At 45.5% G+C, this 288,358-nt stretch overlaps 1 protein-coding gene across 2 annotated transcripts; it reads right to left on the bottom strand.

Moving 5' to 3' along the window:
• Nucleotides 1–64,845: 64,845 nt before the first annotated feature.
• Nucleotides 64,846–262,798, bottom strand: JAK3 (Janus kinase 3). 2 transcript variants are annotated; one of them, XM_077475550.1, is made up of 24 exons: nt 262,734–262,798; nt 241,370–241,565; nt 234,653–234,776; nt 213,776–213,893; nt 209,043–209,188; nt 186,330–186,615; nt 173,978–174,097; nt 167,982–168,139; nt 166,762–166,873; nt 162,190–162,373; nt 160,861–160,982; nt 150,839–150,970; nt 139,950–140,034; nt 132,144–132,277; nt 128,448–128,580; nt 116,189–116,340; nt 111,272–111,422; nt 111,054–111,187; nt 109,165–109,354; nt 106,173–106,297; nt 103,477–103,649; nt 103,230–103,347; nt 73,947–74,057; nt 64,846–65,178 (listed from the first exon to the last, which is right to left on the bottom strand). In XM_077475550.1, the coding sequence occupies exons 2-24, from the start codon at nt 241,563–241,565 to the stop codon at nt 65,059–65,061; spliced, it is 3,324 nt and encodes a 1,107-aa protein (XP_077331676.1). In that variant the 5' UTR covers nt 262,734–262,798; the 3' UTR covers nt 64,846–65,058. The 2 variants fall into 2 exon arrangements, with proteins under 2 accessions (XP_077331676.1, XP_077331675.1); XM_077475549.1 differs by having other exon boundaries at nt 262,521–262,782.
• Nucleotides 262,799–288,358: the final 25,560 nt, after the last annotated feature.

The following is a 288,358-nucleotide window of genomic DNA, read 5'->3' as shown; positions in this document are numbered from 1 at the left end:
ACACCTGCACCGTGATAGAGTGATCTGACACCAGCACCGTGATAGAGAGCACTGACATCAGCAGTGTGACATAAAGCAATGACACCTGCACCGTGATAGAGTGATCTGACACCAGCACCGTGATAGAGAGCACTGACATCAGCAGCGTGACATACAGCAATGACACCTGCACCGTGATAGAGTGATCTGACACCAGCACCGTGATAAAGAGCACTGACATCAGCAGCGTGACATACAGCAATGACACCTGCACCGTGATAGAGTGATCTGACACCAGCACCGTGATAGAGAGCACTGACATCAGCAGCGTGACATAGAGCAATGACACCTGCACCGTGTTAGTGATCTGACACCAGCACCGTGATAGAGAGCACTGACATCTGCAGCGTGACATACAGCAATGACACCTGCACCGTGATAGAGTGATCTGACACCAGCACCGTGATAGAGAGCACTGACATCAGCAGCGTGACATACAGCAATGACACCTGCACCGTGATAGAGTGATCTGACACCAGCACCATGATAGAGAGCACTGACATCAGCAGCGTGACATACAGCAATGACACCTGCACCGTGATAGAGTGATCTGACACCAGCACTGTGATAGAGAGCACTGACATCAGCAGCGTGACATACAGCAATGACACCTGCACCGTGATAGAGTGATCTGACACCAGCACCGTGATAGAGAGCACTGACATCAGCAGCGTGACATACAGCAATGACACCTGCACCGTGATAGAGTGATCTGACACCAGCACCATGATAGAGAGCACTGACATCAGCAGCGTGACATACAGCAATGACACCTGCACCGTGATAGAGTGATCTGACACCAGCACTGTGATAGAGAGCACTGACATCAGCAGCGTGACATACAGCAATGACACCTGCACCGTGATAGAGTGATCTGACACCAGCACCGTGATAGAGAGCACTGACATCAGCAGCGTGACATAAAGCAATGACACCTGCACCGTGATAGAGTGATCTGACACCAGCACCGTGATAGAGAGCACTGACATCAGCAGCGTGACATAAAGCAATGACACCTGCACCGTGATAGAGTGATCTGACACCAGCACCATGATAGAGAGCACTGACATCAGCAGCGTGACATACAGCAATGACACCTGCACCGTGATAGAGTGATCTGACACCAGCACTGTGATAGAGAGCACTGACATCAGCAGCGTGACATACAGCAATGACACCTGCACCGTGATAGAGTGATCTGACACCAGCACCGTGATAGAGAGCACTGACATCAGCAGCGTGACATACAGCAATGACACCTGCACCGTGATAGAGTGATCTGACACCAGCACCATGATAGAGAGCACTGACATCAGCAGCGTGACATACAGCAATGACACCTGCACCGTGATAGAGTGATCTGACACCAGCACTGTGATAGAGAGCACTGACATCAGCAGCGTGACATACAGCAATGACACCTGCACCGTGATAGAGTGATCTGACACCAGCACCGTGATAGAGAGCACTGACATCAGCAGCGTGACATAAAGCAATGACACCTGCACCGTGATAGAGTGATCTGACACCAGCACCGTGATAGAGAGCACTGACATCAGCAGCGTGACATACAGCAATGACACCTGCACCGTGATAGAGTGATCTGACACCAGCACCGTGATAGAGAGCACTGACATCAGCAGCGTGACATACAGCAATGACACCTGCACCGTGATAGAGTGATCTGACACCAGCACCGTGATAGAGAGCATTGACATCAGCAGCGTGACATACAGCAATGACACCTGCACCGTGATAGAGTGATCTGACACCAGCACCGTGATAGAGAGCACTGACATCAGCAGCGTGACATAAAGCAATGACACCTGCACCGTGATAGAGTGATCTGACACCAGCACCGTGATAGAGAGCACTGACATCAGCAGCGTGACATAGAGCAATGACACCTGCACCGTGTTAGTGATCTGACACCAGCACCGTGATAGAGAGCACTGACATCAGCAGCGTGACATACAGCAATGACACCTGCACCGTGATAGAGTGATCTGACACCAGCACCGTGATAGAGAGCACTGACATCAGCAGCGTGACATAGAGCAATGACACCTGCACCGTGTTAGTGATCTGACACCAGCACCGTGATAGAGAGCACTGACATCTGCAGCGTGACATACAGCAATGACACCTGCACCGTGATAGAGTGATCTGACACCAGCACCGTGATAGAGAGCACTGACATCAGCAGCGTGACATACAGCAATGACACCTGCACCGTAATAGAGTGATCTGACACCAGCACCATGATAGAGAGCACTGACATCAGCAGCGTGACATACAGCAATGACACCTGCACCGTGATAGAGTGATCTGACACCAGCACTGTGATAGAGAGCACTGACATCAGCAGCGTGACATACAGCAATGACACCTGCACCGTGATAGAGTGATCTGACACCAGCACCGTGATAGAGAGCACTGACATCAGCAGCGTGACATACAGCAATGACACCTGCACCGTGATAGAGTGATCTGACACCAGCACCATGATAGAGAGCACTGACATCAGCAGCGTGACATACAGCAATGACACCTGCACCGTGATAGAGTGATCTGACACCAGCACTGTGATAGAGAGCACTGACATCAGCAGCGTGACATACAGCAATGACACCTGCACCGTGATAGAGTGATCTGACACCAGCACCGTGATAGAGAGCACTGACATCAGCAGCGTGACATAAAGCAATGACACCTGCACCGTGATAGAGTGATCTGACACCAGCACCGTGATAGAGAGCACTGACATCAGCAGCGTGACATAAAGCAATGACACCTGCACCGTGATAGAGTGATCTGACACCAGCACCATGATAGAGAGCACTGACATCAGCAGCGTGACATACAGCAATGACACCTGCACCGTGATAGAGTGATCTGACACCAGCACTGTGATAGAGAGCACTGACATCAGCAGCGTGACATACAGCAATGACACCTGCACCGTGATAGAGTGATCTGACACCAGCACCGTGATAGAGAGCACTGACATCAGCAGCGTGACATACAGCAATGACACCTGCACCGTGATAGAGTGATCTGACACCAGCACCATGATAGAGAGCACTGACATCAGCAGCGTGACATACAGCAATGACACCTGCACCGTGATAGAGTGATCTGACACCAGCACTGTGATAGAGAGCACTGACATCAGCAGCGTGACATACAGCAATGACACCTGCACCGTGATAGAGTGATCTGACACCAGCACCGTGATAGAGAGCACTGACATCAGCAGCGTGACATAAAGCAATGACACCTGCACCGTGATAGAGTGATCTGACACCAGCACCGTGATAGAGAGCACTGACATCAGCAGCGTGACATACAGCAATGACACCTGCACCGTGATAGAGTGATCTGACACCAGCACCGTGATAGAGAGCACTGACATCAGCAGCGTGACATACAGCAATGACACCTGCACCGTGATAGAGTGATCTGACACCAGCACCGTGATAGAGAGCATTGACATCAGCAGCGTGACATACAGCAATGACACCTGCACCGTGATAGTGTGATCTGACACCAGCACCGTGATAGAGAGCACTGACATCAGCAGCGTGACATAAAGCAATGACACCTGCACCGTGATAGAGTGATCTGACACCAGCACCGTGATAGAGAGCACTGACATCAGCAGCGTGACATAGAGCAATGACACCTGCACCGTGTTAGTGATCTGACACCAGCACCGTGATAGAGAGCACTGACATCAGCAGCGTGACATACAGCAATGACACCTGCACCGTGATAGAGTGATCTGACACCAGCACCGTGATAGAGAGCACTGACATCAGCAGCGTGACATACAGCAATGACACCTGCACCGTGATAGAGTGATCTGACACCAGCACCATGATAGAGAGCACTGACATCAGCAGCGTGACATACAGCAATGACACCTGCACCGTGATAGAGTGATCTGACACCAGCACTGTGATAGAGAGCACTGACATCAGCAGCGTGACATACAGCAATGACACCTGCACCGTGATAGAGTGATCTGACACCAGCACCGTGATAGAGAGCACTGACATCAGCAGTGTGACATAAAGCAATGACACCTGCACCGTGATAGAGTGATCTGACACCAGCACCGTGATAGAGAGCACTGACATCAGCAGCGTGACATACAGCAATGACACCTGCACCGTGATAGAGTGATCTGACACCAGCACCGTGATAAAGAGCACTGACATCAGCAGCGTGACATACAGCAATGACACCTGCACCGTGATAGAGTGATCTGACACCAGCACCGTGATAGAGAGCACTGACATCAGCAGCGTGACATACAGCAATGACACCTGCACCGTGATAGAGTGATCTGACACCAGCACCGTGATAGAGTGCACTGACATCAGCAGCGTGACATACAGCAATGACACCTGCACCGTGATAGAGTGATCTGACACCAGCACCGTGATAGAGAGCACTGACATCAGCAGCGTGACATAAAGCAATGACACCTGCACCGTGATAGAGTGATCTGACACCAGCACCGTGATAGAGAGCACTGACATCTGCAGCGTGACATACAGCAATGACACCTGCACTGTGATAGAGTGATCTGACACCAGCACCGTGATAGAGAGCACTGACATCAGCAGCGTGACATACAGCAATGACACCTGCACCGTGATAGAGTGATCTGACACCAGCACCGTGATAGAGAGCACTGACATCAGCAGCGTGACATACAGCAATGACACCTGCACCGTGATAGAGTGATCTGACACCAGCACTGTGATAGAGAGCACTGACATCAGCAGCGTGACATACAGCAATGACACCTGCACCGTGATAGAGTGATCTGACACCAGCACCGTGATAGAGAGCACTGACATCAGCAGTGTGACATAAAGCAATGACACCTGCACCGTGATAGAGTGATCTGACACCAGCACCGTGATAGAGAGCACTGACATCAGCAGCGTGACATACAGCAATGACACCTGCACCGTGATAGAGTGATCTGACACCAGCACCGTGATAAAGAGCACTGACATCAGCAGCGTGACATACAGCAATGACACCTGCACCGTGATAGAGTGATCTGACACCAGCACCGTGATAGAGAGCACTGACATCAGCAGCGTGACATAGAGCAATGACACCTGCACCGTGTTAGTGATCTGACACCAGCACCGTGATAGAGAGCACTGACATCTGCAGCGTGACATACAGCAATGACACCTGCACCGTGATAGAGTGATCTGACACCAGCACCGTGATAGAGAGCACTGACATCAGCAGCGTGACATACAGCAATGACACCTGCACCGTGATAGAGTGATCTGACACCAGCACCATGATAGAGAGCACTGACATCAGCAGCGTGACATACAGCAATGACACCTGCACCGTGATAGAGTGATCTGACACCAGCACCGTGATAGAGAGCACTGACATCAGCAGCGTGACATACAGCAATGACACCTGCACCGTGATAGAGTGATCTGACACCAGCACCATGATAGAGAGCACTGACATCAGCAGCGTGACATACAGCAATGACACCTGCACCGTGATAGAGTGATCTGACACCAGCACTGTGATAGAGAGCACTGACATCAGCAGCGTGACATACAGCAATGACACCTGCACCGTGATAGAGTGATCTGACACCAGCACCGTGATAGAGAGCACTGACATCAGCAGTGTGACATAAAGCAATGACACCTGCACCGTGATAGAGTGATCTGACACCAGCACCGTGATAGAGAGCACTGACATCAGCAGCGTGACATACAGCAATGACACCTGCACCGTGATAGAGTGATCTGACACCAGCACCGTGATAAAGAGCACTGACATCAGCAGCGTGACATACAGCAATGACACCTGCACCGTGATAGAGTGATCTGACACCAGCACCGTGATAGAGAGCACTGACATCAGCAGCGTGACATACAGCAATGACACCTGCACCGTGATAGAGTGATCTGACACCAGCACCGTGATAGAGAGCACTGACATCAGCAGCGTGACATACAGCAATGACACCTGCACCGTGATAGAGTGATCTGACACCAGCACCGTGATAGAGAGCACTGACATCAGCAGCGTGACATAAAGCAATGACACCTGCACCGTGATAGAGTGATCTGACACCAGCACCGTGATAGAGAGCACTGACATCTGCAGCGTGACATACAGCAATGACACCTGCACTGTGATAGAGTGATCTGACACCAGCACCGTGATAGAGAGCACTGACATCAGCAGCGTGACATACAGCAATGACACCTGCACCGTGATAGAGTGATCTGACACCAGCACTGTGATAGAGAGCACTGACATCAGCAGCGTGACATACAGCAATGACACCTGCACCGTGATAGAGTGATCTGACACCAGCACTGTGATAGAGAGCACTGACATCAGCAGCGTGACATACAGCAATGACACCTGCACCGTGATAGAGTGATCTGACACCAGCACCGTGATAGAGAGCACTGACATCAGCAGTGTGACATAAAGCAATGACACCTGCACCGTGATAGAGTGATCTGACACCAGCACCGTGATAGAGAGCACTGACATCAGCAGCGTGACATACAGCAATGACACCTGCACCGTGATAGAGTGATCTGACACCAGCACCGTGATAAAGAGCACTGACATCAGCAGCGTGACATACAGCAATGACACCTGCACCGTGATAGAGTGATCTGACACCAGCACCGTGATAGAGAGCACTGACATCAGCAGCGTGACATACAGCAATGACACCTGCACCGTGATAGAGTGATCTGACACCAGCACCGTGATAGAGAGCACTGACATCAGCAGCGTGACATACAGCAATGACACCTGCACCGTGATAGAGTGATCTGACACCAGCACCGTGATAGAGAGCACTGACATCAGCAGTGTGACATAAAGCAATGACACCTGCACCGTGATAGAGTGATCTGACACCAGCACCGTGATAGAGAGCACTGACATCAGCAGCGTGACATACAGCAATGACACCTGCACCGTGATAGAGTGATCTGACACCAGCACCGTGATAAAGAGCACTGACATCAGCAGCGTGACATACAGCAATGACACCTGCACCGTGATAGAGTGATCTGACACCAGCACCGTGATAGAGAGCACTGACATCAGCAGCGTGACATACAGCAATGACACCTGCACCGTGATAGAGTGATCTGACACCAGCACCGTGATAGAGAGCACTGACATCAGCAGCGTGACATACAGCAATGACACCTGCACCGTGATAGAGTGATCTGACACCAGCACCGTGATAGAGAGCACTGACATCAGCAGTGTGACATAAAGCAATGACACCTGCACCGTGATAGAGTGATCTGACACCAGCACCGTGATAGAGAGCACTGACATCTGCAGCGTGACATACAGCAATGACACCTGCACTGTGATAGAGTGATCTGACACCAGCACCGTGATAGAGAGCACTGACATCAGCAGCGTGACATACAGCAATGACACCTGCACCATGATAGAGTGATCTGACACCAGCACCGTGATATGCAGCACTGACACCTGCACCGTAAGCAGCCCCAGGAGTAAGTCAGCATAGCACGGGGATGGTGGGAGCCCCTCATAATGAGCATAGCACAGGGATGGTGGGAGCCCCTCATAATATGCACAGCAGAGGTACAGCCCCAGGAGGAAGTCAGCACAGCACAGGGATGTTGGGAGCCCCTCATAATAAGCAGCCCCAGGAGGAAGTCAGCACAGCACAGGGATGGTGGGAGCCCCTCATAATGAGCACAACACAGGGATGGTGGGAGCCCCTCATAATAAACAGCCCCAGGAGGAAGTCAGCACAGCACAAGGATGGTGGGAGCCCCTCATAATGAGCATAGCACAGGGATGGTGGGAACCCCTCATAATATGCACAGCAGAGGTACAGCCCCAGGAGGAAGTCAGCACAGCACAGGGCTGGTGGGAGCCCCTCATAATAAGCAGCCCCAGGAGGAAGTCATCACAGCACAGGGATGGTGAACTTTACAAACCTACAGGTCATATTTGCAGCCACAAAATAATTACTAGCTGTGCACACATAGTCCCACCACATGGCCAATGACATAACACATGTATGAGGTGAATCTGGGATCGACAACTACAAGCATTCTTTTTTTATATGTGAAATTCTGAAAATTCAGGACTCTTGAGACAATGGAGGCGAGAGAAGGTCAGGGTAGGCAAAGAAGAGGGTACAGGAGATGATCACCAGCACCGTTATATAGAGCACTTACACCTGCACTGTGATAGAGTGATCTGACACCAGCATTGTGATAGAGAGCACTGACATCAGCAGCGTGACAAAAAGCACTGACACCAGCACCGTGATATACAGCACTGATACCTGCACCGTAAGCAGCCCCAGGAGGAAGTCAGCACAGCACAGGGATGGTGGGAGCCCCTCATAATAAGCAGCCCCAGGAGGAAGTCAGGACAGCACAGGGATGGTGGGAGCCCCTCATAATGAGCATAGCACAGGGATGGTGGGAGCCCCTCATAATAAGCAGCCCCAGGAGGAAATCATGACAGCACAGGGATGGTAAACTTTACAAACGTACAGGCCATATTTGCAGCCACAAAATAATTACTAGCTGTGCACACATAGTCCCACCACATGTCCAATGACATAACACATGTATGAGGTTAATCTGGGATCGACAACTACAAGCATTCTTTTTTTATATGTGAAACTCTGAAAATTCAGGACTCTTGAGACAATGGAGGTGAGGGAAGGTCAGGGTAGGCAAAGAAGAGTGTGCAGGAGATGATCACCAGCAGCGTGATATACAGCACTGACACCTGCACCGTAAGCAGCCCCAGGAGGAAGTCAGCATAGCACAGGGATGGTGGGAGACCCTCATAATATGCACAGCAGAGGGTGCAGAAGAGTAAGGCTGAGTGAGCCACTCAACCAATTCTGGTGCTTCCGTTGACGTAATCGCACGCACCTTCTGCAATTTCCCACTTTGGCTCAAGCCTGTTGCTCCTGCCCTACCCCTACCACCCCTGCGGAAGGGCCTGCCTCTTCCTCTGCCTGTCATTTTTTACATGACCCTGTGACAAAACTCTTTACACAAGTGCAGTATGTATGTGGAAGAAGGTATATAACACCCCGCTGCAATCTATTGTTTTTGGGGGCCACTGGTCTATCACACCAGTTACAATACTTTTTTTTGGATTGCATTTGTCACTCTTTGTAGTATCGCAGCAGAACCGCTCAGCAGTCACAATGCTGGACAGTGGAAACGCATATACTATGCTTTCTATATGTGCATGTATTTTATATGTGTATTACACAACTATATACTGCACACCAAAGAGTACACCTATACCAGTCCTTAAGGACCTTTGTGGAACTAGTAGGTTGTGATTAGCAGACTGTACCTCACTCAACCCTATATACTGTAGTACACTATACCTTACCAGTCCTTAGAAGGACCTTTGTGGAACTAGTAGGTTGTGATTAGCAGACTGTACCTCACTCAACCCTATATACTGTAGTACACTATACCTTACCAGTCCTTATAAGGACCTTTATGGAACTAGTAGGTTGTGATTAGCAGACTGTACCTCAGTCCCTATACTGATAAAGGACTGCTGCAGAATAGGGCAGCAATCAGCAGTAGTGCACCTCAAACCTATATATTGTGGACCTATACCAGTCCTTAAGGATTAGCAGACTGTACCTCACTCAACCCTATATACTCTAGTACGCTATACCTTACCAGTCCTTAGAAGGACCTTTGTGGAACTAGTAGGTTGTGATTAGCAGACTGTACCTCACTCAACCCTATATACTGTAGTACACTATACCTTACCAGTCCTTATAAGGACCTTTGTGGAACTAGTAGGTTGTGATTTGCAGACTGTACCTCACTCAACCCTATATACTGTAGTATGCAATACCTTACCAGTCCTTATAAGGACCTTTGTGGAACTAGTAGGTTGTGATTAGCAGACTGTACCTCACTCAACCCTATATACTGTTGAACACTATACCTTACCAGTCCTTATAAGGACCTTTGTGGAACTAGTAGGTTGTGATTAGCAGACTGTACCTCAATCCCTATACTGATAAAGGACTGCTGCAGAATAGGGCAGCAGTCAGCAGTAGTGCACCTCAACCCTATATATTGTGGACCTATACCAGTCCTTAAGGATTAGCAGACTGTACCTCACTCAACCCTACATACTCTAGTACGCTATACCTTACCAGTCCTTAGAAGGACCTTTGTGGAACTAGTAGGTTGTGATTAGCAGACTGTACTTCAGTCCCTATACTGATAAAGGACTGCTGCAGAATAGGGCAGCAGTCAGCAGTAGTGCACCTCAACCCTATATATTGTGGACCTATACCAGTCCTTAAGGATTAGCAGACTGTACCTCACTCAACCCTATATACTCTAGTACGCTATACCTTACCAGTCCTTAGAAGGACCTTTGTGGAACTAGTAGGTTGTGATTAGCAGACTGTACTTCAGTCCCTATACTGATAAAGGACTGCTGCAGAATAGGGCAGCAGTCAGCAGTAGTGCACCTCAACCCTATATATTGTGGACCTATACCAGTCCTTAAGGATTAGCAGACTGTACCTCACTCAACCCTATATACTCTAGTACGCTATACCTTACCAGTCCTTAGAAGGACCTTTGTGGAATTAGTAGGTTGTGATTAGCAGTGTGTACCTCACTCAACCCTATATGCTCTAGTACGCTATACCTTACCAGTCCTTATAAGGACCTTTGTGGAACTAGTAGGTTGTGATTAGCAGACTGTACTTCAGTCCCTATACTGATAAAGGACTGCTGCAGAATAGGACAGCAGTCAGCAGTAGTGCACCTCAACCCTATATATTGTGGACCTATACTAGTCCTTAAGGATTAACAGACTGTACCTCACTCAACCCTATATACTCTAGTACGCTATACCTTACCAGTCCTTAGAAGGACCTTTGTGGAACTAGTAGGTTGTGATTAGCAGACTGTACCTCACTCAACCCTATATACTGTAGTACACTATACCTTACCAGTCCTTATAAGGACCTTTGTGGAACTAGTAGGTTGTGATTAGCAGACTGTACCTCACTCAACCCTATATACTGTAGTACACTATACCTTACCAGTCCTTATAAGGACCTTTGTGGAACTAGTAGGTTGTGATTAGCAGACTGTACCTCAGTCCCTATACTGATAAAGGACTGCTGCAGAATAGGGCAGCAGTCAGCAGTAGTGCACCTCAACCCTATATATTGTGGACCTATACCAGTCCTTAAGGATTAGCAGACTGTACCTCATGCAACCCTATATACTCTAGTACGCTATACCTTACCAGTCCTTAGAAGGACCTTTGTGGAACTAGTAGGTTGTGATTATCAGACTGTACCTCACTCAACCCTATATACTGTAGTACACTATACCTTACCAGTCCTTATAAGGACCTTTGTGGAACTAGTAGGTTGTAAATAGCAGACTGTACCTCAGTCCCTATACTGATAAAGGACTGCTGCAGAATAGGGCAGCAGTCAGCAGTAGTGCACCTCAACCCTATATATTGTGGACCTATACAAGTCCTTAAGAAATAGCAGACTGTACCTCACTCAACCCTATATACTCTAGTACGCTATACCTTACCAGTCCTTAGAAGGACCTTTGTGGAACTAGTAGGTTGTGAGCAGACTGTACCTCAGTCACTATACTCATAAAGGACTACTACAGCAGAAGGGCAGCAGTCAAGTATAATATTCTTTCTATATTTGGAAGAAAGAATATTATACGTGTACAAGCCTATTACCATACCAGTCCTGAAAAGGACCTTTGTGGACCTAATAGTAACAGCTACTGATTAAACTGACTGTCCCTCACTGCCACACACAGCTTCCTGTCTGTCCCTATTTAAACTGACAAAACACAGGCTGCTGCAACAATAACTTGAATAGCACTCAAAACTATATCCTGTACTACTACACCATACCAGTCCTGAAAAGGACTTTTGTGGACCTAATAGTAAATGCTAATGATTAAACTGACTGTCCCTCTCTGCAACACACAGCGTCCTATCTGTCCCTCTCTCAGCACTGACAAAAGACAATCTGCTGCAACAATGACTTGAATAGCAGTGCCTCAAACCTATATCCTGAACTACACCAATACCATACCAGTCCTTAAAAGAACTTTTGTGGACCTAATAGCTTGGGTCACTGCAGTCTCTCCCTGCTCCACACAGCAACCTCTCCCTATAGTGACAGTAGAAAGAATGTAAAATGGCCGCTGGATCGGGTCTATTTATAAGTTAGGGGGAATGTCCAAGTGTCCATGTGCTGTAATGTCTCAATTGGCTGTCCTGTACCCCATGATGGATGTGTCATCATAGGTCAAAGTTATTTTACACAGTGAACACCTAAGTCCGCCGGGCGAACAGCGGCAATAGTCCGCTGAACGGGTGGCCCGTGAACAGCCGAAATTTTCCGCGAACCGACCGCCGGGCGAACAGTTCGGCCATCCCTAGCTAGTGATTTGCAGACTGTCCCTCAGTCCCTACACTGATAAAAGACAGCTGCAGAATCGGTCAGCAGTCAAGTATAATAGGCTTTCTATATTTGAAATAAAGTATATTATACGTGTACAACCCTATATACTGTACACCTATACCAGTCCTTAAAAGGACCTTTGTGGACATTATAGTAATAGCTAGTGATTAAACTGACTGTCCCTGGTCCACACAGCGTCCTGTCCCTACACTGACAAAAGACGGCTTCAGAATCGGTCAGTAGTGCATTCAGCAATCAGCAGCACAGCAGTCAGTAGCAGTGCACCAGAACCATATATATGCACCAGAACCATACATATACCAGTCCTTAAAAGGACTTTTGTGGACCTAATAGCTAGTTATTTGTGTCACTACAGTCTGTCCCTGCTCCACACAGCAACCTCTCCCTACAATGACAAAAGACAGAATGTAAAATGGCTGCCAGATCAGGTCTATTTATAAGGTAGGGGGAATGTCCAATTGTCCATGTGTTTCAATTGGCTGTCCTGTACCCCATTATGGATTTGTCATCATGGGTCAAAGTTCTTTCACAATGTAAACGCATATGTCCTCCGTGCAAACAGCGCCAGAAGTCTGCCAGTTTGGCGAATCAGGAACAAGCAAAATTCGCCACGAACCGACCGCCGGGCGAAACCGCAAGGCCATCCCTATAAACAGGTACATAGCAGATATGTAAAAACTGCTCTGGTGGATAAAGGGTGCAGAGAGGTGAGAGGGAAAGTGGTTAAGGTGGGCTCTGACGGAAAAAAATATATGCAATGGAAGAATTTTTCAAAATTATAGTTTATCCTGTAAGTGTATCTGTTTATAATGGAGGCCATACACACATTGATTTTATTATGCGATCAATCTTACATAGTTACATAGTAGGTGAGGTTGAAAACTGACACAAGTCCATCAAATCCAACCTATGTGTGTGATTATATGTCAATATTACATTATATATCCCTGTATGTTGTGGTTGTTCAGGTGCTTATCTAATAATTTTTTGAAACTATCGATGCTCACTGCTGAGACCACCGCCTGCGGAAGGGAATTCCACATCCTTGATACTCTTATGCCACGTACACACGATCGGATTTTCCGATCAAATGTTGGATGTGAGCTTGTTGGCAGAAAGTCCAACCATGTGTATGCTCCATCGAACATTTTTTGTCGGACTTTCCACCAACAAATGTTGGCTAGCAGGTTCTCAAATTTTCCACCAACAAATTTTTGTATGGGGCATTACAGTAAAGAACCCTCTACGTAGTTTAAGGTTAAACCTCTTTTCTTCTAAGTGGCCACATGTCTTGTTAAACTCTCTTCCACTAAAATTTAGGATATTTGGAAATTGAAAACATATCCCCTCTCAAGCATCTCTTCTCCAGAGAGAATAAGTTCAGTGCCCTTCTTTGTACTCGCTCCATTTCCAGTAAATCTTTCCTAAGGAATGGTGCCCAGAACTGGACAGCATACTTTAGGTGCAGCTGGACCAGAGTCTTGTAGAGGGGGAGAATTATCATTTTATCTCTGGAATTGTTCCCTTTTTAATGCATGCCAATATTCTGTTTGCTTTGTTAGCAGCAGCTTGGCATTGCATGCCATTGCTGAGCCTATCATCTACTGGGACCCCCAGATCCTTTTCCATCCTAGATTCCTTCAGAGGTTTTCCCCCCAGTGCATAGATTGCATTCATATTTTTGACACCCAAATGCACTATTTTAAATTTTTAAACCTAATTTGCCATGTAGTAGCCCAGCCCATTCATTTGTTCAGATCTTTTTGCAAGGTTTCCTGCGGAGAAGTTATTGCCCTGCTTCACTTAGTATTATCCGCAAATACAGCGATTGAACTGTTTACCCCATCCTCCAGGTCGTTTATGAACAAATTTAGGTAGGATTAGTCCCAGCACAGAACCCTGGGGGACCCCACTTCCCACCCCGGACCATTCCAAGTACTCCCCATTTATCACCACTCTCTGAACTTGCCCTTGTAGCCAGTTTTCAATCCATGTACTCACCCTATGGTTCATGCCAACGGACCTTATTTTGTACAGTAAACGTTTATAGAGAACTGTGTCAAATGCTTTTGCAAAATCCAGATACACCACGTCTATGGGCCTTCCTTTATCTAGATTGCAATTCACCTCCTCATAGAAGTTTGCTAGATTGGTTTGGCAAGAATGATTCTTCATGTGGTATTGCCATACTCAGGAGGAGTAGCAGAATGTATTTTGGGGTATAATTTTTGCTATGTACATCATATGTATCATTTTTGCTATGTACATGCTATGTGTTGCAAAGATCTTATAAATGGACAACTTTGTTGAAAAATAAAAAAATTAACCTTTCAAAAACTCGTTATGCCCCAGATTATACTTTGCGGTGTTAGCTTTCCAAAATGGGGTTATTTTGTGGGCATTTCCGTTGTCCTGGTGCTCCAGGGCTTTCAATAGTGTGATAGGTTGTCAGGAAATTATATGTGTAATTTATGCTCCTAGAACGCCTGATGGTTCTTTATTTATCTTTTTAATACAGTATTCAAACATGTTTTTACAATTCTTGCGGATGAGAATATTTTATAATATCTTTCACAGACCATAAACTACTTCCGCCTCTCCTTTTAAGAAATACATTTACAACCCCCAAACCCCCCTCCTCCCCCCTTGGGCAAAAAAAAAAAAAAAAGGAGGAGAAGTGCCCCCCCATCTCCTCCTATATCCTTCGTCCTCCTCCTTGTCACCTTCTCCCACTAATCAGACATGGCAGTTCCCACTCTCTAAGAATGTCAGCCATTTTTGCCACTTTCCTTGGATTTCATTTTCTATCTCCTGGGTTTTATTGATCGAATCTTCGATCCGCCTAATCTGCTCCACCCTCTTCACCCACTCCAGGATTGTCGGCTCCTGCGGGTCTCCCCAATGATTTGGTATTAAGGCTTTGGCTGCATTCAAAAGGTAAGGGACAAGTGTAGCTTTGTACTGCCTTACTCCCATGTCTGTGTCGTGGAACAGACAAGCCCATGGACATGTCCTAATCCTCCTTCCGGTTATCAGAAAAATATTTTGAATTATCTTATCCCAGAACGGTCTTATTTTCGGGCAATCCCACCATATATGTTTAAACGATCCTTGTTCCTTACATTCCCTCCAACACATCGCTTCCTCTCCGATTCCTAGCTTCTGCATTCTAGTGGGTGTCATATACCATCTTGCTATTAATTTATATGCCATTTCATGGGTTCGTGCGTCTTTCGCTAGTGCATATGTCATTTTCAATATTTTCCTTCTGTGTTCATCATTTCTAAGTGTCCCTAATTCCCCTTCCCATTTCCTTACATATTCCGGTAACTCCCCCTCACCCTCACCTCGTAATATTTTATATAATTTGGAAACCCTTTTCACTATACAATGTGCATCTTTAAATAATTTTTCTAATGGCCTTAACTCCTTCATTCCTCGTAGAGGCTGTGGGAGCCCTTGTGTAAAATGTACTATTTGAGAATATCTCCATCTGTCTAATATTCTATGTCCCCATATTTGTGTCATTTCCCTAAACGTTACAATCCTATTCCCTTTAATCACCTCTCCTAATGTGATTTCTACTTTCTGTGCCCATCTACTATAATACAGCCGCTCTTCCAATCCTGGTAGAAAGTATTTTGTGTCAAGTAGTGACATAAGTGGAGAATTATATGTCCAGTTGTGTAACTTATTTATTTTATCCCATATTCTAAGTGTGTGTCTTGTGATTACACTAGTACCTGTTCCTAAGTTCCGCACCTGAGCCGGTATCCAAATCATTTTAGCTAAATCCGTCCCACTTAATCTTGTTTCAAGCTCCGCCCAGCTCTTCTCCTTTAGATTATGGATCCAATCTGCTATCCTAGATAGCATTGTGGCTTCATAATATTTGTTGAAGTCTGGGAGACCCACTCCTCCTTCTTCCTTTTCCCTTGCAAGGACCTTGTATGCAATACGTGCTTTTTTTGGGTGCCATATATATGTGAGGACTAAAGATTTTAATTTTCTAAGAAAACTTCCCGGGAGGGGGATGGGGATCATTTGGAATGTGTATAGTACTGTAGGTAATATAAACATTTTTATTACATTCACTCTTCCTATCCAGGATATTCCTTTGTGTTTCATGTTTTTCAATTGGGCTTTAATTTTATTGAGCAGGGGAATATAGTTAGCTTCAAATAAATTCGCTCTTTTTGCTGTTAATTTTATCCCCAGATAGCTCAGTTCCCCTCCACTCCATCTAAAAGGTAAACTAGCAGCCAAGTCTCTTTGCTCCACTTCCAATATGTTTAGATTTAATATTTCTGTTTTAGATAAGTTAACTTTGAAATTTGATAGTCGACCGTACTGTTCCATTTCCTTCACTGCCGCCGGGATCGATATTCTGGGGTACGTGATATATAATAGTAGATCGTCTGCGAATGCAGAGACCTTATATTCTCTTCCTCCCACCTCAATTCCCCGTAAATCCTGATTTCCTCGGATCGCTGCCAGTAACGGCTCCAAGGCAATCACGAAGAGAATCGGGGATAGAGGGCATCCCTGTCTCGTCCCGTTGAACAATTCAAGGGGGCGGGACAGGGAGCCATTCACCTTAATCTTTGCTGTCGGTTTATTGTAAATCGCTTTAACCCAAGCCCATGTGTTCTAAGGTCTCATTTATAAACTCCCGATCTGTTCTGTCAAAGGCTTTCTCAGCATCTACCGACAATAACAGAGTGGGAGTCTCTCTTCTAGATGTTTCTTGTATCAACATAATTGATTTCAAAGAGTTGTCTCTCCCTTCTCGTCCCTGAACGAATCCCACCTGATCGGTGTGAATCCTCTCAGGGAGGAGGGTTTTCAGTCGCTCGGCCAAAATTTTCGCATAGATTTTCACGTCCGTATTCAACAATGATATCGGCCTATAGCTTTCCACTGCTGCGGGGTCTTTACCTTCCTTTAAAATCAATGTGTGTCACGAAAGGCCCCCCCGTCCCCTACCTCATTGAAATATTCACATAGTTTAGGTGCCAAAAAATTTTGAAATTTCTTGTAATATAAAATAGAGTATCCTTCGGGGGCCCGGGCTTCCCCCTAAAGCTGTATCTTTGATTGCCTTTTCCACTTCCATACCTGAAATCGGGGCCTCTAATTCCTGCCTCTCGTCCCGTGTGATTTTTGGAAGGTCGAGCTTTTCTAGATATTCCCTGATTGCTTCTTTCCTCTTCCCCCCTTCCTCCCTTCTTACACCTATATTGTATAAGGCGCTGAAATATAAGTGGAAGTTCTCTGCAATCTCCGGTGTAGCGAATTTCATCTCACCCTTTTTGTCTCTGATCTTCGGTATATAGGTCCTATTTTTCTGTTCTTTTATTCTTCTTGCTAACCACTTACTTGACCTATTCCCCCATAGGTGTCTCTCTCTATTTATTTTATGGAAAGCCGTTCTCCTCTCTTGCTCTAATACTTCTTCTAGCTCTCTTTTTTTCTTCGATAATTCCTGGGTGTCTTGAAGCCCTCTAGGTCTAGTCATTTGTTCGAGATCCTCTATTTCTTTGTAAAGCTGGGCCTTCTCCTTTTCCCTAACTCTCTTCTTCCCTGCGCCAATTCCTATTAACATCCCTCTGATGACTGCCTTATGTGTCTCCCAGATAGTAGCCTTTGAATATTCTCCTGTGTCATTTACTTCATAAAAATCCTTTAATTCCTGCAGAATTTTTTTACTAACTTCCTGGTCTTGAATGAGAGAATCGTTCAATTTCCAGGCACTTCCTGTCCCCATATGGCCCTGTATTTCTAGTTGAATTTTCACCGGGGCATGGTCGGAAAGGGTGATTGATTTAATTTCTGATTTTTTTATATTAGCCATTAGTTGTTGTCCTACGAATATGTAATCCAATCTTGTGAAGGTTTTATGGACCGAGGAGAAGTGGGTGTAATCCCGTTCTTTCTGATGGTTAACTCTCCAAACATCTTGGAGCTGGGCGTTACTCAGTGCTTTGTTTATTTTTCTATACCGCTGTTCAGCCCCCCGTGTACCCCCTCCCGAGGAGTCCAACTTCGGGTCTAAACACCAGTTTAGGTCGCCTGCTAGAATTACCATACCCTTTCTAAATTCCTCCAGTTTATTTAATACTCTCAATAAAAATTTCTCTTGGTTTCTATTTGGTGCATATACATTAACAATGGTACATTGCATATTTCCCAGGTTACCCTTTAGAAATAAATATCTCCCCTCTGGGTGCGTCAGTCGTTCCTCTATTTCAAATCTTACTGATTTGTCAAAACCAATGGCTACCCCTCTGGAGTGCGCAGAGGGAGAGTCTCCATAGAACCACATTGGGAATTGGGATGATGACATTTTTATCCCTGAGTTACTAGTAATATATGTTTCTTGAAGGCAAATGATATTTCCCCCCATAAATTGGAGTTCTTTATTAATTTTGTATCTTTTTTCATTGGTGTTTAGTCCCCTCACGTTATATGTTACCACATTAATCAAGACCATTAAGAACTATTCTGTTGTTTAACGCATGTCGACCCAGAGGGGGCTTTCCCATTCGGGTGACCAAGGAGGGCGCGAAGGACGTACCAAAAAAAAAGACCCAAAGAAAAACAAGAAAAACAACCCCCCCAGCTGCCAGTCATGTACTCTCCTGTCGCCTTCGCGTTTCCCTCCTCCTAGGCTGGAAATTGTTTGTTGTCCCTACCCTCAGTGCCTCTGCCTTTGGCTCAGTAGGTAAAATAGAGTCCTTCTATAATGTGGGCGCGACTCCTTCCCAGGTCTCCACTTTAATCCTGCTACTTCTTGGGAGGGACACAGGTGTTTAAATACTCTCCCCAAACAGAATTATGGGGGGAAAAAAAAACCAAAGAGATAGAGAAAAAATCCTCTAAGTCCAGGCCTAGGAATGCGATGTTAGGGAGGCCCTCTAATCCACGAAGGGCCAGGAAGAATGTAGGTGCTCTGACTCCCCACTTTAATGGACCCAGGGGCCGTTTCCATGTAATTGCCACAGTCCTTCTTTCTCTCACCTTTCAAACATATGGAACATATGGAAACATATGGAGTACCCTTACTCTTGGGGTTAAGTCCAGTCGGAGTGTAATTTGAACCCTTCTAGGTGCGTAAACAGAGGCTAGTATACGCTGGTATACCCCCGGAACGGCCTATATATTATCAGGGCTAGCCACAGTCTTTGACTTTATTGCTTATTGCTTAATATATCCGGCCCGCATAGGCATGTGGGAAATAGCAGTATACTTAATACAATAATACCTTCCAGCAGCCTGTGGGGGATATGACACCTTCTCCCTTCTTGCTAGCTTTCTTAAATCAGTCAATTTGGCTATAGTCCATCAGCGTTCCCAATCGCCATCTCTGTGACAATCATCCATTTGTTATAGCCCTTTTTAGACAGTCTATTCACTTCATGCGCCTAGCCATTCATCCCTTCCCCGTCCGGTACCTTTCCTCTGCAGTGTTGTCCTCTGCAGCTTGGCTCCACTGGCTCCTGGCTCCGCTCCGCCGCCGCCGCCGCTCTTCTAATCACTCAGCGGAACTCCCATTCACGTCTGAGTCCCAGCGGGTTGCAAGCTGCCGTTCAAATATGGTGTTGGCGCCGTTCTCCGGGCGGCTGGCTCCTGTGTCGCTCACTCCTTCGCCCGTCCGCCGGGCTGTTCCGTACTCTCCACCCCCCTCCACCGACCGGTGGATCTGGGGATGTTGTTGCTGGCTCCCGCAGAGTGTGCTACTGCTGGGTCCTTCCGAGTGTCTCAGCCTCGGTCTCGATCTCAGCGTCGGCTACGCTCATCGCGTTCTCCGCCGCTCGTCATGGGGCTGCGATGTTGCGTGGGGATCCTGGCGGCTAGAGGGGAGGGAGTCGTCCTCAGCACACGCCTACCTCATGGTGCTCCACCCCATCCCCCTAGAACGCCTGATGGTGTTACTTGGATGTTGGGCCTCCGTATGTGGCAAGGCTGTGCAAAAGTCTCACACATGTGGTATTGCTATACTCAGGAGGGAGTAGCAGAATTTATTTTGGGGTGTCATTGTAAGTATGCATGTGCTGTGTGAGAGAAATAACTTGTTATTATGACAATTTTGTCTAAAAATATAAAAAATAAATCAATTTCTTAATTTTCCCAAGAATTGTGGGAAAAAATCACAACTTCATAAAAACTCACCATGCCTCTTACTAAATAACCTGGAATGTCTACTTTCCAAAAAGGGGTAATTTGGGTATTTGCACTTTCCTAGCTTGTTAGGGTCTCAAGAAATGTTAGGCCTTCAGTACATCAGGTGTGATCAATGTTTAATGATTTGCACCATAGCTTGTACACTAACTTTCACAGAGACTTAATAATACACACTAATTTGAGTTATATTTACTAAAGATATGTACAGTATCTCACAAAAGTGAGTACACCCCTCACGTTTTTGTAAATATTTTATTATATCTTTTCATGTGACAACACTGCAGAAATGACACTGCTACAATGTAAAGTAGTGAGTGTACAGCTTGTATAACAGTGTCAATTTGTTGCCCCCTAAAAATAACACAAAATGATTCATGTCTAAACCGCTGACAACAAAACTGAGTATACCTCTAAGATAAAATGTCCAAATTGGGCGCAAAGTGTCAATATTTTGTGTGGCCACCATTATTTTCTAGCACTGCCTTAACCTTCTTGGGCATAAAGTTTACCAGAGCTTCACATGTTGCCACTGGAGTCCTTTTCCACTCCTCCGTGACATCATCACATAGTTGGTGGATGTTAGAGACCTTGCGCTCCTCCACCTTCTGTTTGATGAAGTCCCACAGATGCTCAATAGGGTTTAGGTCTGGAGACATGCTTGGGCAGTCCATCACCTTTATCTTCAGCTTCTTTAGCAAGGCAGAGGTGTGTTTGGGGTCGTTATCATGTTGGAATACTGCCCTGCAGCCCAGTCTCAGAAGGGAGGGGATCATGCTCTGCCTCAGTATGTCATAGTACATGTTGGCATTCATGGTTCCCCCAATGAACTTTAGCTTCCCAGTGCTGGCAGCACTCATGCAGCCCCAGACCATGACACTCCCACCACCATGCTTGACTGTAGGCAAGACACACCTGTCTTTGCACTCCTCCCCTGGTTGCCACCACACACGCTTGACACCACCTGATCCAAATAAGTTTATCTTGGTCTCATCAGACTGCAGGACATGGTTCCAGTAATCCATATCCTTAGTCTGCTTGTCTTCACAAAACTGTTTGTGGGCTTTCTTGTGCATCATCTTTAGAAGAGGCTTCCTTCTGGGATGACAGCCATGCAGACCAATTTGATGCAGTGTGCAGCGTATGGTCTGAGGACTGACAGGCTAACCCCCCACCCCTTCAAGCTCTGCAGCAATGCTGGCAGCAGTCATACGTCTATTTCCCAAAGACAACCTCTGGATATGATGCTGAGCACGTGCACTCAACTTCTTTGGTCAACCATGGCGAGGCCTGTTCTGAGTGGAACCTGTCCTCTTAAAACCGCTGTATGGTCTTGGTCACCATGCTGCAGCTCAGTTTCAGGGTCTTGGCAATCTTTTTATAGCCTAGGCCATCTTTATGTAGAGCAACAATTCTTTTTTTTTTCAGATCCTCAGAGAGTTATTTGCCATGAGGTGCCGTGTTGAACTTCCAGTGACCAGTATGAGAGAGTGAGAGCAATAGCAACAAAATGTAGCACACCTGCTCCCCATTCACACCTGAAACCTTGTAACACTAAGGAGTCACAAGACACCGGGGGGGGGGGGGGGGGATAGCTAATTGGGCATTTTCACTTAGAGGTGTACTCACTTTTGATTCCAGCAGTTTAGACTGAGTTAGTCCTCATTGAGGAGCTCACTTCTTATATACAAAGCCAAACCGGAAGTAGATCCAAAATGTGTAGTGGAGACACGAAATGCGATCAACAAATGAAAATATAAGAAATGTATATAAAAAAAAAAACACAAATTATATATATAAATTATATATATATATATATATAAAAAAAATTTTAAGATATTATAAATAAAACCACAAATAAATATTTACTGCAAAAAAGGATGATCCATATTTGCTGTAAAAAAGATAATCTGTATCATTCATCTCCATATTGCACATCAAATTTGAAGACTGGGCATGTGTCTGTTTGGAGAAAAATTCCCCACGCACATGCACAAACTTTTTAATGCAAAAAATGTTTTAAATGAGATATGTAGGCAAGAGAAATTAATTAAGTTATACAAAAAAGATGAATGAAAATGAGTATAAAAATTAAATATGAAAAATAATAAATTTAGGAATAAAAATAGAAAATGAGGGGGGCGTGGCCAACTGCCGAGCTGAATGGAAGCCTGACTCCCCGCTGATCCAACCGACGAAACATGAGCCAACCGGATCCCCACACGTTCGGGAACCAGCACGGAACATGCCGAAAGCGCAAGGAGTACCGGCACCCGAAAAAACTGACGGACTTCTTTTCCTCCGGCAGCTCTCAAAATGGCGCCCACGATACCTCACTGCAAAACGAACGGGCCTATACTGATTTGCCTGACGCGGACACCTTGAATACGCGGCCACAGGAGGATGATGTGAACTCCGCAGCTTCGCAGGGACCTCAGTCAGCCTCCAATAACCCGGCTAAGTCACGAATGAGGCTAGATGCTACTATTCAAGCCCTGGAGGTAAGGCCTACACTGGACAGTCTCCTCACACAGACACCGGCATCCTCTCCTATTGCGGCCTTCCCCACCACAAATCAGCCTGTGATAGACACCATGTTAAAAGACATGCTGATCTCACTGCACAGCTCCCTACACTCTGACATCGCCTCGCTATTCACAGCGTTCAAGTCTGAAATGGTCACCATGAGTGGCAAAGTAAACGTTATTGAGCAGCAGATGGGCACAATAGCTGTCACAGTTAACGATTTAGTAGATGCTCATGACCACACCAGAGAAGAACATCAATGGGTTCGCGCCAAAATGGCGGACCTTGAAGACCGCTCGAGGCGCAATAATGTAAAAATAAGGGGGATACCCGAAACAATCTCGCCCTCAGACTTACAATCTTATGCTAGAAAGATGATCCCCTCAATCCTGCCTGATCTGCCCCCAGTTGAAACGATCATCGATCGTATTCACCGACTTCCGAAACCGCCCCACTTATCTGTGGAAGTTCCACGAGATACCCTCATGAGAATACATTTCTTCCACACCAAAGATATGCTTCTAGCAAAAACCAGAAGAATGGAACATCTTCCTCCACCATACCAAAAACTGCAATTCTATGCGGATATATCCCAGTACACGTGCCAGCAACAGCGCCAACTACACACCATTACCAAGCTAAATAATCACAAGATTCCATATTAATGGGGTTACCCCACCAAGCTCCTGATCAACAGAAATGGAAAGAAATACAGCATCCATACAGTTGAAGAAGGTATACAGCTTCTCCGTGAATGGGGCATTGTCCCTGAACTCATAATGCCGACCCAGCAGCCGCATACTAAAAACCAACTCCCTGGCTCCTCAGACCCTAGGGTCCACTCCAACTACTGAGTATGAGGTTAGTGGTATCACTTTTTAGAAATCCACTGCAACCTCCGTTCCAGTGCCTGCTCGTTGCAGATTGTACACGAACTCTACCCCCACAGCTTGCTAGGTAGTTTAACCACCTTACTACCGAGCTCTACCTTATCTTCCCCTCATCATCTCACCCCCTCCCATTGTTTTTATTTCATTTTTACTGTTGTTTCAGCCTGCGTATATTGACTGTCCATTTATTTCCCCCACCAATCCTTTCCTTGGAGAGAACAGCCCTCAGACCATTACTGCCTGCCGCACCTACTCCATCAACCGACCAGTGGATCCATCATCTCCGCAGCCTCTACACCGACACCTGATCAGCCGTCAACTGTGAGTACTGCTACACCCCCCACGACCCTCATTCACCTTCGCACAGAATGCCAAAATTTTTGTCTCTAAATGTCAAGGGACTCAACCATCCAGCCAAGAGGTCGTCTCTGTGGAAAACTGCACTGTCTTCCCACTGTGATGTCCTTTGCGTTCAAGAGACGCACTTTAAAATCACAGCCGAACCCGCATGCATCAATAGACACTTCCCCAATATCTTTCGAGCCTCAGGGCCTGAAAAAAGAAACAGAGTTTTAATAGCAATAAAAAATACCCTCTCCTTCTCGCTTCATGATAGCCTAGTGGATCCCAATGGAAGATATCTTGTGCTAGATTGCTCTTTAAATAACACCAGATATACCATTCTGGCCCTATATGCACCCAACAAAAAGCAAATTAACTTCCTCTCCAAGCTTTTGAAGAAGATACATAAATTTAAACATGGCCAACTCATAATATGTGGAGAATTCAACATAGTCCCGGACATCACCATCGATACCTCCTCCCACACTACTAGACCTGCCTCCCAAATGGGAACCTTCATAAGGAATAATGATCTCTATGTCGTTTGGAGATGTCACCACACTACGGAAAGAGACTATTCTTACTTCTCCCCATGCCATAATTCTTACACACGCATTGATTACTTCCTGGTAGACAAATGAACTTTACCCAAAATATCTGCCTCAGAGATTTCTACCATTACATGGTCCGACCATGCACCGACTATGATAACTGTAGAAGACGCTCCGACCACATCCAAAACCCGGATCTGGAGAGCTAATGCCTCACTCATCCACTCCCCGTCATATTCTGAACACCTCAAGCAATCATTGGAGGAGTACTTCTCCCTCAATGAAGAGTCTGTTAATGATAGTTTCACACTATGGAACGCTCATAAAGCGTTCATAAGAGGAGTATTTATACAATTGGGAGCTAAAGAGAGGAGGAGGAGATCACAGCGCCTAGACACACTTACTTCAGACATCAAAATCCTGGAAAACCAAAACCAATCCAATCTTGACCCCTCCACTAAACTTAAATTGGACCACCTTAGGCAAGAATTACGAGCCCACCTACTTGAATCTTACCAGAAAGCACATACATACTTTAGAGCTGTACATTATTCCACTGGTAACAAAGCTGGGCGAGCCATGGCTACCAGAATTAAAGGCCACTACTCCAAGACTAAAATTTCTTTCATATTTCACCCTGCCACGAATAAAAAAGTGATAGACCCTTCTGCTATAGCAGACGCATTCAGCCACTACTACGAGTCTCTCTACAACTTAAGAACCGACCCCAATACCATACAACCCTCTCCACAGGCCATAGATTCCTTTCTCCAGGAAATAAAACTCCCACAACTATCAAGTGATCCACTTCAATCACTGAATGCACCATTCACACCTCAGGAAATTATTAACACCATATCTGCCCTTCCATCCAACAAATCTCCGGGCCCAGATGGTCTCACAGGCGAATACTATAAAAAATTTAGCTCACTCCTCAGTCCCTACTTCTCAAGAGTATGCAACGACGCTGCCTCCTCCTCCTCTCTACCTCCACAAATGTTGTCTGCTCTAATTATTACGCTTCCGAAGCCGGGGAAGGACCCATCACATCCACAAACTTTTAGACCAATCTCTCTTCTAAATATAGACACCAAGATCTATGCCAAACTTATAGCTAACAGATTGATGGACTTAATGCCCCATTTAATACATAGAGACCAATCCGGCTTTACCAAGGGGAGACAAGCCTTTGATGCTACCCATAGAATAATTAATGTGGTACACCATGCTGAACTTACTAGAACGCCTTCTCTGCTTCTATCTTTTGATGCAGAGAAGGCGTTCGATAGAGTACATTGGGAATATATGAAAGCAACCCTACTTAAGCTTGGATTCCAGGATACGATACTCTCCGCAATTATGGCTCTATACTCATCACCATCCGCCCAAGCATATACCTCTGAAATGTTATCTAGACCCTTCCAGATCACTAATGGCACACGCCAAGGGTGCCCCCTGTCTCCACTTATTTTTAACCTAATAATGGAACCCTTAGCCGAACACACTAGAACACATTGCAACATAAAAAGATTCACCATTGGCCAGACAGTACATAAAATTAATTTATTTGCAGATGATGTAATATTGATGATCTCAGATCCCCTACCTTCCCTGGCTTCGGTACAATCATTATTGAAACGGTTCAGTGCTGCATCCTATTATAAAGTAAATGAACATAAATCCCTTATTTTAGACATGGGTTTGGATGCGACCACTGGTAACCTCCTTAGAAACTTGTTCCCTTACTCTTGGGCTGACACTGGTTTACCGTATCTGGGTTTCCATATTACTAGATTCACAAAGTTACTTTTCTCCCGTAACTATGCTGATATCAAACAAATACTACTCCAAGACATGAAAAAGATCTCGAAACATGAATTTTCTTGGGCGGGTCGTCTAGCTGTCTTCAAGATGATGGCTTTACCTAAACTGCTATATGTATTTCGTACACTTCCTATACCTATTCCGCTCTTTTATCTTAATTCACTACAATCTGCATTAACACACTTCCTCTGGCAGGGCAAGAAACCACGATGTAATCATACAAAGCTCATTAAACACAGATTGGTAGGTGGTATGGGACACATAGATGTTAAGGATTACTACTTTGCTACCATCATATCCCAAACAAAAGAATGGTTCAATACACGCACCAATACCCTATGGGGAGATATTGAGAATGCAATGACACCTGGAGCTAACCTATCCACCTGGTTGTTTAGCACTTCCACTAAGTCTCCACAACTATCCCTATACTCACCTACCATACAAGCCACTGTCAAAACTTGGAGAACACTACATTATACTAACTGGGCGAATCTTCCCATGTGACCCATACCCATCCCCCTTGAGACACTACAATTACTTACTCCCAACCTCCACATCCCTACTTGGATATCTGCCCTGGCAACTTGCACGTCGGAACTTCGCTCCCTAATTAAGTCCAATTCACATACACTCATGCAACAACAGTCGGCCACTCGCACAAAGGACTATCTTACGTATTATAGAATAAGACACTGTCTCGCTGCTCACCCATCTTTAGAAAGTTCTTTGCCACTAAACATATGGAAGTTCCTCTTCCACAACGACCACAACTCTAAAGGGATCTCCATAGTGTACTCCACCTTACAGGGGAAACACACGTTTTACAAGTCCAAGCCTCTTACAGACTGGGAAACAGATCTTACGACACAATTCTCAGATTATCAGTGGCAACAAGCAATTAAGTCCCCTTACAAATACACTGCTTGCTCCGCACTCTGGGAGCTCACCCAAAAACTTCTAATGAGGTGGTACTTGACACCCCATAGAATGGCCAAATTTAACAAACAAAGAACTCATACCTGCTGGAGAGAATGTAACATGCCTGGCACACTCATGCATATTTTCTGGTCATGCCCACGTATAAAACAAATCTGGTCCAAAGTGGAAACACTAATACATGAAGTACTGCACCTATACATTCCACTTACTCCTCATCTGGCAATCCTCAATATCACCATCAATGATATTCCACCTGACCTACGTTTAATCACCACACACATTCTTTTGGCCACAAAACTCTTGATAGCAAGGAAATGGAAGACAACTGAAGCCCCTTCACTGGACGACATTATCATGGTAGTCCAAACTCACTATACATATGAGAATGTCCTCTCTAGAGGGAAACACAACCATCATCGCATTAAAACTCTCTGGTATCCCTGGAAGGTATGGTTTGACCGTTACCGCAATGGTTGATTAATTCTTTGATTCTGGATAATACCACAGCTCTCCGTCCTCTCTTCCCCCCTCCCCTCCCGTCCTCCCCCCTTCCCCCCTCTTCTCTTCTCCCCCTTCTCTTCCCCTCTCTTTTTCCTACCTCCCTTTCTCCCCCCCCCCCCTCCCACTCTCCTCCCCCCCTTACCTTTCACCCTTCCCTATCATTATTTCTGTTTATAAGCTGATGTTATTGATCGTTATGTACTTAACTGAACAATATATTTGTACCTACTGCTTATTTGCATAGTTGTATGTTTGCTAAACTCAATAAAAACTATTTTGAAAACAAAATAAAAAATAGAAAATTAAAAAAATAATATGAAAAAGATATATATATATAAAAAATATATATAAAAATGTAAAGACAGGGGGAAAAAAAGGAAAAATTATATATATTATCCAATACGATACATCATGGGGCAGTAGTCTCAATTCCCCCATAGTGATCCCCAAACAGGACATGGCTGAACCTCTACCAAATCAATACAGGAAGAGGGAACAGAGGCAAGAAAAAAATATATTCTAAATCTCACCTTACCCCCATCTCACAGATAATACAGCCAAAATAAGGTCATCAACTAATCTTTTTAGGGATATGCTTGGTGTAGATCACCTCATCTAGATCGCCGACCGACCCAGAGCCCACCCCAAATGTAGAGAAAGAATATATACAATAAAAATATAATCAAATTGCTTATGTACTATCTAGGTTGAAATGCAACACAAAAAACCACAGGTAAGGAATTATTAATGAAGGCATTTACATCGGTGTCCACATTGAGGCCAAACGGGGCATATGTCTTTAGTTTGTGGATCCAGGCCATTTTGAGCTTAGATATCTCCCTGACCAGGGATCCACCCCTCCAATGGGGCCTATATTTATCAATGCCAACAAACAAGGTACCCAATGGATCTCTCTTGTGCATTTGATCATAATGTCTAGACACGGGATGTTTGTCAAACCCACGCCTGATATTCCCTATATGTTCATTCAACCTGACACGGAGTGCCCTCTTGGTCCGCCCTATATATTGGAGGCCACAGGGGCACTGTAAAAGATAAACCACAGCCTCCGAAGAGCAGGTGATAAACGGTTCTATTTCATATGTTCTGGTGGTGCTCGAGGACACGATGCTAGAAATCTTTGAACCCCTATAGGAGTTCAAAGTGCAAACTTGACAGTTCTTACACTTGTAATAACCCGTTCTGAAAAAAACATCTATTTGCCCTAGGCGGGTCCTGTACACTGGGGGCAATTTTATTCCCCAAAGACGAGGCCCCTTTAAAAATGATTTGTGGTTTTTCAGGTGAGACAGGGTTGAGAACCTGATCACTGGTCAACAAGTGTCAATGTTTTTGAATCAGGTTTCTCACACCACGGTGTTGCACTGAAAAAGTCGTGATGAACGGTATCCCACCCTGAGTGTTAGCTCTCAAATTCTGTCTATCTGCCAATAGTAATGACCTATCTCTTTCTCGGGCTGTCCTCACTGTCGCCTCAAGGGAGATAGGGTCATATCCCTTCTCCAAAAACCTCCTTGATAGGATCGCTGCCTGTTCATCAAACTTTACAACATTTGAACAGTTCCGTCTGAGGTGTAAAAAATTGCCCCGGAGAGACAGCCTTCAGCCAGGGTTGAAAATGGCAGCTATCTATAGGAATGTAGGAGTTCCTATCAGTGAACTTGAAATATGTGGATGTTATAAACTCCTCTCCCACCTTCCTTATAATGAGGTCAAGAAATTTGACCTCTTCTTGGCTGGCCTCAAAACTCAATTTGATCCCCCTGTCATTCTCATTCAGAGTAATCATGGATGAACGCAAGTCTGACTCTGTTCCGTCCCACAGGAGGAGGACGTCATCGATGTATCTTGCCCACAGGACTATCTCAGGTCTCCTAGGGGCATCGATGATGTCCTCCTCCCACTTTTCCATGACAGGTTGGCCAAACTGGGGGCATATTTTTCCCCCATGGCCACCCCCCTGTCCTGGCGGTAAAACTGCTGATCGAACCAAAAATAATTATGTCCGGCAGCATATTCCAAAAGTTCTAACAAAAACTCGGTCTGGGAGGGGACAAGACCCGACTCCCTCTCCAAAAACAGCCTGACCGCCTCCAGTCCCAAAGAGTGGGGGATGATGGTATATAATGAATTAACAAAGGAAAAAGAAAATAACTGCGCTAAGGTTAAGAATGTGAATATGTAAATGTGTAAATATATAAAGAAATTCCTGTGAGGATGTTCAGCTGCGGCTTCGCTATGTCACATGCATGCAAATAAGAAAACGAAAAATCATAAGCCGCGCTAAATAGATACCAAAGCAAATACAACCAACTATTTGTGCAATAATATAAAAATAAATGTTGAAATAGATATTAGTAAATACAACCAACTGCTAGTGCAAAATATGCAAGTAAATATTGAAATAGATATTATATAAGGTATAGCAACCTTATATGTGTATATACATATACGTGATACAAAACATATAAGTATTAAAATTTCTGATCCCAAAAACCCACAAATGCTGATGGGCACATATAATAAGAGTCAGTGACATACACCTATGATAAAAATAAATATATAAAGTATAAACACCCAGTGTATGAACAATGAGTCCGTATAAAAAACAAGAAGGGGTTAACGTGAGACCAAATAAAAGTCCTCTGAGTAAAAACCACACTATTCCTGGAAATCCAAATATGGGAGCAGTTGTGTTCAATCCACCACCAACACACGATAAGATTTACTGCTTACCAGATATGAATGACCCCCCACTACAGAGGGTCACACGGGGCTTTATAGGAATGGACGTCACTTCCAACCACAAGGTAAAAGGGGTTCCTCGATGTCTTCCTGGCTTCGCTCTTTTAGGAACTCTTGGGAAGAAAACTCACTCCCGGACACTCAACTCAGTAGTCCAAACAGACTCAGAGCCAGGGGCATCAAAACCATAGGGGAAAGATAAAACTCAAAATGGTGTAAAACCCTTTTTATTTTAAGATAAAAATATAAATATACACTTACAAGTGTGTAAAAGAAAAAAGCGCCTTAAGTCCGTGGCGCCGGCCGGACACACACGGACAGACTCGTTCTCCTGGAACCCGTCACAAAACCGAGGTGATAAGTAGCGCACCGCTCAGCCCTGCGCGTTTCGCAACAAAATTGCGTCATCCAGGGGCACGAGCGGCACGCTGTGTCACCTCCATTTATATGTCTCTAATCATCTGAGCCTCACTCTGGGCGCCTGGCTTTTCCCGCCAAAACCAAGCCTCGTCTTGGAATCAGCGTCTGATTCGTCAGGCAGTGATTCCAAAGGTCAATCCACAAGGTTGGGCCCACCCACACCCCGCCCTCATATGTAACCTGTCATGTCCGTTCTAATACTCTATAGCTGAATTAAATTAGGCACTACCAGTGTCTCACTATGTCATATGGGCCATGTATCCCAACTGTACAGATACATACCCTTATGCTGGCCAAAGGAACGACAGAAGGGGGGGGGGGGGAAGGAGTGTGTATGGAACGCCAAGACCGTGTCTCTAGCCCTACTTCCGGTTTGTAACCATCCCGGATATCCAAGCCTCACTATCGTTCTGACATGACTTCCGGTCCTGCGTCGCCCAATAGTCCAACTACTAATGTTTAATACATGAACTCCCCAAAATATCCCTCTTTTATTAATAGATACAGGACACCAGCCCTGTCCAGTGGTGCAGATCGAAAGAAGAAGAAAGAACGACCGGTACGTGTGCAGGGCGTCCCGTCGGGATCACCCATGCCTCACTTCCGGTCGTTGATTCTCGGACGTATGCCCCACTTCCGTTTTCGGTAACTTCCGGTCACCCGATCGGAAGCTGTACCTGCACCAACCAAGCCTCGTTCGCGTCACATGAGGTCACTTCCAGTATGTGACTATGATGGTCCCGCCCTAATGGCTCCACGCCGCCTACGGCGCGGCGTAACAAGAGACCCGATGCTTCCCTACATCCGTCCGCATACCCCCTGCGCATGTGCAGGGTCATTTGACAGAATCAAAGACACAACCCATAACTCGCAGTGGCAACAACCAGAACTGCGCCCCCAGTGAACTAATGACATAACTACATCCACCACATACACCAAACTCACATAGCTGGTCTGTGTTGGTATCTAGATCATAACACTGGATGGGCGATCTAAAGTGTTCAATAATTCACTATAAGGTCACTCAATAGTGCATGGTGTGTTTCCTTTATAAACTATCGCAACAACATGTGTCTCCTACATCTTAACTGCAAACTCAGGATATGTCAAATATTTGTCAGATTGTGGCTATAGGAACCCCATCATAGATGGCCCCAAAATTGTCTTAGAGCCGCCGGCCCAGAGCGCAGGTCCAATGAGAAGAGCTCACAGAAGATATGGCAAAACAATAAACCAAATCGTTTAGTAACTGACAATGGTAAACAGATGGCAAAAAGAAATTCGACATTATTACAAACAAAAGCATTAAAGAACATGGTAAAATTATTTTTATAGGTATCGCGAATATATCTAGCACGATTGTACTGTATGAGACACCTAACTTCCTGAAGAGCATCCATAGAATGGACAGGAGAATGAGGCAAGGACGTGAGCGCCCTCACGAATTATTTATGAAGGCGTTCACGTCCGTGTCAACATTCATACCAAAAGGCACATAAGTTTTAAGCCTGTGGATCCAGGCCATTTCTTGTCTAGAAATCTCCCTGACCAGTGAACCGCCCCTCCAGTGGGGGCTGTACTTATCGATACCGACATATAGTGTATTGGAGGGGTCTCTATGGTGTACTTGGTCAAAATGACGTGACACCGGATGCTTGTCAAAGCCTCTCCTAATATTACCAACATGCTCATTGAGTCTCGTCTTCAGTGCCCTTTTGGTCCTCCCCACATATTGGAGGCCGCAAGGGCACTGTATCAGATACACGACTCCCTCAGATGCGCAAGTGATAAATGACTCAATATCGAAGGGTCTTGATGTGCTCGTGGAAAAAAACTTAAAAATCCTCCTGTCCTTACAACTATTTAAAGTACAAATCTGGCAGTTCCCACACTTGTAATAACCTTTCATATCCTGAAAGAAAGATCTAGCCGCCCTTGGTGGGTCATGTACACTTGGTGCCACGCGACTCCCCAGGGACGATGCTCCCTTAAAGATAACTTGTGGTTTAGGTGGTAAGATAGTACCTAGAACTGGGTCACTTGTTAGCAGGTGCCAATGTTTTTGTATCAGTTGCTTGATGTTACGGTGTTGAACTGAAAAAGTGGTAACAAAAGGAATTCCATTGGCTGTCATTGGATCTGCAAGCCTGCCTTGCCCTAACAGTTCTGCCCTATCTTTTTCCCGAACCCATTTGAGAGTTTTCAACAGGTTCTCACCACTATATCCCTTTTCCAGAAATCTTTTAGAAAGAAGGGTTGCTTGTTCTTCAAAAACACTCGTTTCGGTGCAGTTGCGTCTCAAGCGCATAAATTGTCCCTTAGGTACAGCCCTCAACCAAGGTTCATGGTGACAGCTGTCTAGGGGGATGTAGGAATTTCGATCAGTTGTTTTAAAGTGGGTTGATGTTATAAAACGGTTATTCTCGATCTTAATTTTGAGATCCAGAAAAGAGATCTCTGTTTGGCTGGCTTCAAAACCAAACTTAATGCCCCTATCGTTAACATTAAGATTGGCCATGAAGGATTGTAGTTCAATCTCTGTCCCGTCCCACAGGAGGAGGACGTCATCAATATACCGTGCCCATAGGGCCACTTCCGGTCTCCTAGGGGCATCGATGACGTCCTCCTCCCATTTGGCCATAAACAGATTGGCCAGACTGGGGGCATATTTAGCCCCCATGGCCACCCCCCTATCCTGTCGATAGAATTGGTTATCGAACCAAAAGTAGTTGTGACTTGCTGCATATTCTAGAAGTTCCATAATGAACTCAATCTGTGTGGGTACAAGGCCTGATCCCCTCTCTAGATATAATCTAACCGCTTCCAGGCCTAATTGGTGTGGAATAATGGTGTAGAGTGACGTGACGTCAGCTGTTACCAGCCACAAACCCCTCTTGGGGGTCAGGCCGGCCAAAGTGTTGTGGTGTTAGATCGTGAAGATTATCTAAAGGAAATGCACCGCATCCTAGAGGATGATGAGACCTACACTATTTTAAATAGGAATCCTGTTCTACAGTATAAAAGAACCCTTGAAAACATTGTTGACCAAGGCTTCCGAAAAGGGATTCTTAATGAGAAAGAGAGGTTGTTTTTGGTACCACGGGCTCCCCGTACGCCCGTTATTTATTACCTCCCCAAGATACATAAAAGTGTTACTTGCCCCCCGGGACGTCCGATAGTGAGCGGTATTGATTCCGTTACTTCCCGGGTGGGCAAGTATATCGATCATTTTTTGCAGCCATTGGTTCACACCATGCCGTCCTATATTAAGGACACGAAACAAGTCATCAACACTTTGGCCGGCCTGACCCCCAAGAGGGGTTTGTGGCTGGTAACAGCTGACGTCACGTCACTCTACACCATTATTCCACACCAATTAGGCCTGGAAGCGGTTAGATTATATCTAGAGAGGGGATCAGGCCTTGTACCCACACAGATTGAGTTCATTATGGAACTTCTAGAATATGCAGCAAGTCACAACTACTTTTGGTTCGATAACCAATTCTATCGACAGGATAGGGGGGTGGCCATGGGGGCTAAATATGCTCCCAGTCTGGCCAATCTGTTTATGGCCAAATGGGAGGAGGACGTCATCGATGCCCCTAGGAGACCGGAAGTGGCCCTATGGGCACGGTATATTGATGACGTCCTCCTCCTGTGGGACGGGACAGAGATTGAACTACAATCCTTCATGGCCAATCTTAATGTTAACGATAGGGGCATTAAGTTTGGTTTTGAAGCCAGCCAAACAGAGATCTCTTTTCTGGATCTCAAAATTAAGATCGAGAATAACCGTTTTATAACATCAACCCACTTTAAAACAACTGATCGAAATTCCTACATCCCCCTAGACAGCTGTCACCATGAACCTTGGTGGAGGGCTGTACCTAAGGGACAATTTATGCGCTTGAGACGCAACTGCACCGAAACGAGTGTTTTTGAAGAACAAGCAACCCTTCTTTCTAAAAGATTTCTGGAAAAGGGATATAGTGGTGAGAACCTGTTGAAAACTCTCAAATGGGTTCGGGAAAAAGATAGGGCAGAACTGTTAGGGCAAGGCAGGCTTGCAGATCCAATGACAGCCAATGGAATTCCTTTTGTTACCACTTTTTCAGTTCAACACCGTAACATCAAGCAACTGATACAAAAACATTGGCACCTGCTAACAAGTGACCCAGTTCTAGGTACTATCTTACCACCTAAACCACAAGTTATCTTTAAGGGAGCATCGTCCCTGGGGAGTCGCGTGGCACCAAGTGTACATGACCCACCAAGGGCGGCTAGATCTTTCTTTCAGGATATGAAAGGTTATTACAAGTGTGGGAACTGCCAGATTTGTACTTTAAATAGTTGTAAGGACAGGAGGATTTTTAAGTTTTTTTCCACGAGCACATCAAGACCCTTTCGATATTGAGTCATTTATCACTTGCGCATCTGAGGGAGTCGTGTATCTGATACAGTGCCCTTGCGGCCTCCAATATGTGGGGAGGACCAAAAGGGCACTGAAGACGAGACTCAATGAGCATGTTGGTAATATTAGGAGAGGCTTTGACAAGCATCCGGTGTCACGTCATTTTGACCAAGTACACCATAGAGACCCCTCCAATACACTATATGTCGGTATCGATAAGTACAGCCCCCACTGGAGGGGCGGTTCACTGGTCAGGGAGATTTCTAGACAAGAAATGGCCTGGATCCACAGGCTTAAAACTTATGTGCCTTTTGGTATGAATGTTGACACGGACGTGAACGCCTTCATAAATAATTCGTGAGGGCGCTCACGTCCTTGCCTCATTCTCCTGTCCATTCTATGGATGCTCTTCAGGAAGTTAGGTGTCTCATACAGTACAATCGTGCTAGATATATTCGCGATACCTATAAAAATAATTTTACCATGTTCTTTAATGCTTTTGTTTGTAATAATGTCGAATTTCTTTTTGCCATCTGTTTACCATTGTCAGTTACTAAACGATTTGGTTTATTGTTTTGCCATATCTTTTGTGAGCTCTTCTCATTGGACCTGCGCTCTGGGCCGGCGGCTCTAAGACAATTTTGGGGCCATCTATGATGGGGTTCCTATAGCCACAATCTGACAAATATTTGACATATCCTGAGTTTGCAGTTAAGATGTAGGAGACACATGTTGTTGTGATAGTTTATAAAGGAAACACACCATGCACTATTGAGTGACCTTATAGTGAATTATTGAACACTTTAGATCGCCCATCCAGTGTTATGATCTAGATACCAACACAGACCAGCTATGTGAGTTTGGTGTATGTGGTGGATGTAGTTATGTCATTAGTTCACTGGGGGCGCAGTTCTGGTTGTTGCCACTGCGAGTTATGGGTTGTGTCTTTGATTCTGTCAAATGACCCTGCACATGCGCAGGGGGTATGCGGACGGATGTAGGGAAGCGTCGGGTCTCTTGTTACGCCGCGCCGTAGGCGGCGTGGAGCCATTAGGGCGGGACCATCATAGTCACATACTGGAAGTGACCTCATGTGACGCGAACGAGGCTTGGTTGGTGCAGGTACAGCTTCCGATCGGGTGACCGGAAGTTACCGAAAACGGAAGTGGGGCATGCGTCCGAGAATCAACGACCGGAAGTGAGGCATGGGTGATCCCGACGGGACGCCCTGCACACGTACCGGTCGTTCTTTCTTCTTCTTTCGATCTGCACCACTGGACAGGGCTGGTGTCCTGTATCTATTAATAAAAGAGGGATATTTTGGGGAGTTCATGTATTAAACATTAGTAGTTGGACTTATGGGCGACGCAGGACCGGAAGTCATGTCAGAACGATAGTGAGGCTTGGATATCCGGGATGGTTACAAACCGGAAGTGGGGCTAGAGACACGGTCTTGGCGTTCCATACACACTCCTTCCCCCCCCCCCCCCCTTCTGTCGTTCCTTTGGCCAGCATAAGGGTATGTATCTGTACAGTTGGGATACATGGCCCATATGACATAGTGAGACACTGGTAGTGCCTAATTTAATTCAGCTGAGTATTAGAACGGACATGACAGGTTACATATGAGGGCGGGGTGTGGGTGGGCCCAACCTTGTGGATTGACCTTTGGAATCACTGCCTGACGAATCAGACGCTGATTCCAAGACGAGGCTTGGTTTTGGCGGGAAAAGCCAGGCGCCCAGAGTGAGGCTCAGATGATTAGAGACATATAAATGGAGGTGACACAGCGTGCCGCTCGTGCCCCTGGATGACGCAATTTTGTTGCGAAACGCGTAGGGCTGAGCGGTGCGCTACTTATCACCTCGGTTTTGTGACGGGTTCCAGGAGAACGAGTCTGTCCGTGTGTGTCCGGCCGGCGCCACGGACTTAAGGCGCTTTTTTCTTTTACACACTTGTAAGTGTATTTTTATATTTTTATCTTAAAATAAAAAGGGTTTTACACCATTTTGAGTTTTATCTTTCCCCTATGGTTTTGATGCCCCTGGCTCTGAGTCTGTTTGGACTACTGAGTTGAGTGTCCGGGAGTAGTGATGGACGAACTTCCGACGGGACGTTTCGCGAACGCGAAACGCGAACGGGCACAAACGTTCGCGAAAACGACCGTTCGCCGCGGGCTCCATTGACTTCAATGGGAGGCGAATTTCGCAAACCTTTAGGTCGAATTTGCGGCCACGGGGTAATTATTAGGGGGTAGCACGCAGTCCCACCACCTGGACAATAGCATAATACATGTATGAGGTGAATTTGGGATCGATAACTACAAGCATTTTTTTTTTATTTGGGAAATTGTTCTGACAATTCAGGACTATGGAGCTAATGAAGGCAATGGAGGAGAGGGAAGGTCAGGGACCAGGGTAGGCAAACAAGAGGGTGCAGGAGATACAGAGCACTGACAGCAGCACCGTAATACAGAGCACTGACATCAGCACCGTGACATACAGCGCTGACAGCAGCTCCGTGACATACAGCGCTGACAGCAGCTCCGTGACATACAGCGCTGACAGCAGCTCCGTGACATACAGCGCTGACAGCAGCTCCGTGACATACAGCGCTGACAGCAGCTCCGTGACATACAGCGCTGACAGCAGCACCGTGACATACAGCGCTGACAGCAGCTCCGTGACATACAGCGCTGACAGCAGCTCCGTGACATACAGCGCTGACAGCAGCTCCGTGACATACAGCACTGACAGCAGCTCCGTGACATACAGCGCTGACAGCAGCTCCGTGACATACAGCGCTGACAGCAGCACCGTGACATACAGCGCTGACAGCAGCTCCGTGACATACAGCGCTGACAGCAGCTCCGTGACATACAGCGCTGACAGCAGCTCCGTGACATACAGCACTGACAGCAGCTCCGTGACATACAGCGCTGACAGCAGCTCCGTGACATACAGCGCTGACAGCAGCACCGTGACATACAGCGCTGACAGCAGCTCCGTGACATACAGCGCTGACAGCAGCTCCGTGACATACAGCGCTGACAGCAGCTCCGTGACATACAGCGCTGACAGCAGCTCCGTGACATACAGCGCTGACAGCAGCTCCGTGACATACAGCGCTGACAGCAGCTCCGTGACATACAGCGCTGACAGCAGCTCCGTGACATACAGCGCTGACAGCAGCTCCGTGACATACAGCGCTGACAGCAGCACCGTAAGCAGCCCCAGGAGGAAGTCAGCACAGCACAGGGATGGTGTGATCCCCTCATAATAAGAACCCCCAGGAGGAAGTCAGCACAGCACAGGGATGGTGGGAGCCCCTCATAATAAGAACCCCCAGGAGGAAGTCAGCACAGCACAGGGATGGTGGGAGCCCCTCATAATAAGAACACCCAGGAGGAAGTCAGCACAGCACAGGGATGGTGGGAACCCCTCATAATAAGCAGCCCCAGTAGAAATATGACACCGCTCAACCTCTTCAAAGAGGAGGGTAGGGGCATATAGTACGGTGTGCTTTTTTGGGTCAGGGAAGTGAGCCAAATGAATTAAGAAGGTCTGTGTGCTTGATTCCAAAAATTGTTTATAGACATATACATGGTCTACTGATCACATGTGTTGAATTCCTCCGAGATCCATGCCTCATTCATTTTTAGAAATGTGAGGTAGTTAACACTGTCGTGAGCTAGGCGAGTACGCTTATCGGTCACAATCCCCCCTGCTGCGCTGAACGTCCTTTCGGACAGGACACTGGATGAGGGGCAAGCCAACAGTTCGATTGCAAATTGGGCAAGCTCTGGCCAGAGGTCAAGCCTGCCCACCCAGTAGTCTAGGGGTTCATCACTCCTCAGAGCGTCCACATCGGCCGTTAACCCAATGTAGTCGGACACCTGACGGTCTAGGCGTTCCCTGATGCTGGATCCGGATGACACCTGTCGATGGGTCGGCTGAAAGAATGACCTCATATCCGAAGTCACCAACACATCTTCAAACCGGCCTCTTCTTGCAGGCGCTGTTGGATTGGTACCCGCAAATCCTTCTCTGGGAGTGGGAATTGCTCCTCTGCCAGCGCACGCAAAAGCAGAATGCAGCATTTCTCGAAGCAAGGCCTGGAAGTGCTGCATTCTGACAGCCCTCTGCGACGGCGGTAACATTTCCGCCATTTTGTGTTTGTACCGGGGATCTAAGTACGTTGCCACCCAGTACTGGTCCTTGACCCTCATGCTTTTTATACGGGGGTCCCTATTAAAACACTGGAGCATGAAGGCCCCCATTTGCACTCAAGCGGAAGGTATGTGGTGGTGGTGGTGTTGTTGGTGGTAGTGTCTTTGGGGGTGCACATAGCAGAGAGTGAAGAAGAGGGTGCAGATCGAGAGGATGAGGAGGGTGCAGAAGAATAAGGCTGAGTGAGCCACTCAACCAAGTCTGGTGCGTCCTTTAAAGTAATTGAACGCACCTTCTGCAACTTCCCACTTTGGCTCAAGGCTGTTGCTCCTGCCCTACCCCTACCACCCCTGCGGAAGGGCCTGCCTCTTCCTCTGCCTGTCATTTTTTAAATCACCCTGTGACAAAACTCTTAGTCCCTATACCGCTGAAGGACTGCTGCAGTATAGGGCAGCGGTCAGCAGTAGTGCACGTCAACCCTATGTATTGTGGACCGATAGCGGTCCTTACAGAACAGCAGACTGTACTGCACTCAGGCCTATGTACCGTAGCACCCTATACCAAGTTACCAGTCCTTATAAGAACTTTTGTGGACCAAGCAGGTTGTGTGTTAGTGATTAGCAGACTGTACGTCAGTCCCTATACCAATGAAGGACTGCTGCAGTATAGGGCAGCGGTCAGCAGTAGTGCACGTCAACCCTATGTATTGTGGACCGATAGCGGTCCTTACAGAACAGCAGACTGTACTGCACTCAGGCCTATGTACCGTAGCACCCTATACCAAGTTACCAGTCCTTATAAAAACTTTTGTGGACCAAGCAGGTTGTGTGTTAGTGATTAGCAGACTGTACGTCAGTCCCTATACCAATGAAGGACTGCTGCAGTATAGGGCAGCGGTCAGCAGTAGTGCACGTCAACCCTATGTATTGTGGACCGATAGCGGTCCTTACAGAACAGCAGACTGTACTGCACTCAGGCCTATGTACCGTAGCACCCTATACCAAGTTACCAGTCCTTATAAAAACTTTTGTGGACCAAGCAGGTTGTGTGTTAGTGATTAGCAGACTGTACGTCAGTCCCTATACCAATGAAGGACTGCTGCAGTATAGGGCAGCGGTCAGCAGTAGTGCACGGCAACCCTATGTATTGTGGACCGATAGCGGTCCTTACAGAACAGCAGACTGTAACGCACTCAGGCCTATGTACCGTAGCACCCTATACCAAGTTACCAGTCCTTATAAAAACTTTTGTGGACCAAGCAGGTTGTGTGTTAGTGATTAGCAGACTGTACGTCAGTCCCTATACCAATGAAGGACTGCTGCAGTATAGGGCAGCGGTCAGCAGTAGTGCACGTCAACCCTATGTATTGTGGACCGATAGCGGTCCTTACAGAACAGCAGACTGTACTGCACTCAGGCCTATGTACCGTAGCACCCTATACCAAGTTACCAGTCCTTATAAAAACTTTTGTGGACCAAGCAGGTTGTGTGTTAGTGATTAGCAGACTGTACGTCAGTCCCTATACCAATGAAGGACTGCTGCAGTATAGGGCAGCGGTCAGCAGTAGTGCACGGCAACCCTATGTATTGTGGACCGATAGCGGTCCTTACAGAACAGCAGACTGTAACGCACTCAGGCCTATGTACCGTAGCACCCTATACCAAGTTACCAGTCCTTATAAGAACTTTTGTGGACCAAGCAGGTTGTGTGTTAGTGATTAGCAGACTGTACGTCAGTCCCTATACCAATGAAGGACTGCTGCAGTATAGGGCAGCGGTCAGCAGTAGTGCACGTCAACCCTATGTATTGTGGACCGATAGCGGTCCTTACAGAACAGCAGACTGTACTGCACTCAGGCCTATGTACCGTAGCACCCTATACCAAGTTACCAGTCCTTATAAGAACTTTTGTGGACCAAGCAGGTTGTGTGTTAGTGATTAGCAGACTGTACGTCAGTCCCTATACCAATGAAGGACTGCTGCAGTATAGGGCAGCGGTCAGCAGTAGTGCACGGCAACCCTATGTATTGTGGACCGATAGCGGTCCTTACAGAACAGCAGACTGTAACGCACTCAGGCCTATGTACCGTAGCACCCTATACCAAGTTACCAGTCCTTATAAGAACTTTTGTGGACCAAGCAGGTTGTGTGTTAGTGTTTAGCAGACTGTGCGTCAGTCCCTATACCGCTGAAGGACTGCTGCAGTATAGGGCAGCGGTCAGCAGTAGTGCACGGCAACCCTATGTATTGTGGACCGATAGCGGTCCTTACAGAACAGCAGACTGTAACGCACTCAGGCCTATGTACCGTAGCACCCTATACCAAGTTACCAGTCCTTATAAGAACTTTTGTGGACCAAGCAGGTTGTGTGTTAGTGATTAGCAGACTGTACGTCAGTCCCTATACCAATGAAGGACTGCTGCAGTATAGGGCAGCGGTCAGCAGTAGTGCACGGCAACCCTATGTATTGTGGACCGATAGCGGTCCTTACAGAACAGCAGACTGTAACGCACTCAGGCCTATGTACCGTAGCACCCTATACCAAGTTACCAGTCCTTATAAGAACTTTTGTGGACCAAGCAGGTTGTGTATTAGTGTTTAGCAGACTGTGCGTCAGTCCCTATACCGCTGAAGGACTGCTGCAGTATAGGGCAGCGGTCAGCAGTAGTGCACGGCAACCCTATGTATTGTGGACCGATAGCAGTCCTTACAGAACAGCAGACTGTACTGCACTCAGGCCTATGTACCGTAGCACCCTATACCAAGTTACCAGTCCTTATAAGAACTTTTGTGGACCAAGCAGGTTGTGTGTTAGTGTTTAGCAGACTGTGCGTCAGTCCCTATACCGCTGAAGGACTGCTGCAGTATAGGGCAGCGGTCAGCAGTAGTGCACGTCAACCCTATGTATTGTGGACCGATAGCGGTCCTTACAGAACAGCAGACTGTAACGCACTCAGGCCTATGTACCGTAGCACCCTATACCAAGTTACCAGTCCTTATAAGAACTTTTGTGGACCAAGCAGGTTGTGTATTAGTGTTTAGCAGACTGTGCGTCAGTCCCTATACCGCTGAAGGACTGCTGCAGTATAGGGCAGCGGTCAGCAGTAGTGCACGGCAACCCTATCTATTGTGGACCGATAGCGGTCCTTACAGAACAGCAGACTGTAACGCACTCAGGCCTATGTACCGTAGCACCCTATACCAAGTTACCAGTCCTTATAAGAACTTTTGTGGACCAAGCAGGTTGTGTATTAGTGTTTAGCAGACTGTGCGTCAGTCCCTATACCGCTGAAGGACTGCTGCAGTATAGGGCAGCGGTCAGCAGTAGTGCACGGCAACCCTATGTATTGTGGACCGATAGCAGTCCTTACAGAACAGCAGACTGTACTGCACTCAGGCCTATGTACCGTAGCACCCTATACCAAGTTACCAGTCCTTATAAGAACTTTTGTGGACCAAGCAGGTTGTGTGTTAGTGTTTAGCAGACTGTGCGTCAGTCCCTATACCGCTGAAGGACTGCTGCAGTATAGGGCAGCGGTCAGCAGTAGTGCACGTCAACCCTATGTATTGTGGACCGATAGCGGTCCTTACAGAACAGCAGACTGTAACGCACTCAGGCCTATGTACCGTAGCACCCTATACCAAGTTACCAGTCCTTATAAGAACTTTTGTGGACCAAGCAGGTTGTGTATTAGTGTTTAGCAGACTGTGCGTCAGTCCCTATACCGCTGAAGGACTGCTGCAGTATAGGGCAGCGGTCAGCAGTAGTGCACGGCAACCCTATCTATTGTGGACCGATAGCGGTCCTTACAGAACAGCAGACTGTAACGCACTCAGGCCTATGTACCGTAGCACCCTATACCAAGTTACCAGTCCTTATAAGAACTTTTGTGGACCAAGCAGGTTGTGTGTTAGTGATTAGCAGACTGTACGTCAGTCCCTATACCAATGAAGGACTGCTGCAGTATAGGGCAGCGGTCAGCAGTAGTGCACGGCAACCCTATGTATTGTGGACCGATAGCGGTCCTTACAGAACAGCAGACTGTAACGCACTCAGGCCTATGTACCGTAGCACCCTATACCAAGTTACCAGTCCTTATAAGAACTTTTGTGGACCAAGCAGGTTGTGTATTAGTGTTTAGCAGACTGTGCGTCAGTCCCTATACCGCTGAAGGACTGCTGCAGTATAGGGCAGCGGTCAGCAGTAGTGCACGGCAACCCTATGTATTGTGGACCGATAGCAGTCCTTACAGAACAGCAGACTGTACTGCACTCAGGCCTATGTACCGTAGCACCCTATACCAAGTTACCAGTCCTTATAAGAACTTTTGTGGACCAAGCAGGTTGTGTGTTAGTGTTTAGCAGACTGTGCGTCAGTCCCTATACCGCTGAAGGACTGCTGCAGTATAGGGCAGCGGTCAGCAGTAGTGCACGTCAACCCTATGTATTGTGGACCGATAGCGGTCCTTACAGAACAGCAGACTGTAACGCACTCAGGCCTATGTACCGTAGCACCCTATACCAAGTTACCAGTCCTTATAAGAACTTTTGTGGACCAAGCAGGTTGTGTATTAGTGTTTAGCAGACTGTGCGTCAGTCCCTATACCGCTGAAGGACTGCTGCAGTATAGGGCAGCGGTCAGCAGTAGTGCACGGCAACCCTATCTATTGTGGACCGATAGCGGTCCTTACAGAACAGCAGACTGTACCGCACCCAAGCCTATGTACCGTAGCACCCTAGACAGACCAAGTTACCAGTCCTTATAAGAACTTTTGTGGAACAAGTGAGTTGTGAATGATTAGCAGACTGCAGCAGAAGGGCAGCAGTCAAGTATAATATTCTTTCTATATTTGGAAGAAAGAATATTATACGTGTACAAGCCTATTACCGTACCACTGATACCAGTCCTGAAAAGAACCTTTGTGGAACTAATAGTAACAGCAAGTCTTTAAAATTATCCTCACTGCCTGACACACTGCTTCCTGCCTGTCCCTATACAAATTGGCAAAAAAGAGTAGGCTGGAACGATTAGCTGGAACAGCTCTTTTGTGGACCTGATAGTAACAGCTAATGATGATGATGATGATGATGATGAAGAAAGACTAATCTGGCTGAGCTGTCCCTAAAATAGCAGCATACAGCGCTCTGTCCCTTTATCTAAACTGACAAAAGAAACTCAGGCTGCTGACCTAACACCTATACCAGTCCTGAAAAGAACTTTTGTGTACCAAATAGCTAGCGTTTTCTCTGTCCCTACTCCACACAGGATCCTTTCCCTACAGTGACAGAAGAAAGAATGTAAAATGGCCACCGGATCGGGTGTATTTATAGGTTAGGGGGAATGTCCAAGTGTCCATGAGCTGTCATGTCTCAATTGGTTGTCCTGTAACACATGATAAACGTGTCACGAAAGGTTAAAGTTCTTGTATACATTAAACACGTAAGTCCGCCGGGGCGAACGACGGAAAAAGGCGTTCGAACCCGCGGACGGCGAAAGTCGGAAATTCGCCGCGAAACGACCGCCGGGCGAACCGTTCGGCCATCACTATCCGGGAGTGAGTTTTCTTCCCAAGAGTTCCTAAAAGAGCGAAGCCAGGAAGACATCGAGGAACCCCTTTTACCTTGTGGTTGGAAGTGACGTCCATTCCTATAAAGCCCCGTGTGACCCTCTGTAGTGGGGGGTCATTCATATCTGGTAAGCAGTAAATCTTATCGTGTGTTGGTGGTGGATTGAACACAACTGCTCCCATATTTGGATTTCCAGGAATAGTGTGGTTTTTACTCAGAGGACTTTTATTTGGTCTCACGTTAACCCCTTCTTGTTTTTTATACGGACTCATTGTTCATACACTGGGTGTTTATACTTTATATATTTATTTTTATCATAGGTGTATGTCACTGACTCTTATTATATGTGCCCATCAGCATTTGTGGGTTTTTGGGATCAGAAATTTTAATACTTATATGTTTTGTATCACGTATATGTATATACACATATAAGGTTGCTATACCCTATATAATATCTATTTCAATATTTACTTGCATATTTTGCACTAGCAGTTGGTTGTATTTACTAATATCTATTTCAACATTTATTTTTATATTATTGCACAAATAGTTGGTTGTATTTGCTTTGGTATCTATTTAGCGCGGCTTATGATTTTTCATATAATGAATTAACGTCTGCCGTGACCAACCATAAGTCTTCCTTAGGGACAATGCTAGACAAGAGGTTAATTATATGTTTAGTATCCCTGACGTACGACGGGACCTTCTGGACCAAAGGCTGTAAGTAGTGGTCTATATATTTGCCCACCCGGGACGTCACCGAATCAATACCACTGACAATCGGGTGCCCCGGGGGGCAATTTTGGTTCTTGTGTAACTTCGGAAGATAGTAGATTACAGGTGTGCGGGGGGCACATGGTATCAAGAAAAGTTTTTCCTTCTCATTAAGAATGCCCCTCCGATAGCCTCCCTCCACAATCTTACCAAGTTCCTTTTTATATTTGTCCACTGGGTCCCGGTTGAGGACAGTGTATGTTTCCCTATCCTCCAAAATGCGATACATCTCTTTCATGTAATCACAACGATCTAACACAACAATCCCCCCCCCCCTTTGTCCGCTGGTCTAATAACCAGAGACTTATTATTACACAAGGTATCAAGACCAATCTCCAATTCCTTATGCATCTTAACCTTCCTGACCCTAATGTCCTCCAGGTCACGTAATACAACGTCCCTGAACACCTTAATATTGGGTGCCAGAGATCCAGGAGGATTAAAAAGGGACGCATTTGAAAGGTTGGAGTGCTGAAACTCCGATACTCTTGTGTTATTTTCTTTAATAGTATTGCTCATCATGTATCGTTTGATGTTCAATCTTCAAACAAATTTGTGTACGTCCATGTAGGTTTGGAACTTGCTCAAACATCTAGGTGGAGCAAATTTTAAACCCCTATCGAGCAACTTAGTTTCAGAAGTCGTGAGTTCCTGTTTGCTCAAATTAAAAATACCAGTCCCTATGGCCTCTTTCTTTTTTGTTGACTGAGCTCGCCTCCCCCCTCTAACCCCTCTCTTTGTTCGACGGACCTTTTCATACCTCTGTTGTCCCTGGGAAAAAAATTTTGTTGATTATTCCCATTGATATGTGGTCCTCCATGGTGAGCAGATTGTTGGTGTCCCTGACTGTACCCAGGGCTCCCCTGGATATAGGGATTAGGGTGCCATCTGGGGCCAGCTCCCCAATTATCTCCAGATCTCATAGGAGTCTCAGAGTCGGAGAGGGGAAAATACCGATTTTGGGTGGGAACATTGTAATTCTAATTCCTTTCATCCCTGTTGTAATAGGCAAAATTCTCATGGTCAAAACTCCGGGCCTGGTCCGGAGGGCCATGAGCTCCCAAATGGCCAGGTCTCCCTTGTCGCGGAGAATAAGGTACTCAATAAGGATTTGGTCCATTTGGCTTGGGACCTTTTTTGGGGACTGTTTGTTGAGGAGCTCCTACATGCTGGTTCCCAATTGGATTTGGGTCTTGTGGCTAGTCGCAGGTCTCCTAAAACCATAACTGGTACTGGAGTTCAGCTGAGTGTTCGTGGGGGGGGCTGTATAGAGCACCCTCCCACAGCTCCTAGTAGGTTTACCTGCTGTGATGTATCCATCTGTACCTCCACCTCCCCCTCCCCCCGTTTTTTAACTCAGAGGAAGAGCGAGAAGGCAGCCCGATTAGATATAGAGATTAAAGCCATTAAGGAATCTTTAACACCCTTTAGGGACAGTGAGGAATATAAAGAGTGTTAAAAAAATTTGTTAAAGGTGCTTGAAAAGGAAGAGAAGGATCAGAAACTTAAAAAGAAAAGAAATACAATAGGGACAAGGAGGACTATGAGCTCTGGAGATAATTGGGGAGCTGGCAACAGACGGCACCCTAATCCCTATATCCAGGGGAGCCCTGGGTACAGACAGGGACACCAACAATCTACTCACCATGGAGGACCACATATCAATGGGAATAATCAACAATATTTTTTTCCCAGGGACAACAGAGGTATGAAAAGGTCCGTCGAACAAAGAGAGGGGTTAGAGGGGGGAGGCGAGCTCAGTCAACAAAAAAGAAAGAGGCCATTGGGACAGGTATTTTTAATTCGAGCAAACAGGAACTCACGACTTCTGAAACTAAGTTCCTCGATAGCGGTTTAAAATTTGCTCCACCTAGGTGTTTGAGCAAGTTCCAAACCTACATGGACGTACACAAATTTGTTCGAAGATTGAACATCAAACGATACACGATGAGCAATCCTATTAAAGAAAATAACATGAGAGTATCGGAGTTTCAGCACTCCAACCTTTCGAATGCGTCCCTTTTTAATCCTCCTGGATCTCTGGCACCCAATTTTAAGGTTAGGGATGAGCCGAACACCCCCCGGTTCGGTTTGCACCAGAACTTGCGAACGACCCCCGCGTTCGGTACGAACGTTAGAAGCCCATTGAAGTCTATGGGACTCGAACGTTCGAATTGGAAAGTGCTAATTTTAACGGCTAATATGCAAGATAGTGTGCTAAAAAGGGTTTGGCGACCTGCCTCCTGCCTCAGGGGACATGGGTCACTGCAAAAAAAAGTTTTAAAAACTACCGTTTTGGCGGGAGCACTGATTTTAATGACGATTAAAGTGAAAAAAAAAGTGAAATATTCCTTTAAATATGGTGCCTGGGGGGTGTCTATAGTATGCCTGTGAAGTGCCACGTGTTTCCCGTGTTTAGAACAGTCCCTGCACAAAATGACATTAAACGGAAATAACACCATTTAAAACTGCTTGCGGTTTTAATGTTATATCTGGTTCCTGCAATATGGTTGAAAATCATTGAGAAACATGGCATGGGTAGCCCTCCCTGCCCATTACCAGCCTATTTGGGTCTTGTACACATATTAAGGGGAACCCCGTACCCATATTAAAAAAAAGAAATGCGTGTGGCCCCCAGGCCCTATATACTCAGAACAGCAGTATACAGGCGGTGCAAACAAGACAGGGACTGTGTAGGTTTGTTGTGTTAAGTTGAATCTGTTTGTCATTTTCAACCGGTACATTTTTAAAGTGTAGCTCCAGTCAAAAAAACTATCTTTAAGCTTTTTGGAAAACATAGGGAAGGGTTATCACCCCTGTATAATTTGTTTTGTCGTCCATCTTTTTTCATCTCACTTGCTGCTGTCTCCTTGCGTTTGCAAGTAGGAGATGTTTGTAAGTTGGATGTTTGAAAGTAGGGGCCTGCCCTATATTATAGCGTTATGTACTGGGTACAGAGCACGCAGACAGCACGCACTATCTCCTAACACTACTGACTGCAAGCTCTATTATTAACCACTTGTTAGCCCAATGTTTGCATAAAGTGAAAGATGAAGTTATGCTGAGTAAATAGATATCAAACATGTCACTCTTCAAAATTGCACATGCCCGTGGAATGGCGCCAAACGTCGCTACTTAAAAAATCCCCATAGGCGACGCTTTAAATATTTTTTTACTGGTTACATGTTTTGAGTTGCAGAGGAGGTCTCGGACTAGAATTATTGCTCTCGCTCTAACATTCCCTGCGATACCTCACATGTGTGGCACATGCGAGCACATGGGGACATGGGCGCTTTCATTTTTATTTTATTTTTTTATTGTTCATTTTACTTTATTTTAGTTTGACATTTTTTTTCCCAAAAATATATTTTTGATCACTTTTATTCCTATTACAAGAAATGTAAACATCCCTTGTAATAGGAATATGGGGTGACAGGTCCTCTTTACAGTGAAATCTGGGGGGTCAATATGACCCCACATCTCACCTCTAGGCTGGGAAGCCTGAAATAAAAAAATTAAAAAAAAGATTCTGGCTTTGATCGTACTGGCGAGTTGGTAGAAGCACCGGAGGGCGGTGAGGGGTGGGGGCGCGTCTATGGCTGGGTACTTCAGGGTATCACCGAGTATGGCTGGGTATCTCTGAGTATGGCTGGGTATGGCAATTTATGGCAGGGTATTACAGAGTATTGGCGGGGTATTGGCGGGGTACTACAGAGTAATAGCAGGGTACTGCAGAGTATTGGGGGTACTGCAGAGTAATGGCGGGTACTGCAGAGTAATGGGGGTTACTGCAGAGTAATGGGGGGTACTGCAGAGTAATGGCAGGGTACTGCAGAGTATTGGGGGGTACTGCAGAGTAATGGGGGTTACTGCAGAGTAATGGGGGGTACTGCAGAGTAATGGCGGGGTACTGCAGAGTAATGGCAGGGTACTGCACTGCAGAGTAATGGCGGGGTACTGCACTGCAGAGTAATGGCGGGGTACTGCAGAGTAATGGCGGGGTACTGCAGAGTAATGGCAGGGTACTGCAGAGTATGCACTGGTATTGCAGAGTATTGGCAGGGAATTGAGGGGTTAAATTCGGTGAGCAGCGATGTGGGCACTGCAGATGCAGCCCACATCGCTGCTGACACCGATCTCTTTCCCCTCCGCTGTACCGATCGGTACAGAAAGGGGAGGGAGGAACAGGCGCCATAACATGACGCCGGTTTGTTTCCAAGTGATCACTCCGTCATTTGACGGAGCAATCACGTGGTAAACGGCCGCTATGAGCGGCCGTTTACCGTGATGCGCCGGGTCCTATGGACCCAGCGGTCACGGATGCTCTCGAGTGCGCACACCTCGGGGCACGCGAGAGCAGAATTCTGGGAGGCCGTTAATTAACGGCCTCTCTGAGTTAAGCAACCGCCCTGAAGCCGTTAATCGGCAATGGGCAGTTGTTAAGTGGTTAAAGCTAGATCACTAGCTATATAGGTGAGGTGAATATAGTGGTGTATACTGCAGTCAGGGCACAGACAACAACCACTACACAGCAGCAAGATAGGAAATCAGCCAAAAACGATTGGTGTGTACTGTGTTGAAGGTACACAGAACACCCACTGCTTCAGATGCAAAGTAACACACTACAGGAGGCCGCCTTAAAGGCGGCCTTATATAGTGTGGGGCGTGCACTACACAGTCTGAGCTATGATTGGCCACAGGCAGGATGCCTGTGGCCAATCATGGCTCTCCTCGCTGCCGGCGCTGCGATTGGCCAAGCATGCGGGGTCACAGTGCATGCTTGGCCAATCATCGGACAGCAATGCACTGCGCCAACACAGTGCATTGTGGTCCGCGCGCGCGTCACTCGAATTTTGACGCGAACGGCCAAAACGTTCGGAATTCGCCGAACGCACGAACAGCCAATGTTCGAGTCGAACGTACGTTCGACTCGAACACGAAGCTCATCCCTAATTAAGGTGTTCAGGGACGTTGTATTACGTGACCTGGAGGACATTAGGGTCAGGAAGGTTAAGATGCATAAGGAATTGGAGATTGGTCTCGATACCTTGTGTAATAATAAGTCTCTGGTTATTAGACCAGCGGACAAAGGGGGGGGATTGTTGTGTTAGATCGTTGTGATTGCATGAAAGAGATGTATCGCATTTTGGAGGATAGGGAAACATACACTGTCCTCAACTGGGACCCAGTGGAAAAATATAAAAAGGAACTTGGTAAGATTGTGGAGGGAGGCTATCGGAGGGGCATTCTTAATGAGCACGCCTGTAATCTACTATCTTCCGAAGTTACACAAGAACCAAGTTTGCCCCCCGGGGCGCCCGATTGTCAGTGGTATTGATTCGGTGACGTCCCGGGTGGGCAAATATATAGACCACTACTTACAGCCTTTGGTCCAGAAGGTCCCGTCGTACGTCAGGGATACTAAACATATAATTAACCTCTTGACTGGCATTGTCCCTAAGGAAGACTTATGGTTGGTCACGGCAGACGTTAATTCATTATATACCATCATCCCCCACTCTTTGGGACTGGAGGCGGTCAGGCTGTTTTTGGAGAGGGAGTCGGGTCTTGTCCCCTCCCAGACCGAGTTTTTGTTAGAACTTTTGGAATATGCTGCCGGACATAATTATTTTTGGTTCGATCAGCAGTTTTACCGCCAGGACAGGGGGGTGGCCATGGGGGCAAAATATGCCCCCAGTTTGGCCAACCTGTTCATGGCAAAGTGGGAGGACGACGTCATCGATGCCCCTAGGAGACCTGAGATAGTCCTGTGGGCAAGATACATCGATGACGTCCTCCTCCTGTGGGACGGAACAGAGTCAGACTTGCGTTCATTCATGATTACTCTGAATGAGAATGACAGGGGGATCAAATTGAGTTTTGAGGCCAGCCAAAAGAGGTCAAATTTCTTGACCTCAATATAAGGAAGGTGGGAGAGGAGTTTATAACATCCACATATTTCAAGTCCAATGATAGGAACTCCTACATTCCTATAGATAGCTGCCATTTTCAACCATGGCTGAAGGCTGTCCCTCTGGGGCAATTTTTACGCCTCAGACGGAACTGTTCAAATGGTGTAAAGTTTGATGAACAGGCAGCGATCCTATCAAGGAGGTTTTTGGAGAAGGGATATGACCCTATCTCCCTTGAGGCGACAGTGAGGACAGCCCGAGAAAGAGATAGGTCATTACTATTGGCAGATAGACAGAATTTGAGAGCTAACACTCAGGGTGGGATACCGTTCATCACGACTTTTTCAGTGCAACACTGTGGTGTGAGAAACCTGATTCAAAAACATTGGCACTTGTTGACCAGTGATCAGGTTCTCAACACTGTCTTACCTAAAAAACCACAAATAATTTTTAAAGGGGCCTCGTCTTTGGGGAGTAAAATTGCCCCCAGTGTACAGGACCCGCCTAGGGCAAATAGATGTTTTTTTCAGAACCTAACGGGTTATTACAAGCGTAAGAACTGTCAAGTTTGCACTTTGAACTCCTATAGGGGTTCAAAGATTTCTAGCATCGTGTCCTCGAGCACCACCAGAACATATGAAATAGAACCATTTATCACCTGCTCTTCGGAGGCTGTGGTTTATCTTTTACAGTGCCCCTGTGGCCTCCAATATATAGGGCGGACCAAGAGGGCACTCCACGTCAGGTTGAATGAAAATATAGGGAATATCAGGCGTGGGTTTGACAAACATCCCGTGTCTAGACATTACGATCAAATGCACAAGAGAGTTCCATTGGGTACCTTGTTTGTTGGCATTGATAAATATAGGCCCCATTGGAGGGGTGGATCCCTGGTCAGGGAGATATCTAAGCTCGAAATGGCCTGGATCCACAAACTAAAGACATATGCCCCGTTTGGCCTCAATGTGGACACCGATGTAAATGCCTTCATTAACAATTCCTAACCTGTGTTTTTTTGTGTTGCATTTCAACCTAGATAGTACATAAGCAATTTGATTATATTTTTATTGTATATATTCTTTCTCTACATTTGGGGTGGGCCTTCGCTCTGGGTCGGTCGGCGATCTAGATGAGGTGATCTACACCAAGCATATCCCTAAAAAGATTAGTTGATGACCTTATTTTGGCTGTATTATCTGTGAGATGGGGGTAAGGTGAGATTTAGAATATATTTTTTTCTTGCCTCTGTTCCCTCTTCCTGTTATGATTAGGTAGAGGTTCAGCCATGTCCTGTTTGGGGATCACTATGGGAGAATTGAGACTACTGCCCCATGATGTATCGTATTGGATAATATATATAATTTTTCCTTTATTTTCCCCCTGTCTTTACATTTTTATATATATTTTTTATATATATATCTTTCTCATATTATTTTTTTCATTTTCTATTTTTATTCCTAAATTTATTATTTTTCATATTTAATTTTTATACTCATTTTCATTCATCTTTTTTGTATTACTTAATTCATTTCTCTTGCCTACATATCTCATTTAAAACATTGTTTGCATTAAAAAGTTTGTGCATGTGCGTGGGGAATTTTTCTCCAAACACACACATGCCCAGTCTTCAAATTTGATGTGCAATATGGAGATGAATTATACAGATTATCTTTTTACAGCAAATATGGATCACCCTTTTTTGCAGTAAATATTTATTTGTGGTTTTATTTATAATATAAAAAAAAAAAAATCTTTATATATATATTTATATATATATATTGTACAGGACTGGGCTGGGTCCTGGAAGGACGCTATATTTCCCCTCTGTTTGGGTTGTGGTCTCTTTAAGGGAATAAAAATTGATTAACCCACCTGTTAAGGAAGTGTCTTTAAAAAACAAGACAGGAAGTGGTAGATGGGTGTGGAGGAGTGGAGAAGACATGGAGGATGGTGGATGGTGTTTATTTTGGACTGCAGCAGCTGAAGTGGACAGCAGTGTCCTGTTTGGAAGGCTCCTGGCAGGGGAAGCTACCTGCCATCAAGATCAAGCTCTGTTTTGATAAGGACAGCTGTTCTGGACTTTGCAAGTCGGTGAGACTACAAACCTTTTTTCCTTTTGTTTTTGGCTGCTGTAAAGCTATTTAAGTTAATAAACCCTTTGTTGTATGAAAAGCCTGTGTCCTGCGATCTACCTGGTCCCCCGAACATTACAAGTGGTGGAGAATGCGGGCAGGACAAAGTAACAGGCGCTTTTCTTGCTATTTTTTTTTTTGCATTGGATTTGAACTGACATTTAAAGGGACAGTACAGTGAATTTATGTCCTGGGTTAAAGCTGCACAACTGTTGAAAGCTGAAACAATGGAGGAGCTAAGTAAACAGCTGTCCTTGGCTAATATGCAAGCGCAGACTCGCCATGAGGAAGCTAATCAGCGATTAGCAACCCAGCTGAAGGTACAAAAAATGCACCACAATAAGGCGCTGGCTCTGCAACAAGAAAATACTCGCCTGTTGGTGGCCCAGTTAGCAGCCCAGCAAGCGACCCAACAAGGGGTGATGCAGGCTCAGATAACTGCCTTAAAAGAAGCAGTGCAGCAGCTTTCTCAGGGCCGTGAACAAGTGGCCGTTGCCCCTGGCAACCAGGTGACCATAAGGGCAAGCCATTTCTTGCAGAAGTTGTCCCTGAGTGATGACGTAGAGGCGTTTTTGGCAACATTTGAGAGGACGGCAGAGAGAGAAGGGTGGCCCCAGGACCAGTGGGCCGGCTTAATTGCTCCTTTCCTCACCGGAGATCCTCAAAAAGCCTATTTTGACCTACCACCAGAACATGCTAAAGATTATCAAAAACTAAAGGCAGAAATACTGGCTCGGTTGGGAGTGACTACGGCTGTTCGGGCCCAACGAGTGCACCAATGGAAGTATCGTTCAAACCGGCCACCGCGATCTCAAATGCATGACCTGGTGCAACTTGTAAAAAAATGGCTGCAGCCTGAAGTGTTGTCTGGCCCCCAAATTGTGGAGCGGGTCGTGCTGGACCGACACTTAAGGTCACTGCCAGACGACCTTCAACGGTGGGTCAGCCATGGAGACCCCAAAACCGTGAACCACCTTGTCGAGATGGTGGAACGATATACAGTGGTGGAGGATCTGCTTGGCCCCGCCAAGCGTCAAGGGCCCAGTCTGCCAAGGCCTTTCCGACCAACTGCCGCCCTTCGAAAGGATGTCCCCAGGAGCCCTGGAACCAACACCCCGGAAGGCCAAGAGTCACACCCGTTACCCCCTCAGCGACCTGTTCCTGATCGGAGAGGAGGGGATGTACATACCTGGGCCCACTGCCCATTGCAGGAAGAACCCATGGAATGCGGGGTTCTTCGGAGGGGGTCTTTTTATGCCCATAAAGCGTGTACAACACATCTTGACCTTGGAGAGGGGAAGTTTGAGTGTGAAGTCCAAGTGAACCACCACCCTGCACAGGCTTTGCTGGACTCTGGAAGCATGGTAACCCTGGTTCACCCTAGAGTAATTGGGAAGATCGGTCCGGAAAGCAAAATTTTGTGGGTTGTGTGCATTCATGGTGACACTAGAGAGTACCCTCTCATCTCGGTGTCCATCTCCACAGCATGTGGCACTGGTACTCAAGAGGTGGGGGTGGTAAAGAACTTGGTACATGACGTTATCATAGGACGTGACTGTCCGTTATTTGCAAAACTTTGGAGACAAGGAGAACTATCTGAAAGGTCCAGAGACTGGGAAGAAACTATTACCTCTGTTCCTGTTGTTGAGGGTAATAACCCTGAGATGCCACATATTCGTAATATGGACCTAGTTGATAAAAACGCCAAGACTTTGGTTAATAATGATGAAAATAGTGCTGATACTGTTAAGGATGTCAATATGTGGGGTTCTCAGACCTACCTGAACACTGAGGGGGGGGAACCTTCCCCGCTTCAGGTAATGCTGGGGGAAGAGGATGAGGAAATGGCCTCTACCCCTGACTTGCCAGATTTGGGTGTTCCCCAGGGGGCATTTGGTACTGCCCAGATGCAGGACCCCACTTTGGCCAGGGCACGGGAACAGGTTGTAGTAATAAATGGGGAGCCCCAAGAGCCAGGTGCTAATGAGCGGTGGCCACATTTTTCAATATGTAATGAATTGCTTTATCGGGTTACTAAAGTGAGAGAAAATGTGGTAGAACAATTATTGGTACCCCAACAGTATAGACGCAAGGTCCTGGACCTGGCCCATGATGATGTTTTAGGGGGACACCTGAGAGTTGAAAAGACGGAGGCACGGATCGCCGACCGATTTTACTGGCCAGGCTTGAAAGCAGAGGTAAGGAGATAATGTACCTCTTGTCCCACCTGTTGACCGCTCCGGCGACCCATTTCAGGAGCCCGTTGGTCCCTCTGCCCATAATTGAGGTCCCATTCGAGAGGATAGCCATGGATATAGTGGGTCCCTTGGTAAAGTCAGCTCAAGGTCATTCTTACATACTGGTGATCCTCGACTATGCCACTCGATATCCTGAGGCGCTACCCCTGCGGAATACCTCCTCTAAGGCTATTGCACGGTTGTTATTCCAGTTGTTTACACGGACAGGTTTTCCCAAGGAAATTCTCACAGACCAGGGCACCCCGTTTATGTCGAAGGTTATGGCTGATGTGTGCAAACTGTTCCGGATAAAACAGCTGCGCACATCGGTCTACCATCTGCAAACAGATGGATTGGTAGAACGTTTTAATAAGACCCTTAAGTCTATGCTCAAGAGAGTGGTACAAAGGGATGGGAAAGACTGGGACTGCCTGTTACCAGCTCTCCTATTTGCTATCCGAGAAGTGCCCCAGGCCTCCACTGGGTTTTCGCCCTTTGAATTGGTATATGGGTGGAGACCTCGTGGATTACTGGACTTTGTTAAAGAAGAATGGGAAAGTGAACCAATTCAGCATAAAAGTGTTCTTGAATATGTCTCTCAAATGCAGGAGAGGATCCGAACTGTGATGCCGCTAGTTAAGGAACATTTACAAAAAACCCAGGAGGCTCAACGACGGGTCTATAATAGGGCAGCCAAAATTAGGAACTTCCAAGTAGGGGATCGAGTAGCAGTGTTGATTCCCACTGTGGAAAGTAAGTTCTTGGCCAGATGGCAAGGCCCTTTCGAGGTTGTAGAAAAAGTGGGAGAGGTAAATTATAGAGTCCACCAGCCAGGCAAGAGGAAACCCTTCCAGATATATCATGTAAACTTGTTAAAGCCCTGGACAGACAGGGAACCGGTGACCTCCCTGGCTAGTACAAAACTTGAGCCTCGGGTTGGGGTGGAGAGTGTCCAAGTAGCAAATACCCTGTCTAAAACCCAAAGTCAGCAGGCAAAGGAGTTCTTGCAGAGAAATAAAGAAAAATTTTCAGACTTGCCAGGGCTCACTAGTGTCATAGAGCATGATATTGTCACAGAACCAGGAGTCAAAGTTTTTGTCCGGCCCTACCGCATCCCAGAGGCTCAAAGGAAGGCCGTTTCAGAGGAAGTTAAAAAGATGTTAGACCTAGGGATTATTGAGGAATCGCAGAGTGAGTGGTCGAGCCCGATTGTGTTGGTACCGAAGCCCAACGGGACTCTGCGATTTTGCAATGATTTCCGGAAACTTAATGAAGTTTCCCGGTTTGATGCCTACCCCATGCCCCGGGTAGATGAGCTTATCGAGAGACTAGGTCGAGCCAGGTATATCACTACGTTAGACCTTACCAAGGGGTATTGGCAAATACCGTTGACTAAGGCCGCTAGAGAGAAAACTGCTTTTTCTACCCCAGAGGGGAGTTTTCAATACAAAAGGATGCCTTTTGGATTGCAAACTGCTCCAGCCACGTTCCAGAGAGCAATGGATAGGATTTTACGACCTCACCGGAAGTATGCCTCAGTGTACTTGGACGATATAGACATTTTTAGCAAAGACTGGGAATCACATTTGCCCAAAGTGCAGGCAGTGCTGGACTCTCTTTGGAAGGAGGGGTTTACAATAAACCCTGAAAAATGTGCTTTGGGAATGGAGGAGGTGAAATACCTGGGTTATATCGTGGGTAGAGGGGTAGTGAAACCTCAGGTCAACAAGATAGAGGCTATACAGAATTGGCCCCGCCCCCTCACAAAAAAGCAGGTACGTGCATTCCTGGGCATGGTGGGATACTACAGGAGGTTTGTACCCAACTTTGCCACGTTGGCGGCTCCGTTGACCGATCTGACTAAGGGTCGGAAATCGGTCATGGTGGAGTGGAATGCAGACGCTGAGAAGGCTTTTTTGGAGCTCAAGTCGGCGCTGTGCCAACACCCTGTCCTGGTAGCACCCAATTTTTCAAAAGAGTTTGTTGTCCAGACTGATACTTCCGATGTAGGATTGGGAGCGGTGTGGTCACAGGTTATTCATGGCGAGGAACACCCAATAGTCTTCCTCAGCAGGAAGTTAACACCAGCGGAGAAAAACTATGCCATAATTGAACGAGAGTGTCTGGCCATTAAGTGGGCTCTGGAATCCCTCAGATATTACCTTTTGGGGAGGAAGTTTAGGTTGATTTCTGACCATGCCCCTTTAACATGGCTGAGGCAGGGAAAAGGGACTAATGCCAGGGTTACCCGGTGGTTCCTGGCACTCCAGGAATTTAAATTTGTAGTGGAGCATAGTCCCGGGAGACTGCATCAAAATGCAGATGCCCTCTCCCGAGTCCATTGTTTGAGCTCCACTGTTGCCTCCACCTCCTTGGCGTTGGGGCACAGGGGAGGGATATGTACAGGACGCCGTGGCTGGGTCCTGGAAGGACGCTATATTTCCCCTCTGTTTGGGTTGTGGTCTCTTTAAGGGAATAAAAATTGATTAACCCACCTGTTAAGGAAGTGTCAGGAACAAGACAGGAAGTGGTAGATGGGTGTGGAGAAGACATGGTGGATGGTGGATGGTGTTTATTTTGGACTGCAGCAGCTGAAGTGGACAGCAGTGTCCTGTTTGGAAGGCTCCTGGCAGGGGAAGCTACCTGCCATCAAGATCAAGCTCTGTTTTGATAAGGACAGCTGTTCTGGACTTTGCAAGTCGGTGAGACTACAAACCTTTTTTCCATTTGTTTTTGGCTGCTGTAAAGCTATTTAAGTTAGTTATAGTTATAGTTATAGTTATAGTTATAGTTTGTTAGGTTGAATAAAGACACCAGTCCATCCAGTTCAACCTGAGAGAGTGTCTACAATTGTCCCTATCCCTGTACATTGCACACTCATGTCCCTGCCCTCAAGGAGCCCATCATCCAAGGTCCCTATTCATATACTAGGGCCAATTTTGGACAGAAGCCAATTAACCTACCTGCATGTCTTTGGATTGTGGGAGGAAACTGGAGTACCCAGAGGAAACCCACGCAGGCACAGGGAGAACATGCAAACTCCAGGCAGGTAGTGTCGTGGTTGAGATTTGAACCAGTGACCTTCTTACTGCTAGGTGAGAGTGCTAACCTCTACACCACTGTGCTGCCCACCCTTTGTTGTATGAAACCCTTTGTTGTATGAAAAGCCTGTGTCCTGCGATCTACCTGGTCCCCCAAACATTACAATATATATATATATATATATATATATATATATATATATATAATTTGTGTTCTTTTTTTATATAAATTTCTTATATCTTCATTTGTTGATCGCATTTCGTGTCTCCACTACACGTTTTGGATCTACTTCCGGTTTGGTTTTGTATATAAGTGAGCTCCTCAATGAGGACTAACTCAGTTCTCAGTCATTTTTTGTATTCTTTTGGTTTTGTTTTCTTAACCGAGTGAATTTCAGGTGATGGCGAACCATCGGGAGCGAGTTTTTGGTCTTCCTTTTATTTATTTTTCCCAATCCTTTTTTTGTGATGTCTGTTCATTGGGACCGAGGCTTGGTTTTCTAACTCCTCGCTGTTCCCTTGTAGGACATACATTGGTTAGGTAAATTGGGGAGATAATAATTCTCCATCATCGGCGCGGATCGAGAGTGAGGCTTGGCCCGCAACCACATAGTGTGTGTAGACGCACACGTAAGATGGCCGCGGATTGAGAGCGAGGCTTGGCCCGTGATCATGTGACGCTTTGTTGATGAATGGACATCCAAGATGGCCGCTGACCCAGAGCGAGGCTTGGGTATGGGAATGGGTATATATGGGGTGACGTCGTAAGCCGCCCGTGCCCCTGGACGACATAAGTTATTACGAAACGCGTAGGCCAGAGCGACGTACGCACGTCACCTCAGTCGTGTTCGCTTGACATACACCAGGAAGGACGGGTTGGTCTTTTGGCGTGTGTCCGGCCGACGCACGCTTCTTATCGAGCCTGTTATTACTTTTTCTATGTAAGTGCATTTATTTTTGATTTTAAATTAAAAGTCATTGGTTTTACACTATCTGGAGCCTATGTTTTCCCTATATGATACTACGCTGAGTGAGGAGTGTAATATGGAGTGACGATAGTGACCGCCATAACCCCATCTTGTGGAGGATCTGGGACCGATCAAAGGGTACAATAATCTGGATGTCCATCTAAGCTTATTTCGCCTGTTGTGACCCTCTTTAACGGGGGGTCGCCTCAAGTTGGTAAGGAGCCAATCTATATATTTGGTGATGGGAAAGTGCGCATTGTCTTTGGAGAGAAAGGAATAGTGTGTTTTAATCAAGTTATCTATATGAAGACTCCTCACTGGTGTTGGATTAACCATATGGACATTTCACACTAATAATAGGATATATAACCACATGGACGTTAGCTAGTGTTGATACTGTTTAAATTACTGTTTAAATTATTGCTTTATTATTATATATTTATAATTTTAGGTACATATTTTGTTTTTGGGCTATTTTATGTTTTTTGTTCTATTGGATTTTTTTCATTGGTCTTTTACTACACAGTGTCTTTTTCTTTCTTTTTTGTCACATTAATAATACGTCATTGTGTTTCACTTGAGAGAAGTAGTGGTGCACATAGATGCACATATATGTATATGTGCCATATTTAGAGGTGACTTCATAGGCACAACATTTATGGTTTGTATTTTGTTTTTGACTCCACACATACACACATCCTGTTTATTCTGGGATTTTGAGGTTAAGCGCAGTTTCACTTTTTTTTTTTCCTACGCTCACTTGTGTATTTTTGGTATACATTAGAATTGCAGCTTCCGACCACTTTTGATCCTGAATATCCCGTAGCGCAGTTTTTTCCCTTTTTTCTGTTTACTAACACCCACCAATACCCTGCAACACTCTGCAATGCTCTGCAACACCCGCCAATACCCTGCAACACTCTGCAATACCCTGCAACACTCTGCAATGCTCTGCAACACCCGCCAATACCCTGCAACACTCTGCAATACCCTGCAACACTCTGCAATGCTCTGCAATACCCTGCAACGCTCTGCAATACCCTGCAACACTCTGCAATGCTCTGCAACACCCATCAATACCCTGCAACACTCTGCAATGCTCTGCAACACCCGCCAATACCCTGCAACACTCTGCAATGCTCTGCAACACCCGCCAATACCCTGCAACACTTTGCAATACCCTGCAACACTCTGTAACACCCGCCAATACCCTGCAACACTCTGCAATGCTCTACAACACCCGCCAATACCCTGCAATGCTCTGCAACGCAATACTCTGCAACGCCATACTCTGAGATACCCAGCCATACTCAGAGATACCCAGCCATACTCGGAGATACCCAGCCATACCCAGCCATAGTCGGTAATACCCTGCAATACCCAGCAATAGACATCCCCCCCCTCCCACCGCCCTCCGGTGCTTCTACCGACTCGCCAATACGATCAAAGCCAGAATCTTTTTTTTTTTTTTTTTCAGGCTTCCCAGCTTATAGGTGAGATGTGGGATCTTATTGACCCCATATCTCACTGTAAAGGGGACCTGTCATGCCATATTCCTATTACAAGGGATGTTTACATTCCTTGTAATAGGAATAAAAGTGATCAAAAAATGTCAAACTAAAATAAATAAAGTAAAATTAACAATAAAAATTTTTTTTTTTAAAGCACCCCTGTCCCCATGTGCTCTCATGCAGGAGCGAATGCATACGTAAGTCCCACCCACATATGAAAACGGTGTTCAAACCACACATGTGAGGTATCGCTGTGAACGTTAGAGTGAGAGCAATAATTCTAGCCCTAGACCTCCTCTGTAACTCAAAACATATAACCAGTAAAAAAAATGCCTATGGGGATTTTTAAGTAGCGACGTTTGGCGCCATTCCACGAGCGTGTGCAATTTTGAAGAGTGACATGTTAGGTATCTATTTACTCAGCGTAACTTCATCTTTCACATTATGCAAAAATTGGGCTAACTTTACTGTGTTTTTTTTTAAGCACAAAACAGTTTAAAAAAAAAAAAAAAGCATTCAAAAAATTGCTGCGCAAATACTGTGTGAGATAAAAAGTTGCAACGACCACCATTGTATTCTCCAGGGAGTTTGCTAAAAGAACATATATAATGTTTTGGGATTCTATGTAATTTTCTAGCAAATAAATGATGGTTTTTACATGTAGAAGAAAAATGTCAGAATGGTCCTTGGTGCTCCAAAACGTCTGATGGTGTTCCTTGCATGTTGGGCCTCTGTATGTGGCCACACTGTGTAAAAGTCTCACACATGTGTAATCGACGTACTCGGGAGTAATAGCAGAATGTGTTTTGGGGTGTAATTTGTGGTATGCATATGCTGTGTGTGAGAAATAAACTGATAATATGTCAATTTTGTGAAAAAAAAGTAAAAAAAAATCTTGATTTTGCAAAGAATTGTGGGAATAAATAACAACTTCAAAAAACTCATCATGCCTCTTACTAAATACCTTGGAATGTCTTCTTTCCAAAAAGGGGTAATTTGGGGGGTATTTGTACTTTTCTGGCATGTAAGGGTCTCAAGAATTGAAATAGGCCGTCAGTACTTCAGGTGTGATCAATTTTCAGATATTGGCACCATAGCTTGTGGACTCTATAACTTTCACAAAGACCAAATAATATCCACCAATTTGTACTTATTTTTACCAAAGATATGTAGTAGTATAAATTTTGGCCAAAATTTATGAAGAAAAAATTACTAATCTGCTAAATTTTATAACAGAAACAAAGAAAAATTCATTTTTTTCCAGAATTTTCTGTATTTTTTCTTTTATAGCACAAAAAATAAAAAACCGAACGGTGATTAAATACCACCAAAAGAAAGCTCCATTTGTGTGAAAAAAAGGACAAAAATTTCATATAGGTCCAGTGTTGCATGACTGAGTAATTGTCATTCAAAATGTGAGAGCACCGAAAGCTGAAAATTGGTCTGGTTATTAAGGGTGTTTAAGTGCCCAGTGGTCAAGTGGTTAATAATGTTAAGTTTCCAAAGTCTAATTTTAATTCTGTCCTCTGTTAACCATGGAGGTGCTTTCTGTGATGTATCATGAGGATAAACACTGCAGTTTTGGTTACTGAAGCCCTAGTGTGCACTTCAATCAAAATTATTTGGCAAACAATGGAATAGCTATGACTTACCTTCCAAAGGATTTAAACTTGATTTAGATTGGATTCAATCAAACTGAGTTCTTATGGTTAGGAGTGGTTAGGGCAGAAAAATATTGTTTGTGTATGAGATTGCAGGGTGCAAAGGGATAAGCGATTTATAAATTACAACTGTATATTCCAACTTACAATCAAAATCAACTTCCCTGTGTATACCGTATAAATCAAATGTGTTGTCAACTATATTTTTAGATATATCATTGATCGGGAGCGATCAATCAGAAAATAAAGCCTTTATTTATCAGAGTGTGTATGACCATTTTACAATTTCCACTTGTGTTACAGTAATTACAGAGTATTTTGTAGGTACAAAAACTATTCAACAAGTTTGTGGTGTATAGTATGATTAGATTAGATGACAGTGATTAGATTCAGACTTTTTTAAGCATTACCCCTAAATCCATGCCCAATATTCAGCAATATGTAGCCATGCTCAGTTTTTTTGCTACAGCACACCACTCATTATACAGATGTCCATCTAATGATTAATTTCTGTTGGATGGAGACAAACACTAACAGATTGAAATTCAGCCGGTCCCCGGTGATGCATCTATGGCGTACTTTACTATTATCCTCACTGGCATATAAAATATCAGTAAGCAGAGATATGTAGGTCTCTGAAAGACCATAATCAAAGATGCAACTGTTTTTAGCTCCACCCCCCCCCCCCCCCCCCCAACTGACAGTAAAAAAAAATGAAAGGGGCATGTAAGAGTGAGTGTCAACATGAAAACCCCAATCCTACAGTCAGGACCATCATTTTTTAATAAAAATAAAATAATTCATAGATGCAGCAGAAAATTCCTTTAAATATGCTGAAAGCAGGCACAGTCACTTGCTTTTGTTTTTCTCTTTCTCATTGAAAGTACTTTACAGCACCCATAAGCATCCCATAAAGATGAACTTTATTTATGTGTCTGAAAATAGACATACAAAAAATGGTTCATAGATGATTTAGTGTAGCGTGTTTATGTGAGTGGCTTATTGGGATAAATGACTGTATGCGGACATCTGGAAAGTTTAAGCAGAATTCAGTCTATAAGATATTAAATTATAATAAATGTTATTAAAGTTGTGCAGATCTGAAAATCAGTTGTTTATTCAGCTGCAGGACCCACTCTGGATCATCTTCCTTAGTTGTTCACATTGGTGTTCCAGAACACTAAATGAAGGCCTCTCAGAAGGGACGAAGGACCAACATGACAGCATCATCTTATGTACCTGAAAGGACAAGTTTTATATGAGCAGAACCTTTATAGTAAGCACAGTATTATTGACATAAAATAGTGCAAGCTGCATTGTTATTCAGCATTTGATTTATTATGTGCAATAATCTGCATCAAAGACCAGCTTTACAAGATCTAAAGTAGTAGTTTTCTAAGGTTTTCTCTTTGTGAGCTTCATTGTGTTATAACTAGGACTACTTAGCATGGTCACTTCTAATGTTTAAAAAATGGCAAATGGCAAAAGCTAAGTGCCAGCATGACATGTGAAGGATCTAATCCACAGTCGGTTAAACCACCCGTTACAAATAGTGATGGACGAACTTCCGACGGGACGTTTCGCGAACGCGAAATGCGAACGGACCCAAACGTTCGCGAAACCGACCGTTCGCCGCGGGCCCCATTGACTTCAATGGGAGGCGAACTTTGCAAACCTTCATGTCGAATTTGCGGCCACGTGGTAATTATTAGGGGGTAAAACGTAGTCCCACCATCTGGACAATGACATAATACATGTATGAGGTGAATTTGGGATCGATAACTACAAGCATTTTTATTTTATTTGGGAAATTGTTCTAACAATTCAGGACTATGGAGTTAATGAAGGCAATGGAGGAGAGGGAAGGTCAGGGACCAGGGTAGGCAAAGAAGAGGGTGCAGGAGATGATCACCAGCAGCGTGACATACCGGAATGACACATGCACCGTGATAGAGGCATCTGACAGCAGCACCGTAATACAGAGCACTGACAGCAGCACCGTGACATACAGCGCTGACAGCAGCACCGTGACATACAGCGCTGACAGCAGCACCGTGACATACAGCGCTGACAGCAGCACCGTGACATACAGCGCTGACAGCAGCACCGTGACATACAGCGCTGACAGCAGCACCGTGACATACAGCGCTGACAGCAGCACCGTGACATACAGCGCTGACAGCAGCACCGTGACATACAGCGCTGACAGCAGCACCGTGACATACAGCGCTGACAGCAGCACCGTGACATACAGCGCTGACAGCAGCACCGTGACATACAGCGCTGACAGCAGCACCGTGACATACAGCACTGACAGCAGCACCGTAAGCAGCCCCAGGAGGAAGTCAGCACAGCACAGGGATGGTGTGATCCCCTCATAATAAGAACCCCCAGGAGGAAGTCAGCACAGCACAGGGATAGTGTGATCCCTTCATAATAAGAACCCCCAGGAGGAAGTCAGCACAGCACAGGGATATCATAAGCAGCCCCAGTAGAAATATGACACCGCTCAACCTCTTCAAAGAGGAGGGTAGGGGCATATAGTACGGTGTGCTTTTTTGGGTCAAGGAAGTGAGCCAAATGAATTAAGAAGGTCTGTGTGCTTGATTAAAAAAATAGTTTATAGACATATACATGGTCTACTGGTCACATGTGTTGAATTCCTCCGAGATCCATGCCTCATTCATTTTTAGAAATGTGAGGTAGTTAACACTGTGGTGAGCTAGGCGAGTACGCTTATCGGTCACAATCCCCCCTGCTGCGCTGAACGTCCTTTCGGACAGGACACTGGATGAGGGGCAAGCCAACAGTTCGATTGCAAATTGGGCAAGCTCTGGCCAGAGGTCAAGCCTGCCCACCCAGTAGTCTAGGGGTTCATCACTCCTCAGAGCGTCCACATCGGCCGTTAACCCAATGTAGTCGGACACCTGACGGTCTAGGCGTTCCCTGATGCTGGATCCGGATGACACCTGTCGATGGGTCGGCTGAAAGAATGACCTCATATCCGAAGTCACCAACACATCTTCAAACCGGCCTCTTCTTGCAGGCGCTGTTGGATTGGTACCCGCAAATCCTTCTCTGGGAGTGGGAATTGCTCCTCTGCCAGCGCACGCAAAAGCAGAATGCAGCATTTCTCGAAGCAAGGCCTGGAAGTGCTGCATTCTGACAGCCCTCTGCGACGGCGGTAACATTTCCGCCATTTTGTGTTTGTACCGGGGGTCTAAGTACGTTGCCACCCAGTACTGGTCCTTGACCCTCATGCTTTTTATACGGGGGTCCCTATTAAAACACTGGAGCATGAAGGCCCCCATTTGCACTAAAGTGGAAGCGGTGTGGTGGCCTGGCTCCTGCTCATCATCCAGGATAATGTCGTCCTCTTCATTCTCCTCTCCCCATCCTCGCACAACAGGGATCCCAGAAAGGTTTAAAGCATGCTCTTCTTGCTCCTGCTCATCCGCCCCGGCACCATCCTCCTCTGACTCCTCATCAGACTCCTGTTGTTGACTTGTCTCAGATAGAGTAGCCCCCCCTGGGAATTCATCCAGCATTGCGACTTCCTCATCTTCCCGCTCCTGCTCCTCCACAGCCTGATCAATGACACGACGCAATGCACGCTCCAGAAAGAAGGCATAAGGTACCATGTCACTGATGGCGCCATGGCTGCGACTGACCAGTTTGGTGATCTCCTCAAATGGCCGCAGAAGTCTGCATGTGTCGCGCATGAGCAGCCACTGGCGCGGTGAAAAAAAACCCAGCTCCCCAGAACCGTTTCTTTCGCAGAGTTCATACAGGTAGACGTTAACTGCACGTTTCTGCTGGAGCAGCCTATCAAGCATATAGAAGGTTGAGTTCCATCGCGTCGGGCAATCGCAAATAAGACGTCTGACCGGCAGATGGTGTCGCCGCTGAATGTCAGCAAGGCGAGCCATGGCCGTGTAAGATCTTCTGAAATGGGCCGAGATTTTCCTTGCCTGCCGCAAGATGTCCTGGACCCCAGGGTATTTGACAAGGAATCGCTGCACGACCAAGTTTAAGACGTGTGCCATGCACGGCACGTGCGTGATTTTGCCCTGTTTCAATGCGCTAAGCAGATTGGCACCGTTGTCACACACCACTTTACCAACTGTCAAATTGAGCGGTGTTAGCCACTCATCTGCCTGTGAACGCAAAGCTGAAAGGAGTGCCGGGCCAGTGTGGCTCTTTGCTTCCAGGCACAACAGACGCAGCACGGCATGGCAACGTCTCACCTGGCATGTGGAATAGGTTCTGGGGAGCTTGGGCGGTGCAGTGGAAGAGACGCTAGCAGCGGAAAAGGAGGAGGCAGCTGAGGAGGAGAGGGAGGAGGATGGAGTAGGAGGAGGAGAAGAAGAGTCAGGCCTGCATGCAATCCGTGGCGGTAAAACCAAATCTACACGGGTGCCACGGGTTACATGCTTGACGGCCGTCAGAAGGTTCACCCAGTGGGCAGTAAAACTGATATACCTTCCCTGCCCGTGTTTGCTAGACCACGTGTCTGTGGTCAGATGTATCTTGGCACCGACACTGTGTGCCAGAGATACATTCACTTGCCGCTGAACATGGCCATATAGCTCTGGGATGCCCTTCTCTGAGAAATACTTCCTTCCTGGGACCTTCCATTGTGGTGTTCCAATGGCCACAAATTTGCGAAAGGCCTCCGAGTCCACCAGTTTATATGGCAGTAGTTGGCGGGCTATGAGTTCTGACAAGCCAGCCGCCAACCGTTGGGCAAGAGGGTTATCCGGCATCATCATTTTTTTACGCTCAAACATTAGGCCCACGGAAGCCTGCCTTTTTGCAGAAAAATGTGAGCTTGGCGTGATGGAAGGTGGAGTGGAGGACAATTGTGAGGAGAGAGGAGAAGGAGAAGTAGAAGACGAGGCTGGACGGTGAGAGCCTGCAGTGTGGCTTTGTGTGTTCCGTTGCTCCCACTGGGCTCGGTGATGGCTGCTCATGTGCCTTCTTAAGGCGGTCGTCCCTAGGTGAGTATTGGGCTTACCGCGACTAACGCGTTGACTGCAAAGATTGCAGATGGCAACGCTATTGTCAGCAGCGGACACGTTAAAAAAAGCCCACACTGCGGAGCCATGTGCCGGTGTCCTGGGAGCGCCAGATGTGACCGTACATGGTCGATGACTCGCTCCTGATACATTTGCAGTCTGCTTTGTCCCTGCTGTGCAATGTAAGTCATTGCTGCTTCTCCTCCCTATCTGCTGGTCCATATCTCCCTCTGAACTCCCCTCCTCTTCCTCTCTTGTGGGCACCCACGTGACATCACTAGACACGTCATCATCAACGTCACCTTCCCCACCGCTATAAGTAGAGATCTCGGAGTAGGCAGCAACACCGGGGACCAACCTCCTCCTTGGGCTGATCTGGGTACTGGCGTCAGACTGCTGAGTAGCGCTTGTTGCTACCTCCTCTTCCTGATCCAATACCAAGAGTGGCTGCGCATCAGAAATGTCCTCTTGATATGGATCGGAATATAATTCCAGTGACTCAAGCGGAAGGTATGTGGTGGTGGTGGTGGTGGTCGTGTTGTTGGTGGTAGTGTCTTTGGGGGTGCACATAGCAGAGAGTGAAGAAGAGGGTGCAGATCGAGAGGATGAGGAGGGTGCAGAAGAGTAAGGCTGAGCGAGCCACTCAACCAAGTCTGGTGCATCCTTTAAAGTAATTGAACGCACCTTCTGCAACTTCCCACTTTGGCTCAAGCCTGTTGCTCCTGCCCTACCCCTACCACCCCTGCGGAAGGGCCTGCCTCTTCCTCTGCATGTCATTTTTTAAATGACCCTGTGACAAAACTCTTAGTCCCTATACCGCTGAAGGACTGCTGCAGTATAGGTGAGCGGTCAGCAGTGGTGCACGTCAACCCTATCTATTGTGGACCTATAGCGGTCCTTACAGAACAGCAGACTGTACCGCACTCAAGCCTATGTACCGTAGCACCCTATACCAAGTTACCAGTCCTTATAAGAACTTTTGTGGACCAAGCAGGTTGTGTATTAGTGTTTAGCAGACTGTACGTCAGTCCCTATACCGCTGAAGGACTGCTGCAGTATAGGTGAGCGGTCAGCAGTGGTGCACGTCAACCCTATCTATTGTGGACCGATAGCGGTCCTTACAGAACAGCAGACTGTATCGCACTCAAGCCTATGTACCGTAGCACCCTATACCAAGTTACCAGTCCTTATAAGAACTTTTGTGGACCAAGCAGGTTGTGTATTAGTGTTTAGCAGACTGTACGTCAGTCCCTATACCGCTGAAGGACTGCTGCAGTATAGGGCAGCGGTCAGCAGTGGTGCACGTCAACCCTATCTATTGTGGACCGATAGCGGTCCTTACAGAACAGCAGACTGTACCGCACTCAAGCCTATGTACCGTAGCACCCTATACCAAGTTACCAGTCCTTATAAGAACTTTTGTGGACCAAGCAGGTTGTGTATTAGTGTTTAGCAGACTGTACGTCAGTCCCTATACCGCTGAAGGACTGCTGCAGTATAGGGCAGCGGTCAGCAGTGGTGCACGTCAACCCTATCTATTGTGGACCGATAGCGGTCCTTACAGAACAGCAGACTGTACCGCACTCAAGCCTATGTACCGTAGCACCCTATACCAAGTTACCAGTCCTTATAAGAACTTTTGTGGAACAAGCAGGTTGTGTGTTAGTGATTAGCAGACTGTACGTCAGTCCCTATACCGCTGAAGGACTGCTGCAGTATAGGTGAGCGGTCAGCAGTGGTGCACGTCAACCCTATCTATTGTGGACCGATAGCGGTCCTTACAGAACAGCAGACTGTACCGCACTCAAGCCTATGTACCGTAGCACCCTATACCAAGTTACTAGTCCTTATAAGAACTTTTGTGGACCAAGCAGGTTGTGTATTAGTGTTTAGCAGACTGTACGTCAGTCCCTATACCGCTGAAGGACTGCTGCAGTATAGGGCAGCGGTCAGCAGTGGTGCACGTCAACCCTATCTATTGTGGACCGATAGCGGTCCTTACAGAACAGCAGACTGTACCGCACTCAAGCCTATGTACCGTAGCACCCTATACCAAGTTACCAGTCCTTATAAGAACTTTTGTGGACCAAGCAGGTTGTGTATTAGTGTTTAGCAGACTGTACGTCAGTCCCTATACCGCTGAAGGACTGCTGCAGTATAGGGCAGCGGTCAGCAGTGGTGCACGTCAACCCTATCTATTGTGGACCGATAGCGGTCCTTACAGAACAGCAGACTGTACCGCACTCAAGCCTATGTACCGTAGCACCCTATACCAAGTTACCAGTCCTTATAAGAACTTTTGTGGAACAAGCAGGTTGTGTGTTAGTGATTAGCAGACTGTACGTCAGTCCCTATACCGCTGAAGGACTGCTGCAGTATAGGGCAGCGGTCAGCAGTGGTGCACGTCAACCCTATCTATTGTGGACCGATAGCGGTCCTTACAGAACAGCAGACTGTACCGCACTCAAGCCTATGTACCGTAGCACCCTATACCAAGTTACCAGTCCTTATAAGAACTTTTGTGGAACAAGTGAGTTGTGAATGTTTAGCAGACTGCAGCAGAAGGGCAGCAGTCAAGTATAATATCCTTTCTATATTTGGAAGAAAGAATATTATACATGTACAAGCCTATTACTGTACCACTGATACCAGTCCTGAAAAGAACCTTTGTGGAACTAATAATAACAGCAAGTCTTTAAAATTACCCTCACTGCCTGACAACACTGCTTCCTTCCTGTCCCTATACAAATTGGCAAAAAAAGAGAACGATTAGTGGTTACTGGAACAGCTCTTTTGTGGACCTTGATAGTAACAGCTAATGATGATGATGATGATGATGATGATGAAAGACTAATCTGGCTGTCCCTGTAGCATACACCGTCCTTTCCCTTTCTCTAAACTAACAAAAGACACTCAGGCTGCTGCAAGAATCAGCAGCACAGCAAACCTATCAACACCTAACACCTATACCAGTCCTGAAAAGAACTTTTGTGTACCAAATAGCTAGTGGTTTATCTCTCCCTACTCCACACAGGAACCTGTCCCTATCTTAACAGAAGAAAGAATGTAAAATGGCCACCGGATCGGGTGTATTTATAGGTTAGGGGGAATGTACAAGTGTCCATGTGCTGTCATGTCTCAATTGGCTGTCCTGTATCACATGATAAACGTGTCACCAAAGGTTAAAGCTCTTGTATACATTAAACACGTAAGTCCGCCGCGGCGAACGACGGAAAAAGGCGTTCGAACGTGCGGACCGCGAATGTCGGAAATTCGCCGCGAAACGACCGCCGGGCGAACCGTTCGGCCATCACTAGTTACAAATACTATCCAAACCCTCCAAACCCCCTCACAAATGACATGACAAGATTTTTTGGAGTAAATGGCCTTGACGGCCTTTTATTAACAATTACTTTAAACTTAAACAAATAACATTTTAAATAAATCTTAACCCAACTTATATCCTCTTGGAGTATTCGAGGGTAACACACATCACTGGTCACTGCGACAAACTTCTTTTAACTTTAGGCCTCCAGTCGCAAGCCCCCCTGACACGGAGACGGTACTCAACTTTCGCAGTGACCTACCTTTTACCCCTTCTAGGTTAACCCCTCATTAACCGGAAGGTACCTGATAACCCCATCCACAGATGGGTACCACCATGTTAATCCCATACCACAAATGGGTACCAACCATGTTAACCCCATACCACAGATGGGTACCAACCATGTTAACCCCATACTACAAGATGGGTACCAACCATGTTAACCCCATACCACATATGGATACCAACCATGTTAACCCCATCCACAGATGGGTACCAACCATGTTAACCCCATACCACAGATGGGTACCAACCATGTTAACCCCATACCACAGATGGGTACCAACCATGTTAACCCCATACCACAGATGGGTACCAACCATGTTATATATGCATATAACATCCATATTCTCCTCCTCCAAAGACCCAACCACTGTCACAGGCTTTCGTTACCGCCCCTACTATAATGAACCATACTCAGGAGGGTGGGTGGGAATCTTCTCCACCGTCGCTCACTGCTGATGTCACTCCCCCTCCTTCCTCCTAGCTCCCTAACCCAAGTGCCTCCCCTGCTCCAGCCACTCCCCTTTTCTTAAAGGGGACACATTTTTCTTTCCCAATAGCATGACTGTGCTGTCCACACCTGTCATGCCGTCCCTGCGCTAATTCTTTTCTCTCCTTCTGCTCCGGGACTCTCTCTTTTATTACTAGAACTATCATCATTTTTAATGTTTGTAAAGTTACGCTAGGGCTTGACAAATCCCAGATCCAAATTGCATCCTGGCGCCTGGGATTTTGTCAGTGACAGGTGCCTCTGCTTTTACAGGGCGCGCTGAGGGGTTTTGAACTACAAGCTGTCAGCTGTGGTGGACGACAGTAGTTGTAGTTCATTCACAGAATGTGGATGAATGACACAGCTGCGCAGTTTTTAAATTGTGACAGAGGGTACGGAGAGAGGATCCCCTGCCTGGTGTCACAGGGAGAAGGTATCAGGGGGAGAGGAGGCAGAATCTAGAACATGTTACATGTTACCCTAAATACAGGTGGAACATGTAACATGTTCCAAAGGTGAAGTTAGCCTTTAAGGACAAACCAGGTAAACAGATTTAAAAAGAATTATAAGTGGGGGGAGGAGGGTGTGTTTTTTCTTTAATGCCTTCCGGCCCTCCAAAGCATTCCTTTAAACAGTTCTGAGAGCCCAGGGGGTGGGAAGGATAGGAGACCATGTGATCACTGTTGCATGCTCTCAGCACATAAACATCAACCACCCAGTGATGCCTAAGCATGGCATATGGGTGATAAAGCCCACCATTTTGCCTTCACACATGTTTTGGGCAGTCATAAAGGGGCTCATTGTGACATATCTGTTGATTCGGTATAGAAAAATAAAACAAACTATATAAAGGGCTGCAAAGTGCTTCTTGCATAGTATTGTAGAAGCTCACCTGTGCAGGACAGTTTGGTGGAGAAGGCAGTCTTTTCTCAGCTCGTAACATTTCTACAAGAGCACACACTGTTTGCTGGGAATTGTGAGGCCCCATCATACGGCGGTATTCCTGAGGAAAGCAAGCATATATAAATTACATTTTTAACAGAGTAAAATAGGATTTTTAAAACAGCTTACCTGTAAATTCCTTTTCTTTGATGTACATCAGGGGACACAGAGCCATAGTAATAACTATGTGGGTTATATCGGCGTATCAGGTGCTGGACACTGGCACACCCCTTAAGGCGTGAACTTCCCCCATATAACCCCTCCCATTACTGGGAGTCCTCAGTTTTGTAGCCAAGCAAACAAAGTGTATAAGAAGAAGGGAGGGACCTCTGTCTCCCCTGATGTACATCAAAGAAAAGGATTTTATAGGTAAGCTGTTTTAAAAATCCTTTTTTCTTTTCTTACATCAGGGGACACAGAGCCATAGGTCTTAACTATGTGGGATGTCCCATATGGCAACTGAAGGGGGGAGACAGAATCAAGGAAACAGGAGGCCAGAGGACTCATACTGCAGACTGCAGTGTATGCTGTGCCCAAAGGCAATATCCTCATGACCTTTAATATTGATTTGATAAAATCGGATAAACATCTGCACCAAAGACCAAGTTGCGGTCTTATTTGAGCCATAGAGGCATGATGATGCAACACCCAAGAGGCACTAATCACCCTGGATGAGTGTGCTCCTAATATGAGAAGGAAGAATTTTCTTCTTTAAGCTGAAGCTTGATCAATCACTTGACAAACCCATTTGGAAAATAGTGGATCTTGGCGCTGCCTGTCCATATCTTGGACCCTCTGTCAGTACAAACAAAATCTGTGTTTTGTGAACCTGAGCAGTCGCCTTTAAATAGATTCTGATCGCTCTTACTACATTAAGAGACTGTAGTGCTTTCTCTTTCCCAGATTAAGGCTTCTGGGGAGAAAAAAGGAAGAATAATATCTTGGTTTAAATGAAAACATGTTACCACTTTTGGTAAGAATTCAGGATGAGGACATCAAACCAACTCATCCTTATGCATGATAAAATATGGCTCTTACAAGACAGAGCCGTTAATACTCTTCTAGCAGAAGAAATGGCAAGCAAAGAAGATTATCTCTTTCTTGTCAAAGAACCAAGAGAATTTCTCAGAAGGTTCAAACGGCTGATTCAGCAAAGCCGAAAAGACCAATTTTAAATCCTAAGGATTTAAAGGTGCCTTGATAGGGGGATAAACCATGTTACTCCCTGAATAAGCTACGCACCAAGAGTGGGAAGCAAGAGGCCATAGGAAAAGACATCGACACGGCCTGGATCTGGCTCTTGATAAAAGTCAAGGCCAGCTTCATTTCAGATACAATATGCAGGAATCCTGCCTATTGACACTTCCTGGGCTGCCAACCCCTGGATCCATACCAAGAAACCTATGCCTTCCAGATTCTATAGTAAGTGATTCTGGAAGCCTGCTTCCTGGCATTAGTCAAAGTAGACACTACTGAAGGAGACCACCCACGATATTTTATAGAGTGGGATTCAACAGTCAAACCTGTTAAACTCCTTGTCCGTAAAGTAGGATGAAATACCGGACCTTGTGCAAGAAGGTCTGGCTATAATGGCAGAGTCCAAAAGGACTTCTACTGCCCTCTTTATGATCTCGATAAATTAAGATCTTCTGGGACTCGGCTGGGGCCACCAGAATCACCTCCTTCTGTTCCTGCTTAATCCTGCGGAGAAGGCGCGGAAGTAGCAGAGCTGGAGGAAATGCACAGATCAGTGAGAACTGATCCCCTGGGAAGATCAATGTGTCTGTTCCGCCTGCTAGCGGACCCCTTGTTTGACATAAAGTTGTTGACCTTATTAATGAATCTGGAAGCGAATAGGTCCATGTCCGGAGTACCCCATCTGACATATTGCTAGGAAGTGTCGGGGTGAAGAGATCATTCTCCCGGAAATAATTGTTGGCGTCTCAAGTAGTACGCATGAAATAGTGTTGTGTTCTACCAAAGCTAGAACATTATTCACCTCTTTTTGGGCTGCGCAACTTCTCATGCCTCCCCTTGTGATCGACGTAAGCCACCGCCGTGGCTCCGTCAGACTGAATCCTGTCAGGACAGTCCCATAATCTAATCGCCAAGATTCTATGGCCTGATGTACTGCCTGAAACTTCCAACAAAGCTGATAGGCAAGGTCCTCTAACCTGGACCATCTCCCCTGGACAGAATCTTCTTCCAGGGCTGCTCCCCAGCCTAGAAGGCTGGCATCTGTTGTTAACACCTTGCAGGATAAAGATTTTCCCTCCTGCTGGATAACAACCACCAATTTAGGCTCTGTGCTATGTTGGGAGCCAAGCATATTGGAAACAAACAAGGCCTGAATCCTCTCTATTCTAGACTGACAGGATGGTGTCTTGAAGCAGTCTTTGAATAAAGGAGGCCACCATTTCCCCTAAAAATCTGCTGCAGCCGAATGAAGGAATTTTCCTTTATCCTGATAAGTTGAATTAGTCCTACAATGGAACTGATTTACGTCTGGAGTAAGAATACCTTCTTCTGTATGGTATCTATAACCAGCCCCCAATAACCTCCTTGGTTTTAAGGAGAATCTTCCTAGGCTGAGAATCCAACCTACAGATTTCAGATATCTATAGCTAAGATCAGACTCTGTTTTTAGACCTTAGACTGAATGATCTACTAAAAGTAGATCCTTTTATTAGGCTAGGACCATTATGCCTTGAGCCCTTAACCTGGCTAAAGGAGGTGCCAGAATCTTTCAGAACACTCGTAGTGCTGTGGCTTAGCCGACTGGCAGTGCCACGATTGAAAAAATCATTTTATATTTCAAACTGCAGAAATTTCTGGTAAGCGGGAAACTTTGGCACATGGAGATATGCAACATCCCTCCTTGCAGGATGGACACAGCCGTTCGAATTATGAAAGGATCGGATGTTCAAGTGCCGATTCAGATCTCCAAGATCTAGAATGGGTCTTACCTCTCTGTTTGGCTCTGAAACCTTAAAAGGTTTGCGCCAAAAAAAAACCCTGTTCCGCTAAGGGAATCTCTGACTGGGATAACAGCTGATCCAGAGGCCAGAAAGAGAGACTTCTCTTCTTTCCTTTTCTTTCTTTTTTTTTTTCCTTTTGGAACCTTAGTAGCATTCTTTGAGGAGATGGACACTTGCATAAAGACTGCCGCATCAGCAGCCCCAAGGACCCCACAGGCAGCACCCAAACAGGACCCGAACCCCGGACTCTCAGATCGAAAGCCGACTGGGCCATCTGGGCTCTTGAAACTCTAGATGTACCCTAGAGAAGAAAATCGCAGAAATCCCTCTGCTCTTAACATTGTTCCTGCCAGACTTTGAGAATCGCAGGACCTTTCCCCTCACCCGAACGAGTGGGGGTCCTCCTTCCTGAGAAGGCCTTAGCATTCTGCTTTATGGATTTTCTTCCCCCAAGATCCTGGTGTTGCCCCTGGAACTAAGGCATAGGAGAGGCTGCGCGGTTAAAGGAGAACTGTTTGAACCTCCTTTTACTGGTAAAGAGAGCTTTACCCCTTTTGGATGTACTTATCCACTCTAAATAGTCATACCCCAGGAAGGGACACAGACTGGCTAAGGATTTTCACCTGGTGCTTCGGCTGATCAATATTTCAGCCACGGACCTCTGCAAAAATGCACTAGTCCACGTATAAGCCATAGGACTTAAACGATCGAGTCCTCCATAGCATCTGTGAGACACAGTGCATCAAATACACCAGCCCCTTGCCGGGCCTGCTGATCAGGCAGAACTTTCAGGTATCTCACAGCTGTTCATTAACCCCTTGGAGTCCACACTTTCCAATCCATTGGTGTGACTCAAAATGTGCTCCACCAAAATAGTGGAGCAGACGTTAAAAGGTTAAAGGACTGAGATACTCCAATTGCAGCCAGAACTGCAAAAGACATCTTGTCTTTAAAAGGAAAATCCAACCTTAACTTGCTGGATCCTTCCGAACACCTTAGACACTGGCGAAAAAACTGAGGACTCCCAGTAATGGGAGGGGTTATATGGGGAAAGTTCACGCCTTAAGGGGCGTGCCAGTGTCCATTACCTGATACGCCGATATAACCCACATAGTTATTACTATGGCTATGTGTCCCCTGATGTAAGAAAAGAAAAATAAGCCTTGATTTCCCTATAGTGCTGCTCATTTACAGCACACTTTTCATGCAATACTGAAAAATGAAAAACATAATTAGATTTTTGTTGAGATGAAAGTAAACTAATCTCAAGACAAGTATATAATACAGTATATAGGAAGTCCACGGAGCTGGCAGCTGCAGGCTGTGGGCGGAGGGACGGCATGACATGTGCTGGGACTGCACAGCCGCCATTTTAAGATGCAAGGGGGGCCGCTTTAAGGGAGGACTGGAAGGCGGGCCGGGGGGTGGAGCCTGTGGGTTTGCCGGGAAGCTGAGCGTAAGTCGGGGCAGTCGGAGAGCGGAGGAGGACGAGATTCCTACCCACCCTCCTTGATGTAGGGGGTTGTTTCAGGGCTCAGTTACTGGGGTGGGCAGTTCTTTGGGGTCAGTAGAAGAGGTTAAGTAGTGCAGGTAGAAAATATGTTGTACCCATCCATGGGGATGGGGTTGGTTGGATTGTACTTCCCGGTTACAAGGGGTTAATCTGGAAGGGTAAAAGGGGTAGGTCACTGTGCTGGTTTGGGTATAGCCTCTGAGACAGGGGATTCCGTCTGGAGGTCAAGAGGTAAAAGTTACGGATGTAGTGCGCAGTGACCAGTAGGTTCTTGGGTATACTAATGACCCATGACAAATTACAAATGGAATGTTTTACATTTACAAAGATATTTATGGAAAGTTTATATTGATATATATTTTGTTAATAAATTGAGGTCGGATGGCCATTTACTCTAAACATAGTCTGGTCATTTGTTAATAGGGGCCGGGTTTGGAGAGGGTTGGGTATGTGGTAAGGTTGCATCATGCTGGGCGTTAGTCACTACAGATGTCATGCAGTTTACCCATTCTTAGATGCGGTGGCTGCATATGTTTTCTTTTTTCAGGCTAAGAACATTTTCAGCAGGTACAGAAAATACCTGATCTTGCCAAAAATGCAGTGTCCTTTTCACTTCCTCTGAGCTAAAAACAAATAAAACACATTATCTTTTGTCTGTAAAATACTAATATCCCTATCACCCATGTAAAGGAGAAGAATAATGGCAGACATGTTTATTGCCATGCATGTCTCTGAATGGGTGCCATGCTGTACAGAGGGCTGTGACAAGGCAATGTAGCTTCCACATAGATTTGTAAATGTATGCTATTAACATATACCCTGGGGAGTTCAAAAAGATAGACAGGTACATGAATTTATCAGAAGCATGGGGGGGGGGGATAGGGGGGGTCATTGAGGTTGGAGTGCCAATACCACAGGCCACTGTTTCTCAACTCCAGCCCTGAAGACGCACCATCAGGACATGTTTTCAGGCTCTCCATTATTTTTCGAAGGTGATTTGATCAGTTTCATTGCCTTAGTAATTACCAAAGCTGTTTCATCTGAGGGAAATGCTGAAGACATGAACGGTTGGGGAGCCTTGAGGACTGGAGTTGAGAAACACTGCCATAGGCACTCCTGTCCTCACTGCATGTTTAGCCCCAGTAGCACAGGGCCATTGTTTTTAAGATGCCTTCAGCTGTGCAGCTAACAGTGTCATGGCAACTAAAGATGCTTCCCTAGCCCCATTCAGCTGTTGTCAGAAGTTTCCCCTTATTACCCTGGTATGGCTATTGCCATATTTTGGTAATCACATCAGCAACCATCCCCACCCTTTTGTTTACAATAAGCCTGGTGCCAGGGAATCCCCTGACCAGTATCTGAGTGGAGAAGGGGATAAGTCAACGATTTCTAAGAAAGCAATGGTCGCCAATGTCCTGGCAACCTAAACCCTGTTCCCCACTCTGGGGCCTGGCTTCTCTTTGCAAATAAAGAGATTTTGTCTTAATTACTACTAGACTGCTTATTTGCGAACTTGTGGTAGGTAATCTTTTTTGAATTCTTAAAGTAGCAGAAATATGAGCTACTGGAATCTAGCACGAATCAGAACTTTTTTTTTACAAGTTGGCAAGGCCTTTCTAAATTCGCCATGTTAAAGGAGCCATTGCACCAGAAAGTGTCACAATATTCTGACTCCAATTGTTGTGATAAAGATCAAGCCTTTCCTGAGATCCCTATGTCTGGTCTGATCATAGCAAAGAAAGTCACTGCAGACAGATAGCTGAACTCACCAAACTATTACTTTATTGTACTTTATTGTATGCAGAACTTTGCAGTAAAACAATAAGATGTGGTATACTTGATATAGAAGTGTTTAACCACTTCCCACCCGGCCAATGCACATATACGGCCGGGTGGGAGCCGCCTACTCCTGATATGACGTTCAGGAACGTCATTCAGGAGTAGCGGCGCGATCCCGATGCGCCCGTGTCACCCGGACACGGCGCATCTCAGATCGGCAGGAGGGCTCTGTGATTGGCCCTCCTGATCACATGACGGCCGTGTCCAATCATGGCCGTCATGTGATGTAAACAAACAGCCGGTTGCTAGGCAATCGGCTCCTCCTCTCCTCACACAGAAGTCATCGCTGAGGAGAGGAGAGCAGATCGCTGCAGCCGGCTGCTGATCAGTGAGTATGAGCTGCTTTTTACAGCTTTTTACTCACTGATCACCAGTCTAGTGTACACAGTAAACACACCACACAGTAAACACATCACACAGTATAAACACAATGTCCCCACACATGTCCCCAAAACATACATGTCCCCAAATAATAAAAACACATGTCCCTAATAATAAAAACATGTCCCCCACATATGTCCCACTAAAATCACATGTCCCAATGATTATCTGCACACATATGTACGTGATCACCTGCACACATATGTACATGATCATTTGCGTACATATGTCCGTGATCACACAAACCAATTATTATACACTTAACGGATTTTTTTTTTACCAAAAACATGTAGCAGAATACATTTTGGCTTAAATTTATGACAAAATTTGATTTTATTGGATTTTTATTGAAGTAGAAAAAAGAAAATAGTTTTTTTTTTCCAAATTTCCGCTTTTTTGCGCTTATATCGCAAAAAATAAAAAACGGAGTCGTGAATAAATAACACCAAAATAAAGCTCTATTTGTGCGAACAAAATGATAACAATTTCATTTGGGTACAGTGTAGCATGACCGCGCAATTGTCACTGAAAGCGCTAGAGCGCTGAAAGCTGAAAATTGGGCTGGGAAGGAAGGGGGCGAAAGTGCCCTGTATTGAAGTGGTTAAAAAGCAGTTCCGCCTGTCCCTTTAAAAATTAAAAGTCAGCAGCTACACATATTGTAGCTGCTGACTAGGGATGAGCCAAACACCCCCCGGTTCGGTTCACACCAGAACTTTTGGACGGACCCCAAATTCGTACGAACGTTAGAACCCCATTGAAGTCTATGGGACTCGAACGTTCGAAATTAAAAGTGCTAATTTTAACGGCGAATATACAAGATACTGTCCTAAAAAGGGTTTGGGGACCTGGCTCCTGCCCCAGGGGACATGGGTCAATGCAAAAAAAAGTTTTAAAAACGGCCGTTTTGGCGGGAGCACTGATTTTAATGACGATTAAAGTGAAAAAAAAAGTGAAATATTCCTTTAAATACCGTGCCTGGGGGGGGGGGTGTCTGTAGTATGCATGTGAAGTGCCACGTGTTTCCCGTGTTTAGAACAGTCCCTGCACAAAATAACATTTAACGGAAATAACGTCATTTAAAACTGCTTGCGGTTTTAATGTTATATCTGGTTCCTGCAATATGGTTGAAAATCATTGAGAAAAATGGCATGGGTAGCCCTCCCTGCCCATTACCAGCCCCTTTGGGTCTTGTACACATATTAAGGGGAACCCCGTACCCATATTAAAAAAAGGAAATACGTGTGGCCCCCAGGCCCTATATACTCAGAACAGCAGTATACAGGCGGTGCAAACAAGACAGGGACTGTGTAGGTTTATTGTGTTAAGTTGAATCTGTTTGTAATTTTCAACTGGTACATTTTTAAAGTGTAACTCCAGTCAAAAAAACTATTTTTAAGCTTTTTGGAAAACATAGGGAAGGGTTATCACCCCTGTATAATTTGTTTTGCCGTCCGTCTTTTTTCATCTCACTTGCTGTTGTCTCCTTCCGTTTGCAAGTAGGAGATGTTTGTAAGTTGGATGTTTGAAAGTAGGGGCCTGCCCTATATGCTCTGTAGAAATGGCGGAACAAGGAGTTGGTTTTGACACAACATTGTAAGCCCTCAAAGTGACTCTTGGTTGGCACTGGAGCACCCTGCTGTGAACGATTATATCAAGAATTGTAATTACATGCCATTGTTGAACAGTGGTAGAAAAATGACCTTTGGTGGTTGTGGTGCTGGTGCCACAACACTATAAGTCCTCACAGTTACTCTGGGTGGGCACAGGAACGGGCCCTCCTATGAAATATTATATCAAGAATTGTAATTACATGTCCCTGTTAAACAGGGGCAGAAAAATTGGGCCTTAGGCACTGGTGCTGGTGCCACGACACTGCAACCTCTCCCATATACTCTAGTTTTAGTGCAGGAATTAGCCCTGCTGCAAAGCATTGCCTCAAAAATTGTAATTAAACACCCCTGTTAAACAGGGGCAGAAAAATTGGGCTGATGTTATCACCCAGAACCAGAAATGTTCTTCCAACATATCAGCGGAGGAGGAAGAGGATAAACAATCAACATAACAGGACAGTCACTCAGCATCAGCATAGGCAGTCTTGAAGGGATGTGATATTTAAAAAAAAATTATTCGGTTACATCAGCTTGAGGTGCTTGGTAGCTGTGGGTGATCCAAGACTGATTCATCTTGATGAAGGTCAGTCGATCAACTGATTCGGTGGACAGGCGCACCCTGTGATCGGTAACAAAGCATGTGGTGCCCAAGCGGCTGATGTTTTGGCCACGTGAGATACGCTTGAGACATATGTAGCAAATAGCAGCGGTGCGATCTGATGCACTCGTCTCAAAAAAGGCCCACACCAAAGAACTTTTAGAATAGCGCGCAGAGGCAGCGCCCTGCACAGGCGGAGCTCTGTGGTGTGATTCAGTCGGTGTGCTGCCCCTAAGCTGGCCCCCGGAGGGCATCCTGCCTCGTTGGACATGTGCCTCCTCCTCCTCTCTCCTACCAGGCACCCACGTGGAGTCAGTGCCCTCATCATCCCCTCCCTCTTCATCGCTGGAGCAAACCTGGCAGTATGCTGCAGCTTGTGGAACATGACTGCCAGATTGCTGTCCTTCTTGAGCATCCCCTCTCTCTGCATTCACGCTACTGCCTTCCTCTAGCTGAGTATCATCATCAGAGCCTACAAAACACTGGGCATCCTCCTGGAGCATGTACCCAACACTGTGCTCAAAGAGTTCAGGAGACTCCTCAGGAGGACGTGGTGGGTCTAGGAAAGGAGTCACTGATGATGACATTGAGAGGAGAGAAGACGATGCGTTGGCAGCTGCTTTGCTAGTACCCTGAGCCTGGGTGAGAGAGAATGAGGAGGATGAAGAGTGCTTGGTCATCCACTCTACCAAGTCGTTGGCATGTTGCGGCTCAACATGTCCAGCTGCCGAAAAGAAGGACAAGTGTGTCCCATGGCCACGTGCTGATGATGACGATACACCGCGTCCACGACCAGCACTGTTGTCTCTAGACACAGAGCCTGCTTGCCCTCTTTTATCGGCTCGCGCCTGTCTGCCTCTCCTTTCTGGCCTTCCAGACATGGTAATGGCCTGAAGGGAGTTGGGAAAACCAGCAATTGGGTAGTGTATATTGTGCTGAAGGCACACACAACTTCCACTAACTCCTGCAGATGGCAGATGGCTCAAATAGAGAAGAGCTATGTAGGTGGATATACTGGGTGTATACTGGGTTCAGAGCACGCAGACAGCACACACAATCTCCTACCGCTGACTGCAAGCTCTATTTAAAACGAGCAAGATAGTTCGCTATATAGGTGGATATAGCGGTGTATACTGGGTTCAGAGCACGCAGACAGCACGCACAATCTCCTACCGCTGACTGCAAGCTCTATTTAAAACGAGCAAGATAGTTAGCTATATAGGTGGAGATAGCGGTGTATACTGCGTTCAGAGCACGCAGACAGCACACAAAATCTCCTAACACTGACTGACAGCTCTATTTAAAACGAGCAAGATAGTTAGCTATATAGGTGTATATAACGGTGTATACTGGGTTCAGAGCACGCAGACAGCACGCACAATCTCTTAACACTGACTGCAAGCTCTATTATAAAAGATAGATATATCGCTAGCTATATAGGTGAATATAGTGGTGTATACTGCGGTCAGGGCACACAGACAACAACCACTACAGAAGAGCAAGAACGAAAAATCGGCCGATAACGATCGGTGTATACTGTGTTGAAGGTGCACAGAACACCCACTAACTGCTACAGACACCAACACACTACACAAGGCCGCCGTGCTGGCGGCCTTATATAGTGTGGGGCGTGTACTACACAGCCTGAGCTATGATTGGCCACAGGCATCCTGCCTGTGGCCAATCATGGCTCTCCTCGCTGCCGGCGCTGTGATTGGCCAAGCATGCGGGGTCACAGTGCATGCTTGGCCAATCATGAGCCGGTAACGCACTGCGCCATCGCAGTGCATTGTGGGCTGTGAGCGTCACACGAATTTGGCGCGAACAGCCCATAACGTTCGGAATTCGCCGAACGGGTGAACAGCCAATGTTCGAGTCGAACATATGCTCAACTCGAACACGAAGCTCATCCCTACTGCTGACTTTTAACATTAGGACACTTACTTGTCCTGGAGTCCAGCGATGTGATCGGGTGCTGCCGTCACCATTGCTGGTAAGGGAACCTGGCAGTGTAGCCTTTCGACTTCACAGCTGGGTCCCTACTGCACATTGCTGAAGCACGCTGCACTCTCTCACTTGCCCATACAGAAGGAAAAGAAGGAGGAGGAGGTGGGCTGCTGATGTACGTCGCTATGGCCTGGTTTCCCAGAAGTGACATGCCAGAGAGGACTGAGAGGAAACAGAACGGGGTGTGGAGCCAGTGGCTGAGCGGGAGCAGTAGTCCAGGACAGCTAGCACTAATGACTTCCTATTTCTATTTTTTTTGCTACTTTAAAGGGGCCGCCGGCCCTGCCTGCCAAGGGCAAGTTGCTAAGGCCTGGTTGAGTCAGTGTTAGGCTTAAACATGTGCTAGCTGTGCCTAAGACGTAAAAGATGTCCTGGAGTGTAAGGCCTCTTTCACATGGGCGGCTGTTCTACCGCTGTTAATAGCATGTTTTGTTATTTTGAAATTTTAAGACTCCAGGCACAATGATCACTTGCAGTTGTACATTGCGATTAGCAGTGTTTACGTGCATTTACATGCGGCTGTGTTTAGCTGCGGTGGAACATTCCATTTCTTTGCCATTTCTGATGTGCTTCCTGTTGTGTTTCTTTCCTTGTTGCCCCTGCTATCCGCAGGTGAATAAGTACACTGCGATTACCTGCGGTTATGTGCAGATAGCTGCACTAAATCGGTCCTGGATGCAGTCAGATTTATTTTTTAACTATTTATTTTAACCAAAGAACAACATAGGGTATAGTTATAGATCCAACTGCATCTCTCAGTACTTTACTGAATTCACTCCATAGTGTTTAAAGCCTGGTACACACTAATGCTGCGTACACACAATCGGAATTTCCGACAACAAATGTTTGATGGGAGATTGTTCTCAGAAATTCCAACCCTGTGTAGGTTCCATCGGACATTTTTGTCAGAATTTCCGACAACAAAACTTTGAAAGCTGGTTCTCAAATTTTCCGACAACAAACTCCGAGCATGTGTACACGACGCGCCAAATTCCACGCATCCTCTGAATCAAGTATGAGAGGGAAGCGCTCGGTCCAGTAAAACTAGCTTTTTTTAATGGAGATAGCACATTCGTCACGCTGAAAATTTAATAATTTTTTTAATTTTATTTTAATAATCTTTTAATGCAGCGCGTTCTTCTTTCGAATACTTCTTTATTATTTCTTGTGATCTCCTGAATAATATTTTTCATTTTTTTTGTCAGATCTCCATAATAATGTTTCGATTTTATTTTTATAGTGATTTTTTAAAATTATTTTTTGATCAAGATCTCCTTTTTTTCTTTTTTTCTAGTGATCACCTTAATATTTTTTGTTCGTTTTGTGTGTCAAGTTACCACAACACCATTTATTATTTTTTAACCTCAAGGAGGTTCGTTGGTGTTGATGTCCCTTGTTAATTTGACATTGCATTATTGAAATGTATCTACCTACTCTCAAACTGTACTTAATTAAAAAACATAGCCAATGATTTTTATAAATAGACATTTATTAAGGGGTCATAACAAAATAAAGAGGAAGTCAACGCTGGATAAACTGGTGAAATTAGCGAAGCCTTTGTTCCCCCGCAGCACAAATCAACTATTTGACATGAAAAATTGGTAGCCTGAGGAGTCCATTTAATAGGGAGCACAATCGCGTCCAGGACTCAGAGAGATCAGGAACAGCAGCAGGTGGCATATATGTCCCCTGGCTGTGGTCATACAACAGCCTGTGTCTTTTGCCAGACCAGACCAAACCCAGGCCATTACTCTCTTGTCTTCCTTACATGCTTCCTTCCATGCTTGCTTCCAGGCTGTGGCTCTGGTGTTGGAATTGTGGCAGGAGGTGGATTGCATTTTGTTGGCAGTCATGCAGGCATAGGCCTCAAGAAGACTGGGGGGGGGGGGGTTCTGAGGATCGCAGAGGCCTGCCGAATTAACCCAAGTGCTGACTCCTCCACGCTCTTCCTTTTCCTTTTCAGGCTACTGGGCCCGGCCAACTCCTGGCTGACATTTACCCTCAACACCTCCTGGTTGCTACTTTCCCCTGCCACCTCCTGGCTGCCGCTTTGCATATCCTCCTCCTGGCTGAGGCTTTTCTGTATATGGAAAAGGGACATCATTTTAGTTTATTGTTCATCAATCACACACAATTTTGAATAATCTGTTTAACAGTGCTATACCTGACTCAAGCTGGGCTCCTCCACATCTTCTTCCTGGGTGGAAGCCCCAGGTTGGACGTTAGAAGCTTCAGCTGGGGTGGAAGGAAGAGTGGAAGGAAGGGTTGAGAGTGATGGCCTGATTTCAGTCTGGTCTGTCAGAAACTGCAGTCTGTCATAGTACCACAGCCTGGGTACATAACTGTCATCTGCTGCTGCTCCTAATCTCATGGAATCCTGGACTCTCTTGCATTACCTATTATAAGTGCTCCTCAGGCCACCAATTTTGTGTAAGGAGAGGACACTCAGCAGCTGTTTAGACATCTGGACGCAGGAGTACTAGTGTGGGAGACCAGAACAAACTTTTTAGGGTGTCCCACACAGGTGCTCCAGTGGATACTAGGGGTCTCTAAATTTGTGGAACTTGACCAAAACATGTATTCCAGCTTTAAGAAAGGAAAAAAAATCATGTCTTCAGCTTGGAACTCTGCCAAAACAGACAATTGTACGACACTTCCAAGCAATGTTTCATATTACTATTTCTGCCCTCAAATATCTGTGCGTTCGCTAAGTATACCTTTTTTTATTCACCTAGGGGAGAAAAGACTCGGGACATCAGAGGACACCAGGGACTCACAACCTCCTAAAGAAGGGAAAATCACAAAACCACAACCTGAGGATGTGGAAGGAGAGGTTTATGAAGTGGGCAAAATAGTGACCACAACAGGTGAGTGTCTGAGACCACAGCTTTAGGTAATAGATGTATGACTGCATATTTATAATACATGGTGTGTTTTTTTATTTAAGGTGATGTGGATGTTGTGGAAGAAGAAACACATTTCACAAGTGCAAGTGCACAGATCCTCATCGGGGAGATCATGGTGTGCAATAGGGATTTACAGAAGATCAAGGAAGACATCAATGATGTGGAAAACAATACTCAAAAACATCATTGATGTTTTAGGCAGAATCTAAAACACACCAACATTTTTAAAATTGGTTTTAATTTTTCTAACTTTTCTCAAAAAATTTGAAAGCCAAATTTTGAAGATGCACACAGTGTGTCAACATGTGCTATCTGCCATCATGGGATATCAAGGTTTTGAGTGCAATCCCTTCCTTGCAACTAAAGTAGATGAGTGGAAGGGGTTGTGCCACCAAAACACGTCCATTGATCCCCCATGATGAGAGCTAGCACATGTTGACATTAGGCATGGGATCAGGAGGGAAATCTCCATTTTGACTTTCAATTTGTGTGCATCTTCAAAATTTGGCTTTCGCAGGAGTGACATCGCCCCATCTGATGAAGGCAATATCAACACAGTTTGGACATACTAATGTCTTATATTGCCTTCAATTTATCAAAGTTGAACTTTGTAAGTTCCTGAGTTGTGTATTGTTTCATGGTTTTAAAAACATGCCTGTTTTCCACAAAAAAAGGATATTTCTACTGTTCAAAAAAAAAAGTTAATTCCAAAAATATATTGGTTTGTTCAAAAACCCTTTTCTAAACGCACATGTGAGTGTGCACAGAGTAAAACATTTTCTACTCAACAATGTGTGGCTTCTTCTTTCAATGCCCAGTTTTTTGTTCAAGTTGGTGTTAACAGTGGGGGTTATTTAGTAAAGGCAAATCCACTTTGCACTACGAGTGCACTTTCAGTGCACTTGTTGCAGTGCAATTGTAGTGCAAAGTGGATTTTCCTTTAGTAAATAACACCCACAGTGCTTTATGATTTACAACAATCAGGCCATTTTCGTCACTCCAAAAAATTAATTCATGGTGCTGAAAATTAGGAATATTTTTATCATTAATGCATTACATACATTAACAACAAAAACAAGGTGTGTGTGTAGCAGACCCACAACATAATAGCTGAAGAAAAGATTGTCACCTCATGTATCAAAGAAATTACGTTTGCACTATTGAAGAAAATGGCCAAAAAGAAAAGAACATTGGATAACCCAGACAGCTAAATGGAACACAAGCAGTAAATCAAAGGAAATATTTTTGGCATATCAATGGCCCCCCTACCCGCAAAGTACTCCATATATTTTAGACAGACCTCGCGGGCGCTTTGGGAGGGCAAGCCAGAATGGCCAGCTTCAAGCACCGTCTGCGTTTGGTCTTGAAATCCGGCCACATCGTTCATAAAATTTCTCCATAAAAAGTTGTGGAGAATGCAGCATGCAAGTATTAGATGGTTAAGTTTATATTCTGCCATGTTGTTTGGCATAAAGAATAGGCGGAACTGGCTGGCCATTATCCCGAAAGCATTCTCTGCCACTCTTCTGGCTCTGGCTCTGGTAATTAAAAACCCTGTGGTCCAGGGTGAGGGTCTTCATGGGGAATGGCCACATTAGGTGATCACCCAGCCCAATTGCTTCATCAGCGACAAAGATGAATGGCAGACCAGCCACGTTGTCTTCCGCAGCTGGCAATCCCAAGCCACCACTCTGGAGCCATCCATAGAACTCGGTCTGGGCGATGATTCCACCATCCGATATCCGGCCATTCTTCCCAAACTCATATGTCGCCGAAACCACAGCCAACATCACAATACTATTAAACCCCTTATAGTTGTAATAGTATGCCCGTCGAGTTGGGGGGGGGGGGGGGGTGGGATGATGTGGACGCGTTTCCCATCTATTGCCCCTCTACAGGTGGGAAAATCCCACCGCTGGGCAAATTGGGAAGCCACAGTCTGCCATCCCTGTGGCGTTGAAGGAAACAAGAAAAAAAAATTTTACTTTTTGCACATAACATTGCAAGTAGGTTAGACACAAAACATTTTTGGCCAACATCAGTATAACATTGATTTTAAGGAGTATTTAAAGAAAAAAAAATCTAAGGTCCACTTATCAGATTAATCACCCCCTCTGATGGCCCATTGTAAAAATGTTAGGGTGGGGGGGGAAGATGTTTTAGACAGGTAACCCTCTCCACTCCATTGAGAGCAGAATGCATAAATAATGTTACATTACTAAGGTTGAATAAAGACACCAGTCCATCCTGAGTGAGTGTCTACAATCGTCCCTATCCCTATACATTGCACATTCACATCAGTCCCTACCCTCAAGGAGCCCACAATCCAAGGTCCCCATTTATATACTACAGCCAATTTTGGACAGAAGCCAATTAACCTACCTGCATGTCTTTGGAGTGTGGGAGGAAACCAGAGTAAAGACACACAGGCACAGTGAGAAAATGCAAACGCCAGGCAAGTAGTGTTGTGGTTGGGATTTGAACCAGCAACCCTTTTTACTGTTAGGTGAGAGTGCTACCCACTACACCACTGTGCTGCCCAATCTGTGTTACTTTGGCCAGCCCCTCCTTACTTACACTATTGGCAGCCCACTGGACAGGTAATAAGTGTCATAATACAAAAATATAAATACAAACTGTATAAATTAGGGGGACAGCAAAGCCAACAGACGGTGAAAAATGGGGTCCGTCATCTGGAGATAATTCCTGAAATCATCAGGATTATTCTCACGGATCTCCTGCAACAAAGACATGTGAGAGAATTGGTCATATTGAGAATTGGAATATCTGGACAAGTGAATACATAAAAAAAAAAAATATATATATATATATATATATATATATATATATATATATATGTAGCACTGACCCCCGAAGGAGCGGCTGATTTCATTGGGTTTACCGTTACCTTCTTGACCTTGTGTATGTCTAGGGGTTTCCCGAGGTAGATCGCCCAAGAACTGCAGAGACTGACGCCAGATCTGCTTAAGAGATTTTTATTTGCAGTAAACAAACACAGTCTCTCAAAATAGGGTTAGAGAGTTTAGGTAGGAAAGTCTTGGTACTCTTGGTCTTAGTCAAATAGGAAAAAAAAAAGTCTTTCACATTAGGAAATCCAGGGAATAGCCATTCACAGCTGGATCCTCACCCTTATCACATAGTCCTTCTCTCACCAGGCCTAGCAGCCAACAGGGTGCTTAAATCAAATAAAGTCTCTGCCACAGACTTGTTGTAGAACACTTGAATAAAGTCTCTGCCACAGACTTGTTGTATAACACTTGAATAACTGAAAGATGTAGACAACTCAGAGAACCCTCGTACGGTACCAGTATCTTGCAGCCAGTCCGGCGATAGCATATGAGATTAGATTCGCTTGGAGTCTTTCAACTTAGCCTCCAGGCTCCTTTTGAGAAGCCAACCCTTGCGTGGCCTTCTCCCGAAGAGTCCTCCCCTGGATGCTTCTACTGCTGCTGGGCCTCTCCACAAACTGAGACAGCACCGGACCACCCTTGAATCCTTCTTTCAGTTACTTTGCCTCGGGACAGCCAGCCCAGAGACTTAGAGTCGGGTGGATCCGCACCCCAGGCCATGAGAGCCCTGGGGGCTGGTCAGGAGGACCAGGACCAAACAGTCAGAAAGCATTTCTGGACTGGAACCCTGAAGCACGTGATGTCAGCACCTTAAGTACCCTCTCCCAGAATGCACAGCAAGAGTGAAACCCCCACTGGGCTGGCTCCGAGAGAGAACTGGCACTCAATGCACCCAACTGGACTGCGTTCTAGCACCTGCCAGGGATGACAGCGCCATCTATGGTCAAGCAGAACAAAATGCAATCCAGTCAGACTAGCACTGAGACCAAAATTTAGAGTAATTAAACCCAAAACCAAACTGCGATTCCAGGAATATTAAATGACAAAAACATGTAGTGCATGCTCTTCAGGAGCCGGCGCTACATATATACATGTTATATAAAAAAAAATCTAAAAAATAGAAATTATAAAAGACATATATATAAATTGGTAATTATTAGTTACACACACATGTGTATATATCCACAATATATATACAGTATCTCACAAAAGTGAGTACACCCTTTACATTTTTGTAAATAGTTTATTATAGCTTTTCATTTGTCAACACTGAAGAAATGGCACTTTGCTACAATGTAAAGTAGTGAGTGTACAGCTAACAGTGTATAACAACAGTGTAATAACAGTGTATAACAATGTACATTTTCTGTCCCCTCAAAATAACTCAACACACAGCCATTAATGTCTAAACCGCTGGCAACAAAAGTGAGTACACCCCTAAGTGAATATGTCCAAATTGGGCCCAAAATGTCAATATTTTATGTGGCCACCATTATTTTCCAGCACTGCCTTAACCCTCTTGGGCATGGAGTTCACCAGAGCTTCGCAGGTTGCCACTGGTATTCTCTTCCACTCTTCCATGACAACATCACTGAGCTGGTGGATCTTAGAGACCTTGCGCTCCTCCACCTTCAGTTTGAGGATGCCCCAGAGATGCTCAATAAGGTTTAGGTCTGGAGACATGCTTGGCTAGTCCATCACCCTTACCCTCAGCTTCTTTAGCAAGGCAGTGGTCGTCCTGGATGTGTATTTGGGGTCATTATGTTGGAATACTGCCCTGCAGCCCAGTCTCCGAAGGAAGGGGATCATGCTGTGCTTCAGTATGTCACAGTACATGTTGGCAGTCATGGTTCCCTCAATGAACTGTAGCTCCCCAGTGCCGGCAGCACTTATACCGCTCCACACCATGACACTCCCACCACCATTCTTGCCTGTAGGCAAGACACACTTGTCTTTGGACTCCTCACCTGGTTGCCGCCACACACGCTTGGCACCATCTGAACCAAATACGTTTATCTTGGTCTCATCAGACTGCAGGACATGGTTCCAGTAATCCATGTCCTTAGTCTACTTGTCTTCAGCAAACTGTTTGCAGGCTTTCTTGTGCATCATCTTTAGAAGAGGCTTCCTTCTAGGACAACAGCCATGCACACCAATTTGATGCACATGGCTCCCTCCTTGTGGGACTCTCCGGCAGACCTGGCTTGATCCTTCTAGGGTCAACCTGGGGATGTCCAGTACTAGGAGATCGGAGTGATGTCTGTTTGCCAGGACAATCCATCAGCATTGCCATTTTGTTTACCAGGTCGGTAGCTGATGGTAAAATTGTAAGGTTGCAGGGCTAAGCTTCACTGCAGCAACCTGCCATTGTCTCCTGAGACCCGGTTATGTCCAATGGGTTGTGGTCAATGACTAATGAAAATTCCTATCCGTACAAATAAGGGTTCAACTTTTTAAGGGCCCAGACCAGGGCCAAGCACTTCGTCTCCACGGTCACATAGCTCACTTCCCGGGGTAATAGCTTTCTACTCATGTATGTGACAGGATGTTCTCCTCCATCCTCCTCGATTTGGCTCAGCACAGCCCCCAATCCAAACATTTAAGCGTCTGTGTGGACAGGGAAACGTTTGTTAGGTACTGGAGCAGCCAAGGCAGGGGCATTTATAAGTGCTTGCTTGAGGGCTAGAAATGTGGCTTTACAAGCTGGAGACCACAGGACCTGCCTAAGTAAATTATTTTTCGTCAGGTCAGACAGGGGCTTGGTGATAGCACTATAATCAGGGACAAAATGTTGGTGGTACCCGGCTGTCTCCACGAAGGCTAATACCTGGGTCTTAGTATGGGGTGAGGGCCAGTTAGCTACTGCCTCTACCTTGGCTGGCACTGATCTCTGGTTCCCACACCCTACTCGGTGTCCCAGATACTGCACCTCCACCATACCTAGATGGCACTTGTCTGGTTTCAAGGTCAGGCCTGCGGCCTAAATCTTGTCCAAAACCACCCCTACATGAACCAGGTGCTCCTCCCAAGACCCAATGTAGATTGCAATGTCATCCAGGTATGCACATGCAAAATCCTGAAAGCCATCGAGGAGCCTATCCACCATACGTTGGAAGGTAGCCGGGGTATTTTTCATCCCAAATGGCATGACCTTAGACTCGTACAGGCCAAACGGGGTAACAAATGCCGACTTGGGGATAGCATCCTCAGCCAAGGGAATCTGTCAATAGACCTTACACAGGTCTATGGTAGTTAAATAACGTCCCCTGGCTATACGATCTAGCAGTTCGTCTACCCTGGGCATCGGGTAGATGTCAGTGGTGGTCTTCTCATTGAGTCGCCTGTAGTCCACGCAGAACAGGGTAGTTACGTCTTTCTTAGGCACCAGGACTACAGGCGAGGCCCAAGGGCTGTCAGAGGGCTCAAAGACTACTAACTGAGTCATCACCTGTATCTTCTTCTGCATTCCTTCTCGGACTGCTTCAGGGATACAGTAGGGGGGCTGTTGAAGGGGTGCTTGTTTCTACCTTATGCACAACTAGGGTCGTGTAGCCCGGTTTTTGGGAGAAAGTCGCCTGTTTCTACCACAGCAGTCGCTTAGCCTGTTCCCTCTTTGTGGGGCTTAAAGTGGTTGTATACTCGAATTTTTAACTTTTAACTACAGGAAAGCCTATAATAAGGCTTACCTGTAGGTAAAAAAAATATCTCCTAAACCTGTACGGTTTAGGAGATATTCCCCTCGGTATGCGCCGCTGACTGCAGCGGCGCATGCGCACAAGGGGATTCTCGGCCTGAAAATCTGGCCGTCCGGAATGAAATCTCCCGCGCGCATGCGCGGGAGTGACGATATCGCGGCTCCGGCCACTCACAGCGTCGGAGCCGCGATACCCGGAAGAAACGCAGAGGGAGCATGTCAGCTCCCTCGGTATGGATCGGGCCAGATGTCGGGGCCTCGTTCTAAGGTAAGTATTTCATAATGAGCTAGTATGCGGTGCATACTAGCTCATTATGCATTTTGCTTTGCAGGGTTAAAAAAAGAAATAAATAATTTGCGGGTTTACTACCGCTTTAACAAATCCCCTAGCTGCACGAGGCTAATGAGGTCAGTCTGGGGGTCTCTCTCTAGTAAGTCAGGGAGGGGTAAACTTTCGGAGTCGTCGGCAGCAGGGGCACATACTGCAGCAACATCCTCCTGGCGTTCCTGATACTCCTTCAGCATGTTCACATGAAAGGTTCGCTGGATTCTTTCATCTGCACAGCAGGCAATAACATAGGTAGTATCACATACATGGGCTACTACTTTATACAGGCCCTGCCAAGATGCCTGCATCTTGTCGGTCTTCACAGGCTTGAGCACTAAGACCTTCTGCCCAAACCTGGAAGATACGCTGTCGGGCCCCTCGACCATACCATCTCTTCTGTCTCCCCTGGGCCACCTGGAGATTCTCCCTTACCATCAGAGACAGTTGTTCCATGCGCTCCCTGAGGTCCAGAAAATGGGGCACTATGGGGGTCTCCTCCTGCTCTGTCTCTCCCTCCCAGTATCCTCTAATGAGATCAAGTGGTCTTTTCCCATAGAGTAACTCAAAGAGAGAGAACCCAGTAGATTCCTGGGGTACCTCTCTGTACGCAAATAACAGGTGAGGCAGGAATCTCACCCAGTCTCTGCAAGAGTCTGAAAAGGTCCTCCTTTTTGTTGAGGGTCCAGTTAAAGCACCCACGGAGACCATTAGTCTGGGGTTGGTAAGGTGAGCTCAGCAAGGGCTTAATATTGCACACCTTCCACAACTGCTGGGTGAGCACAGCGGTAAACTGGGTTCCCTGGCCAAAGAGAATCTCCTTAGGGAACACCACTCTAGTAAATATCTTAACCAGGGCATCAGCTACTGTCTCTGCTTTAATGTTGGACATAGCTACTGCCTCTGGGTAACGGATGGCGTAGTCCACCATGGTGAGAATATACTTCTTCCCGGGTGGACTAGGCCTGGCCAAGGGATACACAATGTCAACGGCTATGCGGTAAAAGGGCTCCCCAATAATAGGCATGGACATAAGTCTGGCCTTAGGGTGGTCCCCCCTCTCACCTACCCGTTGACATGTGTCACACTTTTTGTAGTACTATTGCACATCCAGGTTAAAATTGGGCCAGAAGAAATTCTGTGTAATTCTATAGGCTGTGCGATGGGACCCTAGATGTCCTGCTAGTGGTACATCATGCCAGATTGCAGAATCTCCAGCTGGTATTTCTTATGTACCACCAGCTGTCGTTTCTGCTAAGGGGCTTTACTTCTTGGGGATGGCTTAGGGATCCTATACAGTCTATCCCCCACCCATTCATAAAGCTCCTCATCGACTTCCCTTTGCTGAGTATCTGCCTTACCCCTATACTTGTGTAAGGCCAGGTCCTCCCAGGTTTCCCTCCCGAATGCCTCTGGGGTATCCCAGCCTAGGGGAGCCTGATCTAAGGTACATGTTGGTGAAGATAGCCTTACCTGGATATCAGCAGCAAGCAGGCCGGTTCCAACAGCATGGGTCTGGGCATGGTTAGTCACTGGGTTGGCTTCAGCAGGGCCCATCGGGGCGTAAGCAGAAACGAGGGGGCCAAATCATTCCTCAGTAGTACATCCGCTGGCAAATCCTTCATCACCCCCACATTCACGTGTCCTTAACCAACCCCCCAATCCAGGTGAACACGAGCAACAGGTAGCTAGAAAACGGTGCCTCCTGCTACCATTATGGCTACAGTGTCTACGGTGTGTTGGTTCTCTGGGATGAGGTTCTTCTGTAGTAGGGTCATGGTGGCACCAGTATCATGTAGGATATTGGCTACCCTTCCATTAACCCGGACAGTCTGCCTGTGTTGCTGCCTTTTGTCCTGGTTAGTTGCTTGTACTGGATCAGCCTTGTGCAGGACACCCCAATGTTCTTCCTCCTCAACGCAGTGAGCCGCAGGCATGGATGTGCGTGGATTCCCCCCTGCTGGCTTTCTCCATGATTGGGACTGGCTGGCTGGATTCAATGGACAGTCTGGCTTTTTGTGCCCTAGCTGTTTACACCCAAAACACCTGATGGGTTGGGAGTAGTCCTGGGAGTTGAACCTGGGCTGCTGAGAATAAGTGGCCAATGGAGGTGGTGCCTTTCCCGGATACTGCTTAGCATCCAGCGACCCAGTGGGATGCCGTGCGGTGTAGGGGGCATGCCCACTTGGTATATGAGTCTCCAGTCTGCTTGCTTGTCTCTCGGAACTGCCTTTGGTATGCCAGCATACCTGGCCAAAAGTGCTTCTTTTATCAGCCCATAGTTCATAATCTCCTCCTCTGGGATGGACCTGAATGCTTCACTGGCCCGGCCGGACAATTTCCCAGACAAAATGGTAACCCCTCTGTGGGCACCAGGTGTAGGGCACATTGCCATTCAAAATCAGCAAGGTACCCATTAATCTCCCATTCTGTTTCGATTACATTTTTAAAAGCAGCAAAATGTAACTTTCTCCTTTCAGTTGGTGCTGCTGTGACTCCTGCAGCAGCACCTCTTTGCTGTAGCCAATTTGCCTCCACAGCCACTATAACTCGGTCTATGATCTCCGCTGTGGGGTTAAGGCCATAATGCACCAGTCTTATGTTAACAGCGCGATCAAAACTTGCCTCTTTGGGTGCCCTGTCCGTTATACTACGCCTTTCAGTTATGTTGGGTCTTTCGGGTCTATCCATTTTGACTAGTTCTACGATAATGTCCCTCTTCTTACGCTTGTTGGCCGGTCGGCCCCGGTTCTCCAGTAAGTCCTTGAGGGTAGAGCGCTTTAGCTGTTCATACTGTGCTTACATTGGCCTATGTCCTCTTGTAGCCATCCTTCTGGGCTGTGGGAATCTTCCCACCGCTGCCACCAATCAGCCGAACAAGAAACCCATACGAATAATTCTTCCCCCCCAAGTACGAGACGAGGCTCTGTACGGAGGGTCAAACAGGAATCAGACCCTTTATTGAAACGAATTCAGGCTTTTTTTTATACACTTGAGAATACTGCAGACGACACATGAACAATGACCCAGATCCACCCACAAGATCACACAATGGTTACATAACGAGCCCCCTTGACCTTGTATTCTCCCATCTCTGCAACCCTGGCAACCTCATCAACACCCCCTTTCCTCTGTCTGATCACAACCTCATTAGTTTCACTGTATCCTTGCCTCCAACCACCCATCTCTCCAAGCAGCAAACAATTACTTGTAGAAACATTCACTACTTTAACCCTTCTCTTCTCTATTCTGCTACTGACCACCTATATGACATAATCTCTCCCCTGTCCTGTCCTGACCTGGCAACCTCTGTCTACAACAGTTCACTCTCATCATCACTAGATGCACTTGCTGCTTTAACCACACACAGATGATCAGGCCCTGGCCATTACAACCCTAGCACATTGACAACACTAGAAATCTCAAGAGACATTGCCTACAAGACTTCACCCTATATAAATCTGCCCTTCTAAAATACAATTCCCGCCTCCATGCTGCCAAACAAGCCTACTTTGTCTCTCTTATTAATACCTTGTCACCCAGTCCCTGTTGGCTCTTCTCAACCTTTAACTTTCTGCTTCGCCCCCACCACCTCTACTCACTAACTCACTCACTGCCCAAGAGACTGTCAATCACTTCAAAGACAAGATTGATGCAATTTGCGAGGACACCTCCACTGTGCGTACATATTCCCCACCCAACATACCTTGCCTAACAGCACATTCAACACTCTCCTCTTTTGAATTGGCTACTACTGAAGAGGTTACAAAACTTTTCTCAGATGCCCACTTAACCAATTGTCCCTTGGATCCTGTTCCCTCACAACTACTACGGTCACCCTCTTCTTCTATCCTATGCTCCCTCACTCACATCTTCAATCTCTCCCTCATTTTCCTCTCCCCTCTAAAACATGTGCAGATCACTCCCATACTTAAAAAGCTCTCACTGTACCCCACCAACCTGAACAACTTAAGGCCCATCTCATTGCTCCCATTCACCTCTAAACTTATAGAATGCTTAGTCTTCAACCGTCTTAGCTCCTATCTCAGTGAAAATAACCTTCTTGATCCCTTACAGTCTGGCTTTCGCTCACAGCACTCCACGGAAACTGCCTTACTAAAACTCACTAATGATTTACTAACTGCTAAAACCAACAGCCAGTACTTCATACTCCTACTACTTGACCTCTCTGCCACCTTTGATACTGTTACCACCCGCTACTTTTCAATAAACGACATTCCCTTGGCCTCCGAGATTCTGCTCTATCCTGGTTCTCTGCCTGGTTCTCTACCTAAATATCACAGCACTCCTTTAGTGTCACCTACAACTCTATCCCCTCCTCTCCATGGCCCCTTTCTGTGGGGATCGCCCAATGCTCTGTTCTTGGACTCCTTCTCTTCTCTATATACAACTCCCCCTTGGTCACTTGATAACCACCCATGGCTTCCATTACCATTTATACGTAGATGAAACCCAAATCTATCTGTCTACTACTCACCTCACTCCTTTAGTCTCCTCTTGCATTACTAACTTATTAACTGACATATCAGCATGGATGTCGCACCACTTCCTTAAACGAAATCACTCTAAAACTCAGCTCTTAATATTCCCCCCGCCCGTGCCCCCTTCCATGACTTTTCCATCTAAATTAACAATGTAACCATCAGTCCCTCCCCTGTAATCCTAGACTCTGACTTGTAATTTCAGCCCTAAATCCAATCATTGTCAAAAGTTTGTAGAATTCAAATAACATCTCTAAAATTTGCCCCTTTTTTAACAATTGAAACCACCACTTGTTATCTCTCGCCTTGACTATTGTAACTCCCTTCTCATTGACCTGCCTCTCCATAGACTATCCCCTCTTCAGTCTATCATAAATGCTGCTGCCAGACTTATACACCTTACCAACTGCTCAGTGCCAACCCTCTCATCCAATCCCTACACTGGCTGCCAATCATACAGTGAATTAAATTAAAAATACTAACCACAACATAAAAAGCCATTCACAACTCTGTCCTGAGCTACATCGCCAATCTTGTCTCCAAATATCACCCAAATCACCCTCTTCTCAAGACCTCCTACTCTCAAGCTCTCTCGTCTCCTTCTCTCATGCTTAACGTAACAATACAGTGACTCTAAACAACAGATAAATATATATTGTATATTTATATATTGTATATTTATATATACAATGGAGCTCTGCCTACTTTAAGTTCTAGGTGCAAGGCCTTGCAATAACACACAGTCTTTGATTGTCTTTCTTCTGCTAGCTATAAAGGTCTGTAGTGATTTGTAATCCAACAAAGTGAGATAATAAGGGTTAACTTAGAAGGGATCCTGGAACTGTTTCTGGAGGTACTCCAATGGTCATTACCTCTGGTATGGCACGGTACTAAAGTGCAATAAGAGTAGGCTTTAGACCTGCCTAATGCTAGTCTTTGTTAGATCCTCCTCCGTGGGACTACAGGCCCCAGCACCTCTGTATAGATGTCTAACTGTACGCAAGTGCGTAATAAACTGTGGGCCACAACCCGCTCACTGACTGGATCTGATGAAATGCAGTAGTTCCGCTCCAGTGCACTGTGTCTTGCTTCTAGCTGCAAGATGCACTGGGTCCCTCTGATGGTTCCGACAGGTGTCTCTGGATCCTTCCCGATCCAGTCACTCAGTCTCTCCAACTATCAGATGAATGGCAAAGTCTGTCTTAGCTGCGCTCCGCAGTGGCTGTAGGCCACGTTCTCTGGAGACACTCCTCATCAGCAGGCCATGCGTCCAGAAGAAACCAAAGATGGCCACGCGGTGCCCTTTTATATCCTACCCAGCATGCAGTTCAGTACAGGGTGATCATGGGTAGGTCATCTGGCATTCTGGGTTGGTAAGGTCATAGCCAAAATGTAAACAAGTCACTTCCTGTTAGCTTTCCAACACTATGAAAAGGAAAATCCTCCAAGTCCATTTCCAGTTCCTGGTCGCTAGATGGCGCTAAATACTAAGTTATAACATTGTCCATAGGTTTACATATTAAAGCATTAGTAGGCAAAAATATTAGCACTACATATATATACGTATATAAGATTAAACCTCTTTTCTTCTAATTTATATGAGTGGCCTTCTGCGAAAAAGTTTTATCCCTATTGTGGGGTCACCAGTATGGTATTTGTATACTGAAATCATATCACCTCTCAAGCGTCTCTTCTCCAGAGAGAATAAGTTCAGTGCTCGCAACCTTTCCTCATAACTAATATCCTCCAGACCTTTATTAGCTTTGTTGCCCTTCTTTGTACTCCATTTCCAGTAAATTCTTCCTGAGGAATGGTGCCCAGAACTGGACAGCATACTCTAGGTGCAGCCGGACCAAAGTCTTGTAGAGTGGGAGAATTATCATTTTATCTCTGGAATTAATCCTCTTTTTAATGCATGCCAATATTCTGTTTGGTTTGTTAGCAGCAGCTTGGCATTGCATGCCATTGCTGAGCCTATCATCTACTAGGACCCCCAGGTCCTTTTCCATCCTAGATTCCTCCAAAGGTTTTCCCCCAGTGTATAGATTGCATTCTCTCCCCCCTCCCCACATGTGTGTGTGTGTATATATATATATACATACATACAGTACATACATACATGTGTGTGTATAACTATTAATTAACCAATTTATATTTATATCTTTTCGTACTTTCTATTTTTTATATATGTGCATATATATTTTTTATGTATTCACTTGTCCAGATATTCTCTACATTCCCAATATTATAGATAATTATTTCTGTATCAATTGTTGTTTCTAATGTTTTTTAATGCTCATGTTTCTTTATCAAGATTTATATGTTACATATGCCGTTCAATTTATGTTTTAAAATCGTTTCTCCACAAGCTTTTGGTCCGCTGGCTCTTCTAGTCCCATAGCCACGGCCAGTCTGCATTTAAGATGTTTTTCTCACAGACACTGACAGGCCAGTAAAGGGAGCTGAATGGTCCGAGCACATAGCCTTGTTTCCTGTCCTTCTCACATTGAGGTCCTCCCACCGGGTGAGTAATTTCCCCTGTGTGGTCCACGCCAAGCAGCCAGGATGAATCAGTGTCCTGTGCAAGCAAAAACACAGTAGAACGCTGGGAAAACCAGATTGTTGGCACCCCCTTGAGGAGGACCTCCTATATGACAGATATCCTTCCCTGTAAGTGTATTTATGTTTGCGCTATTAACAGAGAAGTATGTTTTTTGCTAGTCATACTTACCTTGGTGGATGCAGCATCAGTCAGATGCTCCAGCTGTCCCCCGGCGTCTCTGCATTGGGAACCGAGCCGCCGAACACCGCCGATGGCTCGGTTCTCACTCCTCCCCAAGCAGAGCGATGTTGACTGTCAGTCAGCATCGCTTCTGCTCTACTTCTCCGCACACTGCTTGCTGAGACATTGAGACTGCCATCAATCAAGGCCGCTGGCTGATCCCGACTTGGAAGTCGTGATGACGTGCTGCCCTCGACTGATGGAAGTGATGTCAGCAGTGAGTGGACTTCAGACCGATCTCCGCTGAAAACTCCTGTGACCCAGAGGAGAAGCCCAGCCTAAAAAGCTCAGGCTGGACTTCTCCTTTAAAAATACTTTATAATATTGTACTTTGGTGCGCCTCCCTCCTTTTCTCTTTTGTCAGCAGGTTACAGCCAATGATTTTGGCTGTATACCTACTGATCGACTGACCTCTGTGTGGTGGTAAACAAAACACGCAGGATCTAGCCAGTTTCTTCCTCCCTGAGCCCTTCTTGTTCAACGAGATAAGCCAGACAGATTCTGTGTAAGTACTAGCAGCACATACACTTTCATAAACTTGTTAGGCACATTTAACCCCTTGATTTCCCTCCATTTAACCCTTTGATTGCCCAGTCACCAAGCCAGTATCATTAGTACAGTGTCAGTGTACAGTATTATCACTGATCAGGGTAATAATGTCACTAGCGAAGTCAGTGTTAGTGGCAGATTGTCCGCCACACTATTACAGTAACACTATAAGTCGCTGATCACCGCCGTTTCTCGTATAGTGTCTGTATGGATCTGTATCTTGATCACGATCATAACCTTTCTAGAGTCCCCAATAGTACAGTCCCCAAAAATGCAGTTTGGTTGCAGAAGTCATATTGCAGAATACATTTTGGTCTAAATTGATCAAGAAATTTGTATACACCGCTCCTTCACCACTCCAAAGATGCTGCTTTCAGGAGTTTTTTTAACGTCCTGCAAGTGCACCGCTCCAGTGTGAAAGCACTCGGGCTTTCACACTGGAGAGACAGGAGCAGCTCTTTACAGGTGCTATGCAAGCGCTATTTTTAGTGATGTAGCGCCTGTACAGCGCCTCAGTGTGAAAGGGGTTTTGAAGTAGCACAGTGCTGAATAGCAAAAATTGTTCTGGTCATGAAGGGTCTAAAAACCTTCCAGAGGTCAAGTGGTTAAGGGCTTTTAACACCGGAGTGGTACAGTTGTTGTCGGGATAGATAAGCTTTACATTTTGTCAGGAACTTACTGCTGATGGGCTGCAACTTCTTTCACAGTAGGTGAAGAGTTCATACAGAAGGACCCCAAAACTCCATACATCAGACTCTCGGGAATAAACATTATCTGCAAGGGATTCAGGAGCATGCCTGAGAACAGAAGGAACAAAGAAGACAAACTGAACTAGCAGACACAGTGCAGATGACTACACTTTCAGTTTTACACTGTAGGAAACAGAGATTCTTTGTAATCTATTTCTTTTTTTTACTTTCATTTACCAAAAAATGGGGCTTTGTCCTCTTTCTCGAACCACGTAGTATTCTTTATCCTGTGGCAGGATTTTCGTCAGGCCAAAGTCTCCAATCTTAACATGATTCACACTCTCCACCAGAATATTCCTACTAGCCAGATCCCGATGCAGATAGCGCTGCAATCCCAGGTATAGCATGCCCTGATACAGAGGAAAGTAGGGGTCACCATGACAAAAGAAAAAGGTAACAGGGATTTCAATGTGGGCAACTCATTTCACATCAAGTTAGAGGAACTAAACTCTGAAAGTTGTACCCAAAAAAAAAAAGGCAGGCAGGGGGAAAAGGACTAGTCACCAGTATTACCTATGGTCTCTTTGCAGTTGATCTTTCCTCATTACCAACTTCCCATGCCTTGTTCTGCACTGTGTCTCTGTTTGGAGGCAGTCATCATAGCAGAGGCAGGCCATGGTCACTCATGCCAGATCCTCCAGCAAGGAGAACAGTGATCCGCACACTAGTGACATCACCAAATCTCCTGAGACTAGCAATATGGGCAGCAATGCCTTAGATCTCACACTGCAGATCTACAGCTAGGAAGCTATAGGTACAGTAAGTCTGGGCACCGTCTGGAATTGTGCCACTGTTTTTTTAGGAGGAATTCCAGATGTTAGGGTTCATTTTCAGGGTACTGTTTTGGCGCAATTAACATTTACAAACTTTCTAAATAACAATGCAAATCTTCACCTTTTGAGTTTTAACCTTAAGAGAAATGCTAAAAATGATATCAAAGTGTTTAATAGTTTGATTTTCTTCTTTAAAGAGGGATTACACTGGAAAAAAAAATATTAAAAGCCAGCAGCTATAAATACTACAGCTGCTGACTTTTAATAAATGGACACCCACCTGTCCCAGGGTCCAGCGATGTCGGCAGCCGAGGCCCATCGATCGCCCGGCTCTCGGCTGCTGCCGCCTCCATTCTCGGTGAGGGAACCAGGAAGTGAAGCATTGCGGCTTCACTTCCCGGTTTCCCTACTGCGCATACGCAAGTCGTGCAGCGCAATGGGAATAGTCCGCGCTGTCTCTGGGACCCGTGTGTGTCCCAGCAGACAGAGCGCCGGGACAGGAAGAGGCATAGACTCCCATGGGACCCCCTGAAAGATTCCAACTGTGACACCAGAGGGGGGAGGGTTCCAATGAGTGGAAGTTCGGAACCCTGCTTTAAGATCATTCAAAACATTTTTGTATTTGTACATTGCAACTTTTCACCAGGTTGCTTTGACCACATCATGCAGCAGTTACTGTCAATTTCTGCTCACCTTTAAAGAAGTGAATGGGGTCATTTATAAAACACAGACTAAATAAAAGTGAAACTTGGGCCATAGCAAGCACTATTCTTTCATGAGACTGGTGTTTTAATGAAGGCTGATAGAGATGTACAGTAACTGCCCTAGATCAGTCTCATTTCCATCTGGAAATTTGCTAAAGTAGTAGGTCTGCTTTCTCTATAGAAAATTAGATTTTTTTCTATATTTGGTATATGGTAATTTTACAGTGAAAACAGAATAGAATGTTGTGGTAATATACTAACTGAAAAAAAAAACAATATACTCAAAAGATAACAACTAAAAGTGATAAAATATCGTATTCCAATTTACACCAAGTATCTGCTCATTAGTGGCATGTGGAACACCAACAAGTCCAAGGTCTCTGTTCTAGACACAGCAGATATAAATACATTGCAGTGTTTGTCCACGCGGGTTTACGGTGTTCTATGCATTCATGTGCAGGCAGTCCCATTCATATCTATTGGAACACAGCTACTGATCCCATATTACTAAAATAATTGCATTTCAATGTACTGTGGGAGACCAGATATAGTAAATGCAGGGTCCTTCGTTTAGTAACACTTTAAGGCTCTATTCACACCTAGGCAATTTTGGGTGTTTTTCTGCTGTAACCCTCAGCTCTAAAAATGCCCAACAAGACAAATCCCATTTATTTCAATTACCCTTGTTCACATCTGAGCATTTTGTCATCTGAAGCAAAATGCCTGAAGCTCAAAAAAGTACAGGAGCTTCTTTTTTGGCAGATTACAGGCATTTTCTGCTTTTGACCTGTACAAAATCATGGCAAAATCGTGGCAAAAAATCGCACGACTTTCTGCCTGAAAAAGAAACGCCTAGGTGTGAAGCCTAAAGCATTGCGCCCCAGCCCACCTAGTTGTGTGAAAATAGCAAATTAATATTCACTATTGTCTTCCTGTTTCTCCTCCCAGACAATCCTGGCTCAGGAAGTGGGTCCTGAGACCCAGAGAGGAGAAGCGATCCTATTGGCCACCGAGGAGGAGGAGGGAGGAGACACAGGGGAAGCCACTGTGAAGCCTAGGAAGGAGGAGACGCAGGGCCCACCACCTGGAGGAAGCTTGCGATCTAGATGGGGTAAGTGCAGGGCTTGTGACCGACTGGGGGCGGGTGCATGAGGACCCGACCAGTAGGGGGGGTTTGTCGGGTGGATTGCCCCCCCAAAAAAATACTCCCATCCACCGCCACTGTAATACAGGAAACAAAGCCTAAAAAATAAAACGAGTGCAACCACTACATGGTTTGGTAAGCTACAATATATTACATTTTTGTTTTTAGGAATAACAATGCAAAGAAGAACTCTGATGCTATAAGATCTCAAAGCTTTACATTATATTGTATGTTTTGTTTGAAAAAGCATACCTTGCAGATCTGGGATGCATAAAGTAGGAGGTGATGGAATTCCAGCATATCCCTATGCTTAGGGAGATATTCCTGTAAACTACCATTAGGAAGGTATTCCATAATCAGCTGGAAACTTCGGCGACCTTAATATAAAAATGTGTTAAACAGGCAGCTTTGCATCTATATAAAATCTAAACAAAATAAATAAGTGGTATGGAAAATGCATAGGTATTGGGAGTGTGACACATAAACCTGTAACCTATTTTACCTGCCAAAGGAGCTGTAAAGATAAGTGTATATACTTTTAGTCATGCAGTCTGCTCTGGGAGTGTGACTAAAAGAATTGCAGCCTAAATAGGAATTTTAATCTGGTTAAAAAAAATTAGAAGCCAGCTGCTACAAATACTGTACCTACTGACTTTAAGAAAAAAATGGTCCATGAAGCCCAGTTCTGTCTTTCCTTCAGCTGATTTCTCTTAGGGCTGCAAATCCCAGGCCCCGCCATCTTGGATTTGGGAGCCAGCGGTGACATCCTGATGATTCACAGCTAGCTCCCCACTGCGCAATATTGCGTGCCACCAGAAGATCAGTCCTGTGTCCTCCAGGGATATGTGAGTTTGTCCCAGGAGCTTAACTGCTTAACCCCTTAGGCTTACTGTACACAGAACGTTTTTACAAGCTCTCCTAAATGAATTAACCTGACAGATAGTAACCCACGTTTAAAACATACACTTTGCCGCGTTTACATAACGCGTTTAGTGGAGTTTTGCCGCGTTTGCGTTTAGAAGCGTTTGAAGAAGAAAAAAAAAAATAATATATATATATATATATATATATATATATATATATATATACCGTATATACTCGAGTATAAGCCGAGATTTTCAGCCTCTTTTTTGAGGCTGAAAGTGCCCCCCTCGGCTTATACTCGAGTCATCGCTGTCTGCCCGCTCGATCAGCGTGTCGAGCAGACAGACAGCGGCCATTCTATTCAAAAGCCGCGCCTCCGGCTCCGCCTTCGCCTGTGATAGGCGGAACACTGAATTTCCCAGCAGCCTGTGTTCCGCCTATCACGGACATCGTATCATCCTCGTACTACGGACGAGGATGATACGATGTCTGTGATAGGCGGAACACAGGCTGCTGGGAAATTCAGTGTTCCGCCTATCACAGGCGAAGGCGGCGGCGCAGCTTTTGAATTTTACAATGGCCGCCGACGAAGAGGGCACGGGACGGAGGCAAGGCAAGGCACGGCACGGCACGGGACGGGACGGGACGGGACGGAGGCAAGGCAAGGCACGACACGGGACGGATGCAAGGCACGGCACGGGACGGAGGCAAGGAGGCAAGGCACGGGACGGAGGCTCGGGACAAAGGCTCGGGACACAGGTAGGCTGGACACACACACACACACACACACACACACACACACACACAGGGATGGATGGAGACACACACACACAGGGATGGATGGATGGATGGATGGAGACACACACACACAGGGATGGATGGATGGATGGACACACACACACACAGGGATGGATGGACGGACACACAGGGATGGACGGACACACAGGGATGGACGGACACACAGGGATGGACGGACACACAGGGATGGACGGACACACAGGGATGGACGGACACACACACAGGGATGGACAGGCATGTCTCACCCTCGGCTTATACACGAGTCAATAAGTTTGCCAGTTTTTTTGGGGGTAAATTGGGGGCCTCGGCTTATATTCGGGTCGGCCTATACTCGAGTATATACGGTATATATATATACATACATATACACACACACATACACAGCTTCTGGAAGCATTTTTTGGGTTCCAAAAAAAGCCTCTAAATGCAACTGCCTAGAAATGACTATAAATGACCCTGTGTACATGTACTGATAATATAACATAGAGGAGAATTCAGGAGCTGTTGATAAAAATGTTCAACTTCTCCTAAACGTCTGTTTAGCACAGTGTACAAGAGGCCTTATAGTAGTGCTCAAGGTGCTTTGCTGGTAAAGAAACCCGTTTCTCACAACAACACAACAATGTAAGGGTGCGGGCTGTCTTGTGCTTGAGGGGATAAGAAGACGCTGTGATGTGCGGTGTATCTCATCCCCTCAGGCTGTCCCAGGAGGCTACGAGGGGGGGTGCAATCTGAGGTGATGTCATCCTCACCTAGTCATGTATTAACAAAGTGGGTGGGGGCATCTGTCTCAAAAAATATACGGAAAAAACAAAAAACTAAGTTTAAATTTGTCAAGAGAGGAGGAAAACAATGAGGGGTGAAAGTGTCTTTGAGGCCTTACGCACATTGGACATTTACCAGTATTTTTGGGGGTGCCTGACAATATTTTCCTGCCTCTAAACACCCCTCAATATTAGTTATTGTGTCCATGAACGCATAGGTGTTTAAGGGACTTTAGAGGCAGGGAAAAAAAACCCACAGCCAGTGCATTCAGAGGCAGTGGCCTCAGGTGTGAATCCAGCCTTACAGTTAGGTGCACTTATTTTTTTAAAGCATATCACAAACCTATGGAGCGACAAACGTGCCAAAGAAGCTCCTGAATCTTTTTTTTTTGGAATTGAGCGTGGCGCCTTTTTTCACTGCAAGTCTTGGCACGCTTGTAGCGTGGCAAATCGCGTGTCAGCTACCCATGTTTGGAGTGCCATAAACAATTAATGGCACCGCAAGCGTGACATACTTTTGCCGAACGCGCAGCAGAACACGTGTTTTCTGTGCTCTTCGTCGCCTGTTCCAGAAACACCAGATGTGACTGGTGCATAAATACTACCCTGTTTCACCGAAAATAAGCCCTACCCTAAAAATAAGACCTACAAGGACTTGGGGGTAGGACTTATATTGCAGCCATCCCTGACAATCACGCTAGGTATTATTTTCGGGGAGACAGGGTAGTACTGTAATCAATGAAAACAAACAGTACTCATAAAGAAAATAGGTGTGAATGTAAAAAAGTAATGTAGATAGATATGTAGCTCTGCTTGACCTGCACTGTAACAGATCCCTTTGTATTTGACAATGTAGTCACTGTGGAGGGCACGCAGAATCAGGCTCTCTCTGTTGAAGTCCCGAACATGCTCAGCTGTGCTGTGCTGGAGCTTTTTTACTGCCACCAGCTCTCCTGTGTTGTCACCCAAAGGATCATATCTGCAAAGTTCAACACTGCCAAAATTACCCTGAGAAAGATAAAAAAAAAAAAAAGTATAAAAATTTGGAATTATTGATCAGTTACTAATTTTGAATTTGGTCAAACACATTTTTGCCTTGTGTAATGATGTCGCATCCAGTGAGGACGTTTTATGCCAGCATACTTTGGTATCATCAGCGAACACTGAAACTGAGCTCTTGATTTCAACATCTATATCATTAAAGTGGAACTCTCAATGAACATTGACTATTTTTAATCTTTATGCTGCTAGCATTAGTAAATAGATAGGAACCTATATCATAGTTACTTGTTTTGAACTATTTTTTACATTTCATCAATTACTTCCTGGTTTCCAGGCCTAGGCAAATGATGTCATACTTCTCAGTATATCTTCTGGAGGGGAGGAGGTTTTTTTCAGCTAAGCACATCCTCCTGCTTGTATGCCTATGCTAAAGGTAGACGGATTCCAGGGAATCAATGCTACATGAATCATCCGCCCTTACTCAAGATGGCTATGTCCAGAAATGCTAGGGGAGTGTTTTTCAATGTGATTTCTCAACAAAATAAAGGACACGTGGATGGATGGGTGTGTACTTTGAATATCAACCTCCTTATCGGTAATCCCAAGTATGGCTCAGGGTGGATTTTCAGTACCAAAAGTGGTAACCCTGAGCCACACTCGGGATCGCATCGCAGGATCCATGTACAGTTACTTACCTTGTCCCCAGGATCCTGTGAGGTCTCCCCGCTGTGAGTGCGAGCCTACCTCCGCCGGATCTATCACAGTACCGAGCTCCGTTCCCTACGAGCGTTGCGACGCACGGGGGTTGGAGAATGGCGCCAAATTCAAAAAGTAAAAAACACAATACACATACAGTACACTGTAATCTTACAGATTACATTACTGTATCACATTATTTTACATTCCTTGTGTCCCTAATGCTTTTTCCAGTGCCCTGTATGCAGTTTTATATTATAAAAACTGTTCTTTCTGCCTGGAAACATGCGATTGTCCATAGCAACCAAAAAGTGTCCCTTTACATCAAAAGCGGTTTAGACCAGCTAGAAAACAGAGATAATAAATTAGAATCACTTGCAGAATTGAGCGATAGCGATTAGTGGGGAAATCCGTCATCAAACATTGAAATGAATGAGCTACAATTCTGCAACTGAGTAAATTTCAGTGTTTTTGATTTGATTACATTATTTTTTATTCTTATTATATTATTTGTTATAATTATTTATAGTTATTTATTATATTATAATTTATGTTTTATGTTCCAAACTTTATCATATCCAGGATGTCTACTAGACTCTGGTTTGGACAGATTTAAGTGAGTTATTACTAAGAATTACAGACCTACAATATAAAACGCCAAATTTCCATGCAAAACAATGTACCGCTTTGAGCATCAAAAATCTGAAATAATCATACCGCCAGGAAGGTTAAAAGTGAATTAAGTAGCATTTTTTTTGCTTTGTGGTGCTTAGATGCAGTGTAGTTCCACTTTAAGCAACAGATTGGCTCCAAGACAGAACCAGGGGGGGGGGGCGGGGGGGTTCATCACTCACAGCTTTAGACCATCACAGACTCCATAGTTACACTACAGTACAGTATAATGACAGCAATGGCACACAGATCTACTCAAATATTTCCATTATAATTACATACAAATACAACTATAAAAACTTGATTGCCAAGAGATAAAAAAAAAAGGAAACGTCACCTTGCCAAGAACTGATAAATATTTAAGATGTCTTTCTTCATATACACTGGGGTCCTGGTATTCCCAAGCATGGTCACAAACCCTGGATCCCTCTTTTGATTGTTGCCCCTTGGAATCCACTAACAGCTCATAATCTGTGAGAAGACAAACTTGATGTGTCATCACAAGTCTCCTGCCTCAAACACATTGCATACACAAAAGAAATCACTGTATCCCACCAGATGCAATAAGGTTGTTTAGCTCTCGAATGACAGAACGAAATGATGGTCTTAAGGCGAGGTTGTAGGACATGCACTGCTGCTCTAAGCTTGCCAACTCTATCCAATGTGGAGCTGGAAGTTGTGTCTGTTCTTTGTAAAACTGTAATTTCTGTTCAAAGAGAAGTAGTTAATCCAAGACATGAACAACCTGTACATGGTAACAAATGGAAACAAAACAGCTTTCAATACATTATATATTGATTTATATATTGATTTATCCTTATGCCAAGAGTTGCCACCTCATCCCTCTAAAACCGAACACATATGAATTTCGCATGTTCTGTGGCTAATTTCATGCAGATAGGGCACCAAGTGAGTTTAATCAGCTACAGAAACTGTGTAATTAAAATGTGTTCCGTTTTAAAGGGATGAGGTGGCAAACCTACTTATGCCACTTAGGTCCCTTTCACATAGAGTGTATTCCACCGCTGATCCCTGCTGAGCAGGCAGATGACAGGTCCATATCCACTCCGCTGATGCAGAGTGAACACGTACACTGCCCGCTGTTCTCTCTGGGGCTGTCGGAAGGGAACAGATCCCTATTTGTCTGTTTTTAGGGGACAGGATCGCATGTCAGCTGACATCCGCCTCTCCATTGAGAGCACTGGATGGTCCAATCGGGTCCGGGTGAAAAATTAACAGATGGACCCCATCGGTCCATCAGTGTGCAAGTGGCCTTATTGTGTTTAGCCTCAACAACAATTAATCTAAAGCTGCCCATATATGGCTCAGTTTTTTTATCAGCTGGTAGGTGTTTAGGGTGATGTGGAGGCACTAGTATTGGATTTTTTACTTTAATGTTTTACAGGCAAACTTTTTGCCTTTTGAATTACTTTAAACGGGGTGGCTGCATTCGTTTTCTTCTTTAGACCTCATGCACACAGGGCATTTTTACAGCTGCTTTTAGCAGCATCTGACTTTTTTTTTGCAGCTTAAAAACGCCTCTTCATGTTATTCTATGGCCTCATGCATACACAGGTTTTTAGGAGTTGTAAGTGACATAGACGTTTTCAAGCTGCCAAAAAACCCAGGGCCAGTGCGTTCCGAGGACCGGCGTTACAGCTGTAAAAATGCCGGATGCTGCTAAAAGCTACTAAACGCAGTGATGTCTTCTCCCTTCCTTTGCTCTTCTCCCTCCTCTGGTGATGCCTTCTCCCTTCTCCGGTTCTTCTCCCCCCTCCAGTGATGGCGGTGAAGTCACAAGGGGTGGGGTGTCTGGATGATGTCACAGGATGGCCATGCCCCATGGCTATATAAGGGATGAGAGAGAAGACATCAGTGGAGGAGGGTGAAGAACCGGAGAGGGGAGAAGACATCACTGGAGGAGGGAGAAAAATCAGAGGGGGGGAGAAGAGCCGGGGAGAAGACATCACCAGAGAGGGGAGAAGAGATGTTGGAGCTGCTTTAATAAACCAGTGTTCTGTTTTTATTTATTTTGATACCTTTTTGGTTGAATGGGTAGGGGTACAATGTACCCCTTACTCATTCGCATAGAGTGGGGGGCCAGGTTCTGGGCCCCCCCATCTTAAAAGGGGCTTCCAGATGATGAGGGCGTGTGGCCTGGTATGGTCCAGGAGGTGGGGGGACACGCTCGCGTTTGTTCCCCCCACCCTCCTGACCTGCCGGGCTGCATGCTTGGGTAAGGGTTTGGTATGGATTTTGGGGGGGGACCTCATGCCATTTATTTTGCTGTGGGGGTTCCCTCAAAATCCATACCTCTGGTATGGTCCTAGGGGGAACCCCACGCCTTTTTTTTTTTGGCAAAGGATTCCCCTTCAAGATCCTCAGCGCAAAAGTCGCACCATAAGTTCGATCACCATGTTCCGACTTGGATGTGACTTCTATTCAAATCAATGGGCTCTCATAGGGAACTACTGATTTTGAATAGAGGCAGAGAAACGCTGCTAAAAGCTAGTGCTGATAAATGCGCATTAATGCCAATGCAAAAAGCTACTAAAAGCACATTTTTATAGCTGCTTTTTCCTGGCATTGGTAGTGGCTTTACAGCTCATTTTTTTCTAGCACCAGTGAGCATGAGGACTTATGCCGCATACACACGATCGGAATTCTCATCGGAAAAAGCTCTGATGGTTTTCCCAACGGAATTCTGATGGAATTCGGCTCAAGCTGTCTTGCCTACACACAATCACATCAAATTCCGATCGTTTATAACGCTGTGACGTACAACACGTACGACGGGACTAGAAAAAGGCAGTTCAATAGCTAGTAGCCAATAGCTTTTGTCTCTTAGTTGAATCTGAGCATGCGTTATTTTTGGCGTGTCGGAATTGCATACACTATCAAAATTACCGATAGAAAGTTTTTCCGTCGGGAAAATTGAGAACATGCTATCAATTTTTGGCTGCTGGAAATTTGGACAGCTAAATTCCAATAGAGCATACACACGGTCGCATTTTCCGATGAAAAGCTCTCATCGGTCTTTTTCTGGCCAGAATTCCGATCGTGTGTATGCGGCATTAGGCTTTTACCCTCTGTTTTCACCTGGTGGTCTTCTGGATAAAGGAGCAATAAAGACACCTTTGGAGAGCAGCATTATCAGTCTGGTGGGAGGGGAAGAAGTGTTGTACTAGCATATTTAGATACACAAACAAATTGAAGCCAAACTCCTGCTAACACTTTTTTTAGCAGTTACAGCAACAGTTTTGTTCCATTTGGTATTAAGGTTTTACATAAATAAATAAACGTTGACCAATGTAAGCACTCCTGTCAGTGTTAAATTGTTTGTCTCAACTCAGTAACTTCCACATCTACAAGAGAGCTTGTTCTGTTTGAAAACAGATTTTCTGGATGGATCACCAAGTGAAAATAAAAGAAAATAATTATTAAAGTGATACCTTAGGGATTGCCAAGCAGCAATATATTACATTCTTGGTTTTGGATGTAACACCGCTTAACTACTTGCATATTCTTAACAAGCATTAATTAACCACTTGACTTCCAGAAGACCCCCTTCATGGCCAAAGCATTTTTAGCAATTCAGTACTGTGCTACTTTAACTAGCAATTGCGGGGTCATGCAATGCTGTACACAAGTTAAATTTATTTCATTTTTTCAATCGTTTGAACTGTTATAAATAATTTTTCATTCATGACAGCTTGCTTTCTGTTGACATGCTGTGATTGACTACAGGTACTCACATGACACAGGGTGTTGAGACTGGCCCAGGTACTATGTGATAGCTGTGGGCCAATCACTGCACCTCTACAGAAAGTGCAGCTGTTATGAATTAAACTATGTATCTTAGTGCAGCCTTCTGGAAAAATCAATGCGCTAATCACATAAGCAGGAAATTACATTTTGGGGGATTTTTTTTTACCTAAATGGTGTACAGAAGAACTCCAGGTTGCCAAATTGAAATTAATTTTACAGAAAATTACAACGCTGGAGATTAAAAATTAAAGGTACTTTTTAATATGTTAATTTACAATATAGTTTGTGTTGCAAATATAATACAATATAATTGTATATGCCTTTTTTCTACCCTTTAAGCTTTAAACAAGCCCTCACTAACCCTTATGAGTGCAGGGACTTGGAAGCAATTGACAGTCAAAGTTCAATGGGGAAGCACTGACTGAAATCCTTTCTCTCAACAGCTCAGCTCACCCTGTTCCCCATCCAAGCAGCTTTGGCAGCCCTCCAACTTGGCAGCCTTCCAGTCTTATAATCTCAGATATATACACAAAGCACGTGCTCTAGGTGCTCTGGTGCAATTTCTGATGCAACTTGAGTCCATAGAATTGCAATCACATTATTTTCAATGGTACCCCTTCACATCAATGTGATTTTGAAAACGGTCCCTGTGCTACTTTGGCTCATCTTCAGTGCAATTTGTTCCATAGAATATGCTAACCGCATCCAAATTCACATAAAAGTCGCACTACATAATCGCAATGAAGTTGCATCAAAATCACATTAGTCACACTAGTGTGAACCAAGCCTTAGAGAGGGGCAGGAGGAGCTGAACTGCTTAGTAAATGACTCAAAGTGGATGTAAACCCTCACATACAGTATACCCACTGAAGTGACTAGTCTCAGGTGATACACAGAGATGAAACAGATCCTCCTACATAAGTCGAACCTGTTTATCTGCAGCTCTCTCTCCTCTATAGCCTCCTAAGGCACACATTTTACATAGCATTTCTTAGCTCCAAACGGCAGGAGGCGGGGATCAAATATTACATCCTGCACAGGTTAGAGCAGGAGCGAATGGCCACACCCCTCTCTGGTCTCATAGGGAAGCATGTACAGCTGAGGCTGTCAATCACCTGCTGTGTGCGGGGGGGAGGTAGGGCTGTCCCCTTGCATTGTCTTGTGCAGTGGTCCCTCCACAGAGACTGTGCATTATGAAGATAGCAGAGGAAATTACAGTAGGTACTTTGGATCAAGGCATAGACACTATAAAAAGGATATGCTTTGTTCATTTTTCTTTTCAGAAGTTTACAACCACTTTAAACTATTTTAGTGCCTCTGCTGTGAATGTTAAAGGATGAATTGCTTGCAGCTATAGAGGTCGGTGATGGTTTGTTTTAAAATGAATTTACTGCTTTTTAAGATAATGTAAATAAGTTAACTTTCCTCTCCGTGCACCTTGTGGATCTAACCTCTGTTACTGATTTGTCTTGTAGTAACAAAGGATGGAACCATAATCTTGAATGGAGGACACAGGCATCTGACACTCCTGGGACTTGCTTATGTTATATTGAAGATGTTACTAAGTGTAGGGGATATTACAGGATATAAAATGTTTCTAAAACCTAGTGTAAAAAAACAAGCATATGGCTTTTTACCAATAAAAAGTAACATATGTTGCAAGTAGTCACACCATTAACTGTTTCCATCATTAATAGTACACACCTTCTCTGGTTCTTCTGCATTTAGGGGTACAATACCATCATTAAAGATTTCCCATAGAGTGACCCCAAAGCTCCAACAATCAGACTCTAGAGCTAGGGTTTTGGGATCAGATACACATTCTGGAGCCAGCCATGGAATTCTCTCTAGCAGCACTAGAAATGTAAATAAGTAGGCATTTAAAAAGCATGTTATTATGTAAGTACTGTACACAAAAATGTCTTAAGAGTATTGACATATGTACAATTTTGGAACAATGCACACCTTAACATATGCAGTAAGTTTGACTTTGCTTTGACTTCAATTGCTGCATGCTTGCTCGGTGTCAGAAGTAGGGATGAGCCGAACACCCCCCGGTTCGGTTCGCACCAGAACTTGCGAACGACCCCCGTGTTCGTTACGAACGTTCGAACCCCATTGAAGTCTATGGGACTCGAACGTTCGAAATGGAAAGTGCTAATTTTAACGGCTAATATGCAAGATACTGTCCTAAAAAGGGTTTGGGGACCTGCCTCCTGCCTCAGGGGACATGGGTCACTGCAAAAAAAAGTTTTAAAAACTGCCATTTTGGCGGGAGCACTGATTTTAATGACGATTAAAGTGAAAAAAAAAAGTGAAATATTCCTTTAAATATGGTGCCTGGGGGGTGTCTGTAGTATGCCTGTGAAGTGCCACGTGTTTCCCGTGTTTAGAACAGTCCCTGCACAAAATGACATTAAACGGAAATAACACCATTTAAAACTGCTTGCGGTTTTAATGTTATATCTGGTTCCTGCAATATGGTTGAAAATCATTGAGAAAAATGGCATGGGTAGCCCTCCCTGCCCATTACCAGCCTATTTGGGTCTTGTACGCATATTAAGGGGAACCCCGTACCCATATTAAAAAAAGGAAATGCGTGTGGCCCCCAGGCCCTATATACTCAGAACAGCAGTATACAGGCAGTGCAAACAAGACAGGGACTGTGTAGGTTTGTTGTGTTAAGTTGAATCTGTTTGTAATTTTCAACCGGTACATTTTTAAAGTGTAGCTCCAGTCAAAAAAACTATTTTTAAGCTTTTTGGAAAACATAGGGAAGGGTTATCACCCCTGTATAATTTGTTTTGTCGTCCATCTTTTTTCATCTCACTTGCTGCTGTCTCCTTGCGTTTGCAAGTAGGAGATGTTTGTAAGTTGGATGTTTGAAAGTAGGGGCCTGCCCTATATTATAGCAGTATGTACTGGGTACAGAGCACGCAGACAGCATGCACTATCTCCTAACACTACTGACTGCAAGCTCTATTATTAACCACTTGACCACTGGGCACTTAAACACCCTTAATAACCAGACCAATTTTCAGCTTTCGGTGCCCTCACATTTTGAATGACAATTACTCAGTCATGCAACACTGGACCTATAGGAAATGTTTGTCCTTTTTTTTCACACAAATGGAGCTTTCTTTTGGTGGTATTTAATCACCTTTCAGTTTTTTATTTTTTGTGCTATAAAAGAAAAAAGACCGAAAATTCTGCGAAAAAATGAATTTTTCTTCGTTTCTGTTATAAAATTTAGCAGATTAGTAATTTTTTCTTCATAAATTTTGGCCAAAATTCATACTACTACATATCTTTGGTAAAAATAAGTACAAATTGGTGGATATTATTTGGTCTTTGTGAAAGTTATAGAGTCCACAAGCTATGGTGCCAATATCTGAAAATTGATCACACCTGAAGTACTGACGGCCTATTTCCTTTTTTTTTTCCCACAAAATTGTCATATTATCAGGTTATTTCACACACACAGCATATGCATACCAAAAGACCCTGGAGAATACAATGGTGGTCGTTGCAAATTTTTATCTCACACGGTATTTGCACAGCAATTTTTCAAACGCGTTTTTTGGGGGGAAAAAACAGTTTTGTGCTTAAAAAACAAACAAAAAAAACAGTAAAGTTAGCCCAATGTTTGCATAAAGTGAAAGATGAAGTTATGCTGAGTAAATAGATATCAAACATGTCACTCTTCAAAATTGCACATGCCCGTGGAATGGCGCCAAACGTCGCTACTTAAAAAATCCCCATAGGCGACGCTTAAATTTTTTTTTACTGGTTACATGTTTTGAGTTGCAGAGGAGGTCTAGGACTAGAATTATTGCTCTCGCTCCAACGTTCTCGGCGATACCTCACATGTGTGGTTTGAACACCGTTTTCATATGTGGGCGGGGCTTACGCATGCGTTCGCTTCTGCATGCGAGCACATGGGGACATGGGCGCTTTTTATTGTTCATTTTACTTTATTTATTTTAGTTTGACATTTTTTTCCCCAAAAATATATTTTTGATCACTTTTATTCCTATTACAAGGAATGTAAACATCCCTTGTAATAGGAATATGGGGTGACAGGTCCTCTTTACAGTGAAATCTGGGGGTCAATATGACCCCACATCTCACCTCTAGGCTGGGAAGCCTGAAATAAAAAATAAAAAAAAGATTCTGGCTTTGATCGTACTGGCGAGTTGGTAGAAGCACCGGAGGGCGGTGAGGGGTGGGGGGCGTCTATGGCTGGGTATTTCAGGGTATCACCGAGTATGGCTGGGTATCTCCGAGTATGGCTGGGTATGGCAATTTATGGCAGGGTATTGCAGAGTATTGGCGGGGTATTGGCGGGGTACTACAGAGTAATAGCAGGGTACTGCAGAGTATTGGGGGGTACTCCAGAGTAATGGCAGGGTACTGCAGAGTAATGGGGGTTACTGCAGAGTAATGGGGGGTACTGCAGAGTAATGGCAGGGTACTGCAGAGTAATGGCAGGGTACTGCACTGCAGAGTAATGGCGGGGTACTGCAGAGTAATGGCGGGTACTGCAGAGTATTGGGGGGTACTGCAGAGTATTGGGGGGTACTGCAGAGTAATGGGGGGTACTGCAGAGTAATGGCAGGGTACTGCAGAGTAATGGGGGGTACTGCAGAGTAATGGCAGCGTACTGCAGAGTAATGGCAGGGTACTGCACTGCAGAGTAATGGCGGGGTACTGCAGAGTAATGGCGGGTACTGCAGAGTATTGGGGGGTACTGCAGAGTATTGGGGGGTACTGCAGAGTAATTGGGGGTACTGCAGAGTAATGGGGGGTACTGCAGAGTAATGGCAGGGTACCGCAGAGTAATGGGGGGTACTGCAGAGTAATGGCAGGGTACTGCAGAGTAATGGCAGGGTACTGCACTGCAGAGTAATGGCGGGGTACTGCAGAGTAATGGCGGGGTACTGCAGAGTAATGGCAGGGTACTGCAGAGTATGCACTGGTATTGCAGAGTATTGGCAGGGAATTGAGGGGTTAAATTCGGTGAGCAGCGATGTGGGCACTGCAGATGCAGCCCACATCGCTGCTGACACCGATCTCTTTCCCCTCCGCTGTACCGATCGGTACAGAGAGGGGAGGGAGGAACCGGCGTCATAACATGACGCCGGTTTGTTTACAAGTGATCACTCCGTCATTTGACGGAGCGATCACGTGGTAAACGGCCGCGACGAGCGCCCGTTTACCGTGATCCGTGATGCAGACCCGGCGGTCACGGATGCTCTCGAGTGCGCGCCCCAGGGGGCGCGCGAGAGCAGAATTCTGGGAGGCCGTTAATTAACGGCCTCTCAGAGTTAAACAACCACCCTGAAGCCGTTAATCGGCAATGGGCAGTTGTTAAGTGGTTAAAGCTAGATCACTAGCTATATAGGTGAGGTGAATATAGTGGTGTATACTGCGGTCAGGGCACAGACAACAACCACTACACAGCAGCAAGATAGGAAATCAGCCAAAAACGATCGGTGTGTACTGTGTTGAAGGTACACAGAACACCCACTGCTTCAGATAATAACACACTACACGAGGCCGCCTCAAAGGCGGCCTTATATAGTGTGGGGCGTGCACTACACAGCCTGAGCTATGATTGGCCACAGGCAGGATGCCTGTGGCCAATCATGGCTCTCCTCGCTGCTGGCGCTACGATTGGCCAAGCATGCGGGGTCACAGTGCATGCTTGGCCAATCATGAGCCAGCAATGCACTGCGCCACCGCAGTGCATTGTGGTCCGCGCGCGCCACTCGAATTTTGACGCGAACGGCCCAAACGTTCGGAATTCGCCGAACGGCCGAACAGCCAATGTTCGAGTCGAACGTACGTTCGACTCGAACACGAAGCTCATCCCTAGTCAGAAGCTAGACAAGGGCAGGCAACTAGCATTTTCAGAAAAAAAAAGTTCAGAAATAGTACATGCAACAGGAGGGATTTACTAAAACTGGAGCATGTAACATCTGGTGCAGCTTTGCAAAGAAACCAGATTCACAGGTTTTATTGTCAAAGCTTAACCACTACAGCCCCGGACCAATAAACACCTTAAGGACCAGAGGTCTTTTTCCAATTTCGCACTGCGCTGATTTAACTGGTAATTGCGCGGTCATGCAATATTGCACCCAAACGAAATTTGCATCCTTTTCTTCCCACAAATAGAGCTTTCTTTTGATGGTATTTGATTGCCTCTGCGATTTTTATTTTTTGCGATATAAATGGAAAAAGAAAAAAGCGAAAATTTTGAAAAAAAAAGATATTTTCTTCTTTTTGTTATAAGAAAAATCGAATAAACTAAATTTTAGTCATACATTGAGGGCAAAATTTATTCAGCCACATGTCTTTAGTAAAAAAAATGTCAATAAGCGTATATTTTTTGGTTTGCGCAAAAGTTATAGCGTCTACAAACTAGAGTACATTTTCTGGAATTTACACAGCTTTTAATTTATGACTGCCTATCTCATTTCTTGAGGTGCCAAAATGGCAGGGCAGTACAAACCCCCCCCAAATGACCCCATTTTGGAAAGTAGACACCCCAAGGAAATCTCTGAGAGGCATGCTGTGTCCATTGAATATTTATTTTTTTTGTCCTAAGGGATTGAATAATGACAAAAAATTTTTTTTTTTACAAAAAGTTGTCACTAAATGATATATTGCTCACACATGCCATGGTTATATGTGGAATTGCACCCCAAAATATATTCCACTACTTCTCCCGAGTATGGGGATACCACATGTGTGGGACTTTTTGGGAGTCTAGTCGCGCACGGCACCCCGAAAACCAATCACCACCTTCAGGATTTCGAAGGGTGCAAATTTTTGATTTCACTCCTCACTACCTATCACAGTTTCGAAGGCCATAAAATGCCAAAATAGCACAAAACCCCCCAAAACGACCCCATTTTGGAAAGTAGACACCCAAGCTATTTACTGAGAGGCATGTTGAGTCCATGGAATATTTTATATTTTGCCACAAGTTGCAGGAATATTACAAACTTTTTTTTTTTGCACAAAGTTGTCACTAAATGATATATTGCTCACACATGCTATGGGCATATGTGAAATGACACCCCAAAATACATTCTGCTGCTTCTCCTGAGTACAGGGATACCACATGTGTGGGACTTTTTGGGAGCCTAGCCGCGTACGGGACCCCGAAATCCAAGCACCGCCTTCAGGATTTCTAAGGGCATACATTTTTTATTTTACTCCTCACTACCTATCCCTACCTATCATAGTTTTGAAGGCCATAAAATGCCAAGATGGCACAAAACCCCCCCAAATGACCCCATTTTGGAAAGTAGACTCCCCAAGCTATTTGCTAAGGGCCATGTTGAGACCATTGAATATTTTTTTTTTGTCCCAAGGGATTGAATAATGACAAAAAATAAATAAAAATTTTTTTTTTACAAAAAGTTGTCACTAAATGATATATTGCTCACACATGCCATGGTTATATGTGGAATTGCACCCCAAAATATATTCCGCTACTTCTCCCGAGTATGGGGATACCACATGTGTGGGACTTTTTGGGAGTCTAGTCACGCACGGCACCCCGAAAACCAATCACCACCTTCGGGATTTCTAAGGGTGCAAATTTTTGATTTCACTCCTCACTACCTATCACAGTTTCGAAGGCCATAAAATGCCAAAATAGCACAAAACCCCCCAAAATGACCCCATTTTGGAAAGTAGACACCCCAAGCTGTTTACTGAGAGGCATGTTGAGTCCATGGAATATTTTATATTTTGCCACAAGTTGCGGGAATATTACAAACTTTTTTTTTTTTGCACAAAGTTGTCACTAAATGATATATTGCTCACACATGCTATGGGCATAAGTCAAATTACACCCCAAAATAAATTCTGCTGCTTCTCCCGAGTACGGGGATACCACATGTGGGGGACTTTTTGGGAGCCTAGCCACGTACTGGACCCCGAAATCCAAGCACCGCCTTCAGGATTTCTAAGGGCATACATTTTTTATTTTACTCCTCACTACCTATCACTACCTATCACAGTTTTGAAGGCCATAAAATGCCAAGATGGCACAAAACCCCCCCAAATGACCCCATTTTGGAAAGTAGACACCCCAAGCTATTTGCTAAGGGCCCTGTTGAGACCATTGAATTTTTTTTTTTGTCCCAAGGGATTAAATAATGACAAAAAATAAATAAAACATTTTTTTTTTTTACAAAAAGTTGTCACTAAATGATATATTGCTCACACATGCCATGGTTATATGTGGAATTGCACCCCAAAATATATTCCGCTACTTCTCCCGAGTATGGGGATACCACATGTGTGGGACTTTTTGGGAGTCTATTCAAGCACGGCACCCCGAAAACCAATCACCACCTTCGGGATTTCTAAGGGTGCAAATTTTTGATTTCACTCCTCACTACCTATCACAGTTTCGAAGGCCATAAAATGCCAAAATAGCACAAAACCCCCCAAAATGACCCCATTTTGGAAAGTAGACACCCCAAGCTATTTACTGAGAGGCATGTTGAGTCCATGGAATATTTTATATTTTGCCACAAGTTGCGGGAATATTACAAACTTTTTTTTTTTGCACAAAGTTGTCACTAAATGATATATTGCTCACACATGCTATGGGCATAAGTCAAATTACACCCCAAAATAAATTCTGCTGCTTCTCCCGAGTACGGGGCTACCACATGTGGGGGACTTTTTGGGAGCCTAGCCACGTATGGGACCCCGAAAACAAAGCACTGCCTTCCGGATTTAAATATAAAATGCTACCAAAAAAACTGTTAGCGATCGCAGGGATCAGGCCTGACTCTGCGATCGCTGCAGTTATGTGTTTAGTGTTTTGTAAGTGACAGTGATCGATCGATACTGCACTTGGGTGGGCTGGGCAGAGGGGCAAAACGCAGGTGCTAGCAGGTATCTGGGCTGATCCCGCTAACAATGCGTTTTTTTGGAACCCTGAACTGCTGGGGACGCTAGTATAGATCTGATCAGATCAGATATTGATCTGTTCAGATTCTATACCACTACAGGAGGTTTATGCTTTGTGTGTGGGTGTTAGCGGTACTGGCACTAACCTAGCGCTGCCTGGGGCGACGCAGACCCTGACCCTAAAACCTAATTGATATCACCCGCCGGGTGATCAGGGGGTTAAACCTTTATTGGGTAATAAATGGTGGGTGCCCTGATGCTATAAAAAGCAAACTAACCAGAGTCACCCGTAACACTTATACGGTGATCAGTGGTGAAAGGGTTAACTAGGGGCAATCAGGGGGTTCAAATTTTTATTAGGTAGTATATGGGGGTCCCTGGCGCTATATAAAAACCTGACGGGGAACCTAAATAACTAACTGGCTAACCAGCGTCCCCAGTGACACTTATACTGTGATCGCTGGTGAAAGAGTTAACTAGGGGCAATCAGGGGGTTAAAACCATTATTGGGTAGTATATGGGGGTACCTAACGCTATAAAAACCTGGCGGTGAACCTAAAAAAATAACTAGCTACCTAACGACACTAGTGACACTAATGCAGTGATCAGAAAAACTATCGCTTAGTGACACTGGCAAAAGGGGGTGAAAGGGTTAACTAGGGGCAATCAGGGGGTTAAAACCATTATTGGGTAGTATATCGGGGTACCTAGCGCTATAAAAACCTGGCGGTGAACCTAAAAAAATAACTAGCTACCTAGCGGCACTAGTGACACTAATGCAGCGATCAGAAAAACGATTGCTTAGTGACACTGGCAAAAGGGGGTGAAAGGGTTAACTAGGGGCAATCAGGGGGTTAAAACCATTATTGGGTAGTATATCGGGGTACCTAGCGCTATAAAAACCTGGCGGTGAACCTAAAAAAAAACTAGCTACCTAGCGACACTAGCGACACTAATGCAGCGATCAGAAAAATGATCGCTTAGTGACACTGGCAAAAGGGGGTGAAAGGGTTAACTAGGGGCAATCAGGGGGTTAAAACCATTATTGGGTAGTATATCGGGGTACCTAGCGATATAAAAACCTGGCGGTGTACCTAAAAAAATTAATAGCTACCTAGCGACAGTAGCGACACTGATGCAGCGATCAGAAAAATGATCGCTTAGTGACACTGGCAAAAGGGGGTGAAAGGGTTAACTCTAGGGGCAATCAGGGTGTTAAATCTTTATTGGGGGGTGATAGGGGGCTACCCTGGACCTAACACTAACTGCCCTGACAGTTTTAAATGCAGTGATCAGTAAAGAAATGATCAATGCAATCAGTGGCACTGTGACTGGGGGGGGGGGCAGGGGGGATCGGGGGGCGATCGGGGGGGGGGATCGGGGGGGGGGGGTTTGTGTACCTATGTGTACCTATGTGTCAGTGTAGTGTTTTGGTGCACTTACTTTTAGTCTTCTCCTCGTAGTCCGGTCAAAAAGACCGCCCCGAGGAGAATGACATCACTTCCTCCTTCCTGTGTAAACAATACACAGTGGGAGGAAGCTTGTCATTGGCCAGGAGCGATCCAGAGGGGGTGGCCAGAAACCAACGGCCATCTCCTCATCACGGATCGCTCCTGGAGCGAACCAGACCGCCGTATCCAGCGGGAGGGGGTCCGATCGGACCCCCCACCCGCTGGAAGGCAGGCACGTACATGTACATGCTTGTGCCTGCCTGTGCCATTGTGATGACGTACAATGGCAATACGGCGGTCCTTAAGTGGTTAAAGTGATACTAAAGTCTTAATTATTTTTGTTTAAAAATAACAATCATGTCATACTTACCTGCTCTGTGTAATGGTTTTGCACAGAACAGCCCAGATCCTCCTCTTCTCGGGTTCCCCGCTGACAATCCTTACCCCTCGCTCCTGGCCCCACAGCAAGCAGTTTTCTATGGGGGCACCTGAGCCAAGCCACTGCTCTGTGTATCCATTTGGCCCCGCCCCCTCTCTCTTCTCATTGGCTCACTGACATTTATTGACAGCAGCTGTCCACAGACTTCCTGGCTATTGCTGGATCGAGAGGGAGTTCAGTTAAGTATTATGGGGGCTGAGGTGGGCTGTTGCACAAGGAAGATTTTTTATCTTTACCACTTCAACACAGGCAGGGGCGGCTGGTGCTCAAAATTTTTGGGGGGTCGCAAAAAAAAAAAAACCCCATCAATTGCAGCCTCACTTTGCCCATCAAACGCAGCCACTTTGCCCATCAAACGCTGCCACTGTGCCCCAAATGCTGCCACTATGCCGCAAATGCTGCCACTGAGCCCATGTGCTGCCACTGTGCCCTGTGTGCTGCCATTGTGCCCCGTGTATGCTGCCACTGTGCCCCGTGTATGCTGCCACTGTGCCCCTTGTGTGCTGCCACTGTGCCCCTTGTGTGCTGCCACTGTGCTCGGCACTTACCTTGTCTCTACTGTGCAGCGGGTGACGGCAGCAGGAGGCGAGCGGTGACCGGTGTCCTCCAAATCCGACCCAGATGTCTTCTCCCGCGCTCCTCCTCACATCTTCTGCAATGATTGGACGCCTGGTAGGCGTCCAGTCACAGCGCCTGTGATTTCAGACAATCAGGTGACATGTAACACAGACCCGGAAACCTGATTGGCTGAGAGGTGGGTCAGTGTTAGGGAAGCGATGTATTCGCTTCTCTAACACAACACTGTGTAAACAGTGAACGCACAGCAGTGCGCCTGCTGTTTACCCATTTGTAAGCCTATTAGAGCCGACAGCTCTAATCAGGCACTTCCAAAGAAACCCCACCACTGTAATTCAGATGCCCGGCATCCGACAAGGGGCCAGACACCTGAATAGGGGCGGCAGCGATGACAATAAATAGATTCATGCAATGCATGAATCTATCTATTGGTCATAGAGCGGTGCTGGAGAGGGGGGCGGCGCTCCTGCGGCCTCTATGTACGCACCACCACAGAATACAGGGGACTTATACACCTTCCTGCCCAGACCAATTTTCAGCTTTCAGCGCTGTCACATCTTGAATGACAATTGCGCAGTCATGCGACGCTGTACCCAAACAAAATTTTTATAATTTTTTCACATAAATAGGTCTTTCTTTTGGTGGCATTTGATCACTACTGGGGATTTTATTTTTTGCACTACAAATACATTTTTTTTCTTAATTTCTGTTAAAAACTTTGTAAATACCTTTTTATTGCTATTTGTCTCATGTGTCTTCCTCTGCAGTTATCTGTATACTTCAAGCACTTGTATGTGAAATGCACTTGTTAGTGTTGGTAGTGCCTGTTGCGCTACACAATGATGTCTCTATCCTGTTTATTATGCTCAATAAAGCTGCTTTTTGAATTAAAAAAAAAAACTTTGTAAGTAAGTTTGTTTTCTCCTTTACTGATAGGCATCGATAAGGCTGCGCTGATGGGCACTAATTAGGCGGTACTGATTGGCACTGATGATGAGGCACATATATACAGCACTGATGGGCACTGATAGGTGACACTGATAGGTGTCACTGATGGTCACTGATAGGTGGCACTGATGGGTGGCACTGGTGAGTGGTACTGATAGATGGCACTGTTAGGGGGCACTGGCAGGCATCATTGATTGGCATTCCTGGTGGTCCTGGGTGGGCATCCTCAATGGGTCTGCACTGATAATCAATGCGCTGATCAGGGGAGACCCCCCCCTATCAGGAGAGCAGCTGTTTGGCTCTCCTCTACTAACGTCTGACAGACGCTAGTGAGGAAAATCCGATATACGGTTCTTCCTGTTTACACTGTGATCAGGCAGCAGGAAAGGTGAGTGTTCTTTTGAAAGGACAGCTTTTTGGCTATTTAGATTTTCCTGACAAGCACTTTAAGGCTCCATTCACATCTAGGCGCAGCCTGGATCATGGGCAAAATCGCAGCGGTATTGCCTGCATTCCCGAATCGCTGCAAATCGCAGAGTGCGCTTGCAATCCCCATAATTTCCAATGGCACCCCGATCGTGGTGTGATTTTGGCCTGATTTTCGTCTAACGAATTGTAAGATCGCGCAAAAAGAATTGTGGTACGCCTGTCGCCCAAAAGAAGTTCCAGAACTTCTTTTGGGCGACAGGTGTACCGCGATTCTGTTTGTGTGGAGGGGTACTCATTTTTGCAAGTGCGGTTGCTCCAGAGCTTAGTAAATGAGGTAAAGATTTACCTTAAAAGAACACCCAATCACATGCAAGGAAAATAATAAACAACTGCATTTGTGCTTGCACATGCCCGAATGAGGGAAGTCAGCAGAGCTTCTGCTCATTTACTAAGCTCTGGAGCAGCAAAAGTGGACAGTCTATTTGCCTTTAGTATACCAATCCCTGTAACTTTCGCACAAACCAATTACACTCATACACTGGGATTTTTTTTTTAACCAAAGACATATAGAAAAATAAATAAAGGGTCTAAATGTATGAAGAAATTCAGTTTTTTGATTCTGTTATTGGATATGTTTTATAACAGAAAGTAGAAACATTGCTTGTTTGTTTTTTCAAAATTTGCAGGCTTTTTTTAATTTATGTAATAAAAAAATAAAAAACCCAGTGGTGATCAAATTTTTTCTATTTGTGTGAAAATATATATATATATATATATATATATATATATATTTAATTTGAGTAAAAGCAGTGCACTGCTGGATAGCAAAAAAAATGCCTTGGTCATGAAAGGGAAACTGGGGAAAGGGAAATTTGTAAACTTGAAAAAAGAATGTAAAAATAAAATTGACCAAAACTTTTATAGCTTCCTTTGAAGCAGAGTCAGCTTTATTATGTTGTAATGATTTGCCAGTTATATTAGAACCACAGTTATACAAAATGGTAACCTAGAAGTTACAATAATATTACATACAAAAAGCTATGTGACTCACAGCTCATTGTTATTTCTTATTAAGAGGACCGTGCATTGTATGACAATATAAAAGTAGAGAACAAGGTCAATTTACAGGCATTGGCTAAAATGTTTGATAAATGCAATAAATATTTTCTGAAGCGCTTACTTCCTTGATCGAGGATTTTGATGCTTATACCACGGTCACTGAGTTTAATGAAAGGAGGGGTATCCTTGTCACCTTCACGGGTCAAAAGTATTTTTTTAGCTGAAATGTTCCCATGAACTAGTTGCTTATCCTCCTGTAATAGAGACAAGAGACATGCATTTAAAGATATGTGTTCTTCTAGGGCAGTGGTTCTCAACCGCTCTAGTGTGGTGACCCCTTGATAAAATTTCCCAAGTTGTGGGGACCCCTAACAGTAAAATAATTTTCATAGCATGGGTTGTCAGCACCCAAGGCAAGACAAGTAATTTGCGCCCCTAACCCATGGACATTTATTTAGCGCTCCCTGAGTCCCTTCCACTCATACTGTATTAAAACCCCTTATGGTACATTTTAGGATGTCCCACTCTCTCTTTGTTCTCCTTTCTTTCCCTTTTATCTCTCTATCTCCTAATTTCTTGTTTTTTCCCCCCATCCCTCTCTCTAGCCATTTTTCTTTCTCTTATTCTTTCTCTCTTTTTCTTTGTTTCTACCCCTTATTTCTTTCCTCTCCCTTTCATGTATTCTCTATTTTTATTACTTCTCTTACTCCTTGGTGGGGTGGGGCGATGGGATGAGTGGCAGTGCTGGGGGGAGTTCTGATCAGCCAACTTAGGTGCTCTTGATCAAGGTCATCTGCTGATCTGAGAACTGTAGTGAGGAATTTTAATGCCAGCTCTAATCACAGGTAGTGTTACTCACTGTGTCTCCGGCTTCACTGTGTCTCCAGCTCTGTGGTATCTCGCAGCAGTGACATCAATGCCGAAATCAGGAGATAGGGTCTCCTCCAGCCCCTCCCATTTCACATTCCTCACCAGTCAGCTGACCTCAAGTCTCTGCCCTTCCCACCCATGCCAGGAACTGAATGGGTGGCTGCGAAGAGGCTGAGAGGGCAGCCGCAGGCTCCGGGGACAGCCCTGCTGGGCAGCCGTGAAAGGGCTGGGAAAGCAGTGCGGGCTTCAAGAACAACCCAGGATTCGGTGACCCATGGCAAATTGTCCTTCAACCCCCGAGGGGGTCCCAACCCCAGGTTGAGAACCACTGTTCTAGGTAGTGGATAGTCAGTCCTTTTTATATGGGGGATATGTGATTTAGGTTGACCTGCATTATTTTTTTTGTATCTGGACAGCATGAAAAAAACAGCCTTCTTATAGAATGTTGCATATTTAAAGTGATAGTAAAGGTTTAAATATTTTTTTCTTAAATAAGAACTATGGAGAGCCAATTTTCCTCTTCTGGGTTCCTGGCTCCTCACCCTGCCAAGTGCCCACATAAGAAGCTACCTTCTTGGGGGGCACTCGTGCGAGCTCGAGCCAGAGTCATACTGGATGCATCTATTAAAACACGCATTTCAACGTGGTCCCACCCCTCGCTCCCTCATCACTGGATTTGATTGACAGCAGCCAATGGCTCCCACTGCTCGCACTGAGTCCAGTGAGGAGGAAGAGAGAGAGCAGTTCTGCTGCTCTTGGACATAGCGCTGGATCGAGATCAGGCTCAGGTAAATATTTAGGGGGGCGAGGGGGGGAGCTACACATAGAAGATCTTTTACCTTAATGCAGAGAATGCATTAAGGTAAAAAAAAAACTTTAGCTTTTACAACCAATTGAAGTTGTTACAGTTTTCCTTGAGCCTCAGTTACTTACACATTTTAATTACGCAGTTTAATTTTAAAAAGTGGTTTTGCAAAGAAATCAAGCTTCTGAAGAACTGCTGAATATTCACATGAGAATTAGTCTCTGAGCACAAATGCATCTCCAATGGCTTCTAATACATTAGAGGCCGGCTGTAATGAATGCATTACTTAAATTGTATATCCAATTTTGCAGCCAAACTTGAAAAACACCTACTTTATATTTGTTAAATGTTCCCATTGTCATGGTTCCTTCTCCTCACACTCATCTAAGCCTTTGTACACACGGTCGGAGATTCCGACGGAATTTGTCCTATCGGACCATTTTGTCGGATAATCCGACTGTGTCTGTAAAATTTTCCGTCAAAATGCTCTGATCGGACATACTCCGATCATGTGTAGCCTACTCCGACGGACAAAGTGCCACGCATGCTCAGATCAAATTCCTAGACCAAAGCTATTGGCTACTAGCCTGAACGTAGTCCAGTCGTAACAAAATAACGTCATCACGTTATGTACAATCGGAGTTTTCCGACAACTTTGTCCATCCGTGTGTATGCAACAGTGTTGGACAAAATCCAACGGATTTCCGACCGTGTGTACAAGGGCTAAGAGGTAGGAACTATAACATATAACAAATAAAAGAAAGTACGCTATCTCTTTTAACTCAATTAACTCATAAAGTGAACTCCTGTATATATACAAACACATGTAATAAAACACTATTTCATAACAAAAACACTTATTAAAAATGTGTAAATTGGCAAAATAGATAAATAACTGAAAAAGCAATTAATCAATAACTATTAATTAGTATAATGCATCAGAAATGTGAACATATGGAATTAATATAAAAAAAAAAAAAAAAAAAGTCATAAGTCATTCTTAATCAAAAGTCACAAATTAATCTTATGAAGTTCATCCATGTGCATAAATTTATGAAAGATTAATTAGTGACTTTTTTGTTTTCATTTAAAAAAATCATGTACAGGAAACATGTGACCTTAAAGAGGAAGTAAAGGCAAAAAAAAAAAAACACACTCTGTAAGGCAAAGGCATAATGAGCTAGTATGCATAGCATACTAGCTCATTATGAATAACTTACCTGAGAACGAAGCCCCCAAAGCGGTCCTCCGTCTTCCTCTTTGCCGCTGCCATGTATCCCGGAGCGACTTCGGGTCTCGCTGCTCCGGCGCTGTGATTCGCCGGAGCCACGATGACGTCACTCCCGCGCATGCGCACAGGAGCCGACACTCACGGCATATCGCAGTGATCTGTGGCCTGCCCAGTGCGCCTGCGCACCGCTGTCTACGGCGCATGCGCCGTAGACAGCGGTGGCTGTCTTCGGGTGAATATCTCCTAAACCGTATAGGTTTAGGAGATATTTCTTGGACCTACAGGTAAGCCTTAATCTAGGCTTACCTGTAGGTCAAAGTGATTTGTAAGGGCTTACAACCACTTTCACTTCCTGTAGTATCGTCTATGTGTTGTTTGTTACAATAAAGTTAATTTAAAAATAAAAAATGTGGAGTTGTGGAGGTCACATGATTCCTGTGACAGTTGAGCTCCAGCTTTAATTAGTGACTTTTAATTTATATATTATTTCCAATTTTCACATTTCTAATGCGTCATACTAATTAATAGTTATTGATGAATTGCATTTTCATTTATTTATTTTCTGAACAATTTTTATGAGTGTTTTTGTTAAGAAATAATGTTTTATCACATATGTATATGTGGGAATTCACTTTATGACTTTATTGTCATTGTAAGGAGGCAACGCACTTTCTTTTATTTGTTAGATATTATTTTGGATTTGGTATTCAGGTTTGTTAAGGCGCAGCAGCTCCATTGTTAACATAACCAAGCGTGAGGTTTATTTATAGATAGGTTTAATATTTTTATGTATGCTATACGATTGGTAACATAGAAATTTGTACTGGGGTTTCCTTAAATTTGACTGCAAAAATTAAAATAGACATTAAAGTATCTTTTTCTTACAAAATCTTGGAAATGATTAGTCATACCATATAGCAGAGAGCGTAGGCAAGCTGCTTGACCACTTCTAGTTTCCAGCTGATAGGAATAGGACCCTTCTGTTGCTGTCTTTTTAAGTAGAGATCTAAGGCACCCAGAACGATAAACTCCTGGACCATCACAACTAGAATATAGTAAACAGATTGTAATATGAAAAATTGTAAAGAGATCCAAGATAATGTACAACAACTACAATGTTTAAAGGATTAGTTCACCATCTCCAAAAAACTGTCTGTAGGAGCGCCTGTATATAAAATTAAACTGTGCGTTCACATGAATAATTCCTAATAAATGTAGGCATTTTATGTACCTCCTGAAGCCTGACTGAAACACTCCCAGAGATGGCATCATCCCATCTTGCATTGTTATTAGGATGTTGCTAAGAAACTCCACCATCACAGGAGCGAGTTCTCAAACTCCCACATGTGTGGTCTGCTATTTTCTATTGCAGCATGAGCTACTTCAACATGGGAAACAGAGAGCATGCAAGGGGGTATAAAGTGGTTCTAAAGGCATCCTTTTGTACCTTAATGCATTCTCTGCGCCAAAAAACTTCTGTGCACATCAGGATCTCAGCAGCCCCCCCCCCCCCCCCTATACTTACCTGGGCCAATCTTGAGAGAGCGCTGTACCCAAGAGCAGCAGCTCTCTCTTGGCGCAGGGCATATTGATAGCAGCGAGAGCCTTTGGTTCATTATGCTATCAAATCATGTGATGCCAAGCCACACTGTCTGTGTCTATAGATGCTGCCAGTGTGGCTTGGGATCAAGCCCATGCTAGTACCCCATTAGAAGCGGCTTCCTATGGGGGCACTGGCCAAAGAGGTGGATCCAGGACAGGGGATTTCAGAAGAGGAGGATCAGGGCTGCTTTGTGCAAAACCACAGAACAGGTGAAAAAAAAAGTTTACAATCACTTTAAATCAGCTGGGAGCTGACTGAGTAACAATGTTTCAGCAAACAAGGCAGCACAGGATGATGCCATCTCTGAGAGGTTTTTTTGCCAGGCTTTGGAAGGCACTATATGTAAATGGCCTACACCTATAACAAAGGGCAGTATTCAACTTCAGTCCAAGCTGCCCAGTTTGTTTTTATCTACAAGAGCCCCTTACCTGAATTAGCAGGTTGTTGGTAAGGTGAACTAACAAAGATTACATCATCAATTTTTACTGTATTACCACAAAAAAAAATGAACTGCAGGGGGAGAAAAGTATTAAAGTTGAAATCAGAGTAATTTGAAATTTATACAGTTTATAGAGTCAACTATGTTACCTGCCAAAGGATTGTTGTTTTTCCAAGATTTCCAGGAACTTAAAACTAAATAAATATTTAGGTACAATTGTTTTCTAAAATAAAAAAAAAATTTGTATACATGGCTGAACGTAATGGTGTTTTTTTTTTATTTATTTAAGAAATTTTTCAGAACATATAAAGAGAAATCTAAAAATAAATGGCAAACAAAGAAAGAATAATTACGGCTATACAACGCACAATGGTGTTTTTGTATTTGCCAGGAGCTCATCTTTAATTTTTTTTTTTTTTTTTTTATTAGAAAGAGTTGTTGGGAAAACAAGAGTTAATCACTTGTTCAATAATGTGATTTCACTGGCAATATGATTATGATTAGGGATGAGCCGAACACCCCCCGGTTCGGTTCGCACCAGAACTTGCGAACGACCCCCGCGTTCGGTACGAACGTTAGAACCCCATTGAAGTCTATGGGACTCGAACGTTCGAATTGGAAAATGCTAATTTTAACGGCTAATATGCAAGATAGTGTGCTAAAAAGGGTTTGGCGACCTGCCTCCTGCCTCAGGGGACATGGGTCACTGCAAAAAAAAGTTTTAAAAACTACCGTTTTGGCGGGAGCACTGATTTTAATGACGATTAAAGTGAAAAAAAAAAGGTGAAATATTCCTTTAAATATGGTGCCTGGGGGGTGTCTATAGTATGCCTGTGAAGTGCCACGTGTTTCCCGTGTTTAGAACAGTCCCTGCACAAAATGACATTAAACGGAAATAACACCATTTAAAACTGCTTGCGGTTTTAATGTTATATCTGGTTCCTGCAATATGGTTGAAAATCATTCAGAAAAATGGCATGGGTAGCCCTCCCTGCCCATTACCAGCCTATTTGGGTCTTGTACACATATTAAGGGGAACCCCGTACCCATATTAAAAAAAGGAAATGCGTGTGGCCCCCAGGCCCTATATACTCAGAACAGCAGTATACAGGCGGTGCAAACAAGACAGGGACTGTGTAGGTTTGTTGTGTTAAGTTGAATCTGTTTGTCATTTTCAACCGGTACATTTTTAAAGTGTAGCTCCAGTCAAAAAAAATATCTTTAAGCTTTTTGGAAAACATAGGGAAGGGTTATCACCCCTGTATAATTTGTTTTGTCGTCCATCTTTTTTCATCTCACTTGCTGCTGTCTCCTTGCGTTTGCAAGTAGGAGATGTTTGTAAGTTGGATGTTTGAAAGTAGGGGCCTGCCCTATATTATAGCGGTATGTACTGGGTACAGAGCACGCAGACAGCACGCACTAACACTACTGACTGCAAGCTCTATTATTAACCACTTGTTAGCCCAATGTTTGCATAAAGTGAAAGATGAAGTTATGCTGAGTAAATAGATATCAAACATGTCACTCTTCAAAATTGCACATGCCCGTGGAATGGCGCCAAACGTCGCTACTTAAAAAATCCCCATAGGCGACGCTTTAAATATTTTTTTACTGGTTACATGTTTTGAGTTGCAGAGGAGGTCTAGGACTAGAATTATTGCTCTCGCTCTAACATTCTCGGCGATACCTCACATGTGTGGCACATGCGAGCACATGGGGACATGGGCGCTTTAATTTTTATTTTATTTTTTTATTGTTCATTTTACTTTATTTATTTTAGTTTGACATTTTTTTTCCCAAAAATATATTTTTGATCACTTTTATTCCTATTACAAGAAATGTAAACATCCCTTGTAATAGGAATATGGGGTGACAGGTCCTCTTTACAGTGAAATCTGGGGGGTCAATATGACCCCACATCTCACCTCTAGGCTGGGAAGCCTGAAATAAAAAAAAAAAAAAAGATTCTGGCTTTGATCGTACTGGCGAGTTGGTAGAAGCACCGGAGGGCGGTGAGGGATGGGGGGCGTCTATGGCTGGGTACTTCAGGGTATCACCGAGTATGGCTGGGTATCTCTGAGTATGGCTGGGTATGGCAATTTATGGCAGGGTATTACAGAGTATTGGCGGGGTATTGGCGGGGTACTACAGAGTAATAGTAGGGTACTGCAGAGTATTGGGGGTACTGCAGAGTAATGGCGGGTACTGCAGAGTATTGGGGGGTATTGCAGAGTAATGGGGGGTACTGCAGAGTAATGGCGGGGTACTGCAGAGTAATGGCAGGGTACTGCAGAGTAATGGCAGGGTACTGCACTGCAGAGTAATGGCAGGGTACTGCACTGCAGAGTAATGGCGGGGTACTGCACTGCAGAGTAATGGCGGGGTACTGCACTGCAGAGTAATGGCGGGGTACTGCAGAGTAATGGCAGGGTACTGCACTGCAGAGTAATGGCAGGGTACTGCACTGCAGAGTAATGGCAGGGTACTGCACTGCAGAGTAATGGCGGGGTACTGCACTGCAGAGTAATGGCGGGGTACTGCACTGCAGAGTAATGGCAGGGTACTGCACTGCAGAGTAATGGCGGGGTACTGCACTGCAGAGTAATGGCGGGGTACTGCACTGCAGAGTAATGGCAGGGTACTGCACTGCAGAGTAATGGCGGGGTACTGCACTGCAGAGTAATGGCGGGGTACTGCACTGCAGAGTAATGGCGGGGTACTGCACTGCAGAGTAATGGCGGGGTACTGCAGAGTAATGGCAGGGTACTGCACTGCAGAGTAATGGCAGGGTACTGCACTGCAGAGTAATGGCAGGGTACTGCACTGCAGAGTAATGGCGGGGTACTGCACTGCAGAGTAATGGCGGGGTACTGCACTGCAGAGTAATGGCAGGGTACTGCACTGCAGAGTAATGGCGGGGTACTGCACTGCAGAGTAATGGCGGGGTACTGCACTGCAGAGTAATGGCGGGGTACTGCACTGCAGAGTAATGGCAGGGTACTGCACTGCAGAGTAATGGCGGGGTACTGCACTGCAGAGTAATGGCGGGGTACTGCAGAGTAATGGAGGGGTACTGCAGAGTAATGGCAGGGTACTGCAGAGTATGCACTGGTATTGCAGAGTATTGGCAGGGAATTGAGGGGTTAAATTCGGTCAGCAGCGATGTGGGCACTGCAGATGCAGCCCACATCGCTGCTGACACCGATCTCTTTCCCCTCCGCTGTACCGATCGGTACAGAAAGGGGAGGGAGGAACAGGCGTCATAACATGACGCCGGTTTGTTTCCAAGTGATCACTCCGTCATTTGATGGAGCAATCAAGTGGTAAACGGCCGCTATGAGCGGCCGTTTACCGTGATGCGCCGGGTCCTATGGACCCGGCGGTCACGGATGCTCTCGAGTGCGCACACCTCGGGGCACGCGAGAGCAGAATTCTGGGAGGCCGTTAATTAACGGCCTCTCTGAGTTAAACAACCGCCCTGAAGCCGTTAATCGGCAATGGGCAGTTGTTAAGTGGTTAAAGCTAGATCACTAGCTATATAGGTGAGGTGAATATAGTGGTGTATACTGCGGTCAGGGCACAGACAACAACCACTACACAGCAGCAAGATAGGAAATCAGCCAAAAACGATTGGTGTGTACTGTGTTGAAGGTACACAGAACACCCACTGCTTCAGATGCAAAGTAACACACTACAGGAGGCGGCCTTATATAGTGTGGGGCGTGCACTACACAGTCTGAGCTATGATTGGCCACAGGCATCCTGCCTGTGGCCAATCATGGCTCTCCTCGCTGCCGGCGCTGCGATTGGCCAAGCATGCGGGGTCACAGTGCATGCTTGGCCAATCATCGGACAGCAATGCACTGCGCCAACGCAGTGCATTGTGGTCCGCGCGCGCGTCACTCGAATTTTGACGCGAACGGCCAAAACGTTCGGAATTCGCCGAACGCACGAACAGCCAATGTTCGAGTCGAACGTACGTTCGACTCGAACACGAAGCTCATCCCTAATTATGATAACTCTCAGCACATAAGATATCAATTTTGTTTTGTATTATAAAAGATTGTGATGAACTTCGAAATGTGAATTGCATGCACAATGCACATTCCCAAATAGGGATGAGCCGAACACCCCACCCCCCCCTCGGTTCGGTTTGCACCAGAACATTCGAACGGACTGAAAATTCGTAGGAACTTTAGAACCCTATTAAAGTCTATGGGACTCAAACTTTCAAAATGAATGCTAATTTTAAAGGCCAATATGCAAGCTATGCAAAAGACAACACCAGCAATAAGGGGTATCTTCAGGTGTATACCGTGCTGGAGGCACACAACACCCACTTTAACTCCTGCAGATGCCTGTATTAGAGAACACCAGCAATAAAGGGTAGATACAGGTGTATACTGTGCTGTGCTAGAGGCACACAACACCCACTAACTCCTGCAGATGGCTGAGAAAAGAACACACTGTCCCTGCCTATCTAGCTCTTTCCCTGCACACCAACACACTACACAAGGCCGCCATGCTGGCGGCCTTATATAGTGTGGGGCGTGTACTAAACCCCCTGAGCTATAATTGGCCACAGGCATCCTGCCTGTGGCCAATTATGGCCCTCCTCGCTGCCGGAGCTGTGATTGGCCAAGCATGCGGGGTCACAGCACATGCTTGGCCAATCATGAGCCAGCAATGCACTGCGATGGCATAGTGCATTGTGGGCCATTCGTGCCACACGAATTTGGTGCAAACTGTCCACAAAGTTCTGAATTAGCCGAACAGACGAACGGCCAATGTTCGAGTAAAACATGCGTTCGAATCGAACACCGAGCTCATCCCTATTCCCAAATTGTTTCATTATTACTAAGAATATATAGTTACATAGAGTGGTTGAAAAAAGTCCATCTAGTTCAACCAATAAAAGGGAAAAAAAATGTATACAAAACCATATACACAATCCTATACCTACAGTTGACCCAGAGGGGAAAAAAATTAAATCTCTTTTCCTCTAGATGTAAAGAGTACCCTCTTGTCCTCTGTGATGACCTTTAAAGTGAACAACTCAACACCAAGTTCACTATATGGACCACTTATGTATTTATACATGTTGATCATATCCCCCCTCAATCTCCTTTTCTCAAGAGAGAATAAATTCAGTTCCTCTAATCTTTCTTCATAGCTCAGCTCCTCCATGCCTCTTATCAGCTTGGTTGCCCTTCTCTGCACTTTCTCCAGTTCCCCGATATCCTTTTTGAGAACTGGTGCCCAAAACTGAACTGCATATTCCAGATGAGGTCTTACTAATGATTTGTACAGGGGCAAAATTATATATCTCTCTCTGGAATCAATACCTCTCTTAATACAAGAAAGGATTTAAATCGCTTTGGAAACTAAAGCTTGGCATTGTATGCTATTATTAAGCTTATGATCTATCAAAACACCCAGATCCTTCTCCAACATGATTCCCCTAGTTGTATACCCCTAGTATGTATGATGCATGCATATTCTTAACCCACAAGTGCATAACTTTACATTTACCAACATTAAACCTCATTTGCCACGTAATTGCCCAATTAGACATTGAGGTTGGCTTGTAAGTTGGAGACATCCTGTAAGGACATTATTCCACTGCATAGCTTGGTGTCATCTGCAAAGACTGAAATAGTACTTTAAATCCCAGACCTTATATCATTTATATATACAACCGCAGACCACGTGTAACAACACCAGCCCATAATCTCCACATCCAACATCTTCAACTCCAAGATTGTCTGAGACCAGCCACCTGGACAACTGCTACAACAATCGGTTTGCATAATCAAAGAATTTCTGCATAAACTGTCAAAAACCGTCTCAGAAGCTCATCTGCATGCTCGTCATCCTCATCGGGGTCTCAACCTGACTGCAGTTCAACGTCATAACCGACTTGACTGGGCAAATGCTCACATCTGGGTGATTTACCACAGGAGACTGTTAAAACTCATACATGATGTATTTTGGGATCAATATCTCCCATTTCCATCTTACTTGTCTTCTACATAGATATTATATACCTTGTCTAGAGTTAACTGAATAATACACAATGTCTAATAAAGAATTACAAAAAAAGAAAGATAGAAAACAGGTAAGAAATATTAATTGGAAATTTCCTGGTGTTTCTATTTTTGGTGTAAATCAAAGAATGCAAGTACACATCTTATTTCTTCCAGCTGTTATAAATAAGAGCCAGTCTGGATTTACTACTATGTAGGTACAGGATGTGACATAAGGCACCCGAATAAAAAAAAAGTATTTTTTTTCACTGTACTGGTCAAACGTTTTCCCCTACCATTAGTATAAATTCAATCATCTCATATTAGCTTATTTACACATTACCACCATATTTTAAACCAGGTTAGCATCAGAAAAAATGATGTTCTCTGTAATAGACATGATTGTAAAAATATTGTGTTGAGCACCAAAGGATGTGCACCTATAGGCTCCAGTAATGAGAATGTGGCCTTGATACGGGCCAATGCTATTTGTCTCCATATTTTTGTCTTTATTGTTGACTGCACTGCACAATTTGACATTCATGATACAATATTAGTGCAATACACAAAGCATGGAGGGAATTATTGTAAATGTTTATCACTTATAAAAGCAAGGGAAAACACAATGAAACAGTCCTTGCTCACTCACTCTGTTTCCCCACAAAGACGCCATGCAGTAGGACTTGGTGTTTGTGAGAGAGCTGGTTCATTATACTGGCAGCTTCTAAGAACGACTACAGGGTGAAAAATTGAAAATGTTGATTAGTAAGGCAATATAGTAAAAACATTGTGAGTAAAAATAAATATAACATAACATTAGTTAGTATTAAAAAGAAAAGAGCAAGTTACTTTGCAATCTACTTAGTTTACTATGGTGTGCCCATGCATTGGTGAACAGAGCTGTCATCATCAAACTTGGATTTTTAAAGAGAGAGTATGGCAGGCCATACATGATAATTTTTTTTCTTTCAACCCTGCTGAAATGGCCAAATTTCGATCCATGTATGGCTGGTAGGGATGAGCTTCGAGTTCGAGTCGAACTCATGTTCTACTCGAACATTGCCTGTTCGCCTGTTCAGGGAACAGTGAACAATTTGGGCTGTTCGCAGCAAATTCGAAAAGCCGGAACACCCTATACAAGTCTATGGGAGAAATCTAAAGTGCTCATTTTAAAGGGTAATATGCAGGTTACTGTCCTAAAAAGTGTTTGGGGACCCGGGTCCTGCCCCAGGGGACATGGATCAATGCAAAAAAAAGTTTTAAAAACTGCAGTTTTTTCCGGAGCAGTGATTTTAATAATGATTAAAGTGAAACAATAAAAGTGTAATATTCCTTTAAATTTCGTAGCTGGGGGGTATCTATAGTATGCCTGTGAAGGGGCGCATGCTTCTGGTGCTTAGAACTGTCCCTGCACAAAATGTCATTTGTGCAGGAAAAAAAGTCTTTTAAAATCACTTGCGGCTAAATTGTCGGCTCCCCGTAATACAGAGAACACTCAATCAGTGTTCTCTGTATTAGCCGACAATTCGTTCATTCATTGATAAAAAAAAAAAGCGTGGGGGTTCCCCTAAATTCAATTACCAGGCCCTTCAGGTCTGACATGGATATTAAGGGGAACCCCGTGTCAAATTAAAAAAAAAAATTGACGTGGGGGTCCCCCTAAATATCCATACCAGACCCTTCAGGTCTGATATGGATATTAAGGGGAACCCCGCATCAAATTAAAAAAAAAATTGACGTGGGGGTCCCCCTAAAAATCCATACCAGACCCTTTATCCGAGCACGCAACCTGGCAGGCCGCAGGAAAAGAGGGGGGGACGAGAGAGCGGCCCCCCCTCCCTCCTGAACCGTACCAGGCCACATACCCTCAACATTGGGAGGATGCTTTGGGGGTCTGTGACCCCTCAAAGCACCTTGTCCCCATGTTGATGAGGACAAGGGCAATATTTTTTTTTTTTGTATAGGATACATAGGATGGAGCACCTCTGTAAAGCGGAACAATCAATATAAAACATTTTTTATCCTTATGCTGCCATCAATATAGTTTTAATGTCTTAGATGTTTTCAGTTGCTTCCTGGTTTCTCACCTAGGCCAAAATTATGTTATACATCCCAGGAGTCTTCAAGGACATTTTTTTTTCTGGAGGAGGGGGAGGGACTTTCTCAGATAAGCTCTACTTCTGGCTGTGTTTTGTCAGATTAGGCGATTCGTCAGAATGTGTAATGAAAGTGGTGTTTTGACGCCGCTATCTTGCTATACCCCGCACTCCTGCACAGTAAGGATACAATGAGAAGGGGGCAAGCGGACATCTTGTTATACCCACCGGAGTTTTGCATTTTACACTTTTTTTTTAACAGTAAACTGAGTTTATTTAGTGCAATACAGTACTTAGAACTGTGTGTAAATGTTTAGATGTTGAATTTTTTAAAGCAGCAAACATCTGTCCGAATAGCAAAATAGTAAGATCAGCGGGCTTACCACTCCTTTTAAAATTCAACTAAACAGTCACACGGAGTTCTAAGTACTGTATTTCCCTATAAACTCAGTTTATGCAAAACTCCGGTGGGTGTAAAAAGTTGTCCACTTGCCCCCTTCTCAGTGTATCCTGGAGGAGTGCAGGGTGTAGCAAGATGGCGGTGACGAAACATTATTTCCATTACACATTCTGAAGGGTCGCCTAATCTGATGAAACACCTGCATGCCTGAGCTAAGGACAGATTGATTCCAGGAAGTAAATCATCTGCCCTTACTCAAGATGACCATCGGCAGAAATGCTGGGGGGTGTTTTTTAAAGTGATTTCTCAAAAAAAAATGGAGATATGGATGGATAATTGAGTCTGCTCTAAATTTTACAAATGTATTAAAGTGTTACTAAACCCAGGACCCTGCATTCACTATATCTGGTCTTCCACAGTGCACAGAACATGGAAATGCAATTATTTTAGTAAATATAAACTGCTAAATACCTTTTCTCTTCAGCAATTATAGCAGTCTTTTGACTTCTATCAGTGTCTAGTTGAAGCTTGTAAGGGAAGTTTTCATTCTGCTCTGACTGAGGCTGTATGATTCCTGACCCTCTGTCTGGACAGTGCTAATTGGCCCTGTGCTGATTACATGCACACTCCCAAAAAAAATAAAAACTCTCTAGCAATACGCATCAAATTGAACATGTGCAGAGTGCCCCCAAGGCTCTGTACTATGAGGAGATGGATTGGGGACTGTGGAAGATGGGGATAATCAGAGAAGACAGGATTAAACAGCCTTTTTACAAAGTCCACAGAGTTAACCCCTTAGGTTCCACAGTAATTATAAAAAGCATGCTTTACGGTGGTGGGGGGCGTGGTCTAGACATGGCCGAGTAGAGACATGTCTCTGGTGAGCTCCTGACCGTTTCCTATCCACCACTGCTAATCCAGCTCAATTTTATAAATAATGCTCTCATCCAAGAAACTGAAAGCTAAGAATAACACAAAAACCATTGAGGGTGCTCCCTCCGAGGGTGAGATCCAGCATTTTTTTCAATCTTCTCTAATTATAATTATAATAAGAGAGTTGATTTTGTTGTATTTAGAGTGCATGGTCTTGGTTTTGGAATAAAATGAATTTATATGTATACTAGATTAGTATATAGACATGCATAATATGTTGAAAGGAAAATGATAAATGATTTTCAATTTTTTTTTACAAATAAATATCTGAAAAATTTAAAAAAAAATCTTCTCTAACACATTCCCTGACACTCAACATGGCGGAACCACACAGCTCCCCCGCTTCACCTCCTGTTTCCCAGGGCTCGGAGGCTTACCCTGACATCCCAGCTGCATTCCAATCAGACCCTCAGAGCTTGCCCCATCCACCCCCGACCTACCAAGTGGATGCCAAGCTGAAATCCCTCCTACAGGCCCTGCCAACTAAGACCGACATTGAGGCCCTCATCAGACGGGTGGAAGTAACTCACAGACAAGAGCTCCGAGCAGCCAACATTGACATACAAGCCCTCTCTACCAGACTTACCTCAGGGGAATCTTCACTATCCACACTGTTACAGCGGGTGATTGCCCTGAAATCTCTTCAAGGATCCCACACAGATGCTGTAGAGAACCTACAGCTACATCTGGAGGATATGGAGGATCGGACCCGCTGTACAAATAGCGGCTTCGGAGGCCATGGGAGCAGAAGATCTAGCTGACACGGCAACTCCTATCTTTAGGAGCTTGGAGGGCGTGAACCTCCCAGAGCATGTTGAAGTGGTATAGGGCAGCACAGTGGTATAGTGGTTAGCACTCTCACCTAGCAGTAAGAAGGGTCACTGGTTCAAATCCCAACCATGACACTACCTGCTTGGAGTTTGCATGTTCTCCCTGTGCCTGCGTGGGTTTCCTCCGGGTACTCCGGTTTCCTCCCACAATCCAAAGACATGCAGGTAGGTTAATTGGCTTCTGTCTAAAAATTGTCCCTAGTATATGAATGGGGACCTTGGATTGTGGGCTCCTTGAGGGTAGGGACCGATGTGAGTGTGCAATGTACAGGGATAGGGGCAATTGTAGACACTCACTCAGGTTGAACTGGATGGACTGGTGTCTTTATTCAACCTAACAAACTATGAAACTATGAAGTTGACCGGATCCACAGAGCGTTAGGCCATCGGTCGAATGATCCGGCCAGACCCCAAGATGTGATTTGCCGATTGCACCGCTACATACACAAGAAGGCCATTGAAAATTGGGAAGTGGGGGGAACTGGCGTTCGATGGAGCACCTATTAAAATCCTTCCATATCTATCCAGGGCAACACTGCAACGTCGGGCCCCAATTCAGCCACTTTTCGATCTGGCCAGGAGGCTTGATGTCACATACAGATGGGGTTTCCCCCTTTCGGTCATGTTCCGCAAGAATCAGCGGTCTTTTACCCTCCACACACCAGAGTCCCTCCTAGCCCTTTTCACCTTTCTGGAGTCTGACCCGACAACAGTCCAAACTGGCTAACTTTTATTCCAAGACAGCCTGGCCTCCAAGGCCCCTCCACATCCAGCAGCAGCTACCAGAGTAACGTCCCCGGAGGGACAACGTGAGTAAACCGCAAACGTTACCTGCACTTGGAATCCTTCTTGTTCTGCTTAGCAGCTGTACACTACACCTTTTTCTTTTGAGATTACAGCACACTGGCTCAGCAAACCATCCTGGTTCCAGATTAGGCCTTTCCCTACATGACCGTGACACTTTTCCACCATGGGATTACTTCCTTGCTAGGTGCTATCCCCACATGTTTTCTCTCTCCCTGTAGCGATGGCTGATTTGCCATTTGACCAGCCTTATACACTGGAGGGACTGATGCCCATTCTGTATCAGAACGCTGCTCTTTTAATATCCCGCATCGTGGATCTGATGGTCTTTATGACCTTAAAATATTAGCTGGTGCTTTACCAGTATTCTGTATCCTGTAAAGCAACAAGAATCCACTGTTATTTTCCTGCCTAAATGCCTTGGTTTATATCATACTGTACTGTTTTCATGCTGTTATTGTTGTTACATTCTTGAGCCATTATATTGATGTCCTCATAATGTGGGGTTTATGCTAGGACTGCTGGTGTGGGAAACCCCCCTTCCTTCCCCTCCTCCGGATGTTTATGGAGAAGAGGGGGTTGGGTATATACTTATCTCGCACTGGTATTGGTTGCTGTGACCTACCGGTGTGTTTTGGGATGTAATTTCCCCCGCAAGGGGATCAGGTTTACCGGACTTTCTCTTGTCTGGTGCCCCTCCCGCCCGAGCAGCCAATGAATCATGCTAGGGGGCGGGTAGCCCCGAGCAGACGGGATGCTGACCTCACAAGACACTCCACAGTTTTCTCCCTAGGCAAATTCTCTATGGCCCTTATCACTTGGTGATACTTTTGTTTATTTTTACTGTTCTTTGTTGTTTATTTTCATTAAATTTCACCCTTGCGGTGGATGGGAGGGTTGTGTCCTCTATTTGGGCATTGACTTGATGTAGGCTATCAGACACCCCCAGTAACGCGGGGGACGTGTGATATTACAAGTAGGGTTGTCCCAATACCACTTTTTAAAGACCGGGTACAAGTACCAATACCTTTTTCAAGTACTTGCCGATAACGATTACCGATTATTTTTTTTAATGTCATGTGAGTTTTCAAAGCACAATACAGACTAATGATAGGTGGCACTGATGGCTGGCACTTATGGGTGGCACTGACTGATGGCTAGCACTGATGGCTGGCACTGATAGATGGCACCGACTGATGGCTGGCACTGATAGCTAAGACAGATAGGTGACACTGACAAGTAGCTGGCACTGACGGCTGGCTCTGATAGGCACTGATAGGTGGAACTTATGGGCACTCATACGTGGCACTTATGGGCAATTGCTGGCCTGGCATAATAAATTACATGAATAATGAGAGGAAAGGAAAGATTCTGCGATGCTATATGGCATATAGCATTGCAAAATCCTTCCTTTCCTCTCTTCATTCATGTCATTTATTATCTGCAGTAATATGCTGCAACGCCCATCTTGGTACACCTTGCACTCGACCACAGTAAGCAGCAGCGGACATCTTGTTACACCTACCCCGAACTATATGGGCTGGGTGCATCAAGATATCCACAGCTTGCTTACTGCGGCCGAGAGCAGGGTGTACCAAGCAGTGGCGTTGCTAGGCTGGTGCGGGCCGCCCCGGTTGACACCCACCAGAGGGGTGACACCCGCCAGAGGGGTGACACCCGTGGGTAGCAGCACCGCTAACACCACCCATTGCACTGTGTCCCGTGCCGTGGCTGTGTCCCTCAGCGGAGCGGAACAAAGCCGTCTCCCCCTCCTCTCTGTTTACATCCACAGAGGAGGAGGAGCCCATGCTCGAAAGGACACCGCTGTGTGTGTGTATGATTATCTGCTGTTCTGAGGTATGTAAGGGGGGGTGTCTGTACTGCTGGGGGTGCCTGTACTGGGGATCTGCACTGGGGGGTGTCTGTACTGAGGGGGATCTGTGCTGAGGGGGGTGTCTGTACTGCTGGGGGTGTCTGTACTGGGGGGTCTGCACGGAGGGGGTGTCTGCACGGAGGGGGTGTCTGCACGGAGGGGGGGGTCTGCATTGGGGGATGTGTCTGTACTGCTGGGGGGGTCTGCACTGGAGGGGTGTCTGCACTGGGGGGGTGTCTGTACTGCTGGGGGGGGGTGTTTGCACTGAGAAGGGTTCTGCACTGGGGGGGTGTCTTGCACTGGGGGGGTGTCTGTACTGCTGGGGGGTCTGCACTGGGGGGGGGTGTCTGCATGGGAGTCTAGACGACTCCGGGAGAGACGACATCAGGAGAGACGGTGGCTCAGAGCTATTTTACTAATAAAGGAATTGTCAAAAACAGGCTCTTGTTTTTTTTTTACTTTTCGCTGCTTTTTTGGTGAATGGGTAGGGGTACAATGTGCTCAATACCCATTCACATAGGGTAGAGGCCTGGGATCTGGGGGTCCCCTTGTTAAAAGGGGCTTCCAGATTCCGATAAGCCCCCCGCCTGCGGACCCCGACAACCACCAGGCAAGGGTTGTCGTGAAGAGGCCCTTGTCCTCATCAACATGGGGGCAAGGAGCCCGTCCTGCCCCAAAAGCACCCGTATCCCCCCATGTTGAGGGCATGTGGCCTGGTATGGTTCAGGAGGGTGGGCGCTCGCTTGTCCCCTCCCTTTCCTGACCTGCCGAGCAGCACGCTCGGATAAGGGTCTGGTATGCATTTTGGGGAGGCCCTACGCCATTTTTTCTTTTATTTTGGCATGGTGGGGTCCCTTTTGGAATCCATACTAAACCCGAAGGGCCTGGTATGAAGCTGGGGGGAACCCCACGTTGTTTTTTATCGCAAAACAATATGTTGGTCTGCACTGACTGATGTGTATTGAGTACTACCAGGCAATCCACCTAGGCAGAGTCATTGATTGGTGACGCCATTCTGATTCCAAACTTTGGGTACAAATGGAGCAGGCCCAGATGAACATACCCCTGAAGAGTTCACTCTGGTGTTATGATTCTTTACCCCAGGAGCTAAAATCTCATCCTCTAGTAGGGACTAAACTCCTTCAGAGCTCCCAGGCTTCCCTGCAGGCTTCCCTCATTAAGAAAGATTCACCAATGCTCCCAAACTTAGTGCACCCCCAATTTTGACCAGGCCTTCAACTTTCAAATTTCCAAACCCTACGCCACTCGAGTTGCAACCATGCCTCTAAACTCATTGTGGCAGGGCGGTGGCTATTCATAACGGAGTTGATGAACACCTCAGGCCCTTTTCGACTCCCATTCTGGAATGTGGTGCAATTACACCACTTTCTACATTCTATCCCCAATCCCCGAACTTTCACCTTCAGTTGACTACATTTGAAGAGTTCTGCTCTGATGCTGACCCTTTCCCCCAGGTCCTTTCCCAGACATATTCCCTACTGAATATACCCCCAGAACAGCCGCATCTACCCTGCTTAGCGCACTGAACCATACTTTTACTGTCTCGCAAAACATCAGGTTTTCCCTCAAATCATCAATCTGCACCAAAATACAAGAGAATAACTTCAAAATATTGACCAGATGGTACCTCACTCCCCTTATGCCGCGTACACACGACCGTCAAAATAAACTCTTTAACGGTTTCTCCAACTTAGTTCCGACGGATTCCACTGAAACGTCTCGCCTACACACGATCACACCAAAGTCCGATCATCTAGAACGCGGTGACGTACAAAACGTACGACGGGACTAGAAAAAGGATCATTTTTGGTCTGTCGGAACAACATACAGATGAACGTTTTTCACGATAGGAATTGATTCCATCAGAAAGATTTAAAACATGTTCTTTTTCTAGGTCCGTCAGAATTTTCGAAAAAAAAAGTCAGATGAGGCATACACATGATCGGAATATACAATGAAAAGATTCCGTCTGACTTTTTCTGACGGAAAGTCTGACCGTGTGTACATGGCATTAGATTGCATAAATACTATCCTGCCACCTTGGACCGTAGTTGATGGTGCCAGGGAAGCAGGGGGACGCTGCTGCCCTAAACTGACAAATTTTTGGGTGGATATTTGTACGCTCAGAAATTCACAGAATACAAGATACCTGATGATTCGGCATTTTTCCTATCACATGTATCAAATATCCCTAAAACTTATAAAAAGTCTATTGTGCAGCAAGCTAAAGACCCTACGTCTTGCAGCAGCTACAGACCCATCTCACGCTTAAATGTCGACCTAAAACTCTTTACCAAGATCTTGGCTACCCGGCTGGCCCAACATCTACAGACGTTGGTTCACCTTGACTGCTAAGTCCTGCATTCCTCTCCATTGGAAACAACAATTCCCAGTGACCACCGTGGACTGGCTGTGGAAAGTGGAGGATATAAATAGAATGGAAGATTTAATCCTCACAGCGCAACATAAACGTGAGAACTACACAAAGACCTGGAGTCTCTGGAACGTGTTTACTGTCTCTGGCGAGGAAAAGGCCCTTTTTGGTACATAGGTAGCTTAAAAGATATGGGTAGCTACTTATTACTGTTGCCCTGGCCCATCGTCGTCTCTCCCAATATGTCCTTGTCCCCCTCACCCCAATTATGTTTCTTCCTACTCTATCCCTTTTCTTTTCCTCTTCTGTTACTATTCAAGAAAAGAGTAAATGGAGTTTGGGTGACCTTATTATTTCTGTGTACTTACGCATTAGTCACCACTGTGATAAAGGTTACTAATGAGCAAGCCAACTGTAAATTCTATATTGATGCTTACTGATATTTACTGTGACTATGTCCCTTGTATACATGTTGACTATAATATGAGATATGTGATTACAGTCTCAATTATTTTTATGTCATTGCTATATTGATTTGGTTCCGCCCTTAACTGGAGTTCAATAAAAATTATATTTGAAAAAAAAAAATCATGCTTTACTGCATATACAGGCTGATTTTACTCTTGTGGGTTTAGTTACACTTTCACTAGTGTTTTCAGTGTGTGTTGCTCAGATACAGTTTAGTTCCGGTTGGATCGCCGTCTTCACTGATCCGACTTTGGCGTGCGACTTGTGCTTTGATGATCTTGAAGGGGAACTCCATTTAAAAAAGAAAAGAGCAAACCAGACCATTCAGTCTGGTATGGATCTTAAGGGTAACCCCCCACGCTGAAAAAACGGCGCGGGGGTTCCATAAATCCATACCAGACCCTTATCCGGGCACGCAACCCAGCAGGTCAGGAAAGGAGGTGGGGATGAGCGCGCGGCTCCACTCCTGAAACATACTAGGCCCTGCATGTCCCCTGCCCCAAAGCACCTTGTCCCCATGTTGATGAGGACAAGGCCCTCTTCCCAACAACCCTGGCCGTTGGTTACCGGGGTCTGTGGGCAGGGAGCTTATCGGAATCTGGAAGCCCCATTTAACAAGGGAGTCCCCAGTTCCAGGCCCCCTACTCTATGTGCAGGGGTACCTATTCACCTAAAAAAAGGCATGGGGGCTCCATAAATCCATACCAGACCCTTACCCTTAGACGCAACCCAGCAGGTCAGGAAAGGGGATGGGGACGAGTGAGCTGCTCCCCTCCAGAACCATACCAGGCTGCATGCCCTCAACATAGGGAGTGGGTGCTTTGGGGCAGGGGGGCCCTGCATCCCCCCCACCCCAAAGCACCTTGTCCCCATGTTGATGAGGACAAGGACCTCTTCCCAACAACCCTGGCCGTTGGTTGGAGGAAGCAGAAGAGCCAGAGAGGGGAGTTTAAAAACATGTGTACTGTGTTTTATTTTTGACACTTTTTTTTAGGTGAATGGGTAAGGGTAAAATGTACCCCATACTCATTTGCATAGGATGCAGGGCCAGAATCTTGGGGCCACCTTGTTAAATTCCAATAACCTCCCTGCCCACAGACCCCGGCAACCAACGGCCAGGTTTATCGGGAAGAGGCCCTTGTCCTCATCAACATGGGGACAAGGTGCTTTGGGGTGGGGGGGACGCACCAAAGCACCCACCCCCCCATGTTGAGAGCATGTGGTCTGGTACGGTTGGGGGGGGCACTCGCTTGTCCCCACCCCCTTTCCTGACCTGCCGGGCTGCGCGTTCAGATAAGGGTATGGAATGGATTTTGGGGGGACCCCAATGTCGTTTTTTTGTTTTTTTCAATTTGGCATGGAGTTCCCCCTAAAGATTCATACCAGACACAGGGCCTGGTATTGTCAGGGATCAAAGTCCAATCCCCATTCATTGAAGTCGGACGCACGTCGGACTTCAAGTCACAGGGCAAAGTCGGATCCAAAGTGGTACCAGTGTGAACTCGGCCTCAAGGTCAGCACAGCAATGGGTGATAGAATTGTAATTGCAGTTTATGGCACATCACTTACATATTGTTTGCATACATCTTATCAGCTCAGAACAAAGTAAGTTGTGTTTGTGAAACAGTAAAGGAGCACTTATCAGGCAGTTAGTACCAGGAATCAGTGTCAGGAAATGCCATGGCATTATGGATTGTCATATTTCTTTTTATTATATCGTTAGCAAGATGGTGTCATACCTCTTGGTAATGTTGGTGGGATGCATCAAGCACTTTGAGCAATACATCTACTTCACGTTCTTCCTCTCCATCTGAATCCCTGCGTATCCCATGAAATATTTTAGTAAAGGAACCTTTTCCTTGGCTCTCCAGCTGTAAAGGAAAACATGTATATCAACATTTGTATTATCCTGCAATACCCACTATATCACGTGGCTCGTCTTCTTTGTGTTAATTATAATCATCTTATCAAAAATGGAATATTTCCACATTTTACCTGCCAATGACACAGGGGCCAGCAGCATGTAGTTCCACCAGCCACCAGCAGATGTCTCCCTGCAACCTTTCCTTCTCTATCTGCTATCTATATCTATGCTCCTGACTGATATAAGCTTTATTTTTTGCCTTTACAGCAGCCAGGCACTGTTTGCTAGTTACATTGCTGGTCTGGTCATCTAGTTCCCGTTCCACTTACGTACAACCCAGGGCCGTCTTTAATATTGATTGAACCCTGGGCAAAACTTTTCTTGGCCACCCCACATGCAGTTTTGCTCTCCACCTGCTCTGAGACGTACAATAAATAGCAGCTAGACTCAAAACAGTTTACTAAATCAGATCAAGCAGCTATTGCGTTTGGTTGCCAGATTTTACAGTGTATCATTACCGCTCACTGACTGGTTGCTTGAGGTTACAGCACACATTACAGCTCACTGATTACCTGCTAGAGGTTACAGCACATCATCTCCTCACTCCATGGGTCATGCTATACATATGGATGCCACCTTTATTTACATATCTATGCAGCTATTTACATATGAATGATGCTGCTATTTACATATGAATGCTGGTTATTTACATGTAAACACAGGGTGTGCAGGTGAGTGATCTGTACACAACAATAGGGCAGAGCTGGGCAGCATTAGTAGCAGCACTTCACACTGAGATATCAGGACACAGCAAGAGACAAGGAAATTTAAACTGGGATAGTTGGCAAGTATGAGGCAGCTGCTTTGGGCCCCACAACAATGACAGGGCCCAGGGCAGCTGCCCCTTTTGCCCTGCCTTAAAAACGGCCCTGGTACAACCCATCGTACAGAGTGCAGGGCTTAGACATATTTAAAATATAACCCATCATACAGAGTGCAGTCTAGTGGTCATTAAAATGTAACATATAAAACTATAAGAGGTATGTAATGAAATCCTGATCACTGTACTCTGTATATCATGCCATACAGCAAACTATGTATGCTTTGCTGTCCCCCGGTAAATTTCCCTCTTTCTCCCCAAGAAAAACATTCCAAACAACATTGAATAGAAAATACAATCTATGTAACTGCTACTGATGAAAATAATCACTTGTATGCATTATCTAAGTAAAGCTAGGCTTACACATATACCAGTGCTTTACAATCCTCTAAAATGTGATTCAATATGGATCACTTTTCACTGAGGCATTTGACCATTCCTGTTTTAAACCTGTAAATGATGCACCAGCAGAGCAGGCCCATTAATTTTAATGTGTCACGTTCAAACATGAAAAAGGCAACATGGCTGTGGCATGTGTACAGTACACCCTGGAGTTTAAGAGGGAGCAGAAAATGCAGCTCAACCTGATTTTATGACCCCCCCCCCCCCAACCACAAGTGTAAATGACCCCTAAATATACTAATTTGAACATCAACTGCTTTCACCTACTTGACAAAAATGTTTGAGGGTAATTTATTAAGACGAGGGAGCAACAAATCAACTAGTTTTCATTTTCAAAGCTGAAGCAGAAGCTGATTGGTTACTGTTCCGGATTCTGTCTTCTCCAGTTTTAGTTAATTCCCCTTGTTTACCATTAGATCTGAGTTTATTTATAATTAAACCACATAATTATAAACCACAAATGCCATCTAGTGGTTTTACATGGAGTTGACTGCATTGTAAAGCTAAATTTGAAAAATTATAAAAACGGAATCACATTTACAGTATTTATCGGCGTATAACACACACAGGTGTATAACATTGATTTTAAGAGTGAAGGTTCAAGAAAAAAACGTACATTTGGAATAAGGAACTTTGAGGCAAAATAAAGGTCAGTGTCCATCTGCAGCCTCACAAGTGCCATCAATGCAGCTTCCCCACTTCCATCAATGCAGCCTCACCACTGCCCTCAATGCAGCAGCCTCACCATTGCCATCAGTGCAGCCTGATCAATGCCCATCTGCAGCCCAGAGGGGACAGGGAGGGGGGGGTGGGACGAGTTCCAACAGATTGCATACACTGTGAATCTCCTATGATAGACAGAACAGTGGTCCAATAGAGGCCCAGGAGACCGGACTTCCTATTACAGAGGCCACCAAATAAACAGGAGATTCTCACTGTATGTAATCTGATGGCGCTTGTCTCGCACCACCCCCCCCCCCCCCCGTCCCGTCCCCTCAGAGGCAGCTAAAATTGTAGTAATGGGCGTATAACACGCACTATTTGCACTCAATTTTCATGGTGAAAAAGTGAGTGTTATATGCCAATAAATACAGTATTTATTACTAAAATGTACAAGCCATACATGAAGTTTTGGATACAAAATTAAAAAATTTCTTCTTCTTGAGGAGATTCTTTTTAAAAATTCCCAAGCTAACTTTTTAAGTGCTCATATTAATGAATATCTACACACCCTGATCCACAGGGACCAGGTTGGCTTTGTCATGGCCATCAAGCGGGGGACTCATTTGATACATTTGCTTCAACAATGCAAGATCCCAGGTCTACTTCCTTGCTCGACATCTATAAAGCATTTGAATCGCTTTCCTGGGTTAACCTGCACTATGTTTTAGAACGATGAAGTTTTGGGGAATCAATTCTCCAGTGGATTTTGGCCCTTTACTCCTCTCCTTCCTCTAGTGTCACCTACGCTGGCCAACTCTCTGCCTCCTTTACGATTTACTGAGGAACAAGCCAGGGTTACCGCCTATCACCGACTTTATTTATCCTGGCTCTTGAGCCTCTGGCCATTGCTTTTAGGAAACATCCCAACATTTCGTGTAAGCAGTATACCGGCAGACACCACAAAGTCAGCCTCTTTGCAGATGATGCCCTTCTGACCCTGACCAACCTTCTGACGACTCTACCTAACCTTCATTTCTTCCTTTCCCATTTTTCAGCTCTCTCTGATCTCCAGGTCAACCCTCACAAGGCCACTGCTTTGAACATTTCCTTGCCATGATCTATGGTGTCCCAGCTACGAACCTTCTTTCCATATCATTAGAACTCCTCCTCCCTGGACTAACTTGGAATCAAATTGACCCCTTCCTACTCATCCCTTTTTGCCATCAATTACTATCCCCGTTTACGATCACTTACATCCTTAATGAAATTTTGGCGGTTTCCTTTATCTTATTCTTTGCTTGTCAGCGCCTCCCGTACTCTATCCTATACAGACACAGACTATAGGCAGCAAAATATTACCAGGCTGCTCAGATTTACCAATTAACTTTACTTCATGCAATTTCAGACATCCCCTTGTGGGTGCTCCTTGAACTCCCTAAAAGTGCCCCAATTCCCCTTTCAGCCTTATGGTGGCTTCCTCATAAATTTTTTCCTCTCATCCTTAGCCCTCTTATGCGTCACAGCTTGAAACTCTGGGACTGAGTCGCTACTCTGGTAATCTTAAGCCCCCTTTTCTTCCGCTCCTCCCTCTCTTCAATAATCCCCTATTTCCGCCGAGCCCTGACTAACCGAGCTCCTTGGATTCCCATGGATTCACAGAGGACTGCCATTTTCTTTCATCCTGCACTCTTTCCTCCTGGCCCTCCTTTTGGGATACCCATGAGGTGCCCCCTGCAGAATTTTTCCACTGCACCCAACTGTACCACTGGGTCTCTTTGCTGAGACACAACTCTTCCCACTTCTTCCAGAAAACACTCTTTGAACATTCTGCCTTTATTTTCCCAGAGCCCCAGGCACCATTTTGAAGATTTACTCTTCTCTAAATGCCATAGGCGGTGTCTTATAAATTGTGGTGGGAACACGATCTGGCGACCTCTATTGAGCCACAGGACTAGAACAAAGCCTGGTCTTCCATCGCTAAATGCTCCTTTGACACGGCTACTCTAGAAGCGGCATACAAGATTCCTCTATGATGTTTAGCGAGCCCAAACCTGGATAGCGAGCTGAAACGCATCTTATAGCGACCAGTGCTTCAGAGGTGGCCAATGAGAGAATGTTGTACACATCTGGTGGTCCTGTCCCCACCTCATGGGGTTCTGGCCCAGAGTGTTTGGACCCCTCTATTCCTTGTTTCATATACCCATACATAAGGAGACCAAAATTGCCTCGCTGCATTGCCGTTCCAGGGACTGTTCTCATACCAACAAAAGCTGGCGTCTTATCTATTTATAGCTGCTAAACAGGCAATAGCTAGAGCTTGGAAGAAACCCTCTGTTCCATTTGCCATGGCAAAGAGTATTTTGACCGACCTTATGATCAAAGAAATAATGTCAAGTGTCCTACATGATTCTCACTCTAAATTCCTCAAAGTATCATCACCCTGGTGGTCTTATGCTCTCCACACCATGCATCCAAACAGTCTGGAGCGATCCAAAGAACCACTTCTTAACTCTCCCCTTCTTGAAGGATTTTTCCACCTCCCTCACCCCCCTCCTTTCTCATTCTTGAATATTTCCTCTTTGGCTCTCTCCTTTTTTTCATTTCTCCTTTGCCTCTGAGACTGAGCTTATGGCCGCCCTCAGTCTCCCCCTGTCCTAGGGTGACCCTGAGTCCTCGGACTTAGGGCCCACCATTGCTGACATGTGGCTATTACTGCCGGGTCCAAAATTCTTTTAGTACCTCTCCTACCTATTGTTCAGCAGACCAACACACATATTGTCCTCTGATGCAAGCAACATGGGCTCCCTTAGTTGGCCCTTTGGCCCAGGCAACATATATGGACCTTCGGTTTATCCCCTAGGTCACCCAGTGACCATTTAGTACATATAAAAGTCCCCTGATCAGACTTTCCCAGCCAATTCCTTTTTAATATGTTCAATATGCTATACCCCTGCGTGAATGAATAGTTGTCAAATTGTTATACTCATTTTACTAAAAATTATTGTACCAGAAAAAAATACTAATAAAATCCCAAGCTATACATTTTAATAGCTTAAAAAATGAATATTGTCATACCTCCACCATGCATATCTTGCATAGACAAATCTGTGACCATTATATTTGGCAAATCAGAATTATACTTTTTTTTTTTTAAACTTAATATGGCAATCTTACTTGGGTAGATTACATTTTATAGTCTGTGGTTTTTTGGTTGGCGTCTACATATTTCTGTTCAGGTTTTGATTACTCTTTTTGTAATATATGTTCTTCTAGTTGTTTAAAGTCCTCATTGCCTACTTTGCACTTACTTTTTTTGTTGCATTGTCTGCAGTGTTGAATCCATCTGCCATGGTGTGCTATTTTTGAAAGGTGCGTTCACTTGCTTACTGGTTCTACCGCTCCATGTATAGTATTTTTACTTTTGCAAATAAGTATTCATTACACAAATTCCCGGGGGCCTGTCTTTCTCATGGTTGGTTATCTTTCTGCACACATTTTATTCAAAACTCCTGCTTTTACTGACATGGTTTTCATTTATAAAAACAGAGAAAAAAGATGTAGAAATGTTGTACAGAAAAAATAATCAGATCCCAGCTATTATTTTTCAAGAAAATGTCAATGTTGAATTTCAGGCGAAACCAAACTAGTCTTCAAAATGCTCTCTCCCCCCAAGCTAGCACCTATGCTGACTAACCTGTGTAAAAAAGATGAATATAATTACTTTTTTTCAGGCCACTCCAGTCTGGTCCTGTGGTCCAGCTCCCCTGTGTCAGTCAGTGGTGGCTGCAGGGGAGAGGAGGGAGCACCAACAAAGGATGTATGATATGAGCCTATGGGTGACATCGCCTCTCCCAGGCTTTATTAACCATTGTTGGGTAGCATAGTGGATAGGTGGTTAGCACTTCAGTCTAGCAGCACTAGGGTCTTCGGTTCATATCCCAACCATGATAATACTACCTGCCTGTGGTTTGCATGTTCTCCCTGTGCGTGCAAGGGTTTCCTCCCAGACATGCGGGTAGACATGCGGGTAGGTTCATTAGATCCTGTCTAAATTGGCCTTACTATGTGTATGTATGAATGTGAGTTGGACCATAGATTGTAAACTCCTTGATTGCAGGGACTGATTTGAATGCACAATAGGCATATGCAATTAGTTTCATAATGAATCTCAACTAATACGATTCAATGAATTCGGGATTTGCTAATTCGTTAAAGGTCTAATGAAACAGAAGGTCGACTTGGAGTACCGTATATACTCGAGTATAAGCCGAGATTTTCAGCCTCTTTTTTGAGGCTGAAAGTGCCCCCCTCGGCTTATACTCGAGTCATCGCTGTCTGCCTGCTCGATCAGCGTGTCGAGCAGACAGACGGCGGACATTCTACCCTTCAAACGCCGCGCCTCCGTCTGTGATAGGCGGAGCACTCAATTTCCCAGCAGTCAGCGGTCCGCCTATCACGGACATCGGCTCATCCTCGTACTACGGACGAGGATGAGAGGATGTCCGTGATAGGCGGAACACAGACTGCTGGGAGATTGAGTGTTCCGCCTATCACAGACGGAGGCGCGGCTTTTGAAAAGAGGAATGGCCGCCGAGGCGATCCTGGCAAGGCACGGGACGGAGGCAAGGCAAGGCACGGCACGGGACAGAGGCAAGGCACGGCACGGGACGGAGGCAAGGCACGGCACGGGACGGAGGCAAGGCACGGCACGGGACGGAGGCAAGGCACGACACGGGACGGAGGCAAGGAGGCAAGGCACGGCACGGGACGGAGGCAAGGAGGCAAGGCACGGGACGGAGGCTCGGGACACAGGCTCGGGACACAGGTAGGCTGGACACACACACACACACACACACACACACACACGGATGGATGGATGGATGGAGACACACACACACACAGGGATGGATGGATGGATGGAGACACACACACACAGGGATGGATGGATGGACACACACACACACACAGGGATGGATGGATGGATGGACACACACACACAGGGATGGATGGACGGACACACAGGGATGGACGGACACACAGGGATGGACGGACACACAGGGATGGACGGACACACAGGGATGGATGGACACACACACAGGGATGGACAGCCATGTCTCACCCTCGGCTTATACACGAGTCAATAAGTTTGCTAGTTTTTTTGGGGGTAAATTGGGGGCCTCGGCTTATATTCGGGTCGGCCTATACTCGAGTATATACGGTAAATCTTACAGTCCAATCAGCTGATTCATTTTGTGCTGGAGGTTGGATTACTAACAAACAGGGCTGCTGATAGAAATTGCGGGGCCCTGTACAGACTACCTGACAGCCCCCCCCCCCCCCCCTCCCTGAAATTATTAAAGCTATATTTTGCTAGAAATACAATAAAATCATTATTAGCGGACACAAATACAACATAACAGAATTCCTGCTAAATCTAAAAGAAAAAACAGAGTTAATAAATAATGAAGCTGAGATGAAAAAAACATACAGACTGAGCTTTGGGATCAGAGAGACAGAGGGAGAGAAACAAAGCTACAGAGATAACAAACTCAGAAGCAGAGCTAAAATTAGAGCCAGCACTGGGAGGGGGGGCCCACAAAGGGAGAGGGATTCGTGAGGGACGACTATATCTTTCTCAGCAGATAAAAGCTGGCAGCAGGGAGAGGGGGAGAGGGCAGCTTTCAGCTGCTGGAGAAAGAGTGTGGGCCCTCCTGTTTATTTGGGCTCCCTACAAGAGGACCAGTGGTTCCCCCCTATCAGCAACCCTGCTGACAACGTGCATTCCTGAGAACTGAGTGAGAAGGGTGTTTTATTGTATTTAAGCAGAGGAGATGAGTTTTAAAAAGCAGCAGAAGAGATATTTTCATTGTTTGTGTGTGTTAATGGATTCAATAAACAAGTGACTTTCCCAAATAACAAATTATCTGAAAACGAAACAAACAATAGAATGAATTGATTCATTATAACAAATATCTACTGTATGCATTACATAAATAACTACCTATATACTCGAGTATAGGCCGACCCGAATATAAGCCGAGGCCCCCAATTTACCCCCAAAAAAACTGGCAAACTTATTGACTCGTGTATAAGCCGAGGGTGAGACATGGCTGTCCATCCCTGTGTGTGTGTCCGTCCATCCCTGTGTGTCCGTCCATCCCTGTGTGTCCGTCCATCCCTGTGTGTCCGTCCATCCCTGTGTGTCCGTCCATCCATCCCTGTATGTGTGTGTGTCCATCCATCCATCCATCCCTGTGTGTGTGTGTGTGTCCATCCATCCATCCCTGTGTGTGTGTGTCTCCATCCATCCATCCATCCCTGTGTGTGTGTGTCTCCATCCATCCATCCCTGTGTGTGTGTGTCCATCCGTGTGTGTGTGTGTGTGTGTGTGTGTGTGTGTGTGTGTGTGTGTGTGTGTGTGTGTGTCCAGCCTACCTGTGTCCCGAGCCTGTGTCCCAAGCCTCCGTCCCGTGCCTTGCCTCCTTGCCTCCGTCCCGTGCCGTGCCTTGCCTCATTGCCTCCGTCCCGTGCCGTGCCTTGCCTCCGTCCCGTGCCGTGCCTTGCCTCCGTCCCGTGCCGTGCCTTGCCTCCGTCCCGTGCCGTGCCTTGCCTTGCCTCCGTCCCGTGCCTTGCCAGGATCGCCTCGGCGGCCATTCCTATTTTCAAAAGCCGCGCCTCCGTCTGTGATAGGCGGAACACTCAATCTCCCAGCAGTCTGTGTTCCGCCTATCACGGACATCCTCTCATCCTCGTCCGTAGTACGAGGATGAGCCGATGTCCGTGATAGGCGGACCGCTGACTGCTGGGAAATTGAGTGCTCCGCCTATCACAGACGGAGGCGCGGCGTTTGAAGGGTAGAATGTCCGCCGTCTGTCTGCTCGACACGCTGATCGAGCAGGCAGACAGCGATGACTCGAGTATAAGCCGAGGGGGGCACTTTCAGCCTCAAAAAAGAGGCTGAAAATCTCGGCTTATACTCGAGTATATACGGTAATTATTCTAAAACAAATTAATGTATAGACATGTGCACTGCCGAAAAATGTGTTTGTTTTCTATTTTGCTCTTTTATTTGTTTTTCCGGTCATTCATTATGATCAAAATTTGTTATTTTGAATAAATTTGTAACTTTGTAAAAATTCAAATTCTTTATGTTCCATTCGTTTAGATGCAGTTTTCGTAAATTAGAAAATTAGAAAATTCAGAAATTCGAAAATCTGAAAATACAAAAATCCAAAATAACTATTAAATTATAGGTATTGGAATTTCCTTTCAAATTTGGCTGTTTATGAACGTAACTAATACAAATTTATCCAAAGTTACAAATTATCTGAAATAACAAAAGCCGCATCTAAATGAATGGAATGTAACAAATTAATAATAATAATAAAACTTTTTTATTATTATATTATAAATTTGTTACGTTTCATTAATTTAGCCAAATTTGAAAGGAAATTCCAATACCTATAATTTAATAGCTATTAATGGTTATTATTATTAGTTAGTTTTGTTATGTTCTATTTATTTAGATGCGGCATTTGTTATTTCGGATAATTATTTTGGATAATTTGCATGGACCACGATCAGATGTCGAGGCCTCGTTTTAAGGGGAGTATTTCATAATAAGCTACCGTAGTATGCATACTAGCTCATTATGCCTTTGCCTTGCAGGTTTTTTTGTTAAAAAAAAAAAAAAAGATGTGGGTATACAACCGCTTTAAAATGCTTCTGAAATCATTCAGAATTCATTGACAAGTACATATGACATGGACATTGCCTTCTTTTGACTTGCTTCAGCTGCTTATCCCTTTCCATAGACTTGTATGGGGAGAGAAGCAATTTTGGTAGATCAAAAGCTCATATACATGGGTCTCTACTTTTTACTGGAAACACATCTGCTTTTCTTTTTCTCCAGTTCATTTCATACAAAACTTAGCTGCCTTTAACATACTCACAAAGGTAATGTCTTTAAGGTGGATTTTGTGAAAGGTCAGTGGTGGAATATTCCTTCTTTGCTTTGCGGGTGACATGGTCCTTTGCGGGCAGCTGGCTCGCAGTATAAGAAGGTTGGACTTCTCTGGAAGTAAATGCATTATTCAGCTACATTCAGCCTAATTCTCCAATAAAAATGGTCATTATTAAAGTTGAACTACAGACAAGAATCTAAATACACAGATGAAATTAACACACACAGTAGCGGGTTTTACCTGCCAAAGGATTCATATTTCTGTTAATCTAGTCCTAAGATTTACTCAGCTCTGCTACACAGAACAGACAGGTGGATGATGCCAATTACAGATAAAAAAAATGGTGCCATCTTTTTACACCCAGCCTGCTGACTGGACTGGAGTCTACTGCTGCAAAACAGCAGCAGTAGACTGATGAGCAACATATTTCTTTACTCATTATGCTGTCAGGATCACTTAGTTCTCCTGTTTCTCATTCCAGCATCTGGGATTTTTGGCTATGGCAATCTCCTGTCTGTCTGTCCACCTGCAGGCTGATTAATGTGATCAGCCTCTGGGTGAATACCAAGCCTGTTATAAGCCATCTCAAACCTCATTTAGGTGCTTGTGATAAAGAGTGATACGTGTGTTGTTCATGATCAAGCTCCCTGACTGTCTGCCCTTCTTTGCTAGTTTGGATTTCCCTGTGTATGACTTTGGACTGGATGATTGGACTATTACTTGAACTCAGGCTGCCTTTTACCTAGACTGTCATAGAAGCATGTTATCTGTATTCTAACCACAAGTATCTATTTGCTTTGCTCAGTTTTGCCTTGGTGTGATGGCCAGGCACTATAGCAATGTGTATAAGTCCTGGGGGCAATCGAGTACCAGTAGGCCTGCTTGTCTTATGGGAACGGGGGCTGCTATAGGTAAAGAACACAGCAGCCAGCTATAATGTTTGACCACATGCGTTGGGGTAGACATGACACGTTCTCTCTCCTATCAGCATGCTCCCTTTCTACACATTTGTATGCAGCACACCCATTGGATCTCTGTCCTCTCTCTCCAATATATATATAATTGGATTTGGAAAATAAATTGTATTAATTAATAATATCAGAGCTGCCCTAATGTATGTGTTTGATATATGCTTAAAATTTTTCTTTAATAAAAAAAAAATTTTAAACTTACATATAAAAGCACACAAGAAGACGATCATATTATTTAGGGTAACAGAATTTATCCCTATTAGCCATGTATCAACAAACCACTTTCCAGAAGCTATCCTAACTTTAAGTTTTAAACAGTATAATCAATTTGCATGTACTTGGGCACCTTTGGGTCTAGGAGGACAGCAAACTGTGAGACACATAGACACATTCCCCAGACGTAGACTGTGTTGTTGGTAATATTCCAGCAAACTCCGCAAACTGGAGAAATTACGTGGCACACCAGCCAAAGAGAAGGTGTCATTCTTGCACTGAATGCAACATCCTTGGTAGTCTTTACCCAAAGGAGTCTGTAGAGGATATGACAAAAAATTATGCTATTGGATGACTTAGATAAGAAAGAGTGAACAATATAGAAAGATAAGCAGAAATCTGATTATTTTTGTAGCTGTCTGCATGTAGAGTAGTTAGGTATACTGCAAAGACATCCGTAAGATCAAAGTCACATAAGCAATTCCTGAACACACCTACCCCAAATGACTGTTGCTCATGCAGGTGAGAGGGCAGTAAATAGGTGGTTGAGCTAAAGTGTTACTACCCCCCCCCCCCCTTTAAGCAGAAAAGACAGCTGAATGGGGTTGTACACATACAAAAATGCATGTAAGTGTATGAGGCTTGCAGTTGTGCTGTGATATCCCCACTTAAAAATAAACATTGAGTTGTTAAAAAAGGAAAAAATAAATAGGTGATGCTGATTCCTCCTAAATACTTCTCAGCCACACCTGTACCCCTCTGTTAAAAGTAATTCACTGTGGATCACTTTTTAGAGTAACGCAGGTGAAAACTAAGCATTCTGGGAACATGGGGAATACAACATGTAGATAAGCAAGAGCCACACTCTGATCTCCACTCTTCCAAATACTTTTATTCAATCACCAACAGTAAAGCTGCAACCATGATGTCTCCCCCCCAAAGAACCCACCACGTTCTTAACATGTTTCACCACAAATGAGTTAATAACAAGATTCCTTGTGATTAAGCCATCCATGGTAAAAATGCATTAATAAGACAGTAGTTTCTTTGGGAGACATCATGGTTGTAGCTTTACTGTTGATGATAAAATAAAAGTATTTGAAAGAATGGACATCAGAGTGTGGCTCTTAGTCATTTATTCCTTATAATGGTGTGCAAGGATGGGCTCCTTTGAGCTGGAACCCTGTTAGTTTGTCAATATATAGAACAGTTTGGGACTTCAAATGAGGCACGGGTTAGCGTCTCCATCCCAGGATCCTGGGGACCTGTTAGTTTGTGGACATTGCAGGATCCTAGGGACCTGTTAGTTTGTGGACAGTTGAGAGGTCCAGGTCTGGAGTGATGCCACGGGTCTAGTTTGTTTCAACTACAATGCTAGAAACAGTGAAAATTCTTGAAAATTCTTGAAAGCTGGCCAATTCCAAGCCAGGGGTTCATAAATCATTTAGTCTCATCATTTTCAAATGATGTGCATAGCTCAGTGAAAGTAGATTTATCCCTATATAGTGGACATCTGGATGGATTTCATTGCACTTGATTTTGGTGATCCAGCATTACACCAGCAGCATGATCTATTGAGTGCTTATCAAGGATATATAGTAACAGAAACCTTTAAAAAACAATAATAATATAGGTGCAGTATTAAATATCAACAAAGAATGTCATAACCATATAATTATGTACAAATATAAGTGAACAGAGCTGCGTGTCTTCAAGCTTCAAAATAAGCCATAAATGTTTCTTTAAATTAGGGAGACTATACCGCACTCAATCAAAATACAAAAATATTTATGTGTTAAATTCATGAAATTTACCAAATTCAAATATACAAATACAATTTTATTTTATTTTAATTGAACGTAATATAGTCTCCCTAATTTAAAGAAACAGAAAAATTGCCTATCAAAAAATATTGCAGTAGCTTTGAATGGAAAAGATTTCTATGATGACATCCAAAGCCAGATGATACTGTATGTAACAAAGTCTAACTAAAGAAGACTTGCCCGGGCAGGGATGGCAAAAACATGCCCAGATTTTTAGTTTGTTGGCATAATATATGGGCATCTTTAGCAATAGTCAGAAAGGTCTAGAGATATAGTCATGATATTTTTTGCCTGAAATACTGCAAGATAAGATGGGTTATATATTTATTGAGTATTATGACAAAATCACCCAATATTCCATCTTTTTTGAGTATTAGGATAAAAGCTATAGCCACCCTGGCGGTATGATTATAGCAGATGTTTGCGTCTCAAAGTGGTACATTGTTTTGCATAGAAATTTGGCGTTTTATATTATAGGCCTGTAATTCTTAGTAATAACTCACTTAAATCTGTCCAAACAAGAGTCTAGTAGACATCCCGGGTAAGTTTGAAACACAAAATCATAAATTATAATATAATAACTATAAAAAATGCTTAATTCATAGTAGGTGAGGTTGAAAAAAGAAAGTCCATCAAGCCCAACCTATGTGTGTGATTATATGTCAGTATTACTATGCATATCACTGTATGTTGTGGTTGTTCAGGTGCTTATCTAATAGTTTTTTAAACTATCGATGCTCCTCGCTGAGAGCACCGCCTGTGGAGGGGAATTCCACATCCTTGCCACTCTTACAGTAAAGAAACCTCTACATAGTTTAGGGTTAAACCTCTTTTGTTCTAATTTTAATGACTGGCCACGTGTCTTGTTAAACTCCCTTTCACAAAAAGTTTTATCCCTATTGTGGGGTCACCAGAATGGTATTTGTATATTGAAATCATATCCCCTCTCAAGCATCTCTCCTCCAGAGAGAATTAGTTCAGTGCTCGTAACCTTTCCTCATAACTAATATCCTCCAGACCAGGGGTGCCCAACCTTTTGAACAGCGAGTGCCACTTAAGCGACTTGGTAACTGTTCGTGGGCCACAATGAAAGAGCAGGCGGATGATAGGTCCATGCAGAGCGGGCATGGACACAGCCCACTCTATTCTATGGGTCCTCTGATTTGATCCACCCAGACGGAAGGGGATTGATCCCTTCTGTTTTTTTTTTTTAACCGAATCAGATTGGAGGTAGGCGGGTGTAAATGGACACAAATCTGTTTACATCTGCCATTTCATAGAGGTGAATGGAGGGTCCGATTGGGTCAGACCGATTGTGTGAAAGGAGCCTTTCACACTAATGCAGTGCAGTGCACCTGTGTCTTTCCTGCAGGTTAGCTACACTTTGCCATGTACTTCTATTATATCCTGCAGGTGTGGTGCACTTTCTGAAAGCACACCAAACCCGCAGGTAATAACAGAAGTCAATGCCTCAGTGCAGGTAACCTGAAGGTGCACTTCACCTGCGAAACAGTTTGAAAGCAGTCCAGTAACCACTGCGAAGATATGCCCATACATAGCACTGCAATTTTAGTAATAAACTGACCTTTAATAACAGTCTTCCATTCATGTATTGCCTGCTGTTGCTGTCCCCGGCAGAGTGCATTTGGTATCACTCTGCCTGTGGCAGGAGACGGCGCTATACAGGAAGCATCGGCTTATACAGCTGCTCCACAGCTGCTTGCTTTGCCGGCTTCATTAACAACATAGATGCTCTGTGATGCTGGGTCGGTAACCCATGATCTGAGCTTGTCAATCTGCCATCCCACAGAAGGAGGTCGCGGGCCACATCAGAGGGCTCCGCGGGCCACATGTGGCCCCCGGGCCACTCGTTGGGCACCCCTGCTCCAGACCCTTTATTAGGTTTGTTTCCCTTCTTTTTTCTCGCTCCATTTCCAGTACATCCTTCCTGAGGACTGATGCCTGGAACTGGACAGTATACTCTAGGTGCGTCCAGACCAGAGTCTTGTAGAGCAGGAGAATTATCATTTTATCTCTGGAATTAATCCCCTTTTTAATGCATGCCAATATTCTGTTTGCTTTGTTAGCAGCAGCTAACATTGCATGCCATTTCCATCCTAGATTCCCGCAGAGGTTCTCCCCCCAGTGTATAGATTGCATTCATATTTTTGCCACCCAAATGCATTATTTTAAATTTTTCTACATTGAACCTCATTTGCCATGTAGTTGCCCACCCCATTAATTTGTTCAGATCTTTTTGCAAGGTTTTCACATCCTGCAGAGAAGTTATTGCCCTGCTTAGCTTGCAATTCTGCAAGTGTTCTAATTTACTATCGCTGTTTTCTATCTGGTCTAAAACTACTTTTAATGTAAAGGGACACTTTTTAGTTGCTATGGACAATCTCAAGTTTCCAGGCAGAAAGAACAGTATTTATAATATAAAAGTGCATGAAGGGCACTGGACAAAGCACTAGGGACAAAAGGGAAATTAAATGATTTGATACAGTAATGTAATTTGTAATATTACAGTGTACTGTGTTATGAATTTTGTACTTTTTGAATTTGCCACCAGGCTCCGCCCCAATGCGTCACGACCCTCACTGGGAACAGAGACCAGCTCACAGAGCGTCGGGCGGAGGACAGAGCCCGCAGACACAGCAGGGGGACATCGCAGGATCCTGGGGACAAGGTAAGTAACCTTGACCAGGATCCTGAGATGCAATCCCGAGTGTGGCTCGGGGTTACTGCTAATGGCACTGAAATTTAACCTTGAACCAGGCTCAGGATTACCTCCAGGGAGGTTAATAGTGCAAACATGTTCTATTTCTAAAGTGCGATGTTAATGTGACTGAAAATTACACCGAAAGTAAACAGAGTTGTACCTCCAAACACACAGTCAGCAAGAACTTGTCATAATCTTGGGGGGAACAACGAAGAACATAACTGCCTCCCACGCTGTTATTTGTCTTCAGTTTGCAGATTGCAAACTCTGAGCTGAAAGAAAGACCTATCTGATTAGGAGAGTTTGTAAAAAAAAAAACAAAAAAAACAGGCAGCTCTATTAAAGTGTTGCTAAACCCACAACAATAGAATCAGTCTGCATATACAGCAAAGCATGCTTGTTATACTCACTGTGGAACCTAAGAGGTTAATCCTGTGCATTGTGTAAAAAGGATGTTTGATGCTGTCTTCTCTGAACCTATCCTCCTTCCACTGCCCCCTGTATATTTCCTGATAAGATCGAGCCAGGGTACAGGCTGTGCATGCTCAGTTTTGTGTGTATTGCTAAAGAGTTGTTTTTTTCTTTGGAGGGTGTATGGGAGGGGAGCTGCATCCTGATAGGCCAGTCAGAGTAGAATAAAAATTCCTCTGACAAGCTTTAACCGATAGAAATCACAAGACTGCTATAAAGACTGCTATAAACTGCCGATGAGAAAAGGTATTTAGCAGTTTATGTTTACTAAAATAATTGCATTTCCATGTTCTGAATACTGTGGGAGACCAGATATACTGAATGCAGGGTCCTGGGTTTAGTAACACTTTAAGCAGGAGCTCATGACAAAACACATGGTGAAGTCAATTTTAAAATGTGTTGTCAGTTTCCTATGTACTATTTAGTAATTTTTTTCCATGGCAACTCCTAGACATAAAATATTTTTCAATAAAATCAAATGTCTGGTCAGTGCTACAGAAAATAAATGCCAATACTCAATCTTATCAGGGAAATCTACATTTGTCGCATTCATTAGCCCAGTTGACTAGACTATAATGCATGGTATTTGCCACAACAAGTAATTTGATTGCTATTTCCCTTGCTTATTGTCTCACATTGCTGAAAATAACAATAATTTTAGCCGATTATGATATTTACTGATGTGTAAATTGATCCTATAGCAAATAAAATAAATGCTGTAGCCAAAAAAATTGAGATGGCTTGTTTCTTTGCAATATCTCACACAGTGGTCTCATTTCATCGATCATTTACTATCTTGTAGCTCATTATAAATACAGGAACCTTCACCATAACATTTATATTGTTTTTTGTATTGAAGAATAATAGATGGATTGTAATTGTGTGTGTTTCTATGAATCAATGACTTACGTGATGGGTCCATGACACTGATTCTCCAAATTCCACCTCAGCCTTGGTGGAACCACTTCCTCACAAAAATAATGATTAGAATCTGTAGTCAATCGATAATATCCATCGACCAGAGATACAAAAGACAAGGCTTCCTTCAAGACTGAAAACTGTGCCTCCTTGAACAAGCAAAAAAGGGACCAATATATCAAGCAATATAGATTTCTTTGTAAAGGTTTTTCAAATATACTGATACCCCATATTTCAATTTCAGTAGAACTGTTTTATTGAGCGAAATTTTCCGTATTTGGCCTTTCCATGCAGATTACTGTTGTCAATGTTAAATAATTATATTGCTAAATGTAAATGTAGCGGGGGCTCCTGAAGAGCCCGAGCTATGCGTTTTTCAAAGTTAAACTTTGCCTAAACTGCAGTTTGGTTTGGCTTTATTTGTCTAAATTGGACTTCTGCATCAGTCTGACTGGACTGTGAGATGTTCAGTCTGGCCACAGGGGGCACTGTCTCTTGTGGCAGGTGTGGAACTCTGGTCAGGTTAGGTGCTTAAGTTACTCTTTTGGAGCCACGTCAGTGGGAGTGGCCATCTCACTGTGCCCTCTGGGAGAGGGTATTTAAGATACGGACATCACATGGTTCGGGGTTCCGGTCCAGTATGAAGTGCTGATTACATGGTCCTGGTCCTCCTGACTAGCCCCCAGGAAGGCTATGGCCTGGGGTGTGGATCTACCCAACTTTAATGTCTTGGGGCTGGCTAGCCCGAGGCAAGGAAGCTAAAGGAGGATTCTGAGGTGGTTGGGTGCTGTCTCAGGTTCGAGAGATACCCAAAGTACTCCGAGCATTCCAGGGGTAGACTCTTTAGAAGAACACCACATACGGGTTGGTTTTCCTAACAAGAGCCTGGAAGGGCTGAAGTAGCCAAGAGAATCCGGTCTTGTGGATATCGCCAAGCAGGCTGAAAGATCCAGGTATCCTACAAGTGTTTTAAAGCTTAGTTTCCCTACATGTTCTGCAACAACGTCTGTGACAAAGACTTTGTTCCCGAGTACGCACCAAGTTGGCTGCTAATCCTTGTGAGAGAGGGACTGTCCAACTTGAGTGTTCATCCAGCTGCGAATGACTATTCTCTGGATGCAGTCAAAGCAAGCAAGTTCTTTAACATTTTTGGCCTTTGACATTAAGAGTACCTGAACTTCCTTTGCAACCCTCTGATCCCAAGTTGAAAGACAACATCTGGTCAAGCTCTGCATAGAAACCAATCAGCTTCCAGGGTTTTTTGGCAAAGCTTAAAGGGATATTAAAGGCTCCCTTAAAAAAATAAAAAAAAATAAACATGTTATACAGGCATACCCCACTTTTAAGTATACAATGGGGTTTATTTACTAAAGCTGGAAAGTTCAAAATCAGGCTCACTTCTGCATAGAAACCAATGAGCTTCCAGGGTTTCTTACCAAAGATTAATTGAACAAGCTGGGGTTAGAAGCTCATTGGTTTCTATGCAGAAGTGAGCCTGATTTTGCACTTTCCAGCTTTAGTAAATAAACCCCATTGTGTACTTAAAAGTGGGGTATGCCTGTACTTTCCTGCTCTGTGCAGTGGTTTTTGCGCAGAGCAGCCCCGATCCTGCTCTTCTCGGGTCTCCGGCTGGCGCTCTTGGCCCTTCCTTCCTGTCAAGTGCCCCCAGAGCAAGCTGCTTGCAATGGGGACGCCTAAGCAAGCTCATTCATGAGCCACAGCTCTGCGCATCCATTCAGACACAAAGTTGTGGCTCGGCCCTGCCCCCTCTCTTTCCTCATTAGCTCGCTGTGATTGACAGTAACATGAGCCAAAGGCGCCCACTGCTGTCTCAGTAAAATGGAGAGGAAGAGTCCTGGAAAGTCTAGACTCTCATGCACATAACTGGAGGAAGATCGGGCTCAGATAAGTCCTGGGGAGGGCTGGGGGGCTTGGGGGCTGCTGCACAGAATGCCCAGGACCTTGAGCCTTTACAACCACTTTAAATACACAAAATACAGGTCACATTATGACTGTTTGTGTGACATCTAAGCATTGGGGAACTATTTAAAGTGAACCTTTCCACACCCCAAACATGTAAACATGGCAGTACATTCAAAATCTATTGAGCTTCATTAAATATTTCTTACTCCATAATTTGCAGTTTACATAGAGTAAACTGTATTTATTTTTGCTAAACCCTCATCTTCACCTGTATTAATGTACCCTGACCAATGATGAATGGAGACCACAGTGACACATGGCTGTCACTGGAAGGACAGAAGTGTTTTTGCTGGGGGCTGTGCATAAAGACTGGTTTTTCCTTCTCTAAGCTGTGTATTTTTCTTTGTTGTTCACTGCTTATGTTCAATGTGATCATTTTTTTCAGCTAAATAGTTCATATTTAGCAGCAGTTTTGTGAACACTGGCACAGGAAAGGGCTGCTTTAAGGAAGAACTGCTTAATGGTGAAGCACTTTTAAGCACTCTTGGTTTCGCTTCGGACATCTGGCGTATTTCACAAGGACCTTCTTTTTAACAAAAGGGTATTTTTATTACATTTCAGGAATAATGAAACTATACAACATACAAGTATACACAGCATTAAAAGTACAAAGCTGGTGATTAAGTGCATCAGATGACAAATGCTTTATAACAGAATAAGTTAGAGAAAAGAGAAAATGTTTGGACAAATAATCCCATGTGTGAAGACACAAAATGCAATAAAATTCCATTTGTCACTGAATAGAATCACCACTGTTGTACTTTAAATCATCCTACCCTTAACCTCCCTGGCGGTATGATTAGTTCTGGTTTTAGGTGCTGAAAGCGGTACAACTATTTTGCATGGAAATTTGGCGTTTTATATTGTAGTCCTGTAATTCTTAGGAATAACTCTCTCAAATCTGTTCAAGCCAGAGTCTAGCAGACATCCGGGGTATGATAAAGTTTATAATATAATAAATAATAATAAAAATTATTCAATAATGTAATCAAATCCAAAAACACTGAAATTTGCTCATTTGCAGAATTGTCGCTGTCATTAGATTTAGTGTTTGATGACGAATTTCCCCACAACTCGCTATCGCTCAGTTCTGCAAGTGATTATAATTTATTATCGCTGTTTTCTAGTTGGTCTAAAATCACTTTTGACATAAAGGGACACGTTTTGGTTGCTGTGGACAATCTCCAAATTCCAGGCAGAAAAAACTGTATTTATAATATAAAAGTGCATGCAGGGCACTGCACAGACCACTAGGGACAAAGGGGTGTGTAATTTTTTTTATACAGTACTGTAATCTGTAAGATGACAATACTGTGTGTGTTTTGTGTATTTTAACTTTTTTGAATTTGCGCCGATCTCCGCTCCCGTGCGCCGTAACATCGCAGGGAACAGAGCTCGGCGGCACTCGGGCACTGTGTGAATCGAGCGGAGGACAGCTTGATCACACAGTGCGGAGGACATCGCTGGATCCAGGGGACAAGGTAAGTAACTTCTCTCTGTGTCCAGCGATGGCTCGGGGTTACCGCTTATGATAGTAAAATCCTAATCCCTAGCCAGACTCGGCATTACCGCCAGGGAGGTTAAGTAAACAATATGAAAAGGATGTAAAAAAGAAATGTAACTTAACCTGTATACTATGGTAGAACTGTAAAACCCAACCTGGTTGGATACTGGAGGGATATCAATATTCGGATATCCATTTTAAGTGGTTGGAGTGTAGTGAAAGTATAGGCTTTTGAAGGCCACAGGTTACTCAAGACATTAACCAACTGCTCCAGATTTTAAGGAACACATAGGGACATTTCCTGTTTTCTTATATCAGCTTTTAGTATCCAAGAACTAATTTAAGGGTATTAAGTAGGCAGAAGGTTATGAAAGGGATGTTAGTAGGATGATATCTGTATGGTAGACTCAAAATCTCACAGCATCTTCATAGCATGTTGACTCTGGCTACACCTCATCCCAGCCAAAGGCAGAGTTTCTTTTTACATACTTTACCATGCATGCGTTTTTTTTTTTTATTCAGGACTTCTTTTTGACACATATATAATGCCCCAAACACACGGTCGAAAATTCTGACGGAAAAAGTCTGATCGGTTTATGTTGTCAGAAAATCCGATCGTGTGTGGGCTCTATCAGACTTTTTCCGTCTGATTTTCCGACGCACAAAGTTTGAGAGCAGGATCTAAAAGTTTCCCACAACAAAATCCGATTGTTTAAATTCCGATCGTGTGTAGAGAATTCTGACGGACAAAGTGACACGCATGCTCAGAATAAACTAAGATGAAAGCTTTTGACTACTGGCCATGTTTATACTCTTGACGTACGTGTTCTACGTCATCGCATTCCGAACGATCCGATTTTCTGACAACTTTATGCAACCGTGTGTATGCAAGACAAGTTTGGCCCAAAATCTGTCAGAAAAAATCTGACGGATTTTGTGGTCGGAATGTCCGACCGTGTGTTTGGGACATTAGCAGGGGCGGACTGACAGCTCATGGGGCCCCCGGCAATAGGAGATTATGGGGCCCCTGGGCAATAGGAGATTATGGGGCCATACAGTATACACACACATTATACAATCACACAGTATACACAGACATGTTTCTATTGGCTGAGAAGGTACTGGAGAGTTGGGGCAGCTATAATCTCGGGATTTTTAGACCTAAAGGATGTCGGTAAGGGACATTTCAGAGACAGATGTAAAAAAAAAACACAGATTTTTACATACTGCCCCTGGTTTTACTGAGGCTGGCAACCCTGATGGGGCCCCTTGTGGCCCGGAGCCCTCGGGCAGTGCCGAGTAGCCAAATGGTCAGTCCACCCCTGGGTATTAGTCAACAGGAATGCAAGCACAGCTTGATACAACTTAGAATAAGGTCAACTGCATCTTTAACCGGTTCCCGACCAGCGCACTCCACTGTACGTCGGCAGAATAGCACGGGCAGGCATATTGGCGTACAGGTACGTCCAATCTTTAATCTCCGTCCAATCCCTGCCATCGTGCTCGCGTGCTGGTCGGGGACCCCCGTGAGTCCGGTCGCGGGTCCCGCGGACTCGATCACCGCGGGCATACCTGCGATCGTCTCACGGGGTGGCTGAATGGAGAAATGCCATTGTAAACAGCATGGCCCATTCTGCCTAGCAACTAGTGACGCTGATCTCTGCTCCATGTGATTGGAGCAGATATCAGTGTTCACTAAATGAAAGCCCAGCCCCCCACAGTTAGTAACACACTCCTAGGAACACTTAACCCCTACATTGCCACCCACTGGTTAACCCCTTCACTGCCAGTGTCATTTACACAGGAATCACTGCATCTGCAAAATGTGTCCACCATAATAAAAATCGCTGATCGCCGCCATTATTAGTAAAAAAATTATTAATAAAAATGCCATTAAACTATCCCTATTTTGTAAATGCTATAACTTTTGCGCAAACCAATCAATAATTGCTTATTGCGTTTTTTAAACCAAAAATATGTAGAAGAATACGTATCGGCCTAAACTGAGGGAAAAAAAGTTTTTTGATATATTTTTGAGGGATATTTATTATAACAAAAAGTAAAAAATAATGCGTTTTTTTCCAAATTGTCGCTCTATTTTTGTTTATAGAGCAAAAAATAAAAACTGCAGGGGTGATCAAATACCACCAAAAGAAAGCTGTATTTGTGGGAAAAAAAGTATGTTAATTTTGTTTGGAAGCCACGTCGCACGACCGCGCAATTTTCAGTTAAAGCGACGTAGTGCCGAATCGCAAAAAGTGGTCTGGTCTTTGACCAGCAAAATGGTCCGGTCTGTAAGTGGTTAATAAACTCTAAACGATGCACCATTCGATAGAATCCTTTCCTAAGCTGCATCAACACATGCAAAAGAATTCAGTAAATCCCCAAATACTCATAAACGATCAATGTCAGCAGTTAAGAACTGTACCCATTGTCCATATAAATAGCTGTGCTGTCTTACATTGCAACACCAATCTAATTAGTTCCAATCCATACTCACCAGAACTTTGTTATTTTGCTTAGTGATTGTTACAATGCGGCCTTCTGGCATTACTTGTGAGTTGGCTTGTGTTATTCTAATGTCCACAAGGTCTGCAAAGTCACAAAATGGTTGCCACAACTACAAAAATAAACATTATGAAACATTACAATATGACCGTAATTAAAGCACCTGGCAAAAGCTTCATATTTCTAGAAATGAATGCATCTACCTCTGTTTGAGTGCACTTATGCAGAGCACCTACTGGGTGTATTTTGAGAGAGAGGCCAGTAGTAGTTATCTCATCCTAAGGCCTCATGCACACTGGACATTAAAATGTCATTAGTGTTAGCTGTAAAAAGCTATAGCTGTAGAATGAGTTTTTCAGCGTGTTTTTTTTTTTTGTAGTAGCGTTTTCAGTGTTTTTTGGCATTTTTTAGCTGTAGCGTTTTGTTTTTTAGCTAAACTATACTCCCACAAAAGCTTATGGCTCAGAAACGCTGATAAACACAGATTTTTCAAAGTTTTTCATAATTGTTTTGTGTTTTTAAGCTTTTATCAGAGTTAGAGGATTTTTTTACAGCTCTCAAGACCCACTAGTTCTGGGGGTTTTTCCAGCCAGAAAACACCCCAGCCAAAAGCTGCTGATAACAGCCTATGTGTGCATGGACACATGCTGGGGAGTTTACTGGCTGCAGAAAAAAAAAGTCTGAAGCCAAAAACAGCAGCTGTAAAAATGTGCAGTGTGCATGGGGGTCTACATTTCAGACAGTTTTTTTTTTTGGCTGTATGGGTCCTTTTTAATTTTTTTACAAATAGTATGACAGGAAAAGGGAGAGGGCAGTTTCTTGCCCCCCCCTTTTCCTCATGGGAGAGCGGCTGGATCAGCAGTTTCAAGTTCCCCCGCAGAGCCTGTGGCCAGCGGGGAAACAGCTGTTAGTCACATGTTTTGAGAAGGGGTACAGGTGACCTCTCTTCATGACATGTGAAAAGCCTGGGAAGAACTGGTTTAAACCAGTTTTCTTGGGGTTATAAAAAGGGGGTTCCGCTGAGGGGGCTCATTCGCCTCAGAAGAAAAGCTGTGGTGTTCTCTCTGGGTTCTGCCCTGAACAAACAGTCTCTTCTGAGGCAGGAAGATGAGAGAGGAGGGAAGCCTGGATTCGCCAATGCCTAGACCTACCCGCCCGTCGTGTCAAGAGGCTCCGGTGGGAGCTACACCGCCTGTCAGCCATCCTGGTCCGGAGGAAAGAAGAGGAGAGTGGTCAGCGGTGGAAGCCCGGGAGCCGTCGCTGCGTCAGGAAGAAGCGGATCCCGAAGATGTGGAGGAGGAGCCAGCGCGTCAGCAAGGAAGCGCCGCCCCTGGTTCGGTCGGATGGGGCGGCGAAAAAGAAGTGCAACCCCCGCCGGAGCTATTCGCCTACCCTCCGCGCCCTGCTATTCAGAAAAGCTGGTCCTTCTCAGGACCGTACCAGAGGGCAGGTGGGCGGGGGAAGGCTTGGAGCGGGCAGGCAGAGCGGCCAGCTGAGCAGAAGAGCATCCACGTCTGAAGCGGTGGTTGGGGCCAGAAGTGGTACGGAAGGTGGAGCAACCTCTTTGAGAGAGTGGGCTCCCCCTCCACAGCGTCAGGTATCACCTAGGCAACCGACCATGCTGCCTTTCACTGAAGCAGGGCTTGATAGTGGGCCTGCTTTACATAAAGGGAGTGCAGGTATGTATGAACCTTCTGTTAATGAATTATTAAATGGTACTATTATCTAAAGTGTCTAAAGAATTAGCTATTCAGAAATCGTTTTGTCAGCCAGCTATAAGTAATGTTTTAGCCTCTGACGTTTCAGCTATGGAAGTTTGGTCGCCACCTAGTGGCGTCTCTGCTAATGGCACTCCAGCTTTGCCAATTCATTTAGAACAGAATATCAATGTGTATTATAGTAATGCTAAATCACAAAACTTGCTGGAAATTTGTTTAAAGGAGTCCATGCCCTGTGATATTTTTCCGTTGGGATTTCATTTGTGTCAGGTTGTTAAGGAAAAATTTGGCGGGGGGAATTTTTTTTTTTTTAGATATTCTTTCATTTTTCCTTCCGCTAAAGAAATTATTATTAAAAATAAATAAATAAATAAATAAGAGGATGACGACAGACGTAGACCTGTATCAAAAATTTTTTTTTTTTTTTTTTAATAACTGGTTACAGGCGTTTTTGTATTTTTGCGGGTGTTTTATGTGAAATATCACCTAAAAAAAGTACGGGTTTATTTCAACACTTAGACATTAAGTGGCATGGTTTAATTTTGATGAGGCATTTCGTCTGAAGTAAAAAAAAAAAAAAAAAACAGCAACAAATTTGTAATCTGGAGATTTTTCAAACAGCACACACACCAGTGATATTAGCAAACATGCTCCCATGGCTTCAGGTGTTTCCAGACAAGTTGAAGGCCCATCTTCTCATTGTAGGTTTTAGGGATGGTTTTTTATTGCCTATATTTCAAGGTCAGGGTTGTACCATAGTTAATAATTCAAATCAGTATCTGAATTTCTTCAAGTAGTTTTAGATGAGGTTAATTTTGAAATTTCAGAAGGAAGGGTGGCAACTTTTCTTTCCCTCCGTTTTCAAATTCCCCTTTTCTTTCCCTCATTTTTTAAATTTCAGGATTTCTACTTTAGGTGTAGTTCCAAAAAAAAAAAAAAAAAAAAAAAGGAAAATCATTATTTTAGATTAATTCATCACTTATCGTTTCCCAAAGGCAATTCCCTTAATGACCAAATTGATGAGAGTATGTCATCCGTTTCATATGCTTCTTTTGGAGGTGTTCTAGTAAAGTAAAGAATGTTGGGGAAGGGAGCTATTTTAGCAAAGGCGGATGTCAAGTCAGCTTTTCGCTTACTTCCCATTAATCCTTTATCTTTTAATTCCCTTGGGTTTTTTCTTTACTGATGATTTTTATTTTGATAAATGTTTACCTATGGGTTGTTCCTTGTCTTGCTTTTATTTTGAGTATTTCTCTTCATTTTAGAGTGGGTAGTTTTTGCCATTTCCGGTTCACAATTTTTAATTCATTATCTAGATGATTTTGTTTTTAGGCCCTCCCGATTCTTTCCTTTGTATTAATTTATTACAGAAAATTTTTGAGGTTTGCGACCATTTTGGTATCCCATTGGCTCAGTAGAGGACTATTTGGCCTTCAACTTGTCTGGAATTTCTAGATATCATTATTCATACTGGTTAATGGAGTTTAGGTTATCAGAAGAAAAAATTGAGAAAATAGCCTCTTTATTGTTCAAGTTAATAATAAAAAAAAAAAAAAAAAAAAGCAGTGATGTGAAGGAGTATTTGCTGGTTTGGTTGCAATTTCTTTCACATTTAACAATGGTAGGGCCTTATGGCAGGGGGATTTCATTCTAGATTCGGATTTCCTTCTCTTCACTGATGAAGCAGGGTCACATGGCTTTTTGCCGCAATTTGGCAGAAGCATTGGTGCGCTGAACGTTGGCATGTTTTTTGATTAGTAAAGTGTTACATTAAAAACATAGTCTTATTGGAATTATTTCCTATCATTGTTGCATTTGAGCTTTGTTCTTTCTTCCAAAATAAAATAATTTTGATACGTACAGATAATAAAGGAGTAATGTACGCTATTAATTGTCTAACATCCAAGTCTCCGCCAGTCATTGTCCTTATAAGATACCTGATTTTTAAATGCTTACGTTTGAACATATTGGTTAAAGGCTTTACATGTACCAGGTAAGGACAATGATTTGGCAGATGAGTTGTCTCGTTCACAGGTGGAGCGTTTTTTTTTTCAAGCTACTTCTGGAGGCGGATCGTGTGGGACACTCCTGTCCAATCAATTTATGGGACCTGGTTTAAGGCCTATTTCTATTTATATTATCAATTCTGCCTGGTTTTTGTATATAAAAAATAATAATAATAATAATTTTGAATATGATAGGTGAACCGTTGGGTTCCTTGTCTGAGTTGTTGTTGCTGCCTGAACTGTGGTGGTTGGGCTAGCTTTAAGTTTATTTGTTGTTGCTGCCTGAGCCGTGGTGGCTGGGCTAGCTTTAAGTTTATTTGTTGTTGCTGCCTGAGCCGTGGTGGCTGGGCTAGCTTTAAGTTTGTTACTGTTTATTAACCACTTTCAGACCGGACCATTTTGCTGGTAAATGACCAGAGGTCTTTTTACACTTTGGCACTGCGCTGCTTTAACTGGTAATTGCGCAATCATGCAATGTTGTACCCAAACAAAATTTGCGTCCTTTTCTTCCCACAAATAGAGCTTTCTTTTGATGGTATTTGATTGCCTCTGCGATTTTTATTTTTTGCGATATAAACGTAAAAAGACCGCAAATTTTGAAAAAAAATGATATTTTCTACTTTTTGTTATTAGAAAAATCCAATAAACTCAATTTTAGTCATACATTTAGGCCAAAATGTATTCAGCCACATGTCTTTGGTAAAAAAAAAGTCAATAATTGTATATTTATTGGTTTGCGCAAAAGTTGTCACATCTACAAACTAAGGTACGTTTTCTGGAATTTACGCAGCTTTTAGTTTACGACTGCCAATCTCATTTCTTGAGGTGCTAAAATGGCAGGGCAGTACAAAACCCCCCCAAATGACCCCATTTTGGAAAGTAGACCCCCTAAGGAAATTGCTAAGAGGCATGTTGAGCCCATTGAATATTTTATTTTTTTGCCTCAAGCGATTGAATAATGACAAAAAAAAATTTTTTTTTTTTTTTTACACAAAGTTGTCACTAAATGATATATTGCTCACACATGCTATGGGCGTATGTGAAATGACACCCCAAAATAAATTCTGCTGCTTCTCCTGAGTACGGGGATACCACATATGTGGGACTTTTTGGGAGCCTAGCCGCGTACGGGGCCCCGAAAACCAAGCACCGCCTTCAGGCTTTCTAAGGGCGTAAATTTTTGAGTTCACTTCTCACTACCTATTACAGTTTTGAAGGCCATAAAATGCCAAGATGGCACAAAACCCCCACAAATGACCCCATTTTAGAAAGTAGACACCCCAAGCTATTTGCTGAGAGGCATGTTGAGTTCATGGAATATTTTATATTTTGCCACAAGTTGCGGGAAAATTACAAACTTTTTTTTTTTTTTTTTTTTTTTTCACAAAGTTGTCACTAAATGATATATTGCTCACACATGCCATGGGCATATGTGAAATGACACCCCAAAATAAATTCTGCTGCTTCTCCTGAGTACGGGGATACCACATATGTGGGACTTTTTGGGAGCCTAGCCGCGTACGGGGCCCCGAAAACCAAGCACCGCCTTCAGGCTTTCTAAGGGCGTAAATTTTTGAGTTCACTTCTCACTACCTATTACAGTTTTGAAGGCCATAAAATGCCAAGATGGCACAAAACCCCCACAAATGACCCCATTTTAGAAAGTAGACACCCCAAGCTATTTGCTGAGAGGCATGTTGAGTCCATGGAATATTTTATATTTTGCCACAAGTTGCGGGAAAATTACAAACTTTTTTTTTTTTTTTTTTTTCACAAAGTTGTCACTAAATGATATATTGCTCACGCATGCCATGGGCATATGTGAAATGACACCCCAAAATAAATTCTGCTGCTTCTTCTGAGTACGGGGATACCACATATGTGGGACTTTTTGGAAGCCTAGCCGCGTACGGGGCCCCGAAAACCAAGCACCGCCTTCAGGCTTTCTAAGGGCGTTACAGTTTTGAAGGCCATAAAATGCCAAGATGGCACAAACCCCCCCCAAATGACCCCATATTGGAAAGTAGACACCCCTAAATTTAGGGGTACACTAGTGAGACTAGGTAATAAATGGCGGGTGCCCTGAAACTATAAAAAAATAACTAACCAACCAGCGTCACCTGTAACAGTTATATGGTGATCACTGGTGAAAGGGTTAACTAGGGGGCAATCAGGGGGCTTTATGCGGTAGTATATGGGGGTCCCTGGCGCTATAAAAAGCTGCGGCGAACCTAAATACCTACCTGCCTAACTAGCGTCACCTGTGACACTAATACAGCGATCAGAAAAACGATCGCTTATTAGGCTGGGTTCACACTGGAGCGATGCGGGAACGCCACGAATGCGCGGCGGGTTCCCGCATCGCATGCCTCCCGGCGGCAGTTCACACTGCCCTATGCGAACTGCTGGGAGTGTCAGTGAAATGTTACTGACACCCCCAGATCAGTTCGCATATCGCAGTGCGATCTGCAAACTCGGATCGCATGGTGTGAACACCCATGCGATCCGATTCTGCTGCGGGCCAAAAAAAGGGTCCCGTGCGAATTTGCGGCGGGTGCGGCGGGTGTGGCGGGTGCGGCGGGTGCGGCGAATGGCTGAACTCGAATCGCACAGAGATCGGATGTGATTTGCACTGCAGTGCGGTGCGAATCACATCCGTTCTCAAACCGCTGCAATGTGAACCCAGCCTTAGTGACACTGGCGACGGGGGGTGATCACGGGGTTAAACCTTTATTGGGGGGGTTAGGGGGTACCTTAGAACTAAAGGGGGCTAACCCTAACTGCCCTAACAGTTATTAGTCACAAATGACACCCGCCGGGTGATCAGGGGGTTAAACCTTTATTAGGTAATAAATGGCGGGTGCCCTGAAACTATAAAAAAATAACTAACCAACCAGCGTCACCTGTAACAGTTATATGGTGATCACAGGTGAAAGGGTTAACTAGGGGGCAATCAGGGGGCTTTATGCGGTAGTATATGGGGGTCCCTGGCGCTATAAAAAGCTGCGGCGAACCTAAATACCTACCTGCCTAACTAGCGTCACCTGTGACACTAATACGGCAATCAGAAAAATGATCGCTTATTAGACTGGGTTCACACTGGAGCGATGCGGAAACGCCGCGGATCCGCGGCGGGTTCCCGCATCGCATGCCTCCCGGCGGCAGTTCACACTGCCCTATGCGAACTGCTGGGAGTGTCAGTGAAATGTTACTGACACCCCCAGATCAGTTCGCATATCGCAGTGCGATCTGCAAACTCGGATCGCATGGTGTGAACACCCATGCGATCCGATTCTGCTGCGGGCCAAAAAAAGGGTCCCGTGCGAATTTGCGGCGGGTGCGGCGGGTGTGGCGGGTGCGGCGGGTGCGGCGAATGGCTGAACTCGAATCGCACAGAGATCGGATGTGATTTGCACTGCAGTGCGGTGCGAATCACATTCGTTCTCATAAACCGCTGCAATGTGAACCCAGCCTTAGTGACACTGGCGACGGGGGGTGATCACGGGGTTAAACCTTTATTGGGGGGGTTAGGGGGGTACATTAGAACTAAAGGGGGCTAACTCTAACTGCCCTAACAGTTATTACAGTCACAAATGACACCAATGCAAAAAAAAAAAAAAAAAAAATGACATTGGTGTCACTGTGACTGGGGGCAGGGGTAATTGGGGGGGTGATCGGGGGGTAAAGGGGGGGTGTGAGTGTGCCTGGCATGTTCTACTGTGTGTGTAGAGTGTTGGTGCAACTCACCGATCCGCTCTCCTCCGTGTCGGAACGAAAAATACCGACACGGAGGAGAGAATACATCACTTCCTCTCCTGTGTTTACATTACAGGAGAGGAAGTGATGTCACGGGGGATTTCCATTCGTCGAGAGCGATCGCGAGGGGGTGGCCATGAATGAATGGCCGCCCCCTCATCCCGGATCGCTCTCGAAGGAATGCCGACCGCCGTAGGCACCGGGGGGGGGCCCGATCGGGCCCCCCACCCGCGGGCAGGCAGGGACTTATATATACGCCCATATGCCTGCCCGTGCCATTCTGCCGACGTATATCGTCGTGCGGCGGTCGGCAAGTGGTTAAAGTTTCTTGGTTCTGCTTTGCTTCACGACAGCTACAATTTTTAATTTTATTTTCCTTATTTTGAACATTATCAATTCTTTGGCACCTTCTACTTGGGCAGGTTATCAATCTGCTTGGTTTATGTATCAAGAATTTTTAAACATATTAGGTGAACCGTTGGGTTCCATGTCTGAATTGCTGTTATTGAAGTTTGTTGGTTCTTTGTTTGAGCAGAATTATTTCTTGGTCGTACATACATAAAACCCTGTCGGGAATTTATTTTTTCTTGAAATTAAATAACATGCCATCTTGCATGCAGTATTTTTCTATAAAACAAGCTTTAAAAGTTTACAAAAGGATTAATTTTAGGCCTGATTCAAGGAAGCCCATCACTCCTCTAGTACTGGGTGAGCTTTGCTCCGTGATGGATAAAAAAAAAAAAAAAAAATTCTCATTTTAAATCGGTTCTTTTTTGGGCGGTTTTTTCAGTTATGTTTTTTGCGGCGCTTAGGGTATCTGAGCTGGTTCAAATACACATGTCTGAAGTTGTTATTTTTGAAAGTTCATAAAAAAATTTAATTAGCAGATCCAAAACGGATCAGGTAGGTAAAGGTAATTGGTTAACATTAGATATGTGTATGAGTACTAGCATTTGCCCGGTGGCTCTAATAAGTCAATATTCATCAATTAGGCCTTTGGGGGTTTTCTAAGTTTTTCATTCATGAATCAGGGTTACCCCTTACTAAATACCAGTTCTTAAGTGTTTTCAGGAGATGTTTGAAGGCCTTAAATTTAGATCAGGAACATTTATCAATGCATTCTTTTCGGATTGGAGCAGCAACAGAGGCCACTAGATTGGGTTTTGATGTTAGATCTATTAAACAGTTTGATAGATGGAAGTCGGATAGGTATTTGCTTTATATTCGTCCTAACGCAATACTATGATTTATTTCAGGTAACACTCGCATTGTATGGATGATTGGACACTCCTTCATCTATTGGGCGAATTTGAGAGCTCAGCAACGAGTTTATACTAGCAATTTAGGATTGGATGCTTCTAAATTTAAGATTTTTTGGTTAGGATTGGATGCTTCTAAATTTAAGATTTTTTGGTGTGGAAAGAGGGGAATGTTATGGTCAGACCTAATTTCTTTTATTTCACAGCTTCTTCTTCATTTTCCCTCTCTGGATATCTTAATTATTCATATAAGTGGTAAAGATATTGGTTACCATAAAACTTTGGACCTTAATTTTCGGATTAGGGATGATCTACAGAAGATACAGTTATCATTTAGGATACAGTTGTCATTTCCCAATACAGTAGTGTTTTTTTTTTTCAGAAATTGTGCAGAGGATAAGTTGGTTTTCTCATCCTTCTGTACGTCCTTTTGAAAAAATCAGGAAGAGAGTGAATAGGGCAGTATCCAGGTTGCTATCAAGATTGGGAATGCTATCCTTTAGGCACACTGAGCTGGAAGGGGGTATCCCTGGCCTTTTCAGGCAGGATGGCATCCATCTGTCTGATATTGGCTTGGATATTTTCAATGTAAATTTAAGTTACTGTGTTGAGATGGCCGCGGGTTGGGGTTCTGTGGGCAGTTGGCCTTAGGTCCTCCTGCCCTTTTGGGGATTTTGTGTTGCTGCCTGAGCCGTAGTGACTGGGCTAGCTTTAAGTTTATTGGATGAGTTTTGATGAGTTATGTACAACATTTTGAAACCAATAATAAACAACCGCGGCCATTATTATCCAAACACTTGTCTTCTTGTCTTATTTCAAAAGTTATGGAAAAAAAAAAATTCCGGCCTGCTGTCCCATGACAGGAAAAGGGAGAGGGCAGTTTCTTGCCCCCCCTTTTCCTCATGGGAGAGCGGCTGGATCAGCAGTTTCAAGTTCCCCCGCAGAGCCTGTGGCCAGCGGGGAAACAGCTGTTAGTCACATGTTTTGAGAAGGGGTACAGGTGACCTCTCTTCATGACATGTGAAAAGCCTGGGAAGAACTGGTTTAAACCAGTTTTCTTGGGGTTATAAAAAGGGGGTTCCGCTGAGGGGGCTCATTCGCCTCAGAAGAAAAGCTGTGGTGTTCTCTCCCCTCCCTCCCTCCCTATAAAATAAATTTGTATTTAATTGTATTTTAATTCTGTATGGTTATGTTAATTTATTCTGTCGCGGTTGTTGTTATGTGGTAAGTCACCTTTGCAAAAATAAAATAAAAAATAAAATAAAAATAATAATAATAAAATAAAAAATATTTAATAATAATAATACTGAATTATAACAGCAAAGGGGGACAAGTTATTAAGACTTTTAATTATAGTGTTCAAATATGTGCTACCTGAGCCGTAGTGACTAGGTTAGCTTTAAGTTTATTGGATGAGTTTGGTTGAGATATGTACTACATGCCCCTTTTGGGGATTTTGTGTTGCTGCCTGAGCCGTAGTGACTGGGCTAGCTTTAAGTTTATTGGATGAGTTTGGTTGAGATATGTACTACATGCCCCTTTTGGGGATTTTGTGTTGCTGCCTGAGACGTAGTGACTGGGCTAGCTTTAAGTTTATTGGATGAGTTTTGATGAGTTATGTACAACATTTTGAAACCAATAATAAACAACCGCGGCCATTATTATCCAAACACTTGTCTTCTTGTCTTATTTCAAAAGTTATGGAAAAAAAAAATTCCGGCCTGCTGTCCCATGCTGTACATGTCCTTGTGTAGTTAGCAGAAAGGTTCTTCATAAAATGTTTTTTGACCCTTTCTTGAGGATACAATGTTTCGAGTTGTAGCTGTTACTGTCATGTTACTTACCAAAATACTAACAGTCTAGTTAAGTAATAGTTTAGTTAGTTAATCAGGTAGGATTAGGTCCTCAGCAGATATAGGTAAAACTTTTTTTTTTCATTTTGGAAAGAGCAAGAGAGGGTTATAACCCCTGTCAGATTTTTTTTTTCCCATCTGTGTCCCATTGTGGAGATTTCCATTCACTTCCAGGAAGTGAGAGGAAATCCCTGCAAATTAGGGGAATTCCTTGGAACTAGTGCCCCTATTGGAAGATTTTCTCTTTATTACTTTTGTGGGGACAACCCAAAATTTGGATCTCTACTTTATCCAAAACGGAAAAAAAAATGTTTGTGTTTAGTTATATGTTAACTGCTTGCCGACAACCCGCCATCGTTATAAGGCGGCAGATTGGCACTGCTGCGCGAATCGCCACTTTAAGAGCTATAGCGGGCGCAAGGCCGGAGCCGATGTCCACGACCCGCAATCGCTCCTTAGAGAGGCAGAATAGGGATCTTTTAATGTAAACAGACAGATGACCGCTCTGTCAGGAAAGTAGAGAGAGATCTGTTCTAGTCATCAGGAACAGCGATCTCTCTCTATTCCCAGGCAGTCCCCTCCCCCCACAGATAGAAACACCTCCCTAGGGAACACTTAACCCCTTGATCGCCCCCTAGTGTTAACCCCTTCCCTGCCAGTAAAATTTATACAGTAATCAGTGGCTATTTTTCTCTGTATCGCTGTATAAATGTCAGTGGTCCCAAAAAATTGTCAAAAGTGTCCGATCTGTCCGTGGCAATATCGCAGTCCTGCTAAAAATCGTTGATCACTGTCATTACTAATAAAAAAAAAAAAATGAATAATAAAAATGCCATACATATAGCCCCTATTTTGTAGACACTATTACTTATTGTAATTATTGTGATTTTTTTTTTACCAAAAATATGTAGCAGTATACATATTGGCCTAAACTGATGAAGAAATTATTATTTTTTGGATATTTATTATAGCAAAAAGTAAAATATTGTTTTTCTTCTTTTAAATTGTCATTCTTCTTTGTTTATAGGGAAAAAAATAAAAACCACAGAGGTGATCAAATCCCACCAAAAGAAAGCTCTATTTGTGGGAACAAAATTACCTCAATTATGTTTGGGTACAGTGTGCACGACGGCGCAATTGTCAGTTTAATTGACGCCTTTCCGGATCACAAAAAAAAGGGCCTGGTCATTAAGGGGGCAAATCTTTCCAGGGCTGAAGTGGTTAACGCAGCCCTGGTCAGATTTATTTAATGCAGTTTAGTCCACTGAATAACCCGACACATCTGTTTCAAACGGAAAGTTGTCAGCAGAAACATTTTCCCATTGGTAGATTGTCCCTTGTTTCCTATTCTGGTGAATACTGTGAAAATTTGGATTGCCCATTAATTCCTGCCCATGACAATAGTTCCCAGAACGAGAAGGAAGTGTGAATTTGCCTAGTGGGGACACAGACAGCAATAAAAATGTAACAAAGTTCCTAAAAATTCCCCACCGTACCCTAAACTTTTCACCCTTTTTCCATTCCACAGAGACTATCCGTGACCTAGATGGGGTAAGTGTGAGGCCGACTGACTGAATGAGGGAGGGGGGTGTAAGTGTGGGGCCAACCAACCGGGGAGGGGGGTTTTGCCCTGATTCATTTTGTAGAATACACCAATATCAGTAAAAGTAAGAGATGGATAAACTGATGTGGGTACACATATATCTACTGTTTATATGGCCACTCTTTTCTCTTGCACATACCGGTACTTACCTCGCTCTCAACCTCTTTCCAGATAATGCCTGCACTCCCGGAAACCTTTAGGAGCAGGTCTTTACTGTCTTTCTGTGTGCTTTTAACTGCAAATGTCTCGGTCTGAAAGTCTTGGTCCAGTTTCTCTAAATCCATGAGATACTTGATTTTGATGAGGGGAACAGTGAGCATACTAGCACGAATCTTCCTCAAAGAGTTCTGAACCCTCCTGCGCAGTCTTTTACGGGAAAAGAAGTTCAACTTTACAATACTTTGTCGCAGACTTTGTGGGACACAGTGTTTATAGCTGTATGGAGAAAGGAGGAAATTTTAGTTATTACTATGAGGTATGGATGTTACTATACAGAAATCTGAGAAAAACGTGTTTATTTTAGTTTTGGATAGAGAAGGGAAGTTTTAACTTTTTGATTTTGATGTGGTCTGTGTCCATGCCATGGAGATTTACTCTGTCTTTGTCAGCAAGAAAATGTAAAATTTAGAGTTGTCACCAGAAATAGAATAGAGGGGTAATCTTCCTGTGGGGACACTTGTATTGGTGACAACGGTCTAACTACTAATTACAGAATGATATACAAGAATGGTTGTTGCTCCTATGTCTGTATTAACAGCATTCTAACATCTGACTAAGCACCCCTTGAAACATTATGTAATTCCCTTTTAGGCCTCATTCACATAGGCGTACTTAAGCGTACACCATGCAAAGGGCTGTGTTTTCCCATGCGGGATGCTCAAGAATTCCATGTATCTGTGTTCAGGCAGTCCTATTCATGTCAACTTGGATGCAGCAGCTGCATGGACACAGCCTCGGGTCCCAATTTGACATCCATGTGGATGCATGTCCTCAAATGCACGCTGTCTTTATTCGAGAACACGCACTGACAACCATATGGATGAAGACGGAGAATGGACATATAACAGTAGTAATAATAATACTCTGCTACATGACCCCAGGGTGGTACCCCCAGAGAGTCCCAAATCATTTAGGATACTAACAACACCCTGTTGGTAAATTAGAATTCTGAGATTAAAAGTCAGAATTCTGAGTTTGAAAGTCAGAATTCTAAGATTCAAGGTGAGAATTCTGAGTTTATAAATATAGTAGGCTCTGTTAGGAAGATTTTAGGACCAATGAGCAATAATGTAGTAACACCCACAGACCATCATTCTGCAGACATACATGTCTTCTGCTCTATATATGGATATGTAAATCTATCTTAGTTACAGCACACAATATAGGGAAGCAGGTAGTGCTGGGTTCTCTGGTTCCTCTACTGTATTAATAGTTCCTCAGTGTTTTTTCTCATCTCTCTTCTCTGTCATCTGCTCCAACAAGAAGAGCCATGCTGAAAACGTGTCTAATGTGTGTGAGTGGGGAAGACACAGCTTCCATAGATAACAAAACACAAAGGGAGCCCCAGAATGATACGAACAGAAGGGGAGGGGTAATGGAGTGCCTAGAGACACCCAACACAGGAACAGGATAGGTGGAGGAGGAGAATTGCGCAAGGGGGAGGAGCTATATTTAAAAGGGGCGGAGCCGGAACGGGACCAGTCTCGAGTGGAAAATATTAGAGGAGGCAGCTTTTCTTCGCTGCTCCTCCTAGGCAAGATGGCGGCGATCGACCACGTGTTGGAGCGGCTGCGGGCTCAGGCGGAGGTGCGGGGTTCGGCGTGGCTGACCGAACAGGTGGATCGATGGATGGGTGAGCCTGAAGCGGGAACGAGTAGCGGGGAGCCGGCGCTGCGGGCCCGGAGGTCTTGGCCTCCGGCGCGCTTCTCGCCGGGCCCCGCCCCTCGGCCACCTCGTGATCGGCGGAGCCCGGGGGAGGACAGGTCGGTCCCCCCTGCCAAACGGAGACAGCGGGACACTCGGGGCCTGGGGCGGGCGGCACGCCTTTCCCCCGGGGGGCGGGGCCACGATGGCGCCGGCTCCCCGCCGTCCAGCCCGGCAACCGGTCGCGTGGGGGACCCCTGCGGGGGGCCCCGCACGAACAGGGGGACAGCCAGCGGTGCGGAGGGGACTGGAAAAGGACAGGATTCGGCCTACCGGAAGGCGCAGACGGTGGGTGGGGGGCGCCGGGCGGATGCTGGCATGCCTGAGGGACAAGATGGGGGACTGACGCCCAGGGGTGGTGCGGGGAGGCGCCCCAGGTCTGGTTCGCTACGCCAGTCGGGGAACAAGGCCCCTGTGGGGACAGATCTTCCCAGCCACCTGATTGCTGCGGCCTCTGGGAGTGGGTCGCCCAGGGGGCTCCTGGCTCCTGCGGAGAGAGAGGAGGAAGACCGGTCGGAAGGAGAACTGTCCGCTGAAGACGAAGTGGTGGATCCGGCGGTGGAGAGCGGCAACGCGGCTGTGGGACGTGTTCCTGGTCGGCCCGGTAAGTCAGTACCTACTGTTTTTTCTGATGTTTTGCAGGGGTTGCTGGGGGTTGTGCAAGGGGCGGCTAGTTCAGCGGCGCAGGAGGCGCCGCTGGGGGGGTAAAGGTGGCGGGGTCAGGTCGGGTGGACCCGGGGCCCGCCCTGCCTATGCAGGGTCTGTTGGAGGGGTTGCGGGCATTGGTGGACAGGTTTGGGGGGGATGGGGGATCTCCTGCCCTGACGGCGCCTTGGGGGGCTGGTACGGTCACTGGGGCGGCGGGGGTTCCGCCGGCTGCGGGTGGGGAACCCCCGGCTTCCACGACGGCGGTGCCGGTGGTGAGTGGGGGGCCCGGTGGGGAGGAGGCGGCCGCGACGCCCGGCCGGACTGATGTGGTTCGGATTGGGGATGCGGCGCGATGTGAGGTGTACATCTGCTTCGAGGGACCGCTCGGGGCGCACCTGAAGCCGGAAGTCCGGGAGAAAATTGCTAAAGGTGAGTATGTGGAGATATTCTCGCTGCTCCCGTTGGAAAAATTCAATTTGGATCGGGTCAAGCCCAATGACACGAAAAAAGACGATGAGGAGAAGAAGCGTTATAGGCTGATCCCGCGGACATTTGAAAAGAAAAGACGGAGGGCCCAGTGAGGGTGTTGAGTTTTTTGGGCATAGTGATAGATTCGGCGGCTATGGAGTGCAGGTTGCCGGACGACAAGTTGGCGGATTTGCAGCGGGCGATTCGGGAGATTCAGGGCCGTCGGAAGGTTCAGTTGGCGACCTTGCAGTCCTTGCTGGGAAAACTGAACTTTGCGTGCCGCATCATTCCGATGGGCCGGGTGTTCTGCCGACGGCTGTCGGCGGCGATGGCGGGGGTGCGGGCGCCTACGCACTTCATTCGGTTGACAGAGGAACACCGGGACGATTTGGGTGTGTGGCATGATTTCTTGTCCTCTTATAACGGCAGGGCGGTTTGGATGTCAGGGCCAGTGAGCAACTTCGATGTCGAATTGGTCACCGACGCAGCCGGGTCTACGGGCTATGGTGCGTTTTTTCAGGGCAGGTGGAGTGCGGAACCTTGGGCGCACTCGTGGAAGGAAGCGGGTTTCCTGGGCAACCTGGTGTTGCTGGAACTCTTTCCGATCGTGTTGGCGTTGGAGCTGTGGGGGGAGAGTTGCAGGAATTTGAAGCTGCGCATCAACTGTGACAACATGGGTGTGGTGCAGGTGGTGAATCGCATGTCTGCATCATCCCCTCCGGTTATCAGACTGTTGCGCCAATTGGTCCTTCGGTGCCTGCGTTTGAATGTATTTCTGTATGCTGTTCACATACCTGGGGTGGAAAATTCCTTGGCTGACTCCCTGTCTCGTTTCCAGTGGGACAAGTTCCGGGAACTGGCACCTGGCGCGGCCGCAGTCGGGATTCCGTGCCCGGGGTGGATTTGGGCGCTGCCCTTGGAGTCGCCGCGGGTTGGATACGCAGGTCTGGTGGGAATGGCAGGAGTTGGTGCGAGAGGTGGACGGAGCTGGGGGAGCCGGGGACTGGCGCCTGCTGGTGCTTTATTTTGTGGTCCGGAACGTGGAGGGCGGGCGCTCGGCGGCCGCGATCGATCGAAAAATGGCAGGCTTGTCATTCCTTTTTAAGTTGTTGGGGTCGGAGAATTGGTCGAAGGGTTTTTGGATACGTCAGATGCTGAAGGGTTTTCGGAAGCAGTCAAAGAAGGGGGACACGAGACGTCCGGTGACGTTTGGGGTCTTGGTGGCCATTTGTGGTAAATTGGGCTCGGTCTGCATGTCTCCGTTCGAGGTTCGGTTATTCACGGCGGCCTTTTCGTTGGCTTTTTACGGGGCTTTTCGGATTGGGGAGTTGGTCAGCCCGTCCCGGAAAGTTCCGGGGGGGCTGTGGGATCAGGATGTGCGGGCGACAGGGTCGGAGGTGAGTATAACTCTTTGGCGATCGAAGATGGACCAACGGGGTAGGGGCGTGGAAATTTGCTTGTTCAGTTTGGCAGGGTCGCAGGTTTGCCCGGTAGAATCGGTTCGGAGTTACCGTGAGGTAAGGCCGGGGAGACCGGGGGCCATTCCTTATCCACGCGGACGGGTCTTTCCTGTCCAGGTTCCAGTTCGTGGCGGTTTTTCGGCGATGCTTGACGCTTAGTGGTTTGGTGGGGTCGGAATATGCTTCTCACTCCTTCTGCATTGGGGCGGCCACGGAAGCGGCCCGGTGCGGGTTGGATGAGGCGGCGGTGCGCAGGATCGGTCGTTGGGAGTCGCGTAGGTTTCGGTCGTACGTTCGACCTCAGTTGGCGGTTGGGCGGTCCCGGGAGTGGGATGGCCCTTAGTTGAATTCCTGGTTTGGATGTTAAAAAGGGATGCAAAACGGGGACAGTTACTGGTATAATGGAGTTTTTTCCACGGGGGTATGGGTTGGGATCTCCGTGGGATGGGTACGGGCATTGGTTGGAATTTTTTTCTTTGTCTGGGGTCTTTTTTTTGTTTGTCGGGGATCAGCAGGTTTGGTTTCTCGTTTCAGATGGAGGTACACCGCGCCTCGTTTGGATCGTGGGCCACTCCTACGTTTGTTGGGGGGCCAGGAGAGGAGACATGAGACCTGCGGGGAGGCAACTGGGGATTTCCAGGGCCGAAGCGGAATTGCGTTGGTTGGGGATACCAGGAATGCAGTGGGAAAGGGTGGTGAGTGTGGTGGAAAGGTACGTTTGGCTGCATGGGCCCCCGGATGTGTTGGTTCTACATGCTGGGGGGAATGACCTGGGAGCCCGGAAGCTCAGGGATTTGTTGACTGACATTAAGGCGGATTTTCTTAAGCTGCGTGCAAGGTTTCCCAGTACGATTCTGCTGTGGTCGGATATTGTCGCCCGGACGCAGTGGAGATGGGCGAGGTCAGTGGCCAGCATTCAGAAGACGAGGATCCGGGTGAATAAGGTGGTGGGGAGATTCGTGATTCAGAATGGAGGGCTGGTGATCAGACACAGGGAGCTGGAGTCCAATGTGGGTCTGTACCTGAGGAGGGATGGGGTTCATCTCACAGATGTCGGGATTGACCTATGGTCTTTGGGTTTGCAGGAGGGGATCCAACAAGCTTTGAGGGTGTGGGGTTGCCCTCAAGGGTAAGGTGGTCACCCTTTCAGGCTGTGGCGTGAGATTTCTGGTGGTCTTTGATGGTGGCGGTAAACAGAGGTGATATAAAAGGGTGGGGGGCTCATTGGTATTATGGGCCCCTCCGGTGTATTCCCGAACGGTGGACGGAATACTGGGAGGTGTTTCACTGCAGGAATTGGTTGTCTCTGAGCGGTCACAGCGTGAGGCCTGGTATGGTAAAAAGGTAAAGCAGTGAGGTTGGTGTTTTGGAGTTAAAGTGGGTCACCGTCAGAGATCACCAGACTGGAGTTGATAAAGTTGTTCAAAATGTTTTTTTACAGTTGTAGATATATATTTATATATTTATATATTTATATACATATTTTGGAGGGAGTAAAATATTTTTGGTTATGTTTAATAAAAGGCTGTTGTGGCCATTTTACTCCAAAGAGAAGGTGTGGTCTCATTATTATAGATATAAAAGGGCTGGTATGGGACATTATTTAGAGGGGGACTGTTGGGCTACGCAGGTCAAGGAAGCCCCGGAATGATACGAACAGAAGGGGAGGGGTAATGGAGGGGCGGGCATGACCGGGTGCCTAGAGACACCCAACACAGGAACAGGATAGGTGGAGGAGGAGAATTGCGCAAGGGGGAGGAGCTATATTTAAAAGGGGCGGAGCCGGAACGGGACCAGTCTCGAGTGGAAAATATCAGAGGAGGCAGCTTTCCCACCCTCCCTCCCTACTGTATAGCATGTTTGGGTGTAAGTTAATGGTTGATTGCTGGTGTTGTCGTTGTGTTTTTGTTTTTCTTTCTTTCAGGTGCAGTGGGATGGTCGTCACAACAGTGAAGTCGGCCCTTTGGGGGGCTGCAGCGTGAGATTTCTGGTGGTCTTTGACGGTGGCGGTAAACAGAGGTGATATAAAAGGGTGGGGGCTCATTGGTATTATGGGCCCCGCCGGTGTATTCCCGAACGGTGGACGGAATACTGGGAGGTGTTTCACTGCAGGAATTGGTTGTCTCTGAGCGGTCACAGCGTGAGGCCTGGTATGGTAAAAAGGTAAAGCAGTGAGGTTGGTGTTTTGGAGTTAAAGTGGGTCACCGTCAGAGATCACCAGACTGTAGTTGATAAAGTTGTTCAAAATGTTTGTTTACAGTTGTAGATATATATTTATATATTTATATACATATTTTGGAGGGAGTAAAATATTTTTGGTTATGTTTAATAAAAGGCTGTTGTGGCCATTTTACTCCAAAGAGAAGGTGTGGTCTCATTATTATAGATATAAAAGGGCTGGTATGGGACATTATTTAGAGGGGGACTGTTGGGCTACGCAGGTCATGGCCAGCACAGCTCTGCACCCCAACTTGTAGGAAACATTGCACTATTGTCCCTACATGAGGGAATTGTGAATGGCTAGAAGGCAGCAGGACAATGTGTTTTATAACACGTTTATGTTTCATAACGAATTGATAATAGCAATTACTTGTCTGAACTAACGGAGTTGTTTCACAAACAATTAACCTCATAATAAACAGAAAAGCAAGGAAAAGTAATTAGTAGGAGTCACTATAGTGGTTAGAGCAGCAGGCTTATATTGGTGAAGTTGCGGTTTCTAATCCAGGTGATAGCACATTTAGATATATATATGTTTTATTTTAAATATGAGATAGTGAGGGCTTAAATTGTATTTTATCAATATATCCAAATTGATTTCAAGGTATATTAACAAAGGCACACTGATATATTGAGCACACAAAGTTGTAGTATATGCTGGCTACTATAGATTAGAGAGTAGAGATTTAGAAGAAAAAACGGTGTATATATTAGGGTGATCAGATGGGAGCATTACGGTGTCATCTTCAGTTTCCCCGGGGGGTTCACAATTTCAGGAGACTGGTCATAAAGGATTGATCATAGCAATTACTTGTCTAGATTAGTACAGTGGTTTCACTGAGAATTAATTTCATATTAAACATAAAAATAAATTCGAAAAAGTTTTTAAGTGATAACATAGTGGTTAGTGTAACAGGTTTATATTGTTGAAGTTGTGGGTTCTAATCCAGTTCAAAATGCATTTTTTAATTATATATTTTCAATATATTGATTTTATATTAAACATTTTAAAGTATGAGTTAGTGAGGTCTTAAATTGTATTTTATTGATATATCCAAATTGATTTCAAGGTATATTAACAAAGACATATTGATAAAATTGTTGTATATGCTGACTACTATAAGATCCCTTTCACACTGGGGCGCTTCGCAGGCGCTACAATGCTAAAAATAGTGCCTGCAAAGCACCCTGAAAGAGCCGCTGCTGTGTCTCCAATGTGAAAGCCCCGAGGGCTCACACACTGGAGTGGTGGGCTGGCACTGGCAGGACGCTACAAAAAGTCCTGCTAGCAGCATCTTTGGAGTGGTGAAGGAGCGATGTATACACCGCTCCTGCCCATTGAAATCAATGGGGCAGTGCAGCTATACCGCCGGCAAAGCGTTGCTGCAGCAGCGCTTTGCGGTGGTTTTAACCCTCTCTCTGCCGCCGTGGAGGGTAAAAGCACCATGCTAGCGGCCGAATAGCGCCACGAAATTGGCAGTAAATCGCAGCTAAAAATAGCAGCATTTTACTGCCGACGCGCCCACCGCTTCAGTGTGAAAGGGGCCTAAATTAGAGAGTAGGGATTTTTTTTACAAATCTGTGTATATATTAGGATGATTTTGGTGACATGGGGCCAGTTCTCAATTTCAAGAGACTGTCCCTGGAAGCTGCATGATAACCACCATGTCTCACGACCCTGGGCTCTGCACTAGAAGGTAATCTGTGCATGTGTACTACAATGTACATGCACGCGACAATATTTCACTGATTGGCTGTAGTTTATCTCCACTGACACTGAGGCAGCACCATTTTCCTCTTAGCTACACCTTTGACACAGGGACATTTTTTCCAGCTAATGACCCCACCGATACAGGGTTATTTTTTCCATCCAGTGACACCACCAATACAGAGTCATTTTTTCCATCCAGTGACTCCACCGATGCAGGGTAATTTTTCTTCTTTACTACTGTTAGCCCCTTACGTGTGCACCAGTTTTAAACTCTTACATATTGCAAATATAGAGTATATGGATATACAGGTACAGTATTTTGCTCTGCATGCCACTATTTTCCCCAAATCCCCACCTGAGAGGGGGGAGCAGACACAGTTGGGTACTGGATGACTTTGTCCTATCTCAGCTGGGGAGACTGAGGTCACAGTAGGCTATAGTCATCCTCACGGATACATTGCCATTACAATGATCACTGCTAGAGTCACTGAGAACTATATTGGTCATTGCTAGAGACAGAGCTGTCTTCCAAAATCATAGGGTCCCATGTCGTGTACCTAACAACCCCCCTTCCCCGCTGAGTGTTACTGTTGGTGCTAATGTGTATGCTATGCAGCCATGATATGTAGTCTCCATGCAGAATAGTATGCAGCGATTGTGCAACTGGGGAGACAATTAGTGATATGCTGTGAGTTTTAGTAGTAAAGATGTACAGGGCCATGCACAATAACTAGTGTATGTAGTGGCCAGGGCCATCTTTAGAGCAGGGCAAATGGGGCAGCTGCCCTGGGCCCAATTGTTGTAGGGGGCCCCAAAGCAGCTGCACTGAAACCCACGCTGCTGCCTGCTAGGTCTTTTAAGATGGAGTTCCACAACCTGTGCTGGTCATTTGCTGGCTGCTCTGCTTTGTCAGCTGCCGTTCAGAATCCTCTCTGCTCTTTACATCTCTACATGAGAGCAGATGAGGGAGAGGGGCAAAGAATCTACACAGGCACACGATCCTCATGAAGCCAGCAGCCTGCATGGAGGTCCTGTGTAAGTTATGCATTTTGTCACAAGAGAATCGTGTGACTTCCCTTACAGTCAGATCCTGCTGCTTTCCAGGAGCAGACGGTGACTGCGTGTGGGTGGGATCGGCATGGGGGGGGGGGGGGGGGGCTAACTGCACCTGCAAGAGCCTGGGAGAAAAGAATTTCCACATGCTGCTTAGGTACTGCTTAGGTACTGTGTGTAAATATGGATGGGGGAGTGATTGTGCACACTGTGACAGCCTGATCTGGGTGGGGGGGTTAGATTGTTTTTGTGCACACTGTGATCGTCCAGTATGTCCTCTAATATAACCCCCCAAGTCAGTCTGTCCCCTAGTACAGTCCTCCCATTTCCCAGGTCAGTCTGTCCCCCAGTATAATCCCCCCATGTCAGTATGTACCTCAGTATGAGCTATCTGACATGGGGGGATTATAATGGTGATAGACTGACCTGGGGGGCAGTGGCAGAACTACCAGGGTTACACAGGTTACACTTGCGACCATCCCTGGTTTTCCGACACTGTAAGGGGCCCCAGTGGGGTTGCTGACCGGAGGGCTCTGAACTGAAAGCGTCTCTCTCATAGAGCCCAGAGCCTGCACTGACAGTTCCCCCTCCCTCCTCACATGGATGGGAGAGGAGAGAGCTGATATGCTCCTTGCCCTCTTGCCCCTCTCCACCTTTGTGCACCGTGGGAAGTGTGAAGCCCAGCAGCTGAATTTGATCATTCCCACTTCCCAGGGTGCACACAGGGGGAGAGAAAAGGGCGGGAGGAGAAGGAGCAGAACCGCTTTCTCCTCTCCCATCCGTGCAAGGGATGAGGGAGGGGGAACTGCCATTGCAGGCTCTGGGATCTATGAGAGAGACGCTCTCAGCTCAGAGGTGGCACTGATAGGGGGCATCGATGAGCACTGATAGGCAGCATTGAGAAGCACCGATAAGTGGCACTGATAGATGGCATTGATCAGCACTGAAAGGCGGCACAGATGGGCACTAATAGGCAGAATTGGTGAGCACTGATAGGCTGCACTGATAGGGGGCATTGATAAGCACTGACAGGTGGCACTGATAGGTGGCATTGAGGAACACTGATAGGTGGCATTGATGAGCACTGATAAGTGGCACTGAAAGGCACTGATAAGGGGAGTTGATGAGCACTGATAGGCAGCATTGATGAACACTGGTAAGTGGCACTGATAGGCGGCATTGATGAGCACTGAAAGGTGGAACTGATAGGCTGCACTGATGGACACTGAAGTGCGGCATTGATGGGCACTGATAGGCGGCATTGAGGAGCACTGATAGGCAGCACTGATGGACACTAATGGGGATGCATTGATAATCACTGCATTGATGATCAGTGTCCTGATTTTTTGTGTAAAAAAGGTACTAAAAATCTTGCCACTTAACTGCTCTCCTTTCCTCACACAGACACAGCGTAGAAGGAAAGTGCTGCCGATAACCAACAAGTCTGTGTATATGTGATCAGCTGATCACATGTGATTGGCCCTTTACCGTGATCTGTGATCAGCTGTGTCTGAAGGGCACAGCAGTTACAGAGTGCACTGGATGTGTGCCCCACGGGGCACACAGGAGACAGGGCTCTGGGAGGGGGTGGAAGCTTGGGGCTTTGGTGCAAAGGGGGGGGGGGTCAGGGGGGACCCTTCATGGTTTCTTGCGCCAGGGCCCTAATGTTTCTAGTTACACCTCTGCCCTAAATCCTGCACTCTGCCCATAGAGGACCCTTCAACCATGCACATAGAGAGCCCCTCAACCCTGCACATAGAGAAACCCTCAAACCTGCACTCTTCACATAGCGCACCACTTAAACCTGCACTCTGTACTTAGAGGAATCCTCAACCCTGCACTTTGCATATAGTGCTCCCCTCAACTCTGCATATAGTGCACTCCTCAACTCTGCACTCTGTACGTAGCACACTCCTCAACCCTGCAGTCTGTATATAGCACACTCCTAAAATCCTGGTATGTAACAATGCCTCACTGTTTAGTGAAGTTTAGCCACACCCACAAGTTGATGCAGAGATAATGATGTACAGTAACCTCTAGCAACCAATCAGTGAACAGCCATACGACAAGTGTAACCACGCCAGGAGTCTTAGGAAGGCAGTCGGATCCTCCGCTGGCTATAGTAGCAGTGAGCAGTAGGAGACGCTGTATCTATCTGGTTCTTCTGACGTATTGTGAACAACGCTATGACATTAACCTTTGTTTGTGAGTGTACACTGTGAAGTTTTATAAATAGCATTAAAGATGTTTTAAATGGGATTACGCTATGTCCGCTGTTCTTTTCTTTCACTGAATTTTGAGGGGGGGGATGAGCGCAGAGGTGGATAATAAAACAAAGATTGCTGCCACTTTTTGATTGTATATTTATACGCTAGATTAAACCTTTTTTCTGGTAAGGGTTGTATCAAGGGGGTTCTCTTCCACACGCCCCCCGTTTCTACCTGTGCACATGTGAAGGTGGTGTCTGTCGGTGTTAGCATTTTTCATTCATTCCGCTTTATGAATCTGCAATAGACTTTTTTATACAGCATCTGATAGTGATTCCCATGATCTGATATATGGACTATATGTTTAGCTACACAGAGCCCGGATTACAAAAAAGCGACTGATGTTAAAATAATTGCTTTATTGTGGCAGTTATTTGTAATTAGCTCTGCTTGAATCTGTTTTTATAGATTTGTGTTAATTTAGTAATGATATGCTGTAATCTCTAGCAACCCATCAGTAAGCAATAATGATGTGCAGTAACCTCTAGCAACCAATCAGTGAGCATTAAGAATGTGCAGTAACCTCTAGAAACCACTCAGCAAGCAGAAATGATGTGCAGTAACCTCTAGCAACCATTTAATCAGCGGCAAAGATGTTCTGCAACCTCTGGCAACCAATCACAATCGCTGCCCGATCTGCTGCAGTAAACTGATTCTTGAGTCTAGCTGCTATCCATTGTATTTCTTAGGTGGGGGGGGGGGGGGGCAAGAAAATGTTTGCTCAGGGTCCAATGAATAGTAGAGACAGCCCTGGTAGTGGCAGTGCAGAGCAGGCCATGAGCTGTATGTACTGGCAGTGTCAGGGCAGTCATTAAACACAATGTAGTGACAGGGTAGTGAGCAGTGTGTAATAGCATTTCTGTTCAATCAGCATTATATGATGGCAATGCAGACATCCCAAGTCTCAAGCATTTGACGGCAGGTTGATGGACACCCGCAAGTGTGGCACAATATCCCGGCTGTCAACCGCAGCATCTGGGCCAGGGGTGGCAGTGGCATCATTATGGGGATCGACTGTACAAAAGCAGGTGCAGGACGGTGACTTCCCATGTGTCCCAGACTGTTACTCTGCCCTCCTCTCGTAACCCTCCAGCTCCCCCAATCACTGAGCGCCCGCCCTCTGCCAGTCCAGCTCAGACAAAGTTAGGAAGCCGGGGAAGCCAATGGAAGGTGAGCAGCAGCTGTGTGAAAATGACCCTGCATCGGTGGTGTCACTGGATGGAAAAAATGACCCTGCATCGGTGGTGTCACTGGATGGAAAAAATGACCTTGCATCGGTAGTGTCATTGGATGAAACAAAAATTACCCTGCATCGGTGTTGTCAATGAATGGAAAAAAATTACCATGCATCGGTGGTGTCACTGGATGGCAAAAAAGACCCTGTATTGATGGTGTCATTAGCTGGAAAAAATTTCCCCGTGTCAGCGGTGTAGCTAAGAGGAAAATGGCGCTGCCTCAGTGTCAGTGGGGATAAACTACAGCCAATCAGTGAAGGGGAGATATTGGCGCGTGCATGTACATTGTAGTACACACGCACAGATTACCTTATAGTGCAGAGCCCAGGGCTGAGTCGTGAGACATGGTGGTTATCATGCAGCTTCCAGGGACAGTCTCCTGAAATTGAGAACTGGCCCCATGTCACCAAAATCCTAATATATACACAGATTTGTAAAAAAAATCCTACTCTCTAATTTAGGCCCCTTTCACACTGGGGTGGTGGGTGTGTTGATGGTAAAACACCGCTATTTTTAGCATCACTTTACTGCCAATTTTGTAGCGCTATTTGGCCACTAGCAGGGAGCTTTTACCTCCCACTAGCAGCTGAGAAAGGGTTAAAACCACCGCAAAGCGCTGCTGCAGCAGCTAGCACTAGCTCATATTTAAATATATATATATATTTATGGTTCAGAGCCCTATGTCCAATACGTATAACGATGACAAACAGGGTTAACATAAACTTACCACTTGAAATAGACCTGAGGGTGTGCCCTGGTCTAACGTACGGTATACCAAAATAAGGGGGCATACCCTAGATAAGAAATGAGGATTAAATGAAATGAACATGAAATTAAGTGAAATGAGTACTCTGTGAGTATGATGCCTTGAGAAATGCCCTAAAAAGGGTATGGGAGGGTGGGTATTGCACACAGGAACCGACAAGGAACACAGCAGAATGGGCTGATTAAATACCCCTCCGGGCTCCTCCCATAAATTCCGGCCACCGTACTGGCTGATAAGGAACACAGCTGAACGAGCTGATCAATTACTCCTCCGGGCTCCTCCCATAAATACAGGCCACCATACTGGCCTTTCAACTTATGGTTCAGAGCCCTATGTCCGATACGTATAACGATGACAAACAGGGTTAACATAAACATACCACTTGAAATAGACCTGAGGGTGTGCCCTGGTCTAACGTACGGTATACCAAAATAAGGGGGCAAAAACATAGTGGTAGGGAATTGCTCTTTATCGATTGAGTTTGATCACTGAGTGAGTTTAACAGATGCCTGAGCTTATTTCCACCTGAGGATTGTGGCTGTACTGGGTGAAGCAGGCAGACTACCTGCCTAGCTATTCAATGACATTGTCTGGGGACCCGCTGTTACCGATTCTGTAAAAGTGGATGTCTACGCTGGAGCTTACTTGCTGCTCTTTGAAACCGCTAGGGGAAGTACGAAGTGATCTTTGTATCAGGCTAAGTAGCGTCTACATAGCTCTTGGCCTGCTGGATTACCGCAGGTGAACTTTCCAGGTCACAGGAACCTGTAGTAGGCCAACACCTGGCTGCTTGTAGGACCATGCTAGGGGAAGAGAACAACCGAGGGGATAGTCAGGATGGTCGGAATACCCTTAAGGATGTCACCCGTTCGGGTAAGCATTTGTCACCGACCATCGGTTGGATTTCCTGGACTTCACAAAGCACGGTTCAACCAGCGTGGGACATGAATAAAGAAGGTTTGCGGGGTCCGGCAAGGACAAGAAATGTTGCCTGCCGGCTAGGTATAGCCGAACAGTGTTATGGGATAGGCAGCTGAGTATGACAGTATGAGGGAAAGGCCAGTAACTGCCTGATGTTGGAGGTTTCATAGGAGTGGTGTATCCGGAATTTCTGAAGGCCCTCAAGGCCGTCTGGTAGTTTGAGCATGTTGCGAGAAAGTGAGACGTTTACGAGTTTGGTCGCTGTTGTAGATATTGTACTAAACCGGGGTGTAGGTGAGACCGACAAAGGACAACGGCTGACACTGGGTCGGCTCCAGTCAAATACGACAGCGCATCTGCTACGAGATTGCTCTAGGCCAGGAACAATGTATAGTCAACTTTAAACTGAATTATAATGACAGCTGTACCAGCCTACCCAGGCAGGACATGACTGCTAGGGATTTAGACCTATCTTGCAATAATCTCTGCTGGTTGCCTGATGGTGGCCAAAAATTGCAGCAAAGCCTGTGATGGTCGCTACATCTGTCCCTAGCTGGGGTGATAGGGGCGAGATAGACGGTATAAACATGATATACCGATCTACGTAGTACGGAACCTCTGATATTGAAAGATCCGTGGCATCCAGATTAAGGGTCCGACAGGGGCCCTGACTCTGGGAGGGGAAGACGAGGATGCATGACATAAAGACCAACCCTGGGGAATGACCATATCGCAGAACTGAGCATACCCGAAACAGACTGAAGCTGCTTCTAGGTATACCCCTGTGTGTGGGTGAAGTGTTTGAAAAACTGACCTGATAGGGTCAGCTTGTCAAGGGGGAAACTGGCGTGCGAGGATGTTCTACATGTCCCTAAAGATGGCAGTTGTGATGGGCAAGAGTCTAGCGTTGGCTACGGGCAGATGTTTCTGGATACCCGTTAGAGGGGATCTTACTGTATGGGCCATCAACAGACGGCTCACCGGGGTCCTGTAGGGATAGAAATGTCGGGTGCTGGCTAGATATAGCCTGACCGTATTACGAGAAGAAGCCAGCTGCGTGTGGCAACTCGACCTCTGGTGTAGGACGGAAGCTGAACTCAACTGCCCAACGGGAGGAATAAGCGTCAGGAATGGCGAGTGGCGTAGTCACTGAGGCTAAGTGGCCAAATGAGTACCGCTGAAAATGATGTGTGGCTGAGTGCCAACAAAATGCTTGCAACGATCACAAGTTATGCTAAGTTGCACGCCTAGCCGTGATAGCAAGTGTTGCGCTTAAATGTGTGCACACAATGATAGCAAGGGAGTTAACGTCACTGGAGATGTGTTTGTGGTGGCTAGACTCGGTGGTGTCGCAGACATCCGGACACAGGGCTGTGAGCAGTATGACCTGAAAAGGCTAAATAAGTTATGCCAAGATGCGTGCTTGCTACGATTGCAAGAAGTTATGCTAGGATGCGTAGTTAGCTAGGTTGAAAAGACAAAGTCCACCCAGCCCACGACAAAATCAACAATTTAGACAAACAACATTTCACAACCCGACACACCCAATGCTATCCCCACAGCTGATCCAGAGGAAGGCAAAAAAAACCCGCAGAGCATGCTCTAATTAGCTACAGCAGGGGAAAAAATTCCTTCCTGACCCCTCGAGCGGCAATCAGATTTCTCCCTGGATCAACCTACCTACAATATAGCACCCCGTTATACTACGTACGTTAGGAAGATATCCAGGCCTTACCCAGCAATGCACTGAGCCAGCCAGAACTGCCTGCCAGCAAGGATAGTACTACGTTTGTGCCTGGGGCTTGCTAGCGACAACTGCAAAGTTTATGCTAGGACGTGTGCTAGCAACTATTGCAAGAAGTCTATGCTTGGATGCGTGTTTGCAACGATTGCAAGAAGTTTATGCTTGGATGTGAGTCTGCCACGATTGCAGGGAGTTATGCCTAGATGTGCTTGTGGTGACTGCAGGATGATTGTGATTGGATGCGTGCTAGCAACAAGCTTGCACAGAGTTGTACTTGGATGCGTGCGAAATGCATCCGATATGAACCGGATGTATGTGTGAAATGAATCCTATGAATTGGTTATGTGATAATCCGACCCAAACGATCGTGGAGTAGATGACAATGAATCCGATATGAATTGTTGAGTTATACCCATAAGGCTGAAAAGACGGGTGCGGATTAATGCGTTGCTGGTTTGAGGGATTTGAGTTGGTAAACGATGAATATGTGGAATGAAATAAATGAAATGTTTGCCGTGATGTAGACAAGAATTGGTATGTTTATGATTAATGATGAGTTGGAACTGCGGAGCACAGAACGAAATGAGGTCAAGACACCTGGGGCATGCCTCGATGAATCAGTGCATGGAGGGTGCTACTGGACTTGACTGACCTGTAAACACAAAGGCCAAACCAGTTGAGGATTCCATACCTGTCATAGACAACTGGCCAAATGGTGACTCCTAATGGGAGTGGTGAGCTTTGAAATAAAACGAAATGACATAAAATAAAATGAAATGAGACAAACAAACACAATGAAATGTTTTTTTTTTTTTTTTTTTAGATATATTTTTTTTCCTTTTTCTATTATTATTATTTCTTCCTTTCCCCCCTTTTTTTTTTTTGAAATGAAATGAAATGAAATGAGACGAACAAACATTAAGGAAATGTTGCCTTTGATGAGAACCTGCCATGGCAGAAGCACAGCTCGGTCGTGTCACAGGCGCCACTGACAGCGAGCCGGACTCTGGAGCATGTACTGAAATGAGGCAATTAGTGAAATGAGGCCAAATGAGCATGGCCCCCTGTCCAGAACCCGAATTTGTAAAACAACTGGGTTTGAACCGAGGTGCAGGAGGTGATAGTGAGATGAGTGAAATGAGTGAATCCGCCATGACAGAGGCCCGAATCGCCATGCCGTAACTTTGCGACTGAGCACGAAACGGACTCTGGAGCATATACTGAAATGAGGCCAGTCCTGGGGCACGCCGAGACGAATTAGAACATAGGTGTGACTATTCGTGTCGGAGCGTGATAGGTAAAACGAAATGATACCCATGACAAAGACAGGGATCAACGGCTGCGCTCAAGAATCAACGGTGAACCCTGTCTCTGGAGCATGTACTGAAATGAGGCGAAGCAGCTGGGCACACCGGAACGAATCGCTGCACATAACTGCGACAGGATTCGAATCGGAGCGTAATAAGTGACATACCATGACAGAGACCGGAATCAACGAGTGGCCCACCGATTCGGTAAAGAATCCATCTCTGGAGCATGTATAGAAATGAGGCCAAACAACTGGGCGTACCGAGGCGAATCGGTGCATCGATATAATGCGACTGGATTCGTAACAGGGTGGATAGGTGACCACAAATGATATGCCATGACAAAGACAAGAATCGAAAACCGTGGCTGAACCTGCGAATGATTCTGTCACTGGAGCATGTATTGAAATGAGGCCGACAACTGGGGCACACCGGAGCGAATCGGTGCATCGGAGATGCGACTAGATTCGAATCGGAGCGCGACTCGTGACCGAAATGAAATGAAATGATTGAAATGATCGAAACGATTGAACTGATCGAAACGATTGAAATGATTGAAACGATTGAAATGATTGAAACTCTCTGGTTAGTTAGAATTTAGGACGTCTGTTTGGGAATTTTCGAAATGATCCGAACGATTCGGACGTAGGGACCCGTGATTTGGTCGGTATGCGGAAGGTTTGAAAAATTAAATGCTCGATGTGGAGTCATGAACGAGTGACCACGACTTCTTTCGAGAAGAATGAAATAAAATGCAATGATTAAAACGATTAAAATGAGCCGGTTAATTCGAATTTAGAACATCTGATTGGGAATTTCGAAATGAACCGGACGATTCGGACGTTTCAGTAGAGACCAGTGATTTGGTCGGTATAGCGGGTTTGTGAAATGAAATGCTCGATGTGGTGTCACGAACGGATGACCACGACTTCTTTCGAGAAGCAAGGAGCACAAATGTTTAGAGGTAACGGATGCGTGAACGATATCGGAAAAATACGAAGGTGATATTTCAGTGAGTGGTTCGTGAGTTCAACAGATCACAGTTTAGTGACATGAAATAACATGAAATGAGAAATGGGAGCCGAAGCCCTACCCGTGACCGCCGAACCAGATGCGTTGCACGATACCGGCAAGTTTCGAGTTGTTGCGCCTCAGACAATACACGAACGCTCACGACGGCAAAAGCGACTGTAACACGAAGATGAAGACAGGACTTCAATGAAGACGGAACTCACGAACACTGCACTCCTTCTATCGAACGGTCTCGAATAGTCGGCCCTAGATCTGTGGTATTGCACACAGGAACCGACAAGGAACACAGCAGAATGGGCTGATTAAATACCCCTCCGGGCTCCTCCCATAAATTCCGGCCACCGTACTGGCTGATAAGGAACACAGCTGAACGGGCTGATCAATTACTCCTCCGGGCTCCTCCCATAAATACAGGCCACCATACTGGCCTTTCAACATATATATATATATATATATATATATATATATATACAGTGGTGTGAAAAAGTGTTTGCCCCCTTCCTCATTTCCTGTTCCTTTGCATGTTTGTCACACTTAAGTGTTTCGGAACATCAAACCAATTTAAACAATAGTCAAGGACAACACAAGTAAACACAAAATGCATTTTGTAAATGAAGGTGTTTATTATGTAAGGTGAAAAAAAATCAAAACCATCATGGCCCTGTGTGAAAAAGTGATTGCCCCCCTTGTTAAAACATACTATAACTGTGGTTGTCCACACCTGAGTTCAATTTCTCTAGCCACACCCAGGCCTGATTATTGCCACACCTGTTCACAATCAAGGCATCACTTAAATAGGAGCTGCTTGACACAGTAAGGTCCACCAGAAGATCCTTAAAAGCTACACATCATGCCGAGACCCAAAGAAATTCAGGAACAATTGAGAAAGAAAGTAATTGAGATCTATCAGTCTGGAAAGGGTTATAAAGCCATTTCCAAAGCTTTGGGAATCCAGCGAACCACAGTGAGAGCCATTATCCACAAATGGCGAAGACATGGAACAGTGGTGAACCTTCCCAGGAGTGGCCGGCCGCCCAAAATTACCCCAAGAGCGCAGCGACGACTCATCCAAGAGGTCACAAAAGACCCCACAACAACGTCCAAGGAACTGCAGGCCTCACTTGCCTCAGTTAAGGTCAGCGTTCATGCCTCCACCATCAGGAAAAGACTGGGCAAAAATGGCCTGCATGGCAGAGTTCCAAGGAAAAAACCACTGCTGAGCAAAAAGAACATCAAAGCTCGTCTCAATTTCTCCACAACACATCTTGATGATCCCCAAGACTTTTGGGAAAACATTCTGTGGACCGATGAGACAAAAGTGGAACTCTTTGGAAGGTGTGTGTCCAAGTATATCTGGCGTAGAAGGAACACTGCATTTCAGAAAAAGAACATTATACCAACAGTAAAATATGGTGGTGGTAGTGTGATGGTCTGGGGCTGTTTTGCTGCTTCAGGACCTGGAAGACTTGCCGTGATAAAAGGAACTATGAATTCTGCTGTCTACCAAGAGATCCTGAAGGAGAATGTCTGACCATCTGTTCGTGTACTCAAGCTGAAACGAACTTGGGTTCTGCAGCAGGACAATGATCCTAAACACACCAGCAAGTCCACCACCGAATGGCTGAAGAAAAACAAAATGAAGACTTTGGAGTGGCCTAGCCAAAGTCCTGACCTGAATCCTATTGAGATGTTGTGGTATGACCTTAAAAAGGCCGTTCATGCTCGAAAATCCTCTAATGTAACTGAATTAGGACAATTCTGCAAAGATGAGTGGGCCAAAATTCCTCCAGGATGCTGTAAAAGCCTCATTGCACGTTATCGCAAACGCTTGGTTGCAGTTGTTGCTGCTAAGGGTGGCCCAACCAGTTATTAGGTTTAGGGGGCAATCACTTTTTCACACAGGGCCATGATGGTTTTGATTTTTTTTCACCTTTAATAATAAACACCTTCATTTACAAATTGCATTTTGTGTTTACTTGTGTTGTCCTTGACTATTGTTTAAATTGGTTTGATGTTCCGAAACACTTAAGTGTGACAAACATGCAAAGGAACAGGAAATGAGGAAGGGGGCAAACACTTTTTCACACCACTGTATATATATATATATATATGAAAATTTACTCTAACTTGGATTAGAACCCTCAACTCCACCTATATAAACCTGCTGCTCTAACAACTATACTAACTCACATGTGTGCTTTTATGTTCAATATGAGGTTAATTGTTTGTGAAACAACTATTAGTCCAGACAAGTAATTGCTATGATCAATTTATTACGACCATAAAACACATTGTCCTGCTGCCTTCTAGCCATTCACAATTCCCTCATGTAGGGACAATAGTGCAATGTTTCCTACACGTTGGGGGTGCAGAGCTGTGCTGGCCATTGTGTTTTGTTATCTATGGAAGCTGTGTCTCCCCCACTCACACACATTACACACGTTTCCAGCATGGCTCTTCTTGTTGGAGTAGATGACAGAAAAAAGGGATAAGACAGCAAACTGAGGAACTATTAATACAGTAGAGGAACCAGAGAACCCAGCACTGCCTGCTTCCCTATACTGCGTGCTGTAACTAAGGTAGATTTACAAATCCATATATAGAGCATAAGACATGTATGTCTGCAGAATGATGGTCTGTGGGTGTTACTACATTATTGCTCATTGGTCCAAAAATCTTCCTAATAAAGACTACTATATTTATAAACTCAGAATTTTGACTTTGAATCTCAGAATTCTGACTTTCAATCTCAGAATTCTGACTTTCAATCTCAGGGTGTGGCCTACAATGTCATGCCTGTGTTCTGCTGGCCTTGTTTGCTGCAGCTTGGCATAGCATGGTATTGCTGAGTCTGTCATCTATAAGGACTGCTAGATCCTTTTACATCCTTAAAGGAGAAGTCCAACCGAAAGCTTTTTATGCTGGGCTTCTCCTAAGGGTCACAGGAGTGCAATTTGTTTTGCACTCCTGTGACCTATTTTCAGCGGAGTGCGGACTGTAGGCCCAGTCTCCGCTGATGTCACCAGGATCAGTTGAGACACCACGTCATCCCGACTTCAGAAGTCTGAATACGCCAGCTGCCTGGTCTGATGGCAGTCTCAGCGAGCCGCTAGGACGGCCGCTCCCCGCCCCTCCACAGCTCAGCATTTGAATGTGTGTGGAGGAGCAGAGCAGGAGAGATGCTGAGCAGCAGCTCTCCTCTTGGGGAGGAGTGAGAACCGAGCCCTCGAGAGGAGGGGGAAGCCCCCCTGCGTCAGAGGGGGGTGGGGTCACCCAGTTAGTGGTGGCAATTGATGGGCACAGTGGCTGTGTTTGATGGGCACAGTGGTGGCGTCTGATGGCACAGTGGCTGTGTTTAAAGGTACAGTGGCGGCAATTGAAAGGCACAGTGGCTGCGTTTGATGGGCACAATGGCTGTGTTTGATGGTACAGTGGTGGCAATTGATGGGCACAGTAGCTTTGTTTGATGGCACAGTGGCTACAATTTGATGGTACAATGAGGCTGCAATTGATATTTTTTTTTAAAGAATTTTTTAATTTGTTTGCGCCCTCCCAAAAATTTTGAGCACCAGCCGCCATTGAACCCGATTTGCATTTAGTTGCCCACCCCTTTATTATTCTTGTTATTCTTCTATTACTATAAGTGATCTTGAAGTTTGTAAACTTATTTTTTGAAGAGCCCCACACATTTACTTCTTTGAATTCTGTGACATGTAATCACTATACCCTGTGAGTAGGCACTGCTGTGTAATACATTTCACAGAGCCTGCCTTCTGACCTACAGGTGCTAATAGGAGGAGTTTCAGAAGGTGGAGTCTGTACAGAAATGATTGCTTGCAGACAGCTAGGTACCACGGGATATGCAGTCCTTAGAAATGGAGGAGGATATAAAAAGCCTGCAGAGAATCCAGGAAGTTGTGGAAAGAGATGGCCAGCAGAGAGGCAACCCTCACAACACTAAAGATCATTTTACAAGTAATTTTTCTTTTTTTCGGATTGTTAATTGAAATGAATCGTCAAAAATTGCTTGTATCGTTATTACAATGCTGATGTAATGGAATGAAAGTGCATAATGTGACCACAGAACTCAATTTTTACTTTACTTACCTTACGCTACTGAGAATCTGCTTGGAGGTTTTGTTATTTTCCTGTGCCAGTCTCATCATGTCTAGAACAGCTAAAGCTAAGCACTGTTCCTGAACATCTAAATCTTCTGGCACGTGCATGCGACCACTTATAAAGTCATTGCGACCCTGAAATTACATGATCAGATAATTTAACAAAGGGTTGTTATGATACTCACATATTGCACAGATTACAATGCGTGACAGTCTAATAATCTGACTGTTTACTTGACACTTCTCTCTTACCTGGCTTGACATTCCTTGTATTGTTTTTGTGTGTATGAACCCATTTAGCACCATATATTTACCTTCATGTATAAGGCAATATTTCAATCATTTTAATGATAATAATTGATTGAAAGCTATTGTAAGTCCATTTTTTTCTTTTGAAATAATAAATATGTTATACTCACCAGTTCTGTGCAGTGGTTCAGTGGTTTTGCACAGAGTGGCACTCCTGGCTCCTCCTCTTCTTTTGTGCCACCATAGGAAGTGCTTCCTTAGGTGGGACACCTGCAGGCTCACTCCCAAGCTGTTCTGCCTGCATCTGTTGATATACAGATAGCGGCTCGGCATCCCCCCTCCCCCCTTTCTCGTCAAAGGATTTGATTGGCAGCAGCGGAAGCTCTACTCTGTGAGGAGAGAGATTGTGGAGAGAGAGACGCTGCTCTTGTGCACAGTGCTGGATCAAGAATGTACTCAGGTAAGTCTGGGGGGGGGGGGGGGGGGGCTGGGGGTTTGGAAGCTGCACCTTTGTAAAATACACTTTTAGAGATTCTCTCACCCAGTTCTTTACATATGACAAGTAGAGCATTTGGATGGTAGGTAGCTGGGCAGGTGATGTGACTGCAGTGCTGAAATACAGGTATTATCGGTACTCCCTATTTTTCTACAGGAATAGAGCTGACCTGCTAGTGGGCTTTTTGCTGCATGCACATTGGAACACCTGTGGCAAGCACTGGAACCCCCAAAAAGCAAACATTAAAAAATATGTAAACCCAACATTTCACATTCCAGATAAGTGCCTGTTCTACCATGTACTTGTGTTAAAAAGTATCCTGTGCTCTTTGTAATGCTTCCTTTGTGTGAAATCCATGATGTTCCTGCCAGTCTTCCTGATCTCGTATTAAAACTGATCACACTAGGCATGAGAGCACAGCCTGTTCAGTTTGTAATCCAATGATTAGACTGGTGCTTAGACATGCCCCCCCCCCCACGCTGGAGATTAGTGTGCTGCTGTTTCTCCTGCCCCAGCTCTCTGGGCTCCTTTTGCTGCAGAGAACAGAGAGAATGTAATCCCTTGTAAAAGAAAATGAGATAAAAAGGTGTTTATAATGTTTTTTTTTTTTTTATCTATACACAAATTTTTTGCCTTTCATTTCTACTTTTAACTGAATAAGCTGTTTTACAAGGTGATGGTTTACATATACTTTAAAGGCATAGTAAAGGTATTATTTTTCTTTTTTTAAATAACAAACATGTCTATATTTACCTACTCTGTGCAATGGAATCGCACAGAGCGTCCGGTAACCCCCTCTTTTCGGGTTCCCCATCGGTACTCCTGGCCCCTCCTCCCTGGGCAGTGCCCCCATGGGAAGCCGCTTCCCATGGGGCCACTCGTGACCCGGAAGTAGGGGGGGGATCTGCAGATGTGTGTGATGCTGGATCAAATGAGTGCTCAGGTAAGTAAAGGGCTGAGGGGGCGATGCTGACACCTAAACATTTTTTACCTTAATGCAAGGAATGCTTTAAGGTAAAAAATATTTAGACTTCACAACCACTTTAACATAAAGTAGAGGTGATACTCATGCCTACCTCTCCAGGTCATGCTCTGACCCTTTTAGCATTTAAGAAAATAAATAAAAAATAAATAAAAAATAAAATATCAGATGTTGAGTAATAACATGTCATTTTTTTACATGTATCACTGTAAGGCCGCTTTCACATAGATGATTGGGGCTGGTCTGCAGTGGCAGCCCGTACATTGTGGGCTGCCCCCCAACACCCCCACCGCCCTCCCTATCCATGTGCCTGGCCCCTTACAGGACGACGGACACATGAATTACTATGGCGGAGATAGTCCAGGGGGTGTGTATTTTGAAGCACGTGATTAGAGCCAGATGCTCTAATAGGATTCAAAATAGGGTAGGCTTGGGGCGCAGAGCAGTGCGTCCCGAGACCACCCTGTTGTGTGACAATAGCAAAATCATTTTCGCTATGGTCATACTACAGTTCCTCCCCGCCAATCAGGAGGCAGGTCTGTGAGACCTGTTTCCTGTTTGGCTTAAGCGCCATGTGACCCTATTGGATGCCTAATGCTTTGGCAGTAGAGGAGAAAGCCTGAGGAGTGGACAGCGTAGCCCTCACTGCCACGCCGCTGCAGGAGAGGAGGAGGGCAGCCCCACCAATGTAGGAGAGGAGGAGAGCCCAGCCACACAGTGGGTAAGTGCCGCCGGACCACCCACGGGTGGTCAGGCTGGTGGTCAATGGCGCCGGTGGGCCGGCGGGTGCCACTGTGGTCAGTGCCGCAGGTGGTCTGGCAGGTGCCGCCGGTGGTCAGTGCTGCGCTGCCTGGCGGCGGGGGGGTTGCTTGTTTGCCGCCCCCCAAAAAGGTATCCCACCAGCCACCACTGCTGGTCTGTGAATTCCAGCAGCAAGAATCAGTCAGAATTACAAGTGATTTGCCTTGATTGTTCGTGGGTGAATGCACATGAAGCTGTTACCTGCAGTTAGAGACAGGCGATCACCACTGGATAGAGAAAGATGCATCCAGGCTTAGACATCTGTCTCTAACCCAGGTAACAGCTGTGCGGATATATGAGAACAGCGATGGCTCCTCTCAGTCTGTCATTGATTTGTAAAGGCCATCACTATTTACATACACCTGTCATCTGCTCATTCTTGCTGTTGAAATCTGTTGTATTCCCCTAAATGCCTGGGTGAAGCAAGCCTAACATTTTCCTGTATACTGTAAGGCCCCTTTCACGCTGAGGCGTTTTTCAGGAGCTACAGCGCTTGTATAGCGCCTGAAAAAAAACGGCCCCTTTCACTCCAGTGTGAAAGCCGGAGGGCTTTCACACTGCAGTGGTGCGCTAGCAGGACGGTAAAAAAAAGTCCTGCTAGCCGCATCTTTGGAGTGGTGAAGGAGCGGTGTATTCACCGCTCCTAAACCGCTCCTACCCATTGAAATCAATGGGGCGCTTTGCGGACGGTTTTAACCCTTTTTCGGCCGCCGCTAAAACGAGGATAAAGCGGTGCTAAAAATAGCGCCCCTTTATCACCGACGCCCGCTCCGCCCCAGTGTGAAAGGGGCCTTAAGGAGGAATTTGACTACAGAGTTCTGCAATCTTACAAGTAAACACTGCATACTAAAGTTTTTCTGTTTATCCTGTTGAATCATTCCTATTTTTTTGTTTTCATTTTGAAAGAAGCGTGTAGCCTTGCAATAGCAGATTTAGATGGACTTGACTAACAAATTAATAGATGAACACTTTATAAGCAGTTACTGTACAACAACTGTTTTATTCTTTTTTGGGATAAAGGTTTTGAGTACATAAATTACAAGAAAAGCTGACCACTGTAAACACCTGTCAGTGGTTAATGGTTTGTCTCAACCCTCTAACTGCTACTTTTACTGCACAGCTTAATCTGTTGATAAATAACTGGTACATTTAAAGTTCAGATTTACAGGCCTGGATCACCAGGTAAAAATAAAGGAAAAAGCCTAAAAATAAATAACTAATGCAGCCACCACATCTAAGAATCGGTAAGCTGCAATATATTGCATTTAAATTTTTTGGGGGTTTAGTACCAGATTGTCAGATTAGAGTACCAGGAAACACAAGAACAATATTGGCTTCTATCCTGCCACATATCGGAAGTCAGTTAGAGATTGATTAAGAGGGGGCTTTGGGCTTCATTCACACCAGATGCGAAGGGAAAAGGCAAAATGCCCTGTCTCTTGTGTGCCTGATTCACACCACTGTGCAGGCACAGTGCACTGAAAAGTAGTGCGTTGACTGTTTTTTTTTTTAGCACAGAGCAGCGGCCAATTGAACTTTATGAAATAAGTGTGTGAGTTTGTAAAAAAAAAAAAGGAACAGTATGATACAGAGAGTTGATTCCCTCCGGACAACACAGCACACCAGCCACTGTGTTATAAAGCTGGCTGGTGTAAAAGGGCTCGTTCATCGTGGACTGTGACTGATGCAGACTAGCAATGGACTATTTGCATTCCACAACCAGACTTTTACATGCTGAACTGTCATGGACTAGACATACTAATATGTTATTACAGTATTGTTGCCAACAATAATGAAATATTTATTGTAGCTCTGAACACCAATTATATTAGAATTATTATTTACTGTAATATTTCACAATATTTTTCAAGCCACAAGATATATGTTACTTTATTATTTACTTTACTTTACTTTATTTTTATTACCACTTTTCAGGGCTCAAAATATGGAAAGGGATGTATATTTTAGCACGATCCAGCTAAAGAGAATGGACTTCTTGAATTCCTTTGTTTTTTTACTCACCACAAAAAATCTAAAGCCCACAACTATTACATTGTATTGAACAGCAAAGGGAATTTTTTGCAGATGGAAAAATATTTTTAATCTTTAAAAATGAATAAACACGTAAAATGAGTTTACAACTTACAGTTATCATATACAGAGGGTGCAACATGCAGCACTACAATAAACTTACTTGTGCAAAAAGATAGTCTATTACTTGATAGCTGAGAATAGGGTCAGGAGACAGATTCATGATGCTGCAGCGGGAGGTTTTTGATCCACCTGTACCAATCCACTCAGGAAAGAAGAACCTTTAAATTGATAAATATGTATCAGTTTGATTAATCACATTATCCACTTCAGTTCACCTTTCTGCCCAGACCAATTTTCAGCTTTCAGCGCTGTTGCACTTTGAATGACAATTGTGCGCTCATGCTACACTGTACCCAAACTGAATTTTTATAATTTTGTTCCCACAAAATGAACATTTTGAAAAAACTTTTTTTTGTTTCTGTTACAAAACTTTGTAAATAAGTAAGTTTTCTCCTTCACTGATGGGCACTGATAGGGCTGCACAGACGGGCACTGATAAGGCGGCACTGATGGGCACCAATGAGGTGGCACTGATGGCCACTGATGATGGGCACTAAAATGCAGCACTGATGGGGCACTGATAGGCCGCACTGATAGGTGGCACTGATATGTAGCACTGATGGGTACACATAGGTGGCACTGATAGGTGGCACTGATTTTCAGCACTGATGGGTACACATAGGTGGCACTGATGGACACTAATAGGCGGCACGGATTGGATACTGATAGGTGGCACGGATGGGCACTGATAGGCGGCACGGATGGGCACTGATAGGTGACACTGATGTACATTAATGCATGGTGCTGATGGATGCCAATCAGTGGCAAACAACAATGCCTGCCAATCAGTGATGCTCATTGTGGGCACCCATTGTGGACACTGATTGGCATCCCTGGTGGCCATGTGTGGCATGCCTGGTGGTGACTAGTGGTGGGCATCCCTGGTGGTCCTGGTGGCATCACTGGTGGTCCAGTGTGGGCATCCTGGAGGGGGGCTGCGCTGATAATCAATCAGCACAAATCCCCCCCCCCCCATCAGAAGAGCAGCCAATCGGCTCTCCTCTACTCGCGTCTGACAGATGTGAGTGACGAAAAGCCGATTAACGGCTCTTCCTGTTTACATCAGCCGTGATTGGACATGGCTGATCACGTGGTAAAGAGTCTCTGTCACCTATCAGTGCCCATCCGTGCAACCTATCAGTGCCCAATCCATGCCGCTTATCAGTGCCCATCAGTACCACCTATGTGTACTCATCAGTGCTGCATATCAGTGCCACCTATCTGCCTGAGACTCTTTACCTAGATCAGAGTTGCGTTGTGTCAGACTGACACACCGCAACAACGATCGCCGTGATGCGCACCCCCAAGGGCGCGCATCAGCTTGATATCCTGGCGACGTCATAGGACATCCGGTCAGGATATCGCAACCACTTTGCCGACATCATATTGCTATATGGCGGGCGGCAAGTGGTTAAAGAATTAGATGCATTGAAACACAGAAGAGTGATGGCAGAAAGAAGTCAAAGTGGTCCATCCAGTCTGCCCCATTTTGTTTATTTATAAACTGTATATTATTTTTTATTGTTATTTATTTATTGTCTGAGTATAAATCTATGTTTGTCTCAAGCATGTTTAAATCCACCTACTGTTGACTGACTCACTACCTCTTCTGGAAGGCTATTCCAAGCACTCAATAACACGTACCAACTACCCTTTTGGTAAAATAATACTTTCTAAAATTAGTTTGGGACTTTCCTCCTGTTAGTTTGAGGTCATGTTCCCATGCTCTTGGTCAGGCATGTACTGGTCATTGGGACTACTGGGAGTTTCCCGGTGGGCCGATGGCTCAGTGGGCCACTCTGATGTAAGGGGGCTGGTGATGGGACACTCTGATGTAAGGGGGCTGGTGATGGGACACTCTGATGTAAGGGGGCTGGTGATGGGACACTCTGATTTAAGGGGGCTGCTGATGGGACACTCTGATGTAAGGGGGCTGCTGATGGGACACTCTGATGTAAGGGGGCTGCTCATGGGACACTCTGATCTAAGGAGGCTGCTGATGGGACACTCTGATGTAAGAGGGTGCTGGTAATGGGACACTCTGTTGTAAGTGGGCTGGTGATGGGACACTCTGATGCAAGGGAGTGCTGATGGGACACTCAAAATGTAAGTGGGCCGGTCTGGATGAAGTCCAGGGCCAAATTTCTGTCCCAGTCCAGCCCTGCTCTTGGTACTGCCCCCTAAATCTTTTTCACCCTATCAAAGTTGTGGTTGATTTACTAAATGCCAATAGGCTGTTCAATTTGCAAGGTAGGTTTCCCCTGAGCTTAGTGAATGTGATAAAATTTCACGTTGCAATAAATTTCACTTTGCAAAGAATACCCAATCACATGCAAGGAAAATAGAAAAAAAAAATATTTTTCTTGCACGTATTTGTATGATGGAAATCAGGAGAGCTTCATTTCATTCAATAAGCTCTGAGGAAAATTCACTTGCAAAGGTAACAGTCTAATTATCTTTAGTAAATAAGCCCCATTATGTACAAAGCTGCTACAAGGGCTGACATTGTATTCTTGTCAAAAGGTGTACCTGATAGCATTTCTGTTAGTTCTGAGTCACAAATTAGGACTTGCAAGTCAATCTACTATGCTAATTTAATTTGCCATTGGTGAAGTCACATATAAATCATAAGCACAATGAACATGTTCCAGCTTTATTGTTCCAGGCAATAAAATGCATGCCTTATTTTGTATGTATGCAATGATACCCACTTAATGTGAAATAATCTTATCAATAGCTGTTTTAGGCGGGCTTCACAACTATGCATTGCAGCAATAGTAACAGTAACCTTTTAGTGTGCTGCCTTGTAACACATGACACTTCGGGTGGTGCGTTGTACTTCTTTTTGTAGCACCCTCCTAAATAGGTGATAGGATTAGTTCTGGCTCATTTTATCTAGCGGAGCTGCTCTTTTGATGTTAGGCAAATTTAGTTGTGCTCACTGCAATTAGTGGATCTGTGTTGATTGTTTTGGTCTGTTCAGTGTTTCAGCTGCAGCACGTTTGACTGCTTTCTGGAGAACTGTGGATTTCTATATATTATGGGTATCTTCTAGATGGCAGGTCAGCAACCCGTAGATCGCGATCACGACCAGGTGACTGAAATATCGTAGTCTGGGTTTGCTGACCCGCCATCCCAAAGCATCAAACAGAGTTCAATGCAGAGGTACTACTTGTAAAGTTGGAGCTGTATTAAGGAGCAAAAGCCACATAAGCCGATGCCTCCTCTGTAGTGCTGGCTTCTATCCCATGCAGAGTGAAACCAACTGCACCCCTCCTCTTATCATGGATAGCTGTGTTGCCAGCAGCAGGAAAGAGATCTTTAGGTCAGTGTGAAGCAATACACTGGGAATACCCCAGGTGCAGTGCTGTGTACCTGAAACTTTCCCGTGGGTTTCCTGCGCTTAGCCATAGACTTCTATTATACTCTATCCTGCAGGTTTGGTGCACTTTCTGAAAGCGCACCAAAACTCTTGAATGCAAAAGTTTTAGTGCACTTTCAGAAAGTGCATCACACCACCTGATTTAAACCCACGATTGCAGCGCAATGCACGTGGTTGCAACACAGTACTAGGGCAATTCCAGGTTTAAATCAGGTGTGAGGAGGTGGCACAGTGCCTGGTGATCTTTGACTTCTCTTGTGTTGTTCAGGTAGATCTCCACCTCTGTAACCACTTCCCGACCAGCGCACGACGATGTACATCGACAGAATGGCACGGGCAGGCATATTGGCGTACAGGTACGTCCAATATTTAATGTTGCCCTGCCATCGGGAGCTCGCCGCCGGCGGCGCTCCCGCGATGGTCGGGACCCCCGTGAGTCCGGTCGCGGGACCCGCGGACTCGATCGCCGCGGGCATCCCCGCGATCGTCTCACGGAGCAGCCGAATGGAGGAAATGCCGAGTAAACAGCATTTCTCCATTCTGCCTAGCAACTAGTGACGCTGATCTCTGCTCCATGTGATTGGAGCAGAGATCAGTGTTCACTAAATGAAAGCCCAACCCCCCCACAGTTAGTAACACACCCCTAGGAACACTTAACCCCTACACTGCCACCCACTGGTTAACCCCTTCACTGCCAGTGTCATTTACACAGGAATCACTGCATTTATATAGCAGTGATTACTGTATAAATGACAATGGTCCCAAAAATGTGTCAAAAATGTCCGATGGGTCCCCCACAATGTCGCAGTCACAATAAAAATCGCTGATCGCCGCCATTACTAGTAAAAAAAAAAATAATAAAAAATTATTAATAAAAATGCTATAAAACTATCCCTATTTTGTAAATGCTATAACTTTTGCGCAAACCAATCAATAATCGCTTATTGTGATTTTTTTTACCAAAAATATGTAGAAGAATACGTATCGGCCTAAACTGAGGGAAAAAATGTTTTTTTATATATTTTTGGGGGATATTTATTATAACAAAAAGTAAAAAATAATGTGTTTTTTTCAAAATTGTCGCTTTATTTTTGTTTATAGTGCAAAAAATAAAAACCGCAGGGGTGATCAAATACCGCCAAAAGAAAGCTCTATTTGTGGGAAAAAAAGGACGTCAATTTTGTTTGGGAGCCACGTCGCACGACCGCGCAATTGTCAGTTAAAGCGACGCAGTGCCGAATCGCAAAAAGTGGTCTGGTCTTTGACCAGCAAATTGGTCCGGTCTGAAAGTGGTTAAGGTTGATTGCCCCTATTCTAGATCATAGGTGTGAAGCAATGCAATTGGCAGCATAAATATTTATACAGCCTTGGCCAATCTCGGGTAGGGTGGCCATGAAGACTGCTGGGAACTGTATAAATACTATGAGACACAGATCTTCAAGGTATTTCCCCATAGGAGAGTAGGGATGAGCCGAACACCCCCCGGTTCGGTTCGCACCAGAACTTTCGAACGGACCCCAAATTCGTACGAACTTTAGAACCCCATTGAAGTCTATGGAACTCGAACGTTCGAAATTAAAAGTGCTAATGTTAACAGCTAATATGCAAGATGCTGTCCTAAAAAGGGTTTGGGGACGTGGCTCCTGCCCCAGGGGACATGGGTCAATGCCTAAAATGTTTTTAAAAATGGCCGTTTTGGCGGGAGCACTGATTTTAATGACGATTAAAGTGAAAAAAAAGTGAAATATTCCTTTAAATATCGTGCCTGGGGGGTGTCTGTAGTATGCCTGTGAAGTGCCACGTGTTTCCCGTGTTTAGAACAGTCCCTGCACAAAATGACATTTAACGGAAATAACATCATTTAAAACTGCTTGCGGTTTTAATGTTATATCTGGTTCCTGCAATATGGTTGAAAATCATTGAGAAAAATGGCATGGGTAACCCTCCCTGCCCATTACCAGCCCCTTTGGGTCTTGTACGCATATTAAGGGGAACCCCGTACCCATATTAAAAAAAGGAAATGCGTGTGGCCCCCAGGCCCTATATACTCAGAACAGCAGTATACAGGCGGTGTAAACAAGACAGGGACTGTGTAGGTTTGTTGTGTTAAGTTGAATCTGTTTGTAATTTTCAACTGGTACATTTTTAAAGTGTAGCTCCAGTCAAAAAAACTATTTTTAAGCATTTTGGAAAACATAGGAAAGGGTTATCACCCCTGTATAATTTGTTTTGTCGTCCATCTTTTTTCATCTCACTTGCTGTTGTCTCCTTCCGTTTGCAAGTAGGAGATGTTTGTAAGTTGGATGTTTGAAAGTAGGGGCCTGCCCTATATGCTCTGCAGAAATGGCGGAACAAGGTGTTGGTTTTGCCACAACATTGTAAGCCCTCAAAGTGACTCTTGGTGGGCGCTGGAGCGCCCTGCTGTGAACGGTTATATCAAGAATTGTAATTACATGCCATTGTTGAACAGTGGTAGAAAAATTGACCTTTGGTGGTTGTGGTGCTGGTGCCACAACACTATAAGTTCTCACCGTTACTCTGGGTGGGCACAGGAAGGGGCCCTCCTGTGAAATATTATATCAAGAATTGTAATTACATGTCCCTGTTAAACCACCACACTGCAACCTCTGCCATATACTCTAGTTTTATTGCAGGAATTAGCCCTGCTGCAAAGCATTGCATCAAAAATTGTAATTAAACGCCCCTGTTAAACAGAGGCAGAAAAATTGGGCCTTAGGCACTGGTGCTGGTGCCACCACACTGCAACCTCTCCCATATACTCTAGTTTTATTGCAGGAATTAGCCCTGCTGCAAAGCATTGCATCAAAAATTGTACTTAAACGCCCCTGTTAAACAGGGGCAGAAAAACTGGGCCTTAGGCACTGGTGCTGGTGCCACCACACTGCAACCTCTCCCATATACTCTTGTTTGATTGCAGAAATTAGCCCTGCTGAAAAGCATTGCATCAAAAATTGTAATTAAACGCCCCTGTTAAACAGGGGCAGAAAAATTGGGCCTTAGGCATCACCCAGAACCAGAAATGTTCTTCCAACATATCAGCGGAGGAGGAAGAGGATAGACAATCAACATAACAGGACAGTCACTCAGCATCAGCATAGGCAGTCTTGAAGGGATGTGATATTTCAAAACAAATTATTCTGTTACATCAGCTTCAGGTGCTTGGTAGCTGTGGGTGATCCAAGAATGATTCATCTTGATGAAGGTCAGTCGATCAACTGATTCGGTGGACAGGCGCACCCTGTGATTGGTAACAAAGCCACCAGCACAAAATTTTCATTGTAATAGCTTATTTCTCCCACACGGAATGTGCATACCACAAATAACACCCCAAAATACATACTCCTACTCCTCCTGAGTATAACGATACCACATGTGTGAGACTTTTACACAGCCTGACCACATACAGAGGCCTAATTTTGGAGTAGCACCTTCAGGCATTCTAGGAGCATAAATTACACATTTCATTTCTCAACCACCTATTACAGTTTTGAAGGCCCTGGAACACCAGGGCAATGGAAACGTCCAGAAAATGACCCCATTTTGGAAAGCTAACACCCCAACGTATTATCTATGAGGCATAATGAGTCTTTTCAATGGTTCATTTTTTTCCAGAAGTTTTCGGAAAATGTGGAAAAAAATGAAAACGCATTTTTTTTTACACAAAGTTGTCCATTTATAAGATATTTCCAACACATATCATTTACATAGCAAAAATAGCACCCCAAAATACATTCTCCTACTCCTCCTGAGTATAACGATACCACATGTGTGAGACTTTTACACAGCCTGACCACATACAGAGGCCTAATTTTGAAGTAGCACCTTCAGGCATTCTAGGAGCATAAATTACACATTTCATTTCTCAACCACCTATTACAGTTTTGAAGGCCCTGGAACACCAGGGCAATGGAAACGTCCAGAAAATGACCCCATTTTGGAAAGCTAATACCCCAACGTATAATCTATGAGGCATAATGAGTCTTTTCAATGGTTCATTTTTTTCCAGAAGTTTTCGGAAAATGTGGAAAAAAATGAAAACGCATTTTTTTTACACAATGTTGTCCGTTTATAAGATATTTCCAACACATAGCATTTACATAGCAAAAATAGCACCCCAAAATACATTCTCCTACTCCTCCTGAGTATAACGATGCCACATGTGTGAGACTTTTACACAGCCTGACCACATACAGAGGCCTAATTTTGAAGTAGCACCTTCAGGCATTCTAGGAGCATAAATTACACATTTCATTTCTCAACCACCTATTACAGTTTTGAAGGCCCTGGAACACCAGGGCAATGGAAACGTCCAGAAAATGACCCCATTTTGGAAAGCTAACACCCCAACGTATAATCTATGAGGCATAATGAGTCTTTTCAATGGTTCATTTTTTTACATACGTTTTTGGAAAATGTGGAAAAAAATGAAAACGCATTTTTTTTTACACAAAGTTGTCCGTTTATAAGACATTTCCAACGCATAGCATTTACATAGCAAAAATAACACCCCAAAATACATTCTACTACTCCTCCTGAGTATGGCAATACCACATGTGTGAGACGTTTACACAGCCTGGCCACATGCAGAGGCGCAACATGCAAGAAACACCGTCGGCGTTCCAGGGACACATAGCCTGCACATACCAAGAATTACACCCCCAAATACATTATACATAAAAAGGGTAAAGAAAAGATTACCTGTGGTTTTAGAAGCGCAGTTGTCCACAGGAGGATATCACTGGTCCAGGCAGCAGGCAGGGACTTGGTCAGCCACAGCGAACACAGTTTTTCAGGCAGCAGACAGGGATACTGTCCATATTACAGTCCAGGGTCAGTGCAGAGATGTCAGCAGTGCCAAAAATATTGGTCCTGGTAGTAGGCAGGTCCTTGTGGTGTGGTCAGTGCGGCATGATGGCAGTAAGTCCTACAGGCAGCAGACAGAAGTAGAGCCTCGTTCAGGACAGAATGGGGATAGGGGTAGAGGCTTCTCCCTCCCAAATCTCTTTGAAGCCTCCGAGTCTCCAGACCCTAATCTAGGAATAAGAAAACAAAGAAAATTGTTTTCTTCTTCCAGAAAAACTATACTGGAGCCCCTCACATATGTGAGACCCCGTGTTGAATCCCACTAGTCCAGTTGCAGAATACAAGATCAGTCCAAGAGGCAGGCAAATATCGTGGTCAAACAGTCCAAGGTCAGTTCCAGATCAGGCAGAGATATGTACAGAATCGTTAGACAGAATCATGGTCGAATAACAGTCCAGGGTCAGTTCCAGATCAGGCAGAGGTATGTACAGAATCGTTAGGCAGAAGCATGGTCGAATAACAGTGCAGGGTCAGTTCCAGATCAGGCAGCGGTATGTACAGAATCGGCAGGCATAAGAGTGGTCAAATAACAAGCCAGGGTCAGTTACAGAGCAGGCAGTGGCATAAGGGGTGTGAAGGTATATGAAGGCAGGAACTGAGGATTATGTTTACCATACTTCACAAAAAATTTATTGAAGTATGGTAACGCCGAAAACAGTCGCCTATGCAGAGGCCTGGCTGGGAAGGACATTGTGCACAATAATAAGATGTGTCTCTTTTGACTCCTGCTCTGGTACACACCTTACATCTTTTTTGACGTCTTTGGCCTGTTGGTTTGGGGGGGATTTTATCGGGAAAGTGGCGCTCGGAGAGTCGACTAACAACGTCTGATCTGATATTTTCTGGTGGGCCGTTTGGGAAAATAAGGGCAGTGAAAACTTCCTCCTGGTAGCCAAAGAAACGTTTGGGGTTTTGGGTGGAGTTGCGGTAAATGACATAGGAATTGTAAATGGCCAATTGAAAAAAATAAATTGCTACTTTTTTGTACCAATGGTATGTCCGTCTTGTGACAAGATATGGTTCCATCATTTGGTCGTTGAAGTCGACTCCTCCCATGAACACATTGTATTCGGAAATGCATTTGGGTTTCTTTACGGGGCCATTCCTTCTGGGGATTTCCACGAAGGTATCGTTGTGGATAGAAGATAACATATACACATCCCTTCTGTCCCTCCACCTCACTGCCAGAACCTCCTTGTTTCTCAGACTTGCGGTTTCTCCTTTTCGCAGCTTCTTGTTCACAAGACTTTGAGGAAAGCCCTTCCGGTTCCTTTTTATTGTGCCACATGCTGGCGTCTTCTTCCGGTGAAGGTTGTGGAACAGGGGCAGAGATGTGTAGAAGTTATCTACATACAGGTGGTAGCCTTTATCCAGTAGGGGGTATATGAGGTCCCAAACAATTTTTCTGCTGGATCCCAAGTAGTCCGGACAATTAGGGGGCTGCAGCTGGGTGTCCTTCCCTTCGTACACCATGAATGAATATGTGTACCCTGTGGCTCGGTCGCATAATTTGTAGACCTTCACCCCATAGCGGGCCCTTTTGCTGGGCATAAATTGCTTTATTCTAAGCCTGCCGCTAAATTTAATAAGGGACTCATCCACACATATGTGTTGGTCCGGGGTAAACAATTTGGGGAATATTTCTGAAAAATAATTTAGTATTGGTCAAATTTTGTAAAGCCGGTCATAATTTGGATCATTTCGTGGAAGGCACTGGGAATTGTCGCTGAAATGTAAGAACCTCAGGATGATCTGATACCTGCTTCTGGGCATTACTGCGGAGAAGAGCGGTGAGTGGTGGAGGGGGTGGGTTGACCAGTAGGTACGTAATTGATTTTTTTTGTTGAGTCCCATATTAAATGTGAGGCCTAAAAAAACCTTGAACTCCTCCACCGTTAGGCCTCTCCATTCGTAGGGACGGGCATAATAAGAGGTCGGATTTTGCAAAATAAATTGTTGTGCATACAGGTTGCACTGGGCCACAATTGACGACAACATATCCTCCGTAAAAAGTAAATTAAAAAAATCTATTGGGGTAAAGTTCTCTGTGTCTACCTGGACTCCTGGCTGGGCAGTGAAAGGGGGAACATTGGCCTCTCCTGAATTAGGAGGAAGCCACAAGGGGTTCTGAAGGGCATAGGGAAGGCCGGCATGGCTCCTAACCCTTTGGGGCTGAGATGACACCCCACTGGTACTTGGCCTTTCTTGCCGGGGCACTGCGGTGCTGGTGGACGGCACTGCGGTGCTGGTGGACGGCACTGCGGTGCTGGTGGACGGCACTTCGGTGCTGGTGGACGGCACTTCGGTGCTGGTGGACGGCACTGCCTCACTAGAACGCCTTCGTTTGATGGGCCGGATATCTTCCTCCTCGGATTCAGTCAGTGTTTCACTGCTGAGGACTGGCTCATAATTTACGTCGGCTTCAGAATCCGAATCTGAAAAGGAATCTGAAGAGGAGAGCTCCCCGTTGCTCTCGTCGGCCGTGGAAATAATTTGGTACGCCTCCTCAGCGGAAAAGACACGTTTAGCCATGGTAGCACTGATGGGCACTGATGAGGTGGCACAGATGTGCACTGATTATACAGATGGGCGCTTTTGAGGTGGCACAGATGGGCGCTTTTGAGGTGGCACAGATGGGCGCTTTTGAGGTGGCACAGATGGGTGCTTTTGAGGTGGCACAAATGGGCACTGATGGGTCGGCACAGATGTGCACTGATTTATTGCACAGATGTGCAGATTTATTGCACGGATGGGCACTGCTGAGGCGGCAGATGGGCACTGCTGAGGCGGCAGATGGGCACTGCTGAGTCGGCACAGATGGGCACTGCTGAGTCGGCAGATGGGCACTGATGGGTCGGCACAGATGTGCACTGATTTATTGCACAGATGTGCAGATTTATTGCAGATGTGCACTGATGAGGCAGCAGATGGGCACTGCTGAGGCGGCACAGATGGGCACTGCTGAGGCGGCACAGATGGGCACTGCTGAAGCGGCACAGATGGGCACTGCTAAGGCGGCACAGATGGGCACTGCTGAGGCGGCACAGATGGGCACCGATTGGTACAGATGGGCACCGATTGGCACTGGTGGGCACTGGCGGGCACTGGCGGTGCACAGATGGGCACTGGCGGGCACTGTCAGGCACTGGCGGTGCACAGATGGGCACTGGCAGGCACTGGCGGTGCACAGATGGGGCACTGGCGGTGCACAGGTGGGCACTGGTGGTGCACAGGTGGGCACAGGTGGGCACTGGCGGTGCACAGGTGGGCACTGGTGGGGTAGATCTGGGCACTGGTGGGGTAGATCTGGGCACTGGCGGGGTAGATCTGGGCACTGGCAGGGTAGATATGGGCACTGGCAGGGTAGATCTGGGCACAGATGGCTGAAACAACTTTTTTTATTCACTTACAGTATCTCTCTCCTCACACGCTATCGCTGTGTGAGGAGACAGATTCGGCAATGGGTGATGATCATCACCCATTGGAGGCGGCGATCGCGCTTTAAACGGCCGCTGTGATTGGCCGTTTACAGCGATCTGTGATTGGCTGTGTCCAGGGGACACGGCCAACACAGATTTTCCCCGAAGCGCGCTCCCGGGAGCGCGCGGGGAGCTCTTAAAGGGGACAACGTCAATAGACGTAGTCCCGGAAATTGAGATCCGCGCTGTAGCCGTCATTTGACTATAGCGCGGATCTCAAGTGGTTAAACAAAGAATATATGAAAAAGTATATGAGTAATCAAAGTGATAATACAAGCAGGTAAAACAGTACATATAAGAATTACTTTTAGCTATGGGGGGGGGGGGGGGCAGCTGAATTTGTTTTTTTAAAAGTCAGCAACTACAAACACTGTAGCTGCTTTTAATAAGCAGACTTACCTGTCCGCGATGTCGGCTGCTCGACCCGGCGCCGCCATTCTATCTAAGGGAAAGAGGCAGTAGAGCCTTGCAGCTTCACTGCCCGTTTCCTACTGCGCATGCGTGAGTCGCTCATCGCTTTGTGAATTTGGCGCGCTGTGTTCTGGGACACACAGTTCCCAGAACACACAGCGCCCATTACGCAGAAGACAACGCGAGGAGTAGAGAAGACTGAAGATCATCGTGGAGTAGGAAGAGGTAGATTAGGATGATCTGCCTAGCATTTCTGGTAAGTTTAAAAAAAAAATCATTTTTTTTCTAGATTTTTTGCAACATTTTAATGTAGTTTTGTTTTTCAGGGTGGCCCTCCACTTTAACAATCATATCTAATAGGTACTAGACTCACTGAAAATTCTACATTAGTTCCTCTACATATTGGCCTCAGAATAAAAACAGCCTATAGCCATAAAGAGCTATCTTTCAGCTGACTTTTTATTGCTGTGATTGTAAGCAAAATGCTCTAATCTGGCAAACTATTATGATAGTATTGAACAAGCAGTAGAACATAAGTGCCAAAGAAGAATGCACATCACATACTAATATGAATTGTTAAAGGATAAGCACATGCATTTTAAATGGTTAAAGGAATGTTTGATTATGTTTGAATAAACATTTCTGAAATTATTTTAAAGCTTAGTGCCTTTTTTATAATAGTCTAACATTCTAACCGGTATTTACTGTTTGGATTATATTTTAATAAAATAAAATATTTTATAAATATATTTTTAAAGCTCAGCATGTGGGAAAGTGCAGCATGGTGCAGCAGTAGTAAACACTCAGAGTCCAGTTGCAGAGAACAGAACTTGTATTCATGTTGAATAATTCACAACAAACCCAGCGGGAAGGTGCCCAACCGAGAACATTTACAGAATGTAACAGTGCTGTGTAGCAGAGCAGGTCTCGAATGTGCCGACAGCTTCTGCCTTGAGGAGCGGAATGCGGCCTGGCCAGTCCGTAACCCAAATGGGGAGGTCTCCAAGGAGGGTGAGATGTACCTATCCTTTCCTTACTCAGCTGAAACCCCTCCCTGACACTAATCTCTGTCCCTGTCTGACAGGTGACCTGTCCCTACACTACCCACATGGGAAATGTGTGGCAAGTCTGGGTTAGGCTCTTCGTGGCCCAAAATGACTGCCAGAGTCACATGGAGCTGCAAGCATCCAATTGGGTAGCTTACCCAGTGTTCCAGGAAACCATAGAGCAGGGATCTCTAAACTGCGGCCCAATGGCCAGATGCGACCCTTTGCTTGCTTTTATCCAGCCCTTCGTGTACTACTATTTCATTCACTAACAACACCAAAGAAGGGGCACAATTTCGCCTAATGGCACCAATGATGGTGCACAATCCCTTCCAATGGCGCAAAGGATGGGGCACCATTCCTTCCAATGACACCAACAATGGGGCCCAATGACACCAATGATGAAGTGCAATTCCTACCAATGACACCAATGATGGGTCGCAATTCCCCTCACTGACACCAAAGATGGGGCATTGTTTACTCTAACTGATGCCAGGACATTTTATACTCCCGATGGCCACAGTCGGGCGCCCCTAAAGTCTGAAGGTCAGATAACTGGCCTTTTGTTTAGAAAGTTTAGAGACCCCTGCCATAGAGGAACCATATTTCTCTTGACTTCCCCTCCAACCGCAATGTCGCTGCTGTTGAGCGCCACCAACAGTGGAGAAAAGAGACTGCACCTGTCTACAGGCAAGTACTGTAATATCATATCTTAATTTAAAGTGTGACTAAAGGCATACATATATATATATATATATATATATATATATATATATATATATATATAGATAGATAGATAGATAGATAGATAGATAGATAGATACAGTGCCTTGCAAAAGTATTCGGCCCCCTTGAACTTTACAACCTTTTGCCACATTTCAGGCTTCAAACATAAAGATATAAAATTTGAATTTTTTGTGAAGAATCACCAACAAGTGGGACACAATTGTGAAGTGGAAAGAAATCTAATTGAAACTCTTTTAGCAAATAAAAAACTGAAAAGTGGTGCGTGCAAAATTATTCGGCCCCTTTACTTTCAGTGCAGCAAACTCACTCCAGAAGTTCAGCGAGGATCTCTGAATGATCCAATGTTGTCCTAAATGACTGTTGGTGATAAATAGAATCCACCTGTGTGTAATCAAGTCTCTGTATAAATGCACCTGCTCTGTGATAGCCTCAGGGTTCTGTTGAAAGCGCAGAGAGCATCATGAAGACCAAGGAACACACCAGGCAGGTCCGTAATACTGTTGTGGAGAAGTTTAAAGCCGGATTTGGATACAAAAAGATTTCCCAAGCTTTAAACATCCCAAGGAGCACTGTGCAAGCGATCATTTTGAAATGGAAGGAGTATCAGACCACTGCAAATCTACCAAGACCTGGCCGTCCCTCTAAACTTTCAGCTCAGACAAGGAGAAGACTGATCAGAGATGCAGCCAAGAGGCCCATGATCACTCTGGATGAACTGCAGAGAACTACAGCTGAGGTGGGAGAGTCTGTCCATAGGACAACAATCAGTCGTACACTGCACAAATCTGGCCTTTATGGAAAAGTGGAAAGAAGAAAGCCATTTCTCAAAGATATCCATAAAAAGTCTTGTCTAAAGTTTGCCACAAGCCACCTGGGAGACACACCAAACATGTGGAAGAAGGTGCTATGGTCAGATGAAACCAAAATCGAACTTTGCCCACAATGCAAAACGATATGTTTGGCGTAAAAGCAACACAGCTTATCACCCTCAACACACCATCCCCACTGTCAAACATGGTGGTGTCAGCATCATGGTTTGAGCCTGCTTTTCTTCAGCAGGGACAGGGAAGATGGTTAAAATTGAGGGGAAGATGGATGCAGCCAAATACAGGACCATTCTGGATGAAAACCTGTTGGAGTCTGCAAAAGACCCGAAACTGGGATGGAGATTCATCTTCCAACAAGACAATGATCCCAAACATACAGCAAAATCTACAAAGGAATGGTTCACAAATAAACGTATCCAGGTGTTAGGATGGCCAAGTCAAAGTCCAGACCTGAATCCAATCGAGAATCTGTGGAAAGAGCTGAAAACTGCTGTTCACAAATGCTCTCCATCCAACCTCACTGAGCTCGAGCTGTTTTGCAAGGAAGAATGGGCAAGAATTTCAGTCTCTCGATGTGCAAAACTGATAGAGACATACCCCAAGCGACTTGCAGCTGTAATCGCAGCAAAAGGTGGCTCTACAAAGTATTAATGCAAGGGGGCCGAATAATTTTGCACACCCCACTTTTCATTTTTTTATTAGTTAAAAAAGTTTCAAAAATCCAATAGATTTTGTTCCACTTCACAATTGTGTCCCACTTGTTGGTGATTCTTCACAAAAAATAAAAATTTTATATCTTTATGTTTGAAGCCTGAAATGTGGCAAAAGGTTGAAAAGTTCAAGGGGGCCGAATACTTTCGCAAGGCACTGTAGATAGATAGATAGAGATAGATAGATACAGGGGCGGACTGACCAGTCGGTCACTCGGACGCCGCCCGAGGGCCCACGGACATTAGGGGCCCGGACTCAGCATGTGAGTGGCCACTTGCAGCGGCTGAATTACATGCCGCGATGCAGATGCTAACTGTGCGCTGCTCCCCGCCGGCCCCTCCTTCCCCACGTCCATCCCAGGTGCTTGTACTGTATGCATCGTGACATCACCTGGGACGGACAAAAAGAGTGGAGGGGCCGGCGGGGAGCAGCGCGCCATTAGAAGTGTCTCAGGCTCAGCATCCGGTGACTCGGTGAGTGAAGCCGAGACACCAGGGCCGCCACACGTGATGTGGGGGGGTACAGACAGATGCATGTGCCCCGGATCCCCCCATCCCACAGTGTCCTCCTGGCTGTGTGCATGTACCCCTGTGCTGTGTGCATGTCCCCCTGTGTGCATGTCTCCCTGTGTGCGTGTCCCCCTGTGCTGTGTGCATGTCCTCCTGTGTGCGTGTCCCCCTGTGCTGTGTGCGTGTCCCCCTGTGCTGTGTGCGTGTCCCCCTGTGTGCATGTCCCCCTGTGCTGTGTGCATGTCCCCCTGCGTGCATGTTTTCCTGCGTGCATGTCCTCCTGTGTGCATGTCCCCCTGGTACTGTGTGCATGTCCCCCTGTGCTGTGTGCATGTTTTCCTGTGTGCATGTCCCCCTGTGCTGTGTGCATGTCCTCCTGTGCATGTCCCCCTGTGCTGTGTGCATGTCCCCCTGTGTGCATGTCCCCCTGTCTGTGTGCATGTCCCCCTGTGCTTTGTGCATGTCCCCCTGTGTGCATGCCCCCCTGTGTTGTGTGCATGTCCATCTGTGTGCATTTCCCCCTGTGCTGTGTGCATGTCACCCTGTGCTGTGTAAGTGTCCTGTGTGCATGTCCTTTGTGCATGTCCCCCTTTGCTGTGTGCGTGTCCCCCTGTGTGCGTGTCCTCCTGTGCTGTGTGCATGTCCCTGTGTGAGTGTCCCCCTCTGCTGTGTGCGTATCCCCCTGTGTGCATGTGTCCCCCCTGTGTGCATGTCCCCCTGTGCTGTGTGCATGTCCCCCTGTGTGCATGTCCCCTTGTGTGCATGTCCTCCTGTGTGCATGTCCCCCTGTGCTGTGTAAGTGTCCTGTGTGCATGTCCTCCTGTGCTGTGTGCATGTCCTCCTGTGCTGTGTGCATGTCCCCCTGTGCTGTGTGTGTGTGTCCCCTGTGTGTGTGTCCCCCTGTGCTGTGTGTGTCCCCCCTGGGCTGTGTGTGTCCCCCCTGTGCTGTGTGTGTCCCCCCTGTGCTGTGTGTGTCCCCCTGTGTGAGTGTCCCCCTGTGCTGTGTGCATGTGTCCATCCTGTGTGCGTGTCCCTCCTGTGTGCATGTCCTCCTGTGCTGTGCGAGTTTCCCCCCGTGTGCATGTCCTCCTGTGCTGTGTGCATGTATCCCCCTGTGTGCATGTCCTCCTGTGCTGTGTGCATGTGTCCCCCTGTGTGCGTGTCCTCCTGTGTGCGCATTCTCCCTCCAGTGTCCCACTGTGTGTGTGCATTCTCCCTCCAGTGTCCAACTGTGTGTGTGTGTGTGTGTGTGTGTGTGTGTGTGTGTGTGCATTCTCCCTCCAGTGTCCCCTCATGTGTGCGTTCTCCCTCCAGTGTCCCCGTGTGTGTGCTCTCCCTCCAGTGTCCCCCTGTGTGTGTGTGCTCTCCCTTCAGTGTCCCTGTGTGTGTGTGCTCTCCCTTCAGTGTCCCTGTGTGTGTGTGCTCTCCCTTCAGTGTCCCCGTGTGTGTGTGCCTTCTCCCTCCAGTGTCCCCCTGTGTGTGTGCCTTCTCCCTCCAGTGTCCCCCTGTGTGTGTGCCTTCTCCCTCCAGTGTCCCCCTGTGTGTGTGTGTGCCTTCTCCCTCCAGTGTCCCCCTGTGTGTGTGTGCCTTCTCCCTCCAGTGTCCCCCTGTGTGTGTGTGCCTTCTTCCTCCAGTGTCCCCCTGTGTGTGTGTGCCTTCTCCCTCCAGTGTCCCCATGTGTGTGTGTGCCTTCTCCTTCAAGTGTCCCCATGTGTGTGTGTGCCTTCTCCCTCCAGTGTCCCCATGTGTGTGTGTGTGCCTTCTCCCTCCAGTGTCCCCATGTGTGTGTGTGCCTTCTCCCTCCAGTGTCCCCGTGTGTGTGTGTGTGTGCGCGTTCTCCCTCCAGTGTCCCCCCCGTGTGTGTGCATTCTCCCTCCAGTGTCCCCTCCCCCCGCGTGTGTGTGTGTGTGTGTGTGTGTGTGTGTGTGTGTGTGTGTGTTTTTATTAGTTAAAAAAGTTTCAAAAATCCAATAGATTTTGTTCCACTTCACAATTGTGTCCCACTTGTTGGTGATTCTTCACAAAAAATAAAAATTTTATATCTTTATGTTTGAAGCCTGAAATGTGGCAAAAGGTTGAAAAGTTCAAGGGGGCCGAATACTTTCGCAAGGCACTGTAGATAGATAGATAGAGATAGATAGATACAGGGGCGGACTGACCAGTCGGTCACTCGGACGCCGCCCGAGGGCCCGCGGACATTAGGGGCCCGGACTCAGCATGTGAGTGGCCACTTGCAGCGGCTGAATTACATGCCGCGATGCAGATGCTAACTGTGCGCTGCTCCCCGCCGGCCCCTCCTTCCCCACGTCCATCCCAGGTGCTTGTACTGTATGCATCGTGACATCACCTGGGACGGACAAAAAGAGTGGAGGGGCCGGCGGGGAGCAGCGCGCCATTAGAAGTGTCTCAGGCTCAGCATCCGGTGACTCGGTGAGTGAAGCCGAGACACCAGGGCCGCCACACGTGATGTGGGGGGGTACAGACAGATGCATGTGCCCCGGATCCCCCCATCCCACAGTGTCCTCCTGGCTGTGTGCATGTACCCCTGTGCTGTGTGCATGTCCCCCTGTGTGCATGTCTCCCTGTGTGCGTGTCCCCCTGTGCTGTGTGCATGTCCTCCTGTGTGCGTGTCCCCCTGTGCTGTGTGCGTGTCCCCCTGTGCTGTGTGCGTGTCCCCCTGTGTGCATGTCCCCCTGTGCTGTGTGCATGTCCCCCTGCGTGCATGTCTTCCTGCGTGCATGTCCTCCTGTGTGCATGTCCCCCTGGTACTGTGTGCATGTCCCCCTGTGCTGTGTGCATGTTTTCCTGTGTGCATGTCCCCCTGTGCTGTGTGCATGTCCTCCTGTGCATGTCCCCCTGTGCTGTGTGCATGTCTCCCTGTGTGCATGTCCCCCTGTCTGTGTGCATGTCCCCCTGTGCTTTGTGCATGTCCCCCTGTGTGCATGCCCCCCTGTGCTGTGTGCATGTCCATCTGTGTGCATTTCCCCCTGTGCTGTGTGCATGTCACCCTGTGCTGTGTAAGTGTCCTGTGTGCATGTCCTTTGTGCATGTCCCCCTTTGCTGTGTGCGTGTCCCCCTGTGTGCGTGTCCTCCTGTGCTGTGTGCATGTCCCTGTGTGAGTGTCCCCCTCTGCTGTGTGCGTATCCCCCTGTGTGCATGTGTCCCCCCTGTGTGCATGTCCCCCTGTGCTGTGTGCATGTCCCCCTGTGTGCATGTCCCCTTGTGTGCATGTCCTCCTGTGTGCATGTCCCCCTGTGCTGTGTAAGTGTCCTGTGTGCATGTCCTCCTGTGCTGTGTGCATGTCCTCCTGTGCTGTGTGCATGTCCCCCTGTGCTGTGTGTGTGTGTCCCCTGTGTGTGTGTCCCCCTGTGCTGTGTGTGTCCCCCCTGGGCTGTGTGTGTCCCCCCTGTGCTGTGTGTGTCCCCCCTGTGCTGTGTGTGTCCCCCTGTGTGAGTGTCCCCCTGTGCTGTGTGCATGTGTCCATCCTGTGTGCGTGTCCCTCCTGTGTGCATGTCCTCCTGTGCTGTGCGAGTTTCCCCCCGTGTGCATGTCCTCCTGTGCTGTGTGCATGTATCCCCCTGTGTGCATGTCCTCCTGTGCTGTGTGCATGTGTCCCCCTGTGTGCGTGTCCTCCTGTGTGCGCATTCTCCCTCCAGTGTCCCACTGAGTGTGTGCATTCTCCCTCCAGTGTCCAACTGTGTGTGTGTGTGTGTGTGTGTGCATTCTCCCTCCAGTGTCCCCTCATGTGTGCGTTCTCCCTCCAGTGTCCCCGTGTGTGTGCTCTCCCTCCAGTGTCCCCCTGTGTGTGTGTGCTCTCCCTTCAGTGTCCCTGTGTGTGTGTGCTCTCCCTTCAGTGTCCCTGTGTGTGTGTGTGCTCTCCCTTCAGTGTCCCCGTGTGTGTGTGCCTTCTCCCTCCAGTGTCCCCCTGTGTGTGTGCCTTCTCCCTCCAGTGTCCCCCTGTGTGTGTGCCTTCTCCCTCCAGTGTCCCCCTGTGTGTGTGTGTGCCTTCTCCCTCCAGTGTCCCCCTGTGTGTGTGTGCCTTCTCCCTCCAGTGTCCCCCTGTGTGTGTGTGCCTTCTTCCTCCAGTGTCCCCCTGTGTGTGTGTGCCTTCTCCCTCCAGTGTCCCCATGTGTGTGTGTGCCTTCTCCTTCAAGTGTCCCCATGTGTGTGTGTGCCTTCTCCCTCCAGTGTCCCCATGTGTGTGTGTGTGCCTTCTCCCTCCAGTGTCCCCCCTGTGTGTGTGTGTGTGTGCGTGTTCTCCCTCCAGTGTCCTCCCCTGTGTGTGTGTGTGTGCGTTCTCCCTCCAGTGTCCCCCTCCCCGTGTGTGCGCTTTCTCCCTCCAGTGTCCCCCCCATGTTTGTGTGTTCTCCCTCCAGTGTCCCTGTGTGTGCGTTCTCCCTCTAGTGTCCCCCTGTGTGTATGTTCTCTCTCCAGTGTCTCCCTGTGCAGGTTTGGCTTGAGTGTGGAGACCAAGGGGGCCCCATGATCTTCTTTTGCCCGGGGGCCCCATGAGTTGTCAGTCTGCCCCTGGATAGATAGATATTTTTTTTTACATTTTGGAGGTCTATTACCCCTAGCAGGGTTTTTTTGCCACTTGCGAGGAAATGAGAGAAAATGCCTCCAGAGTGAGAGGAACCCCAGGGTGTTACCAGGATCACCAGAACTAGCATCCTCATTGGAAGATTTCCCCTCTATTGATGTGTTGATATCAAGCCAAAATTAAAGATTTTCTTTTACTTTCAATGATAATGGTAAACAGGACAATTAGAGAGTTTGAATCTCCATAACTGGGGCACAGACAGCAATAAAACTGACAGGTAATCAAATCTCTCTGAACTCTATCCAAAACTAAAAAACACAATAGACTTTATTATATTTTAATCATAAACATAAGCATCCAGCCAAACAGGAACAAAAATACCTGATTCGATAGACCACAGTGTAAGCAACTCCACCATCCACGGTGAATATGTAGTTTGGATTATACCATGTCTTCAGATCTGGAGATGCCAGAGCAAATAATGACTGGTAGACTGGAAAGACTCCTACAGGGCAGCAAATGATTAAATTAGTCAAAAGGTAAAATATTGTTTATCATGTACTTTTATCTAGTTATGTTAAATCCTCAGCAACAATGGGGTAAATTTGTAAAGTGTGTCATAGACACTCTTCAGAATTTCTTCAAGGCTGCTCACCAAAGTTGTCCGTGCTTGCATCTGATTAGTGTACCTGGTAGAGACAGGTACATGAACAGGGCTCAAGTCCTGCAGGAATGCATGGGAACGGAGTTCCTGTACTTTTTCCACAACAGGAACTCAGTTCCCTTTAGCAGCCGTGTCCTGCAAGACTTTGAAGTATGCGAGCTGTGTGGCAGGTGCTATACCAGCAGCTGCCGACACAGCTCACAATAGTAAGTGCCGCACGCCTGGCCATTCAGGCATTGCCAGTAGGGGGCCCCCTGACATCTTCCGCTCCGATCTACCTGTCAATCACAGCTAGCTGATGGGTAGATCAGGTCTCTGCTGCTAAGAGATTGTATTTAGTCAGACCTCTCGTGATGCGCTCCTCCCCGCCGACCCCTCCTGATTTTCTGTCTCCTGCATACTTGCTCTGTGTGTCCCACTGAATCCCCCCATCCTCTATCTTCAGTGCCATATGATGAGAGAACCCAGAGGAGGAGCACAGCTATTCTGCTCACAGGACATGCAGGGAGAGAGGTGAGCTGAGGGAGGAACATCAGTTTGGGGTGGTAAGCTGAGCACAATACCTGGCAAAGTTTAATGCCAGGAGGGAAGTTTATGTGGAAATATGTGAAGGGTTGGAATAGCAGCGAGTGTGTGTTGGAGCCCTGCAGAGTTTGCAGCCCCCCAAGCTAACATACATCTCCTAAGCAGGAACACATCACTATCTCCCCGAGAATTCTGTCCAGATAATGTGCAGTTCATTTATGGCCTTTCCGTTTAACCCAGTGTTATCCAAACTCTGTTCAATGAAAATTGTAAAATCACCACATAAACACTTTATATACAAAATAAAATTCCCCAATAAAGATCAGAACATGATGTTGACATTTGCATGGAAGCACAATTGAGTGAATGCTGATTATTCAGAGAATTACCGTATTTATGTTTATTGAGGATTTTTTTTAATGTACTAACAGTTAAGCTTCATACACACAATACGAAAATTGGATGAAAAATACCACTTTTGAAGCGTTCGTGCATATGAGCGTATCATTTTTTTTTGGTGGGCGAGTGGATCTTGGGTGGGAGTTCCCACACTTTTTTCCCCAGGACTTGACCCCTGTACATAGTTTCATAGTTATAGTTTCATAGTTAGTAAGGTTGAATAAAGACACCAGTCCATCCAGTTCAACCTGGGTGAGTGTCTACCCCTATCCCTGTACATTGCACACTCACATTAGTCCCTACCCTCAAGGAGCCCACAACCCAAAGTCCCCATTCATATACTAGGGCCAATTTTGGACAGAAGACAATTAACCTAGCTGCATGTCTTTGGAGTGTGGGACGAAACTGGAGTGCCCGGAGGAAACCCACGCAGGCACAGGGAGAACATGCAAACTCCAGGCAGGTAGTGTCTTGGTTGGGATTCGAATCAGCGACCCTTTTTACTGCTAGGTGAGAGTGCTAACCACTACACCACTGTGCCACCCACATGAATATGTTAAAGCTGGATGCTGAGATCAGAGTGTCCATACTGCCACACTGGTTGGGGAGTTTTGTAGTACGGTGGGTGGAGCTTAATGTTGAACCGAGAGACTAATTTGCCATCAGATCTACCTTGCTGTTGATTGACAGTGCACAGCAGTGGGCAATCCATGGCCACTATGTAGTTTAATAGTAACCTTCAAATCTGCCCACTGACATCTGCTGTCAATCAAAAGTAAGGTGGAACTAATGGGGAATAGGTCTCTCAGTTCCCCATCAGGTATACTTCCTTTGTGACCTCCCTTGTGACTCAAGTGATTTAACAAATATTGGCATTGCAGTGTTTTGATAATGACATCACCATTAACCACCGCCTTTTGGCGGGAAATCTTCTGGCCGACAGCTGAATGGGGCCAGGAATAGAGCCCTGTGTCGGAAGCTGACACATTCATGACAGCTTTCCAGCACAGACTTGCCCTACCCTGAGCATTGGCTCAGAGCTAGTCATAATTACTGCCAGTTTCCTCATCTGAAAACTGGCAGTAATTTCTTTAAGAAATTGTTGCTGCTGTAGCAACAGGTTCTCCAAGCGTCAGTAGTTAGGAACTACCTGAACTTGTTGTACGTGTTGGTACGGTTACTGAATCTGACACAAATGCTTGCCTTAATTAAGTGCATGTAGTTTCCAAAGGAGACTACCTCCAGTAAATTTTCATAAATTCTTTTTTGAATCCCCCCCACAAGTTTGTTGGTGGAAAGTTTAAGAAGTACCATTGTTTTCCTATGCAACCTGTTACAGACCTAGGGAACTTAAAAGAGATTATGAAACGGATATAACCCAATCTTTTCCTTTTCCAACACTTCCCTACTCTGTTCAAATCTAAGCAAAATGTGTCGGCTTTACATAAACTAAACTATTTTCTGTTTTTGACTGCAAATTGGAAATATTCTTTAAGGGTCCAAGCACACTGGGCATAAAAAATGCTGCATCTACAGGATTTTGGCTTTTTTTTTATTCAGCCTGTATAAGCAGCTCTATGTTAGCCTACTTCTCCATGCACATTGTATTGGTTGAACTTGATGGACTTGTGTCTTTTTTAAACCAGACCCACCATAAACACGACCTTTAGGAGTATTTAAATGTTTTCAAGTGTACATTGATGTGGACCTTGCTCACTTTTATGATAGAGGTAGCTATTGTTCTACCAATGATGCCCTGATGGGAGTTTGGGCTTAGTTTCTGGCTACTCCAGGTCACTGAACAGAGAAAGGTTGATGCCAGTTAATAGGGAACTTTAGCATGAGAGAGGACTCAGTGCGGGGAGAGTTCAACTTGAGGAGACAGCTTTTGTCACTGCTCCTCCTTAATGGCGGGTATCGAGGCGATCCTGGCACGTCTGCGGGAGAAGGCGGCAGTGCGGGGACCAGAGCAGCTGCGGCGGCAAGTGGAAGACCTTGTGAAGGACGCGCCGGGCCAGAACAGAGCAGGTGAGGCATCTCAGCACGCGGAGGTCGCGGCCCCTCGGCGCGCTTCTCTCTGGCGCGCTTCTCTCCAGGGCCTGCACCTTAGCCACCTTGTGGACAGCGGAGCCCTGGGGAGGACCGATCCCCCCCCCCCCCCAGCAAAACGGAGGCAACGGGAGTTGCCGGGACAAGGCGGAGGCAGCCAGCTCAGGGGAGGCCGGCAAGAGGTCTGGGCAGCAGGCAGGGGGGCGAGGCCAAGCTGAAGGACGATCGGCCGCAAAGTCTGGAGAGGGGGAGCTGACGTCTTCTGCGCAGGGGTGCCCCGGGTCTAGTATTCACCGCCGGTCTGGGGGGAGCAGTCCCGGTGGTGGACGGGACAAGCCAGCGATCACAAGCCACGGCCTCTGGGGCTAATTCACCTGGAGGGCTCGCATCACCGCCTGAGAGGGACCTGAATGCGAGATCAGAAGGGGAGGTGTTTTTGCTGCTTGTGTTTTCTTTCAGGGGAAGACTGACAGTCATCACGGTAGCAGAAATCGGCCCTTTGTGGGGGGCTTCAGCGATATCTTTCTGGTGATCTTTGACGGTGGCGGTAAAACAGAGGTGATCTGAAAGGGGTGGAGGGCTCATTGGTACTATGGGCCCCTCCGGTGTATTCCTGAACGGTGGATGGAATACTGGGATGGTTTCACCACAGGAAGGGGTTGTCTCCGAGCGGTCACAGCTGGAGGCCTATTATGTTAAAAGGTACCTCAGTGAGATGGTGTTATGTGGTAAAGTGGATCACTGTCAGAGATCACCAGACTGGGTTTAGCAAAAGTTTGTTTTAATGTTTGTTGTGGTTGTATATGTATATATATATATATATATATATATATATATATATATATATATATATATATATATATTTTTTTTTGGAGTGAGTATTTTGGTTGTGTTAATAAAGGCTGTTGTGGCCATTTTACTCCAAGAAGGTGTGGTCTCATTATTATAGGAGCAATGAGAGGGTGAAGTATAAATGGTTAACAAGATAAGAAGAGGGGACATTTGGGCTACACTGGTCATGTGTGAATGTAGCTGAGATGAAGCAGGAACTATGGGTACAGTGGAGATGCAGCAGAGTTTGTGGGTGTAATTGAGATGCAGCAGAGACTGTGAATGTTGTTGGGGTACAGCAGAGTCGGTAGGTGTTTCTGAGATGCAGGGGAGATGTAGCAGAGACTTGAGATGTTGCAGAGATACAGCAGAGGTGTGGGTGCTGTAGGGCTTGGCTGCAGGAACTGTGGACCTTTAGCACTGGAGGGCTGAGGTCAGAGGCATAACTAGAAACCTCAGGGCCCCGGTGCAAGAAATCAGGAAGGGCCAGCCCGAAAAGCATGATTTTGATACTATATTTTTTTCCACTGTACAACAAAGTAAAACATTTCTGTGCAGCCTGTGTCCCCAGTGCAGCCTGTGTCCCCAGTGCAGCCTGTGTCCCCAGTGAAACCTGTGTCCCCAGTGAAACCTATGTTCCCAGTGCAGCCTGTGTCCCCAGTGAAACCTGTGTCCCCAGTGAAACCTGTGTTCCCAGTGCAGCCTGTGTCCCACGTGCAGCCTGTGTCCCCAGTGAAACCTGTGTCCCCAGTGAAACCTGTGTCACCAGTGCAGCCTGTGTCACCAATGCAGTGGTGGTACTGGAGGGGGGTGGCAGTGGTACTGGAGGGGGATGGTGGTCCTGGAGAGGGGTGGCGGTGGTACTGGAGGGGGTTGGTGGTCCTGGAGAGGCGTGTCGGTGGTACTGGAGGTGGGTGGCGGTGGTACTGGAGGTGGGTGGCGGTGGTGGTACTGGAGGGGGGTGGCGGTGGTACTGGAGGGGGATGGTGGTCCTGGAGAGGAGTGGCAGTGGTATTGGAGGTGGGTGGCGGTGGTACTGGAGGTGGGTGGTGATGGTGGTACTGGAGGGGGGTGGTGGTGGTACTGGACATCATGGTTCCCAGAGGGCCCCCTTGCTTCAGGGTCCCCAGATACCCCCCCTTACTTTAGGGTCCCCAGAGAGCCCCCCTTACATCAGGGTCCCTAGACAGTCACCCCCCCCAGAAGTTTCCCTGTACCTTGCTGGACTCTGCTGTGCACCTTGGCCCCCAGCACATCTCTGTACCCCCCCAACCTGGGGGGAGGCAGCGATCAGCAGCTCTATGATGTTCATGGGCGGCGGGATCTTCCTGTGGCTTGTAGTTCTCTTCCTGAGTCTATACACACACTGGAGAGGGGTCAGCACGGCTGTGAGTGGTGAGAGTGTCTCTCATGTAACAGCAGCACAGAGACACCGGCATTTACAGTTTATTTCCCCCTCGTCCGTACTCTCTCTCACGGGACACAAAACACACAGTTGATCTGCTCCCCCTTCGCCCCCCCCTCTCCTCTCCTGTGTTCTCCGTCGGAAATGTGAGCTTGTTAGCTTCACACCTGAATTCCCGCGGAGAACACAGGAGAGAAGGGGGGGCGAAGGGGGAGCAGAGCAGCTGTGTGTTTTGTGTCCCGTGAGAGAGAGTACGGACGAGAGGGAAATAAAATGTAAATGTCGGTGTCTCTGTGCTGCTGTTACATGAGAGACACTCTCACCACTCACAGCCCTGTGGATAGCAACCCCGCTGGGGCCCCCCCACAGTGATGGAATTCCAGGGCCCAGTCGCAACTGCGACTGTTGCGACCCTGGTAATTCCGCCACTGGCTGAGGTGAATAGCTTTGGTAGCGCAACAGAGACATTTGACTCGATGGTCTAGCAGTAACAACATGTTACGATTAGGCTTAAATAAAGGATGCAGTCATATGACATTTCCTATGCTATTTAACATGCTGCAACACTGGGCAAAACCTGGAAGTGCCCACAGCTACGGAAGATAGAGAAGTTGGAACTGTAAGTGAATGTGACACTAAATTGCCAGTGATCTAGTGTATCATATTGATAGGCCAACAAGAATGTGTAGAGAACATTCCATGCATTAAGGTAAAAAATGTTTAGGCATCGGTATCACCCCCTCACACACCCCTCCACCTTTTTACTTATCTGAACCCTCATTTGATCCAGCGATGTGCCTCTCTGCAGCTCTTCTATCCCCTCACTTCCTGATCTCACAGGCTTTGCCGAGGCACTGGGATCCAATGCTGTCAATCAAAGCCAATGATGAGCGAGCGGGGACAGGGCTGAGTCCCTTTCTCTGTGTCTATAGACTCAGACAACGAGGCTTGGGAGCTCGCTCGCACAAGTGCCCCCATAGGAAGTGGCATCCTTTGAGGGCACTCACCAGAGAGCAGGAGCCAGAAGCATCGGCAGAGGACCCTAGAAGAGGAGGTTTAAGGCTGCTCTGTGCAATCCCATTACATTGTAAACCTGTTTTTTTGTTTTTGTTTTATGTATTTACAATCAAATTTTTTAGCATTTTTAGAAGGACACCTGTAATCTAGGCAGCCTATGTGATTTTAATGCTTCAGTATATGTAAAGCCTAACTCATATGTTCTTACCACATGATTTGGCAGCTGCAATGCACAGATCTTCCGCAGAGTACTGCCCACCAGGAAATATGAGTTGTGCGTTAGATGAGTCAGAAGTTGATGGCAGGGTAGATGAGTAAAGTAGTACCTTGAGAGAGCCAGTAGCAGAGGAGTAGCTGCTGCAAGATTGTGAACCACAAAGAAGTGGAGCATCTTCACCGGACATCTGTGGAGACATCACAAAACATGCTAAATTTAATTTAAAAAAAGTTAAAAAGCTTTTTTTTCCATTATACAGCAGCAGATTTAAACCACAAAATCAAATATTGCTTTGTTTTAAAATTTGCTCCCTTTGCTCATAGTGATTTATTAGCCCATTTATAAGGTTTGAACAACAGACAGATGACGGTGTGTGTTTATGTTGTGCGCAGCACACTTTCTGTTAAAATAGAATCTACCCTAATGTCACAATGAGGGAATTCTGTTACACAGAAGGTTTTTTTACCGCAGCATCGCAGGTAATAGTGAGTGTTTTTTGTAAATCATAGTATACAAGTACACTGTCAAAACATAAAAGCTTTTTTGCAGCATTGAAAGCTGTAGAAGGAACATCAGACCCCTTCTATGGAACATCTTTATCTAGAAAAGGATGCAGAGGTTCAGCAACAATGGCTTTATCAGGCAGAAAAGAATGGTAAAAATTAAGTAACCCTTTGTTTGTTGGGACTGGAGCTTTATGGATAGCTTCAACCTTAGAGAATCAGTTGGATGAATTCTGTGTTCATCAATTCTGTATCTAAGGAACTCCACGCTGTTTACCCCAAAAACACCCTTTTCTTTTTTAAGTTTATGAGCAGCATCAAGAAAACATTTCAAAACAAGTTGTAGTTGAGAAGCCAAAGACTGAATGCAATCCGCGCCAATAAGAACATCATCAAAATAAGGCACTACACCTGGAAGTCCAGATAAGAGGTCCTCTATTAATTTCTGGAATATGCTGGGATAAGTGGAAACTCCAAACTGCAAACGTTTTGCTCGGAAAGCTCCTTTGTGTGTTATTACTGTTTGTGCATCCAGTGTTGTCATCCACAGGTAATTGTTGGTAAGCTTGTGCCATATCCAGTTTGCCAAATACCTTCCCTTTTGCTAACGTAGTACAAATTCTAAGGTCACCGTTTGGCTTTAATACTGGAACTATTGGGGTACACCACTTAGGGTATGTTACAGGTTCAAGTACACCTTGCTCCTCCCCTCACAGTGTAGACAATGCTAGCTTTGTGATTAGGGATAGTGGTAGTGAGTTAATTACACAACTGTCAAACAACAAGTGGTACTTTTAAACCATATGCAACCTGATAGACTTAATAAAGTGCTCTGTGCAAAGTAATAACAAACATATACAACAATGTACAAATCATACATTTAATACAGTGATTTGAAGTCCATAAGTTCTTCTGTGATATTTTCAAAGCTCAACACCATCATTATTTGTAGACACTTGGCAGTTGCACCCGATGTGTGTGATTAAATTTTCTACTCACCAGAAGATCACAACGTCTTTAACTAAAAAGAAGGTCACAATGGGCTTTTGTTTGTGGGTCTTTAAACTTACTTCTCTCTCTCCCACTCTCTCTCTCTCCCCCACCTCTTTCTCCCACCCCCTTTCTCTCCCGCCTCTCTCCCTCCCTGTCTCTCTCTCTCTCCCTCCCACCCCTCTCCCGCCTCTCTTTCTCTCCCACCTCACTTTCTCCCACCTCTCTCTCTCCCACCTCTCTCCCGCCCCTCTCACTCTCCCTCCCACCCCCTCTCTCTCTCTCCCACCCAATCCCCTCTCTCTCGAGCCACCCACCCCCTCTCTCTTCCACCACTCTCTCTCTCTCCCCCACCTCTTTTTCCCACCCCTTTTCTCTCCCACCTCTCTCCCGCCCCTCTCACTCTCCCTCCCACCCCCTCTCTCTCTCTCCCACCCAATCCCCTCTCTCTCGAGCCACCCACCCCCTCTCTCTTCCACCACTCTCTCTCTCTCCCCCACCTCTTTTTCCCACCCCTTTTCTCTCCCACCTCTCTCCCTCCCTGTCTCTCTCTCTCTCTCCCTCCCACCTCTCTCCCGCCTCTCTTTCTCTCCCACCTCACTTTCTCCCACCTCTCTCTCTCCCACCTCTTTCTCTCCCACCTCTCTCTCTCGCCCCTCTCACTCTCCCTCCCACCCCCTCTCTCTCTCTCCCACCCAATCCCCTCTCTCTCCCATCGCTCTCTCTCTCTCCCCCACCCCCTCTCTCTCTCTCTCCCACCCCTCTCTTCCCTTCTCTCTCTCTCCCACCCCCCCCCTTTCACTCACCACCCCTCTCTCTGTCCCACCCTCCTTCTCTCTCTCAATGGAGGGGTAGGAATCAGGTAGGTCAGTGTAGTGGTCAGTGTAGGGATCAGGTAAGTCAGTGTAGGAATCGGTTAGGTTAGTGTAGGTCAGTGTATTGGCCAGCGTAGGGATCAGGTAGGTCAGTGTAGGAATCGGGTAGGTTGGTGTAGGAATCAGATAGGTCAGTGTATTGGTCAGGTAGGTCAGTCTATGTCCAGTTTTTACTCCAGATCCCTCATGTCATTTGTATTCCTTTTGTAGTATAAAGTACAGGGTTTTATATGCAACTTTAGTGCCTTAGATACGATTGCACTCTATGAATCTAAGTGGCCACCTGTAGCTGCAATGTTGGGCTAACATACATGAAACAAATGCTTAAATAGGTGACACCACCCCCCTGTGATGTCACGGCATGCTGGGGGTTGTCCCTGATTGGCAGTTTGGAAATGTGGTCACCCTACTGATCAGCACTCATACGTCTATTTCCCAAAGACAATCTCTGGATATGATGCTGATCACGTGCACTTAACTTCTTTGGTTGACCATGGTGAGGCCTGTTCTGAATGGAACCTGTCCGGTTAAACCTCTCTATGGTCTTGGCCACTGTGCTGCAGCTCAGTTTCAGGGTCTTGGCAATCTTCTTATAGCATAGGCCATCTTTATGTAGAGCAACAATTCTTTTTTTTTCAGATCTTCAGAGTTTGTTGCCATGAGGTGCCATGTTGACCTCGCAGTGGCCAGTATAAGAGAGTGAGAGCGATAACACCAAATTGAACACACCTGCTCCCCATTCACACCTGAGACCTTGTAACACTAACGAGTCGCATGACACTGACGGAAAATGACTAATTGGGCCCAATTTGAAAATTTTCACTTAGGGTGTACTTACTTTTCTTGCCGGCGGTTTAGACATTAATGGCTGTGTGTTGAGTTATGTTGAGGGGACAGCAAATTTACACTGTTATACAAGCTGTACACTCACTACTTTACATTGCAGCATAGTGTAATTATTTCAGTGTTGTCACATGAAAAGATATAATAAAATATAAAAAAAATGTGAGGGGTGTACTCGCTTTTGTGGGATACTGTGTGTGTGTATGTATATATATGTGTATATGTTTGCTATTGCTGTAAGAATGTTACCATCAAGTTGTATGCAGATTGTTCATTGCTATTATATGTTCACTTTCCATCTCATCTGGCCCCTTCCCCTCATGTACTATAAATGATTGGCCCCCATATCCCAGTAGCCCTGCTTGAATAAGGAGCGTGGTTGCCATAACACACGCAGCATGCATGCTTGGAAACACGTTGCATCTTGATGACATCATTGCCCTATGCCGCTCTACTGTCTGCACTCCAAGCCTCATTTTGGGATCCTCCCCCGCACTGCTGTCTTTACCATCAGCAGAGACCAGCGAGGACCATATGCTCTGCAGCATCACGAGCGGAGGCTTCTGACGGTTCACTGCCCTCACCCTTTGGGATATCTTTTACACAGATGTGCCTATTATACTCCATTTAAATGTGAGTTGCCATTTGGATGTTGTTTTATAAAATTGCTTTTACTTATAAACTTAGAGGCACCTCTTCCATTGTTTACTTTCAGCTGTGCTGGGATTCAGGTTCTTTCTTACGTTGGTGGCAGCCCTCATTGTATGACCTCCTATTTATTTTCATGATATATGGACTTTTAACTGACCTTTTATATATACCCCTTTCTGTATTAGAGAAACAATAGTGTTTTCGCCTGTTTTCTTGGGAAGGTTATACTGCATCAGCAAGGTCTCTCCAAGGAAAAGATTTCAATACAGACTGGGGTTTCAAGATGTGCTGTTCAAGCTCTTTTGAAGAAGCACAAAGACAAAGACCATGTTGAGGACTGAAAAGGCATTGGTTGGCCAAGGAAACTCAATACTGCATACGAAAGAGACATCATGCTTACTTCCCTTCAACATGGGAAGATGTCCAGCAGTACCATCAGCACAGATCTGGCAGAAACCAGTGGGACTCAGGTACACCCATCTACTGTCCAGAAAAGTCTGGCCTGAAATAATCTTCATGGATAAATTGTGGCCAAAAAGCCATACCTCGGAAAGGGAAGGCTAAGCGACTGAACAACTGTATGCATGAAAACTGGGGTGAAGAAAAATGGCAGCAGGTGCTCTGGACTGATGAGTCAAAATTTGAAATATTTGGCTGTAGCAGGATGCAGGTAGTACAACAACGAGTGTCTGCAGGCAACAGTGAAGCATGGTGGAGGTTCCTTACAAGTTTGGGGCTTAATTTCTAAAATGAGGTTGGAGATTTGATTAGGATCAATGGTGTCATCAGGAAGGCGTGTAACTGGCCACACATTTATTTTGCATTAGGCAGCCTGTCGTATAACTACTTCACCTTCTACAGGGGTATAAAGAACTGCTGATCCCATCCTGTAGTGCAGTAGACCACACCAGTACCATAATTTGTGAGAGGGCATCTGCCCACCTTTCTGTTTACCTAGTTGTATAGAGACACTGATAGCAAACACCGGTTTAACTACATCAATCGAGTAATGCTTGCTTTGCTACCTCCCTAGTTTTGTCTGCAGACCTAACTCTGTCATTCTTCCATACCCTTCACCTTTAACGGGTCCCAACGTGCTAGCAGAAGATACTATTCCCAACCCTTTGGATTGACTCTATTCTGTATCAACAATTACTTATCGCTTACTTAAAGGGGAGCCCCTTTTCTAGACAGACATCCATAAAAAGGCATTCATGTGGTCTCATATTGCATTGCATCAGTGGTCACAAAGCAGTTGGTGCCTCTCCCCTGCAACCAGTGTTGCACTCTCAACCAACCCCATTGATACACAGTAGGTATTCAGTCTGTGGACATTAAAGCAGAGTTCCATCCATTTAAAAGTCATCCATTAAAAAGTGTAACTGCTGACTTTTAAGACACTCACCTGTCCCATAGTCCAACGATGCCGGCTCACAAAGCCCTGCTCCTCTCCCCTCCTCTCTGAGGCACCAACATTCTAAGTGTGGGTGCCTGGCTTTGGCCTCACAGCCGGGCACGCATTGCTCATGCGTGAACCACGCTGTGCGCTGTGTATGTTTGGGCAATCTTATGGGACCTGTGACATATCACAGCAGATTGCAGGGAGGGAGGTGCGCAGAGCCCGGGGAAGAAGTGGGAGCTGGGTGCCCATAAAAACTGGGTGTCTGCCCCCCTCCCAAAAATCACTTACAGTAGAAGTTCCATTTCTGGGTGGAACTCCGCTTTAAGCATTGACATTCCCCATGTATTGTTAATGCTAAAACCTTTAAATTGAGTACATTGCTGTAGTCAATACAACTGTGTTTTTTTTAAATATTACGTCCATTGTCCTTCTTTTACTCTGGTGGGTAATACTGGTAACCAGATTGGTGAACATATTTGGTCTAACAATGTTTGAATCTTCAGTGTCAGAATGGTTGAGGAGTTTGCAGGATGAGGGCAGCACCAGAGGACAAGCATCATCTAGAGACTCCTATGGGGGTGGCGCTACATTTTCTACCTTAACTGCCTCCCTATTATCAATCACCACAGTCTCCCCTCCATTCTTAGTCTTCAAAGTCCCCCCCCCCCCATTCTTAGTCTTCTCAGTACCACCATCCTCAGTCTTCTCAGCCCCCCTCCAGATCATCTGCTCAGTTCTCCTCATCCTCAGGCTTCACAACCCCCCCCATCTTCAGGCTTCACCGTCCCCCCATCCTTAGTTTTCCCAGTTCCCCCCCATCCTCAGGCTTTACAGCCCCCCATCCTCAGGCTTTACAGATCCCATCCTCAGTCTTCTCAGCCCCCTTCAGCTCATCTGCACAGTCCCCCCATCTTCAGGTTTTATAGCCCCCCACCCATTATTGGATATTACTGCCCCCATCCTCAGGCTTTACTTGCCCTTTTATCCTCAGGCTACCCACCTCCCATCCTCAGGCTTCACTGCCCCCATCCTCAGGCTTCACTACCCCCCCACCCTCAGCCCTCAGTCTTCCCCCAGCATCCTCAGGCTTCACAGTCCCCATTGATTGGGTAAATGGAATAGCCATTACATTTATCAAACATTTATTTATGATTATGAAAACATGTATTTCTGATTAAGCAGATATATTTGATGCAAATTGTTAGTCATTAGCGATGGCCTTAGGGATAACTTTAAAGAAGTTGTCAGGTCACCTTGAGGTAAGGTGACAGGTAAGGATGGCCGAACTGTTCGCCCGGCGGTCGGTTCGCGGCAAATTTTGGCTGTTCGCGGTCCGCCTGTTCGGCGGACTATTGCCGCTGTTCACCCGGCGGACTTACGTGTTTACTGTGTAAAAGAACTTTGACCTATGATGACACATCCATCATGGGGTACAGGACAGCCAATTGAGACATTACAGCACATGGACACTTGGACATTCCCCCTAACTTATAAATAGACCCGATCCGGCGGCCCTTTTACATTCTTTCGTATGTCACTATAGGGAGAGGTTGCTGTGTGGAGCAGGGAGAGACTGCAGTGACCCAAATCGCTAGCTATTAGGTCCACAAAAGTTCTTTTAAGGACTGGTATGGTATAGGTGTAGTTCAGGATATAGGTTTGAGGCACTGCTATTCAAGTCATTGTTGCTGCAGATTGTCTTTTGTCAGGGCTGAGAGAGGGACAGATAGGACGCTGTGTGTTGCAGAGAGGGACAGTCAGTTTAATCATTAGCTGTTACTATTAGGTCCACAAAAGTCCTTTTCAGGACTGGTATGGTGTAGTAGTACAGGATATAGTTTTGAGTGCTATTCAAGTTATTGTTGCAGCAGCCTGTGTTTTGTCAGTTCAAATAGGGACAGGCAGGAAGCTGTGTGTGGCAGTGAGGGACAGTCAGTTTAATCAGTAGCTGTTACTATTAGGTCCACAAAGGTCCTTTTCAGGACTGGTATGGTAATAGGCTTGTACACGTATAATATTCTTTCTTCCAAATATAGAAAGAATATTATACTTGACTGCTGCCCTTCTGCTGCAGTAGTCCTTTATGAGTATAGGGACTGAGGTACAGTCTGCTAATCACAACCTACTAGTTCCAAAAAGGTCCTTCTAAGGACTGGTAAGGTATAGTGTACTACAGTATATAGGGTTGAGTGAGGTACAGTCTGCAAATCCTTAAGGACTGGTATAGGTCCACAATATATAGGGTTGAGGTGCACTACTGCTGACTGCTGTCCTATTCTGCAGCAGTCCTTTATGAGTATAGGGACTGAGGTACAGTCTGCTAATCAAAACCTACTAGTTCCACAAAGGTCCTTATAAGGACTGGTAAGGTATAGTGTAGTACAGTATATAAGGTTGAGTGAGGTACAGTCTGCTAATCACAACCTAATAGTTCCACAAAGGTCCTTCTAAGGACTGGTAAGGTATAGCGTACTAGAGTATATAGGGTTGAGTGAGGTACAGTCTGCTAATCCTTAAGGACTGGTATAGGTCCACAATATATAGGGTTGAGGTGCACTACTGCTGACTGCTGCCCTATTCTGCAGCAGTCCTTTATCAGTATAGGGACTGAGGTACAGTCTGCTAATCACAACCTACTAGTTCCACAAAGGTCCTTCTAAGGACTGGTAAGGGTGTACTATTTGGTGTGAAGTATATAGTTGTGTAATACACGTATAAAATACTTGCACATATAGAAAGCATAGTATAGTGCGTTTCCACTGTACAGCATTGTGACTACTGAGCGGTTCTGCAGCGATACCACAAAGAGTGACAAACGCAATCCAAAAAAAAAGTATTGTAACTGGTGTGATAGACCAGTGGCCCCCAAAAACAACAGATTGAAGCGGGGTGTTATATACCTTCTTCCACATACATACTGCACGTCTCTAGAGAGTTTTGTCACAGGGTCATTTAAAAAATGACAGGCAGAGGAAGAGGCAGGCCCTTCCGCAGGGGTGGTAGGGGTAGGGCAGGAGCAACAGGCTTGAGCCAAAGTGGGAAATTGCAGAAGGTGCGTGTGATTACGTCAAAGGAAGCACCAGAATTGGTTGAGTGGCTCACTCAGCCTTACTCTTCTGCACCCTCCTCATCCTCTCGATCTGCACCCTCTTCTTCACTCTCTGCTATGTGCACCCCCAAAGACACTACCACCAACAACACCACCACCACCACCACATACCTTCCGCTTGAGTCACAGGAATTATTTTCCGATCCATATCAAGACATTTCTGATGCGCAGCCGCTCTTGGCATTGGATCAGGAAGAAGAGGTAAGCAACAACCGCCACTCAGCAGTCTGACGACAGTACCCAGATCAGCCCAAGGAGGAGGTTGGTCACCGGTGTTGCTGCCTACTCCGAGATCTCTACTTATAGCGGTGGGGAAGGTGACGTCGATGATGACGTGTCTAGTGATGTCACGTGGGTGCCCACAAGAGAGGCAGAGGAGGGGAGTTCAGAGGGAGATATGGACCATCAGATAGGGAGGAGAGGCAGGAATAACTTACATTGCACAGGAGGGACAAAGCAGACTGCTAATGTATCAGGAGCGAGTCATCGACCATGCACGGTCACATCTGGCGCTCCCAGGACGCCGGCACATGGCTCCGCAGTGTGGGCTTTTTTTAACGTGTCCGCTGCTGACAATAGTGTTGCCATCTTTAATCTTTGCAGTCAACGCATTAGTCGCAGTAAGCCCAACACTCACCTAGGGACGATCACCTTAAGAAGGCACATGAGCTGCCATCACCGAGCCCAGTGGGAGCAACGGAACACATAAAGCCACACTCCAGGCTCTCACCGTCCAGCCTCGTCTTCTACTTCTCCTTCTCCTCTCTCCTCACAATTGTCCTCCACTCCACCTTCCATCACGCCAAGCTCACGTTTTTCTGCAAAAAGGCAGGCTTCCGTGGGCCTAATGTTCGAGCGTAAAAAAATTATGACTCCGAATAACCCTCTTGCCCAACGGTTGACGGCTGGCTTGTCAGAACTGATAGCCCACCAACTACTGCCATATAAACTGGTGGACTCGGAGGCCTTTCGAAAATTTGTGGCCATTGGAACACCACAATGGAAGGTCCCAGGAAAGAAGTATTTCCCACAGAAGGGCATCCCAGAGCTATATGGCCATGTTCAGCGGCAATTGAATGTATCTCTGGCACACAGTGTCGGTGCCAAGATACATCTGACCACAGACACGTGGTCTAGCAAACACGGGCAGGGAAGGTATATCACTTTTACTGCCCACTGGGTGAACCTTCTGACGGCCGCCACGGATTGCATGCAGGCCTGGCTCTTCTTCTCCTCCTCCTCCTCCTCCTCCTACTCCATCCTCCTCCCTCTCCTCCTCGGCTGACTCCTCCTTTTCCGCTGCTAGCGTCTCTTCCCCTGCACCGCCCAAGCTCCCCAGAACCTATTCGACATGCCAGGTGAGACGTTGCCATGCAGTGCTGCGTTTGTTGTGCCTGGAAGCCAAGAGCCACAACAGCCAGATCAGTGGCTAACACCGCTCAATTTGACAGTTGGTAAAGTGGTGTGTGACAACGGTGCCAATCTGCTTAGCGCATTGAAACAGGGCAAAATTACGCACGTGCCATGCATGGCACACGTCTTAACCTTGGTCGTGCAGCGATTCGTTGTCAAATACCCTGGGGTCCAGGACATCTTGCGGCAGGCAAGGAAAATCTCGGCCCATTTTAGAAGATCTTACACGGCCATGGCTTGCCTTGCTGACATTCAGCAGCGACACAATCTGCCGGTCAGACGTCTTATTTGCGATTGCCCGAAGCGATGGAACTCAACCTTCTATATGCTTGATAGGCTGCTCCAGCAGAAATGTGCAGTTAACGTCTACCTGTATGAACTCTGCGGCAGAACAGGTTCTGGGGAGCTGGGGGGTTTTTCACCGCGCCAGTGGCTGCTCATGCGCGACGCATGCAGACTTCTGCGCCCATTTGAGGAGATCACCAAACTGGTCAGTCGCAGTCATGGCGTCATCAGTGACATGGTACCTTATGCCTTCTTTATGGAGCGTGCATTACGTCGTGTCATTGATCAAGCTGTGGAGGAGCAGGAGCGGGAAGATGAGGAAGTCGCAATGCTGGATGAATTCCCAGGGGGGGCTACTCTGTCTGAGACAAGTCAACAACAGGAGTCTGAAGAGTCAGAGGAGGATGGTGGCGGGGCGGATGAGGAGGAGCAAGAAGAGCATGCTTTAAACCTTTCTGGGATCCCTGTTGTGCGTGGATGGGGAGAGGAGAATGAAGAGGACGACATTATCCTGGATGATGAGCAGGAGCCAGGCCACCACACCGCTTCCAGTTTAGTGCAAATGGGGGCCTTCATGCTCCAGTGTTTTAACAGGGACCCCCGTATAAAAAGCATAAGGGTCAAGGACCAGTACTGGGTGGCAACGTACTTAGACCCCTGGTACAAACACAAAATGGCGCAAATGTTACCGCCGTCACAGAGGGCTGTCAGAATGGAGCACTTCCAGGCCTTGCTTCGAGAAATGCTGCATTCTGCTTTTGCGTGCGCTGGCAGAGGAGCAATTCCCACTCCCAGAGAAGGAGTTGCGGGTACCAATCCAACAGCGCCTGCAAGAAGAGGCCGGTTTGAAGATGTGTTGGTGACTTCTGATATGAGGTCATTCTTTCAGCCAACCCGTCGACAGGTGTCATCCGGATCCAGCATCAGGGAACGCCTAGACCGACAGGTGTCCGACTACATCGGGTTAACGGCCGGTGTGGACGCTCTGAGGAGTGATGAACCCCTGGACTACTGGGTGGGTAGGCTTGACCTCTGGCCAGAGCTTGCCCAATTTGCAATCGAACTGTTGGCTTGCCCCTCGTCCAGTGTCCTGTCCGAAAGGACGTTCAGCGCAGCAGGGGGGATCATGACCGATAAGCGTACTCACCTAGCTCACGACAAAAACTAAAAAAGCACACCGTATTATATGCCCGTACCCTCCAGTTTGAAGAGGTTGAGCGGTGTCATATTTCTCCTTGGGAAGCTTATTATGAGGGGCTCCCACCATCCCTGTGCTGTGCTGACTTCCTCCTGGGGCTGCTTATTATGAGGGGCTGCCACCATCCCTGTGCTATGCTGACTTACTTCTGGGGCTGTACCTCTGCTGTGCATATTATGAGGGGCTCCCACCATCCCTGTGCTATGCTCATTATGAGGGGCTTCCACCATCCCTGTTCTGTGCTGACTTCCTCCTGGGGCTGCTTATTATGAGGGGCTCCCACCATCCCTGTGCTGTGCTGACTTACTCCTGGGGCTGTACCTCTGCTGTGCATATTATGAGGGGCTCCCACCATCCCTGTGCTATGCTCATTATGAGGGGCTCCCACCATCCCTGTGCTATGCTGACTTCCTCCTGGGGCTGTACCTCTGCTGTGCATATTATGAGGGGCTCCCACCATCCCTGTGCTATGCTCATTATGAGGGGCTCTCACCATCCCTGTGCTATGCTGACTTACTCCTAGGGCTGCTTACGGTGCAGGTGTCAGTGCTGTATATCACGGTGCTGGTGTCAGTGCTGTATATCACAGTGCTGGTGTCAGTGCTTTATGTCACGCTGCTGATGTCAGTGCTCTCTATCATGGTGCTGGTGTCAGATCACTCTATCACGGTGCAGGTGTCATTGCTGTATGTCACGCTGCTGATGTCAGTGCTTTCTATCACGGTGCTGGTGTCAGATCACTCTATCACGGTGCAGGTATCATTGCTGCATGTCACGCTGCTGATGTCAGTGCTCTCTATCACGGTGCTGGTGTCAGATCACTCTATCACGGTGCAGGTGCCATTGCTGTATGTCACGCTGCTGATGTCAGTGCTCTCTATCACGGTGCTGGTGTCAGATCACTCTATCACAGTGCAGGTGTCATTGCTGTATGTCACGCTGCTGGTGATCATCTCCTGCACCCTCTTCTTTGCCTACCCTGACCTTCCCTCTCCTCCATTGCCTTCATGCGCTCCACAGTCCTGAATTGTCACAATTTCACATATAAAAAAAAGAATGCTTGTAGTTGTCGATCCCAGATTCACCTCATACATGTGTTATGTCATTGGCCATGTGGTGGGACTATGTGTGCACAGCTAGTAATTATTTTGTGGCTGCAAATTTGAACTGTGGGTTTGCAAAGTTCGCCTCCCATTGAAGTCAATGGGGCCCGCCGCGAACGTTACGGTTCGCAAACTATCGGCCGCGTTCGTGCTTCGCGTTCGCGAAACGTCCCGTCGGAAGATCGTCCATCACTATTAGTCATATTGTCTAACGGCTATTGTGTTCAAATACTATTTACATCTTCATTGGCAAGATTGCCATCCAGAGGCGTACCTAGGGTCTCCAGCGCCCTTGGCAAGAATGTGTATCATCCCCCCCCCCCCGGCACCCACCCTCCCCTTCATTGAAGAGTTAGAATTTCAGTTGTTTGTTCTTTTAAATCATTTTTGTTTTATTACTTTAGCTGACATCTGCGCAGTTGTACGACACTGTACCCAAATAAAATGTACGTCCTTTTTTTCTCCACAAACAGAGCTTTCTTTTGGTGGCATTTGATCACCTGTTTTTTGATTATGTGCTATAAACAAAAAAAGAGTGACAATTTTGAAAAAAAATATATTTTTCACTTTCTGCTATAAAACATTCCCAATAAAAAGAAATGTAAAAATCAAATTTTTTCATAATGTTTGGTCAATTTGTATTCTGTCACATATTTTTTGTATAGTATTTAGTATTTTTAGGGCAGTGATGGCGAACCTTGGCACCCCAGATGTTTTGGAACTACATTTCCCATGATGCTCCACTACACTGCAGAGTGCCAGAGCATCATGGGAAATGCATTTCAAAACATCTGGGGTGCAAAGGTTCACCATCACTAAATCAAGGGGAAAGATTTAGGTATTTTTTACTAGTAATAGTGGCGATCTGCAATTTCTAGCAGGACTGCAACATTGCGGTGGACAGATCCGACACCTAACTGACATTTTTGACACTTTTGGAGGGACCAGTGACATTAATCCAGTAATCAGTGCTAAAAAATGGACTGTTACGGTAATACTGACACTGGCAGGGAAGGAGTTAACACCAGGGGCGATTAAAGGTTTAAATGTGTGGGGGTGTCAATAGAAAGTTAACTACACCCCAGATGTGAACACCCATGCAATCCGATTCTGCTGGGTCCTGTAACAGTGAAGAGAACTGCAGACATGATCAGAGAGACAGCTAACAGAAGAACTGGCCTGTACTGTAGCAAGAGACACAGCCAAACAGTGAAGAGAACTGTTACCACCACCACCGCACCAGGCACCACCACCACTGACTGCTGGGAGGAAACTTCAAAGGCCCGCCATGCTGCACGTGCACCTAGGACCCCTGGGTAGTTCGCACAAGTGCCTGTGCAATGCCCTCTGCTCTCCAGGAGAGGAAAAAACAGGCAGCGCTGGGGAGAGATCACTGGTCTGGCAGCTGACCTATGGGAAGATCATTGATATGTGGCCCGAACAGGAGGGAGGCAGATCGGTCAGTGCGCCGCTCACTATGTCTATGTGACACAGTTACAGATGTATCTCCTCCTCTACCTCCAGCAGCTGAAGCCAATAGGAGGGAGACCAAGACTCCCCCCCGCTCTCTATCAGCGGCTCTGCAGTGTCAGCAGCAAGCAGCAGTGCTCAGCCTGCCACTGCTGTGTGCTGAATAGGGATGAGCTCGGTGTTCGATTCGAACGCATATTCGATTAGAACATTGGTCGTTCGTTGTGTTCAGAACTTTGTGGACCTGTTCGCACCAAATTCGTATGGCACGAACGGCCCACAATGAACTACGCCATCGCAGTGCATTGCTGGCTCATGATTGGCCAAGCATGCACTGTGACCTCCACATGCTTGGCCAATCACAGCGCCAGCAGCGAGGAGAGCCATAATTGGCCACAGGCAGGATGCCTGTGGCCAATTATAGCTCAGGGGGTTTAGTAAACGCCCCACACTATATAAGGCCACCAGCATGGCGGCCTTGTGTAGTGTGTTGGCATGCAGGGAAAGTGCTAGATAGGCAGGGACAGTGTGTTCCTTTCTCAGCCATCTGCAGGAGTTAGTGCGTGTTGTGTGCCTCCAGTGCAGTATACACCTGTATCTACCCTTTATTGCTGATGCTCTCTAATACAGCCATCTGCAGGAGTTAATGGGTGTTGTGTGCCACCAGCGCAGTATACACCTGTATCTACCCTTTATTGCTGTTGCTCTCTAATACAGCCATCTGCAGCAGTTAGTGGGTGTTGTGTGCCTCCAGCGCAGTATACACCTGTATCTACCCTTTATTTCTGTTGCTCTCTAATACAGCCATCTGCAGGAGTTAGTGGGTGTTGTGTGCCACCAACACAGTATACACCTGTATCTACCCTTTATTGCTGTTGCTCTCTAATACAGCCATCTGCAGGAGTTAGTGGGTGTTGTGTGCCTCCAGCGCAGTATACACCTGTATCTACCCTTTATTGCTGTTGCTCTCTAATACAGCCATCTGCAGGAGTTAGTGGGTGTTGTGTGCCATCAGCACAGTATACACCTGTATCAACCCTTTATTGCTGTTGCTCTCGAATACAGCCATCTGCAGGAGTTAGTGGGTGTTGTGTGCCTCCAGCGCAGTATACACCTGTATCTACCCTTTATTGCTGTTCTCTAATACAGCCATCTGCAGGAGTTAAAGTGGGTGTTGTGTGCCTCCAGCACAGTATACACCTGAAGATAACCCTTATTGCTGGTGTTGTCTGTTGCATAGCTTGCATATTAGCCTTTAAAATTAGCACTTTTGATTTTGAACGTTCGAGTCCCATAGACTTTAATAGGGTTCTAAAGTTCGTACAAATTTTCAGTCCGTTTGAATGTTCTGGTGCGAACCAAACCGGGGGGGGGGGGGGGGGGTAGTGTTCAGCTCATCCCTAGTGTTGTAGTGCTGAAGTAGAAGTAGTAGAAGAACAATGCTAGTTGGCGCTCCCCCTCTCGGCCTGCGCCCCCGCAAGGCGCTGGTTTCGCCAACGGCATGGTACGCCCCTGTGTTGCCATCTCAGCCTTTTGAAGACCTGTTCAGCCAGGAAATCTTGAAAGTGACATGTCTATGTCACTAAGTATTTGCAAGATTTCAGTTCAAAAGACTCTTTAGCTAGCTAGTTGTCATGGTGTCACCCCCTTCAGAATGTATAAATTGTATTAGGTGTACTAGTCAGACAGAGCTTCTTTTGAAATGAACATGTACTGTGATTGTGTTGTGCTGCTCTCCCTGCCTGTAGCTAGACGACAGGCTTGTATAAAATAAATATATCTAGTTTTCGATCTGGCTTCAGCAGTCAATATGTTACTGAAACCCACAAATATATAGTATCATTAATTCCCAAGAAAATCGCAGCAAAGAATATACTATATTGACAGCGCTAAAAGGTAAAATGAGATGGTCAGGAAATAAAAGTCAAAAGAGTTCATAAGTTTGACCGGTGTGCTGAATCTTGAATTGTGGAAAGAGAGCTTCAACTTAATGTTCATAAGAAAGAAAAGAAGTCCATCTACAAGCCATTCACCAGACTGCCAGTGTGAAAAAACTCTGTGCACAGTGACGCTCCCAATGGTAATACACTTACCAAAAATATGAATGGATATAGGCACATCAAATATTCAGTGGCTCCTAGGTATTCTCAGCCTCTCTCCAACCAGCACAATACGTTATCATTTCACATATGGAAAAAATCAGAAACCCAATCCATAGTGCAAACTGATTTTAATAAACAAACTTATGCGCACTCTTTAAAAACATACGTACACAATAAAACACTTTTATATCTCATATAATGTCACCAGCAAGGCTCAGTCTTGTCTCACCACAGTCCGGATCTCAGTGATCACAAACGGTCTCGGTATCTGCGGCAGGTCCCGAGAAGACAAGCTCTCCTGCTATGATGATGTAAAGCTGCACGGTCACGCCCCTACGCGTTTTGTCATTACGTCTTCGTCTGTGGGCGTGGCCGTGCGGCGCAGCTAGTACAAAATATATAGGGAGACAGGCGGCCAGCGGAACACTCCTACGGCCCGCCTCCTCGCCAATCACAACACGTCAAGCTCAGAGAAGCCTTATTCCATTCAACCTCTTCCTTCTCTGACGCCCCGCTGTATCGCTTAGGATATGAAGGGCAGGAACACACAAAAGTCCCCAATCCTACGCTCTCAGCTCGCATGTACTTTCTAGTCAATATACATACTATACCTTTACTCAAGTACAGTATATATATATATGTCGGACAATGTCAACACAGCGAAACATTCCGCACAAAAACTCTATGCAGATAGGAAGGGCGGCGGACGACTCACACATCCCGCCGGCCTCTCTAAGCTTTGCATACACGCAGATGGCGGTATGCCCTGTCTTTTATTTCAAGTGGGTATCCCTATTGTTTACCCGGGCAACTCAAATCAAAAAGAGCCCCACCGTTCTGCATGTATGTTATATCTCGTGATAATCCACACATTAGAATATCTAGATACACATATATATATATATACATATATGCACTTCAAAACCTCAATTAAAACCAATATATAAACAATACAAAGTAATGAGATAGAACCTAAAAAATACACTAAATAAAATAAAAAAATACACACAACAATGCATGCATACAGTAATATATATACCCAAACAGGAGCAATGCCCACAGCATTCCCACAGAGCACCGGCATGTAATTTCTCTTAATAGTAATAAGATTGGTATTATTCATACCCCCCATCAATATGATGTACTGAAACAAACTAAAATCACCACCAAACCATCTCCATTAATACTGCATTATCACCGTTATTAATGGTATTACGCTATAACCAGGCCTGCTAGCCTAAACAGACCAATACTTTGTCTTCCTACAGCAGTACACTTACTTAAACAATTGTTCAAATTCCCAATCATGATTATTAAACTGTATTAGAGCACTGACGCGTGCCAAAGTCCGATACACATAGACTGCAGTAATCTATAGAAATGCATTGTCACCATGCTGCTACAAAATTCCTGATCCCCACTGGAACTTGGTTTATGTTAATCAATGCGACTATCAGCAACCGACACAAACCAAGCAAGTAATAGATAGGTACACCATACCCCAAGGGGCTTAAAAGATCCCCTATAAACCAAATACAATAAAACATAAGCAATAAAACCAAATTGCAAATAAAAAATCATAAAAAAATGATAATAATAAATAATAAAGACGTAAGTCTTTAAAGTCCTTAATAAAGTCCTAAGGTGGAAGGTAATTCTTAGAAAGGACCTGAACCTAATCATCAGTAATCACTGATGAAACAGTTCAGGTCCAATTCTATATTTAAACCGTTAGGGCTTAAAGTATTGGTCCGAAAAATCCATTCAGTTTCTCGTTTAGATACCTCCCGCACCAGATTACCCCAATCCCCCTCCAAGAGGGGAAGATTCTGTCTATACCCCAAAATTTGAGACCACTAGGGTCCCTATTGTGTTTACGTCTAAAGTGTAAAGAGACACTATGGTCAATGTACCCTATAGAAATATTGTAAATGTGTTCTGACACTCTTTTGCACAACGTTCTCTTAGTTCTGCCAATATACATAAGCCTGCACGGACATTGAAGCACGTATACAACGTGTGTCGTTATGCATATGATAAACTGTTCTATTTTAAACGATCGGCCATTTCCTGTAGAAGTAAATTGGTCAATACCCCTCAAGTGGGTGTGTACCATTAAGTTGAAGCTCTCTTTCCACGATTCAAGATTCAGCACACCGGTCAAACTTATGAACTCTTTTGACTTTTATTTCCTGACTGTCTCATTTTACCTTTTAGCGCTGTCAATATAGTATTTTCTTTGCTGCGATTTTCTTGGGAATTAATGATACTATATATTTGTGTGTTATGCAATATTTTTTTATGATAGCAGCTTAAAATATAACATCCTCTTTAGAGCGCTGGGATCAGTGATATCTACTAAAAATATTTATCAGTGATACTTGTACATGTTACTGAAACCCATGAGTCATGGGTTTTTCCTATTAATCCCATCCTCAGCCCCTCCTTCTTCAGGTCTTCCCAGACCCCTCTCCAGCTCATCTGCACAGTTTCCCCCATCCTCAGGCTTCACAGTTCCCCCATCCCCAGGCTTCACAACCCTCTCCAGCTCATCTGCACAGCCCCCTCCCCTCTCTAAATTCACTGACCTCATACCAGTCTCAGATCTCTCTCACAGGCATTGGTGGATTTCTTTCTCCTGGGCTCCAGCAGAGAAACCCAGCCCCAGTTTCAGTGGCTCTCAGCTCCAGTAACAGGATCTGGGTGAATGAAAATTGAGGCATAGAGATCCCGTGACAGAAGACAGAGAGCACAGCACATCAGGCTTGTCTCATCGATGGGTGCAGAGTAGGCCAGAATACAGTGGGCCACATCCCCATTGGGGTCCGTGTGCAGTGCACACTGTGCAGTCATGGATAATACGCCACTGCTCTGTGCCCTGGGTTGTATATGACATGCTCCTGACCACTGCAATTTATACCATCAGATGTATATGACTTGCTCCTGACCACTGCACTCTGCAACCTTAGCTGTATATGACATTCTCCTAATCACTGCACTCTGTATGCTGAGTTGTATATGAAATTCTCCTGATCACTGCACTTTATAGACAACACCACATTTTATATAAACAACCTACCTGCTAAGTTCCTTCAAAACCTGTGTGCAAGTGTACCTAGAAGTGTCGAGGCTGTTTTGAAGGCAAAAGGTAGTCACACCAAATATTGATTTGATTTGGATTTCTTTTCTGTTCATCTACTTTCCATTTTGTTAATTGATAAAAGTAAAATATTAACACTTCTATTTCTGAAAGCATTCTTAAGTATAACTAAAGGCAAAACTTTTTTTTTAGTTTTGGATAGAGTACAGAGGGATTAGAACACCTGTCAGTTTTTATTGCTGTCTGTGCCCCCGTTAAGGAGATTTACCCACTCTATTTGTCCTGTTTACCATTATCATTGAAAGTAAAAAAGTAAAAGAAAATCTAAAATTTTGGGATGTCCCCAGAAAAGTATTAAAGGGCAAATCTTCCAATAGGGACACTAGTTCTGGTGACCTGGGGGTCCCCAAGGAATTCCCTTAATTTGCAAGGATTGCCTCTCACTTTCTGTTTGGCTATGGGACAGGAAATTAAGGTAAATCTTCCCAATGGGACACAGATGGTGATTATAAGCTCTCAGGGTTTATAACCTCCCCTTGCACTATCCAAAATGAAAAAAATAATGTTTTGTCTATAGTTCTACTTTAATTTACAGCATTTTTTCACACCTGGCTAAAACGTTTGTACAGTACCATACATTGCCCAAAATCCTGCTATCCACCTGGTATACCTATATACAGTACCAACAGAGATTATGTAGGAACATCTTTTGCCTATTGAACGTGGTAAACATTAACAAGCTGGCATAGCAAAATTACAAAGTCAGTTGGTCTTACTTTGCGTTATGTAATGTACTAGTCACTGGAATGTACACCTTTTTCCCACTTCTCTATTATATAATTACAACTTCATCAAATAAAGGGAATTTATCAGTAGACAGCTCACAGGTATGGTGTGCTTTGCAGACATAGGTAAACACAGCACTCTGAAGCTTAGAGTTTTCTTTCTGTGTAATAAGAATTAATTTTACAAACCTCAGTACAAATGTGTAGATATTTGTGCAAACCTAACTTGTGAACCTTTGTTTTAATCTAAAGCCCCATACTCATTATCAGTTTTTCTGCTGAATTTTTCCTTCTGAGTTATCAAAACCATATAATATGAGGTCAAACCTTAGGAGTTTCAATTTGTATGCAATCAGGCAGGCCCTTACACTACATGGTTTTGGTAAACCTGAAGGAAAAACTCAGCAGAAAAACTGATAGTGTGTATGGGGCTTAAAACTAATTTTAGACCCTTGCCCTACACTGAGACCAGGTGTAAACCCTTGTCTAGGCTGAGATCAACTTTGAACCAATGTCCTAACCTGGACCCTCATCAAAGCCTAAGACCAGTGATGGCGAACCTTGGCACCCCAGATGTTTTGGAACTACATTTCCCATGATGCTCATGCACTCTGCAGAGTAGTTGAACATCATAGGAAATGTAGTTCCAAAACATCTGGGGTGCCAAGGCTCACCATTACTGGCCTAAGACCAAACCTTTACAACCTCATTCAATAAAGAGTGTGAATTCTTAACTGCAGTAGCCAGTAGCAACCAATTTGAACTCATTTTGTACTTGTCTATCTTGAGCAGAGCAAAAACTTAATTGCTGGCTATAGTAGACTGCAGTTAAAAGATATCACCCTTTATTATAAAAGGGCAAAGGACTCATGTCAAAGCTTATAACCAGCAAGAAAGTAAAGAGAAATGTTTCCTGACACTCTAATTTTCAAACTTTACAAAAGTTATATAGAGAAAACTCATCTCAGATAAAAAGCCTTTCATGCCAAGGGCTTCCTTATCGCCATCAGCTTCCTAACTAGCCTTGACTACCTCTGCCTTAAACACTCCTAAAAAATGGCAGTGCCGCAAGTTCTATACTCATAAGAGGTTCACTACAGCTCTGTGTGCGATCACAGACCTTAACATTTACAGACAAAAATCAACATGGCAAAAGCACGACTATTTCATGATTTTATCAGTTTTAGCCAATGACTGACATTGAACTCTGTAGTAATTTCAGACTGAAAATGCTACAATTTTTTCAATCATTTTGTGTCAACAAGATCAATTAAAATATATTTATAATGCTGTATAAAAATAAACGTCATTACCTTATAAATGGTCTTGTACCAATTTCTTTCAGATATACAATAGCAGAAGCCACAGAGTTCGCTTGTTCTCCCAGTGAACGTGCATACAAATCATGTGGATGTAAGTAGAATTTTTGTGGAACCAATTACATCTTGGAAACAGTCTGAGTGTAAACACGCTGATATGAAATGATTACCTGGTGCATAATTTCTACGTCTATGTCTTTCACTTACTGGTATGTATTCTCGGTACCTTTTGTGTCTGTGTATCTTGATCGCTCTCTACTCATAAGTGTATCTGTGTATCTTGATGAAAAGTGTGTTTCATGCACACTTCCTGCCAAAAAAAAAAAAGATCTCACCACATGTGGCTTCCTGTGCGAAAGAGCAAGCTGCTAACAAACTTGTATCTATGTATTTATGTAGGCATGTAAAATCTGTGAAAATCCCTTTCTGTAAAAAATTCCATAATGCAAGAGATACAAACATGCACAGTAATTCCAAATGTTTGACGTATACAATTAAAATGTATCAATAGACTTTTTTATGTCAATTATGGATAGAGTTGGGAAGAGTTGGACCCTATAACAAGTATATATTGTATCTGTGTCTCCATTGGGGAGCTTTGCCCCTCCATTTCTACTGATGGCCACTGTCACTGTGAAAGAAAGGGAGAGGAAATTTTAGAGCAAGGGGTAAGGGGAAATCTTTGGGAGATTTCTTCTAAATTGTATCTCTGGGACAAAAAGTGAAGGTAAATTTTCTTAATGGTACACAGATAGCAAAGAAAATAAATAGTTGGGGAGTTGGTGTTGCTAAAACAAAACAACAATTTTGTTGGCTATACATACACTTTAAAAAAGAGACTACATTAAATACATTTTAGTTATTATGCAGTTTAACTATCCATCTCTCTTCATTTGACCCATGTGACTCTGATTGCTTTAGCTTTATTAATTTCTCCAAGGTGGACCTGGCCTTTCCAAACTTTTATGTATATTACTTGGCATCCCATCTTCCATGAATGGCCTAAACTCACCTTAGCTAATGTATCTACTACTACTGAGGCTGCTATAGTCTTTTATTTTGAGTCCCTGCATAATATTGTTTATCAATGGCAAGGCCTTTCCTCTCAAGGCACTACGTTGCTTTTGAGGATCACAATAAAACTTCCATTACAATGTAGTAGCACTGTGGTTTTGGCCAAAGGACACTAGATGGCACTGTGAAGCCTCCTCTACCCTCACTATCAGATTTCAGAGAAGAGGTATGCAAGGAGAAGATGGCAAGTAGCTGTGAGCAGTGGGAGTGGAGGTACAGAGTATGAGCTGCAGCTAAGGACATATTACCAGGCGGTATTGCACTCTTCTCCTGTCCTGTGGCATGAATGGGAACAGCATTGCCAGTACAAGGTGGGAGAGGGCAGCCAGGTGTGCAGCTCCACAACTCTCTGCTCCTCTGAGTGCAGCAAGACAGTGATCAGGAGTAAGTAGGAAAGTATCTACAGGGGCCATATTCTTCAGAGTCTGCTTGCCAACAAGCTACCAAAGCCATCAGTGATGCCGTGTACACACCACTGGACTTTTCGAGGGACTAGGTCCAACGGTCTTTCCGACGGACTTTCTCAATGAGCGGACTTGGCCACACACAATCACATCAAAGTCCGACGCATTCGAATGTGATGATGTACGACTGGACTAGAATAAGGAAGTTCATAGCCAGTAGCCAATAGCTGCCCTAGCGTCGTTTTTTGTCCGTCGGACTAGCATACACACGAATGGATTTCTTGGTCCGGCGGAGTTCCGGTGGAAAAATTTAAAACATGTTCTATTTTTAAAGTCTGCCGGGGCCCACACAAGATCGAATTGTCCGACGGACTCGTTCAGTTGGACCTTTGCTGTCAATGCATCACTTTTCAGAGTGCAGCTAAGCAGCCATGTCAGGTGTTTTTGGATGTGATTCTGCTGCCTCCCGAATGCCTGTTTTTTTTTTTTTTTTAATGATCATTTACAATGGGGCTAATGCACCACGATTGCAAACCAAGCATTTGGCTTGTGGTTGTGAAGTGGCCCCATTGAATGGCCAGGTTTGATGGGTTACATGCAATGCTAAGTTTGCTGTCGCAAATGGCATCTGAACAGCCTCTCCCAGCAGTTTTTTAGTCTTAAAGCGATAGTAAAATCTTGTGTTTTTAAAAAAAAATAACAAACATGTTATACTTGCCTGCTCTGCGCAATGGTGTTGCACAGAGCAGCCCCGATCCTCCTCTTCTAGGGTCCAATGCCGGCACTCCTGCCTCCTCCTTCCTGCCGGCTGCCCCCACAGCAAGCAGCTTAATCTTGGAGCACCCAAACAGGCGCACTGCAGACCCACTGCTCTGTGTGTCCATTCACACATGCAGCCGTGGCTTGGCTCTGACCCTTCCATCTTCTGATTGGCTCACTGGCTGTGATTAACAGTGGGAGCCAATTGCTCCGGCTGCTGCCAAAAGTCAATCAGGAGTGTGTGCCCCCAGAGGCAAGGGCAAGGCTCTCGTGGACATTGCTGGATCGAGATGGGACTCATGTAAGTATTATGGTGGGCTGCTGCACATAGAAGGTTTTTTACCTTCATGCAAGGTTATTTTTATTTTTTTATTTTTTTTTTAATAACAAACATTGCATACTTACCTCCTCTGTGCAAGGGTTTTGAACAGACATAGTTGTCAACATTGTAAAAAAAAATTCCGGGACACTTATTTGGCTGTAGGCTGAGTTGTATTACAATTAGGGGGCTGGGTATGAGTTTGTAGGTGTGGCATAGGGAAAAATTCAAAATGTTGAACGCTACACGGCGCTGCAAAAAATGGGCATGGTTTACGCAAAACAGTGGGGGCGTGTACCCAGCAAAGGAAACCCCTCCTTACATCTGTCTCCATCAGCGGAGCCCCTCCTTACGTCTGTCTCCATCAGCGGAGCCCCTACTTACATCTGTGTCTCCATCAGTGGAACCCCTCCTTACATCTGGTGTCCCCATCAGTCCTCCTAACATCTGTGCCCCCATCAGTTCTAACATGTGTGCCCCCATCAGTCCTAACATCTGTGCCCCATCAGTCCTCCTTACATCTGATGTCCCCCGTGACATCTAGAATGGCGCCCCCCCGGGACATCCAGACTGCCCCCCCTGGGACATCCAGACTGCCCCCCGGGACATCCAGGCTGCCCCCCCGGGACATCCAGACTGGCCCCCCCCCGACATCCAGGCTAGCCCCCCCTGACATGCAGACTGGCCTCCCCTATGCCCCCCCGACATCCAGACTGGCCCCCCCTGACATTCAGACTGCCCCACCCCTGTGCCCCCCCGGACATCCAGACTGTCCCCCCTGACAATAATAAAGCCTTTTACCGCTCCCAGCAGATGGCTGTTAACGGAGCAATAACTTGTAAACAAACTGCCATCACGCCCGGTTCCTCTTTCCCCTCCCTGTACCTATTAGTACAGGGAGAGGGGAGAGATCGGGTGTAGCAGTGCTGTGGGCTGGATGTGTAGTGCCCACAGCGCTTATCTGTGCCCATTCCAGCAGCTATCCATCCATCCCATCCATGTTCAGAAATACTCATCCATTCATCCCATTCATGCTCAGAAATACTCATCCATCCATCCCATCCATGCTCAGAAAAATGTATCCATCCATCCCTTCCATGCTCAGAAATATCCATCCATCAATCCATCCATACTCAGCAATACTCATCCATCCATGCTCAGCAATACTCATCCATCCACCATACACTGCAATACTCATCCATCCACCATACTCGGCAATACTCATCCATCCACCATACTCAGCAATACTCATCCATCCATCCATACTCGGCAATACTCATCCATCCATCCATACTCGGCAATACTCATCCATCCATCCATACTCGGCAATACTCATCCATCCATCCATACTCGGCAATACTCATCCATCCATCCATACTCTGCAATACTCATCCATCCATCCATACTCTGCAATACTCATCCATCCATCCATACTCAGCAATACTCATCCATCCATCTATACTCAAAAATACTCATCCATTCATACTCAGCAATATTCATCCACCCATCCATGCTCAGCCATCCATACTCAGCAATACTCATCCATTCATACTCAGCAATACTCATCCATGCTCAGCAATACTCATCCATCCATCCATGCTCAGAAATACTCATCCATCCATCCATGCTCAGAAATACTCATCCATCCTCAGCAATACTCATACATACATCCATCCATGCTCAGCCATCTATACTCAGCCATACAGTACTCAGCAATACTCATCCATCCATCCATACTCTGTCATAGCCATACTCAGCCATCCCATCCATACTCAGCCATACCCAGACATCCACATTCATGGCTCCACTATGCTTAGCCATCCCCATCCATGGCTTATCCATGCCACTACAGTGCCTCAAAGTGTAATAGGTAGTCAAATTAGATTTGAAATGTATGCCCCTAGAACACCTGATAGTGCTCCCTGCATGTTGGGCCTCTGTATGTGACCAGGCTGTGTAAAAGTCTCACACATGTGGTATTGCCGTACTCAGGAGGAGTAGGAGAATCTATTTTTGGGTGTAATTGTTAGCAATATTGTATAAATTGACAACTTTGTGAAAACAAATCTTGATTTTGCAAATCATTTTGTGGAAAAATTAAAAGGTCAAAAAACTCAGCATGCCTCTTTCTAAATACCTTGGAATGTCTACTTTCCAAAAAGGGGTCATTTGGGGGGTGTTTGTACTGTCCTGGCTTGTTAGACCCCTTTCACACAGACGATCCGTTCAGGTCCGCCTGTCAGTTTTTCAGGCAGACCTGAACGGATGCTCCATAGAGCTCTATGGAGCATCGGATGTCAGCGGTGACAAGTCCGCTGACATCCGACCCAAGCTATCTTCTGCTAGCTCTTTTATTAGCGGAGGAGCCCAGCTTTCTTCTTCGCCGCCGCTCTCTTCTTCCGACTTTGGGGGTCTTGTCCCCCTCTTCGGTTCTTCTTGCCGGGCCACGCGCCTTCTTCTAGCTCTTTTACAAGCGGTGGCCGCTGTCTTCTGTTCCTCTCTTCTGGAGATGTTGCCTCGTCAGACAGCAGCAGCGGCGACAGAAGACCAGGCCACTGCTTGTAAAAGAGCTAGAAGAAGGCGTGATGGCCCAGCAAGAAGAACCGAAGAGGGGGACAAGATCCCCGAAGTTGGAAGAAGAGAGGGGCGGCAAAGAAGAAAGCCAGGTTCCTCTGCTAGTAAAAGAGCTAGCAGAAGATATCGGAGGAGTCCGGCGAGAAGACCCCCGAAGGCGGAAGAAGACCCCCGGAGCTGTGCAATAAACTATTTAAACCCTTGTGTGTTGTGTTTTTTTTTTTTTTTCACAGGTGAATAGGTAGGGGTACATTGTACCCCATACTCATTCACATAGGGTGGAGGGGCTGGGATCCAGGGGCCCCATTATTAAAGCGGGCTCACGGATTCCGATAAGCCCCCCGCCCGCAGACCCCGACAACCAATGGCCAGGGTTTTCGGGAAGAGGCCCTTGTCCTCATCAACATGGGGACAAGGTGCTTTGGGGTGGGGGGGGCCGCGTGGCCCCCCTTCCCCAAGGCACCCCCCCATGTTGAGGGCCTGATATGGCTCAGGAGGGGGGCCGCTCGCTCGTCCCCACCCCCTTTCCTGGCCGGCCGGGTAGCGTGCTCGAATAAGGGTCTGGTATGGATCTGGGGGAGACCCCACAACTTTTTTTGGCGTAGGGGGTACCCCTTAAAATCCATACCAGACCTAAGGGCCTGGTATGCTCTCGGAGGGGGAATCCACGCCAATTTTTTTTAAATAAATTTGGCGTGGAGTTTCCTCTTGAGAGCTGATAATTCTGTGAGAGTCGCCTCCGTATAGACGGAGATCCGACTTGGAGGTGACCTCCATTGAAATTAATGGGTACCAGTCGCCTACAAGTCGGATTGAAGTAGTACAGGAACCTTTTCTGAAGTCGGAGCGACTTCAGTAGTGTGCATTAAGACGGCTCTCATTCACTTACATTGATTTTTACATGTAGCGCGACTAGGGGCGACCTGAAGTCGGATCTGAGTCGCCCCTATGTGAACCGGCTCTTAGGGTCTCAAGAAATGAGCTAGGCCGTCAGTACTTCAGGTGTGATCAATTTTCAGTGATTGGCACCATACCTTGTGGACTCTATAACTTTCACACAGATCAAATAATATACACTGATTTGGATTATTTTTACCAAAGATATGTAGCAGTATAAACTTTTGCCAAAATTTATGAAGAATTTTTTTTTTTTTTTATAGAATTTTCTATCTTTTTTCATTTATAGCGCAAAAAGTAAAAAACCCAGCGGTGATTAAATGCCACCAAAAGAAAGCTTTATTTGTGTGAAAAAAAGGGACAAACATTTCATATGGGTACAGTTTTGCATGACTGAGTAATTGTCATTTAAAGTGTGAGAGCACTGAAAGCTGAAAATTGGTCTGGTTAGGGAGGGGGTTTAAGTGCCCAGTTGTCAAGTGGTTAAGGTGAGCAGTTCGGGTGTGGTAAAAATTCTTGTTTTTACAGCTGCCCATGTGAAAGAGTCCTAAGATGGACTGTGGATAGAATAGGAGATGTCTGCGGGTTGCAGCAGTACGCACCCAATACATCTGGCTGACCGCAATAATAGATGATTTGGAGCTGCCCAACCACTCATCCTGTACATGCTTCATGAGCATAAACATGTGTGTTTGGGTGAATCACTTTTCCATCTTTATGTAAAAATATGAGCGAAAAATATTCTGAGGGTCAGATCATGCCTGCATGCCAGACCATTTTCTGTTGGTTCATTGTGTTCAGGTGCTGACAACTCAGAGGTGATAGTTTTCAGTTTAGGGCTCACTGTGCAGAGAGATCTATTTCTAAGCTCCTCCTTACCCTAATGCCACGTACACACGACCAGACCTAGTCTGCCGAACAATCCAATCGTGTGTGGGCTAGTCCAATCGTTTTTTCGAAAGAAAAAGACCTTGAAATAGAACATGTTTCAAAACTATCCGATGGACTAAAACCTTTGTGCGCTGGTCTGACGTACCAAATACGACGCATGGGAAGCTATTGGCTACTGGCTATTGAACTTCCTTGTTTAGGCCCGTTTACGTCATCACGTTCAAAATGAACGGACTTAGTCCGTTTGTGTGTGGCCAAGTCTGTTCATTCGGAAAGTCCGTCAGAACTCTCCCGAAAGTCCATCGGGAAGACCGTTGGACCTAGTCTGCCGGAAAGTCCGGTTGTGTGTATGCAACATAACATCTGATAACCCTGCACTAAATACCCAATTTCCCTCAAAAACCTGCACCCAACCCTCACCCAACCCTCACCTAACCACCCCCACCTACCATACTCCAAACCCTAGTGCCACAGGGGATACTAGCAGTACACTCAGCCCCACTGGGTTAGCAGGGAGGCCCAGGCCCAGCAGGAGCTGCCTGTAGACTCTACCCAGGCCCCATAAATTGTAATGTGCTCATACAGTATCTCTGTTCAGGGTTCATCCTTGATAGAAAAAAAACAACATGTAAAGTGAAATCTTGCATCTAAGGCCTCTTTCACAATATCGTACGCTCGTGCAAAGCCATGTTAACCTGCATAGGGATGCACAAGTGTTCCATGCATCTTCGTGTAGACAGTTCTTTTGATGTCTCTTGGGAAACAACGGCTGCATGGACACAGCCCCTGTGTCCCAATTTGACATCCATGTGGGTGCAGGTGCATGTCCTCAACTCACCCCTGTATTACATGTATTACTTTCAGACAGACTGATCCCTGCCCAATAGTGCTAGTCCTGGCTGGATGGAAGAAGTGTAGGCATGTGATTAGGTAAGCACTGGCCACCAAACATATCCCTGTAATTCCACTATATGCTCTATAATTATATTATCAACACCTCATAAAAATACCTTTGTAAATGTATTTATTATATTTCCTAGGAGCTATGAATAAAATTAAAGTTTAAATGCTGTTGGTGTCATCCCTGATTATTGTGCAATTAATAGATGTTCATCCAGCTAGCTTGTATTGGACATATGTTGAATGTGTGTAACTCGGGGGGGGGGGGGGGGGCAGTTAGTAGCAATTAGGGATGGGCGAACGGTTCAGCCCAAGCATGAGTTTGGGTCCAACGTTGGCTGTTCTCACACTTGCCGAACAACCAAATTATCAGGGCGTTAAACCGTTTGTTCAGAATGGAAGGACACATCTATGCAAGTCACCAAGGCTGCACACCCCAAAGAAATACAAAAATGGATCAATTTCCCCAATGTTTTTTTTTAGCAGTAAAGTATGATGTAGAAAAATATTTAATTCAAATCTTTTATTGTATCAAAAAGTAGATTCAAATTCACAGTGAGTTTAAATTACTGCACGCTTAACACCGTATGTTTCAGTGCATTACTTTCCGTTTAATGCAGTAAAGTTCAGTACTTTATTGCAAGTTTAACACCATATATATTTCAACGCGTTAAATCCAATCCAACTATCCAAAGTCTGTGGAAGAGACAACATATTTATCCAAAAAATCTCTAATCTTGTTCCCGGTGCAGAATATTGTAGCCTTATCATACAGACTGGCTCCGCAAGCCATTGCTTACACAATGAAGAAAGCTTGCAGGGAAATTGTCTTTTTTGGCTTTATAAATGCAATTATTTCTGCAGCAGCTCCTATACACAGTACAGATGTGACACTTTACTGGTAAACTAAGGCACTATATTGAAGGGAATTTTTTCATTTTTATGCTTTCACTTTAGGCATCAATAAACCACTGTTCATTTAAAAATTTCATTTTTTTTTTAACTTTTTTTTCATTGATACATGTCCTCCCAGGGCAGTACCTGGATCCCCATAGCCATTGTATGCCCAAATACTTGCATATAAGCCTTCAAAATGGGCACTTTTGATTTTTCACGTTTCGTGTCCTATAGACTTCAATGGGGTTCGTTATTCGGTTCCGAACTTTTGCAATGTTTGAAAGTTCTAGTGTGAAACAAACTGGGGGTAATTCGGCCCATCCCTAATAGCAATGAATGCCATGCCTTGTTCTGCACTGTGTCTCTGTTTGGAGAGCATCCAGCCAGGTGAACAATGACTAGCAGTAGTAGTGACATTACCAGTTCATATAATTTGGGTATGATTAGTAGAATATTAAGTTTTGGAATTGGAACTATCAACCTGTAACAAAGGGTGTTGGATTTTATTTGAAATAGTAGAGGACATTTCTCAAACATTTCTAATAGTCTCTTTGTATAGTATGGCAGGCCCCTATCCATTTCTTAATTTTCTGCTCTTTTTTTTTCCCATTCCACAATACTGGATTACAGCTACACAGTGCAAACTTGAATCTCTGCTCTGCGCTTTTGACACTTCACCCAATCACAAGATCCATGACACGTCACATCTGAGTAAGGTTTTTCCCTCCCAGCACAGAGCAAAACTCTTGTATTGTATCATGGAATCATGAAGGACAAGCAGCCTTTGAACAACTCAAAACTTTGTTTAGTTCTGCTCTGGTGTTGCAACACCCTGACCCAGCACTCCCTTTCGTTTTCGAAGTAGAGGCTTCTGAAGTGGCAACTGGAGCCATACTCTCTCAGTGTCTGAGCCCAAAAGCTCTACTGCACCCAGTAGGCTTCTGCTCTAAGAGATTAAACCAAGCCCAAAGGAACTACGACATAGGTGACCGAGAGCTTCTGGCTATTAAGGTGACCTTAGAGTGGAGATATCTATTGGTGGGTGCCAATCACCCAATCATGATCTTCACCGACCACAAAAACTTGGAATATCTGAGGTCCGCCAAACGTCTAAGACCCTGGCATGCTAGATGGGTGCTATTCTTCTAAAGATTTAACTTCCATTTAACATATAGACCAGGATCCAAGAACGAGAAGGCAGATGCCTTATCCCGGGTGTTCCCTGAATCTACGGAATCTGCTCTCCCTGGGCACCATTCTTTCAGCCCAGAACTTTTTACTGATTCAATCCAGTTTGAAATCAGTCATTGAACGAGCTTCATGCCCAGAATCTAAGGGCCTTGTTAAGAAAACAAGATGGATTACTTTGCATCAGGATAAGGTCTTCATACCTCAGGAGGCAAGGTTTCAGGTGTTCAAGACGTACCGTGACCACCAGTTAGCCGGCCACATTGGAGCTCGTAAAACAAGTGAGTTCATCCAATGGTCCTTCTGGTGGCCCAGCCTTAGTTGGGACTGCAGAGCCTACGTCAGATAAGGATGAAAATAAAAATGCTGTGGAGATCCCTGGCCGGACTGAGGCTCCCTATAGCACCCTAGCCCAAATGTTGTCCACGATGGGTTTAACAGACATGGGATGGTGGATTTAAGGATTAAATCAACCTTTTCTATGCCTGTACCTTGCGCCCCGCATCCTCCCCCTTAAATTCCACAACCAGATCAAGAGCTGCATGAAAGACCTCATCACATGAGGACACACAACAAATATCAGAGTGGGCTACAAGCACAATAACTGATTTCTGACAGCAAAGGATGCTGCAGGATGTTTTGACATCCTTAAGCAAACACCAGTGCAGACACATTATCAAAATGATTTCTCAGGAAATCAAAGAGGGAAACTTTTATAAAAAGAGAGGAGGTGGATACAAAGGGAGGGGGCAAGGACAAAGAGTGGGTTACACAGAGAGACAACCAAAAGAGTGGGTTACACACAGAGACAACCAAGAGGATGGCTTACAGCCAATAGTTGAGGATTTCTTAAAGAAGGGGATCGCAAAAGGGAAATTGTCTCGCCCTACAATACTCCCATTAACTCGGTAAAGAAGGCAAATGGTGACTATAGGTTTGTATAGGACCTAAGGGCCATCAATAGCCTAGTGGTACCGATTGCCCCAATAGTACCTGATGTGTCATAAACACTTACCGCCATACCACCCAATGTAGAGTATTTTACTGTGATTGATTGAACGCATATTTTTTCCGTTCCCGTGGATGAGGAGACACAGCCAGTCTTTGCTTTCTAACTAACTAATGCCCTAGCTAGAATGCCCCAGGGCTATATAGACTCCTCTGCAGTCTATTCCATTGTCCTCCAAACTACTCTCAGAGCTTGGATACCAGGACACTGTTCATCCCTGCTGCAGTATGTGGATGAACTCCTCACCTACAGTTCTAATCTGGTGGCTGCCCTAGAGGATGGGAGGGATCTTTTGAAATGTCTTTTTGAAAGTGGTCACAAAGTGTCAAAAAATTGCAATGGTGTCAGGAAACGGTTGAATATTTGGGTTTTGTACTCTCAAAAGGAGAAAGGAAAGTCAATCACAAAAAAGCTATGGTTCTTGTGGGTCTGCCTCACCCACTTACTAAGAAAGACATGTTCACCTTTTTTGGTATGATTGGTTACTGCCGCCAATGGATACCTGACCGTTCCTACTATGACAATCTCCTGAGACAAGCCACAGGTTCAGACATGCCAGACTGTATAAAATGGTCAGATGAAATGTGCAATGCTTTTGTGTATTTTAAAAATGCTATGGTAATGGTTTCAGGGCTCTGCCTCCCTAACTATGGAAAAATGTTTCATTTGTTTGCGAGGGAAAACTGTAAGCCCTTGTACACACGGTCGGAGATTCCGACGGAGTGTGTCCTATCGGACCGTATTGTCGGATAATCTGATTGTGTATGGTCTCGTCTTCCATCTGTTGGAATATCCGACGGACCAAGTTTTCCAACTTGTCTATAAAATTTTCAGACAACATGCTCCGATCGGACATACTCCGATCATGTGTAGCCTACTGCGACGGACAAAGTGCCATGCATGCTCAGATCAAATTCCTAGACCAAAGCTATTGGCTACTAGCCTGAACGTAGTCCCGTCGTAATGAAATAACGTCATCACGTTATGTACAATCGGATTTTCCGACAACTTTGTCCGACTGTGTGTATGCAACAGTTTCGGACAAAATCCGTTGGACAAAATCCAATGGATTTGGTTGTCAGAATGTCCGACCGTGTGTACAAGAGCTAAGACTTTGTCAGGTGTCCTCGCGCAGGAGCATGGAGGCAAGTTGCGCCCTATTTTTTTTTATTTTTTTCAAAGATGGTTCCGGTGCAGGTTCAAGGCATGCCTGTGTGTCTCAGAGCTTTACCATCCTGTGCGATGATGGTTGAGATGGCCACTTATTTCACTCTGGGGCACGACACCACACTTCACACCACTCACAATGCATCAATCCTGTTGAAAAATGTACATACACAGCACATGTCTGCTCAGAGGTTGAGTGGCTATGAGGTGATCTTGCTGTCTAATCCAAACTTGCACATCAAATATGCTTCTCCCACTGCAGGACCAGCACCAATCTTAAATGCCCCTTTAGGATTAAAAGGAGAACAGGATGAGGTTGTGCCACAACATGATTGCATAAACCTCATTCGCCAAAACACATTACCCAGGTCTGATTTATCTTCCACAACACTGCAGGGCACACAAAAGCCAACAAACAGATAGCCAAGGGAAATGCTCTGGCTGATTTAGATGCTAAACAAGCTGCTATTTCATAAAATGAAAAGATCCAAATGCCCATGCTAGCACCAGAATTGCCCTTTTTTGATCATGTTCTTTCAGATTTGCAGGGATGTGCAGAAGAAGCTGATCTCAGAGATTGGGACAAAATAGGTGTGCAGAAAGATCCAAAAACTGGACTTCTTTGCAAAGAGGGGAAGCCATGCATACCAGTAGGTAGTGCATCACTTTTTATTTCCCAGTACCATAGAATAGGTCACAGAGGCTGGAAAGCCACTTGTGAACTATTGGAGAAAGATTTTTATTTTACAGAACTTTCCTGGAGGGTTAAAGATTATGTATCAAGATGCATCATATGTATCAGGAACAATCCATACAACCCACACAAGGCCAAACATGAACACCTGATATATCCAACAACTCCTTTTGCACATTTGCAGATTGACTTCACACACATACCAAAATTAGGCAAAAGACAGGAATATCTTTTGGTAATTGTGGACATGTTCTCAAGATTTGTTGAACTTTTTGTAACCACAAAAGAAGATGCAAACATTGGTGAGGATCCTCATTCAGGAAATCATTCCTCGGTGGGGATGCCCACTTTAAATAAACTCAGACAATGGACCTGCATTTGTATCAAGGGTCTGCCAGGACTTGGTAAAAACGCTCAAGATAAAATGGAAGTTTCACATTCCCTACACCCTCAAAGCTCAGGGATAATAGAAAGAATGAACAGAACAATAAAAGACAAAATAAGAAAGGTTACAGGAGGAACCTTTGTCAACTGGAAGAAGGTCCTCCCAGCAGTCCTGGCAGAAATAAGAATTACCCCTTCCAAGACAACAGGGTATTCACCTTTTGAAGTCTTGATGGGTCAACCTTTCCCCACCCCATGGGCCAGAGCACCTTTAATGATAGAAAAGGGAGATTTAGACTTAATACAGGAAGAATATGTAAAGAAACTGGTTGAAACATTGGATACAGTTGAGAGAAATGTTGCTCGCACCTCTCCTTTTTCTTCACAGGAAGCTACTCGCCCTTCAAGGTGGGAGACACTGTGGTGGTCCAACAGCTGGACAGAAGTAAGAAGCAAGAGTATCCCTTTGGACCTTATACCACAGTGGTTGCAGTGACCAGAACAGCCATCCTAGTAGAAAATTGCCAGTCCTGGATCCATGCCAACAGAGTAAAAAAAGTTGCCCAAAGCCCAAGAGCAGGAAGGAGATCTTGGATACAGGAGGCCCTCAAGCAGACGAAGGAGGAGTTCCTGGGAAAGCAGGTCCGGCCAGAGAAGATGACCTCGCTTATTTCACCACAGACTTCTGGCAAGGCATTTTTCCTCCTGATATCTCTAATAGTGTTCCGACCCACATGGATCATCACTAACTATCTACCACCCTGAAGATTTGGGTGCAATTAAAAGTATCTGTGGGAACACACACACGAGAACATTAGAGTATATTGTGCCTGGGGGACCCCCACGGCCTGAAGGGCCTGGTATGGATTTTCGGGGGGCATCCACGACATTTTTATTTTTGGTGCAGGGTTTCCCTTAGTCATACCAGACCCAAAGGGGAAAGAGCCCACGCTGCTTTTTTCAATGATTTTTATATACATATTGCTGGGTTCTGACAATACATTACAGCCACAAGCAGTTTTAAATTGCATTTTTTTCCTTTAGAAATTTCATTTTGCTGTGATACTGTTATAAACATGGGAAAGATGCGCTACTTTACAGGCATACTAAGGACACTCCCCAGGCATGATATATAAAGGAATATTTCATTTTTATTGTTTCACTTTAAGCATTATTAAAATCACTGCTCCTGAAAAAATGTCAGTTTTTAAAACTTTTTTTTGCATTGATACATGTCCCCTGACGCCAACATGGCACCATACTAGTGATAGAGCTCCACCTCTTGACCCCTTCCCCAGGACCAGTGAATAGCATAAATGAAGGCATGCTTAGCCTCCACCCCATTCTTCTTTTTTTTCTCTCATACCTCCACGCCAGTGATGAAGTAAGGAATTTTATGTCCCTCACCCTGTCATTGAGCAGTAGCCACCTGGATTCAAGCCTCTCCCAGTGCTTGGGCTGCTAAGATCGCACTGAAAAGCCTGAGAAACCCTTGTCTGTGTGGTCTAGTGGGGTCCCTGCAGTGTTTCCTATTTAGGAACGAAATCTGCCATTTAGCATGACTTGGTTACAGAGCTTTGGGGGGGGGGGGCAGCCTGTCTTTTTCATATCTATGGTTTTCCTTAACCATCAGACTATATCTTTACCTGCTTTTTTTTTTTTTTTCTCAATCATTCCTTTCTATCGAAGAGTGGGTCGCATTGTGCAATGGGTACTTGGGTCTCCCTATAGGCATGGGGTGGCCGTCCAGCCGTGTATTTGCCGACCTAGGGCACCTCAATGATGTCATAGTGCTGCACCCAGTTCGCACATGACCACTGGCTGACGGAAGCTCAGGACACCATTTTTGTTCTGGGCAAAATTATTAGTTTTGCCCACAACACCAGGAGGAGCCTGGGGATGGATTCTTTCAGTCCCAGGATCATTTAAAATTGTCAGTAGACTGTTGTAGTGTGGCCAATATACAGCCTCCTGACTGTGGCTCCTGTCTCCAAAATCCTTTCTGGATCCAGACTCAGCAACCTTCTGCGACACCATCTGCTGGTAGAAAAGTTTTCTGTTTTGAAAAAAATGTTTTTTTTTTTTTTTTAAAAAGGAGTATATTCTTCCCTTTTGGTTTGTTTTGGCGTTTTTCCTTATTATAATTTTTTTTCTTTTTAGACTGTCATGTTAGAAAATTTTGGCGATCTCCATCCTTTTATCTCTCAGCTATCTCTCTTTTATGCTGGCTGTCCCTTATTCTCTACTGCCATGAGTCAGTCACCACTTATGCAAGACCCTCAGTACTTAAAGTAGGGGGACCACCAGTTGGCAAGTTTTCAGGTGACCTTAAAAGAGTGCCCTCTAATGTGGTTTGCTTTGTTTCAGCCCCACACGCTCACGGTAATGCTCTCGGAGGACAAGAGAGGACAGGCGTTCTTCAAAAGAGCATAGCTCCAGACGTCACTCTCGGTCAAGGAAAAAAATCCAAGAGAGCTCGTCGCGCCTTCTTTTCTCCAGAGCAATACAGGCATCCCAGCAAAAAAATCATACTGGGCCTGTGGCGCAGTCCTCCTATCCAACAAACTGGTGTGAAAAGACTGTCTTGAAGAGTTTGCAGTGGACAGGGAACGGAACACTACGCAAGTCTCGGCATTACTAAAAAGGGTAGTATGAGATTCCTTGTCTGAGTTTACATCAGCCGCCCACCCAAGGGATCCAATTGGAAGACCAGCCGGGGACTTCAGCAAGCAGTATGACTTTGGCCAGTGGGGTGTCCTTACAGTCTACTCAGCCTGCAGAGAAGGATAATTCCTCCTCATCAGAGGAGGACCCAGAGCAACTTGGGTTCAGTTTTTCTCTTGTAGAACCCTTCATTTTGGCAATAAAGCAGGCGATCACATGGGAAGAGGAGGAAGTGCCAAAGAAGGCAAAATCCTTTTACCCTTTTCTACAGAAACGACAAACCTCATTTTCATTCATGGACGAGATCAAGGACATCCTAAAGCAGGAGTGGCAAAAAACTAAAAAAGGTTTTCACTCAACCGTATGCAAAAATTATATTCCCTCTATCTCCTGTAGAGGATATTACTTGACTCATCACCTATGGTCGATGCGGCAGTCGTCCGCTTGGCAAAAAACATGACTCTACCTATGGCGGATTCATCCTCTTTCAAAGATTTGATGGACAGGAGAATAGATTTAGATTTTTAAAAAGCCTATTAGGCAGCCGGGGCAGTCTGCCATCCAGCTGTAACCCTCACTTCAGTGGCTAGCACAATGAAAGTTTGGACTCAGAACATCGAGTCGGCAGTGAGGGAGGGAGCACCAAGGGCAAATATCGTTCAAGCCCTGGATGAACTGAAGGTGTCAGCTGATTTTATAGGGAAAGCAGTAATAGACACGGTCAAGTGCTATGCCAGGGCTATGTTGCGCACAGTAACAGCAAAGAGGGCCCTATGACTAAAACCATGATCAGCGGATCCTTCTTCGAAACGATCATGGTGTAAGATACCTTATGATGGCAAGTGCCTCTTTGGTTCCAAGATGGAGTCGGCCATCTCGAGAATGTCAGGGGGCAAGTCTGGTCTACTCCCACAACGGGAACGGGAACTGTTTAAACTGGTTAATCAATCAATGAATCCGGTGTGCCTAGAACCCCCAGAAAGCGAATCCCAGGATTACTGTGACAAACTGTCGGATTTTTTCATCGATAAAGTCAAACCCATCAGGGAAACAATTTGTCAGAAGAAAACATCCAACCTCAGCCAGCAAATACATAAAGAGGATGTCTGCACCAACATACCGCAACCGCCGAAATTTTCACTATACCCCAATTACCGTAGACACCGCAAAAAACATCATTAATAAACTGCGTGACAGTACCTCACCTATTGACATCATCCCCACAAAACTACTGAAAGAATGCTCCGACATCGTGGCTCCAACCATAACCCACCTCATAAACCGATCATTCCACGAAGGGATTGTTCCCAGCATCTTCAAACAAGGCATCGTCAAACCTTTACTCAAGAAACCAAACCTGGACCCTCAGGATCCAAACAACCGTAAGCCAATTACAAGCCTCAACACCATTTCTAAGATCATGGAGAAAGCTGTAGTACATCAGCTACAACTTCTCCTGGATACTCACAAACTCCTGGACCCGCTGCAATCAGGCTTCTGCCCGGGTCATGGAACAGAAACAGCTCTCCTCAAGATTTGGGATGACGCCCTTGAAGCAGCAGATGACGGAGAGCCGTGTCTCCTCATACTGCTAGACCTAAGTGCAGCGTTTGATACAGTAGATCACAATACTCTACTCGTCCGACTCACAGAAGTAGCCGGAGTCCAAGACATAGATCTCCAATGGTTCGCGTCCTTCCTAGGAAATCGGTCACAGACAGTGAAACTAGGAAAATTTCTCTCCGAAACTCGGGCAGTCACCTGAAGAGTCCCTCAAGGCTCTCCTTTATCACCCATTCTCTTCAACATTTACATTCGCCCACTCCTCCATCTCCATCATCAGATGCTCAGATCTCTGCTTCCACTCTTACGCTGACGACACGCAACTTTATTTCCGGATCAATGGAAAAAAAGATCACCAACAACAACTTGATAACTGCTTCAAATCAATAGAGGACTGGATGACCACTAACTCCCTCCAGCTGAACAAATCAAAGACAGAGCTTCTTATCTTACACCCAAATCATAAGCCCGCAACCAAAACCTCCTGGTCTCTACCAACCGTCTTTGGGCTGACTATCTCCCCAAAGACCAAAACGAAGAGTCGGGGTTATTTTAGACGCACAAATGTCAATGGATGCGCAAATAGGATCTGTAGTCAGTGGATCTCACCATCTGCTACGCATGCTTCGCAGACTCATCCCTTTTATCCCAAAGAATGACAAAGCAGTGGTAGTTGGAACTTTCATTAATTCGCGATTGGACTACGCAAACTCGCTTTACATAGGATTACCACAATATCAACTTGCGCGATTACAACTGATCCAAAACACGGCGGCAAGGCTGATAACAGGAAAAAAAACCTGGGAATCCATCTCTCCTTCGCTGAGGAGCTTACATTGGCTAACCGTAAAAAATTGGATCACGTTCAAGACCCTTTGCCTCACCCACAAATGCGTGCATGAGGGAAGCTCCGCAATACCTAATGGAGAAAATAAATCATTACACACCAAACCGCAGTCTTTGATCAGCCAACAAAAACCTCCTCCTCGTGCCCAAAGCCCGGTATAAATCCAAGGGGGATCGGAGATTCGCTGTCCAAGGGCCTCGGCTATGGAATGCTCTACCAATCAACATCCGCCTGGAAGAAAATCACCTGGCTTTTAGGAAAAAACTCAAGACCTTCCTCTTTTAGCAGATGATCAAAGCTCGCCACAGCGCCTAAAGGCGATTCAGTTCGCATTGTGCGCTATACAAGTATTTCATTCATTCACAAGTATTTCATTCACAAGACAAAAGACAGCGAAGGTCAAAGCCTTTTTCCAGTAAGTTCCATTCCTACAGATCCAGAGACTCTAGATTCTTTTGGCAGTCCAGGGCCCCGGCTGGTGGCCGGAGGGGGGCACAGTCATCTTTCCCTAGAGCCCACAAGCAGGAGATGCTGAGTGCCCTGCAGGAGCCTAGTAAATCCATTTGACGGTGCGCTGTCCCAAATGCTTCCAGTAGGGGCCAGACTGGCATACTTTGCAAACATCTGGGAAAAAAACTCTACAGATGCTTGGGTAAGATCAGAGCCAACCTTACCATGGGATCTGGTGGGACCATGGGTCCTGGGCAGCACATTCAGAGGGACAGCAAACTCCCGCTCACCAGCCAGCTTGTTCTGCCCGCTTTGCTGCTTATTTCACGGGGACTGATTGGGTTTGTGTACTCCCACTTCGTGGTGACTGGAATGCACGATGGGGCGGACGTGATGTCACCAGCTGGAAATGATGGCCACGTCGCCTCCATTGTCTTGCATCATTTCCGACTGATGACATCACATCTGCCCCATCGTGCATTCCACCGCTACCAGGAAGTTGGAGTACACAAGCCTGATCGGTCCCCTTGAAATAAGCAGCGGAGTGGGCGTTAGTGCCTTCTTGGTCCAGACACTACAGTGGGCATCAGAGGCGCTGTTAGAAATCATGGGGCCCCGTACATCCTACCTGACAGGGCCCCCTTCGATCCGGTGGCAGGAGATGTGGCAAGTGACAAGCTGCATCTGCTGACGAGTGACACGCATCTGCTGACAAGTGACGTGGCAAGTGACACGCATCTGCTGACAAGTGACAAGCTGCATCTGCTGACAAGTGACATGGCAAGTGACACACTGCATCCTCTGAGAAGTGATGTGACACACTGCATCCGCTGACAAGTGACAAGCTGCATCTGCTGACAAGTGACGTGACACACTGCATCGGGTGACAAGTGACGTGGAAAGTGACACGCTGCATCTGCTGACAAGTGAATTGGCAAGTGACACACTGCATCCGCTGACAAGTAATGTGGCAAGTGACACACTGCATCCGCTGACAAGTGACGTGGCAAGTGACACACTGCATCTCCTGACAAGTGACATGGCAAGTGACACTCTGCATCCTGACAAGTGACGCGGCAAGTGACAAGCATCTGCTGACAAGTGCCGTGGCAAGTAACACTCATCTGCTCACAAGTGATGCAGCAGGTGACATGCATCTGCTGACAAGTGCCTTGGCAAGTGACAAGCTGCATCTGGTGGCAGGAGACAGTGGCAAGTGACACATGGTAGCAGGAGACAGTGGCAAGTAACATGCAGCTGCAGACAAGTGACGTGGCAAATGACACATTGCATCTGTTGAAAAGTGACGTGGCAAGTGACCAACTTCACCTGCTGACAAGTGACGTGACAAGTTGCATCTGATGGCAGAGACAGTGGCAAGTGACACGCAGCTGCAGACAAGTGACGTTGCAAATGATACACTGCATCCGCTGACAACAGAAGTGGCAAATGACAAGCTGCATCCGCTGACAAGTGACGTGGCAAGTAACACTGCATCCGCTGACAAGTGACGTGACAAGTTGCATCTGATGGCAGGGGACAGTGGCAAGTGACCCGTTGCAGACAAGTGATGTGGCAAATGACATACTGCATCTGCTGACAAGTGACGTGGCAAGTGACAAGCTGCATGTGCTGACAAGTGATGTGGCACGTGGCAGGTGACACACTGCATCCACTGACAATTGATGTGGCAAGTGACACACTGCATCCGCTGATAAGTGACATGGGAAGTGACACACTACATCTGCTGACAAGTGATGTGACACGCTCCATCTGCTGACAAGTGACGTGACAAGCTGCATCTGCTGAGAGGTAAAGTGGCACATGACATACTGCATCTACTGACAAGTGATGTGGCAAGTGACACACTGCATCCACTGACAAGTGACGTGGCAAGTGACAGGCTGCATCCGCTGACAAGTAATATGGCATGTGACACACTGCATCTGCTGACAAGTGAAGTGGCAAGGGACAAGCTGCATCTGGTGGCAGGAGACAGTGGCAAGTGACACGCTGCATCTGCTGACAAGTGACGTGGCAAGTGACACGCATCTGCTGACAAGTGACATGGCAAGTGACACACTACATCCGGTGGCAGGCGACAGTGGCAATTGACACGCTAAGGGCTGCCACTGATTCTGCATTATGGTGAACAATTTCATTTTATATTACAATGTAATAATAGAAATAATGCGCTTCAATCTTCCTGACACCATAACAACCTTGGTGCCTGGATGATTGAAACACTAGTACCAGGTTTTTGGAGTAAAGCGGGCCGGTCTGGATGAAGTCCAGGGCCATATTTTTGTCCCAGTCCAACCCTGGGCAGTGCACTCACTGCCATACCCACACAATGGACTGCCCGCCCATCCTCGCCGCGGCTCCCCCCATTGCTGCAGACAAATGCCACATCTGCACAAGAGGCAGAAACTGCAGGAGAAAGTCAGCTGTCGAGCTGACAGCCAACAGTGTGAAGGAGAGGAGCTTTTTGCTGTGAGCAGAGACCCCGTGTTGGAAAAGGCATCTCTGGAGGCACGATTGACACTGTAAGCAAGTAAGTGCCAGTGCCATTGATGCCATCCCCACCACCACATCTGCCTCTGTCTGAAGCCCCCCCACCACCGCTGCCTCTGAATGAACTCCCCACCACCACATCTGCTTCAGTCTGAACCCCCCCCCACCACCACCACCACCACAGCTGCATTTGACAGAACCCCCAATCTGACTTCCTTATACATTTAATTTTAGCTTTAATTGTCATGATATAAAATAATGGATGGATATGGGGGCCTTTTGGTGGGCGTGATTTTTTTTTGGGGGGGCATTTTAATCTTGGTCTCAGGCAGCACAATGTCTTGGGCCAGCCCTGGATAAGATCCACGGTCTCACAGGTCCACTCCTGGAGGTTTCTCAGCACACCCTCTCCAGATCGCTTTTTACCCACCAAGATTCCTGAGACGTAGCAGAAAGCAGCTGTCTTTCTGCAATACGTTCATTCCCTCCAAAAGCAGAAAGCAGTAATTCCAGTTCCCTCCTTGGAAAAGTACTCGGGTTTTACTCCACCCTATTCATGGTACACAAGAAGGATGGAGGGTGGTGCCCAGTCATCGACCTGAAGGGTTTAAATCGTTGTATTCTGTTGGAAAAATTCAAATTGGAGTCCATTCACACCATCATTTAAACCATACAGCCAGGCGACTGGATGCTCTCTGTGGATCTGTAAGATACATACCTCCATATTCCAATCTTGTCAGCCTTCCAGAGGTACCCAAGGTTTGCAGTCGGCCAGACACATTTACAGTTTACATGCCTTCCCTTTAGTCTGTGCACATCCCGGAGAGCCTCCGCGAAGGTCTTCATTGCCATACAAGCCCCGCTCAGGGTGCAGGGGCTTTGAGTCCACCACTACTTGAATGATGTCCTACTGCTGGTAAGGGATCAGGAAGAATCATTAACACACAGAGAGATCCTCGTCCACACTCTGCAGAAGTTTGGATGGATCATCAACTTTAAAAAGATCCATCTCATCCCAACTCAACAGTTGGTGTACCTGGGAGCACTGTTTGACACCAAGAAGGCATCCATGTCTATTCTGCCAGAGAAGGTGAAGGTGATCAGGAAGAAAATTTTAGCAGCAGAAACTTGCACTTGCCTTTCAGCCTCTCAGTCTCCTAGGCACCATGTCATTGTGCATTCCAATGGTTCCATAGGCTTACTGACATCTTCGTCATTTTTAGCTAGGCTTCCTATCACAGTGGAAGAAGCAGAGCTTAACAAAGCTGATAAAGGTATCCGTTGTTATGAGGAAGAGCCTGCAGTGGTGACTGAGAGTGGAACTCCTGAAGAAGTCACGTTCCTTGGGTCCTTTAAGTTGGACCATTGTTACGACCAATGCCAGCGAGGCAGGCTGGGGGGCACACTGCAAAAGTCAGTCAGTCCAAGGCAGGTGGAGCTTCCCTGCCAGGGGGTTGGTATCCAATGTACTGGAGATTCTAGCAGCATTTATGGATTTCCAGGCCCTATGCCACAGAATCAAGAATCGCCCAGTTACTCTACAAATGGACAACAGGGCCACAGGGGCCTATATTCAACACCAAGGAGGAATTCACAGAAGCACGTTGATGATGGAGGTAGAACCCACATTGACCTGGGTGGAAATACACCAACAGTCTTTAAGAGCAGTCTATCTTCCTGGGAGGTTGAATGCGCAGGCAGATCATCTTTCACTGAGATTCCTGGATCATACGGAATGGGCCTTACATAGCAGAGTATTCTCCCAATTGGTCCACAAGTGGGGTCTACCACAAATCGACCTTTTTGCTTCTCACAGCAACAGCAAGCTTCCGAGATTCTTGTCCAGCTTTCTGCATCCCCAGGCGGAAGGAACAGATGCACTGGTCACACCCTGGAATTGCAGCTTGGCTTACGCCTTTCCTGCAACAGCTCTAATCATGGGGTTCCTCCTGAGGTTATTGAGAGAGCAGGTGACAGTCATAGCCATCCTCCCTTTCTGACTGCGGAGGCCTTAGTTCGCTTTTGCAATACACCTCAGCAAACAACATCCAATCCCCCTGCCAGGATTTCCACACTTACTAGTGCAAGGCAAGTGCCTGCATCCGAACATATGCAGGCTGGATCTTCAGGCTTGTCTATTGAGAGGGGGAGGCTGGAGAACTTAGGATGCGCCTCTGGAGTTATTACTACAAAACCCACTACTAATAGGGTCTACAACAAAATCTGGGACAGATTCACACTCTTACTAACTGAGGGAGGTCTCGATCCTGCAGCCCCACCTCTATTGGCGGTGTTAGATTTCCTTTAGTCGGGCCTAGACCTGGGCCTCAGTTCGTTAAAGGTGCAAACATCTGCAATCTCGGTAATAACAAAGGTATAATTGGCTGAGGAACCGCTAATCAAACAATTCTGGGATCTGTCAGTTCTACTGGACTCTCTATCAGCCTATCCCTTTTCAGCCTCCTACTTTTCCGATCATTCCTGCTCTTCAGTTTGTACTTGTGGGTTCATATTTATTTTAAGTATTTGATTTCCAGTGCATTCTTGTCTGCACATTTCTGATTTTCAGCTCCGGCCTTTGTTTTTTAGTACTTTTTGTTAGTTCGTTCTGACCAGCTGACTGTTTTAAAGCCGTGAGGACCCTCACCTCGGACCAGAGGGTTTATAACTATCGTCTGGCCAGAGCCAGAAGAGTGTTGGAGAACGCTTTTGGGATAATGGAAAGCCAGTTCCGCCTATCAACATGCCTAATCAACATGGCGGAATATAACTATAACCATATAATATTTGCATGCTGCATTCTAAACAACTCTTTAAGGAAAAATTCAATGAACTATGTCGCCTCAGTTGGGCCTGAGGCTGGACTTCAACATGAAACCCAGACGGTGCTTGAAGCTGGCTGTCCTGGCTTGCCCCCCCCCCCCAAGTGCCCTTGAAGACAGAAGTATGTGGAGTACTTTGCGGGTGGGGGGCCATTGATATGCCAGAAGCTGTTAAAAAAAAATTGGAAAAAATGTTTCTTAAATAGGGATGAGCTTCGTGTTCGAGTCGAAAATACGTTCGACTCGAACATCGGCTGTTCGCCCGTTCGGCGAATTCCAAACGTTATGGGCCGTGAGCACCAAATTCGTGTGGCGCTCACAGCCCACAATGCACTGCGATGGCGCAGTGCATTGCTGGCTCATGATTGGCCAAGCATGCACTGTGACCCCACATGCTTGGCCAATCACAGCGCCGGCAGTGAGGAGAGCCATGATTGGCCACTAGCAGGATGCCTGTGGCCAATCATAGCTCAGGCTGTGTAGTACACACCCACACTATATAAGGCCGCCAGCGCGGCGGCCTTGTGTAGTGTGTTGGCATCTGTAGCAGTTAGTGGGTGTTCTGTGTACCTTCAACACAGTATACACCGATCGTTATCGGCCGATTTTTCGTTCTTGCTCTTCTGTAGTGGTTGTTGTCTGCGTGTCCTGACCGCAGTATACACCGCTATATTCACCTATATATCTATCGATATATCTATCTTTTATAATAGAGCTGTCAGTCAGTGTTAGGAGATTGTGCGATCTGTCTGCGTGCTCTGAACGCAGTATACACCGCTATATCCACCTATATAGCTAAATATCTTGCTCGTTTTAAATAGAGCTTGCAGTCAGCGGTAGGAGATTGTGCGTGCTGTCTGCATGCTCTGAAAAAGACGGATGGCAAAACAAATTATACAGGGGTTATAACCCTTCCCTATGTTTTCCAAAAAGCTTAAAAATATTTTTTTTGACTGGAGCTACACTTTAAAAATGTACCGGTTGAAAATTACAAACAGATTCAACTTAACACAAGAAACCTACATAGTCCCTGTCTTGTTTGCACCGTCTGTATACTGCTGTTCTGAGTATATAGGGCCTGGGGGCCACACGTATTTCCTTTTTTTAATATGGGTACGGGGTTCCCCTTAATATGCGTAAAAGACCCAAAGGGGCTGGTAATGGGCAGGGAGGGCTACCCATGCCATTTTTCTCAATGATTTTCAACCATATTGCAGGAACCAGATATAACATTCAGGCCTCATGCACACGGACGTTTTTACAGCCACTTTTTTGAGCTTTTTTTGCAGCTTAAAAACGGCTGTCCATGTTAGTCTATGGCTTCATGCCCACCTAGGCGTTTTTGAGCTGCAAATGGCATAGGCGTTTTTAAGCTGTAAAAAAAACCCAGGACCAGTGCGTTCCGTGGCGTGGAGCTAGAGCTGTAAAAACGCGAATCGCGGGAAAACGCGCAAAAACGCGCATAAACGCGCAAAAACGCGCAACATATTTTCTTTGTTTTCTGAGTGCTATAGCCAAGAGATGTGTTTCTTAAAAAACGCTACTTAACGCTAACGCTAAAAAACGCGCAAAAACGCGCAAAAACGCCAATGCAAAACGCGGTAAAAATCACGTTTTTAACAACAATTTTTCCAGGCTTCGGAGCTAGCTTTGCAGTCAGTTTTTTAAAACGTCCGTGTGCATGAGCACTAAAACCGCAAGCAGCTTTAAATTACGTTATTTCCGTTAAATGTCATTTTGTGCAGGGACTGTTCTAAACACGGGAAACACGTGGCACTTCACAGGCATACTACAGAAACCCCCCAGGCATGATAT

The sequence above is a fragment of the Lithobates pipiens genome, unplaced genomic scaffold (assembly GCF_037356315.1).
Source record: "Lithobates pipiens isolate NorthernLeopardFrog02 unplaced genomic scaffold, aLitPip1_a1.2 Scaffold_13, whole genome shotgun sequence".
NCBI classification, from domain to species: Eukaryota; Metazoa; Chordata; class Amphibia; order Anura; family Ranidae; genus Lithobates; species Lithobates pipiens.
This window is presented reverse-complemented; position numbering and strand designations above follow the sequence as displayed.

Excerpts from the sequence above, each read along its gene's own strand:
- JAK3 (XM_077475550.1), bottom strand. The coding sequence starts at position 241,565 with ATGTCCGGTGAAGATGCTCCACTTCTTTGTGGTTCACAATCTTGCAGC. Across the intron at positions 234,777-241,369 it reads TGCAGCTGCCAAATCATGTG|GAGTCTTTCCAGTCTACCAG; the intron begins GTAAGAACATAT and ends GCTGCCCTGTAG. Across the intron at positions 150,971-160,860 it reads ACCTTAAAGACATTACCTTT|CTGGAGAGCCAAGGAAAAGG; the intron begins GTGAGTATGTTA and ends TTTCCTTTACAG.